Source organism: Mus caroli, unplaced genomic scaffold, assembly GCF_978045245.1.
Source record: "Mus caroli unplaced genomic scaffold, Mus_caroli_1 scaffold_10, whole genome shotgun sequence".
Lineage (NCBI taxonomy): Eukaryota > Metazoa > Chordata > Mammalia > Rodentia > Muridae > Mus > Mus caroli.
Window position 1 is genome coordinate 107,973,088 of NW_028227265.1, and position 286,081 is coordinate 108,259,168.

General features: G+C 44.1%; 9 protein-coding genes, 1 long non-coding RNA gene and 1 pseudogene across 26 annotated transcripts; 5 read left to right on the top strand and 6 right to left on the bottom strand.

The window, feature by feature from the left end:
• The first annotated feature begins 5,781 nt into the window (after nucleotides 1–5,781).
• Nucleotides 5,782–23,421, top strand: Ckap2 (cytoskeleton associated protein 2). Its single transcript, XM_085844107.1, has 9 exons — nucleotides 5,782–6,294; nucleotides 12,415–12,496; nucleotides 14,421–14,493; nucleotides 14,581–15,404; nucleotides 16,206–16,410; nucleotides 16,997–17,167; nucleotides 18,624–18,693; nucleotides 21,700–21,934; nucleotides 22,694–23,421. The coding sequence occupies exons 1-9, from the start codon at nucleotides 6,186–6,188 to the stop codon at nucleotides 22,935–22,937; spliced, it is 2,013 nt and encodes a 670-aa protein (XP_085700233.1). The 5' UTR covers nucleotides 5,782–6,185; the 3' UTR covers nucleotides 22,938–23,421.
• Nucleotides 23,422–25,233: 1,812 nt separating this feature from the next.
• Nucleotides 25,234–59,541, top strand: Nek3 (NIMA related kinase 3). Of its 4 annotated transcripts, none has more exons than XM_085844108.1 (16): nucleotides 25,234–25,280; nucleotides 27,788–27,958; nucleotides 29,847–29,934; nucleotides 30,015–30,112; nucleotides 31,550–31,633; nucleotides 33,689–33,756; nucleotides 33,844–33,930; nucleotides 40,722–40,776; nucleotides 41,961–42,161; nucleotides 43,548–43,620; nucleotides 47,623–47,672; nucleotides 54,573–54,675; nucleotides 55,469–55,618; nucleotides 56,327–56,458; nucleotides 58,196–58,319; nucleotides 59,014–59,541. In XM_085844108.1, exons 2-16 carry the CDS (start codon nucleotides 27,842–27,844, stop codon nucleotides 59,117–59,119), a joined length of 1,536 nt encoding a protein of 511 aa, XP_085700234.1. In that variant the 5' UTR covers nucleotides 25,234–25,280; nucleotides 27,788–27,841; the 3' UTR covers nucleotides 59,120–59,541. The 4 variants fall into 4 exon arrangements, with proteins under 4 accessions (XP_085700234.1, XP_085700235.1, XP_085700237.1 ...); XM_085844109.1 differs by having other exon boundaries at nucleotides 55,475–55,618; XM_085844110.1 differs by lacking the exons at nucleotides 25,234–25,280; nucleotides 29,847–29,934.
• Nucleotides 54,682–60,146, bottom strand: LOC147002490 (uncharacterized). The gene is made up of 3 exons (XR_015048685.1): nucleotides 60,073–60,146; nucleotides 59,564–59,699; nucleotides 54,682–54,809 (listed from the first exon to the last, which is right to left on the bottom strand). It is a non-coding gene; the product is annotated as an uncharacterized LOC147002490 (long non-coding RNA).
• A 2,539-nt stretch (nucleotides 60,147–62,685) lies between these two features.
• LOC110300147 (serine/threonine-protein kinase Nek5) lies at nucleotides 62,686–108,247 on the top strand. 5 transcript variants are annotated; one of them, XM_085844326.1, is made up of 20 exons: nucleotides 62,686–62,773; nucleotides 64,080–64,217; nucleotides 67,235–67,319; nucleotides 69,479–69,576; nucleotides 74,294–74,377; nucleotides 74,453–74,523; nucleotides 77,536–77,622; nucleotides 78,842–78,896; nucleotides 80,847–81,047; nucleotides 81,124–81,206; nucleotides 83,688–83,754; nucleotides 84,369–84,488; nucleotides 85,940–86,026; nucleotides 86,971–87,063; nucleotides 91,140–91,208; nucleotides 93,585–93,711; nucleotides 96,491–96,616; nucleotides 98,614–98,748; nucleotides 102,803–102,914; nucleotides 107,813–108,247. In XM_085844326.1, exons 2-20 carry the CDS (start codon nucleotides 64,101–64,103, stop codon nucleotides 107,976–107,978), a joined length of 1,983 nt encoding a protein of 660 aa, XP_085700452.1. In that variant the 5' UTR covers nucleotides 62,686–62,773; nucleotides 64,080–64,100; the 3' UTR covers nucleotides 107,979–108,247. The 5 variants fall into 5 exon arrangements, with proteins under 5 accessions (XP_085700452.1, XP_085700453.1, XP_085700456.1 ...); XM_085844327.1 differs by having other exon boundaries at nucleotides 102,806–102,914; XM_085844330.1 differs by lacking the exon at nucleotides 96,491–96,616.
• Nucleotides 108,248–108,534: 287 nt separating this feature from the next.
• Nucleotides 108,535–121,076, bottom strand: Alg11 (ALG11 alpha-1,2-mannosyltransferase). 3 transcript variants are annotated; one of them, XM_021170684.2, is made up of 4 exons: nucleotides 121,021–121,076; nucleotides 119,675–119,905; nucleotides 115,922–116,853; nucleotides 108,535–113,998 (listed from the first exon to the last, which is right to left on the bottom strand). In XM_021170684.2, exons 1-4 carry the CDS (start codon nucleotides 121,062–121,064, stop codon nucleotides 113,727–113,729), a joined length of 1,479 nt encoding a protein of 492 aa, XP_021026343.2. In that variant the 5' UTR covers nucleotides 121,065–121,076; the 3' UTR covers nucleotides 108,535–113,726. The 3 variants fall into 3 exon arrangements, with proteins under 3 accessions (XP_021026343.2, XP_085700238.1, XP_029336645.2); XM_085844112.1 differs by having other exon boundaries at nucleotides 121,042–121,069; XM_029480785.2 differs by lacking the exon at nucleotides 121,021–121,076 and adding an exon at nucleotides 120,858–120,944.
• A 275-nt stretch (nucleotides 121,077–121,351) lies between these two features.
• Nucleotides 121,352–191,804, top strand: Atp7b (ATPase copper transporting beta). Of its 4 annotated transcripts, XM_085844115.1 has the most exons (22): nucleotides 121,352–121,662; nucleotides 150,265–150,397; nucleotides 154,682–155,888; nucleotides 160,744–161,001; nucleotides 162,425–162,588; nucleotides 165,108–165,269; nucleotides 167,279–167,355; nucleotides 168,815–168,989; nucleotides 170,586–170,819; nucleotides 171,385–171,476; nucleotides 172,315–172,442; nucleotides 172,549–172,703; nucleotides 173,062–173,196; nucleotides 178,173–178,367; nucleotides 179,819–180,001; nucleotides 181,032–181,185; nucleotides 183,737–183,880; nucleotides 186,188–186,330; nucleotides 186,872–187,075; nucleotides 187,155–187,272; nucleotides 188,906–189,008; nucleotides 189,640–191,804. In XM_085844115.1, exons 3-22 carry the CDS (start codon nucleotides 154,727–154,729, stop codon nucleotides 189,911–189,913), a joined length of 4,260 nt encoding a protein of 1,419 aa, XP_085700241.1. In that variant the 5' UTR covers nucleotides 121,352–121,662; nucleotides 150,265–150,397; nucleotides 154,682–154,726; the 3' UTR covers nucleotides 189,914–191,804. The 4 variants fall into 4 exon arrangements, with proteins under 4 accessions (XP_085700241.1, XP_085700240.1, XP_085700242.1 ...); XM_085844114.1 differs by lacking the exon at nucleotides 150,265–150,397; XM_085844116.1 differs by lacking the exons at nucleotides 121,352–121,662; nucleotides 150,265–150,397 and adding an exon at nucleotides 121,715–121,815.
• A 13,346-nt stretch (nucleotides 191,805–205,150) lies between these two features.
• On the bottom strand, nucleotides 205,151–217,782 carry Ccdc70 (coiled-coil domain containing 70). 3 transcript variants are annotated; one of them, XM_021170836.3, is made up of 2 exons: nucleotides 217,728–217,782; nucleotides 205,151–206,065 (listed from the first exon to the last, which is right to left on the bottom strand). In XM_021170836.3, exon 2 carries the CDS (start codon nucleotides 205,985–205,987, stop codon nucleotides 205,316–205,318), a length of 672 nt encoding a protein of 223 aa, XP_021026495.1. In that variant the 5' UTR covers nucleotides 205,988–206,065; nucleotides 217,728–217,782; the 3' UTR covers nucleotides 205,151–205,315. The 3 variants fall into 3 exon arrangements, with proteins under 3 accessions (XP_021026495.1, XP_021026494.1, XP_021026497.1); XM_021170835.2 differs by lacking the exon at nucleotides 217,728–217,782 and adding an exon at nucleotides 216,829–216,946; XM_021170838.3 differs by lacking the exon at nucleotides 217,728–217,782 and adding an exon at nucleotides 216,783–216,846.
• A 12,177-nt stretch (nucleotides 217,783–229,959) lies between these two features.
• Nucleotides 229,960–234,737, bottom strand: LOC110300946 (protein FAM90A10). Its single transcript, XM_021171153.2, has 4 exons — nucleotides 234,627–234,737; nucleotides 232,798–232,973; nucleotides 232,462–232,543; nucleotides 229,960–230,874 (listed from the first exon to the last, which is right to left on the bottom strand). The coding sequence occupies exons 1-4, from the start codon at nucleotides 234,735–234,737 to the stop codon at nucleotides 229,960–229,962; spliced, it is 1,284 nt and encodes a 427-aa protein (XP_021026812.2).
• Nucleotides 234,738–248,210: 13,473 nt separating this feature from the next.
• On the bottom strand, nucleotides 248,211–250,082 carry LOC110287938 (beta-defensin 13). Its single transcript, XM_021154425.2, has 2 exons — nucleotides 250,025–250,082; nucleotides 248,211–248,347 (listed from the first exon to the last, which is right to left on the bottom strand). The coding sequence occupies exons 1-2, from the start codon at nucleotides 250,080–250,082 to the stop codon at nucleotides 248,211–248,213; spliced, it is 195 nt and encodes a 64-aa protein (XP_021010084.2).
• Nucleotides 250,083–254,937: 4,855 nt separating this feature from the next.
• LOC110287810 (beta-defensin 12-like) lies at nucleotides 254,938–257,640 on the bottom strand (annotated as a pseudogene).
• Nucleotides 257,641–260,282: 2,642 nt separating this feature from the next.
• On the top strand, nucleotides 260,283–262,912 carry LOC110300136 (beta-defensin 15). Of its 3 annotated transcripts, none has more exons than XM_085844331.1 (2): nucleotides 260,283–260,357; nucleotides 262,702–262,912. In XM_085844331.1, exons 1-2 carry the CDS (start codon nucleotides 260,283–260,285, stop codon nucleotides 262,885–262,887), a joined length of 261 nt encoding a protein of 86 aa, XP_085700457.1. In that variant the 3' UTR covers nucleotides 262,888–262,912. The 3 variants fall into 3 exon arrangements, 2 of the variants coding, with proteins under 2 accessions (XP_085700457.1, XP_085700458.1); XM_085844332.1 differs by having other exon boundaries at nucleotides 260,283–260,331; nucleotides 262,697–262,912; XR_015048739.1 differs by having other exon boundaries at nucleotides 260,355–260,477; nucleotides 262,697–262,758.
• The last annotated feature ends 23,169 nt before the right edge of the window (nucleotides 262,913–286,081 follow it).

Consider the following 286,081-nt stretch of genomic DNA (forward strand, 5'->3'; position numbering starts at 1 on the left):
GGTGCTCCTCCACCCACTCACCTACTCCTGCTACACTGGGGCATCAAACCTCCACAGGACCAGGGGCCTCCCCTCCTATTGATGTCAGATAAGGCCATCATCTGCTACATATGGTTTACATTGGTTGGCTTCAAGCATCCCCCTCTGTATTTGTCAGGCTCTGGCAGAGCATCTCAGGAGACAGCTATATCAGGCTCCTGTCAGCAAGCACTTGTTGGCATCCACAACAGTGTCTGGGTTTGGTGACTGTATATGGGATGGATTCCCAGGTGGGGCAGTCTCTGCATGGTCTTTCCTTCAGTCTCTGCTCTACACTTTGTCTCTGTAACTCCTTCCATGGATATTTTGTTCCTCCTTCTAAGAAGGATTGAAGTATCCACACTTTGGTCTTCCTTCTTCTTGAGCTTCACTTGGTCTGTGAATTGTATCTTGGGTATTCTGAGCTTCTGGGCTAATATCCACTTATCAGTGACTGCATACCATGTGTGTTCTTTTGTGGGTTACCTCACTCAGGATGATATTTTCTAGTTCTGTTTGCCTAAGAATTTCATGAAGTCGTTATTTTTAATAGCTGAATAGTACTTCATTGTGTAAATGTACCACATTTTCTGTATCCATTCCTCTGTTGAAGGACATCTGGGTTCTTTCCAGCTTCTGGCTATTATAAATAAGGCTGCTGTGAACATAAAGGAACATGTGTCCTTGTTATATGTTGGAACATCTTTTGGGTATATGCCCAGGAGTGGTATAGCTGGGTCTTCAGGTAGAACTATTTCCAATTTTCTCAGGAACCACCAGATTGATTTCCAAAGTGGTTTTAAATCCCACCAGCAATGGATGAGTGTTTCTCTTTCTCTACATCCTTGCCAGCATCTGCTGTCACCTGAGTTTCAATTTTTTTTTTTTTTTTTTTAGACAGGGTTTCTCTGTGTAGCTCTGGCTGTCCTGGAACTCACTTTGTAGACCAGGCTGGCCTCGAACTCAGAAATCTGCCTGCCTCTGCCTCCCAAGTGCTGGGATTAAAGGTGTGAGCCACCACGCCCGGTTTGAGTTTTCAATCTTAGCCATTCTGATTTGTGTGAGGTGGAATCTCTCAAATTCATCTGGATTAACAAAAAACTCAGGATATCAAAAACAATTCTTAACAATAAAAGAACTTCTGGGGGAATCACCATCCCTGACCTCAAGCTGCATTACAGAGTAATAGTGATAAAAACTTCATGGTATTGGTAGAGTGACAGGCGGGTAGATCAATGGAATAGAAAATGGAATAGAATTGAAGACTCAGAAATAAACCCACACACCTATGGTCACTTGATCTTTGACAAAGAAGCCAAAACCATCCAATGGATTAAAAGACAGCATTTTCCACAAATGGTGCTGGTTCCGGTGGCAGTCAACATGTAGAAGGATGCAAACTGATCCATTCTCATCTCCCTGTACAAATCTCAAGTCCATGTAGATCAAGGACCTCCACATAAAACCAGATACACTGAATGTAATAGAAGAGAACGTGGGGAAGAACCTTAAATACAGCTACACAGGGGAAAATTTCCTGAACACCAATGGCTTAGACTCTAAGATTAAAAATTGACAAATGGGATCTTATAAACTTGAAAAGCTTCTGTAAGGCAAAGGACAATAACAATGGGACAAAATGGTAACTCACAGACTGGAAAAAGATCTTTACCAACCCTATATCTGATAGAAGGCTAATATCCAAACTACACAAAGAACTCAAGAAGTTCCAGAGAACTAAATAACCCTATTTAAAAATAGGCTACAGAGCTAAACAAAGAATTCGCAACTGAGGAATCTCTAATGTCTGAGATGCACCTAAAGAAATGTTCAACATCCTTAGTCATCAGGGAAATGCAAATCAAAAATAAGTTTTAAAAACAAATCTTTGCCAGTCAAAACGTTTTCCTTGTTTTTCTTCTGTTCTGTAGTTTTCTTTATTATATCAGGTATACATTTCATCTCGAGGTTGTCGGGGTTTCATTTTGTACAAAGTAACTTGAGGTAAAGACCAAGTTAGCATTTTGCGTGACAAAATTCAGTTACCACAGCTGTTTATCAAAAAGTTGTTTATGGAAACTGTAAGCATCAGTTGGCGAGACAAGGCAGGGTCATCTTTCTGAAGTCAGTTAGTTTTCGTTGTTTGTCTTTATGTCACATTATCTCAGTTACCATGGTTTTAAAAGTCTGAAGTCTGTTACTTTTCGTTGTTTGTCTTATGTCACACTGTCTCAGTTATCATGGTTTTAAAAAGCCTTGAAAACAGATCCAGGTTCCTGCTCCAACTTGGTACTCTCTCGTGGTTGTCTACTTGGTACTCTCTCACGGTTGTCTTGCCTACTCTAGATCCTTTGCATTTCTTGTTCATCTTTAAAGTAACAATATAGGGCCTTCTGAGCTAAGTGCACGTTGTTCATTTAGGTCCTGCAGTTTCTCTGTTATACACTTCCACTGAGTGTTTTCGCTAGAGTCTCCTTCTTTCTGAATTCTGTGAGATTCTTCTCAACACCAACCTTGTCGGGTCTCTGTAAGGTTACCCCTGTGGGTCACTTTCTTCCCCAGACCATCATAATTGTGTCCTTGCGACTGACCTACCCTGTTCTCTCACAAGCATGTTCCTTGTTTAATGTACCCACAGGAGAAGCTGATCAACAACAATCGCATGTGTGTAGTTTATAGACAGCTGTGTTGACAATGACCTCTTTTGAAAGACGTATTCTTTGACCTTTTAGAGAAAAATCTGTCTTACATCCCAACACTTTGGGATGATTGCAACAGATGTGATATGTGTGTTTAAAAAGAAGCTGTTTATGTGTAGGGTTGGGACCTCATGGGCTTTCCATGATATACTTTGGCATGTCCGAAATCGAGCCAAGACAGGCAGAGGGGAGAGTTTGGAGGGAGATTTTGTGATGTGTTAAAGTCTCAAAAAGAAATGGAAAGGGGGGGGGGAGCTGTTCTTGGAGTGGGTACATCTGGAAATTGTGGAGAAATTGACTTTTTTATTTTAAATAATAATCTTAAAAGGTCTTCTTACTATATCAGTACATCGAGATCTCCACGGTTTCTTGTTTTGTTCTAGGTTTGTCACTTAAAAAAAAACTATTAAGGTGGATTTCACAGACATAAAACTAACTGGGTTTTTAGCATCAAAACTTAAGTCCTCACATTTGCAAGGCAGACTATCTCCCCAGCTATGCCCCCTTCCCCAGATTAACTGTCTGGATGGATTGGTCAAGATTCTCTAAAGAAGATAACGGGTAGAATGATTTATTACAACCCCTTCCAGGCTGTGCTCCACATAGTCCAACAATAACTGTCTCCCAGTCGACAGTCCAAGGAATCTGGCCATTGTTCAGTCCTCGAGACTGTATCTCAGCAGTCTCTAACTACTGCTCGGGTCCTGGAGGATTCTTAGACGGCTGCTGGTCCTGTCTACGCTGCAATTCTCAAGAGGTAAGTTCAATTACCAGGGAAGGAATGCCTTCAGCAGCAGGATAGATGAACTTGCCGATGAGAGTGAGGACAGCCAGGCAGAAAGCAAAAAGCTTCCTTCGGGTCCTTTTATGTGAACTGGCACCAGATGTGCCAGGCTTCTCACCTCAGAGGATGTAAACAAGCAAACCCCTCACAGCATTGCCAGCGGCTGATTCCAGATGTAGCCAAGCTGACAACCAAGACTAGCCATGACACTGATGGCAACTTAGCAGTTAGCTGTGTTGTCGTGGATCAGTGCTGCCTTTAAAAAAGAGAGCCGTTTGCCTGTGGCTTCTCCCGAGGTTGGTAAAGCTACACTAAAATAGGATATTTCAAGAGAAGAAAGAAAGAAAGAAAGAAAGAAAGAAAGAAAGAAAGAAAGAAAGAAAGAAAGAAAGAAAACCCTATGGCAGAGTTGGGAACTGTAGTTCAGAGGTAGAGCATCTTAAGTCTCTGCATTCCAACACTGGAACTGAAGGAAAAAAAAAAAACATTAGCAAAGTATCTGAGGAAAAGAAAGGAGAGGAACAGGAGAAAAGCTGATCACTGCGGAGAGCCAGCTGGGGAGACCCTCTGGCCTGAGTAATACGTAGTAGACATTGTAAAATGAATTATGCATTCTAGCTAGCCCATATTAAAGACACAAAGTCCTGGTATTTTATTTCCAAGCTGTAAGCCTAGACTGGGCTTACTGGGCAGGTTTTGGAGCTGTTCTACCTTACATTCCCAGCCACATGTCCCTTGTCACTTGCTGTTTCCCCTGGCCATGTACTCGTGGGCCATTCCTCTCAAGGTGGCTTACTCCTCCCTTTGTCTCCTTTCTCCTTCTCTTGGTCTCTCCTGAGACCCCCCTCGCTGGATCCTCACATCCTCCCTCCTTTCTATCTCTACAGCCCAATCACAGGCTTTAGTCTTTTATTAACTTTAAATTGGGGAGCAAGATTTACATAGCTTTTCTGGGTGTACAGCTAGGGGGCAACCAGACCTTGGGGAGCAGGTATTTGAATACATAGCAGCACCAGGCCATCCTCTAGTTGTTCTCCCTCACTTAAAAAAACAAACAAAACAAGGTGTCCAACATGACGTCAGGTGTCCTAAGGCCTGAGGTGGGGGTTGGGATTGGGGCAAGGGGTGGCTATTTAATGGGTTACAGATAGCTCAAGATAGGTTGTATCTGGGCCCTGGTCCTGCAACATCCCGACCTCTCCACAACCTTTGAGGTTCCAATCAGTTAATCAGTTTGAAGATGTAGCTTTTTTCCTAGAAATATGTTTCACACATGTCACTTTTCTGAGGGAGTACAGCGGTGAACCACCATTGTCAGTGTGTCTGGGTTTTATGTTGGTGACATGTTTAAATGATGGGCGTCAAAGGTTAAGGCAGCATGCCTAAAAAGACCAACATAGACAAATTGTTCAACAGGAGTTGGTCTTGTTAGCATTCTGTCTAAGCTCCGCCCCACAGCTACCTGGCAATAGCCAGGCTTGCCTGACTCACTATGAGAGGGGCTGCTTGCTACCTCTGCTCTCTTCCTTCCTTTGTTCTCTCTTGTCTTCTTGTTCCTGCTCTATCCTCTCCTCACTACTCCCCTCTCTCTACACGTGCTCTCGGCCAGCCTCTATTCCTCTACTCTCTCTGCCTTTCTCTGTCTCTAATACCCTCTTAACTCCCTTCCTCATTCCCTGAGTAAACTCTATTCTATACTATACCCATGGGCCTGCGGGGGCACCCCACACCTGACTACACAGCCACCAAAACATATTCCTTCTTTCCTTTATCTTTTTATAACACACAATAGGTTTAACTTCACAGAATTATATCCTGCCTTCAAAGAGCTGAGGGTTATATCCTCAGTTTTCTTTTTCTTTTGTCTCCTACACTTGTTTGCACTTCACAAATACATATATAAATGCACAGAAAGGGCTGGGCATAGAGTTGTAATCTTAGCACTCAGGAGGTCAAGGAAGACTTCGAGCGAGTTCTAGGCCAGCCTGTGCTATACATAGCAAGATTTTCAATAAAATAATAACAGCACAAAGGTAGATCTCAACTTAAGATTTTGTTTGCAAAGCCGGACAGTGGTGGTACATGGCTTTAATCCCAGCATTTGGGAGACAGAGGTAGGTGGATTTCTGAGTTCGAGGCCAGCCTGGTCTACAGAGTAAGTTCCAGGGCAGCCAGGGCTATTCAGAGAAACCCTGTCTTGAAAAACCGAAAAAAGAAAAAAAAAAAAAAAAAAAAAGGGTTTTGTTTGCAAGCTGTGCAAACACGAGACAGCTAACATCTGAGCTCATCATCTCGCTTGCGAGGTATAATCGCAACCTAATTCTGTTAGGCTCATTCGGGATCATTCGGGAACTTGTCCTTAGGGAAAGCAATGAGCCTTATCCCTAAGGAGTGCACCAGCATTTGACAGGTGCAGTCACTGCCGTCCTTTGGCTTCCTCTGGGCTGTGTCTGAAGACATGCCCTGACTTGTCAAGCCTGGTCCTGCTACATCCTGAGGATTCAACAAGCCCGCTCCAACGGCGTCATCCGTCCAGTTGGGAGAGCTTTGTTCGATTTTGAAATTTCTCGCCGGCTGCCAACTCTTCGGATTCTGGGACGGCCCCGCCCCTCGCCCGGGCCCCGCCCCTCCACACTCATTGGTCCGTTCAATCCACGCCGGCGCCGAGGCGCGCTCATTAAGCGATGGCAGAGTCCAGGAAACGCTGCCTCGGCAGGGCTGCGAGGAATCCCTTGCCGGTGGCCCGGGACCTGCAGCTGCCCCCGACCAGGCGAGACCAGCCGGCCTTCCGAGGTGAGCGACAGCACGGGGCCTCGGCCGCTAACTCTCTCTGAGAGCCCAGGCCGCTGCCGAGGCTAGCGCGTGGCCCGGCTCTTGCCGGGGCCAGCGGTTTATCTTCGGGGTCTGAGGGCGGGGGCGGGGCTGCCCGGACCCCCGACTGCGCCTGCGCGCGCGCTCTTTAGCTCGCGGTTCTCCTCCTATCTCTGTGCTTGTAATGTGGAGGTGAGGCTGGGACTGTTTGCATGATGTCCTGGACGTTTGGAAAAATGGAGTTGAATAGTCTGCAGCAAGAATGTGGAAAACTTCTGTAAGTTGGTCAGAATTTGGCGACTGGTATCACATCTCTCTACACAGTTTTTTCTGGATCCCTATATTGAAATGGTGTTCCCTGCAATTTTCACTCGATTAGGACATTTGATGCTATTTATTTATTTGGGAGGATGAACCTCAGAGCTTTGTATACGCTAGGCAAGTATTCTATCATTGAGCTATAGCCACAGCCCAGACAATTTATTCTTATTGTAGAGCAGTTGTCAGCATTATTCTGGCCAAATTTGTGTCGACTAGACACAAGCAACAGTCCTAAGAGGAGGGAACCTAAACTGAGAAGATGTTTCCACAAGATCAGGCAGGCTGTAGGCCAGCCTGTAGGGCAACCTTCTTAATTAGTGATTGATGGGAGAGGGAGGGCCTAGCCCATTGTGGGCGGTGCCACCCCTGGGCTAGTGGTCTTGAGTGCTATTTAAAAAACAAACAAAACAAAAACCAGGCAGAGTAAGCCTTGTTAACAGTCCTTCATGACCACCAAGTTCCTGCCCTAACTGCTTTTGATGATGAACTAACTGTACTATGGGAATGTGAGTAAATGAACCCTTTCTTCCCCAAGTTGCCTTTGGTGAGGGTGTTTTCATCACAGTAATAGTAAGCCTAAAACAGCACCTTGCATGTAATTCCTGATTAATGGGATCATTTGTCTAAATTGAGAAATTTCCTATTGTGTTGTTATAGAAATAATCTCTTTTCCCAGGGAGGAGTCACTTCATACCCTTAGTGGTTACTCTTTAAAGCTCTTTAGTAGCAGTTGTCTGCTGTGGCTAACACCCAAGGAAGAGCCAGCCCTGAATACAAGATTTCAATGGCTTTATAAACACTTTAGACTGGTGCTTTCTTGTCGTTTTGGTTTTTGTTGTTGTTTTGAGACAGGGTTTCTCTGTAGCTCTAGCTGCTTGGAACTTGATCTGTAGACCAGGCTGGCCTTGAACTCAAGGAGAATGTCTGCGTCCGCTTCCTGAGGTAGGCTTGTGCATTTTACACTACTCTCATCCTTAAATCTCTTTTAGATCCCAGCCCCAGGTTACACTTTGAACAATTTAAACAGAAAAAAAAAAAATCACTGGCAATAATTCTAACATCTTTGCTGTGTTGACCTTCCACCTGACCAAGTGGCCAGACTTAATAATAGTCCCCCATCTCTGGGAGGAGGCTTTCCTGGTCTGGTGTGCATACTAGGAGACAGGAGCAGTAGACTCTGGCGAGTCTTATTTCCCCATGCATCCTTATTTGGTAATGAGGTTATTGTGCAACTCACTGTGACCACTCTCACAGTAGGTCCCATCAAACCTGACGTGCAAGTGTCTGGTCAGTTTAACCCATTTTATTTACTTGAACATTGAATTCTCCCTAACTAGTTTGCTTGGTTTTTAAATGTACCTATTTTGAACAGTATTTTATATTAAACTGCCTTTGCATTGCTTGTTTAGTTTTGAAATATATTACAGAAGATTATATAATGTGGGATATAAATTGGTCTCTCGCTCCCATCTTGTCTCTGTAAATGAATTATATTTGTACTTAGTGTGACTACAAACACAATTCTGGACACATAAAATATATTTAATTACTTTCTTATTTTTTATCTTACTTTGAGACAGCCTTTCTACATAGCCCTGAATGTCCTGATCTACTAGGCAGACCAGGCTGGCCTTGAATTCACAAACCTCCACTTGCCTCTGCCCCCAGCGCTATGATTAAAGGCATATGTTATCACCCCAGATTACCTTTGTTTTAACAGTTTATAATAAATTGGCAACTCTCACAAGATTAGGGTTTTGTAAGCTAAGGTGATTTATCTCTGGTAAGACTTCTGAGCCTTAAAAATGACAGTTTCTGGCCAGGCAGTGGTGGTACACACCTTTAATCCCAGCACTTGGGAGGCAGAGGCAGGCGGATTTCTGAGTTCGAGGCCAGCCTGGTCTACAGAGTGAGTTCCAGGACAGCCAGAGCTACACAGAGAAACCCTGTCTCAAAAAACCAAAAAAAAAAAAAAAAAAAAAAAAAAAGGCAGCTTCTAAACTGAAGCTCTTTTAAATACCAAGGTACTACACTTTATGTGATAAGTTCAGTCCATGGAGAAACTGGGAACTTCATTATCCTGTATAGTATAGTTTTACAAAGTCTAAGTCAATTTCTAAGCTCTTTTATATTAAGTAGCTCATTTTATCACAAGTGTAATTATAGTGGAGAACTGGAGGATTGGTTGTCACAAGAAGACCTAAGAATAACAGGTGTACACTTAATTCTGACCACAGTTTCTCCAGATGTTTAAAGCTTAACAAAGTTAGCAGAGACACACAGGACAAGACATGCATGTCTCAGTCAGCTTTTGTTAGCATGAGTAGGCCCCTTATCCACAGGAGCAGTCACTGTAACCATCGAGTATACTGTCTTTAAGTCATCCTGTTAGCGAGAGTTAGCTTTTGTTACCCTGTATCCTTAGGAGCAGTCACTGTAACCATTGAGTATACTGTCTAAGCCATCCTTTACAAGTCCCCTTGAACATAGTCAGACCTACTCTGACTTTGCTTTAAGCTTTTATGGTTTTGTCTCTTTTTATTTATCTAATTTATTCTATCTGAAAGAATTTAACCTTTTCTTTTATTGTCTCACTGATCCTGAGAGAGACTTAGAGAGAGCAAGAATCTTGAATGAGAGAACATTCTGTATAAATGAGAACAAACCAAGCGGGTAGAGGACTCAGAGAGCTAAACTTCCAGGATGGTAGTTTTAGATGGTAAACTATTTTTATAGTCCCAGAAACATGCAGCTGTCTTAACCTTTACATATGAATCACCTTGACTAAACAATTTAAACACTGTAAGCATCCAGCTGGGCGCGGTGGTGCACACCTTTAAATCCTAGCACTTGGGAGGCAGAGGCAGGCAGGCAGGCTAGCCTGGTCTAGCAAGAGAGTTCCAGGATAGCCAGAGCTACGCAGAAAAACCCTGTATTGAAAAGAAACAAGCAAAAAATTAAATAACCGTAACAAATAAATTTATCATTCACTATAAGAAATTTCCCTAAAAGAGGTGTATATATGTGTGTGTGTATCTGTTTTCCCCTGGGCTTCTATCCACTAAGTATAGCAACTTTCCCAAGCTACATAAGTGCCCCCCCAACCCCCCAGTTTTTCCCAGTCCTTATACACAATCTCTAGAAACCTTGAGGCCTCGTGCAGTTGGGCCTGGATACTCAGGAGAGGGTACACTGGCCTTGCCTGTCTCCTCCTTGTAGGGATATTAACATTTAACAAGCCCAGCTGTGATTATTTTAATAGACACAGCTGGAGCTCTGAAGATGGCCATTGTCTAGCTAGAATGTATTATGCACCATCACTTTAATAAAGGAAAGTTGATTCCAAATTACACACATAGAGTAATGCAATAAATGAATACTACCTGTGAACAAGCATACCGTTAAGACATTAGGCCCTGTCAGTCTCCAGGCAAACCTTACAGAAAACATAAGACAGTCTTTGTGACCTACATAGTATATAGAGGCTTAATTTCATGTGTCCATCCTCTAACAGAATGTGGCTGAGGGGGCTCTGTGTGCTGGAGTTACGATTGAGAGACCCTCCCCAGGTGTACGTTTCCCACTATCTGCTTTATTATAGGCACCTCTATACCATGAGCTAAGTAATAATAGTAGCCTCTTTTGGGCATTATTTACCTTTTACCTGTCCTCAAGCACACAATGACTTTTTTCCTGGGCTGTTCTGTTCCTGTCACAGAGTCAGGGGCCAGCCTGAAATGGGCAGGCCAAATCTCACTTCCAGAGCCAGTTTGGGACTTTCCCAACATTACCCATACCCAAGCAGTTTGGGACTTTTCCAACATTACCCATACCCAAATTGTTTCTCTCTAAGACGGAGGAAGCCGGTGATCTGCATACCCATAAGGAGTTTGTGGGTGTCTGTAGATGCGGACAGACACTGAGAAAACCTGAGTATGAAGACATCAAATTACAGGTCTTGATTATACAGAATATAATGATTCTATGATGCAGGAAGAGCTTGGTTCCTCTGTGGGTCAAACCTCTAGTTTATTTTTCCCGTTTGGCTCTTTTAAGCTTATAGGTATTATAACCTATTAAACCATAAAAAACAGACATCGAAGGGACCTCAGGAAACATTGTCATCCCCCCACCCCCATGTCGTTATAGCTGAAAAGTGGGAACAAAACCAAAAGAGTATCTAGGGTTGGTAAGGCAGACCACAGGTATAAGCAGAGGAGTCAGTACCAAGAGCAGAAAGACACTCTCAGAGGAAGCAGGCGTGGAGATGCAGTGCAAAGAGTGAGTTTAGACCTTCAGTCTCCCTTTGGAGACCACAGCCGAAGGGTTTTACAGCACAGAAAAACTGGCTGGCCAGGATGCCTGGGGTCTTGGCCAGTGTTTATCCCAGGCAGGGCTCAGTGGAGAAGACTATATGGGCCACTGGAGTAACCTGCCAAAGGAGCCTTTCCTTTCTTTAAAAAACCCAGAGCCATTTTCTTGTTCTGAGCAAGAATCAAAACTCCTTCCTCTTTATGAAAGGAGGAGCCCTACGTTTTAATTGCACCTTTTGTGTCAGATGCACACACACACACAGAGAGAGAGAGAGAGAGAGAGAGCGAGCGAGCGAGCGAGCGCAGAGCCAAGCCGAGCCAGCAGCTCTAATCTGGGAGCACAGAGGGAGCAGGCTTCAGGATGAAAGTGGAGTCTGGTTTATATGGCACAGTCCAGCTGAACAGGCAGCTAATTTCTCAAAGAAAGTTCTTCCTCTGCTTGGGGAGAAAGGGGGTCTCTGCAGGAGACTTCTCCTGACTGCCAAACAGGCAGGACCTTCACTTACACTGACAATCCAAGGTTACACCATTCCCTCCCACCGTTTTCTTAATGGGAAACCTTCTTGTCAGCTCTCCTAGGAAGCTTCCTTAGGGCTTGTTCTGAGCCCTCTCTCCCCTATGGGGTGGGGCCTGGTTGAGACCTGGGGGCCAGTCTTGCCATTTTACCTTATCCTGCTGGTTTCCTGTGAGCTTTTCTTGTCTCTGAATGAGCCTGGACCATTGATGAGAGTGGAGAGTTTGGAGTGCCCTCAGCGGAAGTACTAGAAACTGGTTGGGGGCACTCTTTGCAGGACTCCTCTCCAGCCATGTGAACCTTTCGAGCAGCTCAGAGGCACCAGCTCTGTAGGTCACACTGGGAACCTCCCTGCTTTCCCAGAGAGAAGTCGCTCCACGCCTGACTTAGGGACTAATGAAGGAAATGCTCTTTAACAGCACTTGTCCAGCTCTGGCTGATGTCCAAAGGAGAAGTGGCTTTGAAGAGAAGATTTCAATAGCTTACATACACTGTAGGCTAGTGGATTTTATATATGCTGCCATTAAATCTGGTTCAGGTCTTGGCTCCAGGTTACACTTTGAGCAATTAAGAGACTATGTGTTTGGCCAGTTAGGCAGATGGGAGATTGATATAGCAAAGATATGGCTAGAACTATTTAAGTACGTTTTTTTTTCTTCTTTTTCTCAAATAGTTGTTACTGAGGGTCCTCTTGCCCACCTGACAGAATTACGGTTTTACTGATAAGAGCACAAGGTACTTTGTAGAAGACCAGGACTTTGTAAGATTTAATGTGTCCTAAGCAAATCCATTAGCAAATACTTATAACATCAATTCTATTAATTTGAATTTCCTCTTCATCAATATTAATATAAAAGCACTATCTCAGAATAATTTTTCCAAGAAAAATAACCTTTTACTCTGCCATAGTTGATGTTTTAACTAAAGTTGATTTTGTTGCTCTTTCCTCTCTAGAACAAAGAAAACAAAAACTCAAGGAATATCTATTAATACGAAAAACAGTGTTTCCATACAAACAAGAAAATCAGATATCCAGGTGAGGTCAAGTTTAATTCAGTTCTGGAGAATTACATTAGAGTTGTGCACTAAGAACCTAACATTCACCTCATTTGTAATTTTTTTTTTTTGGTTTTTCGAGACAGGGTTTCTCTGTGTAGCCCTGGCTGTCCTGGAACTCACTTTGTAGACCAGGCTGGCCTCGAACTCAGAAATCCGCCTGCCTCTGCCTCCCGAGTGCTGGGATTAAAGGCGTGCGCCACCACGCCCAGCTCATTTGTAATTTTTACTTCCTACTAACCACTTTTAACTTTAAAATGAAATGATTTTTAACACTTAACCCAGTTATGATTCCAGATGTTATCATTTTCAACATGCGATGTTTAAAAGTATTAAGAGGTCTGGAAATGTATTTTAGTAGTAGAATGCCTGCTACCCTTCAGCACCACAAAGAAACAGTATTATGGCATTATTCCCTCTCTTTTGGTATCCGGTCTTCAAAGTTGTGGTGTGAGTCAACACTTTGGGCACATCTCGGTTTGTACCAGCAGCTGCTGTATGTGGGTGATGCACTTGATCATCATTTTGCACATATGTTTAGACTCTTAAAGGGAAGCAATTCATTTTTGTACACCTATTGTGTATGTGTATTCAAGGTACTGTACACATGTGCAGGCCAAAGTAGCCTTCAGGCGTGTCGGCTCTGTGAATCAAATTGTGGCAGTCACCTGCATCTGCTGAGCCATCACGGGTCCAAGAGGAAAGAGTTTTAGAGCAAAGTGTATGTATATGTACTGAAATACTGACTTAGGAGCTATGCTGTGCTGTCAACATCGGTGTTTGGTTTTGAATGCATTCTAAACACTGAAGTTTCAAACTTGAGTTTCTTCTGTCCCCAAGTATAGATCATGGGTTGGTACCACTGCAGCTGAGATGGATAATTCCATGTGTCTTTCAGGCTACAGTGCCCAGTTGTTTGGTAAAACAGTAGGCTAGATGTTGCAGTAAAAGAATCTTTTAAGGCTTGGTGTGGTGTCACATGCTTTTAATCCCAGCACTCAGCTGAAGCCGGAGGATCTGTGTACTTGAAAGGCAGCCTGGTCTACAGAGCTGATTTCTAAAGAGAGACCCCGTCTCAACAAACAAAAGCAAAACTAAACAAAGAGCCTTTCAGGTGTGACTAGTACTTGAGTCAGTGACTTTTGAGGACACCAGGTGGCCCTCTGTGTGTGTAGATTTCATCAATAGAAAAGCAGTGTTTGAGGATATTAATTTTACTTTGTAGTTGGTAGGAATTAAAGTTTTATTAGTTATAGAAATAACAGATTTTGTCAGTTCTACCAAATAACACTATATTCACATTTTAGCATACGCTGAATTTGTGACTCTGTTTTGGAATTACTCTAGTGTCTAAATGACAATATTTTATTTCCTACCTTGTTTTTTTTTTTTTTTTTTTTTTTTTTGGTTTTTCAAGACAGGGTTTCTCTGTTTAGCCCTGGCTGTCCTGGAACTCACTTTGTAGACCAGGCTGGCCTCGAACTCAGAAATCCACCTGCCTCTGCCTCCCAAGTGCTGGAATTAAAGGCGTGCGCCACCACCGCCCGGCTTGATTTTTTAATTAAGCAATTTTTTTATTAGAGATTTCTTCATTTACATTCCTACCTTGATTTTTATACATAATTGGTATCATTTTTCTAAGGGTAGTCAGATATTATACTAGTCTATAGCTAAAAAAAAAGAAAATTGGGCTGAGACTTTTAAACCCATCTTTTTACTCCACTAACTATATTTTGCTTAGAATAACCAAATCTTAATTCATTTCTTGCTTTAATTTACAGTTTAAGATCCTGGGGCCTTGAATGACCTCAATAAATAATAAAATATTATTAGATATTCTCTTGCCTCTTCCCTGAAAGCACATTTCCTTTGTACAGAAATAATTTTTTTCTTTTAATTAATAGAGATCAGAAAATGATAACATCTGAGGATCGGGTCCAAGAAGGGAAAAAAGTTGTGAAACTCAAAACAGAAGTGGTAAGATACATGTCTAGCCCTCAGACCTTCTGATACTCTTTATGAAGAAATGGATTCTGAGATACTGATTTCTTTTAACTCTTCTAGGCTGATAAGGAAAATATTGAAAGTACAGTTGAGAAAAACTGCATTCCATTAAAAGCTGGAGAAGTAACCAGCTCAGAAATACATAATTCGAAGGATAATGTTCAAGCTGTGCCGTTATTATCAACAAGAGATGATTTGCCAGGTCAGACTGTGACATTAGACCAGGCATGTCACCATAAAGACAATAAAAAGATGCAACTGACTACAGAGAAGCCCAAACAAGACACTAATGTGTCTAAAAAGCGAGTGCTTGGCTATTATCATGGCCAGATTGTTCAGTCCAAGATTAATTCGTTTAGAAAGCTTCCCAGTGTCAAAGGCGAGAGTCTTACAACAACCAAGAAACTTCCCCCTACTGTGTCTAAAGCCAGGAAGGCTCAGTGTGAGCCTGTGAACACCGTCAGCGTAAGAGCCTCAAATACAGCTGCTGCCACCAAGTCTGCAGACACTAAACCTGTGAGCACTACGTCAAAGGACACACTTGTGCGACCACCTATCCGAAGCCTCCACAGTAGTTCCCACGGAGCTGCGAAACAGGGCCTCAGCAGGCCCCTTGCCAATGTCACAGTCAGAAAAGGGTTGCTTGAAACGGAGTCACATCGACCAGAACCAGTTGGGTCTGTTGTCAAAGCCAGTTCTTCTCAGGACACAAAAAGAGACAAGGCCCCATCAAGAAGCATAGCATGTAAAGATGCAGCCAGGACTGATCCGTCTAATACCAGACTGATGGTAAAGTCAAAAGATACTGACCAGCGCAGATCCACGATCGCAGGAGCAAGTGTTCATAGATCAGCTCAGCTCAAGGACGCCACCGCAGAGAGGAAGTGAGTGGATGAAGCTCACTTTGTTTGCTTAGTTTTCAGTAGAATATCACTTGTGGATTTAGCTTTGTAACTTCCTTGAACGTATTAGAATTTCTTTAATTTATTATTTTCTGCCTCACAGGCAAATTTATGTATGGAACCAGAAGACCAAAAAGTTATGTGTTTAAGTGTGGTGTACTGGTTGCTTTTGATTTCAGCTGGACAATTAAGAACAGTTGAGAAATACTTATAATTTATTCACTTAAAAACCTAATCTTGGCTTCTTTTGGGGGAGGTGTTATTTTTTATTTTCTTTATATGCGTGAGAGCATTGGCTCCTCTGGAAGTGGAGTTACAGGGGGTTGTGAGCCTCTTGATGTTGGTGTGAGGAACCAAGCCTGGGTCCTTTGGCAAGAGCAGTAAGCACTCTTAACCTCTTAGCCATCTCCCCAGTTCTAATATATCTATCTAATCTTGCTATGTCTCTGCAGACAGATATGCTCCAGCAGTTTAGAATGATGGATAGACTTGAGGTTGTTGTGATTTGTGTATGGGTGGTTTATGTGCATGTATGTCTTTGTACCATGTGTGTTCCTGGTGCCCACGGAGGCCAGAAGAGGGCGTCAGATCCTCTGGAACTGGAGTTAGAAATGGTTGTAATGCACCCTGAGGTGCTGGGAATCAAGCCAGGGTCCTCTGGAAGAGTGGTGGTGCTGCTGCGCTGTCTCTCCAGCCCAGATCTGAACTATATTTAATTATTCCACTTAGCAGGAAGCCACCATCAAAATCTAAGTTATGTCTATGTGCTGTTTCTGGTTGTAGAGCTCAGATGACCGAGTGGAGAACTGGCAAAGGAAAGGGGCTAAAACGACCTCCTCATTCAGTAGTCACCCAGGCTGAGCCAAAGGGGCAAACTGAAAACCCAGTTGGGTCCTTTTGGACTACCATGGCAGAAGAAGATGAGCAGAGATTATTTACTGAAAAAGTAAACAAAACTATTTCTGAATGCCTGAACCTTATTAATGAGGTACAGTCTTTTTTGTTTGTTTGTTTCTTTGTTTTTAATGTGTATGGCTGTTTTGTCTGTATTTATGTCCATGTGCATTCCTGGTACCTGTAGAGGCTAGAAAATGGTGCTAGATCATCTGGAACTGGAGTTAAAGATGGTTGTGAGCCACCATGTGTGTGCTGGGAATTGAACCCAGATCCTCTGGAAGAACAGCTAGTGCTCTTAAATGCTGAGCCATTTCTCCAGCCCTCTCGGTAGAGCCCTTATCTTTATACATTCTATGATTTAGAAATGTTTTAAGATTTGTTGTTGTTATTTTACTTATGTGCTGAGATGTTTATGTGTGCCACACATGCACAGATGGCAGCAGCGGCTGGAAGGTGTTGGGTCCACTGACTGTGGAGGTTCTGGTCAGTTGTGAGCTGCCCAGCCTGGGTGGTAAGAACCACCAACTCGGATCCTGTGGTAGAACATCAAGTACTCTCGACTGCTGAGTCATGTTTCCAGATCCTCCTGTCAGCCTTTTATATTGCTCACTGTTCTTGACTATAGTCAGATTATTGTTTATAGTTTGTAGCTCACATTTTATTTCTTGGTATTTTAGGGATGCCCAAAAGAAGAAATTTTGGCTACATTGAATGACCTGATTCATAATATTCCAGATGCCAAAAAACTTGTTAAATATTGGATATGTCTTGTACGTATTGAACCAATCACAAGTCCTATTGAAAATATTATCTCAATCTATGAGAAGGCCATTCTGGCAGGAGCTCAGGTAAGATCAAAATGCACTGATCTTCAGTTTTACAGTGCCAACAATTCCAAATTCTTTTGGAGCACATCATTGTGCAGTTTGATCCGATTGTGATTTTATGTATGGTCCTGATGGCTATTTAAAGGAAACAAGAGGACTTGGTGAAGTTCAGTGGGAGAGCAGGGGCAGATGGTAGCAGCAGAAACAGTGAAGGCTGCAAGGACTGCATTATGCTTTTCAACTTCCTAAAACTTTTCATCTGTGTACCGAGGGTTATAAGACTTTAGAAAGTAGATATCAGCTGAAATATAAATTTAATGAAACTGAGAATATTTTAGCACAAAATATCCTCCTGTGCATGTCCCATAATGGAACAGAAAGGATATTACAAAAAGTAAACTATGGCCCTGGTGCAGTGATACAAAAGTGTGAGCCAAGGCAAAGGCAGAAATTGTAGCGTAAAGACAGAGATGATACCGAGGCAGAGATTCGGGAACAAGAAGCAAAATTAGCCATGAAATTGAAAATAGGATTGATTGTTCTAGAACTGAATTCTGAAACTAGGACTATGAACTAGGGCTTCTATTTTTAAATATTCTTACATTAGCAAGCATGGTGGCTTTGAGGAACATAGTGATGCTTTTATCTTCTATCAGGTAGTACAGTTTGAACAAATGAAATATGCTGGGTTGACAAGCTCAAAATATTCAGAGAGATGGCTCAGCAGTTAAGAACATGGATTGCTCTTCCAGAGATCCTGAGTTCAATTCCCAGCAACTGCATGGTTGCTTACAACCATCTATGTGATCTGATGACCTCTTCTGGCATGCAGGTGTACATGCAGAGTACTCATACATACATATAAATTAATTTAAAAAAGATAATCATGCCGGGCAGTGGTGGTGCGTGCCTTTAATCCCAGCACTTGGGAGGCAGAGGCAGGAGGATTTCTGAGTTTGAGGCCAGCCTGGTCTGCAGAGTGAATTCCAGGACAGCCAGGACTACACAGAGAAACCCTGTCTCGAAATAAAAAAAAAAAAGAAGAAGAAGAAGAAGAAGAAGGAGAAGGGGAACAAGGAAGAAGAAGGAAGAAGAAGAAGAAAAAAAGATATTCAAATATGAAGTTAATAGTGTGAGACACAAAATACAACTAGAACTTAATTTTTCAAAAGAGCTTGTTAGATAATATGATCAGCTATTGAATATATGATAGGATTCCATCTATTACTTTTGTTTGTATTGAGCAAGTATTAGTTATCAAAGACCTAAAAATTAGGGGAATTTTGTTGTTGTTATTGAAATTCTGTCCTTTAAGTTCATTTTCTTATTCTATTAAGTTGAAAGATAACCATTTTCAATCTTAACAATAAATGCTTATCTTAAAATAGGAAAATTCTTCTAATATTTTTTATTTATATAACCTAATTTTTCACCATGTAAATTTCTTTCTTTGTTAAAAACATTTTTAAAATTTAAGCCTATTGAAGAGATGCGTCATATAATCATAGATATTCTAACAACGAAGAATCAAGAAAAAGTCAATTTGGGTAAGTTTTCAGATGGCTTGTGATTTTACTAAAATGTACTGATTCGGTTTCCCTTTTGTCTCATTTAACTTTTTTGTTTACATAAGGTCTTCTCCATGTACTTCTGTTTACCTGCTTCTGAAATGCAATACATGTCTATCTTATGTAGACGTTTAAAGCCAGATGTGATAGCTCACACCTGTAATCCTGACAGTTTTGGGAGGCTAAGCTAGGGGGATTGTTAAGGCTGTCCTGAATGAGTAAGGCCCTGTCTTGAAAGAGAAGAATTGGCATCCTAGCTCTTGGCTGCTGAAGCAGGAGGATCGTGGGTTCAGGCCAGCCTAGGTTATGTAGAATGAGACCCTGTCTGAAAAAACTAGTTCAAAATTCCCATCGACCACTGAGTATGGAAAGTTTCTTTCTGGGCCTTAGATTTCTGTCTTAAAAGTGGAGCACCACAGGGCCAGTGATACTATGGTTTTAATCACAGCATATCAGTTTTCATTGTTTGTTTGTTTGTCTTTCTTTCTTTCTTTCTTTCTTTCTTTCTTTCTTTCCTTCCTTCCTTCCTTCACAAATATTTTTAAGGTTTACTTATTTATTTTCTGTATATGAGTACACACCAGAAAAGGGCATCGGATCCCCTTATTGGTGGTTGTGAACAACCATGTGGTTGCTGGAAATTGAACTTAGGAAGAGCAGTGTTCTTAACCATTGAGCCATCTTTCCAGCCCTTTCTTTCCTCTTCTTTTCTTTTCTTATTTTTTCTTTTCTTTTTAATGAGGCTATTTAATGAGATAATCAGTAAAGACCTTTTAGCTTATCCGTTCTGGACTCTAGAAAGTTTGTATATTGATAAAGTTTCAAAGTTGTAGAATAAATTAATTAGACATATTCAAAAAAGAAAGAAAATTGATTGCTAGAAATAGTAGTTAAGTTCCGGTAATCCCAGTGCTGTGGGAGACTGAGGCTAGAGGATTCCACATTTGAAGGTTGATTATATAGTAAGACACTCAATCGGCTTTAATATTCACAGATGTAAATCAAGTGCAAAACTTGAAATAAAAGCAGTGATCATACTGAACTATAAGTGTGTTGTGTAAGTTTCTGATTACTATGCAAGATTTAAAAAGTTCAGTTCATTAGGGTTAATATGCTAATGACATAGTAATGTAGTCGTCAGTTTGACCAGGAGGTCACATTGTTTTCTATTGGAGTGGTTAATTCAGCGTCATTTGAGAGCCTACTAATATATGTAACAAATACACAGATTTTCTGAAGTCTTGCTTGTAATTCTTACTGGCTCTATAGGTGTCATTTACATTGAATTCAGTTTCTCATTTTTCCCCTTAGTAGAATATTAGTGTATTTTAAGCAGATAAATTATTAGTATTTAGATAGAGAAAAGCTACCATAAAGCTTTTATGTCCTGAAATTTATAATAATCAAATATAAAATTGATTTTACTGATCAAAGTGAATTCTACATGAAAAGACCTCACATGGGAAATACAAGACATACTAACTGAGAAAATGCTGATAATAGATACTGTAAGTCTCTCAGGTACGCCAAGCTCATTCACTTGGAGCTGAGCACACGATGTTCTTCCTAAGCCCGATCCTTTTATTCTTTTCAGTAAGTGTTGATCGTGGGAGAATCTTGCTGGTGATTTTTTTTTTTTTTAAATTTAGACTTATTTATTACTTTATTGAGTCTTTTGCCTGCACGTATATATGTGCACCAAGTGCATGCCTGCTACCCGTGAAGGTCAGAAGAGCGGAGAATCCCCTGGAACTGGAATTAGAGTCATGTGGAGGCCGGGGGATCGAACCTGGTTCCTCTGCTAGAGCAAGTGCTCTAACTGCTGAGCCGTCTTTCCAGCTCTTCGGCATGATGTTTTTCTTGAATAACCTGTATTTTACAGTCTTTCTACTTCTCTGTTCCTAGCCAATCAGTTTCAGTTTAACTTTCTAGGTATCCCTTAGATCATTTAATTTCCATTCTTTCCATCTTTACTTCACATACTACACGGTGGTTCGGATCACCTTTGCTCTCTCCTGCCCTGTAGCACTAGTTTTCTAATTTGAGTTGCCTGCTCCTTTAAAATCATCTCAGCACTACAGGCCGGACAACCTGCTGTTCTCTTGTCAGCCTCTGGCTTTGTCTCTCTTCTGTGTTATTGAGATTTTCTCCTTTCCCTTGTTTTAGTTAGGGGTTCTGTTGCTATGTAAAACCCAAAAGTAACTTGGGGAGAAAAGGGTTTATTTCAGCTTACAGTTGTGCAGCACAGATCATCACTGAGGGAAGTCAGGGCAGGAACTCAAGCAGAGAAGGAGCTGATGCAGAGATAGGAGGAGTGCTGCTTACTGGCTTGCTCTCCCTGGTTTGCTTAGCCTGCTTTCTTATATCATCCAGGACCATCCACCCAAGGGGACAGCACACCCTATAGGATGGGGCCAACACATCAATCGTTAATTAAGACAATGCCCCATAGGCTTGCCACAGACCAATTTGGTGGGGGCATTTTCTCAGTTGAGGTTCCCTCTTCTCAAGTGACTCTAACCTATGTCAGGTTGACATAAAACTAGCCTAGTTCGTTCCTTTTTATAGGTTCTAGCTACCCTTTGTTCTTACTTATACTGTTTTATCTCATTTAATAGTTAATTGTTCTTCAACTGTGTCTTTCCTGGCATACTCTTAAGAACTGGAGTGGTTCCATTCTTTTTGGTTTTTCAAGACAGGGTTTCTCTGTGTAGCCCTGGCTGTCCTGGAACTCACTCTATAGACCAGGCTGGCCTCGAACTCAGAAATCCGCCTGTCTCTGCCTCCCAAGTGCTGGGATTAAAGGCGTGCACCACCACTGCCCGGCCCATTCTTAAATTTTTATCTCTGCACATGGGATATTACATATCTGCTAAATTGTTGGCAGAAGTATGTACATAGGAGACATAATGATTAGACAATGTAGTTTGGTTCTGTCATTTTGACATTTTGTTTAAATAGTTTAAATCTTCAATTTTTCTATAGGAGAAAATATTGAGGAGGCTCATGCAACCAAGGAACCTATCCAAGAAGTAAATGTTGACGCTAATGTAGGGTCAGGAAAACCAGGAGAGGAGAATGCACATCATGGCAAAGTTGAGGTTTATGAAGATGATCAAGACAACAAAATAAAAGATCCGGATTTAACAACTCCGGACTCAAAAACTGAAGCAGGTTGCATAATTCGGTATAATGTATCTTCTACACCTCGGCTGCAAAGGTAAGTGTTTAAAATGGATGCTATCTGTCTTCATGCTCCAGGGGTGATGCTAAGGGTCAGACTCAGAGCCCTGAATATGATGGCTCCTGGGTAAGTACATCACACTGGGAGACTGTGGCTGGCAGGTTGCTGTGGCTCAAAATCTAACCCAAACCACCCTGTTTCAGAGAGGATGAGAAAAGGCCATTGGGACACCTGACCGTTTCATTTATTACATGGGCTTTGTTCTTAACCGCATGGTGTCACTTTGCAAAAGCTAGCCTTGTTTCCCACCACATGCAGTCTGTACCACCCACAGCTTTTTCCAGGCATTGCTTTACATACATTTTTTGAGACTTATTTTGATGTATGTGGGTGTACCTGTATGTGTGTCTTTGTACCACATGAATGACATGCCAACAGAAGCCAGAAGAGAGTGTGGAATTTTCCCAAGACTGGAGTGAACAGTTTGAGCTGCTATGTGGGGGCTGAGATTCAAGCCTGGGTCCTTCCCCCCAGGCATTTTTCAATGTTAAGACATCTTAGGGTTAATAGCTAGAGGGCTTGGAATTAACAAATCAGACTTTAGAGGTACTCAAGTGTCCACATAATACAGATTGTAACAACAAATGCACTTCTAGGGACTTGGAGTACCTCTCCCTTTCTAAAGACAGTCTGTCTGGCACATGGGTCCCTCATAGAAGTACGTTATGAGAAACTGCAAAAGTGTAAGACAAATTTGAACATGCTTTTGAATAATTTTGTGGTTTTTTTTTTCAGTATGAAAAAGATGCAACATAATAAAAATTCCACACTTAAAGAATTAAAGTTCCTGACACCAGTGAGACGCTCACGACGCATTCAAGACAAGACTTCACGACTGCCAGACATGTTAAAAGACCACGACCCCTCTGTGTCTTCCCTGGAGCAGTTGTCTGAGCTGGGAGGGGATGCTTTTGTCTGCCGCCCTAATGCAGCACTGGGCCCTCTGTTCTTTGAGACAGACGTAGCAGAAGAGGAATAGGAGTCCCGAGTCCTGAGCAGTTATGGTTGTGGTACTCCTGTGGCCGTGCATGTGTACAACTTTATCGTCGGTCTGAAGTTGTCCGCATGCCTAAGTATGGTACAGGTGAACTCCACTAGCTTGTTTGTTGTGTTTTTAAAATATAATGTTGGTTGCTTCACTTTACTAATTACTTACAGTTAAAGAAGCAAAATCAGAAAATGTAGTCTATATAAATTTATATTTTTACATTGACTTTGTTCCTAATACGTTTATAATAAATATATATGTATGATGTTCCAGTGACATTTCATTGATTGACTTATTTGATGATGGAACTGACTTTAGGACCCTGCTGTGGGGCTATAGTCAGCTGCCTATGGCATTTATTTCAACAAATATGTTCCGGGGTCTCAGGATGTGCCCCCAGGAGAGTGCTTGCCTAATGTGCAAGGCTCTGGATGCAATCCTTAGCGCCACAAGAAAAACTGCTTTGTGAAATGTCACTTAACCACAGTAACCAAATTTAAACTGAGTTTTTGAAGTATATTGCTAAATTTGTATTACTTTTAGTTGTGATAAAATATACCTGACAGAAACAAATGAGAGTTATTTTTACCTAGTTTCTGAGTACAGTCCACCATGGTGAGGAAGGCCTGATGGAGGGAGGGATGGAGAGATGGATGGATTGGAGGGATGGATGGAGGGTACTGCTTTCCCGTGCTGGGTATAACTTCCCAGGCTCAGTAGTTATCCACTTCTGCCAGCCTTCAGAACAGTGCCTCAAGCTGGAGACCAGGCATTCTAAACATAAGCTTTAGGGATAACTCAGATTCAAACTGAGTGTTGGTGAGGTCTAGGGATGGAAAGCTTCCTGCCTGCGAAGCATGAACTGTGGATGATCTGCATGCTGGCCCGCCCATAACTCCATCCTTGGATGTTGTGGCTGAACTGTTCTCCACCTCAGGTAGTCTGTACCACGCCCACTTTCCCCCAGGTATCTTCTTTCTTTTGTTTAATTCCCCACCTTTGAGATTTATTTATTTTTATGTGCATGTATATCTATGTACCACATGAGTGCAGTACCCTCAGAAGCCAGAAGAGGGTGTGAGGCCCCTTGGAGAAACTGACAGTTGTAAGCTGCCACAGGGAGCTGGGAATTGAACCTGGATCTGTCCTTCCCTCCAGGGATTTCCAAAACCAAGTCATTTTTGGTTGTCAAGCTAGTGGTTCACACACGTAATCCCAGCAGAGGTGGCAGACCTGTGCTTTCCAGGCTGGTCTAGCCTTCGTAATGGAAACTATCCAAAAATAAAACAGATGGGGAGACAGCATAGTGAATATCGGCATCAGTTGATGGACAGAGCCCCAAGACACAACAGCCCCAGCAAAGAATCAAGAGTCCCAAATGTCGACAGTGCTGCAGCTGAGGAACCCTGATAGATTCCTCTCCTCTCTCAATGCTACTTAGTGACTTACTTGCCAGTCACACTGCCTGATAAACCGCCTATTCCAGCAATTGACTTGTAGGTTTCCAGTGTCCCCTTCACAGTTCCCTTTCTACCCTGCCTCCCCCCCCCCTCAGGGTCCAGTTCCCTGCTTCCCTGCTGTACATTTGACTGTAGCCTGGTTGGCCATTGGACCCTCTGCCTAACATCTTGGAGGTGTCTGGGTCTGCTGTGCTGTGATCTGAATTTCTTCTACAAACATTAGTTCCATCTGGGATCAGTAGGGAAGAGGAGAAGGGGAGGGTGAGGTGAACAGTTTCGTCAGTTGAGGTCAGATTTTGGTCTTATTCCTGCCTTTTGTTCCTTTATTCTGCACCCCTAAATGTTAACACTTGAGACATAGTCCTGGATTGCCTACCAGGAACTTGCTCTGTAAACTAGATTGGCGTCCAATTCTGGATCTTCCTGCCTCAGCTTTCCGAAGGGATTACAGACATCCTACCACGTCCTGGTACAACTAGAATCTTAATAACTTTCCACTATTTCCGGGAAGAAATACACATTTCAGAATGAGATGTGGATTTCCTGGGGTGGTGCACTATTTTGTTTTTCACTTTTTCCAAGGTCATACAGTAAATGCTAGCAGTGTCCCTGTGGAATTTATGTTTGTGGTCTGTCTGCCTAATCTGGAGCAATAACTCAAATTACTGGGGGCACCGGTTCAAAACGTTAGCAATATTCTACCGCAAGGTGGCAAAACAGCTTTAAAACAGCTCTTTTGGGCTCAGCTACTCAGAGAACAGCGCCTAGGGCCAGACCTCAACAGTTTCCTCTGCCCACAACTAGGGACACGCCCACGCCCCGCCCACTCCTCAGGCCCCGCAAGGAGCGGAGAAGCGCCGCGCGCCGCTGGGAGGTGGGTGAAGGGAGCGGTACGGGCGGGCCGCGGTGGAGAGAGGAGCGGGTGGAGCCTCTTGGCGGGGCCCCTAGGCCGCCGGTCGGCGCCCGTCCGCTGCGGGGCGACGGCCAAATGTGGGCGCATCACTGAGCCACCGCAGGCTGTGCGCCCGGGTCGCTGAGCTCGGTGCGCGCATGCGCGCCGGAGACTGCTCGTGCGGCTGAAGCGGAGCAGTTTCGGGTGGGTGGGTCTCCAGGGTGTGTGTCCTGGGATCTCTGTCTAAACTGACCCCGCTTCTGGGCACTTGCAAATCACTTTAGGCTCTTTTAAACAATTAGTTTATCTTTATTAAAGGCGTATTTGTTTATAAACACTGGAAGGAACCATCCGCTTTCGCCACACCTAGTGTAATAAGGCTTGTGTTTATGGGTGTAATACTGAATATCAAACACATGGAGATTAAAAATACTAACTTGATTTTTCAGTCAAGGAAAGCCTGGTTGCTCTTCAGTCATTTTGATAGCATAGGTAAAAGTCCTCAGGCACCAGGAACAGGAAAAAAGCAATTGAAACCAGAGACCACTTAAGACCCGTGTGAAGACCAGTGTGAAGGTCTTGGTTGTTTTCTTCTAGGTTTTTATTGGGGGGAGGGGAGAGGTGGGGGGACGGCCCCCATTTGTAGTCCTGGCTGGCTTGGAACCCATGGTGTGAACTAGTTGACTTTGGACTTAGCAGTGGTTACAGGCTGTGATTCACCAACTTCTGCCTCCTGAGTGTCATAGGTCTGTTACTTGTGTCTGGGTGTGTTCAAATGCCTCACTCCTGGAAACACTGTGTTGGATTTGGTTATATGGAGGATTTATTGCTATAGTCTCCTGGTAACTCTGTGATAGACTGGAAAGCAAACTGGAAGGCACAGTCTATTTGTTTGGCTAGTTTTTGAGACAGTGTCTCACCATGAACCCCTGGCTGGCCTGAGACCCATGGCAATCATCTTGCCTCTGCCTCTTTTTTTTTTTTTTTTTTTGTTTTGTTTTGTTTTGAGACAGGGTTTCTCTGTATAGGCCTGGCTGTCCTGGAACTCACTTTGTAGACCAGGCTGGCCTTGAACTCAGAAATCCGACTACCTCTGACTCCCAAGTGCTGGGATTAAAGGAGTGCACCACCAAGCCCGGCTTTGCCTCTGCCTCTTAAGTGCTAATCTTACAGGTGTTGACAACCTGACCCCAGCTACGGACTAGAAGTTTTGCAGGTCGATGTTTGCACTACATCTTGTGCTCTACATTTTCAGCTTGTGAGTTTAAATAAATAAATAACAATTTATCTTTGTGAAAGAAAAAAAATCAAGTAATTCATGCCAGTATTTTTCCTGTGATGAAAAAAGTGTATGACTTCTAAGTGTAGGCTTCTCCCACAACTTCTATCCCACCCGTGTAGTCCAGGGTCTTTAACATGTTAGGCAAGCAGCTACCTCGGGTCTTCCCGAAGACTGTGCTTCTTGTGTAGTTACTACTTGTATATATAGCTTATGTGCCAGAAAAAGTGTATTAAAAATCCTGCTGCTTTTGTGGAGGAGACATGGGAGTCAGACTGTGTTTAAATATCCATTTTGAATCCTAAGAAACTCCAGCTCAGTGGATCCAACATGGAGTGTGTCTTCTCTGTTTCACCCCACCCAGCCACTCTCCAATGCAATCAATCAATCAATCATTAAACGAAGGCTGTATATATGACTCCAAGGCCTTACCTTTCCATCTGAGAATCATTATGTCGTTCAGTTCATACCAGAATCTTGCCTCTTCCATATTTGTTCCCCGTAAATGTGTCGTTGACAATAGGTTAATTCCCCAAGGTCATCTCGCCCCTCCATTTTACCGTTACACCCTCATCTTCCCTACTGTTGATCTGGTCCCTGTGTACCTTTTTCATGCAGTCCATTAGTGCTGTGACCCCAAAGAGCGACTTTTCTGCTATGCAGATATGACTGTGCTGTTCTCTAACACCAATCAGAGACAGACCATTAATTACCCTGAAGATAAAAACTCAGCAGCAACATTTGGCTTACAGTGGTCAACAGATAAATCTATCTGTGTACCAGCCTGTCACAGGCCAATTTCATCTACTCAGCTGAACTCAGCATCCATCATGCCTTCCACCTTGACCACTCCATGTCTCCTTTTTGTGTAAGGCACGTGTGACAGCCTTTCATATTGGTGGAGTGTGCTCACTGTGTAGGTGATTTTGTTGTCATGCTTGCATACGTTAAACTTTATTGGTAATTACATGATTGTGTCTTTTAAGGCCCTGGCAGACATGTGGTTTTTGACACAAGATTAGATTTTTTAAAAATCACTGCTAAAATACAACACACATGTTGCCTAACTTCATCCCTGAAAGACCTTGTTTTGGCAAATTCAATTTTAAGCATGGCTTTTCAACAGGATATAAAAGGTGAGTATAGCTACTTTTGAATTAACTCTGCATTTAAAAGTGGATTCCCAAACAACTCTGTCTTCTTAATATAGCTTGGGAGAGCCAGCAGTGACCATAAGGGTAGAGCCCAGCTGTGGCTGCCCGGCATGGACGACTACACAGTCCTGAGAGTGATTGGCCAGGGCTCCTTCGGCAGGGCTCTTTTGGTTCTGCAGGAAAGCAGCAATCAGACATTTGCCATGAAGGAAATCAGACTGCTCAAGGTAACGGCTAACGTTTAGTTCACGTTAAAAATGAGCATACATCCTAGGTAGAGAGAAGGGTCTTGGGCTTTGATGTGTCAGTTACCCTTCCTGTAAACATGCGACCAGTTTATTTGTGAGCGTGATGTGTTTCTTTTTAGAGAGATTTATTTATTTTATGTATGTGAGTACTTTATTGCTTCATATCCCATTACAAGTGGTTTGTAAATCACCACGTGGTGGCTGGGAATTGAACACAGGCCATCTGGAAGACCAGTTAGTGCTCTTCAACCACTGAGCCATCTCTCCAGCCCCTGAGCTTGATGTATTTTATGTGGTTCTTAGGCTAGTAAAATTAACAGAGAAATAGTCAAAAGTCCTGACTAGTCTCCGTGGTAACAGTTGTATAGCATTGTGAACAGCCTGCTGAAAGTGGCCAGGTACAGTACCAAGGATAAAAGAACATAAATGTAGTGAAGAGCTGAGCTAAAATACAAAGTGCCGGTTGCTTCCTAGGGAAACTACTCAGATCTGTTTGTTCTGTTTTCCCCTGTGGATTGCTTGTCAATGTGTATCATAATTGTCCTGTGTGAGAAGTCATACCGTGAGCATTGCTTAATATTTTGATGAAGCTTTTAAAAATACTAGGCATTTTCCCAATGCCTCCTTTCAAAGATTTACTTATTTTCTGTATATGAATACACTATAGCTGTCTTCAGACACACACCAGAAGAGGGCATCAGATCCCATTACAGATGGTTGTGAGCCACATGTGGTTGCTGGGAATTGAACTCAGGGCCTCTGGAAGAGCAGTCAGTGCTCTTAACCACTGAGCCATCTCTCTACCCCCACCCCCACTCCCAATGTCCCCTTTTTAAAAATATTAATTCTTTGAGACATCCTGCCTTAGCCTCCCAAGTGATGGGATTACAGTTATGTACCACCATACCTGGATCCCACTGAAGTCTTTTTTTTTTTTTTTTAAACTTGGTTTTTCGAGACAGGGTTTCTCTGTATAGCCCCAGCTGTCCTGGAACTCACTCTGTAAACCAGGCTGGCCTCGAACTCAGAAATCTGCCTACTTCTGTCTCCCAAGTGCTGGGATTAAAGGCATGCACCACCACTGCCCACTTTTTTTTTTTTTTTTAAGATTTATTTATTTTATGAGCACACTGCAGCTGTCTTCAGACACACACTAGAAGAGTTCATTGGATCCCATTACAGATGGTTGTGAGCCACCATGTGATTGCTGGGGATTGAACTCGGGACCTCTGGCAGAGCAGTCAGTGCTCTTAACCGCTGAGCCATCTCTCCAGCCCCCCAACTGAGGTCTGGATTTCAAGCTAAGGTGGCATCACAATCCTGCGAAAGGCTTGCTCAAACAGAATGTTGGTCCTCTTCCATGTCTGTCTGGCTAGGTTGCAGTCAGGTTCAGCATGTTCACACTTGATGCTGATGCTGCTGGTCTGAGAATCCTCACGTTTCCCCTTCTCTCCTCCCCTCCCTTCTCTCTCCCTTCTTCCTTCTTCCTCTCCTTTGAGGATCCAGTGTTTTCAATAGAACTCTGGCTATCCTAGTCAGCTGATGCTAAGGCAGATTTGTTCTTGGTTTTGGTGTGTGTGGGGGATTAAACCCTTGGCTGTTAGCATTGCTGGGGAGGGAAAAATGTAAAAGTTAGTTTGCATTTGGTATGTGTAAGGGAAAAAAAAGTGTGTCTCAACGAAAGGTCAGCCCAGCATGGAAAATAGCCATAATCAAAAAGGCACTGCACCCTTTTAGCCTTTGAAAGTTTGAACAGAAGTAGATTTACAAACCTGAATGTAGCATTAGAGTCTCAAATAAAGCTATACAAAATACTAGTTTGAAGCTGTATTAAATTTATAATTATTTAAGGTTTTTCCCCCCCAAGTCTGATACACAGACTTCTAGGAAAGAGGCTGTTCTGCTCGCCAAAATGAAGCACCCCAATATTGTTGCCTTTAAGGAGTCATTTGAAGGTAAACAAATCCCCCCAAATATTCCTGAATTTACCGTGAAGCAAATGTGGCTTTCTTAAGGCATCTCCTATGTGTTTTAGCTGAAGGGTACCTGTATATTGTGATGGAATATTGTGACGGAGGGGATCTGATGCAGAGGATTAAACAGCAAAAAGGGAAGTTATTCCCCGAAGACACGGTAAGAAGCTGACTTACATGATTTCTAAGTTCGGAAGTGAATTTTCTCATGAGCCTTGTATAAATTAAGGTTAAAACACGGATGTCTGCAATAACTAGCCTAGTCAGAAGCTGCTGGTTTCACTGTCAGTCAGTGCTCCTGATTGATTTCTTCAGGGGATGTGTCTTAGGGTTTCTATTACTGTGATGAAACACCACAACCAAAAACAACCAAAGGAAACCCTTTGGCTTCCGTTTCCATATGGCTGTTCCTCATTGGAGGAAGTCCGAACAGGAACTCAAACAGGGCAGGAATCAGGAAGCAGGAGCTGATGCAGAGGCCATGGAGGGATACTGCTTACTGGCCTGCTTTCTTACAGAATCTAGGACCACCAGCCCCAGAATGGCACCACCTACCATGGGGTAGGTCCTCCCCCTTAAATCAGTAATTAAGAAAATGCCCTGCAGGCTTGCCTACAGCCCAGTCCACAGCATTTTCCTCATTGGAGATCCCTCCTCTCAGATGATTCCAGCCTGTGTCAAGTCGACATGAAATTAGCCAGCACGCTATGGTTTCCTGAAATGGTTGTTTGGTTCTGCCCCGCAGTCCAGGCTGGCCTGGTACTCACGAGGTTATGGGTCAGTCTCGCCTCAAATTCTTGGAAATACCCTTCCTTAGCCTCTGGAGTGCTTGTGAGCACCGTCATTTCTGGGTGAGATGTTTTTATGAAGTGAGTGGTAGGCCAGGGGTGATCACACATGCCTTAAATCCCAGCACTCAGAGGGTAGGGACAGGCGAATGGAGGGCAGCCTGGTCCACATGGCAAGTCCTAGTCCATCCCCGGTTACATCGTGAGAATCTGTCTTTAAGAAGAGGAGGAGGAGGAAGAAGGAAAGAAGGAAAACTAAGTAAGAGTTACTTAGAGATGGACAGTAGCTCGATGGGGGAGCTTTGCCTAGCATTCAGAGTCCTGGGCTCCAGCCCCAGCTCCACATAAGCTGGGTTCAGTGATGTATGCCTGTAACGCCATGGTTTGGGAGGCAGAGGAAAAAGGCTCAGTAGTTCAAAGTCACCCTTGGCTACATGGCAAGTCTGAGGCCAGTCTGGGACCCAGACTCTCTCTGTCTCACCTCCTCCACCACCAAAAAAGAAACTTGGCTCAAAAAAATAAAAATATGGTAGACATTTCACTAAAATATACATCTGGATCATATATAAGATGACAAAACATGGGAACCGGATTTCTGAACTACTCCGGGTTATACTGAGTTTTAGTTGAACTGTGTAAATTTAATGAGTTCAGAATTCACTTTAAAAATTCTGGTAAAATAAGGCCGAGAGACTCTTCCGAAGTCGGGTTAAGGTCGGCTAGCTACTGCATCTTCAAGGGGTATACTTTTTTTCTCTTAAAATATTTTATTAATTCTCTTAAATCCTATCCACGCGTTTTTCTTACAGATACTTAATTGGTTTATACAAATTTGTCTTGGAGTAAATCACATTCATAAGAGACGTGTTTTACACCGAGATATCAAGTCGAAAGTGAGTATAAGACATTTTGAGGTCTAGGAAAAAAAAAGAAAACTATTTCATTGTCTGTTTTTCTGGTTATGATCTCCTCTTGGGGCATTCTGTTTAGTTTAGTTTAGGAAATGTTTGCCAATCTATCACTTTTTATATTTATTCTTTTAACTAAAAAAACAATGTACCCAGGCATGATGGCCACACCTTTAATTCTAACACTCAGGAGGCAGAGGCAGGCAGGTCTCTAAGTCTGAGGCCAGCCTGGTCTACAGAGTTCCAGGACAAAACAAACAAACAAACCCCACAACATTCAAGTGCTTATTCGTATTCAAAGAGTACTTATTTTTAGTGTGTGTGTGTTTGTGTATGTGTGTGTATGTGTGTACGTGTATACATTCATCTTGAGAGAGTGCAGATGCCCAAGAGGGCCTGGGTTTTGCATCCCCTAGAGCTGGAATTTCAGATGGTTGTGAGCCACCTGAAACCAAACTAGAAACCTAACTCAGGCCCTCTGAAGAACAAGTCCTCTTAACCACTGAGCCATGTCTCTAGCCCCGCCCCTTCCCTTAGGAAGCCTTAAGTACTTTTTAACCATTGGAACTTTTTCTTTTAATTTTTAATATTTTTTATTACATATTTTCCTCAATTACATTTCCAATGCTATCCCAAAAGTCCCCCATACCCTCCCCCCCACTTCCCTACCCACCCATTCCCATTTTTTTGGCCCTGGCGTTCCCCTGTACTGGGGCATATAAAGTTTGTGTGTCCAATGGGCCTCTCTTTCCAGTGATGGCCGACTAGGCCATCTTTTGATACATATGCAGCTAGAGTCAAGAGCTCCAGGGTACTGGTTAGTTCATAATGTTGTTCCACCTATAGGGTTGCAGATCCCTTTAGCTCCTTGGGTACTTTCTCTAGCTCTTCCATTGGGAGCCCTGTGATCCATCCAATAACTGACTTCTGTGTTTGCTAGGCCCCGGCATAGTCTCACAAGAGACAGCTATATCTGGGTCCTTTCAGCAAAATCTTGCTAGTGTATGCAATGGTGTCAGCGTTTGGAAGCTGATTATGGGGTGGACCATTGGAACATTTAATATCTACTCTTTGACTGAACATAGTAGTATCTGCCTGTGGTCCTAGCCATTGGGAGGCCAAGGCAGGAGGATTTCTAGTTTGAGGCCAACTCAGACTACCTGAGGCTAATCCCTAGCACATAAAAATAAATAAAATCTACTTTTTGTAGTAATTTCTCAAGAATATTATATATTAACCATCATCTCCATGATGTACAATAGACTTTTATTTATTTGCATTAAGACAGGGTCTCATTATGCCGCCCTGACTGTCCTAGAATTCACTGTGTAGATCAGACTGGCCTCTATCTCTAAAAGATCCATCTGCCTCTTCCTCCCATTGAAGACATGTGCTACTATGTCAGGCTATACACTACATATTAAAGACTTATTTGATTCTCCGGGCGTGGTGGCACACGCCTTTAATCCCAGCACTTGGGAGGCAGAGGCAGGCGGGTTTCTGAGTTCGAGGCCAGCCTGGTCTACAGAGTGAGTTCCAGGACAGCCAGGACTATACAGAGAAACCCTGTCTCGGAAAAAAAAAAAAAAAGACTTATTCATCCTGAGTCAAACTTTACAGCCTTTGACCTAGAATTTTTACTAGCCAAGTAGAGTACACTTTGTAAAAAAGGAGTTAAAAATCTCTTTTGAAGTCTGGATGAATGTAGCCCTTTTAATGGCCACTGAGCAAATTCACATGTTTTCAGGTGGAAAGTGTCCAACACCTGTCCCAGTCACTTAAGTCCCCCTGACACAGGCTCCCACTCATCAGATCTGATACTACCTGACTTCTGCATGTTAGACTAAAGAGCTGTCATCCTGAGTCCCCAGGCTGGGGCATATGTAGCTAGCTGTGTTTAGAGGGGACCTTGCTATTCTATCGTTACTGTTCTCTCTGGGACTCAGCTGTCTCTCCTCCGGCTTTGAAAGCTGCTCTCGAGGCGGCTGCCTGATGCTGGGACGAGCGAGACATAATCTGAGTTCTTCCTTCTCGATGCAGAATGTCTTCCTCACCCACAATGGAAAAGTGAAATTGGGAGATTTTGGCTCTGCCCGTCTCCTCTCCAGGTAAGTACTTGTCTTATTTGGTGATAGAGGTCAGAAGAGCCACTTTTAGAAGAGCTTTGGAGTCACTTTGCCTGTCTGTGGTTTCAGTCCCATGGCGTTTGCATGCACGTACGTGGGAACACCTTATTATGTGCCTCCAGAAATCTGGGAGAACCTGCCTTACAACAATAAAAGGTGAGTGAGTGGGGTCCTTGTTTGGGTAAGGTTGGCCACTTGATGGGAGGGCCGCTAGCCTGCAAACTGATGGCGGAGTCCGTGCAGATACACAGAGCTTATTGGCTTTAAAATTTTTTTTTTTAGTTATTTTATCTAAGTTTGTGTGTGTGTGTGTAGTGTGTATACATACATGTACATGTGCCATGGCCTGTGTGTGGAGGTCAGACAATCTTTTTGAAGTTGGCTCTTCCACCTTGTCGAAGGAGGTCTACCTGTCTTCATGTCTTGATGCTGTACTGTATACTCTGTACTCCAGGCTAACTGACCCACAAGCTTCCAGCCAGTACTAGGTCCCACTTCTCATCCTGAGGTAGGAGTGCTGAGATCACAGACAGATATATCTGTATCTGACAGTTTTATGTGGACTTTTCATGAGCACCGGATCAAAATCAGGTGGCCAAGCTTGTGGGGCAAGTATTGTGACCTGCTTAGCCACCTTCACAGCTCTGCTTTCTAAAAATATGCTTGGGGCCTTGGCGTATGCTGCTTATTAGTAGAATCATTTTGTCTAGTATGTTTCTTGGATTTGATTGCCAACACCAGAGAAATAAAATGGCAAAGAAGTATAAATATATTCAAGTCACACAGAATCTGTATGCTCTAGCGGCTAGAGGAAAGTCATGGTGTTCCAACCATTGTAATCACAGCTGTGAGGGGCTGGTTGCTGCAAGAAGGTCCAGTGGGCTGCAGAGGGTCTGCATTGTGTAGCTGGTTCCAGACTGCCCTGCTCTTGTTTTTTTTACGACCCCCCTCTTGCATCCATCCATCAAATACATCGGGATGGGAAGCAGACAGCCAGTGTTTTCAAGATCCCTGGGAGGTTCTGGGACACAGCCACATCTGGAAAGCTCTTGGTCGTATCAAGTCCTTACAAGGGCGGGCAGGAGCCAAATTACAGTTATGAACTAGCAACAACAATACTTTTATGATTGAGGTCCCCACAACACAAGGAACTGTATTGAAGGGTCACAGCAGCAGGAAGGTTGAGAAGCCCTGGTGCCCAAGGCTGATGTTGGCTGTGGGTTTCTCTTACCTAGCTTTTATTATGCTGGCATAATTCTCTAGCACTACATTCTCTAGAATTCCTCTAAAAACCAATGCATGGTGCTTTCTACTGAGGATTCTGCATCTATTGAGATGTCCTGATTTTTGACTTTTGGTCCATTTATACGGCTTATTACATTTATTGACATATGTTGAACAATCCTACGTTTTTAGGGGTAAAGCCAACTTGGTCATGGTCAATAGTCCCTTTGATATTGGTGTGTCTCCCGTTTTCAGGTGTTTTCCGGGACACTTCTGTTTCTGGGTTCGCCAGGAATCTCAGTTTCCTGCAGTTTTCTGTTTTGTTGTTGTTGTCTTAGGTTTGGGAGTACCATTTCTTCTTCCTCGTTTTGTCTATGTTAAGAAGACTTGGCTGTAGATATTGCCTGAAAGTCTGGTGGAGTTCTGCCGAGAGTGGTCTGTCCCAGACTGTGTTATCTGGAGGGCTTCTTACTGTTATTTCTGCAGCCTCGTGTGTTACATGGCTGTTCAAGTTGCTGGCTTCTTATGAGACTTCTGTGTCTGAGATGGACCGAGCATGTGCGGGAGTTTGTGCCTCGACGTTTTAAACAGCTTGTGTGGAATGCAGTCAGGTGGATAGAGGGGACTGGGCTGCTGTACAGGACGTGCATCCTAGTCTGAGCCTGGTGTGTGGTCATAGGTTATGCTGGGTAGAGAGGTTGGTCGCAGCATGGGAGAGAGAGGCCTGTTAGCTAGGGCGGGCAGTGTGGGTCCTGGAGCAAGCTTACAGGTTTGCTTGCTGTGCTTGCAAGGGTGGCCAGAGTAAGCCAGGGCACCGATTGTGGGACCAGGGCTTGTAGAGCAAGTGCAACTGGAGAAACCAGGCCTGGAATAAGAGTGAGGTCAAGAAGCATCCAAACCCCCCAAAATCTCAGCTTGAGACCAAAATTTCATCATCAGACTGCCATGAGTAAAGATCACTCCCTCCCTACTGTCACCCTGCATGCCCTGGGCTTGTAGTCCAACGAACCGCCCCCCCCCTCCCAATTCTTTTTTAGGAAGTCACCTAGCCTCTTGGCCAAATTATTGGTTTAAGCACCTGGGATCCCTCTTTATGCAAATGTGGCATCCCACTGCCTAATCCGATCCAGCCAATAATGTACATGCTCCTTGGAAACTACTCCCCAAGGTTTATACAGCCCTTGTTACCTCCAAATAAAGAGAGCTGTCTGTTCCCCCACCCCTATAAAGGAGAGCTGGTTGCACAGAGTGCCTGTGGACCCACCCATCTGGACAAGTTTCTTTCCTTTCATTACAGCAGGTACTTGAATACGCCATAGACAGGGGCAGAGCCAGGCCTACAAGGGCTGGGTCTGGAGGGTTATAAAATGCAGGATCATGCCACACCAACCCCAATAGAATCTGTGTGACAAGTTCCATAGACTGCGGCAAAAACTTCAACAACAGCAACAACAACAACAAAGGAGGCCTCCTGGAACCGGATATGGAACTCTTGCCCAGTACAAAACATTGAGCTGTAGCTCCCATGGCACTTTATCTGTTTTGTTTTCTCTTATTCCTTTTCTTATTTATGACATGTTCTTGGTAGCCTAGGCCACAATCTTAAGCAAGAATAATGGATAAGAAACCATCCCTTGAGATGGGGTCACTAACATGACCTTATCTCTGGGGAAACCAACACTTTATTTTATAAATCATTTACAAAATTATGTAATAGTGTATGATAGATAAAAACTTTCCCAACACAACTTCCTAGACAGATACCAGGTACCAAAGTTAAATCAGGATCAGATTAACGATCTTAACAGTCCCATTTCCCCTAAAGAAATAGAAGCAGTCATTAATAGTCTCCCAACCAAAAAAAAGCCCAGGACCAGATGGGTTTAGTGCAGAGTTCTATCAGACCTTCAAAGAAGATCTAATCCCAGTTCTTCACAAACTATTCCACAAAATAGAAACAGAAGGTACTCTACCCAACTCATTCTATGAAGCCACAATTACTCTAATACCTAAACCACACAAATATCCAACAAAGAAAGAGAACTTCAGACCAATTTCCCTTATGAATATTGATGCAAAAATATTCAATAAAATTCTCGAAAACTGAACTGAAGAACATATCAAAATGATCATCCATCATGACCAAGTAGGCTTCATCCCAGGGATGCAGGGATGGTTTAATTATGGAAATCCATAAACGTAATCCACCACATAAATAAACTCAAAGACAAAAACCACATGATCATCTCGTTAAATTCGGAGAAAGCATTTGACAAAACCCAACACCCCTTTACAATAAAAGTCATGGAAAGATCAGGAATTCAAAGCCCATACCTAACATAATAAAAGCAGTATACAGCAAACCAGTAGCCAACATCAAACTAAATGGAAAGAAACTTGAAGCAATCCCACTAAAATCAGGGACTAGACAAGGCTGCCCCACTTTCTCCCTACCTATTCAATATATTACTTGAAGTCCTAGCCAGAGCAATTTGACAACAAAAGGAGATCAAGGGGATACAAACTGGAAAGGAAGAAGTCAAAATAACACTGTTTGCAGATGATATGATAGTATATACAAGTGACCCTAAAAATTCCACCAGAGAACTCCTAAACCTGATAAACAGCTTCAGTGCAGTAGCTGGATATAAAATTAACTCAAACAAATCAGTGGCCTTTCTCTACACAAAGGATAAACAGGATAAGAAAGAAATTAGGGAAACAACACCCTTCACAATAGTCATAAGTAATATAAAATACCTTGGTGTGATTCTAACTAAGGAAGTGAAAGATCTGTATGACAAGAACTTCAAGTCTCTGAAGAAAGAAATTGAAGAAGATCACAGAAGATGGAAAGATCTCCCATGCTCATGGATTGGCAGGATTAATATAGTAAAAATGGCTATCCTGCTGAAAGCAATCAACATATTCAATGCAATCCCCATCAAAATTCCAACTCAATTCTTCACTGAGTTAGAAAGGACAATTCATCTGGAATAACAAAAAAACCTAGGATAGCAAAAACTATTCTCAACAATAAAAGAACCTCTGGTGGAATCACCATAGCTGACCTCAAGCTGTACTACAGAGCAATTGTGATTAAAAACTGCATGGTACAGGTACAGCAACAGACAGGTAGATCAATGGAATAGAATTGAAGACCCAGAAATGAACCCACACACCTATGGTCACTTGATCTTTGACAAGGGAGCTAAAACCATCCAGTGGGAAAAAAGACAGCATTTTCAACAAATGGTGCTGGCACAACTGGCAGTTATCATGTAGAAGAATGAGAATTGATCCATTCCTATCTCCTTGTACTAAGGTCAAATCTAAGTGGATCAAAGACCTCCACATAAAACCAGAGACACTGAAATTTATAGAGGACAAAGTGGGGAAAAGCCTTGAAGATAAGGGCACAGGGGAAACATTCCTGAACAGAACAGCAATGGCTTGTGCTGTAAGATCGAGAATTGACAAATGGGACCTCATAAAATTGCAAAGCTTCTGTAAGGCAAAAGACACCATCAATAAGACAAAAAGACCACCAACAGATTGGGAAAGGATTTTTACCAATCCTAAATCTGATAGGGGACTGATATCTAATATATACAAAGAGCTCAAGAAGCTGGACTCCAGAAATTCAAATAACCCCATTAAAAAATGAGGTGCAGAGCTAAACAAAGAATTCTCAGTTGAGGAATACTTCAGTTGAGGGCTGAGAAGCACTTCAAAAAATGTTCAACATCCTTAATCATCAGGGAAATGCAAATCAAAACAACTCTGAGATTCCACCTCACACCAGTCAGAATGGCTAAGATCAAAAATTCAGGTGACAGCAGATGCTGGCGAGGATGTGGAGAAAGAGGAACACTCCTCCATTGCTGGTGGGATTGCAAGTTAACTCACTCTGGAAATCAGTCTGGCAGTTCCTCAGTAAATTGGACATAGTACTACCAGAAGATCCAGCAATCCCTCTCCTGGGCATATACCCAGAAGATGTTCCAACCGGTAAGAAAGACACATGCTCCACTATGTTCATAGCAGCCTTATTTATAATAGCCAGAAGCTGGAAAGAACCCAGATGTCCCTCAACAGAGGAATGGATACAGAAATTATGGTACATTTACACAATGGAGTACTACTCAGCTATTAAAAACAATGAATTTATGAAATTTTTGGGCAAATGGATGTATCTGAAGGATATTATCCTGAGTGAGGTAATCCAATCACAAAAGCAGTCACTTGATATGCACTCACTGATAAGTGGATATTAGCCCAGAAACTTAGAATACCCAAGATACAATTTGTAAAACACAAGAAACCCAAGAAGAAGGAAGACCAACGTGTGGATACTTCATTCCTCCTTAGAATAGGGAACAAAATACACATGGAAGGAGTTACAGACAAAGTTTGGAGCTAAGACGAAAGGATGGACCAGCCAGAGACTACCCTACCCGTGGATCCATCCCATAATCAGCCATCAAACCCAGACACTGTTGCATATGCCAGCAAGATTTTGATGAAAGGACTCTGATATAGCTGTCTCCTGTGAGGCTTTGCCAGTGCCTGGCAAACACATAAGTGGATGCTCACAGTCAGCTATTGGATGGATCACAGGGCCCCCAATGAAGGAGCTAGAGAAAGTACCCAAGGAGCTGAAGGGGTCTGCAACCCTATAGGTGGAACAACAATATGAACTAACCAGTACCCCCAGAGCTCCTGTCTCTAGCTGCATATGTAGCAGAAGATGGCCTGGTTGGCCATCATTGGGAAGAGAGGCCCCTTGGTCTTGCAAACTTTATATGCCCCAGTACAGGGGAATGCCTGGGCCAAGAAATGAGAGTGGGTGTGTATGGGAGCAGGGCGGGGGGAAGGGTATAGGGGCCTTTTGGGATAGCATTTGAAATGTAAATGAAGAAAATATCTAATAAGAAATTGAAAAGAAAATCTTACCTTGCAATAAAATTTCGTATATGTGTCATCGGAAGTGGGCTCTGATATATAGAAAAGAAAGCCTTAAATTAAAAAGTTTAAATTAATACATTGAAGATTTATAAAACAAAACAAAACAGGCATTAGATGTTAAACAATAATTGACCATAAAGATTTACTAGCCTGCTCTTGGAAATATGCCACTAGCCTTGGATGACTGCCCCACTGAACGCATCCTTTCAGAGTTGTAATGTTTGCTTGATTTTTGTGCTTTCCTGTGCCAAATGATAACGATGGTATTCGTGATTGCTTCACTGAACACATTTTCTAAGAGTTGAAATATTTGTTTTTTTAATGTATAAAATCCATTGAGCATTGTAAAATACACCCAGATTCTAACTGCCTCTGTTGTTTGTTTCTGTTCGTCACCGCTGAGTCCTTACCCACCTAGCTTTTGAGGATCCTCTTTCTAGGAGCCCCATACCTGACTGGGGTGGTCCGTGGCAGGGTCAGTGAGATTGGTCAGTGGGTAAAGTCATTTGTCAACAATGGGCAGGGTCAGTGGGTAAAGGCATTTATCGGCAAGGTTGATGACCGGAGTTCAGTCTCCAGGACACACATGGAAGAAGAGGACAAAGTCCTGCAAGGTGTCCTGTGACCTCCTCATATACCCAGTGGCTCATGTGTGTGTTCATACATATGCAACAATAAGTTAAATGTCATAAAAATAACGTAAAATCCATGTATTTCCACTGTAACTCCTAACATAGTTGTTGCTGTGCTTCTAGTGACATCTGGTCCTTGGGATGCATTCTGTATGAACTCTGCGCTCTGAAGCATCCAGTAAGTATGGCGCCAGACCAAAGGCCACTTGTCATGTCCTGCTAAGGCCTGCCCGAGGGGTGTGCCAGATTTGACCCGGGGTTTACTTTTCCAGGAAGAATTTGTTCTAAAAGTTTCCATTTATTTCCCCATTGTTATCTTTGTGCTAGGCCATTTTGTAATTCTGTGCCAACAGGAAATGTCTATCAGAGACTGTGATTCTATGTGTAGCTTCCTTTAAGCTCACAATTCAGTGGCATGCATTACACTCCTGATAGTCGTAATTACACTCATGATCTCCTCCAATTACCCTTGTGATATTCTTTAGCTACACTCGTGGTATTCATTAATTACATTTGTGATATTTATTAATTGTACAGATCTGCATTAATTATACTCATGATCTTCATTAATTTCACTCATATTAGTTACACTTGTGATATTTGCTGCATTTGTGATAGTCATTAATTATACTTGTGTTATTAATTACATTTGTCACTCTAACTCATACGCACACACAATAAAAAAATCTTTCAAAAATATTTTTAAAAAAACATGTTTTCAAAAAGAGAACAGTTGGGTTGGAGAGATGGCTCAGCGCTTAGGGTCACTGACTGCTCTTCCAGAGGTCCTGAATTCAGTTCCCAGCGACCACATGGTGGCTCACAACCATCTATAATGGGATCTGATGCCTTCTTCTGGTGTGTCTGAAGACTGTGACAGCATATTCAAATATATAAAATTAATAAATCTGTAAGAGAGAGAGAACAGCTTAAAGAATCTTTTTAAATGTTGAGAATGACCCATTCTGTATAACTGAATCAGAATCTCCAAAGAGGTCTTGATTTTAATGCTTTAAAACCAGATTGTTCTGAAGTGCAGCCCAAGTAGGGAGCCATGGTTGTGCTGGTGCCCCTGAGTTTGCTCATGGCAGGCTGGGACTGATGAGGTAGACACTGGTGGACACTAATGAGGTAGACACTGATGAACACCGATGAGGTAGACACTGATGGATACCATGTCTCCATGTGGGGGGCTGGGCTGCTCCCCAAGCATACAAGGTCAGCTTCAGAAGGAAAGGGACCTGATGGCCAGCACCTTCCCAAAATGGAAATAACTTAGGGAAACACGAATCTACCTCGGCTGATATTTCCTATGTCTGTATCTCCTTTCCATGTATTTAAAGTGTAACTTGTACTTTTCAGTTCCAGGCAAATAGTTGGAAAAACCTGATCCTGAAAATATGCCAGGGGCCCATCCACCCGCTGCCGGCTCTGTACTCCTGTAAGCTTCAGGGCCTGGTCAAGCAGATGCTGAAAAGGAACCCTTCACACCGCCCCTCCGCCACAACCCTGCTCTGCAGGGGTAGCTTGGCTCCACTGGTCCCGAAGTGCTTGCCTCCTCAGGTATGACCAGAGGTGGGCATGGAGATGTCAGAGGACAAGCTGGCTCTCTCCATCTTTAATTAAGTCTAGTGATGGAACTCAGGTTATCAAGCCTGGCAGCAGCTGCTCTTAACCTCTGAGCCATCTCACTGGCCCTGAAATGGTTGTCTTTTAAGCATAATTGAGTCATGCGTGCTTGTAGAAAGTCACATAATTCAGAAGTGTGTTTAAGATGGTTGAACTTCCTTTCCCCCTTCCCCCTCCTGCTGCTGCTTCCCATTGGCTGTTACACTTTCCTGCCCTGCGGTTGAGCTAGAGCTTCATGTATGGTGGGCAAAGTCTAGCTCTGTTGCATGTAGTTTTAAAAACACGCTAATGCCTTATGCTCCAGGATCGATCACGACCAGCCATAACCAGGCTTCCTTTTGAATCTGAGGATAAAAAAACACATTCTCTGCTCCATTACCTTTAGAACTTGCCTCTAGGCACAATTTCTGGGCCCAAATACCTCCTGCCTTGAAATGCACTCTCTCTCTCTCTCTCTCTCTCTCTCTGTGTCTCTGTCTCTGTCTCTGTCTCTCTGTCTCGGTCTCTCTCTCTATCTCTGTCTCTGTCTGTCTCTGTCTCTCTCTCTCTGTCTCTCTCTCTCTCTCCCCCTCCTAAACTTAGTGGCTAGCATTAGCTAGCTCCTGCCACCATCCTTGGCTATCTATCTGTAGAGGAGGCTGCAGACCCGAGCTACCTCAAGGCCTTACTAACATGATTGCAGTGCCCTCTTTCCTCCAAGGCATGGCAGAAAAGCCCCTCTCTCTTTCCCTGTATCTCCTTTTTTCTCTTGGGACCCAGAATTCCCACCTATATCTATATATCTATATGTTAATTGTGTCTCCTCTCCCTCCTTTTTGGGGGTGGGCTAAAAATCAAACTTGGGCTGTGGTTTTTGGGTCAAAACCAGCCTCAAATTGGCAGGCTTGCCTCAGCCTCCCAAGTTGCTAGACCCACATTCACCTCTTTACATTTTATTATAGTTGTTGTTTAAGACAAGGTTTCTCTCTGTGTAGCCCTGGCTGTCTTACAATTCACTTTGTAGACCAAGCTGCCCTTGAACTCAGAAATCTGCCTGCTCTACCCCCCAAGCTCTGGGATAAAATGTGTGCACCACCATGTTTGGCTTGCATTTACTTTTAAAGGACGTTTTTCTTTTCCAAACTCTAAGTATTCTTGCATGGAAGAGCACTGATGATGATACGGCATGATGGTGGTACCGAAAGGACAGTGGATCTGGCTACTGTGTCGAGCAATCTCTGCTATGTGGGCTAAGGGAGAGGGATCATTCTGGGTTCTGGGCTGGTGTGGGGTATAGAGAAGTGTTTCTCACATCTTTAAATCCTCAAATTTAAATTTCAGATCATCAGAGAATATGGACAACAGATATTAGATGAAATCAAAATATCCACACCTAAGAATATGAAAAAACAGGGTAAGAGTTTGGGAGAACTTACTTTACATGTCTGTTTTTGTTGTTGTTGGGTTTTTGTTTTTGTTTTTGTTGTTGTTTTTTGGTTTTGTTCGAGACAGGGTTTCTCTGTGCAGCCCTGGCTGTCCTGGAACTCACTTTGTAGACCAGGCTGACCTTGAACTCAGAAATCCGCCTGCCTCAGCCTCCTGAGTGCTGGGATTAAAGGTGTGTGCCACCACGCCCGGCTTACATGTCTGTTTTTAAAAGTATCATAAAAAGAAAATATAACTTTCATGTTACTAGAACTATATATCAGAGTTAGTCCTCTAGTAGTTTTCTTTGCTATGTTAGACATAGAATTATAGAATTAATATGCTTTCCGAGTGAGAAATCACTCCACACACTTAGAGATCCATAAGAAAAAGCTCTTAAATACTAGTGTGTGGCTAGTTCTGGTGATGTGCAAAAGGGAGTCAGCCTTGGATAGAGTATTTTACCAGCTTCTATGGACCTTAAATTTACACATACTGCATACATGTCTTTCTTTTTTGTTTTCCCCCAGAGCTGAGGATTGAACCCAGGGCCTTGTGCTTGCTAGGCAAGCGCTCTACCACTGAGCTAAATGCCCAACCATACACGTCATTCTTAGCCCTCCTTCAGATCCCAGTCCTAGAGGCAGGAATGTTGATGTCTGGCAGATGGGAGTTCAACACAGCAAAGATATTGACTGAGTTATTTAAGCACGTCAGTTTTGTTCTTTTCAGGCAGTTGTTACCTGGGGACATCTTTCACACCTGGCAGAATTATGCTTCTACTGATAAGAACCGGGGAGACTTAATAGCAGGCCAGGTCTTAGTGATAGTTGTGACCCTGAGCCGTCCCCTTGTGCTGCCTGTTAGAGGCATATTCTTCGATGTGGGGAGGGGCCTAATGGCCAGGTTTTGAGTCAGGGCTGTCTCCTTTTGTTACGGAATGGAGCCTAACTGGAGGTCAGTCTTAGTGAACACTAGAAACTTTCTCAGCAAGCCCAAACTTCAGTTATGGTACAGAATTTTCTTTCCTACCATCTCTAAGGAGCCTGGTGTATAAGGTTCTTATCATCCAGGCATATCGGAGACGGAACTCCTTTACCTGAATTCTGCTTTCTGTAACTTACTATTTCCTAAGGAATTAAATCCTTTATAACATCAACTTTATTACTTCAAATTTTTCCTGCCTTCTTACTGTACTTCTTAATTTTCCAGGGACGAAGAAGAACCTAGATTGGATAGTTCAGTGATGAGAGAGTGTCTGCTTTGTAATTTAGTATCTTGTCTACTTGGACTTGTTATGGGTTAGATTGAGGGCTTATGTAGGCTGACCTAGGGATCTAACCATGAAAAATATAATGCTAATGTTATAGCACATTGAATTCTCAAGTTTCTGGTGGACCATTGTGCAAACTAACTTTTCAAAGGCAGAGCCCTTTCTACGCAGAACTGTGGCTTTGGGTGGTGACCGAGCAGTGTAGGCTCACTGACTGTCATGTGATGTAGGATGTCCGTCAGTGTGGGAGGTGGGGCTTGAGTGGGAGCAGGTTTGTGTGTGTATGCTTTTGACTAAGTTTGGGACCTTAAATCTCATCTGAAAAGATAAAATCTATCAATAAAACTTAGAAACAGGGCCTTTTAAACAAGGTAATATCTACATAATGACTGCATAAAAATTTCATGCATCTATAGTCTGCCATGAACAAGCATCAAGTTTAATTTAACATCTCTTTTGGAACTTGTCATTTCTCTTTTGGGGGTGGGGGGGTGTTTTCGAGACAGGGTTTCTCTGTGTAGCCCTCGCTGTCCTGGAACTCACTCTGTAGACCAAGCTGGCCTGGAACTCAGAAATCCACCTGCCTCTGCCTCCCAAGTGCTGGGACTAAAGGCATGTGCCACCACTGCCCGGCATCTAAAGTTTTTCAAAGTACTTTTAAAAATTCCTTTTCAATCAGTGACTTCCTTCTGAGGAAGTTCAACAGAGATAATAGATATGAGAAGAATAAAAAGTATAGGTAATTCCCTGCTGGGGCCTTGTGGGTAACTAACCATGTGTGGAGTCTGTATCTTTGAGCTGTCCTCATAGACCACTTGTGGAAGCAGTTTGTTTGCTTTTTTGGGTTAGGTTGAAGGGTCACAGGAGCGAGGAGCCAAGCACTATAGACACAACTCAAAGTATGTCTGCCACAGTATCACAGATATAGCCTCAGTTAATCCTTCAGTATCGTCTCTATTGCCCAAGAATCAGCCATATTGCTTTACAGGATTGCTTTGATGATAATTTTGCCTCTGGTCCTATTCTACAGCATTTGTTTATTTCCCAGGGTAGTAGGAACCACTGGGCAAGAAAGCACTAGGAGAAGATTAGAAAAATATAGCTTTATAATTTCATATATATATATATATATATATATATATATATATATATAGCTACAGGAGTTAGCATAAGAGCCTCTCCAGGTAGCCTTAACAAGATTGTTTCAGCCACCTGTCCTCAGTCAGCCAATCAGAGACAACAGTGAGAGGAAGAGAAAGGAGGGGTGTTCAGTGTGCCCACACTGGGGAGAGGAACAAGGACTAGTGACTCTCACTGCGGGTTCTGTGCTTCAGTCCCAGGGAAAGAGGGCTGATCCTTGAAGCTAGGAGCTTAAAGGGAATGCAGCTGCAGGCAGATAAAACTCACTCTATTCCCTGCCACACAGGCCACACAGAAGTCAGACGCTGGCAGGCATGACAGATCTATCAGCACACACAGGCTGAAGGTACTGGCCTCAGACATTGAGGTCATATTTGTGTGGATTCACACAAAGAGGCATTCTGCCTGGTGTAATTAGAGAACAGATTACAGGACTGTCACTTTTGGGTTCCCTGGACATCTGGTATCAGCCATCTGATGCTGATTCTGCCCCCGCCCCTTCACATTCAGCATTAGTCATCTTGGTCTATGTCAGATATCCATCTCAGTACCATGTTGTCTAAAATGTACAGAGGCTTGTAAGGCCCTCTGTTCCCTTCATGCACAGACAACCCCTGTCCGCCTTCCAGGGTCATAACATGAGTTTCAAGTGTATAGCCTGCAAGGGACATACATGGCTAAGTGTCCTGGTCAAGGTGGGTCCACCCGTGACTGACCCATTCCTGTCTTTGCTTTGGCCTCTCAGGTGTCAGAGCCACGTGGAATCCCTTTCCAGGACTCAAGCTCTTTCTCTAGCTGCCCCAGGCTTTGGTCTTTCCCCTCTCCCAGCACGAGACTGGGGGAATGCCAGCTCCTGAGGGAGTTTTGTTCCCATAGTTTGGTAGGCAAGGAGAAGAACGTACATACCTCTTTAGGATATCTTCATTCGTCACAAGACAAATAAAAGAGTGAGCAGAATGCTCGCACAGTGGGACCATTTAGTGTGCAGACAGTGAGGTCAGAAGTGAACTTGGGCACGAGGACGGGGTTTTCTGAGACGGGCTCACACTTGTGTTTTTAAACTTAATAGCAGGTTTTAGTATGGCAAAGGAAGCCAAGTGTGGTGACTGGTGCCTTTAATCCTAGCCTTTTTGGAGGTGAGGCAGGGGGATCAGAGTATGTCTCAGTATGTACAAAATGAGTTCTATGCAACAAAGACAAAAATCAGTAAAACGTGGGGGTGCAACAGTGGGGGTGCAGATATCTCTAATTTCTCATGTGACAGCATTTATGAATGTTATGTAAGATCTCAACGTTATGAATGAAACAGCAGAAGTTGTCTCTCTCTCCATCTGGAGAATATTAACAGACATCCAAAGCTGGATACCCCTTCAGGTTAATGCTGTGGTCGACCATCTTCAAAATCCTTATTTGACAGCCGCCTAATGCCAGAGTTTGGGAGGCTGAAGGAGAAGAGCCCGGGACCCATAGTGGGGGGCCTTTCTCAAAACACAGAACATGATGCGGGGCCAGGGGATGTGTTAGAATTTAGTAAGATGAGCCTTCCTGTGTTTTCTTTTACCCTCTCTTTCTAAGCAGACCCCAACAGAGTCGGGAGAGCTCCAGGAGAAGCAGACTCTACCGCCATGGTAAGTGCTTTAAAATGGAATTCGCGAAGCTTGCCTCCGATGAGCTTCAGCTGGGCCGATGCTTGTGTGGTGTCAGGCCTTGACCCCGCCCCTTCAGCTGAATTGTCCTTCACCTCTGGCGAGTGAGGCATCCAGTAGCTGTTCCTGCACCACCTGCTGAGCTCTACGGACCTTCGTTTAGTCTTTATTCCCATTTTTAATTACCAAAGGTAATTAATTAGTGGTATGGATATAGATATGGCAGAACACAGTCCCGCCTCCTAAGCTCAGCTTTCTGTTTTGTTTTGCTTTCCTTGTGGTAAACAGTATATAACCAAACATTTTAGCATTTTAGCAATTTATTTGTTTTGAGACAGTGTTTTATACCTTTCTCCTTGGTGTCACAGAGTATCCACAAAAGCAACTAAAGAAAGTGGTCCATCCCAGCGGGGACCCTATCAGCCCTGAGCTGGGCCTGCTCCTTTCTGTCTTTTTCATTCAATCCAGGACATCAGCCTAGGAATGCCTGGCACCCAAAGTGAGCTGGGCCCTCCCCCATTGATCAGTAATTAAGAAAATACCCTACATCTGGATCTCATGGAGGCATTTTCTCAACTGAGGCTCCCTCTGCTCCTGGGTGACTCTAGCTTGTAAATCTTGGCATCACAGAGCTCATGCAGGATCTGCCCTCCCTGTGCCCGAGTTATCTTATTACACTCGGTTCTCGGGGTTCGTCCATATTGCAGCATGTCCAGAATCTTATTCCCGTTTTAGCCTTGACATTTTTCTGTTGCAAAGTTTGTAGTCCCTTTTAAGTTATCCTGTGAATCAAGTTGACATTTTCCAGTCTGCTATCCAAGGTCCTGTTGGTCATTTTGAGCCCTGGGCAGCTGTGACTCTGTGTTCCACTAGTGGCTCGATAAAGCCATGAACAGCAACAGCGGGTCTCCTCCCACAACACTCACCTTAGCAAATCAGCTGTGATTCGTGGGCTTATGGTTCCTTTCCCTTCTTTGACACTGTGAGTAGCTTTCTTCTTTTGTTGTACTGAGATCAAGCAGAGAGGGCTTTACTAAACCTCTGAACTACATCCCCAGCATCCAACCTTTTAATTAAAAAGGTTAAAAAGATAGCCAGGCAGGAGGGTCAAAAGTTTGAAGCCACTGTTTCGAGAGTACAGATAGGGTTTATGTAACCAGATAAGAGAGAATGGAGCTATTCCAAAAGTAGAAGGGTCAAATCCTTCCCTCAGGCAGAACCTAAGCCCTCTCTTAAGCTCTCCTTCCACAGAATGCTCTAGAAACCAGCCCAGAGGAAATGGGCACTAGTTATGCTGATATTAAAGAAACTCATAGAATTGATATTATAAGGGATTTGCTAATAGATTTTTCTTCTAGGAGACATAAATTGCACAAAGTAGAGTTTAGCTAAGGGAACATTGCCCCCCAAAACACCTCAAAGGGAAGCTGTGTGTCAGCCAGGCCTGTTAGAGGAGATTGAGGTACATACTGCGATGTAAATGTTTGCCTAGGATTGATCAGCCATTAACCACACCCCCAGAGAACATACCTCTGATGGGTAGCTCAAAGGGGCAGCACAGGGTCACAGCCAGCGTTAGCTCTTGGCTTGCCGAAAGCCCCTAGTTGTCTTTTTGAGAAATGCATTTTTTTTCTGCTGGGTGGGCAAGATGTACCTGGGTAACTATTTGACAAGAACAATGTTGGTGTACTTAAATAATTCTGTCAATATCTCCCATCTGCCCAAGTGGCCAGACATGTAAGCTCCTGTCTCTATGTTGTCGCAGTCTCTGATCCGCAGAGACAAGAACAACACGGACACCAAGACGGGTTCACGCAGCTTCCGCAGCTCTTCCTCTTTACTTGCAGCTTTCTCTTTACTTACAACATTTTTTTTACTTAGGGCAAGGGTTATATTTATACAGTAACGGCAACTGACCTCATCTTGCTCCACACCACCTCATCCAATCAGAATCACACACGCTCCAGGCATGATCTCAGGTCAGTCACAGATAGGCTAACAGATCTGGATCACGAGGAATAATCTAACTTGGCAGGCAGCTTACGCATGCAATTTCACTGCGCATGTTTGGGCAAGGCAGTAAACATGTGGGTTTCACGGGGCCTGGCAATGGGCCAGGGCGCCATCTTGGCCCATGGGGCCACACCCGCTTCCCGCATCTCCCCCCTTTTATTAGTAGCTCTGGGATCAGCATCTGTCTTAGGTTGCCCCCATCTGTGCCACATCCTTACCCGTCATGGGAGTGACAAACTCACTTTTGCCATCCTGTCTTAGGTTGGTATGCGCACGTGAGGGTCTTACCCATCATTGATTACTGATCCAGCATGTTGAGCCAACATTGGGGGGATGTTCCTGCTTCCAAGGCTGCCATAGCCTGCACTAAGGCTGGTTTATCAGCCCTGTGTGGCCTTTGCATACATGCCACCCACCAAAGCATTCCTCTGCACACAACAGTCAGCAGGAGCGCCCAAAAGGCCATCCCTCCCCAGTTTTTAAAGAATCCCACAGTTCCCTGGATGATCTCCAGCCATTGCTTTGCAGTTGCAATCTCCACACGGGTGTTTTACACGGCAACAATCGATGCTTGCAATTCGTTCATCTTTGTGTAGCAGCATTGCACCAATTGCATGCGATAGATTTGCAGCTCTGGAAAAATTCTGATACTGAACAGAGGTTACACACATTCCTGCCATATGAGTAATGCAGGAAGCAAATACTAACTGCTCCAACAACAGCTTGTGCAGATGGATAGGGAAATACATGAGCTTGGGGTTGATTTCCTTCAACATAAACTACTCCCACGCAGCCTTTGGATCCATCAGTAAATACATTAACAGCACCTGAGATTGGCTCAGTCCGGGTAATTCTGGGGTATATCATAGGATTTCTCATGACCAACTGAAGCCAATTAGTGGAGGCAAGTACCTCAATCCATTTTACATCAGGTTGTTTACCAAAAGCTCCTAGCCCCATCTTTATACCCTTAAGAATTAGCTGGCTTTCTTCCCCGTATGCCATTCTTACTTTCATTTTAGACGCAGTTGAACCCATGTTACTGAAATTCTCTTCTTCTCTATTCCTGAGAACCTTGGTGCTCCGTCCCCTTTTTTCTGGGGAACCTGTCAGGCCTATGCTTTCTTTACTTACCGCTGCTTACTAAAATTTCCCCGTACGGGCCACCACTTGGCACAGTCTCTGCTTGCCGCAGAGACAAGAACGACACAGACACCAAGACGGGTTCACACAGCTTCCACTTTACTTGCAGCTTCCTCCGCAGCTTTTTACTTGGGGCAGCTTTACTTACTTACAGCTTTTTTCACTTAGAGCAAGGGCTATATTTATACAGTAGTGGCAACTGACCTCATCTCGCTCCACACCACCTCATCCAATCAGAATCACACATGCTCCAGGCACGAGCTCAAGTCAGTCACAGATAGGCTGACAGATCCGGATCATGAGGAATAATCTAACTTGGCAGGCAGCTTACACATTCAGTTTCACTGCACATGTTCGGGCAAGGCAGTAAACATGTGGGTTTCTCGGGGCCTGGCAATGGACCAGGGAGCCATCTTGGCCCATGCGGCCCTACCCGCTTCCCGCATATGTAAACTGTTTAAAGTGTAGCCTGGGGCTAGGACCTGAAGGAGACTTAAGGATGAAAGTAGTGTAAAACTCACAAGCCTAAGGTGTATATAAGCTGTTGAAATCTATTCAAGACCCCAATGTTTTTTGGGGGTTAGCTAAAATCCAGACAGTCATGATTAAAAAGAGCTTTCCGTTCATTTCATTAATCTCTGACTGTGTGAACTGATTCCTTACTGTGAGGCCAGGTTATTTCCATAACAACGGGAGGTAACTACCAATACAGACTCCAAAACCAACAATTGCCATGATTTATTTAAGACTCAGACAGTTCTGTCTGGTGATGAACTCTTAGTTCTTACAACTTCTTCAGGGAAGAGCTGTGCCCTTGACTGTCTTTCAGAAGGACTCATTGAGACTATACCCACAATGCATCTTCTTTCTCTAGTCCTCACAAATACAGAAACCTTAATAAGATGATTTTTTTCTTTAAAAAACAGTTTCCAGTTGGCATTCTTTAAGTGTTCTGTATCTCTTTGTGATTGTCTTTCTGCTTAAAGCTCTTTAAGGTCAGGTGTGGTGATGCGTGCCTAAAGAGGCGGGGCAGGTGGATCTCCAAGTGCTTGGATAGTCTGGTTTACTTAGTGGGTTCCAGGCCAGCCAGGGCTACAAAGAGAAACCCTGTGTCAGTCAACCCACAAAGAACTGAAGTGAATGCTAAGAATTGCTTTCACTTTAAGACATTCTTTTTTTTTTAAAGACAGGGTTTCTCTGTGTATCTCTGGTTGTCCTGGAACTCACTTTGTAGATCAGGCTGGCCTCGGACTCAGAAATCTGCCTGCCTCTGCCTCCCGAGTGCTGGGATTAAAGGCGTGCACCACTACGCCCGGCTAAGACATTCTTTTAGCTACTGTTTATATACTGACTAGCCAGGAGTTAAGCTTCACTTGTGATGGGTGCTATGATGGAGTCGCCTTCAGGGACTCTTGGCGTGAGTATCACCATGCTGTTGCATTGCCTCCGCAGAGTGGTCTTGTTTAGAATATTAAAATGTATGTGAGCAATGTAGGTGGCTTGTCACAGCAGCTTCCAAGACCAGCGTGTGCAATAATCAGACTCCCGCCCACCCCCAAGGGAGGGAAGATGTACTGTCAGCGGATTACTCCATCATGAGAATTACTAGTAATTAAACTCCCAGAATGTCTGTGAACTTTAGATGGTAAGTGATGTCTCAGTATTATATTGTTGTAAGTAGAACATAATACCCAGAGGCCGTAAATTATATCATTTCATTGCTACACTATGTTATATTTTAGATTTATGGAAGCATATTTTACATATAATAACATCTGCCCACTTTTTAGCATATAGTTTGGTGAATTTTGGTAATATGATTGAGTGGGGTAACCTTATAGTCAGCCCCATGGTAAGAATTTAGACGTTCAACTCATCTAAAGAGTTTGTGTCCCCTTTGCAGAGGACCTCTGACCCTGGCCTTTGGAAACTGTGTGTTAATCATGTGTGTGTTGCTTAATTCAGGGGAGATATTCTGAGAAATGCATTCTTTGGTAGTTTCATCATTGTGCAGACATCCTAGAGAGGCACTCAGGCATGTGCCCTAGAAGGTCACTGGCCAGAGCCAGCTCTATCACCATGAGTGGACAGTTCAGCCAGGGCCCCCAGAATGAAAGGGTACAGTTGTGAGCATAGTGAAGAATGAATAATTTAGGGCTGAGGCAGGGAGAGAGTCCTGTATGCCATCCTAGAAACAGAAGACCACAGAGGATGCTGCTCAGTGGCCCGCTCCTTGGGTATGCATAGGAGCTTTGTTATACAGCCCAGACCCAGCTACCTGCGAAAGGTGCCAGTACAGGGGGTTGGGCCTCCAACATCAACTAATAATCAAGACAGCCCTCCTCCCCATACATCACAGGCCACTGTCATCTGGGCAGTCCCCAGTTGAAACTGCCCCTCAGATGACTAAAGAATGTGTCAAGTTGAGATTAAACCTAACTAGGACAGTCAGCATCCGCTGAGGATTTTCAGCATCCCTCCCTACAACTGCTTCAAGATTCTGATGGGTTTTGGAATCAACCGCATGCTGAGCCATCACTGTGAAGTGATGTTTTATGTCCCCTGGATGCGTTCAAAATTCTTAAAAAGAATTTTGAGAACCACTGCATAAGAACAAGAAAACTCAAGTGTGCCAGCAGCCTGTTCCTTATCTAGTCAGCCAGTAGCGGAGAAGCTACGCCTGGGACCATCCTCTCTCTATGTGCATATTTAGGACCACCCACGCAGTGTGTCACTAGACTGCAAAGTAAAGGCTTTAGACCATTCAGAGAAGTATGATTTAATCAAATTTCTGTTAGCGTTTTATATGGTGGAGTGGGGGCCTTCGGAATGAATACTCAAAGGTAATCAAAGGAACAACACATCTTTTAAAAGTTTTTTTTTGTTACATTTATTTAATTATTGGGGGTGAGGGTCACATGTGCTGTGGAGTTGGTATGGTGGTCTTAGGACAGTTTGCTGGAGTTGATTCTCTCAGCAGTATGTGTTCTTAAACTGCTGAGTCATCTCTCTCTAGGCTCCTCATCTTAATAATTTTCGGGTATACAGTTCAGTAATATTCACACTAATGCATATTAATGTTTGGCTAGTTTTTTTTGTTTGTTTGTTTTGTTTTGTTTTTTCTTGGTTTTTCGAGACAGGGTTTCTCTGTATAGCCCTGGCTGTCCTGGAACTCACTCTGTAGACCAGGCTGTCCTCGAACTCAGAAATCCACCTGTCTCTGCCTCCCAAGTGCTGGGATTAAAGGCGTGCACCACCACGCCTGGCACGTGTTTGGCTACTTTTAAAAATGTAGCTACCCAAGTGGCAGAGCTGGATGGAGAGAGAGTTAAGAGAGAGAACATGAAGTTAAATATGTAAGAAGGTAGGGAGGATCTGGAAGGAGTGGGGGAAGCCATGAAAGAAAAGAAGCTAGTCCAGTATCTCTGCTGTTTATATATGTGTGTGTGTGTGTGTGTGCGCGCGCGCGTATATGTGTGTGTATACACACATATATCCTGTAATGGCTACTGATATATATGGATATTAATATACAAGTATATGCACAAACATTCATATACATATATGTACATGATTATTAATATGCTTGTATTTGGGTTTCTATGACTAAATCTTTTTAGTGCATTAATTTTTACTTATGCTTAAAATAGCTGATTACACATTTTTTTTTACATTTCTGTAGTAACAAAGACATTATTTAATCACTATTTAAAATCTTTTATAAAGCAAGAGGAAGAACGTGGTAGAAAGTGTAGCCATACTGGATTGGAAAGCATTGGTACAACCCCAGCTGGGAATGCATTGAGAAGAGCAGCCAGAGGAAATCCAGGTGAGTTAATAAATTATAATCATTGCTTACGTAGGGAGTTTGGAACTGTGAGTGAATGCCAGTGTTCCCCTTACTTGGTCTTGGGTGTCTTGGGTTTCCTCAGCAAGTTTGCAAGTGGATATTTCTCTGCTCACCTAGGATTGAATATTAGAGAATACTTCAGTCGGCTGCTAAAAAGAGACAGTAAGGTCTGGAGAGATGGCTCTGTGGATTCGATTCAGCACCCACGCAGGAGTTCACAGCTGTCTGCACCACCAGTTCCAGGGGATCCAATGCTTTCTTCTGGCCTCCATGGGCACCAAACACTCACGCAGTCTGTACGCAGACATAGACAGGCAAAATACCTACCTAATAACATACAATTTAGAAAAGAGAGATTAAGAGCTGGGGGCGTCGTTTGGCAATAAGAATCCATGCTCTAGTGCTGAGGCTCTAGGTAAAGAGTAAGTAAGAGGGGAGTAGGGAGGGAGAGAAGGTGTCAGTGCGAGTCATCGTGAGTAAAGCACACTTTGTGTGTTTGAGTGCTTGGGAGTAGCACATGAATGCCATGCAAAGGGTTAGTAATACGCATATCCTAATGCATCCACTGCCAGCTCACTCTCAGTTGAGCTGACCTTTGCATGACCTCACTCAGGACCGTTGCTATTGCCTTTGTTCCCAAGACTGTACAGGACTCGGGCTACGTCTGAGTTTGAGAGACAAGAAATGCTTCTGCCTTGTTAGAGCACATGTGCACGTGTGGATGAATAAACAGGGTGGCGCTGTTGACCTTTGATCCTTTTCTGCATCTGAGAATCAGGTAACCCACAGGAGCACGGGAGGCATACCAGTCCGGCAAGTCCTCACAGGCCGCAGTGGGAGAGACACGGTCCCAGTTCTGCTGTAGAAGCTTTGGAGAAGGCATCCATCCTTACCTCCAGTTTCACGGCAGAGGATGACAGAGGTTAGCACCAGCACCATCCCTTAGAGTCTGGTTCATGCATGGTCAGGTGCCTCATGTGAGACGCATGTAACACCCACATCTGTCTGCACACCTTAATCTCTAGACCAGTTGTACATAAGGCCACATAAATGCCATGTAAAGAGCTACCACAACTGCATTGTTTATATGCATATGTAATATGCTCAACACATACTTAACTTTTATTTATTTTAATTTTATTTGTGCATGTGTCTGTCCATGGGAATACATGTGCATATGCATATGAAGCCAGAAGAGGGTGTCAGAGCTCTCAGAGCTAGAGTTACAGGCATTTGTCAGCTTCCCAGTGAGGGTGACAGGAGCTGAGCTCTGGTCCTCATAATTGAGCAACACGTGCTCTTACCTACTGAGCCATCTCTCCAGCTCCGAGACTTAACGCTTAAAAAGCATCTTAGGTCCACAACTCTGGAGCCTGTGGCTATGCCAGAAGACCATAGTCAGACTGGATATTATTGTTTGACTACAGAGCACTCTATAGCAAAGCCATGCCAGGGTTTGAGTTTGTATCACTCTGTAAGAGACATTTGGCACTCCTCATGTAGGTGAGTGAACTAGATTTTCAGTGAGAGTCAAATATAATCACAACTTTGCTTGAAATACAATGTGAAAGATAGATGCTGGGAAATCTTTCTTTTTATACCTGGTACTAATGTCCCTCTTTACGACTAGGTGGGTCTGTGATAAAGTATAAAGAAAATGCCAGAAGGCAGTGGGTCAGAGAGCCCCCTGAGGCCTTGCTGTCAATGCTGAAGGACGCTGATCTCAGCCAGGCATTTCAAACATACACAATATATAGACCAGGTAATGTTTTGTCTGTTATATAATCATACCGATACTTTGAATTTTTTTAAAATGCGGTAAGATATGGATAAAATCGACCATCTCAGTAACCTTTAAAAAGATTTATTTTTATTTATGTGTCTATGTCCTTGTTAGTGACTGTGTGTATGTGAGGTGCCCAGGGAGGCCAGAGAGAGAGTCAGATTCCCTGGATCTGGAGTCACAGGCAGTTGTGAGCCACCACGTGGGAGCTGGGACTCAGTCATCCTCGGAAGAGCAGCGGGCGTTCCTAACTGCTGAGCGGTCTCTCCATGTCCTTTGGCTTACCGATCTTTGAGTATGCAGTTTGGTAGCTTTACACTCCTGCATGCTATTGTGTAACTGGCCTCCAGATTCTTCACAAGACTGGAGCTGCACACATTAAATAATAGAGCCATCCATTCTCTCTTCCCTGATCCCTGTGGCTTTACCGTGTAAAGCCGGGGCAGGAGAGATGCCTCAGCCCTATGAGCGCCCTGGGTTTTAGAGGACGAGGATTCAGTCCCCAGTGCCTATGGGGCAAGTCCAGTTCTAGTTGACCCAATGTACTTTTCTGGTACACAGGCACATGTATGCTATAAACATAGAGAATGGGCACACAACACACACACACACACACACACATAAATCTTGAAAGTTCCTAAAATTGTACTTTTACGTGTTCTGGAATCATTTATGGCTAGTCTTAACCTGTGTTTAAAATTTCTCATTATAGATACTTTATTTCTATTTCCCAGTTTCTCATTTTAACAGTCACTGTGTTAGAAAGGAATCCGTTTAAGATTGCTAGGGGTGCTGGGCTCAGACCCTCGGCATTTTGCGTGATAACCTGTGTCTGTAGCCCTGGAACAGCCATTTTTGCCATGTAAATGTACACTGGTCATAGGAATACCTCAAGATTGATTTTTGAATTTGTTATATGGAATAGAGCCTTAAAATGAAGGACAGTTAGGATCTGTCTGTATGTCTGTCTCTATCTACCTATTAGCATCTGAGACAGGGTTTCTCTGTGTAGCTCTGGCTGTCCTGGAACTCACTTTGTAGAACAGGCTGGTCAAGAACTCAGAAATCCACCTGCCTCTGCCTCCCAAGCGCTGGAATTAAAGGCGTGCGCCACACTGCCCAGCCAGGATTTAATTTTTAAAATATATTTTTATTAAACCTGAATGACCATTTATAATATAGTCTTGAAAAACAAAACAAAAAAAAAAAAAAAAAAAAGAACTTCAGGCCAGAGGACTGCATTTAAGGGTTGCACGTGTATACATATAACTTTGACAGTTCAAATACCAAAAATCTCCTTGCTTACTCAAAAATCTGAGATAAATCATATCAAGTAGCACCTGTAATGGCATGGCAGGTTTTAATGATGTTGCAAGAATTTTAGTTATATTTCTTTCATTGAAAAATGTTTTGAGTGGCTAATATAAATTATGATTAAAAGAGAGCTGATTTCTTACATTTAACGGGTTTTAGTGCATATACCCCCTCTCTTGGAGACAGAGTTGCTTTAAAACTTAATCCACATTCTGATACTTCCTGGGTCTGTTGTCTACCCAAATTATGTCGAGTAAATACTGTTTAAATTGTCTATCAGGCACTATGGCTCTGGGCTGTAGTCCTAACATTTGATGATCAAGACCAGCCCTGGCAATAGTGAGACCTCATTTAAAGCTCAGTAGGTAAATTGCCACACTTTCTGTTGCTGCTCCCCTGAAGGTGCAGAAGGATTCCTGAAAGGTCCCCTTTCTGAAGACACAGCATCGGACAGCGTCGACGGTGATCTCGATTCTGTCATGTTAGACCCAGAGAGATTCGAACCTCGGCTGGATGAAGAAGACACGTATGTTGTAATAGACCTAGAATGCTTTGATTGGGGAATGGAATACACGCTGTACCATACTGCAATAATTTCAGATTTAGTAAGAACTATACCACTTTCTATCCTAAACAGCACCTCTGTTTGCTGCTGTGTGGTGGGCAATACTAAAATTTCATCATGAATTTCTGGCTGCTTCCTGCACACAGTATTCTTTCACCCAGGCTTCTTGCTTTTGTTTCTGAGTCCTGAGACCTTTAGACTCCCCGTGCATCTGCTTCCTAGTGCTGGGATGTGGGCATGTGCATCAGGCTCCTCCTGCCTCAACTTCCTAGTGCTGTGATGTGGGCATGCGCATCAGGCTCCCCCTGCCTCAACTTCCTAGTGCTGGGATGTGGGCATGTGCATCAGGCTCCCCCTGCATCTGCTTCCTAGTGCTGGGATGTGGGCATGCGCATTAGGCTCCCCCTGCATCTGCTTCCTAGTGCTGGGACTTGTGCTTGTATAGCTATATCTGGCTTTTATTTTATGATACATTAGGGAAAAAAAAACCCACAGTGACACTTTTTTTTCCTCTACTCGATTACCTTATGGAATTCCGAGTTTACAAAAACTTAAATATTGTATGGAAGAAATCTTCACTGAACTCACTAGCAAGCACAGACCGTGCCTCGAATACAGAGGCTCATTATCCAAATTGTTTCCCCCCCCCCCCCAGGGACTTTGAGGAAGATAACGAAAACCCTGATTGGGTGTCAGAACTAAAGAAGCACGTAGGATGGGGATATGGACCTGGTGGACAACTCCTCGGAGAACGTGCCTGAGTCATGGCAAGACACTGGCGAGAGACACTGATGGCTGGGAATGGAAGTGAGGACTGAGAAAATGTATATCGCAAGTTTACAAAGCAATCCGGAACCCTTGCGAGATTTCAACACAACGGAGGTCTAGCAGATGCTTCATGCCGAACGGAGATGCCATGCTCGCCTGCCGGCCACTATGTGTGTGACAATAGGAAATGACTTAACTCCTTTGATCCCGAATCTTCTCAACTATACAATGAGAGTAACAAGGCCTACCTCATAGGAACACTCACCGCAACAGTTATAGCCGTCCAGTGCCTGTTATCCCCAATTACCATGTAACACTCTCACATTTCCTAAAGGCTTAAGGATCTACATACATTAAGCTATGGCATAACTGTGTATGCTGTTTTTCAATAATACCCAGTTTGGATATGCTTCAAGATGATTTCCAGTGGTACTTACCAACTACCAGCTGCCTTTCAATGTTCTTAGAGCATTTGCAAAAGGGTCAGAGGTCAGGGGATCAGCCATGGGAAGAGTGGGTGGGCTCCAGAGCTTGCCAGAAGATTGCAGTCCTGGTCTGGAGGCAGAGATCCAGCTGAAGAGATACGACCTGTGTCAGAACCTAGAACGTGTTATTCAGTGAGGTGGGGCGCCATGCACATTACATGCAGGATGTTAGATCTCCACATTTAATGTTAGAAAACTTTAAAGAAGGGAGACTCTGTCCCCAAAGAAGAAATAGGTATAAACAGGTTTCTCTTCACCCCATATGGTCCAGTCATTTACGAGGACCTGATGAAATGCCAGCTATAAGTAGCTTATAGTTAACCCCCCTCCCTTTTTATCAATGCTGGGGATCAAACCCAGGACCTTATGAATGTCAGGCAGGTTTTGTACCACAGCTACACCTTCGCCCATCTTTTGTTTATCCTAACATGCAAAGGCTGCTGTGTAAATTCACACTCCACCTGAACATCTCCTTGTACTTAGTCACGTAGTCAGGGTTAGTCTCCCATGGTCCTGAGGTCTGTCTGTCTGTCTGTCCTTGCCATTTCTGAGGAGTGCTGGTTAAGTATTTTGTTTTTATCCTCCATTTGGGTGTGTCCAGCGTTCTTCACAAAGGTAAGGTCTGTCCTCCTCATGTCCTCTCAAGGAGTACATGATGTCGCCGTGGCATGCCTCAGATGCTGCTTGCCCCAAGCAGTAGTAATTCAGTACCTCTTAGGCTTCCCCACCATCACAGGTACTAAACTTCCATGTCCCAGTCAGTTCACTGCCACTCACTCAGGCCACACTGAAGCTGAGAGGTGTTAAGTCCTACCTCTGTTGGTCAAAAGTATAATGTTATACTGAGTCACGGGTTTGGCGGCTTCATTCTTTCCAGATGGTTCCTGTGTCCTTTTGTGATGTTCTTGTCCTTTTACTAACAAGATGAAGCAGGATCAACCTATACCTTCTCTGTTCCAGCCCCAGGATCAACCATTTTCCCCCCAAGAGGCCATGGTTCCTTTCACTGGATTAAAAGCCAGTGTCTGGGTGTTGAGTGTGTTTGCCGAGTATGCTGGTGGCTCGAGGGATATCTGCATCGTCTACATATCCGTGTTCTGTGCATCCCCACATGTATGTATTGAGCCAAGCACTGCCTCATACAGAAGTCATGGAGTAATTCAGGTGTCTCTTCTTGCTCTTTTTCTATGTCTGGTGAGGAACACGGCTTGCGACCACCTCCTTGGTTGTTCAGACCAGTACACGTCCAGAGCAGTGTCCAAATCGTTCACCCTCAATGCTCTGAGGAACAAGTTAGCATCCAGAGTGCAGAGTTTGTGCATGGCCTCTGTTGCTGGCATCATCCTTCCTAGGTCAGTCCCTTAAACATTGTTTCCACCTAGGTCAGTCCCTTAAACATTGTTTCCACGCTCTCCCAACGATGTTACATGCTCAAGAAAGCATCTGTCTCCAATAGTATTTCCAAGACACTCAACTTCCATAGATGTCATCCTCCGCACCTCTGTCCGATCTAATTGCCAGATACAGACATCACAGCCCATCAGACAAAGCAAGCTTGAGATCATCTGTGTATCTTACCGCTGAGAGTAAGTCAGATTGCGAATCCTCTTGAAAATCAGATGATTTCTATTTTAAACCAAACTTCCTTGTGTTTGCTTCTTTGGGTGAGATCTGCCAGCCCTGGTAGCTTTTTTTAAAAAAGAAAGGGGATTGGGTGTAACACACATCTTTAGTTTCAGCAGGGACGCAGAAACAGGCATCTGGACCTCTCTGAGTTCCAGGCCAACCAGGGGTACATACTGAAACCCTGTCTACAGGGGGAAAAACAACACCACCAACACCACCAACAACAACACTTCATCTGTTTTAAGAAGTCCACAGTTGCCCATGTGGAACCCATTAGATTTTTAAGGAATTAATTTCCAAGATAATTTGATTTTAAAATTTTATTTCAATCAGTTGCATACTACTATAAAACAAAATAAATGCTGTGGTCAGGAAATACTAATTTCCAGTTATACGATTCTTTCGGAACATGGGGATCAGTAAGAATTTCAAACATTAAGAGGATTACATTTTTATAAAATTCTTTCCCAGGAAGTAGAATGTAGATAAAAGAGGAGGAAAAAAAAAGGTGTGATGTCCGCTTTTAGAGAAGTGAGCTTTCTTGGGGAGGGGGCTGGATAATGGGGGGGGGGGCATATGAAATGGTTAATGGTTTTAGATTCCACTGGATATAGCTATCTTGCTGTGTGAGTATTTACCACCCTGAAAGTTATATATTCCCACAGGTAACCTACTGCAACAAGACTCTCAGGAAATGCTAGGTTGCAGACCACTGGGCAGCACCCGGGGTTTGTTAGTGGGCCCAGGTTCCTTTCTGACATAAACCTTTCAGCAGTAATTAAGACCTCGCATGAGAGCTAGAGAGATGGCTCAGCAATTAGTAGCACTGACCTCTTCCAGAGGTCGTGAGCTCAATTCCCAGCAACCACATGGTGTCTCACAACCATCTGTAATGGGATCTGATGCCCTCTTCTGGTGTGAATGAAGACAGCAACAGTGTACTCATTTATGTAAAATAAGTAATTCTTTAAGAAAAAAAAAAAAAAAGACCTCTCCAGGGAGTATGTTACAGCATGCTGGGGACCTTAGGAAAGTTGCCCCTAACTCCGTGCGCAAAAGGCCACCCAGAAAACAGGTCCGAGGCTTAAAAAACAAAAAATCTGCTGTTCATAGAATTCTGGAAAATGGCCACCCCACCACACTCCCTGGAACCCGAAGGCTGCAACAAGAATCTGACATATCTTCCACCCCGCAGTTTTGGGAAAGTTTGCCCTCAGAGTGATTTCTCCCGTTCCCTACTCTCCACTACAAAACCTCAGACTTTGCCCCGCCTCCTCCTCCTGCACCCTCAGACACCTCTTAGACCAATAAAAGTGTGCTTGCCCCACCTCTAACTTACTTATTTTAGAGCGGAGGAGCGGGAAGACCCGGGGCACCTGGAAATGAGCCCTGGGGTTCTCTTCTGCTCCCGCCCAGCACTCCGCCCACTTCCCCCTCTCTTCCCCCGGGCGGGGGTGGCCCTGCCCCTGCGTCTGGGAGGCTTAGCGGCTGGAGCACCGATTCTTCCACGCTCACCGCTTAACGCCCGCTGAGCAGGTAAGCTGAGCCCAATGTGTTCATTTTTTCCGGAGCTGTCGCGGGCCCCTCGAAGCTGATGGGAGAGAAATGGGAATCTAGGCAGGAGTAGACAGGGCGGCAACTAGGAAGCCCCGCTCACTGGGCTGCGTCGGTTTCCATGACAACGCACAAGCTACAAAAGTTCTGAACTCTGGTTTCCCCCCTCCCCGCCCACATGCTGGCTGTAGCCTACACTGACAACCTAGAAGTCCCCGATTTGGAATTATAGGAAAACAACCTGCCCAGTAGACCACCCAAGGTTTTAGAAGTCTGCATTGTGCCTGAGGCAGGAGGCTGACAAACTCAAGGCCTACGTGAACAGCTTAGACCTGTTTCAATAATGGTCTCCCGAAAGGATAAGCTCAATGGTAGGATGCCTACCCTGCATGTATGCAGTCCTGGGTTCGCTTCCCAGTACAGCAAAATAATAATAATAAAAAAACACTTTATGCCCTAACTGTGGCATAAAAGGGAAACAGAAAAGCAACCTACAATGGAGTGCGTAGTCCACCTGTAAACTCCTGGAGCCTGTTGCCAGGACAGTCACCTGACTGAGGTTTCTAGAACTCTGGATTTCCCACTGACTGCAGCCCTACAGCCAGCCAGTAGACAGGGTGTTTTTCCAAATTGGAGTGCAATTCGTTGGAGAATGCTCAGACCCAACCAAGCCGCGGTTTATATTCCTAGGAAATCCAGTACTAGTTAATCCCTCTTAGATAGATGTGATAGTTTGGTTCTAGAGGTAGATAATTACGAATTAGGTTTTTCTTTACATAAGTGTATGCAGAGACGTTTTGGTGATTCCTTGTTGTGTGTGACCAACAACTTTTGAATGGCATAGGTAGTACCTAAGGCCCCAACTACATCTTAAATACCACAGTGTAGAACCCCAGACACCAACAGAGTTCCCAGGCTTCCCTGTAGAGGGCAGCACGTCCCCACTGAGACCCGAGCTGTGCTTGCCTCGCCCTTAGACTTACCGCTTTTTAGACAACCACCCACCTGGGACAACCAGCATGTCTTTCTTTCAAACACAAATAGTTTTCCATTTCAGAAGCTAGAGAAGAAAGGCTTTGTGAGGTGGTGAATTGTCTAAGATCCCGGCGTGACCTTGGAATCCACCAAACTAAATCCCTTTTCGCAGCGTTACCTGGGGCCAGAAGGAAGTTCCTTAAGTGTGTCTGAAAAGCTGGGTGGAAAGTTTTAACAAACAGTTCCTTTGCTTTTCATCCCTCTTCTGCCGGCTAGTTGTCACGTGCAGTAAAGGTTTTATTCTTCATTTTAGGAAGCTCTGACGCCTGGAGCCATGGATAACTTTGCCCTGATTAAGATCATTGGGGAAGGCACCTTTGGGAAGGTGTACTTGGCTAAAGATAAATCTGAAAGCAGTCACTGTGTCATAAAAGAAATCAGTTTGTCAAAGGTAAAGTTAAGTTTGAATTTTAGATAATTTTAAGTGGTATATCTAGCTTTAAATTTTGTTTATTTATTTATTATGCGTATATACACGTGTGCCTGTGTGAATTTATGGGCACCTTGTGACTGCAAGCACCTGCAGAGGCCAGACAGCATTGGAAGCCCCAGAACTTAATTTACAGGCAGTTCCGAGTCACCTAATGGGGTGCTAAGAACTGAACCTAGGCCTTCTGCTCCAGCAGTGGATGCTGAGTCGTCCCTCCAGCCCCCCATATTTTTTCTATGTTTATTTATTTATCTCTACTTATTCACTTTATATCCTGCTCACTGCCCCCTTCCCGGTCACCACAGTCCTTCTCCTGTCCCCCTTCCTCTTCTCCTCTGAGCAAGCAGGCAGCCCCTGTAATCTTGCTATAGCATAAAAGCAAATACCTTTTTCACAGTTGTGCATTTTCAGGTTCACTTCTTTCATCCCCTTGAAACCTCCCAGGAACATGTATTGCATTCATTCTCTTGGCCTCCTCTCCTCCCACTGAACAAAGGACTTGTCTGCATGCCCCTTACCTAACTTCATGTTCTCATTTTCTTTCTGTGATGCTTCGATAGCCCAGGGGGTGGCACTATTAGGAGGTGTGGCTTTGTTGGAGTAGATGTGGCCTTGTTGGAATGGGTATGTCACTGTGGGTGTGGGCTTTAATAACCCCATCCTAGCTGCCTGGAAGCCAGTCTTCTCCTAGCAGTCTTCAAATGAAGAAGTAAAACTCTCAGCTCCTCCTGAACTTCCTAGATGCTGCCATGTTCCTGCCTTGATGGTAATGGACTGAACCTCTGAACCTGTAAGCCAGCCCCAATTAAATGTTGTCCTTATAAGAGTTGCCTTGGTCATGGTGTCTGTTCACAGCAGTAAAACCCTAACTAAGACACCTTCCCTCTGCTGTCTCCCACACCCCCTATCCCCCCCCAACTCTGCCCCCCCCCCCCCGGCTCCATCCATCTCTACCACCCTGGTAGCTACATTTTTCAGAGTAAATTTAAAATTTAAAAAGCATTTTGAGCTGGGTGGCAGAGGCAGGCAGATTTCTGAGTTCGAGGCCAGCCTGGTCTACAAAGTGGGTTCCAGGACAGCCAGGGCTACACAGAGAAACCCTGTCTGGAAAAACCAAAAAAAAAAAAAAAAAAAAAAAAAAAAAAGAAAAGAAAAAGCATTTTGAAATCTGAAATTCGTGTTCTGATCATGTTATTTAGAATAAGTCGTGTGACACTGGATCTTAGATTAGAACCTAGGATTGAGAATGTCAATTAAAAAATATTGGCTGAGCTGTTTCAGTGGTGGTGTATTTAACATGTATGCGCGCGCACACAGAGAGAGAGAGAGAGAGAGAGAGAGGGAGAGAGAGAGGGAGAGGGAGAGGGAGAGGGAGAGGGAGAGGGAGAGGGAGAGGGAGAGGGAGAGAGAGAGAGAGAGAGAGAGAGAGAGAGAGAGAGAGAGAGAGAGAATGAGGCTGTTAGGGAGAAAGGAGAAAGGTAATCCAGCACTCTGGATGCTAAAGCAAGAGAACCATCAATTCCCAGCTAGGCCAGCCTGAGTTAAATAGAGAGGCACACCCCTTGCAGAGAGAGAGAGAGAGAGAGAGAGAGAGAGAGAGAGAGAGAGAGAGAGAGAAATGGGGACTATGCATAGGCACCAAAACAATTAAAAAGTACTATTATTGGATGACAACTAGAATAATAAATTGCAAAACTAAAATTAAATTGTAAGATTGTTTTCTTTTTACATTTACTCATTCACTTGCTGTGTGCATGTGCATGCATGTGGATATGCCACACATGTGTGCATATGCATGCATGTGCGATACGCCACACATGTGGAGGTCAGAGGATAACTTTCGGGCATCGGTTCTTTCCATCCATCATGTGACCATGTGGGGTCCAGGGATTGAATTTAGCTCACTGGGTTTGGTGGCAAGTGCCTTTACCTCCCAAGCCCTCTTGCTGGCCTCAAGAAACCAGCTTTGGTTTTGTTTTAAGGCAGGATCTCCTATTGTAATTCAGAATCCTCCTGCCTCAAACTACTGAAGTACTGGCTTTACAGGCAAAATGAAGACTATGGAATTTTGCTTTTGTAGCATAGGACCATTTCTTCCTCAGCAGTGATTGCTCTTGGAATGTTAGATTTTAGAAAGAATTTCCTTATGCTGGAGGATAAAATAAGTCACAGATGCTTAGAGAATGATTAAAATATAGTTACAAATTTATTTATAATTTGCATTTACTTCTTTTTTTAAAAAAAAATATTTATTTATTTATTTTATGCATATGAGTACACCACCATTGCTTTCTTCAGACACACCAGACCCAATTACGGATGGTTGTGAGCCACTATGTTGTTGCTGGGAATTGAAATCTGGACCTCTGGAAGAGCCATCAGTGCTTTTAACCACTGAGCCAACTCTCCAGCCCTGTTTTGTTGCTTTGTCTTGAAATAGGACCTCACTATGTCACCCAGGAAGGTCTGTCTCCGGGTATCTGGGAATACAGTCATGCATCAAGTGCAACCAGTTTCCAACTTTTAGTACGACAACATTTCCCCAGGGTTATTAATTTTCTTGACTATAATTATCACTGACAAACTAATGGATATGAGGCACTGTGCTCATTCCATGGTGGCCCTGCCTTCAAGAGATAAGTTCTAAAAGTAACATTAAAGCCAGTGGCATCTTGGGGGTGTTTCAGACGGGAGTGAGCAGGACTCATGCCTCTGGAAGCAAGTTACCTGTACAAAACATGCTGTCTTATCCGGGCGTGGTGGCACATGCCTTTAATCCCAGCACTTGGGAGGCAGAGGCAGGCGGATTTCTGAGTTCAAGGCCAGCCTGGTCTACAAAGTGAGTTCCAGGATAGCCAGGGCTACAGAGAAACCCTGTCTCGAAAAAAACAAAAAACAAACAAACAAAAAAACACCCAAAAACAAAACAACAACAGAAAAACATGCTGTCTCTAAGTGTAACTTTGATGCCCTTCCAGGAAAAAGAGGCCTCAAAGAACGAAGTGATTCTTCTGGCTAGGATGAAGCATCCCAATATCGTAACCTTCTTCAGCTCGTTTCAAGGTTAGACTTTTCCATCACTAAGGCATCCTAGTAAACTCAAAATCTTTAGAAAAGATGTGTCCCCAAGAGTTGTGTATTTATTATTTTATAAGTGTGTTCATTTTCCTTTCTAGTTAAATGGTCTCTGTTTCCTGTCTGGTGAGGTTTGTCTTTTTAGATGAGGTCTTCCATGTCCCAGGCTGGTCTTGGGTTACTGTGTAGCTGAATTACACCCTGAGCTCTGAATAATGTTTAAAGGCAGTCAGGGAATAAAGTACCACACTTCTTTCTATCCACCGTTCCCATCTTTCTCTTCCTCGTCATTTGAGTTATTGTTGAAGTCCTTTGTCTAGCTGAATTCTCACCCTCAGACTTCCCCAAGCCCCATGCCTTCAATAGCTCCCCAGGGTACATTTCTGCTAATGTGTATGGCTCTTTATTACTATACATTATTATATACTTGTCTAATTTTTTTCTTCAGACAGGAAACTTAGGGGTTGAGAATACAACTCAGTGGTAGAATAATTTGTGTAGCATGTATGAGATCTCTCTCTCTCTCTCTCTCTCTCTCTCTCACACACACACACACACACACAGAGAGAGAGAGAGAGAGAGAGAGAGAGAGAGAGAGAGAGAGAGAGAAACCTCAATTTAATGAATTTAGGGAGTTTTATATATACTTTGGTCCTCTATATGTGGCAGATAGTAGCTGCTCAGTATACAGTTGCTGGATGAGTGGATGAACTGGACTGTTTGAATAGACTGGAATATAGGTCTATTCCATGTGAGATGGGATTTGGAAGATACATTTTACAATGGATACAATTACACAGCTAAGACCACTCGAGTATAGATGACCTTTTTTGCCCCTGTACATTGCTTGGTAGCTTGTTGGTGCTTAAAGCACAGGCTTAGTCAAGGGCCTCAGAGCCTGGAGGCACCTGACTATGAGAACCTGTAACTACAAGCTTTGCTGGACCTACAACAGCTCATTTCCCGCTACAAGAACCATGGTCTGACGTCTGTTTCCATTTTCCTGCTAGCTGTTAGCTAGGGGTCACTCTCTACCAGGAGAGGTAAACCTTTGTGCTTGGCCACATGGCCAGGAGATGGAGCTGGAAATGTATACCCACTTCTGTCTCTAACCTCCAGACTCAGATGGCTGTAAATCACGCAATCAGGTCAGGCCCACCCAGATAATCCTTTTGGTTTACTCAAAATTAACTGTCTAGTATGAAAGATGAGGTTTTTATGAATTTGAAGCAGGGTAAGAAAAATAAGGAGACTTTAGTCGTGTTTTCCTAAGGCAAAATGAATTCCATCAGTAAACATTAACTCTTAGGTGCTAAGCATGTTCTAAACCCAGAGCTCTAGATGTCAAACCGAATAAACAAATGCCACTTATTTAATGGCTTCAGACCATCTCTCTGTGCTCAACTCTCCCATTCCATTAAGGACTCCACCCCTTGGGATGGTGCCATCTACACCGAGCTTGGGTCTTCTCTCTTTAATTAATCCAAATCAGAAACTCACAGAAGGTTTGTGTCCCAAGCGATTCTAGATCCAGTCAGACTGACATTAACTTTCTGGGCTACATAGAAATAGCCTTTATCAAAGCTCAATGAGGCAAAACAAGCTAAAAGGAAGTGTAAGGGTACTGTGGGATGGAAACCCAGTCTATCTTAGTAGTACTGTGGGATGGAAACTCAGTCCATCTTAGTGGTACTGTGGGATGAGAACACAATCCATCTTAGTGGTACTGTGGGATGAGAACCCCGTCCATCTTAGTGGTACTGTGGGATGAGAACTCAGTCTATCTTAGTGGTACTGTGGGATAGAAACACAGTCCATCTTAGTGGTACTGTGGGATGAGAACACAGTCCATCTTAGTGGTACTGTGGGATGAGAACACAGTCCATCTTAGTGGTACTGTGGGATGAGAACACAGTCCATCTTAGTGGTACTGTGGGATGAGAACCCCGTCCATCTTAGTGGTACTGTGGGATGAGAACTCAGTCTATCTTAGTGGTACTGTGGGTCGTGAACCCAGTCCATCTTAGGGCCACCCCCATACTGTGCACTGCATTTTTCTGTTGTGGTCTTTACATCTAGGTTCTGAAAGGCAAATGATTGGTGATATCTAAAAGCTCTCAGCACCAACTGATGTTGTTTTCTTGCAGAGAACGGCAGGCTGTTTATCGTAATGGAATACTGTGATGGAGGGGATCTCATGCAGAGGATCCAGAGGCAGCGGGGAGCGATGTTCAGCGAAGACCAGGTAAATCTACTTCTAACATTCGTGGGCTATTAAATTTACAATGTTCTACATACTAGGCTATGCAAAGCATGTTTCTGGTAGAAAAATATGAATCATACCATTGTGAATATTCTTGGCGGTTGAATTGAAATAGAGTCTATTTTTGAGAATATGTTTTCTTGAGAAAGTGTCTCTTGCCTTTGTAGGATAAACTTCATTTCTGAAAGATCCATGAGGCTGGGGCTGGGGAGACAGCTCAGGGTGTCAAGAGTACTTCTTGTTCTGGCAGAAGACCTAGGTTGGGTTTTCAGCACATAGATGGTGGCTCACAACTATCTATAACTTTAGTTTCAGGTAACCCAATGCCCTCTTCTGACTTCCACAGCCACCAGGTGTGTGCATGTTTACAGACAGACAGACAAAACTCACATATGTAAAATTAAAAAAATATAAAGGGGCTGGAGAGATGGCTCAGTGGTTAAGAGCTCCGACTGCTCTTCTGAAGGTCCTGAGTTCAAATCCCAGCAATCACATGGTGGCTCACAACCATCCGCAATGAAATCTGATGCCCTCTTCTGGAGTGTCTGAAGACAGGTACAGTGTACTTACATATAATAAATAAATAAATCTTAAAAATAAAATATCCATAAACATGTTTAAAAAAAAGAAAATAAAAAATATAAAATAAAAAATTAAGTATCAGATGGGGCCAGAAAGATGGCTCAGCGGGTAAAGGCACTTGCTATCAAGGCTGACGACCTAGTTCAGTTCCCAGAACCCATATGGTAGAGGGGAGAAACAGCTCCTGCAAGCTGTCCTCTGATTACCACACTCACCTCGACACGTGTGCAAGACTCTTCTCACATACAACGAATAATGTAACTTTAAAATGTTTCACATTTGGGCTAGGGAGTTGACTCCGCTGTTAAAGGTTAGGCTCACAACCAAAAAATATATATGCAAAGGACCTGTGAGGTAAAACAAACAAACAAACAAACAACCATGAGACAAAGAGCCTCCTCCACACATACCATTGAGTTTATTTTGTGTTGGCCATCTACAGCTGGCCATGGGGCTTGCCCTTAAGGTTTGTTTCCCCAGTGAGACCCCATTAGAGAAAATTAATTTTTCATTTGCAAGTGGTTATCAACTGAAGATAGCTTCTGGGTTAGGGATGGAGGCTTATATCCACTTCCCCTCTCAGTAGTGGGATCCCATGTAGTTTAGACCTGTACAGGCCCCGTGTCTCACACAGTCTCTGTGAGTTCATGTGTGCACTGGTCCTGCTGTGTTGAAATATTTTTATGGTGGGTTTCTGCCCCACTATCCTGTTTAGCTTCTGAATAAAAGACGCAGAAACCCAGTGTCTTATTTACAAGGCACTGGCACTGTGCTGGGCAGGTTCTAAGCTATTCTAACCTACATTCCAACCACAGGTTTTCACTTACTTACAGTTTGACTCCTGCCTACTTGGTTTGTTCTGTGTGTATCCTCAGGGCGAGCTTCTCTTGGCCACATGCTCATGGTCCATCCTGCCTCATGGTGATGCTCTTCTTCAACCTCCTCTCTTCTTCCCTCGTGGTCCCTACCTGAGACTCCCCACTCAGTCTCTCTTATGCCTAGTCACAGGCTCCAGCCTTTTATTACCCAATCGGAGATTATTATGGAGCATTCTGTACAGCACATCAGTCAACACAATGTCCATGTCCAGACTGCAACCTGATCTCGGGGCACAGAGCCCAGCACCTGATACACAGTGCACACGGTGCACAAGACCTTCGCTTAGGATTTGATAGAGACACCCTATTTAGGATGGAGTGTTTGAGAGTCTCTTCCTCTCTGTTCATTGTCTGGCTGTGGCTCTCTGTATTTATTCCCTTCTGCAGAGGGGAGCTTCTGCAATGGTGGCTGAGGAAGAAACTGATCTTTGAGTATAGCAGAATGTCACTGAGAGTCTTTTTATTACTCTATTTCTTTAGCACCACAGTAGTATTTGGTTTTCTCCTACATCCCTGGCCTATCCATTCGAGGTACTTGGCCATCCAAGCATTGAAAATGGCTTCCATCTCATGGAGTGGGTCTTAAATCAGATATTGGTTGGCTACTCCCATAAGCTTTGTGCCACTATTGTACAGCATCTTTTGCAGTTGGGTCACCATTGTAGATAGAAGGGTGATAGAACCAATCAATTTCTCCATGTACAATGAGTTTGTATAGGTGTTGAGCTCTGCAATAGGGCCTTGCAATCAGTTTATAGATAGTAACCAATAGCCTTGGCAATAGCCTGGGTTGTTTGGGGGTTTCCATGGTGCACCTTTGGCAAACAACTCAATTAGATGTACTAGAAGCTTCATTTGATGAGAGAAGTCTAGTTGAGGTTCTCTCCCCCACTGTTCCTGGACTCCATCTAGATTGCTTTCATAGATGTATATATTTTAGGAAGCTACTTCTGTATTGGGATTCCACATGAACCCCCCGCAATGGGCCTTCATTTTAATTGTCCTCCTCTCTAGTCTATCCCTTGTCCCCCTTACCTCCCCCTCCCCACTTTATCTTCCCATTGAAGCACCCCCCTCAACCATCCATAACTATCTATTCCATTTCCCCTTCTAGGGAGATACATTCCTCCTCCCAGTCCCTAACTCTACCTAGCCTATGTGGTTATGAGGATTAGAGATTACTTATCAATGACTTAACAGTTGACAACCACACATATGTAAACATGCTAGGAGCCATCTCAGAAAGCTAAAAGCATACAAGTGACATTCTGGAGATGACACATCATCGTATTGCCTGGTCTGCAGTGGATAATTCCGAATTGGAAGGCTTTCAGAAATCTTGTCTCAGGATTGATTTTTGCAGCTGATATGTAATTTTTAAATTAGTAATAGCAGAAACGTGCTAACTTAGAATTATAGTTTTAAGCTTTTACTGAACTGGTGGAGCTAGTTGCAGATAATAAGTGTTTATATAGATAACTAGTCTTAATGAAAATGCATGTAAACATCTTGTAAGCAAAGATAAACAAAGTAAACATGTTACTTCTTATTCCATTTATGATTTGAATTTATGTTTGAACTTGTTGTGAACCTTTGAAGAAGAAAACTGGATGCTTGGAATACCATGTGATCTATTCTCCTAAAAAAGTACAAAAACTAGGAACAGTGACATTAAAGGAAGAAGGAGAAGGGAAGAGAAGCAGAGTAGAAGCAAATTAGAGGCAGACGTGACAGCAGACATAGCAGAATATAAGTGAGGCCAGCTTCTTCTTTCTGACAAGGACAGGGCTTTTCTTCTTATAGACTTGGGCTTCTTTCATTTAGCCTTTTCTTTCTCGATGCAATAAAGGCTGAAGCTTATTTTTCATCCAGAATGAGTGAGTTCTTTCTGTCCTGGTGCTTGGGCTTTTGCCCCATCCACCAAATATGTATATATGCATATGTAAGTATAGGTGTGTGTGTGTGTATGTGTGTGTGTGTGTGTGTGTGTGTGTGTGTAAGTATGTAAGTTGATGAAACAGATTGCCAGGCCCAACAAAAGGGTGTGTATAAATGTATGTATGAATGTGTAATTCATAACTGAATAATGTGTGTGTTAGCATAATTGCGTGTGTAAGTTTTTCCTTTCTGAGGGCATGACTTTCTTTTCCTGCTTCATTAAAAGTTTCTCCAAGCTTCCCTCTTGCCTGCCCAGTGACAGGCAAAGCTTCTGAGCAATAGAGAAAGGAGCCTTAGGAATAAATCCTCTGCTAAGTTCCCTGATGCTCCACAGCATATGTTAATTGCCAGAGAATTATATAGTACATTTATAAAGTAAATAAGAGTTAAGTTTCCCCAGCACTTACTCAAGCACAGAATATAAATGAAGAGTTAAATTTTTAGCACAAAACAGTTAAGAGTGAAAAGGCCAGACAGAGATCATCAGTCTTCGGACCTGCATCTGACACTTAACCCATTCCAGGCCGGGCAGGCTTCGGGCACTAACACATACCATATTTATCTAAGTTACCTTGTTCAAGATGATTTTTTTTCTAGTTCCATCCATTTGCCTGTGAATTTAATGATTTTGTTTTTTAATAGCTGAATAATATTCCATTGTGTCAACATACCATATTTTCTTTATCTGTTCATTCATTGATGGGCATCAATGAACAGGGTTAAGTAAGTGTCTCTGAGAAAGATGTAGAGCCCTTTTTGTGTGTGCATGTCTTAGGGTTTCCATTGCTGTGAACAGACACCATGGCCAAGGCCACTCCTATAAAGGACAACATTTAATTGGGGCTGGCTTACAGGTTCAGAGTTTTGGTCCATTATAATCAAGTCAGGAACATGGCAGTATCCAGACAGGCTTGGCACAGGAGAAGGAACTGAGAGTTCTATATCTTGTTCCAAAGGGAACCAGGAAAAGACTGAATTTCTCTTCCTCACTGACCAGAGCCTTATTGGAAGAGGTGTGGCCTTATTGGAGGAAGTGTGGGGGTGGGCTTTGAGACCCTCCTCCTAACTGCCTAGAAGTCAGTCTTCTAGTTGCCTTCTGATCAAAATATAGAACTCACCCCAATCTCACTCATCTCCCCATCCCTCCGTATCTGCTCTTTTCCCTGTACCTCCCCCCCTCAAAAAACAAAACAAAACCCAAACAGAACGTCTTGCAGTGGAAATTACAGTGTGTCACACAGTGCATCCTGTGTCAGTGACCAGTGGACTGTTCAATAGATTCCTTCTGTTCCCTCCTGCAGATCCTGTGTTGGTTTGTACAGATTTCTCTAGGACTGAAGCATATTCATGACAGGAAGATTTTACACAGGGACATAAAATCTCAGGTAAGAGCTCATACAGATGACCTCAGACACAGTCAATCTTATTCTTTTTTTAATACAATTTTTCTTCATTCTTAGAATATTTTTCTTAGCAAGAATGGAATGGTTGCCAAGCTCGGGGACTTTGGAACAGCAAGAACACTGAATGAGTGAGTACTTGTAAATTTCCAATTTTCCTTCTACTCAAAAAAAAACAAAGGGTTTGTTTTGAGGCATCATGAATTAACAGTAAAAGTTTCCTTATCTCCACAATTTCGGGTGACTATGAATGCATTAAATCATTTGACTGTCTGCAGTTAAAATTCTGGAGGTTTGGGTTTGAGAAATGAATCAGGGGTTAGGAGTACTTGCTCCTCTTGCAGAGAACTTGAGTTTGGTTCCCAGCACCCACTTCTGGGATTTCACCATTTCCTGTAACTCCAGCTTCAGGGTATGGTCACCCTCTCACACGTGCACACATGTGTGCACACACATGCACTTATGTGCACACACATGCACTTATGTGCACACACATGCACATATATGCATACATGCATATAAATGATGAAAGCATTAATAAGATAAATTGTAACTAACCAAATGGTGGGGATGTTCTAAAGCCTAGCAAAACCACATTCGTAAATATATTAGACTGTACAAAAAAATCCACTTGGTTCTATGGACCTTTAGTGTCACAAGGAAATATTTTGCCATGTGATGTAAGCAGAGTGGAATTCTGGATTACAGAAACTGCAGGATGACAGCCATACAAAACCTATGTGTGGAGACAGGTTGCAGGGGTGGGGGTGGGGAGGGATGTATCTAGTTTAGCAATGGGTTTTTGGGATACTCAGACTCTGGGTGACTTAATTTTTTATTCATCCAATTTTTTTCCCTTGATGGTACTGGGGTCTAATTCTCCAGCCTTTCACATAGTACAACAAGTGCTCTACCACTGAACTATCTCCCCAACCTAATTCGTTTTTTGTGGAGAGCTGCCGCGAGCAATCACGAGCCGCAAGCAATCGCCATTATAAGATGGCGCTGGCCTACGCTGTGCCTAACTAGTAAACAAGCCTTGTACGCAGGTGCAAGAGTGAGCTCAAGCCTAGTCACTGCCCATCTTGGGGCGTAGTAATGGAGTGATGGGCAAGCAAGGAATCAGGAGCTGACACGCCACATCAGGTGCTGAAACGCCATGGCTGAGGGCTATATAAGCGACCCCATTTTCCGAGGTCTGGATCTTCCCTCTTGAAGAAGCAATAAAGCTTTTTGTTGCAGAAGATTCCGGTTGTCCTGAGTGTGTTCTTGCCGGTGAGAACCGAAGCTCGGGATAGTTTTTATATTTTCCAAATTTTAGAGCACAGAACTGCATTACACTGACAGCTAGAAAAACAGAAATCTTGTTATATCTAAGAGATTTATTAATAACAATTATGCCCCTTGTGGACTCTAAGTCATAATATATGTAATTATTATTATTACTACTACTATTATTATTGTTGGTATTCATATTACTTCTTTGCTGTGCTATGGCTCAGGGCAACCACTCTATCACTTATTCACATACCTAGCCATAGGATGTGTTTACATTAAAAATATATAGACCTATTTGTAGCTATGTCTTAGTTAAGGTTTTACTGCTGTGAACAGACACCATGACCAAGGCAACTCTTAAAGGGCAACATTTAACCGGGACTGGCTTATAGGTTCAGAGGTTCAGTCCATTATCATCAAGGCGGGAACATGGCAGTGTCCAGGAAGGCATGGGCCTGGAGGAGCTGATAGTTCTAGATCTTCATCTGAAGGCTGTTAGCAGATTACTGGCTTCCAGGCAGCTAGGAATAGGGTTTCAAGAAGCCTACACCCACAGGGACCTACTCCACCAAGGCCACACCTACTTCTACAGGGCCACACCTTCTAATAGTGCCGTTCCCTGGGCCAAGCATATATAAACCATAACAATATATGTGTACAGATTTTAATATATTTTTAATAGATACATTTATTTTATCTGTATGAGTATTTTGCTTGCATGCCTGCATGTATGTATGCTATATGCATGTCTGGTGCCTATGGAAGTCAGAAGAGGGCATTAGATCCTCTGGGACTGGAGTTAGAGATGATTGTGAGCCATGATGTTGAGTGCGGAGAACTGAACCTAAGTCCTCTGTGAGAACAAGAGCTTCTAACCACCTTTTTTTAAAAAAAGATAGATTTATTTATTTATTTTTTTAGATTTATTTATTTATTATATATATGTACACCGTACCGTTCTTCAGATCTCATTACGGATGGTTGTGAGCCATCATGTGGTTGCTGGGATTTGAACTCAGGACCTTTGGAAGAGCAGTCAGTGCTCTCAGTGCTCTTAACCGCTGAGCCATCTCTCCAGCCCCTAAAGATTTATTAATTATTATTATATCTAAGTACACTGTAGCTGTCTTCAGATGTACCAGAAGAGAGCTTCAGATCTCTTTAAAGATGGTTGTGAGCCACCATGTGGTTGCTGGGATTTGAACTCAGGACCTTTGGAAGAGCAGTCAGTGCTATTAACCGCTAAGCCATCTCTCCAGACCTCTAACCACCTTTTTAATCTGTGTAATATTTGTGTGATATTTGGGGTCTAATGTAACTCAAGTTATTCTTTAACTTGTAATGTAGCTGAGGCTGGCCTTGAGCTTCTTATCTTTATGCCTTTACTTCCCCAGTACTAGAAGCATCAACTCTCTGGCTTTCTCGCTCTGTCTGTCTGTCTGTCTGTCTGTATGTGTGTGTCTTTGTCTCTGTCCCTCTCTTTCCATATGTATATGTGTGTGTTTACATATGTGTGTATATATACATTTTAGGGGTTGCTTTTGTTTTGCTTGTTGAGACAAAGACCTCTCTATGTATCCCTGGCTGTTCTGGAACTAACTCACTATATAGGGAGATCTGGCTTTCAGCTCACAGAGATCTGCCTGCTTCTGCCTCCCAAGTGTTGGGATTAAAGGCACGAATTATCAGACGTGATTAGGGATTGAATTGTAAGGGTAAAAACTTATTGTCTTTGCTAGTCTGTGGTTCATATGAAATGTCTTACTTTCTTCTAATATGTGTGTGAATACAATTTTGTTATTCATGTTTACAATTTTCCTTGTCTTTCTCACTAATTAAACATGTTTTTTATTCTAATTCCCTAGCTCCATGGAACTTGCTCAAACATGTGCTGGGACACCTTACTACCTGTCCCCAGAGATCTGTCAGAACAGGCCGTACAACAATAAAACGTGAGTTGCTCTTGGTTGGAGAATATCGGTCAAATCTGGTGGATGACACTGAGCTGTAGAGACTGAGGTTCTCATCTCTTTTCTCCTGATCCTGGTGCCTTTTCTTTTTCTTCATGTGAATTCCAGTGGCAAACTGTGACTGATAATATTCCCTGAAGCCTTTGGACTTAAGACAAAGCAATTTCTCTTCATTTAAAGATATAAGAAAAAAAAAAGACAAAAAAAAAAAAAAAAAAAGACAAAGAGTAACATTATTAGGGCTGGAGAGATGGCTAAGTGGTTAGAGCTCAGACCACTTTTGCAGAGGACCCAAGTTCAATTTACAGCCATGTGTCTGGTGGCTCACAACCACCTGCAGCTCCAGCTCCAGGGGATCTGTCACCTCTAGTCTCCATGGGTGCTTGCACTCACTTGTACACACATACACAGACACACAGAGACACACAACTAAGATTGTGTCCCCTAAGAGTGTCAGAAGGTACACCCACCCAAGTCTCACCAACATGACTGTCCAAACCCGACACAAGTAGACATAGTAATGTGGTTGGGTGAGGGGCTGGGGAGAAGCTTCTGAGGGATCAGGTCTACACAAAAAACCACAGACAAGGGAGGAAGGCTGGGAGTGGGAGAGACTGTCTTCTGTTGAGAGTGAACCAAGCCCAGCATGAATATGTGTGCCTTGACCTGAGCCGCCTGCCAGGCCAAAGACCCTAGAGCCGTAGCTTTCAACCTTCCTAATACTGCATCCCCTTGCTACAGCTCCTCGTGGCATGATGTCCCCAACCGTAAAAGCATTTCACTGCTACTTCATAAGTGTAATCTTGCTACTGTTGTAAACCATAATGCAAATATTGATGGAGATGATGATTTTTCAAAGGATTGTGGTCCACAGGTTGAGAACCACTGCTCCAGAGCCCCAGACCCATGGAGGGATGCCAATGCCTTCCCCTGGGGTGAGCTTCAGAGGCACAGCAAAGGCTTCCCTGGGGACAGAGTGCAAATGTAGACTGTGTGCTGAGTATGTCCACCATTGCTTCCTTCCCCCCCGCCCCCCCGGATGCCTTCAGCCTGTCTTCTGATCTTAGAATTGATGATGTATTTGAAAGCACCTGTAAACAAATGTTCTGACCTATAGCTACACACAGGTATATAAGAGGTAAAGAGTTCTACCGACAATCGCCACCATTTTCTGGCCATGTAAAAGCTCTCTCTTCTCCAGGGACATCTGGTCTCTTGGCTGTGTCTTATATGAGCTCTGCACACTCAAGCATCCTGTGAGTATGTTCATCCTCATGTAAATCCTGGATTACTAAACACATGTATGTGAGATTAACTTCTAGGAGAAAAAAGGTTCATGTTTGATTTCATTAGATTGTTTCAAAATGACATCTGTATGTGTGAGAGAGAAACAGACAGACAGAGGCAGAGAGACAGAGACTGATATATATAGCAGCGTGTGCCTATAGTCCCATCAATTCAGGAATTCAAGATGAATATGAACAGCAGAGAGGGAACTCATTGTTTTAAAATGTTAAAACCAAACCCAGGAGATGGTAGCGGGACTGGGTTTACAGTTAGTTTGGGCTACATAGCAAGATGCAGAGTCTCTGTCTGTCTATGTGCCAGCTTGCCTGTCTGCCTCTCTCTCTCTCTCTCTCTCTCTCTCTCTCTCTCTCATACACACACACACACAAACACACACACACAAAGAGAGAGAGAGAGAGAGAGAGAGAGAGAGAGAGAGAGAGAGAGAGAGAGAGAGAGAAGAGATGCATATTAGACTACAAGGTGTCTCACTAATACTATAAAGTAAAAGGTCCAAGTCAGAGACTAGCATGTGGCAAATGCTCCCATTGGACGTATGTTCTTTAGAGGTAAAGCATGTGTGGGCGAACTCTGTAGGAGATGAAGCACACACATCTAAGGTTCTTTCAGTTGTCACATGGGATCTGCTGATTGCTCCAGCAACAAGCCTTGACGACCAAAAAGCATTGTGATTTCTCCACGATTTATTGGAATCTGTCCACGTAGGCATCATCTACCTGGCATGCAGAAAAGTTCCAAGGCCCGCAGAAGCAAATCATATAATCAGAGTAAACCATATTATTTGCATAAATGTCTTAGACAAACATTTAGGCAGGAGTGGGATTTCTCTGCAAATCCCAGGTCCCAGAGACTTCGGATAAGCCCAGTACTGTAGGCAGGACTTTCCTGGGATAGCTTGCTTGTCAGCTCTTGTCTACATAGCTGTCTTCATTGTCTCTGTTGCTAATGCCATACAGCTCACATCCGAACAAAACTTGCACTTTCTGCTACATTGTCATATGCAACATATTTTATATAAATAAATGGTACTCTTGTACAGTGGAAGACATTATTGTGGATAAGTTTATGAGTAAATATTTATGTTAGAGCATTTGAAAAATCAAGTGGTAAACTGTCACGTCAGTGTGGATCTCTCTGTAAAATAAAGAGGTTGTGAAGTTATACATATTTTTCTGTTTATAACTTCCCATGCCTTCCAGCTTTTAAATGTAAGTAAATGGTGTTTTGGTAGTAAAAAATCAAGAATAATGGAAATGGTTTTAGTTAAAAATTAGGGATTAAGGTTGTAGTTCATAGGTAGATCATATACTGTACAAATGCAGGGCCCTGGATTCAACTGACAGCACCAAAACCAAAACCAAAATGAAGATACTAAAAGTGTAAAACTGTTTATAAGTAACATGGGATCTCTTAGCTTAACTGCTTGAGGTATCCTCTTACAACAGGACTACAGGATAGGGCAAAGCATGCTTTCCACTGCAACTTAGAAATATTTGTAGGCTGGGGATGTAGTTCAAGGGTAGAGCATCTGCTGGAATTCTCAAGGCTCTGTGCTGATGCCAAGTACAATAACAGACAGACAGACAGACAGACAGACAGACAGACAGATAGGATATGGGTAGGTAGGTAGGTACGTAGATAGATGATAGAGAAGTCAGCCAGCCAGCCAGAATATGGGTAGGTAGGTAGGTAGGAAGGTAGACAATAAAGACATACATACATACATACATATATACATACATACAGACAGACAGACAGAATACAGGTAGATAGGTAGATAGATGATTGCTACACAGACAGACAGATAGATGGGCAGACAGCTCTTGCTTCCTGGTGTATTCATTACTTTATCTACCAGTACTTAGCTTGTCTCTGATGGGTTACCTTTATCCTTTCAGTTTGAGAGCAACAACTTCCACCATCTGGTTCTGAAGATTTGTCAAGGACGTGTTGCTCCCATATCGCCCCACTTCTCTCGTGACCTACAGTCCTTGATACCTCAGCTCTTCAGAGTGTCTCCCCGGGACCGGCCATCCATTACTTCCCTTTTGAAAAGGCCCTTTTTAGAAACTCTTATTGCCCGATCCTCGTATCCTGAGGTAGGTCTGGGGGTGACTCTAGATTTTAGTAGGGATTTTGGATGATAAGTCTTTGACATGTACATTTAATTTTTAGGTCTGTTCAAGAAGAATTCAGTCCCACGCTCACATGGAGAATGTGGCCATCGGCCCCACAGCTTGTTGGAGAGTTAGTCCATGGTAGGATCATGTAACTATGTCATTAAAAAGCATGCGTGGGTGGCTGGGAGTGTGGCCTGGAGGCATACCACTTGCCTAGCTTGCCCAAGACGCTGAGTTCCATCCTCAGCATCACAAAAATGAAATAACCCCCAAATTTTTAAGATTTATTTATTTTATGTATATGAATACACTACACCTGTCTTCAGACATACCAGAAGAGGACATTGGATCCCATTACAGATGGTTGTGAGCCACCATATGGTTGCTGGGAATTGAACTCTGGACTTCTGAAAGAGCAGCTAGTGCTCTTAACCGCTGAAGTGTCTTTCCAGGCCCCAGATTTAATTCTCAGCAGGGCATCAACTGCACCTGTGATCCCAGCACTTGGAGAACTGAATCAAAAGGATGACAGGTGCTAGACCTCAGCCATGGATGACCCTGAAAGAAAAGCCCAAAGCTATCATGTTACACTCTGTCAAAAAAAAACAAAAAACAAAAACAAAAAACAAAAAACCCAACCCTTTGAGGTTGGTGTGTTGCTCTTGGTTGTCAGGTTGCCCTTGACAATCATGAAGAGGGCCTGGTTTGATCTTTATAGAATGGGAGAAACAGAAAGTAGAGCATCAATATCCTTATGTGATTTATAAGTATGATAGTATGATAGTATGACAGGTTTTTAAAAATATTTTTTATTAGGTATTTTCCTCATTTATATTTCCAATGCTATCCCAAAAGTCCCCCATGCCCTCCTCCCCCCCACTCCCCTACCCACCCACTCCCACTTTTTGGCCCTGGCGTTCCCCTGTACTGGGGCATATAAAGTTTGCAAGTCCAATGGGCCTCTCTTTCCAGTGATGGCCGACTAGGCCATCTTTTGATACATATGCAGCTAGAGTCAAGAGCTCCTGGGTACTGGTTAGTTCATAATGTTGCTCCCCCTATAGGGTTGCAGATCCCTTTAGCTCCTTGGGTACATTCTCTAGTTCCTCCATTGGATCCATCCAATAGCTGACTGTGAGCATCCACTTCTGTGTTTGCTAGGCCCCGACATAGTCTTACAAGAGACAGCTATATCAGGGTGCTTTCAGCAAAATCTTGCTAGTGTATGCAATGGTGTCAGCGTTTGGAAGCTGATTATGGGATGGATCTCGGGTATGGCAGTCTCTAGATGGTCCATCCTTTCGTCACAGCTCCAAACTTTGTCTCTGTAACTCCTTCCATGGGTGTTCCATTCCCAATTCTAGGAAGGGGCAAAGTATGATGGGGTTTTTACACCACTGTGTGAGATGTGCTCGCCTCAAATCTTGTTGCAAAACCAGTACATTAGCTTCTCTCTCTCTCTCTGTGTATATATATATATATATATATATAGTGTGTATGTGTGTGTGTGGTGTGTTTGTGTGTGTATATATGTGTGTGTATCTGTATGTGTGTGCATGGGTATGTGTATATGTGTGTTTGGTGTATGTATGTGTATGTATATGTACATGTGTATGTGTGTGTGTGTGATGTGTGGTGTGTATGATGTGTGTGTGTGTGAGTGTGTATGTGTGTGTAGAACAGACAGGCAGCCATGTGACGTGGAGAGCAGCGAGCTATCGGTCATCATGGCAAGCTGCAGAAAAGTTAGCCCGACTCTGCGTCCTTCCCCTCACCAGAGCTGAGGACAGAAAGACCAAATCCTGCTTTGCAGAAAGAAAACTCAGTAGATTAGAGAATCTGTGTAACCCTTCCAGCGACCCTAACTGAGACTCACCCTCCCCTCCTCTCTTTAGAATTAACTATGTCTGGTGTGTATGCGTGAGAGTGTACAGAGGTCATAAGACAGCAGTGTTACGTTTTCTTCTCACCATGTGGGTCCTGGGAGTTGAACTCAGGTGGTCAGGTCTCGTGGACAGCATCCTTCCTTACTCACTGAGCCTGGTCACAAGTGGCCTCTCTTCCTCTAGCTTCCGGAGATTTCTAGGCAATCTTTGCCATCTTTGGTTTGAAGTTTCAGGACTCTAATCTTTGCCTTTATCACAAAGTATTTGACTGAGGTCTCCTCCTATTCTCGTTTTCTTTCTTTTTTCTTCCTTCCTTCTTTCCTTCCTTTCTCTCTCTCTCTCTCTCAAAAAACCCATTTTATTTAAAATGTATCCTCTTGACTTCAAAGCTTTTCTTTGCTGAAGTTGTATTCTGTAACTTTGCACTTCAGAGTACAAATGAAGTATGGGTTCTCTCACTAAGGTAAAAATCCACGCATGGAGTTGCTGCCTGAGATGATTAGTGAAAAGGGTTAGTTACAGCCCGGGAGTGTTAGAGCTGAGCATTAGAGCATGTGCCAATCCCCTGCACCACAAAAGACAGGGGCAGGAGGGGAAGGAAGAGGAAGAAGAGGAGGAAGAAGAGGCAGAGGAGGAGAAGGAGGAGGGGGAGGAGGAGGGGAGGAGAAAATGAAAGGAGAAAGTAGGAAGAGGAGCTAGCTTTCCGTTTAAGCAGAACATTCTTATTTCTCAGGTCTGCTGCCTACCTTCAGAGGAAACATGAGGCTCAGCAATATAAGTTAAAAGTGGAAAGACAATTGGTGAGTAAGGCTCTGCCCATGGGAGCTCAGGGCTTTCCTAAAGGCTTCTCTGTTCCCAGACATTAAACATGGGTCCAAGTTCATTCTGCTGTGAAATCAAGGCCATCCAGCATGTACTTTACTTCTTACTTATAGACAGAATCTCCCTGTTTAGTCCAGGACTCTCCTGGAATTCATTATGAATAGCAAGTTGACCTAAAGCTCTTGCTGATCCTCCTGCCTCAGCCTCTTGGTTGGGGGAGTACAGACATGGGCCACTAGGCTTGGCTTATATCGCTTTTATTTTGAATTGTTCAAAAGTTTAAGTTCTTATTCTCTTTATCACACCCTGGGGCTGTTGAACCCCAGCAGAACGTAATCTACAGCTACAACTGCCCAGTTCAACAAATGGCACAGGTGAGAGCACGCGGTAACCAAGGCTTATAAACAACACCAGTGACTCTGCTTTAAAATGCCATTTTAATCTTTGATGCTTCAATTAAGAAAATTCTGCTATGCACCAGAAAATCTCCCATGCAGATTACTTGGTGGAATATTTCTTGTCTCGAGTAAATAGTCCGGGTTAAGGCAGAATATGCGAGTATTCCTCATACATTATTTCATTGAATAAACAGGGTCTTCGTCCATCTTCTGTGGAGGAGCCACATCCAAACGAGAGAGAAAAGCTACAAAGTCACTGGGAGGAGACTAAATTCCAGGAGCTTCAGTACAGGAAGAACAAAATGAAGGACCAGGTTGGAAAATGTCCAGCTCTTTCTGCCATTTTACATATGTCACTGTCTGTCAGATTGCAGCCTTTCCTGCCATATGCCAACAGCATCCCTATGGACACACAGAGCTGAGTTCACACGCTTCCTATAGAGTGACTGACTACCCATCATTAATTAGGGTGATTCTTATCAGTTCTATCATAGTGAAACACAAACATAAAGCAGTAGCAATATTGTATTTTGAGTTTGGAGGCTGACAGGGAAAACCAATGTGTGCAGTCATGTGTCCGAAGCATGAACACAGTAGGGATGCTGGCTTCTAGAGAAGACATACTGTCTTGGTTGTTCACGTGTGTGAGTTTGTGCTGGGATCTAGGCATCTGGAGTTATGATGTGTAAGGGGATTTTTTGATATAGATTTCTAGTCTAGTCTTTCTTGAGTGGATGTTCAGTTCTTTGATTACTATTGTCTAGCCAAGTGTGGTGGCTGTGGGTTCTCTCTTGTAGAGGAGGGGGAAGATCCTGGGTTTGCACTAAGAGGCAAGTCCCAAGAGGATTGAGGTGCTCTGGGAGGAGGCAGACACTGCCTGTAGGCAGACACTGCAGGACTAAGAGTAAGTCTGGAGAGACTGTAATGGAGCATAGGAAAGAGGAGAAAACCTGAGTCCCAGCCTAATAAGCAGCCTTGGGTTCCTAGTGGAAAGAGGTTCTGTAAATAGGCAGAGTTACAAAGGACTGGAGATGGTAGAATGAAAGGCTGAAAGGTGTTTGCAAGAGGAACTAGAGGGACCCTGGGTCCACACCAAGCAGCTAAGTCCCTAGTGGGTGGGAGTGGGTGGTGCTCATTTTCTCAAAAAGGAGTCTACTCATATTGATTGAGGGGCGACTCTACTCCAGCATGACTTCATTTTACCTAAAGCCATCTGCAAAGATCCTATGATCAAAAGTTACATTCTGAGGCTCTGGGTAGTAGCACTCCAGTGTAGGTGACGGTGATGGTGATGGAGATTGATGGTGATGGTGATGGTGATGGTGATGAGTGACGTCTGCATGTTTACTCCAGGCTAGTCTTGAACTCTTGAACTTAAGTACTTGATTTTCCTATTTCACCCTTCCATGTAGTTAGGACTAAAGGTGTGCACCCCAGCTTTAACATATATTTTGAGGAGCTACACATTCAACTAATACAGAAATAGAATATGCAGAGTAGCTGCACATGATTTGGAACTGTAAAAAACAAAGATCTCTGTTCTATATAGTGTCCCATACAGTGTTCTATACAGTGTCCTATATAGTGCTCCATACAGTGTTCCATATAGGGCTCCATGGCCTCCCAGGCTATGAAATACCACAGCCAAAATGAGTATATTGTTACATTTAGAAACAACTTATTTTCTAATGATTACTTATATGTTTCTAAAATTTTAGGTTATGTAGAGATTATTTTCAAGTTTGAGGTTGGCTTTGCTTTTCAGGAATATTGGAAACAGCTGGAAGAAATCCGCCAACAGTACCACAATGACATGAAGGAAATTAAAAAGAAAATGGGGAGAGAGCTGAAGGTAAGCTCACCCTACTACAGTGAACATTGCTCTGTCAATTTAGACATGATGAAATGACTAGATATTAAAAGCAATGAGCTTGGGCTGGAGAGCTGGCTCAGATGTTAAGAGCACTGACTGTTCTTCCAGAGGTCCTGAGTTCAATTAATTCCTAGCAACCACATGGAGGCCTTCAACCATCTGTATAGAATCTGATGCCCTCTTCTGGTGTGTCTGAAGACAGCTACAGTGTACTTAGATACATTAGATAAATAATATTTTAAAAAAAGCAATGAGCCTAATATAAGTGTTTATGCTTAGCATATACAAGGCCCTGTGTGCAATGCAATCCTTACCCACATGTACATATGCACACGTGGATGTGCACACACATCCACACCCATCCACACACTCATGCGCAATGAATACATACACACAAGCATACATGCGTGCATTCATACATACATGGACACATGTAAGTACACACAGAGTCATGGATACAACATGGAGGGATGGAGGGAGGGAGGGAGGGAGAGAGGAAGGGAGAGAGAGAGAGAGAGAGAGAGAGAGAGAGAGAGAGAGAGAGAGAGACCCCTGAATCAAATTTCTTTCTTCTTTAAATATAACTATTAACAACTACAACTAATGCTCCCTGCCCCCAAGTGCAGCCAACAATTGTGCCCAGGGGCCCTCACGTTTACATACCCTGGGAAACGTTCCTGGAATCCCAAACGTCATACAATTGCAGAAACTATCTTCAGCTGACAAAACCACGCCTCTGCTAGAGCAGGAAGCAAGTTATGATCAGCTGCCGCAGGCCATCAGAAGCGGCCCCATATCCGTGCACCTGGGATTAAAATGAAAGCACATTCCGATAATATTAAATGAAATGGAAATTTCAAACTCTCACTACAGTAAGAAGCTTCAGAGCTGACCTCACTGACGGTGTGTAATCTGTATTATAGGAGAGTGCAAACCTCAGTCATAGAACCTATTTGGTTAAGAGGAGTGACCTGCCCTCCTGCCCTGATGCACCTGAGGAAGAAGTCTTCAAGCAGGTAGAGATAGCTATTGCCAGAGGCGTGTGAGCTTCTGAGTGAGGGGCTCAGGGGCAGGTCTGACCTCCTGCTGTGGCATGCAGTCACGTGGGGACCTTTTCAAACTCTCAGATGCTCTTTCATCAGTTCCCCTCTTCTGTTTCTAGCATTCTCCCTCCCACATCATCCTCTAGGCAATTGCTCACGCGCTTTCTGTGACAATGAATTAGTTTGCATTTTGCAGATGTGAGCGCAGCATATAAATGCAATCCACCCTTAGTGTTCCCTCTGCTGGCTTCTTTCAGGAAGCATCATTGTACTTAATAGGGTTGAGTCTCATCTATGGTGCTTGTATTGTTTATTGCCCCTTGTCACTGCTGAGTGTATTCCCCTATATAGATATAGCAAAGTTTATTGTCAACTCAACAATAGATGGATATTTAGATAGTTCCCAGCTTTTGGCTATTGCAAACAGCTGGGCCCATCATGGGCACTGTATGTTATCAAGGGCGCACTCTTGTATGTCAGGGTACAGACTCAGTACGGTTCTCTTGGGACAGGGTCTACAACTAACCCTGCAGCTGAGCAATTTAAGCTAGGCTAGCTATCCAGGTTTGCCCAGAGTGTCTTAGGATGGAGGCTGGTTCAGCTGCAAGTTCTCACACAGCACCCAGTGTAGATTCTCTAGAGAGACAACATTTCTTCAAGGTTCAAACAGTCTCAAAACAATTTCTCAGCCTCTACTGATTGACCCAACCATAGCAAAGGCTTAAAGTGAAGCCAGACGTAAAGGCTTCACTATAAATTCCACTTAAAGCCAGGCATGAAGGCTTTACTATACATACCACTATACTTCTTCCTGAATAACTCATGATCATCTTGCCTTATCCTCTTGAGTAGCTGGAATTCCATTTACCATCATGCCTGACTGGTATGTATGCACATGTGTGGGTCCACAGACATGTGTGTGTGTGTGTGTGTGTGCATGTATGTGGAAGGTAGAGGTTAACCTCAAGCGTTGTTCCTTAGAAGTCATAGACCTTGTTTTTTTTTAGGGTGAGGTCTTTCACTGGGCTGGGTCTGGCCAAGTTTGCTAGACTTGTGAGCCCCAGGAATCTGTCTGTGCCTTCCCAGTACTGGGATTATAATTGTGTGCCACCTTGCCCAGCTATTTGTAAATACTTCCAGTAGATCAAACTGTCTTCAGTGCTCTCAAGGCAACCCTTTGCCAACTGAGCTATCACCTGAGCTATATTTAGTTGGTTAAGAAACTGCTACGTTTGTTAGCAAAGGGGCCGTTATATTCCCACCAGCATGGTGTGAACTCTGCTTCTCCTGTGCCAGGGTTCTCTCCTCATTGGGACTCTGTCCTTCAAACTCTAGCAACGTTGGTAACCCCATGTTCTCAGCCTGTCTCATCAATAGAACAGTTTCCCAGACCAGCGAACTATCTGGAGCATAGGCAAGGGGAGTTGCTGGGTTCATCTCACTGGTTGCTGCTTGTGTCTGATGTCGAATGTGGTTGCGGTTGTTTTAGGCAGGCGAGTCAATATGGTCCCCGGTACTTTCCCTCCACTGGAAGCTGGAGTCTGGAAACCCACTTCTTGTGAGGGATAGGGGCAATGAAAAGCTCTATCCTGAACAAATTCAGCTAGAGATCTGAGGATCACACAGCCACTCTAGGAACCCAACCCTGCTATTCCCACTGCATGGAAACTGTTTTGCTTGGACTCTCTTGTGCTAAAGTCCAATATCCAGGCCCCAAATCGAATGCCAAGTAACCTTTCTTTCTTTCTTTCTTTCTTTCTTTCTTTCTTTCTTTCTTTCTTTCTCTCTCTCTCTCTCTCTCTCTCTCTCTCTCTCTCTCTCTCTCTCTCTCTTTCTTTCTTTTTGTTTTTTTGTTTTTTTCAAGACAGGGTTTCTCTGTATAGCCCTGGCTGTCCTTGAACTCACTTTGTAGACCAAGCTGGCCTCAAACTCAGAAATCTGCCTGCCTCTGCCTCCCAAATGTTGGGATTAAAGGCGTGCACTTGGATTGGAGCAGAAGCTGTGTTCGACTCACCAGAAGTCTTAAGATCCTATGGCGGGTGTTGTGGGTAGCTGGCAAGTGTCAGCCGACCCTGCGCCCTAGCTACCCTGGTGCTGTTCTGACCGGAAGAGGCTTGTGGCCCTACTCAGGCCGGATTTCTGCCTCCCCAACCAAAGCAGTCTCAGGTCCCGCGTGATTGGACTGGAGCAGAAGCTGTGTTCCACTCACCAGAAGTCTCAAAATCCTGTGGCGGGGGTCGTGGGTAGCTGGCAGGTCAGTCGGCCATCACTGGAAAGAGAGGCCCATTGGACTTGCAAACTTTATATGCCCCAATATAGGGGAATGCCAGGGCCAAAAGAATGGGAATGGGTGGGTAGGGAAGTGGGGGGGGCGCTATGGGGGACTTTTGGGATAGCATTGGAAATGTAATTGAGGAAAATATGTCATAAAAAATATTTTTAAAAAAAAGAAGTAAAAAAAAAAATAAAAAAATAAAGGCGTGCACCACCATGCCCGGCTGCCAAGTAACTTTTCATGTTTTACGTTCCCCTCCTGATCGTTTCCCACCCTGTTACCCTACTTGCTCTTCAGTTTTGTTTGAGATAGGATTTCATGTCGATAAGGATGGCCTTCACCTCCAGATACTCCTGGCTCTGCCCTGGGACACTTGGATCACAGACACATACCACTACCACTAACACCTATTTCCTTTAAAAATTTGATTGATTGATTGATTGATTGATTGATTGATATGTGTGTGTGTTTGTGTGTGTGTGTGTGTGTGTGTGTGTGTGTGTGTATGATACATGTATGTAATTAGTACAGGTGTGCATGAACTACAGGCATACATGGAGGTCAGAGAACCGCTGTTGGGCATTTATTGTCTCCCTCCACCAGGGGTCCTCGATCACCAAGCATTCAGGACAAGTGCTTTTTGCGGGCTGAGCCATCTTGCCAGCATTCCTGGTTTATGTTCCCTGTGCGTGTAAGACTTGCTTGCAATCATGTCGTTAATTTGCAAACTCATGTTTTACTTAGCCTACTCCAAGACAGTGTAAGCTCTATGCCAGCCGGGTCCTTTGGGCCATGCCTACTGTGTTCTTCATTGTGTAGGCGTGTGGGCCACAGAGGGCAGAGATGGCTCAGAAAGAATTTGCAGAATTATAACTCCCCAGCCTTCTCTGAAGTCTGGCCCAGGGCCCACATCCAGTGTCACAGTCTATAGGCTTCCACCAGGATACACACACACACACACACACACACAGACATCCTGATGTCACAATTACACTCTAAGGCCGAGATGGGACTAGTGGTGAAGTACTCACCTAACATGTACAAAGCCCTAATCTGATTGATCTCCAGTACTGCAAAAGAAAACCATGCTCTTGAATCGGATTGGGTTAAACTGCATCGGAGCAATGAGCATTTTGTCACGTTATACAGTTTTTGTTCATGAAAATGCCACTGTTTAATACATGACTATTTTAATCCAATGGATATTGTACCCGCCTTTTTCATGAATTACAATGAACTTTTCTGGCAAAAAAATGTTTTTATTCTAAAGTGTTTCATCAGATTCAATGTAGAAATCAAGTTATAGAAATATACACTAACATGAATTTAGACATGAGTATATAATTAATATGAGGAGATGGAATTAATTATGTTTTTCTTTTAAACTTTTAGAATATCGAGAGAGACTTGAAACAAATTAGGCTTCAGAACATGAACGAGTAAAATTCAAAAGCAGTGCTATAAAGTTAGGGTCTAAACATTCCCATCTTTTGCTTACAGGTTAGAAAGATGATTGGGGTTCAGGCTTTACTCTCCAGGTTGTCAATGTGATTGCCTGCTCCCACTGTCGTATGGAGTAGCCCCACTGTGTGCTGTACAATCCAGGTTGTCTGTGTGATTTCCCAATCCCACTGTTGCATGGAATAGCCTACTGTGCGGTAATATACTAATGACCTTAAGTGTGGATGGTGTCAACACGAACTGGCCTCAGGGGTTGGAATTTGAAGGTTTTATTGAACTGTTAAGCTAAGACTATTTTTCTTACTTATTCTAGAGAGTGGTAAAGTTTGAAATCAGCCTAGACAAGTGTATTTCGGAGGAAGACACCGTCCAGGAGAATGAGGTATGTCATTATGTACTTGCCACCTTGATCAGCTATGACAATGTGAGTTGGTCCTCAGGTTCACAACATTGCTGCACTGGCTGTAATGAGAATATCCTTAAATGAGCTATTTTCCTGATAATATTAATATGTTGACTTAAAAACCATTGAGTAACCTGAAAGTGTAGGCTTATTTTAGGCCTTAATTAGTTCTTATTACTTTTCAGATGTGTGTGGGTAAATCTCATGCAGAAAAAAAAAATTCATTTGTCTTAGGGTTCCCATTGTTGTGAACAGACACCATGACCAACTTTTATAAGGTCAACATTTAACTGGGGCTGGCTTACAGGTTTAGAGGTTCAGTCCATTATATCAAGGCAGGAAGCATGGCAGCATCCAGGCAGACAGGGTGTTGGAGGAGGAGACAAGAGTTCTTCACCTTGATTGAAAGGCAATCAAGAGAAGGCAGTCGTCAGGCAGCTAAGAAGAGAGAGTCTCAAAGCCCACCCCTCCAGTGACGCATTTCCTCCAGCAAGGCCACACCTTCTATAACAAGACCACACCTCCTACTAGTGCCACTCCCTGGGCCAAGCGTATTCAAACCACCACGTCATTTTATTACTTGATGTTAACACCTTTTGAAATTTCAACTTCATCAGAACTTCTAACAAATGTCAGCGCCAACATTAACTGATTTCTCTTTTCCGTTACGTTTCCTCTGAATTAATCTTTCAGATTACTAAAAGTTAACTATAAATAATCACACTCAACATTTATTTTGTGTGTGTTTGTTGCTAGAGATAAGACTTTATCTGCTATTATATATGATATATAACATGTAATATATATATATAACATATGCTATATGTTATATATAACACAATATATTATATAACACACACACACATACTCAGCCATTGAGGTATCCACAGTCCTCTCATGTTCTCTGTCATCTTTTGGGAGCTGGAAATGCAGGCCGATGGCAGAACACATTAACTGTATAACACTCAGAGATGAGTCCTACCAATTTCTATCTCATTGTACTTTTACAAACATTTTGCTACAAGATGACTCCATTAGCATGGTGGGTGTTAGTGTTTCTGATGGCCCCAGAGCTGAGTAGACTAGGTCTGGAGAGGTCCACGTCACATGGTTTCCATGATGTGAGGCACTGGCATGAGAAAAGGGACTCCACACAACTTTAGCTGCTAGGTGTTCCTCCTGTCTTAGCCTGTGCTTACTACAGCTGAAACCAAGGTGACCATTTTCCTGCTGGTGGTGGAGCATGAGGAGCAATTGTAGAACCTAACCGCTTGGTTGTGAAGTTCAGTGTGGTTGGTGACTATGCTGTCCACACTAGTGGGGAGGCCAAGCTGAGATGACTGTGTGCGTCTAGGAATTCTAGAACACCATGAACAGCAGAGTGATGCCCCAGCTTAAGAAGAAAATGAAGGACTCTGGAGTGATGCCCCGGTGGTGAAAAGCAATGGTTGCTCTTCCAGAGGACCTGGGGTGTTTGATTCCCAGGTCACATGACATCCCATAGTCATCTGTAATACCAGTTCCAGGGGATCCAACACCCTCTGCTGGCCATCTTGGGCACTGTGATGGTTTGTATATCCTTAGACCAGGGAGTGGCACCATCTGAAGGTGTGGCCTTGTTGGAATAGGTGTGACCTGGTTGGAATGGGTGTGTCACTGTCACTGTGTCACCCTAAGTTGCCTGAAAGTCTTCCACTAGCAGCCTTTGAATGAAGACGTAGAACTCTCAGCTCTGCCTGCACCATGCCTGCCTGGATACTGCCATTCTCCCACCTTGAAGATAATGGACTGAATCTCTGAACCTGTAAGCCAGCCCCAATTAAATGTTGTTTTTTATAAGACTTGCCTTGGTCATGGTGTCTGTTCACAGCAGTAAAACCCTGACTAAGACAGGCACCATACACACAAGTGGTACATAGACATACATGTAGCAAAACATTCATACACATAAAACAAAAGTAAATAAATATTTGAAAAAGAAGATCCTGAAAGCAGGGCATGGATAAGAAAATCCTGAACTGAGTAGTGTGATCTGATAGAAAGCCTGAGAAAACTGAGTTGTTCTGTGTTCAGGCTGGCTGCATTTTTCAAGAAGAAATGAAAACATTGGTGTTTCTGTCTCAGTCAAAATAATTTCATCTTTAAAACTATATATACATATATATACATATATATATATATAAAATATATGTAACTATATATAACTATATATATTACTATATAACTATATATAGCTATATATATATATTACTTGCCATGTCATTTGAAAATTAATATTTGCGAAAAGGCACAAAGCTAATGCATTTAACTCCCAATATGGCTTTTTCCTTGTGAAAAATTGTAAAATTTCTTTAGGCAGTGGATAAACTAAATGCTACTTTAAGCTTTGAAGATGGCACGAAGTTTCAGGAGCACAGATGTAAGGAGAAGCATGAAGATTATACAGACAGAGCCTTTGAAGAACTCTGTGGCCCAGAAGCAGGTACATCTTGCTTGAAAGTGGTGGAGGGAAAGGGAGCTTTTCATTGGCAGTCCATCCCCAGCTCTCTCCACTGGGCTCCTGGGTCCCCCCACCCCACCCCATTCACCCTTCATCCAACATTACTTCCTGCTGCACACACTGGCCAGTCCCACCCACTCATGCTTTCAGCAGCTCTGGGAGTGTCATCCTGGTGGGTCTGTCTCATTAACTGCTGGACAGCTCTCGGGGCATCATGACAAGTCCCTAACCTCAGCATGTGTCCTCCTTCTTCCCAGAGGCCTTTGCTTCAGGGCAAGGCCATCCCCTCCTACACACCCAGGGCAGTGTCTCTTCAGGGATTCCTCTGAACTTTCCTGCTGCCTTCATGTTTTCTGCTGCTAGGTCAGGGTCTGTCACCCTTGAGTCCTGTGGTGACATAGAAAATCACAAAACCTCAGGGTTCTGGAGCCAGTGAATCCTAGCTGGCCCTGGAGTTTTTGGTCAAGAGACATTTCTTCTTTTGCAAGTTATTTTCATGTTCCGAAGTTACTTTCCTTTTTGAGGTGTGGGAACAATTGTAATGGTAGCCACACAGGGTTACTGTAGCAACAGGAGTGATGTATGATATATACAAAGTACCTGCCTAAATGAAGGGTGCTTAATAAATGGTCTTCCCTTAATTAAAAACGAAAGATTGGTTGCTCAACTTTTATATGTGTGTGCCTGCATGGGTTTATGTGCACCACTTGCATGAAGGGGCTGCTGGAGGGTAGAGGTAGCAGAGCCCCTGGCACTGGAATGGCAGGAGGTTGTGAGCTGCCCGATGCAGGTGCCGGGAACTGACCTGGTGTCTTCTGGAGGAACCATAAGCCATCTTAACTGCTGAGCCGTCTCTCTGGTGCCTTCTTTTATTTTTTCCTCTGCCTTCCCCCATTACATTGCCTTTATTTTAATTTTTTTATCTTAAGTACTAATGACTGAAAATAGCAGATTGGTTGGTTTGATCATACCAGGCCAGTCCTCCTTTTTTTATCTTTTTTTAAATTTTGAGACAAGGTCTCCTTAAGTTGTCTGAGCTGACCTTGAACTTCCTCTCTTGCTCTACAGCCCAGTCAAATCCTGCTCATCTCCCGGGTTAGCTGTGTAAACATTTGCTTACCTGGCTTGCCTCAGTTTCCCCTTCCTTGTAATACTCTGCTTTATTCTCACGGGGAAACATCTCTGCTCCATTCACCAAGCATCATAATTGTGGATCTCCCCCTTGTAGCCAGTGCTAGAGAGGGAAAAGACAGAGGAAACCTGATCCCTGTCCTGAAGTACCATGATTAAAGAAAAGGGGGTACAGACATGGACGGGTCCTGAATCCCAGACGCTCGTCACTGCTGGCATAAGGCCTGGCTGGGGAGATGGGGAGAAGTCCCCAGTCTTTCAGGGCTTGCAGTGCTCGTGATGCCTGGGCTTTCCTGTATAGGTAATGATCAAAGGGAACTTGGGCCTTGGGACTACAGCTCAGTCTATAGAGTGTGTGCTGCCCAAACATAAAGATCTGAGTTTAGGTCCCAGCACCCACATAAAAAGCTGTACCTGATAGCATTGTTTCTGTAAGCCCTGTGCTGGTGTGTGTGTGTGTGTAGACAAGAGGACACCTGAAAGCTATTGGCCAGCCAGTTTAATAAGACCTTATTAGCTCCAGGATCAGTGAAAGATGCTGTCTCAAAAATTGAGTTGGGAGGCTAGAGAGATAACTCAGCGATTAAGAGCACTGTCTGCTCTTCCAGAGGTCCTGAGTTCAATTCCCAGCAACAACATGGTGGCTCACAACCATCTGTAATGGGGATCTGATGCCCTCTTCTGGTGTGTCTGAAGACAGGGACAGTATGCTCACATACATAAAATAAATAAATCTTAAAAAAATTTTTTTTTTGAGTTGCAATGTGATCAAAGCCAGACCCTGACATAGCCTGGTGTGGTAGTGCATACCTGCGATCCCAGCACTCAGGGTCTGGGCATGGTGATGCTTGCTAGGATATGGGGGCTGGAGCAGAAAGAATGCCCTGAATTCTGAGCCAATCTGTGACAAAGAAGGGGGGCATGTTAGAGAGAGAGAGAGAGAGAGAGAGAGAGAGAGAGAGAGAGAGAGAGAGAGAGAGAGAGAGGGATTTACATGATGTCTGGGTCATTTTTTTTTTTATTCATGTATTTCCTTAGCCGTTAGGTAAACTGGATAATTAACATTAACGATAAACATGAAACATCTTTGGAAGCTGTCTGAGTTTCTGCCTTCTCTGTTGGGTCTGTTAGAAGCCCAGGCAGTGGCTCCTGTGGCTTGAACATCCTACTCTTCGGTCTCTATGCTGGCTAGTCTTCTGCCAACTTGACAGAAACTAGAGTCCCCTGGGGAAGAGGGGGCTTCAGTCGAGGAATGGCCTCTATCAGGTTGGCCTGTAGGCAAGTCTATGAGGCACTTTCTTGACTGATGTGGGAGGGCCGCACCCATTACGGTCTGTGACATCCCTGGGCAGATGGCCTTGGTGGGTCTAAGAAAGGCAGCTGACTGTGAGCTTGGGAGCAAGCCAGTAAGCAGTCTTCTCCCATGGCTTCTGCTTCAGTTCCTGCCATGGGGTTCCTTCAGGAACTGTGCTCTGGAAGATGAAATAAAACCTTTACCCCAGAAGTTGGTTTTGGTTATGGCATTTGTCACAGCAACAGAAAGCACACTGGGCCAGTCCCTAAAAGCTGTTCAGTCCTGTTGTTAGACGCTGGCTGCAGTGGAACTAATCAGTTATTCTCTTACACCCAGAGGGTTTCTTTCAGGATGTCATTGCCACAGAGAACAGGAGGCAGTGGGATGCCGGGGCACCTCACACTCTACTACAAATAATGGCAACGGCAGATGTCACCTCCACCTGCCCCACCATGCCGGATGGTGAGTCTTTGGTGTGTTGTCAACCAGCAGCAGGGGAGGACCAGGGCCTGGCGTGGCTTTGCTGCCAGCATAGCACACATCTTATTGGAATGGTCAGTACCTCTCAGACACTATCCATTTTACAAAGACGTTGTTTTGGCATCGTGAGTGTCAAACTGAGATTTGAGTGCTCGTTATCCTAGCAGCCGATGACTCCAGTCTTCCGACAGTACAGGATGAATCGTGCCAGCCATATTTTCTTAAGTGAGAGTTGGGGATCAGGAAGAGAGGGTCCACTTGACTTAGTTCCTAACACTGGCTTACAGCCTCACGATGCTATTACTGATTATTCCCACTCACCAATAAAATTGGTCTTAGGGTTAGGTTTGCAGCTTGGCTGTCAAGGGCGGAGCATATGCAGAGTCCCGGGTTCAAGCGCCAGCTGACCCAGATGCCCTTGCTTATGCAACAAGCAGGTTTTACTCACGGAGCAATCTCCCAAGCCCTTGTGCTTCCTTTGTTCTTTGATCTCTAGCCCCCAAGAAAGGGTTAAAAATGTAAGACTGTGCTATAAATGGAGTAGACGGCTATCGATGTCCTTGAAGTCAATTAGTCACAAATGGAAAAATATTCAGAAAAAAAGGCTTTCATCTATGGGGATGCACGTGGATGTTTTTGAGCCACGTTCCCTAAGCAGTGAGGTAGAAGGACGATTTATGCCATGTTCGCATTGTGCTGTGCTATGTGTAAGTCATCTAGGGTTGATTTAAAACTTAGGAACTAGGCCGGAGAGATGACTCAGCAGGTAAGAATATGTACTGCTCTTACTGCAGAGGACTCAGGTTCACTTCCCAGCTCCCAGATATGGTAACTCAGAGCCCTGTACAACTCCAGTTGTAGGAGACCCAAACCCCTCCTCTGGCCTCTTCAAGTAACCACATCCACAGACCCACATGGACAGAGAATCACTAAAAATAATAAAAGTTAAACCTTAAAAGAGAAAGTATGGGGCTGGAGAGATGGCTCAGCAGTTAAGAGCACTGACTGCTCTTCCAGAGGTTCTGAGTTCAAATCCCAGCAACAACATGGTGGCTCACAGCCATCTGTAATGAGATCTGATGTCCTCTTCTGGTGTGTCTGAAGACAGAAACAGTGTACTTACATATAATTAATAAATAAATCTTTTTTAAAAAGAGAGAGAAAGTATAATAGAAAGTAGATATGGTGGTGCATGCTGTAACCCCAACATTTGGAATGTAGAGATGGAGACCAGGGGGATAAGGAATTCAAGATCACCCTCAGCTACTACAGACAGTTCAAAGCTAGCATGAGCTACATGAGATCCTGTCTTATCCCCACCCCCATGAAAAGTATGTTGGAAGATGTGCATAAGTTTTAGGCAAATAATACATATTTCATATAAACTACTTAATCATATACAGATTTAAAATATTTTATTTTTATTACTTTTAATTATGTATCCTGTGTCTCTGTGTGGATATACACACATCTGAGCAGTGGATGCCAAGGGCGTAAGATCTCCTTGAAGCCAGAGCTACAGGTAGTTGAAAGTCACCATGTGGGAACCAAACTTGGATTCTCTGCAAGAGCAGCAAGTGCTTTCCGCTGGTGAGCAACCTCTCTAGCCCACACGCACGGGTTTTACATCGTTGGGTGTCCTGTAATCTGCTTTGGATGTCAAGGGATGAGCACGCATCACTCAAACGAGTTATTGTAGGTTTGTGAGCTGATTTATAACTCAGAAAAACGTGGGAGGATGAACTCAAGTCAAAAAATAAGCACATGGAAACTTATCACAGTTTATGCCCACCTCCCACCCCCAATATATATATACACACATGCACATACACATACACATACACACCGGCCTCTTTAGAAACAAAATGAGGAATGTGATGTCCATGGCTCTAACATTCTGTGGAATGTTATAAAATATAATAAAATGTAAAATCTGAAACAAGTATCTTTATTTTTGCTAATGCAGTATCCTTTTTCAGATGGCCAAGTGATTGTGATGGAAGGCAGTGTAGAGAATGGGAAGCAGTGGTGGCTGAATGTGCCAGGGACCCCGAGTGCTTTGGCAGCAGAGTGTGCCTGCAGTGGCTCACTGTCTGCCAGTAAAGGAGAAACTGGTATGTGGTTTATTTTTAACAAAGTTACTGGTCCTGTAGAGAATTATGTCACTGCTTTATGAATGCAGAAAGGTACCAGTAGTACCTTTGGGTTGGAAAGAGAACTGGGAACGCGCCTCGCTTGTCTGATATGCTCTAACCAAGCTGGTTCCAAGGCATGCCCTTCCAAGGACAGAGGCATAATTTTGTGTAGTGTTTCAAGCTGACAACTCTTGGAAAGGACTTGCACTCTGGGGTGACACAAGTTCACCCCAGCATTGCTCAGCTTGGAGAGCTATTCAGAGAGCTCACTTTCCTTCGGGTAGTAAGAATGCAAACTACTAGAGTTCACTTTGTTTTGATTTCTTTTCTTTTTCTTTTTCTTTTTCTTTTTCTTTTTCTTTTTCTTTTTCTTTTTCTTTTTCTTTTTCTTTTTCTTTTTCTTTTTCAAGACTATGTGTCATTGCGTAGCTCTGATGGCCTGGGACTCTTTGCTATGTACACCAGGCTGGCCCTGAACTCATAGAGGTCCACCTGCCTCTGCCTCCTGCATTGTCTCCATTTTAAAAGCAATCTTCTCTTCTGTCAGTCAGTAGTTTTCTGGGTTGTCCAAGAAAATATCAAGCCGATAGACACAAGTGGTCCTCCTGCCTCTGGAGTTTCAGGAATGACAGGCACATAGCACTGCATGTGTCTACATTATATATGTTATGTATTATATAACATAGTATATCTCTATATTATATATATACTTATATATTATATTTCTATCTATCTATATATATCTACCTATCTACCTATCTGTCTATCTATATTACATGCACACTGTTCCTGTGCCTCCTGAGTGCCAGAATTAAAGGATTGAGCCACCACACCTGGCTAATCTACATTATATTTCCATTAACAATTTTTCTTACTGATTCTAAATGGTTACTATATAACTAACTTTATCTTTGTTTAAGCTTGGATTCATTACTAAGCGATTTAGTTTTCATTGAATCAAAATATAATTTTTTGTTATTGTTTAACATGTTCCCAGTGGTGTTTATATCTGTGTTACTGTTTAACGCTTTCCCTGGGATGTTGACACTGCATTCACCATGGGGAAATCCAGCATAGGTTGGGCACAGTGCTGCACACCCATGGCCCTTTCGCTTCTCAAGTAGAGGCTGGAAGAATCTGAGTTTTAGACAGCCTGGGTGTTAGGAACGGATTTGAGGGTTCCAAAATACCGCAGACTCTAAAATACTTCAGCAAGGCAAAATGTTCTACTTCTGAGGAATGGTGGATGGTCATGTCAGTCAAGCAGGCAAGCACACACAGCTGGGGCCCTGATGGATTTTCATTCTCAACACAGAGGGAATAAAGAAACAGGCAGGGCTGGAGAGATGGCTCAGCGGTTAAGAGCACTAACTGCTCTTCCAGAGGTCCTGAGTTCAAATCCCAGCAACCACATGGTGGCTCTCAACCACTTTCCTGGTGTGTCTGAAGACAGCTACAGTGTACTTATAATAAATAAATAAATAAATAAATAAATAAATAAATAAATCTTAAAAAAATAGGCAGATATAGCTATTCTAATACTTGACAAAACAGCTTTAAAGCAACATATAAAGGAAAAAAAAATCCCCAAGGATATTAGTCTTAAACATGTGTGCACCAGAGAGACAACAGTTTCATTAAAAAAAAAAATGCTATTAGATCTAAAGTCACAGGTTGACCGGACACAGTGATATTGGGAGACTTTCAGCACTCTATGCTCACCCATCCAGGCAAAAACTAAATAGAGTAATGCTGGAGTTAAATGACATTATAAACCAAATAGATCTAACAGATGACTACAGGACACTCCACCCAAACACTAAAGAACACATTCTGTTTATTTTCAGTAGCCCATGAACCTGTCTGCAAAACCAACCACATTTTAGGACACAAGGCAAGTCTTGACAAATTTGCAAAAGAAATTCAAATAACACCCTTCATATTATCTAACCACAGAGGAATAAAGGCTGGACATCAACAGTGAGAGAAACGACAGAAAGTTACACAAACTCATGGAAGTAAAAGGACATACCACTGAGTGGAAGTAAACTGGGTCACTGGAGGAGTCAGAAGGAAGTCTAACAAGTCCTAGTACTGAATGAAGATGGAAACATGACATACCCAAACCTGTGGGACACAACGCCAGCCTTCGTAAGAGCAGAGGTTATAGCACCACGGGTCTACGGAAGATACTGGGAAGATTGACTGTGCCTGAAGGTCTTGGAAAAATAAGAACAAACAACACTGAAAAAAAGAGTAGATGGGAAGAGAAAATAACAGGGCCCAAACTAGCGAGACAGAAGAAACAGCAATAAAACATAGGAAACTCAATGTAAGGAAGAGTCGGTGCTTTGAAAATCTGAGTTACTAATACTGTTCACCTCTAAAACCTCATGAGCTGGGACTCCATAGTCCACGTTGCTCTCAGTACTATTGTCTTCCAAGTGCCTACTAGGAGGACCCACTAAGCCCCACTTACAGCATTCAACCACTTTCCTAGTCCAAAGTTCCAAAGGTTTCCAAATTCCTCCCAGAAATAGCATGGGAGGGCCTGTCACCTCAGTAGCCCACTCCTTGATACCAAACTTGCGTCTTAGTTACTTTCCTATTTCTATTCTTAGGCAGTTTTATAACGAAAAAGAGCAAGCGAGGCAAAAAGAAACACAAAATGTACAGTTGGAAGAAGAGAACACCAGGAAATATAATGTTGGAGCCATGACTTGTGCCAAAAGAGAGGCCAGAATGAAGGGAGTGGTATTCTCAGGCTGGGACCCAACCTGCTAATCCTGCAACTTGTGAAAAGAAAAAGCCTAAGGAATTTTCTGCTCCTATAAAGAAACAACAAAAGCTATGGAAATCTAATTCAATTAGGGAGCCATACCCCATCCAAGCAGACAACTGAGCTTGAGGTCTTGTCACAGCAATAGAAAAAGTAAGACACCAGAGTAGATCTTACATAGCCCAGGCTGGCTGCAAACTCATTTATCCTCCTGCCTCTGCTTCCTGAGTGCTGTGATTCTTGGCAGACATCACCATGCCCAGATCAAGAACCTCTGAAATAAGAATGAATACAGAGGGGCTGGAGAGATGGCTCAGCCGTTAAGAGCACTGACTGCTCTTCTAGAGGTCCGGAGTTCAAATCCCAGCAACCACATGGTGGCTCACGACCATCCGTAATGAGATTGGATGCCCTCTTCTGGTGTGTCTGAAGACAGCGACAGTGTACTCATAAATAAAATAAATAAATAAATCTTAAAAAAATAGAATGAATACAGAGACACAGGACAGCTATGAAGGTGTGTGCACACTTTCCATTTGCTCTGCGGCCACATCACTTCTTGCACAAAGCACGGATGCACAGTGGGTTTACAGAGAGGGAGAACGATAGGGATGGTTCCGTTGTGGCAAGTCTTAAGTTTGGTATCACGTTTTCCTTAAAACTTCTACGTCTGTTCCTTATTGTGACACTCCCGTTTTTGTGTCTTCCTGTGTTGCCTAACTTTCTAGTCCAGCGCCAAATAACTGAGTATTGCATTAATTGCCTTTCTCATCTTAGATGCTAAATACTCAGCAAGAAACAAGTTGAGGACAAAGGACTTCTTTGGGCTCATGATTTGAGGAAACTGATGTCCATCATGGCCAGGATGGCATGGCAGAAAATGTCTCAGGGTGGCAGAAGCGTGTGGCAGCTGCTTGTGCACATCTCAGGGAAGCGGGAAGCAGAGAAGGGACAGAAAGCAGGGCTGGACTATAAACCTCAAGGGTCTTTGCTCAACAGCCCACTTACTCCATCTCGGAGCCACTGCCCAGTGTTTCCACAGCCTCCCCATGTAGTACCACTTGGGGCCAGAGGGTTCAAACTCATGAGCCTGTGGGAGACATTTCACACCCAAACCACAACACATATGTCTGCTGCCATCCCTGTCAGTACCTTGTTTTGCCATCATGAGTGGCATTCACAGTGGGATTGTGGGTAGATGTTGCTCCTCAAGTATACGGATTAGTCTCCTTTCATCTTTGTCCTTTCTTCCAGTAGTAATGGTCAAACCACAGCTTCCTAAAGAAGGCCAGGAAAAGGTAGAAATAGCCACGGGCATCATGGTGGATGATGAACAGCTGAAACCAGGATCGGATGAAGATGACATGTGAGTAGTGTTGTGTACAAGTGAGATAGAAGATGGCCCATAGGACTGAAGAGATGGCTCAGCCATTAAGAGCACTGAGTTCAAATCTCAGCAACCACATGGTGGCTCACAACCATCTGTAATAAGATTGGATGCCCTTTTCTGGTGTGTTTGAAAACAGCTCCAGTGTATTTACATATAGTAAATAAATTAATCTTAAAAAAAAAAGAAGAAGCAGCAGATGGCCCATAGAGATGTAAGCCCATAGAGAACTAGCTAAGGAGATCAAGTTGTACATGATACATGGATTTGTGTGGGCTCTGTCCACCTTTTCCCTTTTCTGCTGTGTGCATGTGTGTGCAGAGATGCATGCGTGCCTATGTGTAGCAGATTTTTTTCTGTTTTAGGGTTGAATTGTAAGTTTGTTTCACATCAAGATACATATCTATAATCCTAACACTTGAGAGTTATAGGCAGGAGAGCAGGGAGATCAAGAATTCAATGTCATCTTCTTTATTCGTGCATTGTTGAGGATTATGGATCTTCATATCCATGAATATAGCATAGCTGTTGTAAATTTGCTGTTCCTCCAGCCCGCCTTTCAGCTACTTAGCAGTAGCAGCTTCTGTCATTACTTAACCCTTGCAGCTGACAGGCAGGGTGCATTTCCACTGTTGTGTGGTGGCATGCTAGCTACCCAGATGGGTCTGTCTTGTTCATTCTTTCTGTTTCCCTGACTGTTTCCCTGTCTGTCTTATCTGTCTGTCTGTCTCACTCTCATCTCCCCAAGATTTTCCTCCACTCCCTCTCACACAATAAACAAACCAATAAACATCTTATCCTCCATCCGTTGTATGGTGTGATGTCATAGAGGTACATCTTGCCCCAAGGTACTGATTACCTCTTCCTCCTAATAATAGTTCTCCATGTATTCACAGATTTTATTCGAAACAGGATTGGTCTCTCTATGTTGCTAGGCTGGTATCCAAATTATCTCAGATCCCCTTCCCATTTAGCTTTCCTTGTAGTGAACAGACATGTTTCAATGCGCCTGGCTGTTGAAAAGAAAATTTCCAATATTATTATTAAATTTTCTTCTATAGGTACCACTTAACTGTCTAGTTGTTATTGACATAGTTTTATTTTTTCCTTTTGACAACACTAGGGGTTCAACTAGGGCTTTATATGGAACCATTTAAATGATCTAATGTTTATACCAATAAGGACAGGATGGGTGGGGGTGGCTGTGGGTGGGGTGGCATAAACTGAGGTAAAAAAAAAACCCTGCTAGCTCAGCAGGTAACCTTATTTTCTGAAATATACACACAATGTCTGTTTGCAAGCCTGATCCTACAACTAAACTGCCAGCTCTTTAGAAATCTCTTTCTCTCTGGGGCAATCTAGCTTTCTTTCTGAGAATACTGTTTTACCTGTGTCCTGCCTTCTGCTTCTCTGTTGCCTATCTGTTACCAGAGACCCTTCCATAGAGGCTCTTCTAAGTAGGGGGTGGGGCAGCTCAGGGTCATGAACTGATGTTGCCTCTGGTCATAGAACAAAAACCTCTCCCAAGCACCTAGTCTTTAAATAGTCATGAACTTTCCATTCTTTAGCATTCTTATCTATGGAGGATTTTAGAGACATACCCAAAGTGTATTTATGCATGTTACAGATAAATTCTTTTTATTTATTTGTTTATTAAGATTTATTTAGTTATGATATGTAAGTACCCTGTAGCTGTCTTCAGACACCCCAGAAGAGAGCGTCAAGATCTCATTACAGAGGGCTGTGAGACACCATGTGGTTGCTGGGGATTGAACTCAGGACCTCAGGAAGAGCAAGCAGTCAGTGCTCTTAACTGCTGAGCCATCTCTCCAGCCCCTACAGATAAATTCTTACATACTCTTTTAAACTCCTATCTGGGTATCATCCATTGGGTTTTACATTTAGACAAAAGTACACTTTTCCCCCAATGTACTTGTTTTTTCTCATATTCATATGTTCTTATTTTATCAGTTTGAAGTTATTTCCTATAACAAATTTGGCATCACTGAAAATCAAACACAGCATCCCACACATGCATGGCAAGTCTTCTACTACTGTCTCTCAGCCTCAGTCCCCTAAGGTTTTAAGTGCATGTTACACATTAATTATCCCACTGAGCATAGTTGCCTTATGAAAGTTTGTCAGTGTCTTCTATAGGAATAACCTCACCTAGAGTTAGTTCATCATCTACCTTGTTAGTGAAGAATCAGGGCTGGGTGTCTAGCTCAGTGGCAGAGCATGTAGAGAGCATGTAGAGCACATGTAGAGAGCATATAGAGAGCATGTAGAGAACATGTAGAGAGCATGTAGAGAGCATGTAGAGAGCATTAGAATGCATGTAGAGCACATGTAGAGAGCATGTAGAGCACATGTAGAGAGCATGTAGAGCACATGTAGAATGCATGTAGAGCACATGTAGAGAGCATGTAGAGCACATGTAGAATGCATGTAGAGCACATGTGAGAACATGTAGAGAGCATGCACAAAGCCCTCATTTGATTCCCAGCACTGAAACAACCCATGTTGTCTATGTTTACCCACTAGATTTCCTCACGTACTTTCTATTGACAGTTTGTAGCCTTATTTTGGAGAGTTGTTTTTTCTTCCTTTCCTGTCTCTGTATTATTTCTTTCATATCTAATAACCTGACAGGCTTTTGTTTTCTTTGGGTCCTGCTCCATTCCTGACCTTCGGAAAACAGGGGGCAGGGGGCTAGGAAAAAAAATTCCAGTAACATAGCTTGTCTGTTTCCAGTAACATAGCTTGTCTGTTTTGTCCCAGTCTTGGTGTCTTAGGTACTATTCTATCGAACTGCATGATAAAGGGAGCTTATAAAAGGAAGCATTTCAGCTTACAGTTTCAGAGGTTTAGTCTGTGATCTCATGAAAGGGAACGTGGCGGCAGGTAGGCATGTCATTGGAGCAGTAGCTGAGAGCTTACATCCCAATTTGTAGGAAGGAGGGAGAGAGAAACAGAGAGAGAGAGAGAGAGAGAGAGAGACAGAGAGAGACACACAGAGAGAGAGAGAGACACAGAGAGAGAGAGACAGAGAGACAGAGAGAGACAAAGAGAGAGAGACAGACAGAGAGAAACACACAGAGAGAAACAGAGAAAGAAACAGAGAAACAGAGAGAGACAGAGACAGACAGACAGACAAACAGAGCCAGAGACAGCGACAGAGAGACACTGAACGACTGGATCTGGTGTCATTTTGAAAGCTCAGTGCCCACCCTCAGTGGTTATGCTTTCTAATCTTTCAACAAGTTTCACCAACTGGAAAACAAACATTCAAACATACGAACCTACGGGGACCATTCCCACTCAAACCACCACACTTGGGGGGGGGATCCCACAAGAAATTTATAAGCACAGACTTGAGTTTGTTCAGATTTGGAGTTTGAATCTCAGCATTTGGATGGCTTAGAAACTCCCACATTGGTGTTGTCTGGAGAGGGCTACATCCTGGGTTCAGACATTGTCTAGCTGTCCTCACTGAGTGGAATGGAAAACCACCCCAGCAGGCTCCCTTTTAGAAAAGCCATGTCCTGTGCATTAGAGCTCTCCATGGCCTATCCCTTCCCAAACAAACCCTGTAACTTTCCATCTTCCTATTACAGGTTTAAAACGTATCTGGATGTTTATGACCAGCAGTGTTTTAAAGGACGCTGTATCTGATTTCTCTCAGTCATCTAAACATGCTCAGATCTCTCCCAGGGCTGGACTCCCTGGAAGGCTGACCCTGGGCTTCTTGTCCCTTGTCACCTCCCACTCTATTCTCAGTCCATTCTATGATGGCTCCTAGGAATGGGGGGAGCCTTTCTTCAAGGTCATCTGTTGCCATGAGTTATCAGAGCACACTAACAATGTCTCTGTCTTCATCTGGCTCCTCCCTTGGTTAATTATAGCCACACATTGCTTAATAATATAGGACTAGGTCTTAGCAATGCAGTTAGGTGATTTCATCTTTGTGTGAACTTCACAGTGTGCACTTACATGATCCTATGATGTGCAGGTCAGTCATTTCACAAGTCCACTTTTGTTTTTGTTTTTCTGGACAGGGTTTCCTTGTGTAACCCTGGCTGTATTGGAGCATGCTCTGCTAGCCTCTGCCTGAATTCTGGGAATAAAGGCCTGTACCATTATGCTTGGGTCACACAATCTCTTGCCATAGTCAAGAAACACTACCCACAAGATGCATGAGATTGCTCTAGTCTAACAGAGTTTCTGTTTTTTTTTTTTTTGTAGCAGGGACTCAGGTATCCCAGATTGGTTTCAAATCTACTCTGTAGTCAATGATGACACTGAACTTCTGAATCTCCTGCCTCTACATCCTGTGTGGATCATGGTGATGCACCACCATCTTTAATCATTGCTGTGTTTTAAACCTAAGACTTCGTACATGCGAGGCAAGCGCTCAACCAACTGAGCCACATCCCCAGGCCAGTGCAAAAGTGTTTACAGTAAAATTTTTTTTCTAAATAGGAGTAAACACGAGGACCTGAGTTTGGATCTTAGCAGCCACCTAAAACAGGCATGACTTCGTAACCCCGGTTTTGAGTAGAGATAGTAGAATTGTTGGCTTAGCAAGATGCTAGTTCCAAGTTTAATGAGAGACTGTCTTGAAGGAATAATGTAGAGTGATGGAGCGGGACACCCATGCCCTCTTCTGGGTGCTGCATGAATGGAGATAGGCAACTGCACCCGCACACACATTCAGTCACATACACCTCCCTTCCCAAGCCAATTGATATAAAATGTTATCCGATGAAAGTCTGATACACAGAATGCTCAGGTGGAAGCAGACACAAAAAAGGAGACTCTTTTTGCTATTAGTGCTTTTATATTGTAACATTGGTTTTGACTGCTTATTATTTCAGAAAGTTTGAAGAATCTGAAGATGAGCTGAGGAGTGAAATAATAGAATCCCTAGAAAAACTTGCAGCTTCCACAGAAGAAACGGACCAGGCTCCCAGCTCCTCTAAGAATGCAGAAGAGCCAGGAGAGAAAGAAAAGACAAACTTGCCAGTCAAGAAACTCCAGTGAAGGTCTGGAAGCTGTTTTTTGGCCTGTTTGATCTGTATGGCTAAGACAAGGTTCATCAAATGCCAGTCATGACATGCAAGTGTGAACAATCTGTTCCCCATCCATGGAGATCCATGTCCTTAAAGAAAAATTCGCTATCTTACTGATTTTACACACTTCGTCCTGCTCATGCTCTTGGGGGACAACTCTGATGAATGATGTTTTTAGCTTTCATTCCATCTATTAAACTGAAATGCTTTGTTCTTATTTCCATGTGTTTGTCATTAGAATAAAACTCATAAGAAAGTAAACAGCTTTGGCTTTGTATGGCAACTACTCCACTGGTCCTTGCTCAAATGTTAGTGAGACTGGAACAGACTACAACAGATTACTGGAATCACTGTTTTCCGAAAGATAGGGTGATCTTAGACTCTGGGGTGAGTACAGAGTTAGAAGAAGAACAGGAGAAGTGAGGTAAATTGCAGTGATAGTTTTCTTCTAGAAAATTACAAAAGTTCTAATTGTAGCTATGTCACAGAAGTTAACTTTTTTTAAAAAAAGAAACACAGATGCACTCTTATTTTAAAAAGAACTATTTATTTATTTAATGTATATGAGTACGCTATAGCTGTTTTTAGGCATACCAGAAGAGAGCATCAGATCCCATTACAGATGGTTGAGAGCCACCATGTGGTTGCTGGCAATTGAACTCAGGACCTCTGAAAGAGCAGTCGGTGCTCTTAACTGCTGAGCCATCTCTCCAGCCCCACAGATGTACTCTCATTTATTTATAACAAGGTTTTGTAGTCAGTGATACTTTTACATAATTTAAACACATATTCTGAAAGCACTAATAACACTGGTCCTTATTATAATTTTGCTTCTATGATTATCCTGTAACATTCTCTGGAAATTATTACAATAGAGCATAATTGTTATTACACTGGTGGTACAGCTCAGAGATAAGGTACATGCTTAGCATGCATGGGAACTTGGGTTTGATCTCCAACACCAAAACCAAGTATGTGAGATACATCTATAGCTAACTTGCTTTAAAGGTTTATAAAGAGCCAGAAGAATGGTTCAGTTTTAAGAGGATTTGTTCTTCCAGCAGATTCAGGACGTTCCCACTCCCTATTTAATAAAATAGAGAGGCTATTTAATAAAATCCCCAGTACCAGGCATCAGAAGCCTCTTTCTGAGTTGTTGATCAGGGGAGATTAAGAGACTCTCCAAACAATTATAGGCTATTGCTATCATCCTTGTTGCCTCCCAGAAGTTGAAGGTCATTTGCTATTGCTGAAGACATCACAGTTTGGACCCAAGACTTGTAGGACTCAGGTGATCTGATTGGAAGCTTCCTCCCTGAGGACTAGATCTCAGAATACTAAAAGGGGCTTTGCAAGCTTCCAAAGGATGGAAATCAATAGTCTTAGTCAGCTGTGATGCCTATAAACATAACAATGACCAGCATGACAAGCTGTCCCAAAAGGTGTAAGAGTGGTAATTATATACTGATGGTAACTATTAGCTGCCAAATTGAATGTAAGGCCTCTCCCCCTTCAACAGAAGGGAAATCACACCTTATTAGTGAGGTTATGGATTTTGGAGAAGAATGTATTACTGCCCCTTCTACAAGTCAGGGTTATTTCCTAACTGTATTCTAAATACTTACCTTTATAGTCACAGGTAAGTGTGGCTTTCACTTCTGATCAAAGAAGTGCCTTTTTGCAGCACATAAGAACCATCGCAGGCTAAATCTGGTCAAAATATGGAGAACAACTGTCTGTGGGGCTCTCAGTCCCAACTGATACACCTACAACACTAACCTAAGGCTCAGTGAACATTACAGAGGAGAGGGACAGAACGATTTTTAAGAGCCAGAGGACCAAGTAGTCTGCTGCACTATTCTGTCTTCTAGATATGACGGGGAATTTACACTCACAAAGTATCAACAATATGCCCAAACAAGACCTAAACAATAACCACACCGTGAATTGATATGGTGAAGAAAATGTATATGGTCCAACCCTCCATCAGTGGTTCTAAAGCTTAGCTCCTCATGTTCTGGTGACCCCCAATCATAAAATTATTTCATAACTATAATTTGCTGTTATGAATTGTAATGTAAATATCTGATATGTGACCCTAAAGTGGTTGAGAATCACTGCCTTAGATGAAGAGCTGCAGGGAATGAATGAGTGCTGAGAGAGAATTAGCTCTCCTCAGGGATGAACCCGCCAACTGTTTATCCATTACCATCCTAAAAGCAAATACATACAAGCAACACCAAAGGGAGCCAGCAGGTTGCATTTATACATTTATTTGCATACATATGTAGCAATAATCATTCAAGGAAAAGAGACCATGAACTCCAGAGGTAGAAAGGTGGGAAGGTAAGGAGGAAAGGGAAAGATGATGTAAAAACATTTTAATTGAATGAACGAAACCACCTGACACATTTAGATACAATTTTGTATCAACAGCTCTACATCACAATGAGATATAAATATATTATACAAAGACTAGGTAATGGATACTTCACAGTTGCGGTATCAATGTAAACAGGAATTTGAACATCCGCTGTTGTGGACTCAAAACTGAATGCTTGGACCACCGAGGAGGAAAATCATAGTTGTAGTGGACTTAACAACCACTGAGAAGACTCACAGAAACAGATAAAAATGAGTCTCACTGTTTCACACAGTACCCACCTGAAATCTAGTAAAAAGTAAACCTCTGTAAAACATGATTAGGAATGCTGTAAATCAATCATATGCTTCTAACCCATTAAAATAACGTTGAAAAGTTAGTGAAAACGTGTTTTTTAAGAAATTGAGAATCGTTTCTTTTACCACATTCCCAATCTATGTTCATTCTAACTTCTAGAATTACTTTAAAGTCCTATTACTTTGTGTAGGCTGTGTGGGCTACAGACAAATTTTACCTCAAAGACTGGCCTTAACAGAGTGGGCCAAGACCAGGCCAGAATCCTGATTCTGTCATTAACCAGTTTTGTCAACTCAGTTCTTTTAAATTGTTTTGGTCTGTAAAGTTGAAAACAAAATAGAGATTGTGGAAGGTCCCGTCCACCTCCAGTCTCTGAAATCTTTGTAGACTGAATTATCTCCAACCCCACCTGATGATTTGCTGAGTTTCCACAGTAGTGAATCAACAATGTAATTGGGAATAGATAAAGAAGCTAGGGAGATCCAAACAAAGCAAAACCAACCAACAATCAAACCAACCAACCAGCTGGAAGAGACAGTGTGCCTCTTTTGTATGCTCTAACACCAATGCCAAACTGTGTGGGTAATTCATTTAACTAGAAGGAACTATGTATGTACAGAATGGTGAATGCTGCCTTTACAGTCCCATCTGTACATAATCACTTGTTGCTGTGCTGTGGCTCAAGCTTGCTCACATGTTACAGCCAGCTTCTTACAGAGTCACAGCCTCAGCCCCCACACACCTGCCAGTTACGCAGAATAGAGACCAGGTGAAATTTATACTGATTTTCAGCTACTAAGAAACCAAGAAACTACAGAGTTGTAATCACATCTATCTGTAATAATGGGAGTACAGAAAACCTTTACTACTAGTGGTTACGATTTAAAAAAAAATTGTTTTTGTAGTGCTAAATTAAATTAAATTGGTAAACAGCCAACAGACCTCTATATCATCACGTGTTAAGACTGTATCTGCCTCACTCACAGTGAGATCTCTAGGGGTCTAGGAAAGAGTCCTCAGTGAAATGCATATTCATTTAAAGAGAGAAAATGTGTAAGTTGGCATTAGTTTGTAGGCTATACTTGAAGAACTGTATAGTTTAAGAGTCTAGACAAATGTTTATAGATTGTTGTTAGGAATTATGCTGGTTTTGTAAACAGTGGCTGTTCTCTAGTGCCGAATAGTTAGCTAGGTTCTCCTAGTTGAGCAGGCTGTGTCCAATTTAAGAGCTGTTGGTTATTGTCAAGTGTGCGTGCCATGCTAGTTTTCGATGTGGTTTATAGGTGGGATAGCTGGGTCGGCCTGTTGGTTGCCCTTCCCCTTTGGAAGCTTGCCTGGCACCTTCATACCATGAAAGCCAGTCCTGGGACAGCAGCAACAACTCTCTCTCTCTCTCTCTCTCTGTGCACTTTCAGGTCAGTTCATTGTGTCTTCAGCAGTTGGGATTTACCTTCCACCTCTAGGCGTAACCAAGGGCAAAAGCAATAGGCTGTATGCTTTGGGGAGTCTCTAGGACAACCCTGGGCAATAAAAAAGGAAGCGTCTCGTGTCTGGGGTTGGGTTTTCTGTTAGGTGGTCTTTGGCTCATATGTCAGTCCAGAAGAGAGAGAAAAGTTCATTAAAACTATGTATGCGTATTTATACACAGAAATATATATGTATATACATTATAAATACATGGTCCGTTTCAGAAAAGCAACTTAGCTTGATATTCTCTTGAATGAACTGAGGCTGACTTTTAGCCTTAAATGGGACTGTTAAAGAGATGAGAAACCCATACAAACTCCAATTTCCATACAAACCTAGTTATGGGAAAGATGGCTGCCTGTTTTGACTTTAACATATTTGTACACACCCATGAAGAAATGAGTCCACCCCATCTCCTAACTGATACTTTAGGTGTAGGATTCGAGATGCCTGTTTGAAGTTTCTTCTTCCTTTTAAGGAAATTAATAGGTGTACTTAAAAGGGTCACCCACACTGTTATTTCGGCACTCCTGGAGTTGAGGTAAAGTAGCTCAGGGGTTAGAACACTTGTGTACCATGAGCATGGCTCTAGGTTCAATCTCTAACCCTAAACCCACCCCTCAAACAGAATTTAATCCAAAATTTAGGAATGCATTTTGAGAGTGCCAGCTGATAGCCTGCGGTTTCTTTCAGCACCCCCCTTCCCTTTGGAAGGCAGTCTTTGAGATCAGCTCAGTACACTCTGTGGTGGCAGCGTACAGGTCCCTGCTCTTCCTCACACTCTGAGGCTCTACATGGTGCTCCAGCATCACAGAACAGATTAAAAACCCCAGGAAATATTATTTTATGTTCTCGCAAGCAGAAGTGACTTGAAAAGCAGGGTTTGGGGCTTAGGATACGGCTCAGTTGGCAGAGTGCTAGTGCTTGTCTAGACTGCAGGAGGCCCTGGATTCCATCACCAGCACTGCACACACTGGTGCATTCTGGGAGGTGGAGGCAGGAACACTCAGGGATTAGGACAAGGAAAGGAAAAGATTAAAAGATGTATGAGTATATGGAAATTTGACTGGTAATTTTTTTCTTTGAAATCTGTACTGCTCAGACTTTGAGAGCAAACAGTTAGTAAAAATCTGTACATTGAGCTACATGAAGCTGGGTGTGGTGGCACGCCTTTAGTCCCAGCACTCGGGAGACAGAGGCGGGCGGATCTCTATGAGTTCAAGGCCAGCCTGGTCTACAGAGTGAGTTCTAGAACAGCCAGGGCTACACAGAGAAACCCTGTCTCAAAAAGAAAAAGAAAAAGCTACGCGAGATTACTTTTTCCATAAAGATTAATTCTGCCTTTTGTTAACTACTGCCTTGCCTATATACCTACTGCTGAGACTGTTGCTCAGGCCGCTTTTATTACGATAAAGAATAAATTTAGGAAATATTTACAGGTGAAGGTGTTTCCTTTTACTTTTGGTGCTGGAGATGGAGCTCGGGACTCGCACACACGAAGCACAGGCTCTCTCACGACCTATAGCTCCAGCTCCATGCTGTATAAAATACCTGGACTGTGCAGACTGAGCACTAAGTAAGTAACTTCTCCATGGAACCCAGGAATGCTACTTCAAACTCCTGGTCGGAGAATCTGCTTATAGACGCTCTAGCATTCTTCCTGATTTGGAGTCTCTCTTCTGCAGACAGAGAAAGAATGTGAGCCATAGAGTCAGCATAGCCTTCTTCACTCTCAGCCAGAAAGCCAGTTATCTGTCCTTCATGAGGAATGACAATGTCCAGCTTTGGGCCTCCTGAGTTGTGCGCAAGGATAACTGTGCCAGCTGCCATACACTCGACAACTCCTGAGAGAGAGAACAGAGACCACATGCCTTATGTTTTGATGAACATGAACCTTCAAACGTTCTGAGCCCCGTGAAACATTCAGTTAAGTATTTCTGAGTCTAGAAATCTGATTATTAACATGATACAAAGTAAAATGCTGTTAAGGGCTGTGTGCACCTGCCTGTGAATGGACCCATGGAAGCCACAAGTTGGCTTGCTCTATTGCTCTCCACTCACTGTGGAGACACTCACTGGTTTGGAGTCTAGACTGGCTGGCCAATGAGCTAAAGATCCACTGGACCAGTTGATCTCAACCTGGGGGTCACAATCCCTTTGGATTAAAGGACCCTTCCACAGGAGTTGCCTAAGACCACCAGAAAACAGATATTTTACATTATGATTCAGAATAGTAGCAAAATTATAGTCATGAAGTAGTAACAAAAATAATTTTATGGCTGGGAGTCACCATGACATGAGAATGGTATTAAAGGGTGACAGCACTATGAGGGTTGAGACCCACCGCCCTAGACTCCAGCACTACCACCAGTGGTGGCGGTGAGTCACAGGTATGCTGCCACAGCTGCCTTTTACACAGGTGCTGGGACTGGCCTAGGTCCTCATGCTGCCCAGTGAGCTCCCAACTGCTCGCGCTTATGCTCTTTAGTCCTTAGATGGAATCTACAGAAATGCTCTGTAAAGTCAGTACACTGGGGCTGAGGGTGTAGCTCAGTGGGTAGAGTGCCTGCCTAGCACTTATGAAATCCTGGGTTTGAACCCTAGCCCCACAGAAAAACTACATATGATGGTGTAAACCTATAATCCCAGCCACTGGGAGGGAGTTGCAGGAAGATCAAGGTTTCAGGGCCAGGCTGGACTCTGAGACTCTGTCTCAAAATAAGGGAAAAATGAATATACTACACAGAATAGAAGGCTAGACAACACTGTCAGGATGACAAAAGATTGACAAATATCAGAAACAAGAGGAAGACAACACCAAAAGTAAAGTTTTCAGAGGCCAATAACAGCAGCAGATAACAGTGTAAGGACCTCAGAGAGCTAAGTGTGCTGCTGCTCACAGGTAAGTTTCTGTTGTCACCTGTCAACTGATGCCCAGGAGGTGTAAAGGCCTAGCCTGCCCCTGCCTGTCCTAGCTGTGCTCCTTCCAGTCCTCTCTAAGCAGACCCAGCAGTGCTGCTCTCCTCTACCTCCGCTCAGCCTGCCATGCTTCCACCTTTGTGTCCTGTTCTCTTGCCACACTGCTTTCCCAAGGACACTAGGGCCTGGGGCCCAGCTGCCCTTTCTTTTTGTCACCAAAGACCAGCTCCATGTTTCTAAAGCACACTCCACCACCTTTTTCTATAGCCGCCCTTTCTTCTGTCTGCTCACCCGATCGCTCCTGCTCAGCTCTTTCCTGAGGCTCCTCTGGTTCTCACTCACCCCATCTTCACCACATCTGTAGCTGCCTGAGTCACTCTGTATTAGTCAGGGTTCTCTAAAGGAACAGAACTCATAGACCAAGTAGAGGCTTCCAGAACAATATCATTTTATCAAAACAACTGTAGTGTTTTGAAGGAGAATGTTTCTCATAAGCTTATATATTTGAATGTGTGGTTTCCAGTTGGTGGAACTGTTTGCGAAGGATTAGGAGGTGTGGCCTAGTTGGAGGAGGTGTGTCACTGGGAGTGGGCCTTGACATTTCAAAAGACTCACACCAGTCTCTGTGCATTTTTCTCTGGCTTCAACTTGTAGATCAAGATGTAAGTTTTTAGCCACCATGCCTTTGTGCTGCTACCATGGAGTCTAACCCCACGACACCACGAGGTCCCGGTATTTCTTTCCTAAGTTGCCTTGATCATGTTTGTCACAGCCACAGAAATGTAATTAGGACCTAATTCACATCTTGCAGTATCAAACAACTTGTTAAAAAACAAAACATAACTCACCAATCCCAAAATGCTCATTCCACATAGTATGCAGACCGATGGTCGCTTCAGACAAGTAATTCTTCAATTCATCAAATGAAATGTTTATTTTAAATTCCACATTTTCTTGAACTCCCAAATTCTCAGATAGACTTCTCAGTTGGTTTACTCTAAACTCATCATCTTTGTTGCGACACCCTCCAATAAGGACAAGTTTAAGAGAATGGCCTGACTCAGCTGCTTTCTCATTTAGCAATTTAGCAAAGGCTTTGATCTGCAAAGCATGATTCTTTTCAGGTCTGAACTGGCCAATGGAAACCAGCAAATGCCCTGGGCTCACCTTCTTCTCATGTAAGGGGATGTCCAGAAATGTCTGCACATCACAAGGTGGATAAACAATGTGAGTGCAATGCCCAACCTTCCACAGTGAGAGGATGTGGTTTAGTGTCCACGAAGAATTAACCATGACTATGTCACTGCAAGACCCAACAAGGCCATACACAAAAGCAAATACATAGTAATAGATGAGCTTTGCTTTGCTGAGGAGAGCATTTCTGCTAATGAAAGCAGCGTTATTAAATCCAGGATTCTGATTCTTCACCACAGACAGCATGTCAGTGCTGATCGTGGGATAGTGAACATAGCTTCCCACTCGGCAACCTCCCACATACTTAAACAGAGGGAGTGTGAAGGCGTATCCCATTGAGTCGATGTAAACATCAGGAACGCGCTGCATCAGAGCTTCCCAGCCGAGAAGAATGGATCCAAGACTTTGGCCTAGCAATGTGAAGTGAGGATACCGGGAATCTTCCACAAGGTAGCGTTTCCTTAAGAAAACAAACTGCACTGGGTGAACCAACTTGATGTTAAACCTTCTGAAAGCACCGTCTAGTATCTGTTGACCACTGACATTAATGTCACCAGTATACACAACATAAACTGCTTCAGGATACCTGAAATAAAATGTCATTAATTTAGGTTAAAATTAAGCCAAATGTTACAATTTCCTTATAATCATAAGCAGACTTATTTTTATACTAAAAATGTTTTCTACTACTTTTCATTTATTGAATTTAAACCGACTCCATCCCTTCTCTGGGTTTCTATTCTTAATCTTTCTGATGAGACCCTGTGCTGTGTTTTGACTGTCACCTGCAAACTTGTCTGTTGAAATCTAGTCTCTAATAAAGGGGCATTAAAAGGAAAGGGACTCATCATGGGGGGAGGGGAGGTGACCAGTAACTGTACCTTCTTAAAGTGATATTTCTGTGCTGCTGAAGACTGAACCCAAGGCCTTGTGCATGTGTCACATACCCTTTACCCCTGAGCTCCACACAGACCCTCTGTGGTGTCTTCTAAGAGGACTGAAGGAGTCTGGTCACCCCATCACAACATGGGAATGCAGCAAAAGGCAGTTATGTACAGAGTCACATCCTCTGGCTCTTGACTGAGGATTTGTCAACCTCTGGAACTATGAGCGATAACTTTCTTTTGTCTATAAACTATCCAGCTGAAGGTATTTTGTTATAGTTAGCTGATGAGATTAAGATATCATGTCTAACTATTTGCCATTCCTTCTCTATGGATTTTAAATGAAGCAAACACCAACATAAATTTCTGACATATTAGATGTTTTCATTTTTAGGACATATTAAAAATTTTTATTTTAAGGAGTTTAGCTATAGGGCACTTGCCCAACATACACAAGGTCCTGAGTTCAACCTTTAGCATCACAAAACAAACAAATAGGTGGGGACCCTTATTTTAATAGTTCTTCCTATAAATTGATAATGAAATAAAACAAAAAACTAAGATTCATTAAAGTTGTCTTGAAATAGGATCATCATTCTAATTAAGGTTTATTTTTATTTATGTGTATTGTATGTAATTGTGTGTGAGTATAGGCCACATGTATGTAGGGACCTCTGGAAGGCAGAAGCAGGTGTTAGACCCCTTAGGGCTAGGGTTATAGGCAGTTATCAAGCATGTGGCTTGAGTGCTGGGAACTGACCTCAGGTCCTCTGGAAGAGCACCAGACACTATTGACTGCTAAGCTACCCTCCTCGCCCTGATAGAACTATAACTTTAAAGCATTACTTAGGATTCTCCCCCCTCATTTGTAACACCCCTCCACCACCAAATATGTAAGCTACATAATGAAGTTTGACTGGCTGGGGACAGTTAATCACATTCCTTTAAGAAATTAATTCCTGGATCTGGAGACATGGCTCAGTGTACTTGTTCTTACAAAAGACTTGGGATCAATCCCCAGTACTACATAGTAACTCATAAGGATCCCATGCCCTTTTCTGGCCTCTGTGGGCACAGCATGTATATCACAGACTCATACATGCTGGTACTAATACATAAAAAGAGATAAAATCATTAAAAAAATTAATTTCCATATTAAGAAGTACAGTTATTTACATATTGTTTCCTTGCTACATCAATTTTCAGACTTCCTCAGCTACTTAACTAGTTCTAATATAACAAATTCTTTTAAACACACTGTAGATAACATACACACATAACTATACCCAGACTTGGGCCACGGAGATGACTCGGTGGGTAAAGCACACGCCACCAAGTGTGAAAACCACTGTCTACACTCCACACCCACATAAAAGTGGCAGCCACTCGTAATCCCACCACGCTGGAAGGCAGAGACGAGTGGATTTCTGGGCAAGCTGCCTAGCTGGATTGGCAGGAAGCCCGAGGTCCAGGTTTAGCTAGAGATTTTGCCTCAACAAAAAGTAGAAAGCAACTGAGGAAGACATCCACTATCAGCCACAGGCCTCTACATTCACAAGCACACATGCATGCTCCCCCAAAACTATATACTTCTTTCTTTTTTTTGTAACGATTGTAAATATTTTTCAATTAAAAAGCATGCCAACTAAGGAAGAAAATTACTGCACTTAAGATCATTTGAGGTTGCTTCTCTAAGGGAATCTGGGACTATGTTCTTACCTGGATAAGTTTCACACAGATCCCAGAGATTTATATATGTTATAACACTCCTTAAAAAATTATTTTCAGCTGGGCATAGTGGTGCACACCTTTAATCCCAGCACTTGGGTGGCAGTGGGTTTGAGGTCAGCCTGATCTACAGAGTGTGTTCCAGGATGGCCAGAGAGCTACAGATTGAGACCCTGCCTCAGTAAAACCAAAAACAAGTAAATTATTTTTCATGATGTGGCTACCCCCACTTGCTCTCACGTATACCATGCGCTCAGATTATATCCTGGGCCCCCTTATCTTATCATCCTCCCCAGCCCAACAAATCTCTTCTTCCCAGCAAGCCTTTCTCCTGCCTTCGTGTGTTTTTCTGGTATGTGGGCATTTAATTAGGGTTGCCTGTGTGAGCCCAGGGGGAGAGTTTTAAACAAAGGCAACTTACAAGTGGCTACAGCACAAAGCAGTATGACTCCCCCATCTCCAGCAAGCATTAACTGCCGTTAGCACCAGGATGGGATCTTGAAGGGTCTAGTCTTAGACAGGTTTTGTTCATGTAGCTTAAGTGTTTTCATCTGAGAAATAAAAGCATGTTTTAAAAGCTAGCTTTTTCTTTTTCTTTTTTTCTTTTTAAATTCCCATTTTAAGAGGTACTTCTCATGTTGCCCAGGATGGCTTATGACTCCTGGGCTCCAATGATCCTCCCACTTTAGACTCTAGGAAAGTTGGGATAACAGCTGTGCAACACTGAAATCTGGGGAAACTAAAATTTAGTATGATCTTAGCACCACATTTGAGCTAAGAAAGATGCATACCTACTTTTTCTGCAAGGCTCTCAAAGCACACCACAGAACTCTCTCTCCTCCGCCGCCTGCATTACAGTATGGATGGAAAAATGCAACCACCATTTGTTCTTTTCCATTTTTGCTGGTCGACACAGACTTCTTCTTTCTCTGTAGATGCCACCTGATAACCCAAAGGCCAATGACCAAACATACACACAAAACTCCGCATATCATCAGTCCAGGAAAGAAGAGTGAATAGAAAAACCTGAGATAAATAAAAGGTGAAAATCAACCTGTTGTCAACTTAAAAAGTCAGCTACAAACTAAGGTTTACTTTTTACACACTTGCTTAATATTAAGTTCTGTAGCTCCTAAGTCTGATAAAGAAAATTATTTTAAAAAAAAATGCCGGGCAGTGGTGGTGCACGCCTTTATTCCTAGCACTTGGGAGGCAGAGGCAGGCGGATTTCTGAGTTCGAGGCCAGCCTGGTCTACAAAGTGAGCTCCAGGACAGCCAGGGCTATACAGAGAAACCCTGTCTCAAAAAACAAAAACAAAACAAAACAAAAAAACAAAAATAATAATTTTTTTCCCCTTAGTGGTGATGACTGAGGTGATTCAGGGCCTCATAGATGTTAGGCAAACACTTGATTCCTAGCCAATATATACCCATATTTAAACCAAATGTTTTGAAGATAGGTAACTGTAATCCAAAGCTTTGGATTACTTATCAGTCACCATTATAATGCAGAAAGTCACTCATTACAATGCACACTGTACAGAGCTGGCAGCATTCCATTTATCAGGAAAAGGCCAAGAAGGTGCTAGAACAAACTAGCCTATTCATATTTTTAGCAATCACTACAGACCTTGAAGCAGACAGCTCAGAAAGGAAGATGTAATACAAACTCTGGCAAGAATGCATGTATCCACTGCTCTTCAGAACGCTATTTCGCTAGCTATAAATGTTCAACCTGAACAAAAACACATATGAACTTAGGTAGGCTTTCATAGGACAGAAAAAACTTTTGAAATATGGAACTATTACAATAGTAGTGACCACCGGGTGGTTAACACTCCTATTTCTACTAACTTTATGTAATTCTTACATAAGAAACGATACGTATCTCAAAGGCAAAAACCAATATATTTACAACTTTAAACATCAACCAGGAAAGAAGAAATCAACAGATGGTCAAGTAGCAGGGTCAACCAACTGGTTTACGAAGCAGCAGGTAGCCAGTTAAGGAAAACAGGTGATCGGCATGAGAAACAACTGAAGTAAACCGAGGCACGAAGAAGAAAGCGCTTCTACAGACTTTATCTGGACTGCCTCCAAACCCTCCACGCCCTCGTGAGCTCAGGCCACCAGATCCTCACCGCAGCACGGCGTACACGCACCAGCTCCCAGTGTCCGCCGCCATCTTATCCCACCCTCCCCCGCTCACAGCCCGGAAGCGCTTGCCTGTTCTTCTATCCTATTGGCTCCTGAGGAAGCGTGCGCCGTTAGCCACGCCCCCCACGTACACGCCTTCCTGCAGGTTGTCCAATAGCCGCTTCTCACAGGCGAGGCGCACTCGGGCCCATCCCACTTGGGCCACGCCGCTGCGGTGGGGTGTTGTGGGGCGTGGCTTGTGATGGACAGCCGGCTCTCTTGCCCCTCCCACCCTGCTCGCCCCGCCCACTTCGCTCCCCCCTCCGGTCTGGAAGCCCCCTTGCGGGCGCCCCGCCCTGCCCCCACCGCGGCGCTGCCAGCCGGTTGGGACCCAATGGGAGGTCCGGGCGGGCGACGAGCTAATCTTCCAGTACAGAGTCCGCTCTTTCAGAGGTGTCGGCGAGTCTCCAGCGGCCGCAGTAGCGGGGCGCGGGGTGGAGAGGGGGCTGCGCAGAAGCGGGCGTCCTGGGACTGTGGTCCTCGCTGCACCCTGTCTGCAGCGCACCGCGGACCTCGCTGTCCCGAGTCCGCAGCGCCGAGGCTGGGAGATCTGAGCCCTGTGTTCCCCAGGAACCACGGATGCGCGTGTAAGCACCTGCTCAAAGCGCTTTTCTCCTCGGTTCCTCCAGGGCTCGTGACTGGGGACACGTACCCCTGAGAACCCGGGAGGAAAGCCCTCTAGATCAAGGGTGCCACTAACCCTCTGGTGTACAACCATTTCGAGCCCAGCACTTTCCCCGGTCAGTTCTTGAGCTTGGGCTTGCTGTATAAAAACTCTAGTTGCGCCTGGGAGTGCTAATACCTCGCTAATGCCCGGCTAATGCTCCTCAAAAGGTCTACATCCAAGTCCTGTACCTTGAAGGCATTCATTTTAATAATACAGGGAGTTAATTAATGCAGCCTCTTAGAGATGCAAACAGCGTAGAATATTTAACACAAAAGCAGGTCTGTTTTTCTTTTCTTCATGTGCGTTTTCAATCAACAAATACGTACTGAAACTTGTATGGGTCGCAGGCATATGATGAATTCTTGAAGATTTGTGCATTGTTTTAAAATATTTTGTCTAGCTTAATTGAAATCACGTTTTATGCTCTCGGATTTTTTTCTTTTCAATTAGCTATATTTTGTAGATTGATTCCCAGAGTGTCATAGGTGTTTCCATAGTCTGTTGGTGGTTCCCTCATGGGTGGTCATGGCGATTGCTTCCTTTCTTTCCCTGTTGACATGATCTTTGCACTTGAATTGTGTGTGTGTGTGATGGAGGTTAGGGGCATCTGGCTGGACTTAGTGCTCCTTTTCCCACCATGTGTGTCATTGTGTTAGGTCGTCGGGTTTAAAAGCTAGTAGTGCCTTTACCCACTGAGCCATCTTGCCTTACTTCTAACTTGAGTCTTTTTTTTTTAAAAAGCATTTATTTATTTATTTGTTTTATGTGTATATGGGGAAGAATGGAGGGAGAGAGAATCTAGGCGTGAGAGGTCAGCAGAAGACGTCCAGGAGTTGGTTTTTCCCTCCTTTCAGCAAATAGGTCCTCAGGCTTCAAGATTGTGCATCCACCCATCGAGCCACTCAACTGGCCTTACGCTTGGTTATTGACATAGAATTTAATACTGGGCGTACTTCTTTAGGTCTGGATTGCTGAACTGGAGCTTGCTCCTTTTGTTCAGGTCTCTGAAATTAATTAATCCAGCAGTTTTATCCAGCGTCCCTTGTTAGTGAAATTCATGTAGTCTCTGGTGTGTAGGAATGAGAGGGGGGTAGGTTAATGGACAGGCAGGGAGAGAAGTGGCTGAGTAGGTAATTCTTAGAGTGTGAAGACAGCTCACACCAGTAGGGGTGGCCAGAGCAGAGGAGATGCCCCCATCTTTGGCAGTGTCCCCCTGAAAGAGTAAAGTCTTTATCTAATCAGGTGAAATTGAAGACCTGCTCCACTGTTGGAACAGTCGGTTAACTGCTCTGTCTCTTGTTGGCCTCACCCGCTTCTGAATTACACTGATAATGGCTTTAGGCGAAGTCACTGAACTTATTATATGCGTGACGTTGTATTAGTTTTTACTCCCATGTGTTCACTCATTCGATTCTTAGGACCCGGGCCACTTTGTCTTTATTCAGTTTTTTGCGGTGCTGAAAGACAAACCCACGGGTTTGTGCTCTGATATAGATTTTTGCCTTAACTCTGTGCTCAGGACCAAAGTAGGGCCTCTAGCATTTTGCTAGTGACTGCGTTCCCAGACCTCACCCGCCTGTTACCATTCTGTTGCCACTTTGTCCTTGCTGTGGTTCAGCGCGTGCTTTTTTTGGATATTGTTTCAGAAATGCTAAGGCCCCAGGACTTTATATGCAGCTATGACTTAAGACCTTTCCTTTAGGGAAGTTTACTTTCCTATAGAATGGCTTAGGGGTGTGATTTATCAGCAGGGGTAGGTGTTGGGGGCACAAAGGTCTTTTACTCACAGAGAAGCACTAAGAGAACCAGAGATGTTAATCAAGCTGGGGTGTCTCCTCAAGGGGGGAGGGGTGTAAAAATCAAATACCTTCATTCTATCCAGAAAACTGAGGGTAGATTTTGTTAATGACCTGGTGACCTATTTTCTATTTGTGGAGGCAGACTCACCTACCTACCTTTTGCTATAGGGGCACACTTCACCCAATTCCCCAGAATACTTATCCCAGACTCTTCCCTCCCTAGACTATCACCCACCTTTAGGGGAGATGTCAGGAGTACTATATGGCCTGCTGATCTCTACCATCCTATGAAACCACATTAGATTCTAGACCTTTTAGCTAAAGAACCTACCTACCGCCTTTGCGGTCACATGTAGTTTGCAAAGGAATTTCTATGTAGTCATACTTTAAGCTTTACTGTGCACCTAGATTGAAATGATTGTTGCCTGGAAACCCTTACCAAAATTGTGTTTTAAATATTCTGGCTGTGAAGTGCCTGACATTAGATTCCCTGAAGTCTGATCCAGGTTGGCGAGGGCAATCTGAACCAGGTCCTTATTCTCATCTCTTTGTGGGTTCTGATTCCCCTCCTGAGCCTCAGGGGAAGGGAATGGGGAGGGATAAGGAATGATAATGATGGGTCTGTTTTAGTGGATGATCTGACAAGCCTTCCAGGGCAGATTCCCATTGGCCTGAATCTCCCAGTGGTTCAGATTTCAGGGAAGCATTCTGAGCTGCCAAAGTGTCCAAGTCCTGAGGCACAGGTTTGATAATAGGAAACACATATTTGATCTTTGTCCCGCCCTCCTGGACCTTGAGATTTCTTTATTCAGAGTGAGAGGAAAATGTTTTACTGTTCACAAGAAGAGCCCTTCAGCTTCCCTGGGATCGGTTGAGAGGCAGGAATTGGTGGCCACCAGAGAAACCAGCCACATGGTTTGGGTGTTAGAACTTTCAGTCCCTCCCCGCCCCACCTTTTGAGGGGGAAGGGACTGGATTAGTTAATCACAAATGACTAATAATTTTTATCAACCCTGCCTACCAAGCAGAACCTCCATAAAACCCCTAAAGGATGATCTTGGGGAGTTTCTAGAAAGTGAACCTTGTGAAGATCCTGGGTGTGGGGGTGGCCTGTCTACAGAAGGCGTGGCACCTCTGGGGACCCATTCCTTCCTCCTTGCTCTGAGCATCTCCTCCACTTGGCTGTTCTTGCATTGTGTCCTTAATAATGCGTTTCTGTGAGCTGCTGTAGCAAATTACCCATCTCTTTCAGATGCACCGCAGCACCTGCTAGAATGAGAGACTTTTCCGTGGCCAGCCCTTGTCCCATGGGGTCTGTGCTAACCTCATACAGTGTTAGAACTGTGAAAGATATCCAGGCCATGTTGGTGGGGAAACTCATGTAGAAGTTAAATAACTCACTCAAGGTAGCGTGTTAATAAGAGAAAACATAGCAGTATTTGGTCCTAGGTCAGCCTGACCAGCATTCTCAAAAACACATGGTCTTTGGGACTTTATGATACTTCATCATACCATCTAGTGTTACTAAACTAATGGATTTGGCTTAGTTTTTAGACTCTGAGCTGCTTAAACACAGGGACCAGCCTTACAGCATTTAAAAAATATCCCGTGCAGTATGCCTTCCAAGTACAGAGTGAGTTGTTTAGCTCCTACCCCAGAGGCCAGGAAGTCCAAGCAATAGCATAGGTTGTTGTGAGCTCTTAAGTGTCTGGGTATATTGAAGGGAGTGTGAACTATATCTAATAATGTGGCTCTTTTTCTGAGATGGGAGAGTTTTGCTGTGTAGCGCTGGCTAGCCCACTACTTACTGTGTAGCCCAGGCTGATCTACAACAGTCTCCCTATCCAGTGCTAGAATTACAGGCATAAGTCACCACAGTCCGCTGCTTTCTTTTCCATAGATAGTATGTAAAGGTACCTTTCGGTTGTTCAAGGATGAATGAATTATAGCGTTATTTAACTCTCTGTGTTTTTCTTCAGGGGCTTCTCTACAGGGCAGTAATCGCCAGGTGGTATAGATTCTTCCGTGCCTAAATTACAGGTACACATTACCAAGCTGGCTTTTTATTTTGTTTTTATTCTTTTTTTTTTTTTTACAGCTTTATTTTCTTTTATTTATTTTTATGTGTATGAGTGGTTTTGCCTGCATATATATCTATACACCTTGTTAGGTGTCTGCTGTCCAGAGGAGTGTAGCAGATCTCCTGGAACTGGAGTTAAATTGAACCCCTGGGAGAACAGCCAGTGCTCTTAACCACTGAGCCAGCTCTGCAGCCCTGTGCCTGGAGTTTAAATGCTTTACTGACAATCATTTCAGTTTGGATCAAAAGGGGAGGCCTCAGTGGTGATGTGGTTGCTGCTCACCGATAACCATAGTACAGGTGTCATCTTGGTCACCTGACCTGATTTACACGAGAAAAGAGCATTGTGTGTGTGTGTGTGTGTGTGTGTGTGTGTGTGTGAAGCAATGACAATACCTCTTCTTCCCTTCCTTTCTTTTTTGTGATGTTGGAGATGGACTTCTGGCCTTAAATGTACTGTCTACACCTGCATCTCTGTTTTTTTTTTTTTTTTTCTTTAAGCTAAGTTAAAGATGAAAGTAGCAGATGGAAGGTAGACTCAGTCAAGTAAAGCGGCAAAGCTTGATTTTTCTTTGGGTGTGACTGGGGCATGCCTAGTGCTGTGATAAACACGGTGACCCAAAACAACTTGGGGAGGAAGGATGCATTTCAAATTACTGTCCCACATTCCACCCTGAGGGAAGGTACTCAAATAGGGCAGGAACCTGGAAGCAGGAACTGATGGCGAGGCCATGGAGGGGTGCTGCTTACTGCCTTGCTCCCCCATGGTTTGCTCAGCCTGCTTTCTTAATCATCTAGTACACACACACACACACACACACACACACCCCGACCCCGTGCCACTCCCTGTGGGATTAACCCAACCACATCAATTATTAATGTAAAAACTGCCCCACAGGGTTGCCACAGTTGAGTTTTCCTGCTTCCAGAATGACTGTAGCCTGTGTCGAGTTGACATTAAAAACCAGCCAGGGCAAGCCGGAACCCAGGGCCTTGTGCTTGCACACAGAGCTGCACCCCCTAGCCAAATAGTGACCAGAGATTGTGAAATCTGCCCTTTTCAGAATGTAAGTTTTGCTGGTGCCAAATAGTCCTGTGACTGAGTAGCTGGTTGTGCCAGCAGCGTGTTCCTTATCTCAGCTGTCCCTCTGACTTGCGCTTTACAGCTTATACGCTGTCTGCTCCTAGGAGGGGCCTGGCTCAGTCTGGACTCTTCTTACTCTTTCTTACTTGTAGAAAATTAGTACCATTGGGTGTGCTGTCTTTAACTTTTCTCCCTGGCTTCACCGCCTCTCCCCAAACACCTAATTGTTATTTAGATCTACTACTTGGTTTTTGTTTGTTTGTTTTTTTTTGTTTTGTTTTGTTTTTTTTTCCTCTTTCCTTTTTCTTTTTCTTTGAGGCCATGTCCCGATCTGTAGGCTAGCCTGGCCTTGAACCCCCAGTCCTTCTGCCTCATCCCGCTACGAGTCACCGAGCTATACGAGCCGCTTTTTATCCTTTTCTGTGGAACTAATGAACACATCTGGCTTCTTTTCAAGGTCATGCTCTTTGCGAATACCTTTGACCCTCCTCTCTACCTGCCTGGAATCTTGGTCCTATTCCCCTCTTCACCTCCCTCTGCACATGACACAGCCATCCACCGAGATTTATTCTGACGTCTCTCCCATCGCCTCGTGCCCTGCCCTAGCTGTTGTACCTGTTTCCCTTACGGAAAGACCCCCCTCCCTTTGATCACCTTGCGCTTTTCTCATTATTCTGTCAATTTATTGGCTATGAAAGAAATACATATAATCATGTATATACAGTTATAAAATGTAATTTTAAGTTATGCCTCTGTACCTCACCTGACCTAAGAAGAGGGAAGGGTTGAGGGAGCTGGAGGGAGGGCGCGGACACCACAAGAAGACCTACAGAGAAAACTAATCAGAGCCCGTGGAGGCTCACAGAGACTGAACCACCAACCAAAGAGCATGCACGGGATAGACCTAGGCCTCCCACACATATGTAGCAGATGTGCAGCTTGGTCTTCATGTGAGTCCCCTAACAACTGGAGCTGGGGCTGTCTGTGATTCTATTGTTTGTCCTTGGGTCCCTTTCCCTTAGCTGGGGGGCCTTGTCTGGCCTCAGTGGGAGAGGATGTGCCTTGTCCTGCTGGGACTTGATGTGTCAAGGGCAGGGAACCCATGGGGGCCTTTCCTTTCTCCTCAGAGAAGGGGAGTGGGGAATTGGAGGAGGTATGAGGGGGACACTGAGAGAAGAGGAAGGGGGCTGAAGTTGGGATGTTACATGACTAAATAAGTAAATTAATGGTAAAAGAAAAAGAGTATCGGAGCCAAGGAGAGGGTATGAGCACTTGGGCAAGTGTGAGGACATGAGTTGGAATTCTCAGCACACATGTAGAAAGCTGGACATGGCAGTGGTCACCTGTTATCCCCGCACTGTGGGAGGTGGGGACAGAAACAGGCTGATAGGAACTAGCTGACCAGCTGGCCTAGCTAAAATGGCTAGCTTCCATTTCAGTGAGAGAGCCTGACTTAAAGGAGAAGGTAGAGAGTGATAGAGGAAAGCATCCTATGTCCTCTTCCGGTCTCCACACATACATGCATAGATGCATGCACCTGCACACTCACACACATGGGTGCATGCACCTGCACACTCACACACATGGGTGCATGCACCTGCACACTCACACACATGGATGCATGCACCTGCACACTCACACACATGGGTGCATGCACCTGCACACTCACACACATGGGTGCATGCACTTACACACTCACATGCATGGATGCATGCACCTGCACACTCACACACACATGGATGCATGCACCTGCACACTCACACACACATGGATGCATGCACCTGCCCACTCACACACACATGGATGCATGCACCTGCTCACTCACACACACATGGATGCATGCACCTGCCCACTCACACACTCATGCGTGCACCTCATACATGACACGTACACCTTTCTCCCTGTATCAGTCAGGGTTCTCTAGAGAATAAGAAGCGATAGAATGAACCCCCTTCTCTCTCTGTAAATGGGACTTATTATAGTGGGTTATAGACTGTGGTTCGGCTATTCCAATGGCAAGTACAAGAACCCAGTAGTTGTTCTGTCCATGAAGTTGGACGTCACAGGTCTTTGGTATACTCGAGAATTCTGAGGAAGTAGGCCCTAATACTAGTGAAGGATTCAACTTGGCAGCCAGAGTCAGGGCAAGCAGGCAAAGAGCACCATAGACGAAAACTGCCTTTCTCTGTTTTGCACTTGTTTTAACCCAGGTTGTAGTATTTGGATTCGAACTCAGAGCCACAGGTGTACCAAACACATACTCTACCACTGAGCTATACCTGTAGCCCCTGTAATTCAGCCCTTTGCATTTAAAAACCATTGCTATGTGTATGTGGATAGATGAACAATGTGCTATCTAGTTTTGCTGATGTCTAAGATCAATAAAAAAGAATGATACCAGTGTATTTTGTGTTTTCACTAGACATGGCAGCAGTAATGTTTCTTCCTAGGTAAGATGCTGTGTAAGATGCTGCGGAGGGCAGTTGGAGGGCACGGGCGGTCTGTGGTCTTCCTGTAGGAGCAGTTGTGCTGTCAGCCTTTGCCGAGCCTGTTTGTGCACAGACGGCAATCCTGCCCTGCTTTTCTGAGCACTTTCTGCCTTTGCCATCATCAGTGACCTGAAACCTCTCCTCTACCTTCCACGAATGCCAGGGCGTATCCATTTTTTTTATGGTAGTATCCTTTCTCTGGCTTAAATGTTTTCATTTGTAAGTTCATGTTGAAATGAAACCCCAGTACAACAGTATTAAGAGAGATGCCCCTTAGGAGGTTACGGAGCAGTGAGCAGTCCTCGTGAAATTGGGATTAAGTGCTCAGGCGGAAAGTCTTAACAGAAAGTGTTTGCTCCCTGCCTCCGGCCCTGTTCTTTCTTATCGGGAAATGATGAGAACGCTGGTTCTTCTCCCCAGAGAGTGCAACAAGTCACCACCTCGAATAAAAAGCCTCTCTTACTAGACACTCACCTAGGCTCTGATCTGGGACTTCTTGCCTTCCTTATAATGGTGAGATATATAATTCTGTTCTTTATAAATGATGCTGTTGTTTGTTATAGTTGCCCAGATACACTAGGAGATTGATAATGAAGAGTGTTGTTGTAACAAGTACCTGGAATTGGGACATAGGTAGATGCTGGAAGAGTTTGGAAGATCAGGCGAGAAAAACCATAGATTAATCTAAAACAAGGCGTTGAGGGTGGTTCTGGGGGGCCCAGAAGGGAGCTTGTGTGTAGAAAAAGCTTGGATCTTCGTAGAGACATTTGAGTAGCTGAGCAGAGTGTTGGCAGAAATATGAGCAGAAAAGCTTAGGTAGAAATGAGAAGAGTCTCACTGGGAACTGGAGGGAACCAGAGGGAACCAGAGGGAAGGCCGTCCTTGTTACAGCATGGCAAAGATGGATGAATTGTGGCTACAGAGATCCATACAGTAATGGACTAAGCTACTCGGTAGGAAACACACCGTTAAGCCAAGTGTGGAGTGCTGCAGGGCCTCTTGTGATCTCTCAGAGCATGGAACCAGGATAGCTGCACCATCCACAGGGAAGCAGAACCCGGATGGACCATCCTTAGCCTGACTGCATCAGAGGTGTGCCTGGGCGATTGATGGGAGATTAACGTGCTTGGAAGGAAGCCAGATCTTGAGGGCATCTCAGAGACCTGTGAGGCTGCCACTCTCATTCCAGGTCCTGAGTGGCAGGCCCTGCAAGGCACATAGATTTCAAGACAAGGGGCCCAGGGTTCCCGTGGCACTTCTGCAGGCATGTAAGTAGGAACAAGCTGAGAGCACCTACACTTTGATTTTGATTCTCCTGGTCTCCTCTGCATTGGCTGAAAGTGCTGAGTCAGTCATTGTTCTTAATCCTTCCTCCTGAGTCTTCCAGAAACAGCAGAATCTTTGGAAATGGGAGAAATGGTACTTTTTCATGTATGGTGGAGTCGTCTTGCTGGTTTAATATACAGCCGTTTTTATGATCAATTGTAAGCAGATTTTCTTGCATTAATGTTTCTTCATTTGTTCAAAGTCATTAGGACTTTTTCCAGAGACCTGACTTTGATTTTGTTTTTGAATTATTGTTTTTTAAAGATTTATTTATTTTATTTGTATGAGTACATTTTATCTATCTTCAGACACACCAGAAGAGGGCATCAGATCCTATTATAGATGATTGTGAGCCCCCATGTGGTTGCTGGGAATTGAACTCAAAACCTTTGGAAGAGCGTTCAGTGCTCTTGACCACTGAGCCATCTCTCCAACCCTTGAATTGCAAAACTCAGCCAATCACTTCCAGAAGAGAACAGGATGGTTTATTCTGAAGCCAAGTGTGAGCAACAATGGTGGGGAAGCACAGATACCCTAAGTACCATGCTCTGACATGATAATGGTTTCGTAATGTTTGTATAGACACGGAACAGTGAAAACTAAAATTACATTGTAGGAGAGTCAGATAGGTGGGGTACAGTGGAGGAGGAAACCCGCTGTGCTCTGTGCCCTCCATGCTCTCTGATGGTATTCTTAGCCTGTGGTTGGGGGACGTTAGAGGTCTTCACATTCCAGAATGACTTACCTAACAGGCAAGGATGGATGTTAGGTCAAGCAACAGTTATTAAGGCTAAAGAGAACCCAAAATTGTAAGTTGGCTCAGCACCTAGCAATATTCCAGTTCTCCACAATCACAGAAGTTCATCCGTGTACTCAGCAAATGCTGAGAAACTAAGTCCAGCACTGTTTTTAGCAGTGAGTGGGGACACAGCAGGTGGTAGAACAGCTTGACAAAGGACTCGTCCCCTGTGGAGTTTATGTCCTGCCTATAGATATTTGTTGACAGCCAACAAGTCAATAAAGCATGTCTGACCTCAGCCCGCGGTGGCTGACTACTCTAGGGGAGAAACAAGGCAGGGAGGGTTGCTAGGGAGTTGTGAGTGTTCCAGGTTTAAATGGAGTAGTTTGGGGGGAGTGAGGAGGTAATGTGTGAATGAAGCTTTGAGATGAGGATCTGCATGTGGGATGTTGGTAAGAGGAAGCAGGTAGGTCTAAGGAACAGGAAGATGAGAGTGGCCATCCCAGCGCAAGGGACTGGTCTGGGTCTATGAGATTGCAAGAAATGGGGCAGATCACTCCACAGTCATACCGGTCATTGTAAGGACCTTAGTGTGGCTGACTTTGGCTACCTTCTGGGTTCCTTTTTCTTCCACCTTTCTCTACCCTTCCAAGCCCCTTACACTAGATAAGAGAGCAAAAATAGGATAGAGAGGAAGAGAAAGATCCCTGAATAGAATAGGGGTCCAAAAGGCATCACTGTTATCAATAGACTACTTCCTGCCGATTAGGGATATTGATTTAGTTCCTTGGGACAAGTTTGATCTTTGCCACCAGAAAAACTGATTTCTTCTTGTTTCTTCTTTGTGTATTACTACTTAACAAACCACAACCAACCAACAACCCACCCCACCTTTTGACCCCTAAGCATTTATATTCCAACTAAAACGTTCCCAGAATTCCAAAGTCACACAGTCTCTGAAACTATCTGTAGCTGGCAAAATCACACCCCTGCTAGAGCATGAGGCATTTCCTAGTCAGCTGCTGTGGACAGTCGGAAGCAGCCCCATGTCCCACACCTAGGATTAAAAAGAGAACACATTCTTTTAACATTTTTGTGCTTTTTAAAGAACCCCAAGCCCCAAAATTGTCACTATATTTTAAGTTCTACTCTTGAGTGTAGGGACCATCTCAGGGGAATAACAATTTCCTATTAAAGGGCTTCTGACTTTTGTGTTGAGAAGCCAGAGGTCCCTTAGGAATTTCTCTCTTTTCAGTCATTATAGAAGGGACCTGTTAGTTGCCATTGCCGACCTAGCACGTGCTGTGTAACTCAGGCTGGCCTCAAACTTGTAGCAGTCTTCCTTCTGCAGCCTCCTGAGTGCTGGGACTACAGGCACATCCTTGCAAGCCCACTTTAGAAGTTTTAAAAAGAGTACTGCTGAGATGCACTGACTCTGGGCTGGAGGGATGCTCAGTTACTCAGAGCACTGGAGAAATGAACTGGGTTTGATTATCAGCTCAGCACCCACAATCATTCATAACTCCAGGTCCTGGAGATCTGGCTTCCTATTCTGGCTACCGATGAGATCAAGCGTGCAAATGGTACACAAACATACATGTAAGCAAAGCACCCATGTGAATATTTTTTTTAAGTGCCCAGGTGTTTGCTGCTCACTGTCTTTTAAAGGTAGAACTTACAGCATTTCCTGAACATACACTGCTGGATTTGAAAGGAGTACTTCTTATCAGTAGTGCATCCTGGGCTATCGCTGGGAGGGATTTCAGGTACCAGTGAAGGCCATGGAAGGAACAGGGAACAGGAGAAAATAGAAGTGCAGTTGTAGAATTGCTAAGTTTGTTGTGCATGTTAGACATCCAAGGGAGATGGTGACAAAAGCATTGGGTTCCTGAGTTTGGGAGTTGTTGGCTGTAAGCGGTGCCAGGGAATGAACGTGTTATAACTTCTCCAGATTCCTGGGTTGGAATCAGGTGTTTGGAAACAATTAGCTCACAAGGGTAGACCTAGTGGGACTGGTGCCCTTACAAAAGGGCTTGAAAAGGGAAGGGGAGTTGTGTGGTGGTTTGAATCTCCGGTGATTAAGGAGAGACCAGCATCATTGAAGTGAAATCTTTTGGGAAGTGTTTTCTGGGAGCACAAAGAAGTTGTATTCCAGAGATAGCCAAGTTGTACCTCATGCTGCAGCTGGATTTGGTAATGTGTAAGAGTCACCCAGGTGGTACTGGTTTTGAAGGCATGAAGGGGTCATGGAGAGAAGCTGAGGCTTGGCACTGAGAAGTCAGAGAAGGCTGTTGGTGAAGGTGCAGCCTCAGGTGCAGTTGATGTAATGGCCCACAACTGAAGGGGCCATGCAAAGAAGTTGAGGCCTGGCACCGTGAGAGGCTTTTAGCGAAGCCTAGTTGCATCAGAAGCCCACAGCATATTGGAGATACCAGTACTATGGGACGATCAACAAGAACAGCAGCAACAGTGGAGTAGAGTCAACCAGAGCCTAGAGTGCTACAGAGGACAGAGCTGGAGATGTGACCCAAACCCTTTGGAGGAGCACAGAAGATCATGTGTAGATCCCAGACATTGCCTTGGATACCCCAAGATGTTAGAGATGTCACAGCTATAGATTACCTGCCGAGAAAAGCTGCTAACAGGGAGTGGAACCAGCCCAAGAGAATGAAGTTTGTTGCTGCTGAATGCCAGACCTGGCAACAAGGATGAAAGGAGTTGGAGATCTGAAGCGTGCTTTGACATCGAGCATGGAGATGCAGAGTTTGGAGTTTGACAAGCCGGTTTTTGGTCTTGCCTTTGTCCAAGATATCCTCACTCTGTCATTTAGGAATGGTCAGGTATATGCTGTGATGTTGGACGTATGTGATTTGCCTTTTTGCTTTTGACTTTATAGGGGATTACAGTTAAATGAGTGGATGAATCTCAGAAGAGACTTTTAAACATTATTGAGACTGTGATAGAATCTAGAGACTTTGGAAGTTGGACTAAATGCATTTTTGCATTATGCTATGGCTAGATATGGCCCCCAGTAGACTTATGTGTTTGAACAAGCCTATGGGGGCCAGGAGGTGGAATGTGGTGGTTTGAATATGCTTGGCCCAGGGAGTGGCACTATTAGGAGGTATGGCCTTGTTGGAGGAGAAGTGTCATTGGAGGTAGGCTTTGAGACTACAACTGCCTAGAAGTCTGTCTTCTCCTAGTTGCCTTCTGATGAAGATGTAGAACTCTCAACTTCTCCAGTACCGTGTTTGCCTGGATGCTGCCATACTTCTGCTTTGATGATAATGGACTGAACCTACAAGCCAGCCCCAATAAAATGTTGTTCTTTATAGGAGTTGCCTTGGTCATAGTGTCTCTTCACAGAGTTTCCATTAAAACTCTAAAACAAAAGTAATGAAGTAACTATCTAATCTCAAAAAAAAAATGTTAATTTAGAAAGGAGGCTCGAAGGAGTGAGTCCCTCAGCTCTTGTGCCCTATCAGGATGCAACCAGGTTATGCCTCTTTGAAATAGGGAGCAGTGTCCAATAGACCCCACATCTGTTCACCTTGATCTTAGACTCTTGACCTCTAAACAATGAGAAAAGTTAATTGCCATTCATAGGAGACCCAGTCTAAGGTCCTTTGTTATACAGTCTGATCAGACTAAGGAAGGTGAGATTTCCAGAGAATATATATATACATTTGAAGAAGAGAGATCTATAGGATAAGCTGGGGAGGGGAGAGGGCTGGGGGATGGGCGGGAGGGGGATAGGGTGGCATCCCCGCACTTTGTGCTTTGGGACCTACAAGACTCTAATAAAGGCTTCAGAGTGGATTAGAAAGGAAAGATCCTAGGAGAATGTGTCACCTGGCAGCTGACCACCAGTGGTGGGAAGAATGAGGGACTGGGAGGTAGTTTGGCCTCCAGGTGGCACCAGAGATCTCTCTAGGTTAATGGTGAAGCCTGAGGGCATAGGCAGTGACTAAGGGGTTAGGTCGGGATGGGGAAGGGTTATTTCACTGGCTTCCTGCAGAGTCCTGTGCATCCGTTGGAGTTTACAGCAGAGCTGGAGTGGAGAGTAGCCAGGGAGGGGCTGTGTCTGCAGTGACCTGGGACTGAAGCATTGCCTTTTACTTTGATAGTCTAAGTGTTTCTCGTTTGGGCCCCATCTAGTCTTCCCACAATTTAACTGCCGTTATTTCCCCCCTGCAGGCTGTTTACAGAAATAGAACTTTAAGAACTGTCCAGTGAGCTTGCTGATGGCTGGTTGGCTGATTTCCATTTCCTATTTACAGTGTAAAACTCCTACTGAGCTAACTTGGAAAGCACTGCTTCCATGGGGAACTTTGGCCAGGAGCCGTTCATGCTCTGCCCAGGTGCCTGAAGATTAAATGAATATTTTCATAACTGAATGCTGCTGTCTTCTGTTCTAAGGGCAAATGTTTCTTGTGCTCCTGTAGAGTCTTTTTAAATTTATTTCTTATTTTGCAGTTATAATTATTTATATTATATTATAAATATAATATTACAGGAATTGTAGGAAAGGTAGATGAACTCGTGTTTGAGTCTTTGATTTTGTTTCATTGGCCTACATGTCTGTTATTGTACCAGAGCCATATTGCTTTATTACGTGGGCTCTGTAATAGATCATAAGATAGGAAATGGGAGTCCCTCCAGCTCTGCACTTTTTTTTGCTGAGGATGGCTTTGGTTATATGGGATGCCCTGTGTGATTTCATGTGACTTTTAGAATAGCTTTTTCTGTTTTTTGTGAAGAATGAAATGGGGGATTTTGATTGTAATTGCATTGACTCTGTAAATAGCACTAGGTAAAAGATCATTTTTTTTTTACAATAATAATTCTATCCATGAACATTGGATGTCTTTCCGTTTTTCTGGTGTCGTTCTCTATCTAGCTCCTGAAGGGTTTAACGTTTTCACTGTAGAGGTCTTCTGCTTCTCTGGCTAGGTGCATCATCATGATTGTATTTTCTTTGAGGCTGGTGTGAATGGGGGTGTGTCCATGATCTTTCTCTGTTTGTCTGTTGTTGGTGTATAGAAAAGCTTTTGATTTGGACAAGTTGATTCTGTATTTTGCCACATTGCTGAATTTGTTGATCGTTTCTAGAAGTTTTTTATCAGAAAATTTGGGGTCTCTACTGTATTCTGTCATATCATCTGCTAATAGGGAGAGTTTGACTTCTTCTTTGGATCCCTTTAATTTCCTTCTCTTGCTACTTCATTGCTTCAGCTAGTGTGTTGGGCGCCATATTGAAGAGGAGTGGGGATGGTGGACGACCCTGTCTCACTCCTGACTTCAGGGGATTGCTTCATGCTTTTCTCTGTTTGGGATGATGTCAGCTGTGGGTTCCTTTTACATGGATGTTGTTTTGTTGTGGTATGCTCCCTCTGGCCCTACATCCTTTTGGACTTTTATCACGAAGGCATGTTGGATTTGGCCAGAGACCTTGTCTGGATTTTGTGAGATGATCATGTGATTTTTGTATTCAAGCCCACTTATGTGGTTTATTACATTTATTGATTAGTATATGTTGAACCATCCTTGTGTTTCAGGGATAAATCCAACTTGGTCATGGTGTGTGACTAATTCTTTTGATGTTTGCCTGTATTTTGTTTGTAAGTATTTTATTGAGTATTTTTGCCTCCAAGTTCATCAACAGTTTTTTTTTTCTTTCTGTGTTTGTGTGCCTATACCAGGATTTGCTATTAGAAGAATAATACTAGCTTCATAGAAGGTGTCTGGGAGTGCTCCTTCTCTGTGTGTGTGTGTGTATGTGTGTGTGTCTCTCTGTCTGTCTGTGTCTGTGTGTATGAATAGTATTAAGAACTGGCCATAAAAAATTGTTTGACCCCATTAAAAAATGGGGCTCAGACCTGAACAAAGAATTCTCACCTGAGGAATACCGAATGGCTGAGAAGCACCTGAAAAAATGTTCAGCATCCTTAATCATCAGGGAAATGCAAATCAAAACAACCCTGAGATTCCACTTCACTCCAGTCAGAATGGCTAAGATAAAAAATTCAGCAGATGCTGGCGAGGATGTGGAGAAAGAGGAACACTCCTCCATTGTTGGTGGGATTGCAAACTTGTACAACCACTCTGGAAATCAGTCTGGTGGTTCCTCAGAAAATTGGACATAGTACTACCGGAGGATCCCGCAATACCTCTCCTGGGCATATATCCAGAAGATGTCCCAACCAGTAAGAAGGACACATGCTCCACTATGTTCATAGCAGCCTTATTTATAATAGCCAGAAGCTGGAAAGAACCCAGATGTCCCTCAACAGAGGAATGGATACAGAAAATGTGGTACATTTACACAATGGAGTACTACTCAGCTATTAAAAAAAATGAATTTATGAAATTCCTAGGCAAATGGATGGACCTGGAGGGCATCATCCTGAGTGAGGTAACCCAATCACAAAGGAACTCCCACAATATGTACTCACTGATAAGTGGATATTAGCCCAGAAACTTAGGATACCCAAGATATAAGATACAATTTGCTTAACGCATGAAATTCAAGAAGAATGAAGACCAAAGTGTGGACACTTTGCCCCTTCTTAGAAATGGGAACAAAACACCCATGGAAGGAGTTACAGAGACAAAATTAGGAGCTGTGACGAAAGGATGGACCATCTAGTGATTGCCATATGCAGGGATCCATCCCATAATCAGCTTCCAAACACTGACACCATTGCTTACACTAGCAAGATTTTGCTGAAAGGACCCAGATATAGCTGTCTCTTGTGAGACTATTCCGGGGCCTAGCAAACACAGAAGTGGATGATCACAGTCAGCTATTGGATGGATCACACGGCCCCCAATGGAGGAGCTAGAGAAATTAACCAAGGAGCTAAAGGGATCTGCAACCCTATAGGTGGAACAACAATATGAACTAACCAGTACCCCGGAGCTCTTGTCTCTAGCTGCATATGTATCAAAAGATGGCCTAGTCGGCCATCACTGCAAAGAGAGGCCCATTGGACTTGCAAACTTTATATGCCCCAGTACAGGGGAACCCCAGGGCCAAAAAGGGGGAGTGGGTGGGTAGGGGGTTGGGGGGGTGGGTATGGGGGACTTTTGGGATAGCATTGAAAATGTAAACGAGGAAAATACCTAATAAAAAATAAATTCCAGCCCCAAGTGTTTCTATGTCTTTATTGAATTTTGTTCTCAAGCCTTGGATTATTTGGGCTTCCTCCCTCCTCACTTTCTTCTTCCTCTCCCTCCTCCTTTCCTCCTCCTCTTCTTTGCTCTTTTATTTTTGTTTGTTTGTTTATTTGTTTTTTTTTTTGAGACAAGATCTCAGTGTTGTACAGCCCAGACTGTTATAGAATGCACTATGTATACCCGGCTGGCCTTGAACTCAGATCTGCCTGCCTCTGCCTCCAACCACTGGGAGGTACAGCACCGCACCTGGCTGTTCATGGTTTGTTGGGCATCACTCAGGCATTGGTTCTCCTTAAGCTCTTTCTCCTTAGTTCCACTGAGCTGTTTCTTTACGTCTGCTTTAAACTCCTTGAGTTCTTTGATGAAGTTTGTGATTGTTCTTTTAAATGCTGTGCCTTGGGACTCATAAATTTAATTTTTTTATTTGATATTTCCTTTATTTACATTTCAAATGTTATTCCCTTTCCTAGTTTCCCCTTGAAAATCCCCTATCCCCTCCCATAAATTTAATTCTTATGGGCAACTTTTCTACAGGGCTGGTGGATTGTGGCTGGGAGAGACGGCCTTGGTCTCCCATATTGTTTGCCGTTTTTGCTGTGAGATCTGGGCATATACTTCTTTTGTTCTGTGTCTGGGGCAGAAGAGAGCATGTGTGAGCAGGTGGAGCCCAGAGGTTGGAAATGGCTTAGGTGGAGTGAAGTCAGGTGGACAGATGTGGCTGTGTTCCTGTATAGAATGTGTATTCCAGTTCCAGCCTGGAGCGTGGGGTCAGATACTGCTACTTGCAGACGTTTTGTGTGGTATGGGATGAGTTTATGAGTTGGGGGCTAGGCAGGGCAGGGCAGGGCAGGGAATGACCAGAAACCTAGAAATTGCTTATGATTCAGGCAGAGGTGGCCAAACTGGGCTAGGACACTGGATGTAGAAGCCGGGCTAGATCTAGCAAGGCTGGGAGAGTGCATGGAGGAGAGCATCAGGCAGAGCCGCATGGTTAGGACCTGGAGAAAGATTTCTGGGATCTTGTGCCGTGCATACATTTAACATCCGGCTTACACTCTTAGTGACCTATGTTCTGTCATGGATGATGGATGAGCGTTGGGCCCTTAGCTGCGGTGAATGCGGTGTTTGTGCTAACCATACTTTCAGTGTGGGAAACTTCCAGGCCTCTGTGCCCAGCACACAGCTTAGTGTCAGATTCTCTGGTCCTGTCCTGTCACAGAATCTGAGCCTCCTCTTGTGCCTTAGAGGGCTGGCCCGGCCCGCCCCAGGGTCTTTCTTGGAGGCCCTTCCTAGTGAAAGCTCCTCTGGGTTGAGCTGGTAATCTTTTTGAGTGCTGAAATGTTTTCTTTGCCAGGTGTCCCTCCCCTAAACAGGGCCCTTTTGTCCTAGGGGCTCATGGAAACAGGAGCTGCCCATCTGCCTTTGGGGCCCAGGCTTCTCAGCTTACAAAATAGTTGTTGGGGACAGCAAGTAGTGTATGTGGCATATATGTATGAATTCATATACATATATGAATTTCGTTTTCAGAAATAGCAAACTTTACACATGTGAGAGTCAGAACACAGAGGTGCAAGAAGACACTTTGAAGACCTATTGTTCTAGAATGAATAGTAGAGTGTGCCCTTGGATTTATATAAAGGGGACAGAAAAGCACCATGAAATTCTCGGTAGAGCTTCAGGCATGTGGGGCACATGCTTATAATTCTGGTATTCAGAAAGCAGAGGCGGGAGGATTGCCACAAGTTTGAGGCCAGGCTGGTCTATAAGATAAGTTTAAGGCCACCTGGGACTATAGTAAGATTCTGTCCAAAAAAGAAAAACAGAACTGAAAAACCCTAAAGAATTCTAGGAAAAAAAAAAAAAGCACACCCTGCTTTATACATAGAGGTCAACTAATTTGTTTAGATATATTTAAACAGGCTTATGTAATATCTGACATTTGCTCGTTAGTATAGATGGAAGATCCTTGTGTTCCAGAGCTTAGCCATCACTGAGGACCTACTGGGCGGTGGCAGGAAGAGGGGATAATCAGCTTGAGAGTTGGTGGACAAAGGGTATTTGGCTCCAACAATGACAATGAATAGGAGATATTGAGAAAACACACACACACACACACACACACACACACACACACACACACACATCTCATAGATACACCTAAGAAAACCAAGCTATTGCTCTATGTTATAAGAGCTTAATAGAAATCTTTGACTAGTAAGCAGAGAGTTAGTAGAGAAGTAAACGAGTTAAAGTTTTACTAAAGCGTGCTGATTTTTGCCGGCTTGTTAAAGACCCTACCCCTTTTTCTGGGAAAAGTAAACACCACCTAGAGGAGTAGTTACCACAGCTCTCTTGGCAAAGGTCAAACTGCAGATCCTGTTTGCTAAGAACGAGATCCTTTTACCTGCCAAAGCTTGTATGCCTTCATTACTACTAATGCTGTCCAACTCAGGGGCTTATAACATATGCCCCAAGGCCGGTCTAACCATCTACTCGCAATAGATCAATTAAAAGAGCCAAATTAGGGGCTGGAGAGATGGCTCAGTGGTTAAGAGCACTGACTACTCTTCCAAAGGTCCTGAGTTCAAATCCCAGCAATCATATGGTGGCTCGCAACCATCCGTAATAAGATCTGTTGCCCTCTTCTAGTAGTTGTCTTCAAACAGCTATAGTGTACTTAGATATAATCATAAGAGCCAAATTAAAAGTGGAAATCAGAAAAAAAGAGATTTATTTAATGTGACAACGTTGGCAAGATGCATTGGGCCACTTTGTCCTTCTTCACAATTTGGCCACATTGAAGTTCGATAACTCTAACAAAAATTTATATACTTGTATAGCTGCCGTATAACATCTGTGTGCAAAAATGTCTGTTTCAGTAAACATGCCTGGTGGAAATTCCTTTTGGTGGACATGGGACTCAAAGACCACCCCGTTACCAGACCTATAAAAGTTGCAAAAATTGTGCAGACCTTTACCAAGTGTGCAATTGGGTCTCAGCCACTCAGAGTTAGAGAATTTCTCTGTCTTGCCAAGTGCACGTTCTGTTCTTGCTAGTTGCAATCTCCCTGACAGGAAGGGCTGAGTACGTGTGCAGATAGTGTTGGCCTTACCCCTGCCTCCCCATGAACACACAGTACAGGCAAATCAGAAGTGACTTCATCCATGTATCTGATTGATCTCAAGCTAATATCAAAGATGTCGGGCACAGTCTCTGGTCAGGGTCTGGTCATAGAGTTCCACACCATTGTAATTTTTTTTTTTTTTTTTTTTTTTTTTTACCATTTGTGACAGGAAGAAAACTAGCCGTGGAAAACCAACCAGGGTAGAATCATGTTGGTTATGACTCAAGATGGCTGCAGTCAAGTCAGGTAGAACCCAAGTATACATTCCCAGTCACAATGCTGAGGCATTTGTATTTGTAACGATCTTATAGCATCAAGGAAAAGTTAAGACCGTTTAATGATTCGTATTTAAAAGACATGTTACCCCTGGGTAAGGACTTCTACCAAAATGTCTAAAATTTTGTAACAGTAGACTAAAGAGATACACTCCAGTTACCCACTTGTGTTGCCCAGTATATCAAATGCAAAGACCAGTAAGCTTGCAAGAACCCGACATCCCACCAGGAAATAGGTCCACCCGCTAAGCAGGCTCTGAGCGGTCTCTGCTGTTGCAATGTTGGGCTCTGGCTGGAAGGCTGGGAGCTCAAGCCCTTAGCGCCTCACTTGTCTCTCCATTGTTGGGCTCTAGCACGGCCAGCATTTCCTAGAGACTGATCGAGGATCCCTTTTGGTTTTGGTTGTGAACTTGGGAGATAAAAATAAAGTGCATACTCATTTTGGAGGAGTTGATTTACTGACTGTGTTTCAGAAGCACGGCAATGTCAGATCCTTATGAGAGGAAAAGAATAGTGAATGCCCTTGGCAAGTGGACCACTGGTGGGTTTCAAAGAAAACAGGCTTCTGTTGGTTGGTGGGTGGGTTGGTTGGTAAGTGGGCAGTTGTTGGGTAGGTGGGTAGATGGGTTGGTTGTTGGGTAGGCAGTTGTTGAGTGGGTGAATGGATTGGTTGGTTGGTGAGTGGGCAGTTGTTGGGTAGGTGGGTAGATGGGTTGGTTGTTGGGTAGGCAGTTGTTGAGTGGGTGAATGGATTGGTTGGTTGGTGGGTGGGCAGTTGTTGGGTAGGTGGGTAGATGGGTTGGTTGTTGGGTAGGCAGTTGTTGAGTGGGTGAATGGATTGGTTGGTTGGTGGGTGGGCAGTTGTTGGGTAGGTGGGTAGATGGGTTGGTTGTTGGGTAGGCAGTTGTTGAGTGGGTGAATGGATTGGTTGGTTGATGAGTGGGCAGTTGTTGGGTGAGTGGGTAGATGGGTTGGTTGTTAGGTGGGCAGGTTGTTGGGTGGGTAGGTGGGTGGATGGGTTGGTTGGCAGGTGGGTAGGTGGGTGGATGAGATGGTTGTTGGGGTTGTACTCCTGGAGCTGCAACCTGGGGCAGAACATGCTAAGCAGCTTCTCCTGGGCTCTACCGCTGAGCTACCACTAGCCCAAGAAGAGATCTCTTATCCAGAGTTCTTGACACCATTTTCAGGTAGGGAAAGGGTGTCATTGTGTGGACACAGAAGGGCATGGGTTCTAAATACATGTTCTAGCGACCTGAAAGTGATGTATTTGGCTGCAAAGATTGATGCAGACAAGAGCAGAGTAGCTGCTTTACGTACTGGTTCAGTTCAGTCTGCATCGTATACCCTCCACACACCAACCGTGGCTGTTGCCAGGATTATTGTCTGTCTGAGTGGTTCCTCCCATGGGACATGAAGTCATGCCCTATGGGTCAGGTGGGGGGATGGGAATGGAGACTGCCCTGTCGTCTTACAGAGGGCAACTGCCTGGATTTCCACACTGTGCGTGTCTCTGTCTGTCTATTAATCCTCAGGTGGAACAGCAGGTAGCCTGAGAAGCCTGAATTATGGATTAGTTCTCACTATTTGTGCCAGTATAAAGGACGAATGAGCCCTGTTGCCATGAGTTTGTGCAGTCAGTTCTCACTGAAGTCAAGGGGAAACAAAGCTGCAGGAGACATGGTTTGCATGGGAATGCAAACCCTGCCCGGGGGACACTTCTCTCGCCCAGCAGGCTGTCCTCTGCCAGGACTGGAGCCTTGGAAGAGGCCACTGAAGTTATTCCAGGAAAACCCTTGCAGCTTGGCACCACAAGGAATTGGCTAGCCCAGCGCTTTTGTCCCTAGCCAGGTTTCTAGGAGTACAGGTGGCCAAAAGGAAGCTGTGCCTGGCTTTGGGAGACGATTAGGCGCCTGGGGCCCCAGGATGCAGTGCTTGCGGTGTGTATGGATTTTGTGCTGAGGTGCACAGCAGCCCACACCTGTGCCGAGCGAGCAAGAGGCAGCCAGTTGGATTGGGTGGAGATAAACAAAGCAAATAGGCCCACAGTGGCTGCGGTATGCAGTGTGTGCAAGTTCCTGAGCTGGCCGCAGACTGAAGACTGCCGCTCCCTGCATGCAGTTTCCCCTCTCTGGCTGGGAAGGGTGCCTGTCCCTGCTAATGAGCAAGACCTTTTGAAAGCATTTCTCTCCGTACCAGAAGTGTGGTGAAGCTGGACTGTGGGAAGGGAAGGAGCGACGGTGGACCCTACTATGGAGAAAGCTCAGGGCAAGATGCACCAGAACCTGGAACACTCTTTCCTGGCCAGTCTGAGTAACCCCCAGGTGACACTGCTGTCTGTGCAGAAGAGGTGCACCTTCAGGAGGAGCTCGGGGCTTGGGAGCTTGGCCCGATCGGCGTCTTCGGAGGAGAAAGGTCCTCCCCAGCCAGAGGAAGAATTGTCACCGGGAGTTTTAGCTAGAACCCTGGAAAGGAGGTCCCAGGTCAGTGCAGTAGAACACAAACTGAGAGGCCCTGGCGACTGGGACTGGGGTTAAGTTTGCACCTAGAGGTCGCTCCAGTCTTCTAGGGGGAGAGGGGTGGAGGAGAGAGATTGGCATCTGTTGAAGGACCACTGTACTTTGGTCCTGGCAACCGGAACAGTTTTATTTGAAGATTCTTTATTTTGCTTTCATCTCACAATGCTCTGAGGCGATTATTGACCAGAGATAAGGCTTAGCAGTGCATTCAGGCCCTGGGTTGAACCTCCAGGATTCCTCCCATTATTTTCAATTGCTATTTATTTATTTTTGATGAATTTGTAGACAATTCCAAGAGACTCTTTCCCAGTTTCTCCTTGGGCAGGGACGTGTGAAATCTAGGGCAGCTTGCCGTGAGCGCCTTTGTCTTTGTAATATTCTCTGACTCTGCCTTATGAGGGCTTTGTGTGGGACCTCTCTTCTGCATCTGAGCCAGGAATCTGGGTGTGCCTGTGTACCTTAGAGTTAGGGTATTTTCCTAGGCTGTTCCAGATGACAGCATGGAGCCTGGTCTCTGCCCCGACCCTGCCTTGCACCCACTGAGTGTTGCTAAAGGGTATCCTGAGACAGTGTGGAGTGGCAGCTGGAGAGGGTACCACTGTCTCAGAATTTTTATTTTGTAAATTTAGCTGGCTGATATTGAAAATAACACATGCACACACTGAGAGAGACACCGAAACAGAGAGACAAGAGAAAGTTTGCTAACTCTATTTATTTATTAATTAATTTTACTCACTTGGGCAGGGGAGATGGCTTAATGCGTAAGGAACTAGCTGTGCAGGTGTAAGGGCCTAAGCTCGCGTCCTCAGCACTCTTGTAAAACTGGACATCAATACCCACTGTAACCCCAGCGCTCAGGGTGAAGAAAGACACTTCCTGGGGGCTCTCCGGGCAGCTTGCTGAAAGGCAGGCTCCGGGTTCAGTGAGAGACGGTCTCAAAAAAGGACAAGAGCAATAGAGACCCTTGAAGCTCAGTGACCTCTTCATGCATATGCATAGGGAAGCATGCTGTGTACGTGCATGTACACACAAAACACCACACACACACACACATACACACATGTCACAAATGCACACACGCAAGCCACATACACACACAAACATAACATTTATTTTTTTAAATTAAAAATTTTAAGTTTCAAAATATATAATTAAAAACACTAGAACACTTAAAGATAAACCTCAAAACGTCTGTGCTAATGCATAGGCGTATATATATTCCTGTATGCTTGAGGTGGCTCAACATAGAGACATCAGTTCTCCCACATTGGGACTATTAAGAGAGTAACACCCGTCTGTCTGGATACCTGGGATAATTTGGATAAGATCCCCTTCTTCCTTCCTCCTCCCCCCACCCCCAAAGCAGAGCCGTACCCCTGGCCCTGTGTGAGATGCTTTGAGTGTGGCAATCATTTTCATCTTCCTGCCTGTTGAATCTGATGTCCAGAGAATTCTGAGGTGAGGCTGGGCCAAGTAGCACATCTGTTGCTTTCCCAGAGTGGCCGTTGCTCTGGGCTGTAGCCCAGACAATAGCAATGTAACAATGTAGCAATGACACCTGCTTCAAACAACAGAAAACAAACGGGAGTTTCTGTCAGAAGCCGGCAGGCGTTCCTTCTCAAGTCTTCAGATGTTCCCAAGGATGGTGCCCTGAGGCGCAATGGGATGAACCAGAGGCTCCTACAGGCCTTTTCCCGGCACACTTTCAACCCCAGCCTGCTAACTCGAGGATTCTTTTTCAGAGCTTGCAGTGTAAGCTGTGTTGATTTTTAATATAAACCCGAGCAGGAGAGTTCCTTTCTACTCTATCTGCAAACACAGTGCTAAAGAATGGAGCTGAGAACATGCACACACCACTTGTCCACCCCGAAAGCGATCCAAACACCCCACGTGACTGTTGACAGATTGTTCTCGCTGCGGTGTGGCTCTGTGGTAGAGTGTTCACACAGGAGGGCCAAGGTTCACTCAGTACTGCAACAGAGAGGCAAAGGAGACCCTTGACGGTCATTTCGTAACTGTCCTTTGAAAGGCTTTGTATCTTAAGTGCCTGTTGTAGAAAGCCTGCCTGTGTAGAACAGGCTGAGCACTGAGTATTGTCTGTGACTGATCAATTTCCTCTAACACTTCCACAAATCCTTTGCCAGGAATATGTAGAATCAGCTGGGCAGGGATTGAGAGCTCTGGTGATGAGGCCTGACTTTGGGATAACACAGGCAGAGCTAGAACCAGCTCATGGAGGGTGGGTAGTAGAGAAAAAAATATCTATAGAATTTTCTTCCAGCACATGAGATGGTTGAAGGGCTGTGTCTTGCTACAAGGAGGCAGTTTCTATTTTCTATGATGCTAGATGCAAGTGAATGTTCTTCAGTCGACTCTTAGTTTTTCTTCTACTCTTGATGTCTTTTCCCTTGAATCAGTGTTAATCATTGCTGACCCTGGTCAAGTCGCCGTCTCAGGCCTCTGTTGCCTTCATACTGTTTTAACTTTTAAATCAATTAATTTTCAGAATGTTAACTCATATGCATTGCATATTGTGTAGTAACAATGACTTCCTTGTTCCTGTGCAGTCTGGTCCCTCAGCTGCCCATCCTCTTCACACCATGTTGGTTCCTTAGGCATTTCCCTAAGGATAACCCGCCTGCCTAACGGTCTCTTGCCTCGAATGGTTTTATTCAAGCCCTGTGTTAATTCCCTTCCATCCCAACAGTTGGGCATTGGGACTGACAACGACCAACAGGGATTTAACAGTGCTTACATGTTAAGACTTGTTCTCAGGGAATGCTTGCCACCGTGACACTGGAATCCGCTACCTAGCCATAACAAAAAACTATGTGGCAAACTGGACTGGTCTGCCAACTCCAGCTGACCTTCCAGCTGGCATCGAGGCCCAGGTTAGCAGGCGTGTGAAGAGTGAGCTGTCATTCTCCAGCTCCAGTGAGGTTCAGGTCACTGCACATGATGGCAGGGATGGGCTGTTACCACTGACTCTCATCCAAGGTGAGAAACTGAGCTGTCATTACAAGCTGTTAAGTTGTATAGCAATAGAACACCTAAACATGAAACACTACGTATCTTGTACCTTGTTCTTTGCACTGAACAATATATTTCAGTCTACTTCAGTATGTGCAGTGCTGCCTAATTCATGCTCAGAGCTGTGTAGTATTCCAGTTTGTGGCTATGTAATAACTAGCCTACCAGACTCTTATTGTTTCTGCTTTTATAAAATCAGTGTCATTGTTACTCTAGAAACTTCATTTCACACTGCACATTTCTTGGATGAATTCTCAGGAGCTGAGTTGCTGAGTCAAACCTTTGTGAATTTGTTATTTTAATAGGCACTGCTAGATTGTCCTCCAGAGAGCTTCCATTCCCTTGAAGGAGATCAGAGAAGGACCTATTCTTTTCTTTCATTTATACTTTATGTGCGTGGGTATTTTGACTGCCTGTATATCTTGTGCAACCATGTACATGGCACACAGTACCTACATATGGCAGTAGAGGGCACTGGGTCCTCAGGAACTGGAGTTGGGATGGTTGTGAGCTGCCAGCCTTGTGGATGCTGAGAATCGAACCCTGGTCTCCTGAAAGAGCAGCCAGAGCTCTCAACTGTCGAGCCATCTCTCCTGCCCCTCATGCTTTTCCTTTGAGACAACACGTTGTGTTGTCCAGGCTGGAATCGAACTTGTGACCCTTCCACTTGAGTTTCCCAGTCCCTGCCATGATGGGTTCATACCACTGATATTGGCCTAGCATCTCCTTTTTGATAATTTATGTTTCCTTTTTCTGGGACAAAGCACCTTTTTCCTGTTGAATTGTCGGCATTTGTCTTCTTCGAGGGAGCATTACGGATCAGTGACCCAGGTTTTGGTGTGTACTGTATGAATCAGGGGTACTTATTTATTTATTTACATATTGATTGATTGATTATTATTTTATTTTACCATTTTCTCCTCAGCATACCTCCACAGCTTTGCTCACAGGCACGCACTCCACTTGCACTTTCTGCTTCTGGGCCCTGGGAGTGAGTCTTTGCAGCCACGTACCCAAAGGTGATGGAGTGCTGATAACAATTACAGAAAAATCAGACTTTTAAGACATAGGGAATTAAGACACTGCCTGTTCCGTCTGGGATTTGCAACTCAGCACAAGTTTAAGATGGAAGGGCTGTTGAGTTCTTCAGGGTTCAGTAACAGTGAGGGCAGGTGGGGCAGGGCTGGGGGAGGGTTCTCACTGTACTACAGGGAGACAGGAAATCGCACTGTGCTCTCCTCCCCTCCAGAAAGCATCCATACTCTCCACATCCATTGGATACCGTTAGGGTGACAATGGACAGGTTCAAGATGACAGGATGTCAGAGCAGAAGGGAGCCTTCACAACCCTAGTCAGTGTGTGTGTGTGTGTGTGTTGTGTGTGTGTGTGTGTGTGTGTGTGTATCAGAATGTCCTGATAGGAGTTGCTTCTCTTCTCCCACCAAGTGAGTCATGGGGACTTGGCTCCCCTTTACCTTTACCTGCTGAGCTATCTTGCCGACTTGAGCCCAGTAATTTCACAAACGTCTTCAGTTTTCTTATTTTGTATTCATGCTTTTACACCTTGAGATGGCCTGGCTCTCCATTTTCTCCATTCAGGGTGGGGTGATGTAGACAATACTGAGTGGTGGGCCACCTTGTCTGTCCTCAAGGAGAGGATGCACCTAGTCCTGCAGTGACTTGATGTGCTGGGGTGGGGGATACCCTGGGGAGTCCCCCTTCTCAGAGGAGAAATGGAGGAGGAATGGGTGGGGGAGCTGTGTGATGCGGGGGTGGTGGTGATGATATTGTAATATAAAGTGAATAAATTAGTGAAAAAAAGAGGAAATCTTTAGTGGGTTTTTAAAATTATTTTTTTGAAATTAAAGTATAATTATATTATTTCCCCCTTCCCATTCTCTCCTCCAGCTGCTCTTACACTCTAATTGTGCTCTCATTCTCTCTCTCTGTCTCTCTGTCTCTCTCTCTCATATTTGTGGCCTCTTTGTTATTATTACATACATATATACATAAATGTATAAATATAACCTGCTCAACTCATTTAGTATTACTTGTGTGTATATGATCTCAAGGCTGACCAATTGGTATATTGGATAAGCATTTAGGAGCCTTATTCCTAGGGAAGGCTTTCTCCCATTCTCAGCATTTCTTAGTTGCCCTTCCTTCCTTCCTTCCTTCCTTCCTTCCTTCCTTCCTTCCTTCCTTCCTTCCTTCCTTCTTTCCTTCCTTCCTTCCTTTTATTGGGGTGGGCCCTGGGAGATCCCTTTCCATGTTGGCATGTCCCTTGCTGGTGGTGTTCTCTAAGGGGTATCTTGGCATGCTGGTCATTGCTGTAGGAACCAGAGCTAGGTAGGCTATTGGCTGCTCTCCTCTTTTAGCAGCTGCATAGAACTTTCTGGTACCTTGAAGCTAGTCCTCGGGGAGGAGATGTTCAGGTCAGATCCAGCTCTGATGCGCCAAGTCCTGTGTCTGAAGTACATGGTGTCTTTAGCAGGAGAGACCTTGCTTCCTCCCCCTCTAGCAGGCAATCCAGGGCAGAAGCAGAAGCAGAAGCTTGTATTGTTTTGGGAGTCTCTTGGACTCTCCTGACCAACAATTCAAAACAGAATTCCTCACGCCTGGTACTGGAGTTTTTGTTGAATAATCTATGATTCTTGGCGGGGGAGCAAGGTCAAGGTGTCTTAACTTTCGTTTAAATTATTAATGTATACCTATACATGTATTATACATAATTTGAGATACATAATAATGATTCCCATCATCCTTTGTGTGACTTGCCCCTCCCCCTTCCTCTCCATCTGTGTTGACCCCCTACCCTTTGCCCCCCTTATTTTTCCCATTTCTCCCTTCATATTATTTATCTTGCTATTTCCCTCTCTAGGTCTCTCTCCCACCCTAGTCCCTTCTTACTTTCCTGGATTCCGTAATTACAGAATATATGCTCGCATCTGGAGATCTGGAGCTAGGAGACCCCGACGGGAGAGAACATGTGATGTCTGTCTGTCCGGGCCCAGGTGACCTTGCTCACTATGTCTTTTCTAGCTCCATCCATATACGTGCAAAGCTCATGACCTCATTTTTCTTTTCAGCCAAATAGGATCTCATTGTGTTTATGTACCACGTGTTAATCAGACAGCTGCAGAGCACTGGAGTTAGTTCCACTCCCCAGCTACTGGGAATAAAGAAGCAGGGAACATGACTGAGCTTGTGCCTGCATAGTAAGATGCCCAGTCCCTTGGGCATATGCCAATGGGTGCTCTACCTAGGTCACAGGGTAGATGTAGTTTTAGCTCTTGGGAATTTTCCACACTGACTTTGAAAGTGGCTGTACCAATTTCCTTTTTTTGTTTTGTTTTGGTTTGGTTTGGTTTTTGGTTTTTTCGAGGCAGGGTTTCTCTGTATAGCCCTGGCTGTCCTGGAACTCACTTTGTAGACCAGGCTGGCCTTGAACTCAGAAATCCGCCTGCCTCTGCCTCCTGAGTGCTGGGATTAAAGGCGTGTGCTACCACACCCGGCACCAGTTTCCAATCCCACCTTTTTTTTTTTTGAGTTCTTTATGTATATAGTCATGATATTAATCCTTTGTCAGATGTATAACTGGCAGAGTGTCTGTCACTTTGTGGGTTTCTCCTTCACCCCACTGATTGTTTCCTTGGCTGTGCAGGTCAGTTTTTAAGCTTATTTCCTGGGCAAATGGAGTCCTATCAGAAAGTCCTTCACTACACCTGTAGGATGGAGAGTATGTTTTCTTCTGACAGTTTCAGGTTTTACATCGAGGGCTCTGATCCATCTGGAATTAGTTTTTATTCAAGATGATAAGTACATGTCTAGAATCATTCTTCTTCATAATGAGATGCAGCTGGAGATGCAGTTTTGCCGTCACCATTTGATGAAGAGGCTTTCTTTCCTCCAGTTTATGCTTTGGGTATCTTTGTCACATAATAAGTGGCTGAAGTTCTGTGGACTCATCTTTGGGCCGTTGATCTTGTTTCAGCGGCCTATGTGTTTAGTTTTGTGCCAGTACCATATTGTCTTTATTAACTATGGCCCTATATTTATAATCTGGAGTTGTGATCCCTCTGACATTGCTCTTTTATTCAGAATTATTTTGGCCATGGGTTCTTTTTGGATTTTAGGATAGTGTTTTCTACTTCTGTATTGAACACAATGGGAATTTTGTATGGGGGTTGCATCATTTCATAGTGTTATTCTAATCCATGAGCATTCAATGTCTTTCCACTTTCTAGTGTTTTCTTCTGTCTTCCATAAGATTTAAAGTTTTTATTGAATATTATTTTCCTTCTTTGTTAAGTTTACTTCAAGAGAGTTTATTATCATCGAGACTACTGTGAATGGAAGTGTGTCTAAGATCTCTTTCTTAATGTGTCAGTTGTTGGTGGACAGAAAGGCTACTGATTTTCGCAAGTTGATTTTGTTTTGTATCTTGCCATTTTGCTGAAAGTTTTTTTTTTTTTACCTCTTCTAGAAGTTTTTTTTTTGTGGTATTTTGGAGATTTCTTGTGTATGTTGTATCATCTGCACATAAGGATAGTTTGGCTTATTCTTTTCCTATAGCATCTCTTTAATTTTCTTCTCATATCTTATTGCCCCTGCTAGGGCTTCGTGGACAACACTGAAAAGGATTTGAACAGTGGACAGCCCTGCCTTAAGAATTTTAGCTTATTTCCTGGGCAAATGGAGTTCTGAGTTCCAAGCAGGGAGCCCTTGGAGTTCTGTTGCTTCGGATGTAGTGATTATGACTTTGCGTTGCCCGTCCCACTTCTTGTCGTGGAGTTTATGTCATGTGTGGAGCACTGAAGTGTACCCATTGTCCAACCTCAAGATAAGGCTTAAGGTTAAGTAGGGGCTGTGAAGTAAGAGTATTTGGCCCATGTTTGTCCAAAGGATTTGTCTGAGGCGTTGGAGGAGAGGAAGGTGGAGCAGGGGAGGTAAGTGTTGCAAGGTAGGAGCTGACAACCCTGGGATTTCCAGGGACCTACCCTCTGAAAGTTCAAAGGTGCTTGGGTTTGTGGATTTACATGTGGAAGAACTGATCTTTATAGGAACCAGTGGGAGGAATTTGTTCCAGGCTAAATGCAAGTTTATGGATAGTTTAGTTAGGGAATCTTTTAACTCTAGTCCATGTGTTTCACTTTGCCAGAGGATTGGGAATGGTATGAAATGTATAGGTTTTCTTTGTTGTTAAAGAATGTGGCTAGACATTTGGAGATTAAATTTGTCTATTGTAGAGAACAGGGAAGGCCAAAATCTGTGCAATGTTACATCTGTGGTGAAGGCTCTGGTCACCATCGTGGCTTGTCTTGTGGGTGGCGGGGAAAGCTTCAGCCCATCCTGTGAATGTAGGACAAGAAGATAACCTGTACCTTCTAGATGGAAGCATTTGAGTTAAATCTGTCTGCCAGCCAGAAGCCGGGAGAGACCAGCCTGCCTGACGGGTTGGGAAAAGAGAGTTGGGGTTAGTGGTTTGGCAGGCTTTGCACACAGAGGAGACCTATTATAGCAGTTGTCTGTCCTGTGGGCACAGGTAATCCCATGTTCACAGATCTCAGTGAGGGCCAGAGGTCCTGGGTAGAAGAGATTATATAGAGCTGAAAGGGTTTTTTGTTTGAGAGCCTTGGGTAAGATTAACAGTTGATTTTGACACTACTGAGACCCATCCCAGTAGTCACCTTGTGAAGTAATTTTGCTTTGCTTTGCAGTAGTAGCAGGGGAGCAGTGTTAGATTTCGGAAGGGGAGTGTGTGGGGGCTTACGGAGCATATGTGTCAGGAAAATTGTTAGTGGTAGAGACATTGGGAATTTGGCTGGTGTCTCCTCCAGTGAATGACAGTGGCTAGTTGGGTTTCCAGGCTTCTTGTAAGAATGTGACAGTTTGGTTTTTTCATAGTGTCTTCCATGTTCTTTCCCCATGCTTTAAGTTCATCATCTTTGATTCTGTGGCTGGTTGGGACTTTTATCTTCAAATCCTGATATTCTATCTTCATCTTGATCCATTCTGCTTGTAGCCCCCCCGCCTGAGTTTTCTGGCTAGGATATTGTGTTTTAAAATTCCATCTTTGTGGTAATTTGAATGCGTATGGCCCCCATAGGTTCATATATTTGCATATTTGGTCTGGAGTTGGTGGAATTGTTTGGGAAGGATTAGGGGGTGTGGCTTTGTTGGAAGAAGTGTGTTACTGGGGGTGGGCTTTAAATTATTTTGATGAAGTTTATGGTTGCTCTTTTAAGTTTTGTGTCTTGGACTTCATCTAAGTAATTCTCACTGGAAAACTTTCTGTAGGACTGGTAGATTTGGGTGTGGCTGGAATAGTGTATTTTTTGTATTTGTATTTTCGTCATCAGACGTGGGCATGTGGACATCTTTTGTTAGTTCTGTGTTTGATGTGAACATAGCATGCTGGGAAAGAGCACAGAATTTTTGGGCCGGATTCAGCTTGAAGTCTAAATATAGTGTGGTTGGGATGAAGTCAGGTGGACAAGGGCTGGGCTGGTACACTGTATACATGTTCTGGTCTAAGCCTGGAGATTAGAGAGAGGGTGGTCTGGTCTGACCAGACTAGGGGAGAGCACTAGATTTGGACCTGAGCTACATCCTGGGGTTGAGGAAGGTGTGTGGAAGGGAGGAGCTGGTAAACTCACCAGAGTGGATTCCAGTGTGAGATATGTGATGTCAGACTGGGCCTGCAAGTTGGCTATGGCTCAGGAAGGATGAAATCATACGGTAGAAGAAGGGTCTGGGCTGCTGCACAGGGTATGTACCTTGACCAGAACCTGGCCATAGTGACTGCACAACAGTGCCAACCAGTTCTGGGGCACTGGATGTGGCACCCAGGCCAAATGTAGGGGTTGGAGTTAGTGCCTGTAGGGGAGGGTTTGGTAGACTCTCCCTGCTGCCCCCTGGTGTGAGATGTGCAGTACCGGCCTTCGTGGTATGAAAACATTGTCTCTGTTGAGTGGCTGTTTCAAGCTTTGTTTTCTGTTCCCACAACTTGTCAGGTATTTGATCAGCTATATTGGGCTTGGGGTTCAGTCTTTGGACAATTAGCTGTTGATGTTTAAATGGGGTTTCAGGAGTGGATGCAGCTCAGCTCAAGTTAAGTAAGATTTCTAAGCCCAGGGACAGACCTTCTGTAGAGTTATAGGGTTCTCACAGTCCATCTTCAGGAGCCTGGGGGCATTGCTCATGACTTTTCCTCAGTCCAAAGGTGCTCATGGGATTGGCAGTGCAAGTGTAAAATTGCTACCAAAGGATAAAATTGTTAATTCCTTTTCTTTCAGATCTTATCTAAACTTGCTTTGCCCGGCCGGCCCTGGGAGCAATCAATGAAGCAGAGCTTCGCCTTCGACAATGTTGGCTACGAAGGGGGTCTGGACAGCACCAGCTCGTCCCCGGCAGCCACTGATGTGGTTAACATCCTGGGCATGACTTGTCATTCTTGTGTCAAGTCCATTGAGGACAGGATCTCCAGTCTGAAAGGCATTGTGAACATTAAGGTGTCTCTGGAACAAGGCAGCGCCACTGTCAAATATGTACCGTCTGTCATGAACCTGCAGCAGATTTGCCTTCAGATTGAGGATATGGGCTTTGAGGCCAGCGCTGCAGAAGGAAAGGCCGCCTCCTGGCCTTCCAGGTCCTCCCCAGCCCAGGAGGCGGTGGTCAAGCTCCGGGTAGAGGGCATGACCTGTCAGTCCTGTGTCAGCTCCATCGAGGGCAAGATCCGGAAACTGCAAGGGGTTGTGAGAATCAAAGTCTCCCTAAGCAACCAAGAGGCAGTCATTACATATCAGCCTTACCTCATTCAACCCGAAGACCTCAGGGACCACATCTGTGACATGGGATTTGAAGCTGCCATCAAGAACAGAACAGCTCCCTTAAGGCTGGGACCAATTGATATCAACAAGTTAGAAAGCACTAACCTAAAGAAAGAGACGGTCTCTCCTATCCAGATTTCCAATCATTTTGAGACCCTGGGGCACCAGGGGAGCTACCTGGCCACCCTCCCACTAAGAATAGATGGCATGCACTGTAAATCATGTGTTTTGAATATTGAAGGAAATATAGGCCAACTCCCGGGGGTTCAAAATATTCACGTGTCTTTGGAGAACAAAACCGCCCAAGTACAGTATGACCCTTCTTGTGTCACCCCCTTGTTCCTACAGACAGCCATCGAGGCACTACCACCTGGGCACTTTAAAGTGTCTCTTCCCGATGGAGTAGAGGAGAATAAGCCCCAAAGTGGCTCCTCCCAGAGACACCAGGAGCAGGGCCCGGGCAGGACTGCGGTGCTCACCATCAGCGGCATTACCTGTGCCTCATCTGCTCAGCCCATTGAAGACATGCTGTCCCAGAGGAAAGGTGTGCAGCAAACATCCATCTCTTTGGCAGAAGGGACTGGAGCAGTTCTTTACGACCCCTCCATAGTCAGCTTGGACGAACTCCGAACGGCTGTAGAAGACATGGGATTTGAGGTGTCTGTGAATTCTGGTATGTCACTGTTATATGTTTGAAATATGTCAGGGTCATCTCTTGATGTCTCATGACAGGATTTGCGTAGTTGGATAGCTGGGCTCTGCCTCCCGTGTTGAACGTCATAGCAAAGCTTGGTAACCTCTGCTCATGTGTTAGCAGGATAGAGAAAATGGAATTTCCAGTTGCTGCCTCTCCTATGGCCGGTGACACTCAAATGGTAGACTCTTCTGATTTGGGTTTCTTTTCTAGAGAGAATTCAGGGTCCGCATTCTAAAAACGAGCATTGTAGGACTACTAAACCAAAGGACCAGCCGTTACTTTCCTCTGAAGATTTCTCTACTACACAAAACAGAATAGCATTTTGGTCTGATGAGGCACGATGGCGCATGCCCATATCCAGCACTTAAGAGGCTTAGAGACCACCAAAACAAATAAACAAACAAACAACTCAAACAAACACACAGACAGCTGATGCAGGAGGACCCATGGTCAAGGCCAGTCTGGGCTTTGTAACATGACCCTGTCTCAAGGACATTGTGGCACATTGCATGCCCGTAATTTCAGACCTTATGGGGAGGATGGAGACAGGAGGATTAGAGACATGACCTTCCTCAACTGCATGGCAAGTTCAAGTCTAGTCTGGGCTACATTCATCCCCATCTCAAACAAACAAACAAACAAACAAACAAACAAACACAAAGCCTCAAAACTCAGAACCTCAACTAAAACTAAAATTCTGTCTGTTCAAGGCAGAAATTAAGAGGAGGATTTTTACAGTGACTCTTCCTGCTTTCTTTGATGGCTCCTAGATAGAGCCTTTATGGAAGGGTGGCTGTGACAGGGCTCACAAAGAAGGGGTCCCAGTTTGAGGTGGCCCGTTATCAAGTCGAGTTTCTGGAGTAGCAGCCACCCTTGCTCTACCCAGCACCGTGGCACCAGACGGTGTCTCTGCATACTGTGTGGTCAGGGCCTGTGCTCCTTGTGGGGCTGCTGTATGAGAAAGACCATCTGGGAGCTTGTGACGGGCAGTGGAGGATCTCGGTCTGTGTGAGTCCAGGCTATGTTGTTTCCAGGGTGTATGGTGGGGACTGGGAGATAAGGAAGGAAGGCCCCGAGAGTGTTGAAAGTACCCTGGGCTGTGAAGTCCATGCTTTCCGGGAGGCTTTAGAGGCACACAGAGTGACCTGAGCAGGATTAGAGTCTGGTTCTTGACCCAGAAGAGCAGGAGGTCAGAGGTCAGAGCCGTGTGTGATGGGCAATGGCCCAGGATGAGCTAGCTCTTCCCTGATGCTGAAGGGCAGTGTGGAATTGGGGATGGAGATCTGAGGGAAGGAGCTCAGGGTGAGGAGTGGGATGAACTGTGTGGGTATGGAGAACACAAGCAGCATTTCCCAGAGGGCAACTAACTCAGCAGGCCATGCAAGCAAAGGTGAGCAGCATTTATCGGGGTTAGCTGGGGAGTGGCCACCGGCCATCTGCACACAAGGAAGGTAGGGGTCCAACCTCCCCGCCCCCCTCTCCAGGCTCTTGTTGCCTAGGCTAGTGTCAAACACTTTGGGCTTAAATGATTCCGACCACAGTCTACTGAGTAGGGGACTATAGGCTGGCAGGCCTATTTGCTGAGGGGACAGTTGTGTGAGTGGTGATGTTTTAAAACACCCTGGCTCCCAGATCTGTAAATTGGGCTAGAACATCATAGCCACAGAGCCTGGAGCCTGCTGCTGCTCTTCGAGTGTCTATGTTGGTACCTGGCGCTGTTTACAGGGCACTCAGGCAAAGCCCCAGCAGTACCCTGGGCTTCTAGACTCATTTCCCATACTCCACATCCTCTGACCACTGAGCTGAGCTGTGTCCTTGAGGAGACTGCTCTATTGGGATACTTCATGGACTCCCCTCTGTATACAGCCACCCCACCCACCCCAGCAGGTGCAGCATGTGACATGTGGTGGCCACACGCTCTGTACCAGGCATTGTTTTGCTTTCTCACCCACCTTCTCCACACCCTGGAAAGAATGTGCTGTATGTGTGTGTGTTTAAACAAAGTCGATAAAGAGAATGGCAGAACAGTAAATCTCGCACTCCAAAGAAGTATTGAAGGGGCTCAATACAAACTGTTTGGTGTAAGGCTCACTCTTTCAGCAGGTACAGTCAGGTTATTGGCAGCCAAGGAGAAATGACCACGCAACCACATATTAAATGTAATTGAACTTGACTCAGTAAACACAGAGAGAAAAGAACTAATTCACATTAGGTAGAACTATGAGGATTATACTCACTAAGGCCATTGGCGTATGGGATCTAGTGAATAAAAATATAAACACCCGGCTGAATTTCAGATAATTCCTGAGCGCTTTCTTTTATGTAAATGTATGAGAACTGAAGATATACTTGCAGTAAAGTAGACTGACGTTGTCCTGAAGTTGAAATTTAACTGGACATCCTCTATAGGCAGTTTTCATTTAGGTTAAACTGCCTGTGAGCTTATGACCGTACTGTTCACATGTTGAAGCGCTGCTACTTCTTACGATCAGTGGAGGCTATTCACCAAGTGGCGGAAAACAAGCAGCACACGCCAACAGACATGTGAGATTCATTCAGGGAAAAAAAAAAATCAAGAAGCCACAGTCTGTTGTCAGTATGGTGGCCAGTAGTCATCTGCCTCCTGCCCTTGTGGTTTAGAGTAAATGGCAGTCTATCATCAAGCCATCTGTTTCCATTTCTACATACGCTTAAGGCTATGGGATGAAGTGATTAATATGTTTCTATATTAGTCTGGATGGTATTTATCTAAGCCACTGTCCTATTGCTATGAAGAGACACCATGACCAAGGCAACTCTTACAATAAAAGAGTGTGTTTAATTCGGGGCTTGCTTACAATGTCAGGGGCTTAGTCCATTATGGTCATGGTGGGGAGCGTGGTGGCAGGGAGTCAGGCATGGTGCTGGAGAAGTAGCTGAGAGCTATATTCTGACCCACAGGCTGAGAGACACTGGGCCTGGCATGGGCTTTTGAAACCTTAAAGCCCATTTTCAGTGACACACCTCCATCAGCAAGGCCTCCCCTCCACATCCTTCCTGGACAGTTTACCGACCAAGGACTAAGCTGGCAAATATCTGAGCCTATGGGCACCAATCTCATTCAGAGTGCCACAGATTGGCTAGTTTGGTCTGTGTGTATGTGTATATGGTAGACAAAACTACGGTCCCCAAGGTGGGACCTGTGAATGTATATAACCTTAAATACCAAAACAGACACACATGTAATGAAACACACATGTAATTTAGTGGATCTTAGGTTGGAAGATACTGAATAATTCAAGTGGACCCTGCCATGTCCCATCAGTCTTTCCTGGCTGAAATAGATTGATATGACAAAAAGACATTTGGGATTGCTAATTTTGAATATGGGAAAGCTGGAACTAAATAAGATTCTCCAATTGAGCCTCTTGAAGGACACCGTACTGCAGATGCCTTGATAATCGTATTGTGTAACTGACTAGAGTTCTCTAACACTTTGTGATCTTTGAGCCTCTGAGTTTATGGAAATTTGTTATAGTAACAGCAAGAAGCTAATTTAACAGTGTTTTAGAAGCAGAGAAGTACTTACCCTTCAGATTTGTGTATCTTATTCTAAGTAAGTTGTACCTTCAAGACAAAAAACAAACAAACAAACAAACGAAACAAAATAACCCAAAGCAAAATATGATAGAAAAGGCCAGTCGGTGTTATGAAGCCGAGAGGCAGGTCTATGCAAATGTGGATTCCACATTCATGTCACTGGGACCCTGGGGGAGAAAATGCTAGTCTTGTCAGGTTATGGAAGAAGATCAGACATGGAAAGAAATTAACTTTGACTCTTACCTTATATGCTACATAAAAAAATAAAGTTTATCATAGGCCTGACTATGGGAGTTTATTGAAGCTTTTGCAAGAATCAGCAAGATAGCTTAGTAGGTACAGTGCTTGCTGTGCAAGTGTGAGAACTGGGCTTCGGGTACCCAGTACTGACATAATATCTGGGCAGGATTGGTGCCCCACTTGTAATCTCAACACTCAGAGAGTTGAAACAGCGGCTGCCCAGAGCACACTGGCTAGCTAGACCACCGAATCAGCAGACTCTGCGTTTATTGAGAGATACTGCTTCAGTAATTAAAGAGATCAAGGAAGACACCCGATTTCAATCCTGTTCTTTATATTCGTGTATGCCCACAAGCACTGCCTATATACATATGTAAATAAGTGATACCAACTTGCATCCTCCTCATGTATTTATAACCATGTATATCCCCCACATGTGATGTCAACCTGTGTCCTCTACATGTATGTATATCCATGTGCTCCCACACTCACATGTGTGCCCACACACATACTCATGTGTGCATACACGAGTGCATTTGTGCACAACATACACCATACACGCACACACACACTCATGTGCACGAGAGAGAGAGAGAGAGAGAGAGAGAGAGAGAGAGAGAGAGAGAGAGAGAGAGAATATCACATGTATAAAAAGAAACCCAGTACTATGAGAGGAAAATTCCATAAATACTTTTGCCAAGTTAAGGAAGAATTTATTAAAAGAATTAAGCATGTAAAAAGATTGACTGTATTAGCATAAGAACTGTGTTTACCAAAAGACATCAGAAGGATGACAGTAGAGAATGCAGGTTTGGAGGAGACATTTGCAGTGCTTGTCACCCGACAAAAAGGTCCTATCTGAAAGGTACAGGAGGGAGAGGACCATTGGAAATGCCAGTCCCCATGTCACCTCTCTAGGAGTCTCAGTTTGAACATCATTACGATCGAAACTCCTGTTGTAACAGGCAGAATTCTTTTTTGTCCTCTAATTATTTCTCAAATTCTATTTTAGAAACCTTCACTATTAACCCTGTCAGAAACTTCAAATCTGGGAATTCTGTGCCACACACCATGGGTGATATAGCAGGGTCTGTGCAAAAAATGGCTTCCGACACTAGAGGGCTCCCCACACACCAAGGTCCTGGCCACTCTTCAGAGACCCCACCATCCCCGGGAGCAACAGCATCACAGAAGTGCTTCGTACAGATCAAAGGCATGACCTGTGCGTCCTGTGTGTCTAACATAGAAAGGAGTCTCCAGAGACATGCTGGTAAGAGGACTGCAGCCGTGTTGAACTTGGAAATACTTTGTATCAACTTTCGGCTGACTATTTATCAGTAACCCTGACAATCTGGCAGCAAGCCCATTACACGATAATGTAGATTAGATGTTTGTCTAATGTCTCCCCTGTATGATTGACATTCTTTCCCTTAAGCATTTATTTTGTTACAAAGTAACACATTAGCCATGCACACCTGGTCTGAAGGTCAAGGTGTATTCTATGGAAAGATTTCTCAGTTACCTTTTCCCAGTCTCTCACCCTCATCCGGTCAATCCCTCTATAGAAAATGAAACACCAGCCTGTGCTTAGGATTTCCAGTTTCAGACACTCTGTCCTGTTGACTCCAAAAGCTAATGCATTCTTGGTTTGCTGGCTTTGCCCTCCTGATGATGCCTACAGTATTGCTTCTTAAACCCGAAAGTGCAACAAAATCTTGTCCTTGTTTCTGTTTGGAAATACTTTGATGGGTGATCCCACCAACATCCCTGAAGCAGAGCTGACCTAGTGGCTGCTTGAGCACTTTGTGCACCGACTCCTGACCCTGCATCAGGCGTAACTTAGGCTCTCCCCCTTTTCCAGCCTTCTGTTCACACTTTAAAAGTGCTGAAGCCCTTGCTTAGGTCCTCATCACAAACGGAGATGTGCTGAAGGAGGACCTTTGTCTAGCCTGGCTGCAGATTAATTAAAATGTAATTTTGTGACTTTAACCTCTTGCTTCTGTCTTCCATGGCATATTTTTCTAAATCACATCATGCCTTTCATTTATTTGAATGCTACTCTTTCTTCTCCTTAAATTAACACAATAGTAGTGTTAGCCAGAGGAGCTACAGGTTTTTTCACTTTTGGAAATCCTTAAAAACTTGAAAAGAATAAATAAAACCATTTTTGAAAAAGTTATTTTTCCCTTGTATGTCAGAAAGGGAAAGGAAAGTACACCTTTTTGTGACAGTGGTTGTGTTCTCTGCAGCCACACCCCTTGCGTGATGCGCATGCAGCAACGGACCTTCTAAAGGCTTGACATCCCCAGGGGCTGGACGGGTATTCGGAATCTCAGACCCACTAAATCAGAGTCTGACTTAACACGGTCCTCAGATGGCTCCTATGCCCATTAATGGCTGAGAAGGGTTGTTCAGGAACAATAGCTCTCTAACCGGACTCTAAGTTAGATTCACCCGAGAAGCCTTTTAAAAAGGTTTAAATGTCAATGACACTTGACATTTACCCTGGGAGACCCTGAGCGGCCTGGTATGTGTGAGGAGCCACCAGAGTTGTTCACAGTTCCCCAAGAGATGCTCACACCCAGCCCGTTTTTGAGAGTACTGTTTTAGAGGATTTCTTGGTTAAACCATGAGGACAATATATCAGCCCAGTTGCCATGCCCAGAGTCACAGTTGTGACCCGATGGTTCCAGGTATTCTCTCCGTGTTGGTCGCCTTGATGTCGGGAAAGGCCGAGGTCAAGTATGATCCAGAGATCATCCAGTCGCCCAGGATAGCTCAGCTCATCCAGGACCTGGGCTTCGAAGCATCAGTCATGGAGGACAACACGGTCTCTGAAGGTGACATCGAACTGATTGTAAGTACAGTGGCTATCCACTAAAGCAGCAGCTGTCAATCCATGGGTCGTGACCTCTTTGGGGGGAGGTGTTCAAGGACCCTTTCATCGAGGTCTCCTGAGACCGTCAGAAAACACATTTACATCACAATTCATAACAGTAGCAAAATTACAGTTATGAAGTGGCCATGAAAATAATTGTATGGTTGGGGGTCATCACAACATGAGAATTGTACTAAAGGGTCTCAGCACTAGGCAGGCTGAGAACCACTGCTCTAGAGAGGGCAGTCTGTGGAAGGTGGAGGGTGCTATGACACCCTACCACAGTGCTAGCCTTGTACATGTTGGTTGCTGGCAGTATGCTCTGTCTTGTTTGACCTGTTCTGTTTGTGAATGAGAGGAGGCCTTCCTAGTGCAGAAAGAAGCCACAGATGGTGGGCTTTGGTAAGCATGGTAGACTGGGAGGCTCACTGTGGCACAGTCCTCCAAGTCTGAAGCTCAACCACCTGCAGGCATCTCTAGAAACAACACCCAAGTCCGTGGAGGAGTGAGCTCCATTCAGTGACATGTTTAGGTCTGGAGTCCCTAGAGCTAGAAGACACAAAGACCCCGGATTCCACCCTGTTTCTGCTGAAACGAGACAACATGAAAGTGGAGAGGACTTTTAGGCACACCAGCGACTAAAAGCTGAGTGACCAGGAGTCCTAAAACTCCCGAGGGACTGGAGATGAATTCCTAAGGGAGTGGTTGTTCCCACGGTGTTTTCTGTCTATCTACTACTACAGTTGCACATCACCATGTTACTGAAAACAGTAGTCAACTCTGGCATTTGCTGTGTCCTCTGTTCAGATCATGTTTGTAGAAAATGCTTTTTGTAAACAAAGGGAGACATAAGAACCCCACAGCCCTGCCAAAATTGAGTAATATTGTTTTACTGAGGTAAGTGGGGCCTTTGCTTCCTGTGTATTTAGTCTCTGCCATTAATGGTAAGTCAATGTTTGAAGAAAATGTGGAGGACGTGAGGCACATTGAGCTCCTGATAAGCTATATTCTCTGAAGAGCCTACCCTTTGTACTAGTTCCAGGGGCTGCGTGCCGAAGGTCAGAGCTAGTACTTCCTGTCTACAGCAGGCATCACAAGGTGGGGAGGAACTCTGTTACCATCCTCTAGACCCATACACAGTAGATACCTTGGCCCACTGAGACACTGTACAGAAAACCTAAATCAAGAGACGATGGGGAGATGACTCCGGAAATAATATCATACTTACTATGCAATCCTGAGGACCAGAGTTCAGATCCCCAATGGAGAGCCAGACGGGCCTGCAGAGCTGTAATGGCAACTCTAAGGAAACAGAGACAGTCCCCGTGGCTAGTCAGGAGAGCTGAGGTGGTAAGCTCTGGAGGCAGGGACATACCAACAAAGTGAATTGCATATCAACAGTGACATCACCCCATGTCTTCTATGGGCACACGAACACCGTGTGCATGTGTGTGCTCATACACATACAGAAAATCAGTAAATGTGGCCTGGGGGAGGCTTAGTGGGTAAGGGTGCTTACCATCACGCCCGACACTGGTGTTTGATCCCCAAATGAGCGAACTGACTCCTACAACTTGTCTCTCACCTCCACATGTAGGCTTTGGAAAGTGTATTCCTATATTCATAAACATGCACAAGTCAATAAATAAATAGAATATCAGAAAAAGCGAGAAGTCATCAATGTACTATATTATGGTTTTCTATGTACTATGTTATGGTGCCCCCCACCTCCAAACAGGGTCTTACTATGGTGTTTTTGTTTGCTTGCTTTTTAAAACAAGGTCGCATTATTTAGTCCTGGCTGGCCTGGAATTTACTCTGTAGACCAGGTGGGCTTCAAACTCACAAGATTTGCCTGCTTCTGCCTCCCCAGTATTGGGATTAGAGGCCTGTACCACTGCACCCAGTTGAACATTTTATGTGAACTGTATTTATTTGCTTGCACAGGCTAGGCATGTGATTCATACTCCAACCTAGAACTTGTGCACTTCATTTGTAATCTAGGCTCTCTGATGCGCTTCATCTGTATCCAGCAGTGACGTGTGATGTCACACTTAAAACCCACCCACTGTATCAGTCATTTCCTAAATCCTGTTCTCTTGACAATGTGGCACTGCCATTATCTCCGTTGGAGCCAGCAGGGCACTGGAGCAGACCAGATCGCAGTGACACATGAAACTGTAGACTGTTAAGAGTTCCAAAGATTTTGCAAAGGTGCACTTGCACACATTTGATATGCGACAGTTGCTGCAGTGTCATTGGTGAGAGAGTACAACGTGAAGTGCTTTCCAAAAGCCCATTCTTAGCCAAAAGCCAAACCTCTGTCTGCAGCCACTGTCTAAATGGTTGTTATTGCCTACCCTGCAGTTGGGGGACAGCCACTGAGCCACTGGGATTGGCATCTGTGGATGGGGAAGTAGCTGCCTGCCACTTAAGTTCCCGGGGTCCACTGGAAAGGCTCGTCTCAGTCTTGGGGTTTTTGTCCTCCTGTCTTGCAGATCACGGGGATGACCTGTGCTTCCTGTGTCCACAACATAGAGTCCAAGCTCACAAGGACAAATGGCATCACTTACGCCTCTGTGGCCCTTGCCACCAGCAAAGCCCATGTGAAGTTCGATCCTGAAATCGTCGGACCCCGTGACATCATCAAGATCATTGAGGTAGCCAATTCCTGAAAGCTCTGTGTCCACTTTTAGAAAGCAGTGAGATATAATCACTGAAGAAAGTAGTTAAGCCTGATTCAGAAGTCCTCTGTAAGCCATGGACTTTTTCCAAGGGCCGTAAGGTCAGCTGCTTAATTAACTGAAGACAGTTAATGAGCAGCAGATCGTCTGAGCAGAACAGCAGTGAATGGACAAGAAAGAGATGAGGCAGGGCTGGCAAGGGGGCTCAGCACTTGAAGGTGCTTTCTGTGGAAGCCTGACAACTCCTTTGATCCCTGGAACTCATGGTAGGCAAGATCTGATTCCCAAAAGCCACAATCCTCCGACTTACACACACACACACACACACACACACACACCTGCTGTGGAGAATTGAGTTGCTCAGTTGCCACTTAAAAAATTATTTCTACCTGTGCTGGGTGTGCTGGCACTAGACAGCAATTCCACGCTTCCCTCCCTGCTAGGTTTGTAGGAGAATTTGTTCATCTTGCTTTAGGAAACCAGAGGGTTTCATGACTGTCCTTCCTTTCGCTGCTCCCTCTATTTGTCCACAGACTTCCTGCTTGAATGTCCACACTGTAGCAGACCTTACAAGAGTGAGCATCCAAGGTGATTGGGAAGAGTTCAGACAGTCCAGACTAAGTGAGATCAGGGTGTAGCCGCCAGTGGTAAGGGTTAATTAAACCAAGTGAAACTGCTTATGAAATGAAACATTGTATCAAAACTTCTTATGAAATGAAACATTGTATCAGGCTTCATGCCATCAGTACGGTCTCATCCTTGATTTTCTCTTCTGTGGGCAGCCCTGCGTGGCCCAGCAGAGCTTTCCCATACAGAAATGACATGCCGTTGCTGTTTTTAGGTAGGCTGGCTAGCTTCACAGCTGCCTCATTCGATGAGGATAGAGCCTCAGGGTAGCAAAGTTCTTGCTCACTGATACCCAGCTCACCAGAAGCAAGAAGGCACTCCCAACTCGGATCCCATTCTCCTCCACACTAAACCTTAGAGAATTGTGTCCACATATCACCCATGGGGCCGAGGAGTCACCATGATGCTGGGGACAGGAAGGAGAGTTCTAGGTGGGGGGTCTTCAATCATGTCTCATATGCACTTTGACTTCTAATATCTTAGCTGCTGCCACCCTGTTTGGCAATTTGATGCAGCCTCCCAGACCTCTGTCCAAAATGCAGGACTATTGGAATATTGCCTGACTTCCAGGCTTGTGCGACTCTGGAGCATCTTTTCCCGATACGACTAAGCTGGAATTAGTTATGAGAATTTTTGTCTTGTGTTGCCTTTAATGCCCTTCTACCATGACATTTCATTTTGGAGACACTCAGCAGCACCAGCAACCCGCACCGTCTTTATGTCCTATGCTGGCAGGACATTCTCTGGCAGCTCCCCTTTTATGCACCCACAAGGAGCAGCAGAGACGTAATGCTCAGATGGAGGTGGTGGTGGCAGAGGTTGAGGAGAGCACAGGGTTGAGGAGCAGTTTGCCAGGACATGGAGCAAGCCGCTCTTCACGTAGGAGGCCCTGAATACAGTAGGAAGTTGCTTGGTCTAGAAGCCTAGAGACTCATGTTCTGCACCCAGTTCTTTAGCACACTGTTTCTCTCACATCTTCCTGTTCCTCGTGAGTGGGTGAAGTACCAGACCACAAGGCATCCGGATTCTTTAACTCACGACTCTTGAAGTCAACCCTGGTCAGCTGAGGGACTCACTGGAGTGAGTGTGACAATAGCAACACTTCCTTCGGGTAGGAAGAGGGATTTCCATTCAGTGCCATGTCTTCAGGGTGGCACAGTCAGTCACTTGGCACACACAGTACTGAACCTCTGAGCAGGCTTTGGAAGCCATTTGCCACAGAGAAGTCACGAGAGGAAAACCGTAGGTCACCGGAAGAACTTTGAGATTTCAGTTCCCAGTGCTGGAAATGCTTTCTACGCGTGCACATTTTAACCAGAACCTTCCCCCTCGCTCCCCACCCCTCTTTTCATCACAAGGAAATTGGCTTTCATGCTTCCCTGGCCCAGAGAAACCCCAACGCTCATCACTTGGACCACAAGATGGAAATAAAACAGTAGGTAGAAAACAGAAGGTGAACGGTTGCCCTGGCTAAGTCTCTGTCCCCTTCCCACTGACTCTGTGGCTCATGATGATGCCAGCAGGCTCAGCTGTGGCCCCGACACCCTAGCTTCCTGGGTTGCATTCAACCTTGGTTCTTTCTCTTTTACCCCTGTGAGGTATGCTGTTGGTAGAAGTGTCCGGATATTGGCAGTGTCTGGGTCTGCACTGCCCAGCATGGTGGTGTACTTGAGATGCAGTAGTGTGTGCATTCAAATGAGTGTAGAACCCGAGTAGGCTTTTTTCCTTCTCTTTCCTTTTAAATTTCACTAATTTTTAGCTACTTTAAATAGTCACCAGTTGTCGGTGGTTATTTAAATATTTAATACTACTATTTATTAAGTTTCACTAAATCTAACTGCAAGGTTGGCTCTTTATTTCACAGTCTATTTATTTAGGCTTTATTTGTGTAAGTTCTACAAGTAGGATCTGAAGACAGCCTTCAGAGCTAAGTGGAAAGAAAATGGCCAGCGCAGGAAGGACGTGCAGCTCAGTGACAGGGCCTATGCTTAGCATGCACAAGGCCCCAGAATCCCCAGCACAGAGTGGGGGTGGGGGTGGGGTGGCCCAGGATGCAGATAAAGGTTAGTAAGTCTCCGATAGTCACTTAGTCTTTGATCACACTCGAAGGCCACTGTTGTACATAGGGCCGTACCTTAGCCTTGTTGGGGAAGAGTGAGCAACCTGTGGCATCAGTAGCTTAGGCAAATTCTGGAAAATCTGGGAAGAAGGAGACCTGGGATTTGAAGCTCAGTTTAGTGTCTTCAGGGAGTGGTAGATCCTTCTGGGGCTTTGATGGTGCACTCTGTTTGGTTCCCTTGGCTTGCCCAGGGGACTTGCGGTTGTTGGGTTTGGGAAACTAGTGGGCCTGTCTTTCAGATGGCCTCAGGCAGCAGCCTGAGTGAGCCGCTCAGGACTGCAGGATGTACATTAGGATACACAGCTTACGAGGACTTTCCTTGATGGTCCCACACCGCATGTTTAGAGTTCCATGCTGTGGCTCACATGCAGCCACAGACGTCATCTGCCAACCTTGGTGTCTGACTTCCGGTGTAAATAATAGTAATACTGTAAATAAGCTTATACTAATAAAATAGTATTTCCATTCATCCCTTGCTTTAAGGGGAATCTATGTAAGACGACAAAGAGAATTCTAGGCAGCTATAGACTGAGTGGAAACCCCTTTGGGGCTAGTTCTTGTCTTTGGGGCCTCATTTGTTGTATCTATAAATGGGTGGCCACCAGCTTATGCAAAGGTAGATCTGAGCCCAGTGTCCCTCCAGCAATGCCTGGCCCTTCAGGTCAGTGATGATGTTGGGGGTAAGCCTCACTCTTATTTTAGTTCATCTTATGTCTAATCTGATCCCAGTGCCAAGTGGTTCTGATGTGTCTGTGTCACTGACCTTGCCTTCCAGGTGGAAGAAGTCTTTCCTGTGCAGCTTGGTGTTCGGCATCCCCGTCATGGGATTGATGGTCTACATGTTAATCCCCAGCAGTACACCCCAGGAGACGATGGTCCTGGACCACAACATCATCCCAGGACTGTCCGTTCTCAATCTCATCTTCTTCATCTTGTGTACCTTTGTCCAAGTATGTATTGGAAAGCCGGGCAAACCTCTGCCCTTTGTGTCCAGGCATGGCTAATGGATCTCTGATCACTGTCTGTGTCAATAGCCCTTTAGCCTAGTTCCAGTGGTTCCTCATGGCAACTTTGCAGCATCATCTTTGGGGAGCTGCTGCTGTTATTTCTGTCTTATGACTAGAGGGAGGGCAGAGTAGAGGGGGGCTGCAAATGTGGGAACTAAGAAGAAAGGCCTGGTTTCACGGTCACAGGTCATTGCAAGTGATTGAAACTTGTCAGAACAGCCACCCTCTCCTTGTAAGCTTGGTGAGCCTGCCTGTCCTTGGTGTGTGTGTGTGTGTGTGTTACAAATGACAGGACAACTCAGGACCTCATACATGACATATGTGCTAGGCAAGTGTGCCATTGCTCAGTCACATCCCGAGTCCCCATTTCCTGATTCGTTTATTATTTCAGTTTACCCTCGTTAGAATTTTCAGATGAATGTCCGCAGAGCTCATGCTTCTAGTGAATGTTCTATCCTTAAAGGCAAAGTCATGGTCTTTATCTTTGGATACGTTTATCATTCAGAACAAGGAGGCTTTGTGGAACATCTGTGCATGCATGCATATGTACACATAGAGAATGTCTGCATGTGTACAGTTTGACATATAAAACTAAGACTGTTTAGGGGAACCATTTGTAGGTTGGATTACTTTCCTATATATTTATACTTATTTAATTTAAAAATTTTTAAAAGATGTATTCATTTATTTTATGTAAGTACACTGACACACCAGAAGAGGGCATCTGATCTCATTACGGATGGTTGTGAGCCACCATGAGGTTGCTGGGATTTGAACTCAGGACCTACAGAAGAGCAGTCAGTGCTCTTAACCGCTGAGCCATCTCTCCAGCGTCTATATTTTCTTTTTAATTGAAAATGCGCTTTGCCCTTATTGTGAGCAATTTCACCAATACTGAAGCCAAGGGAAATCTACTCTGACTGATTTTACCCGCCTCTGTCCCAGTCCTGTTCACTAGTACTGTTGCTATCCATGTCTTCATGAGTTAGGCATAATCTCTCTTATATCTCACCTTTGTAGAGCAAACCTTTCTGTCTCTGTCTCTCTGTCTCTGTCTCTGTCTCTCTGTGTATGTGTATACATGCGTGTGTATGTTTGCATGTTCATACAATACAGGCACAGATGCTTGTTAACAGAAGTGTGTGTGTGTGTGGGGGGTGTCATGTGAGAACACCGACAGATGCTGCCTCTCTTATTTGAATCGTGGACCTATTTCACACCATTGGCTTACCTTCTCTCTAGAGACCATTCACAGTATAAGTGAATAACATCACTGTTGTTACCATTCTCTCATTATGGACATTTACATGGTGTGCCTGTGTTCCAAACATCCCGTATCCTCCGTCAGTCCCTTTCTGTGGCCAGTAATGCTTGGAATGAGAGAGTGTTTCACCAGAGGCTGAGGCAGAGTGTGTGCCCTCAGTATCAAATAATGCAGAACAGAGTGGTATCAACTATGTCCAAGAACCTAGAATACTCATCGTCCTGAGGCTGGCTCCTCCCCCTTCCTCCGCCAACCCTGCCCTCCCTGCCTTTCAGTTTCTGGGTGGGTGGTACTTCTACGTACAAGCCTACAAATCGCTGAGACACAGGTCCGCCAACATGGACGTACTCATCGTGCTCGCCACAACCATTGCCTATGCCTACTCCCTGGTCATCCTGGTGGTCGCTGTAGCTGAGAAGGCAGAGAAGAGCCCCGTGACCTTCTTTGACACGCCCCCCATGCTCTTCGTGTTCATCGCCCTGGGACGGTGGCTGGAACACGTGGCCAAGGTAGCTACAACTTCAACTGTTCTCTCGGTAATCCGACTCTCAGCCCAAAGGCAGTGTGTGCTGAGAACTACTAATTACACAGGCTGTAGAGAATGGTCCAGCGGAATCTGAACTCCTTGTAATTAGGGGCGGCAGTCACTAATCTCCCAGTTGATTGTTCCTTCTGAAATCCCAGCTAATCTGGCTAATTTGTGAGACCTTTGTTCGGGTAATTGTGCCACAGAACAAACTCTGAACTTCGGGCAGAGCTCGAATGGTCTCTTAGCGCCTAATGGATTTTCGTTAGTTTGTGTAGAAATCCACACCTCCACCTCAGGGCTGGGTGGCATTCAGTACTCTGCAATGGAGCCTGCAAAAGAGGGAGAAGGAAGTTATATTGAAGGTGAAAATAGAATGGCCGTCAAGCTCTGCCTCAGCAGCCCTGGGCGGGCTTCCCTTGTGGCCCTGGCATGCGTGGCTGCCTCAGTGGCGGGGTTGTGTTTCTCGTGTCAGCCACCTTCAGTGCGGTGCTTGGGAGTGTCAGCCTGGGTATGGACCGTCAGCTCTCATCCTGGTTATCTCCTAGAGCAAAACTTCAGAAGCCCTTGCAAAACTCATGTCACTCCAAGCCACAGAAGCCACAGTCGTGACCCTGGGTGAGGACAACTTAATCCTCAGGTGCGTTGTGTCCATGAATAGAGCTTGGGAATCCCTGTATACCACCCATGTAGTGACAACACGTCACCATCGTACAGTTCAGGCCACCATAGACATCACCCTGAAGCACTGTCCAGTGTCTGCACTGGCTGCTAACTGCAATCAAACCGGTGACCTTTCTAAAGATCTATATTGTACCAGTCTGTCTGTACTGCTGTGTAGATGGATCCTTCAGCAGCTGCCTGCTGTTCCTTATGATAAAGTCGAAAGCACAGCAGCGGGACTCTGGTATCAACTGTGCACGCCCCTCTTGAATTTAGCCCCATCCATTGCTCAGGGTGATGCATCCCCCATGAAGTTTGGCTCTAGGACCCTCAGATACCAAGTCCCTCATATGACACGGAACAGTATTTGCATAGAATTCACATCCTTCCACATACTTTAAATCATCTCTAGAATAATTATGATACATTTGCAATGCAAATGGTATGTAAATGGGTTTTATACTGTATTGTTTAGAGATTTAGAGAACAATGATGCAAAAATATACATATATTGTATGCATAGACAGGTGACCTCTGCACCTCCTCCCCCCACAATGTATGTGTGTTTGTGGGTGTGTGAGTGTGTGTGTTGCTGGGGATGGGACCCAGGGCCTCCTACATGCTAGGCAAGTGCTGTACCACCAAGCTATATCCCAAACCCATCCCTGAGTATTTTTTTTAATGCAAGGTTGGTTATGTCTGCTAATCTAGAACTCTTAGATACGTAGTGCTAGTGGTAAAAGGTCTAATAGTCAGTCTAGAACCCGGTCTAATCCCAGATGAGGAGGATGGTTTTTGACTGTCTTCTGTTGCAGAGAGGAGCAGGTGCCCATGGAGCTGGTACAGCGAGGCGACGTCATCAAGGTTGTCCCTGGGGGAAAGTTCCCAGTGGACGGGAAAGTACTTGAAGGCAATACCATGGCTGATGAGTCCCTCATCACAGGTTAGGTGGCTGGGTTTAGGTTCCCTTTGGTGGGGGTCATGGTAGCCATTGGTCCATGTGATGTTAAGAGGGCTGAGTGAGTGATTGACTTCTGTTTCTTCCCTAGGAGAGGCCATGCCTGTCACTAAGAAACCCGGGAGCATAGTGATTGCTGGCTCTATTAATGCTCATGGCTCTGTGCTCCTTAAAGCTACCCATGTGGGTAATGACACAACTTTGGCTCAGATTGTAAAGTTGGTGGAAGAGGCCCAGATGTCAAAGGTAGTGATGAACCTTAAAACTTGTAATGAAACCCCATTTCCTTTGAGAAATGTTCTCAAAGGGATTTTGGCTCAGTGGATAGACCACCAGCATCCTTATATTCCTAGCTAGTCCGGAGGTGGGAGCGACAAGGTCGGGACTTCAAGCTCAGCTCCAGACTCCCTGGGCTGCATTATTCCCTGCCTCAAAACAAAACAGATGTGAGGAATGGTTGCAAAGGTTCATAGCTCCACCCATCAAGGATCACGTAGAGATTGACTCCTAAAGATAGCAATGGAAGGAGCGTGGACCCAAGCCTTACACATGCCTGTCTCTGTAGGTTGTAACTTCCCGTGGTCTTAATGCTTTGTCTCCATAGGCTCCCATTCAGCAGCTGGCTGACCGGTTCAGTGGCTATTTCGTCCCATTCATCATCATCATTTCAACCTTGACCCTGGTGGTGTGGATCATCATCGGCTTTGTCGATTTCGGTGTGGTTCAGAAGTACTTTCCTGTAAGTTGAAGGCCTTGAGCAGGATGGTTGTTGTGCTTGAAGTAACGTATTGCCACTAATTCTGTTCTCTTGTGTCTTAGACTCACTGGGGCTTAATTATCCTTTTATTATTGGTCTTAGTTAGGGTTTTACTGCTGTGAACAGACACCATGACCCAGGCGACTCTTATAAGGACAACATTTAATTGGGGCTGGCCTATATGTTAAGAGGTTCAGTATATTATCATCAAGGCAGGAGCATAGCAGCACCCAGGCAGGAATGGTGCAGGAGGAGCTGAGAGTTCTACATCTTCATCTAAAGACCACTAGAGGTCTCACTTCTAGGAAGCTCAGATAAAGGTCTTAAAGCCCACACCCACAGTTACACACTTCCTCCAACAAGGACATACCTCCAAATAGTGCCAATCCGTAGGCCAAGCATATGTTAACTACCACACCCCATTCCCTGGCCCCTATAGGCTTGTTTAAACATATGAGTCTATGGGGGCCATACCTAAACATAGCACAATAAATAAGTACATTTAGTCCAATATCCAAAATCCCCATAGTCTATAGCAGTCTCAACAATGTTAATAGTCCAAAGTTCAAAGTCTCTAGACTAGAACTAGACTCTAAATCATTAGAGATTCATCTAATGACTTAACTATAATCCCTAAAGCAAGACAGGAAACCAGCTGGGCAAACTCCAAACTCTGCATCTCCATGTCTGATGTCAAAGCAGTTCTCAGATCTCTCTACTCCTTTTTCATCTTTGTTGACAGCAACAAACTTCTTTCTCCTGGGATGGTTCTACTCCCTGTTAGCAGCTTTCCTCAGCAGATAGCCCACAGCTCTGGCATCTCAAAAATCTTGGGGTCTCCAAGGCAAAGTTCAATGTTTCAATGTCTGGATCACACATGATCTTCTGGGCTCCTTCAAAGGGCTGGCATCTCTTCTCCAGCTCTGCCCTTTGTAGCACTCTAAGCTCAGGTTGATCCACTCCACTGTCGCTGCTGTTCTTGGTGGTCATCCCATGATACTGGCATCTCCAATACACTGGGGTCTTCCACTGCAACTAGGCTTCACCAATAGCCTCTCATAGTCTTTCTTTGTGGGGTCAAGGCTCAAATCCTTTGCATGACCCCTTCACTCCTGGGCTTTTAACTGCAATTCAGGCTGCATCTCCACCCATGGCCTTCCCTGGCCTCTCACAGTGCCGAGCCTCAGCTGCTCTCCATGATCCCTTCATGCCTTCAAAACCAGTACCACCTGAGTGATTCTTACACATTACCAAGTCCAGCTGCAGCACGAGGTACAACCTTGGCTATCTCTGGAACACAGCTTCTTTGTGCTCTCTGAAAACACTTCCCAGAAGGTTTCACTTCTGTGATACTGGTCTCTTGTTATTCATGGCTAATTTTTTGGCTCCAGCTAGCCAGCATCTGTTGTCCCAGTAGTCCCTTCTATTCTGGACTCTAAATTTAGAACCACACGGCCAACGCTGCTGAGTTCTTCTGCTTGCTGGGGCTGGAACATGGCCTCTCTTATTCTATTACTGACTTTCTGTTTCTGAACTCCCTTACTGCCTGAGCTTGGCTGTCCTGGAACTTGCTCTGTAAACTTGCTCTGTATAGATTGACCTTGAACTCAGAGATCTGAGTTCCATGACCAAGGCAACTCTTAGAAGGACAACATTTAATTGAGGCTGGCTAACAGGTTCAGAGGTTCAGTCCATTGTCATCAAGGCAGGAACATGGTAGCATCCAGGCAGATGTGGTGCAGTAAGAGCTGAGAGTTTTGCATCTTCATCTGAACGCTGCTAGAAGACTGGCTTCCAGGCAGCTAGGATGAGGGTCTTAAAGCCACGCCCATGACACACCTACAAGGCCACACCTCCTAATAGTGCTACTACCTAGGCCAAACATATTCAAACTACCACATTATTTTATTTTATTTTATTTTATTTGCTTCTCTTATTTATTATCAGTACAATCCCAGTCATGGTAGGATAATCAGACTACTTCTGAAGGTCCTTATTGAGGTTGCTGGTTGAGGGTTACCCAGTATGTGTACCAGGCCGTGAGTTTCATCATGGGCACAGATATCCACATACAGGAATTCCCTTTGCTTTCTACTCAGAGATAATTTTCATGACATCATTTAACTCCCCAGTTGGAATGCTCCAAGGATTTGCAAAATGCCATTTATTGGCCATTACTGAGTTTAAGACATATGTTATAGAAAAGAGACCACAGTTTTGATGGCGCAGTACTATGCTAGATCTTAGGGGGGAAATGTATTTTTGCCACTTAACTCCACGAATCCCAGATCTAATATCCTGCCTTGTCAAGCAATAACGCTTCCCAGTGTGACTGAAAGGATATATATCACTGTAGGTAAAGATTTTTGATAATTAAACATTTATTCAAACTCACAGAGATTCACTTGCCTTTGCCTCCTGGGTGCTGGCACTAAAGTTGTGCATGACCACTGCCTGGCTTTCCTGCTTTTTCTTAACCTCTTACATTAAAGTACCTAAAAGAATTAAAGACATAACAATTTTCATATTCATAGGAATTTTTGTGGTATATTTGCTATTGCAAATTTAACTGACTGTTTACCAAAATGGGTCGCAACTATTTGCCAGAATATGGAGTAGTGACAGAAACAGGATATATTGAGTGATAATTAAAGGTTGCTGATTATAAAACAAACAAACAAACAAAACAAAACAAAAAAAAACATTTATTCAATAGCTGAAGAAGACAATCTTAGGAAATACTGTTTTTATCAAACTTCAAAAATATCAATGGAAAATATGGTATATCCTCAGAAAATCTTCTGCTTAAGAAATAAGAACTAATTCTCAAGAACACTTAGCAGTGTTTGAAGCCATTGTGGTTTTCATGAATGGGGTGCTGCATACGTCTGACACTTGGAGGCCAGGTCGGGACCCCACAGTTAAGTAGTGCCAGGGCCGACCAGCCAATGAGCCATCAGTGCCACCGGCTTTCCAGTGAGTGGGGTGCTTTTCATCTTATCTCATCTTACCTCACGCCAGTGCTTTGTTAGAGTCATGGCATGAAGAACTAAAGATGGAGCCTGTTTCTTCTGTGAAAATAGTGTCTGCCGGCAGATGAAGCTGTATCTGACGTGGTGTGCCATTTACTAACATGTCACTTTCTCCCTCAGCCTGTGTATTTTAAGTTGAGAGAGTCTGAGTTAAGTACTTTGTGGCATCCAAGAGCCCCTGGTGCTCAAAAGTGACCTGGGCATTGTCTCTAGGACGGCCAGTGGCTAAGCCAAGCCTGACTGCCAAGGCTCCAGCCGCATACGTAGCAGAAGAAGGACTTGTTGGACATCAGTGGGAGGAGAGGCCCTTGGTCCTGTGAAGGCTGGATGCCCCAGTGTAGGGGAATGCCAGGACAGGGAAGCAGGAGTGGGTGAATGGGTGGAGGGAATACCCTTATAGAAGCAGGGGGAGGGGGGATTGGATAGAGGGTTTTCGGAGGGGGAAACGAGGAAAGGGGATAACATTTGAAATGTAAATAAAGAAAGTATCTAATAAAACAAAAAAGATCTGGTTTTGGGCAAGTCGGGAGAAGGCAGTCTTCTGCCATTCCATGCTTTGACCTCTTATGCTGATTCTCCTGTTTTTATTTGCAAAAATCAGTGTGTGCTAACAACTGGGGTGCTGTGTGTTCCTTTCAGGCACTGTCATCACTGTGGCAAGAATGTCATTTGTAGGGAGGGCTCATGTTAATTTCCAGAAGTCCACAAGAGCCCCCAAAGTGCCAAATGTCATTTTAATAAGATGCCTGTGAAAACAAAACACACTATCTTTATCGTTTAAAAATCACGTATTTGTTAAATGGTATGCCTTTTTAGTCGAACACAGCGGGTTGAGAGAAAATTAATGACTTTTACAATATGCCTATTTTAGAGCCGTGCCTTTTAAAATGAAAGGATGAAGAATGTAAAGAATTTGTGCTTTGTGTTGTCCATTCACGAAACATACCCTGGTGATTAGTGAGTTTAGCATAGTGGAGTGGAGTGTACCACTCCAGTGCATTACGAAAACACAACAAGATGAATGAACACCCCAAACATCAAGTAGTGATTTCCCTGTCCGCCACCACACCAGAAAGCAGAGCTCCATTTTGTTTGTTCAGGTACTGAAAACCACTCAGAGGGATAACAAGGGGGCCCCAAGTTCTCTGTCATGAGGAGCGACCCCAGAGTTGCCCTCTGCAGCTCTCTGTGGCTCATATATGAGGCAGAGGATTTGATAGCCTGGATACACCCACAGCACATTTCTTCACACTGCCTTTTAAGTCCCAGTGTGTCCCGGATACCTTTCTGCATCAGTACACGTAGGCTGTATGTACAGCATCCTCCCGATTAACCCCTCAGACTCCGTTATGCCTACAGCTTCATGGACCAGTTCCCTTTTAGTTGTCCCCAGGTTTTGCTATCACAAGAAGAAAACAGCGATAGACATCCTTGCATCATTTGAACATAGGTCCTGTGGAGAGCTATTTAGGCTTTCAAAATAATGAGGCCAAAGGTAATGATGAGTTAACGTGCCGCGCCAGTTCTGTTCTGTGTGGTTGCCTATGTTTGTGTGCATATCGCTATGTTTATAAGCACAAAGCACTTTGCACCATTATATACTCAGGGAAACAGAGGCGGTGAGGGATGACCTTAGCAACACAGCTGGGATATGACCTATGTGGTCCAACTCCTGAGTTTGTGGCCCATCATGGTCTGACCTGACTCTGTTCCTGTTTCACCTTGCCTCTTTGAAGGAAGCTATGGGAAGAGATTAGGCAAGTCAGAGGTGGGCAGTGAAGCGATACATCTGATACAGAAGCTGCACAGGACACAGTCACAGTCATGTTCCTAAACTCGGTTCACTGTGTTCTCAGTTCCCACTGCCCTGCCGAGGTGAGATTCCCCACGCCCCCTGATCTCTCCATCTGATGTTTCTCTCTGCAGAGCCCTAGCAAGCACATCTCGCAGACGGAGGTGATCATCCGCTTTGCCTTCCAGACGTCCATCACTGTGCTGTGCATCGCCTGCCCCTGCTCCCTGGGGCTGGCCACACCCACAGCAGTCATGGTGGGCACTGGGGTGGCTGCCCAGAACGGTGTCCTAATCAAAGGAGGGAAGCCTCTGGAGATGGCACACAAGGTGGGCCCCTGTCAGGTCCTGGCTGTCCTTCGTGGGAACTGGGATAGCAGTTTCTATAGAGTCCTTATAAAACAGCCTCTCTTCATGGCTCCTTAAGAGAGACGCCTGACAGCCAGGTGGTGGTGGTGCACACCTACCACACTGCTGTTCATCACCAAAGGAAGTCAGGACAGGATCTCACACAGGGCAGGAACCTGGAGGCAGGAGCTGATGCAGAGGCCATGGAGAGATGTTACTGGCTTGCTTCCCCTGGCTTGCTCAGCTTGCTTTCTTATAGAACCCAGGGCTGCTAGCCCAGGGATGGCACCACCCACAATGAGCTGGGCTCTTCCCCCTTGATCACCAATTGAGAAAATGCCTTGCAGCTGGATCTCATGGAGGCACTTCCTCAAGGGAGGCTCCTTTCTCTGTAATAACTCCAGCTTGTGTCAGGTTGACACACAAAACCAGCCAGTACAAGTGACTTTCCCAGAAGACTATATCTGCTAACCAAGTTGAGAGCGCACATGCTTGGGATTAGCAGTGTCCCGTGACTCCAGGGTGGAAGAGTGACGGTGCATATTAAGTGCATATTTAGGTTAGTGTGGTGATGCACAGCCATGATCCCAGCTCTCAGGAGGCTGAGGCAGAAGGAACGTGAGTTCAGGTTCTACCTGAGCTGCCTAATGAGACCACAGCTATATACCAGTCTGTATTGTACTGGGGCCTGGCCTAGTCAGGAGTTTTTCAGCGGTGCTGGCAGTCTGGGAATTTGAGCAAGAGTTGGCCAGATAAGGTGGTAGTGGAGGTATCACTCCTGTGAAATGATAGGCAGGTGAAGAGGACTCTCGGGGACCACACATCTGTGTTGATCATGAGCTCCATGAGGTCTGCAGCACTTCTCTTCACTGGCGTGATCCTGGCATTCAGCCTGAAAGCCCCCAGAGACATCTTGTTGAACAAACTAATGAGCAGACAGAGGGAAATTAGAGACAGAGAAAGGGCTGAGGGAGGAGCCCATTCTAAGAGCCTCGGAAGATCACTTGGTAGAGCAGGGCGCTCCTTTGAGCCACTCAGTTACAAGCTGGGAGTGTCAGACTGGGTGCACAGTAAGGGTGGAGTATGGGAGGCAGGATCTTTGGAGGGAGAACCTCAGCTAACAGGGTTGAGGGTAGAGGACAGCATTGAGCTTTGGATTCCAAGCAGTGTATCTGCTGCTTACGGATCATGGTCTGAGAGAAACCTGATGCCCTCTGCTTGGTCAAAGATAAGGAACAGTGAAGCCGCAGACTGGCAGATGAGTAATGCTTTCTCGGTAGCAGCACTTGTTGCCCACACAGATTCAGGCCAAGGGTTAGGAAGTTAAGAATTGTTCCCTGCCCAAGGCAGGCCGAGAGAGAAGTCCCCAGTCGGACACGGGGACTGCGAAAGCTGCTTCCACACTAAGACCTGATGTGAAGTTGTGTTTGCAGATAAAGACCGTTATGTTTGACAAAACGGGCACCATCACCCACGGGGTCCCCAGAGTCATGCGGTTCCTGCTGCTCGCAGACATGGCCACACTCCCCCTCAGGAAGGTTCTGGCCGTGGTGGGCACCGCAGAGGCCAGCAGCGAGCACCCCTTAGGCGTGGCCGTCACTAAATACTGCAAAGAGGTATGCCGACCCTGGCCTTGGCAGCGCATGGGCTCTTCTCTCTCATCAGCCTTGGCTTCCTACCTCTCCACACTTGTTTAGCTGGGGCAGGGGGGCTCTTCACTTGCTGCAGGCAGGGCTTGCAGTGGGGCCATCACGGTTATAAGTCAGACGAGTGGATAACGCCAGGCTCAGGGCAAAGTGAGCGAGATGTGACCCTTCTGCCTTCTGAGAGCCTAAGTCTGGGGCAGGGGGAGTTGGGCACGTGAACAACTTCTTTATATGGCTAGGCTGAGGGCACTTCAGTGGGGTTGCCTGGGAGGAGCTAGCGCAGATGAGCTGAATAGCCCTGATTTGGGGGTTTAGAGAGTCACCGTACCCCTCTTGTCCTAAAACATGGGGGCAGATGGCGGACTATGCGGAGAGTGTCTGAGTGGCCTGAGCAAAAATTTATCATTGTTGTACCTCAGGAAACATTGGCAAGGAGATGTTTGAGAAATTTCATCCTGGGCTTGACCCTCATAGGGGTCAGTACACTGCTGTCCCTCGTAGGGGTCAGTACACTGCTGCCCCTCGTAGGAGTCAGTACACTGCTGTTTGACATCTGCCCATATGGGTCGGGAGGAAGCCTTATGCTTGCTTGCTGCTCCAGTGCCTCCCACCACTCCTGATGCCTTCCCTGGGTATCCCGCATAGCGAATGATCTGCCTGGCAGCTTCAAAGTAGCTCTGCTGTTCACCACTTACCTAGCCCGTTGTTCTGCTCTAATCACTCCCAACGTGGAAAGATCTGAGTGGTCTGAGGTAAGCTGACTCTCCTCTTGGATCTGCAGCCTGCCCAGTCATGAGGTTTCCACCTAGAGAGGATTTAGCTGTTTAGCCTGGTTCAGGTTGACAACCAACACCGAATCTGGTGACAGAGCGCTTGCTGAGCTCATGGTGCATTTCCTTCTGTTTGCCCTCACTTCCCCCTTTCTTCCTTGCTTCCTCCCACTACATCCCCCCACCCCCTGTGTCCCTCCACCCACCGCCGTGCTCTTTTGCTTCCACAGGAACTTGGGACGGAGACCCTGGGATACAGCACGGACTTCCAGGCAGTGCCCGGCTGTGGAATTAGCTGCAAAGTTAGCAATGTGGAGGGCATCCTGGCTCGCAGTGATCTGACCACTCACCCTGTTGGGGTTGGCAACCCTCCCACAGGGGAAGGTATTCCTCACTTTTGTCCCTCCTGGATCTCTTGGTGGCTGAACCTTATCTTGGTTAAAAGCAGAGGCAAGCCAGACCATACCAAACCCACCTGTGGGATTCCCCCCGCCCTGCTGTGGAGATGGGAGGCTCATTGCCAGGCGCCAGTACCTTGCCCACCCCAGGAACACCTGCTGCTTCTCTTTTCATGTTTGATACATCTCACTTCTTTATGTGTTTTGTTTGGCTTTTTGTTTTTGTGGTGGGTCTTGCTGTGTTAGTTTCCAACTCGGGACTCCAGTGACCCTCCCGCCTCAGCCTTCCAGCTAGCTGAGGCTATAGGTGTGTACCAGTCTCTGGCTTGATGTCTCAAGACGATGCTGCTTACAGAAAGAAGGCTGAAGTGGCACAAGACTTAGGTCCGTAGTTACTCCTCCCCTAGAGTGTTCTCTCTTTTATTTCACATTGATTTTTTTTTTTCTTTCCCATGGCCACAGGGTCGCAGGTGGCATCTGCTTTTCTGTTTCTTCTTCCTGTTTTTTTCCCATCTGGGTGTTCTCCAGTGTCATGTGTGGTGTCCTCATAGCTTACAGAAAGCAAGGGAAACAGGAAACGGTCCACCAACACCAAGAAAAGAGCTGCCCAGTGGCAGGCGCCACCTTTAGGTTCCTTGTTCGTGAACCCCAGGGATTCTCCTGTGCCAACTCCCGAGTGCTGGGACTGCAGGCATACAGCCCTGTCTGCACCTCACCTTGTTTGCCTGCCTCCCTAACCTCTTTCCTTCTTCCATCCTTATGTATATAGGATGTGCACATAAGTGTGTGCATGTGTGTGTAGTGGGGAGGCGTGCTCATGTGTGGACATACAGAGGCTAGGGAGGATGTTAGGTACCCTGCTCCATCAGCCTCTACCTTGTAGGGTCTCTTGCTGAACCCAGAACTCACTAGTTTGGGCCAGGACAGCAGGACAGCAAGCTCCAGGGATCTTCCAGTCTCCTTTCTCTGCCCCAGTGCTGGGATTCCAGGCACGCCAGGTTCCAGGCTTTTATGTGAGTGTGGAGCATAGAACCCAGGTTGTCAGTCTCACCTAGCAAGTGGTAGTAACCACCGAACCATCTCCCTAGCCTGCCTTTTTTTCAATCTGAGACCATTTTCCAGCCATTACATTAAACCGGTAGTGCATAGAATGCCCTGAATGCTAAATCTTAATTTAGGAGATGTTATTGGATGTCATGTGCTGCCTTTTAATAGCTTAGAGCCCTAAGGTGACATTCCCACTAGAGCATCCAAAAGTTGGGTCATGTCTCATCAGGGTCTCATGCTATTAGAAGGTGGCAGATTAAAAGCCACCTGCATTTTAGAGCATTCCATAGAGGCTGGGTGTGCTGTATGCCTGCAGTCCCAATACTTGGGAGATGGGGGCCAGGAGTACCAGGTGTATAAGGCCGACCTGGACTACATTGTTATGGAAGACTGCAGTCAACAAGAATCATATATGTGCGTACATGCACACACACACACACACACTTACACACACACTTACAGCTTTTGTAAATCAGGTAATAGATGGTCTTTGAGCTTCATGCCCACCAAAAGGAATTTCTGTCACAGGCGTGTTTACAGAAACAGAAACTGCAGGGAAAAAATATCTCTGCAGATAGGTGGTTTACAGGTCACAATAGAAGTATGTGAACATTTGCAAGTAGCACCAGAAAGAAGTAGTTTGTTAACACATGGGACCTACAGTGTGGCCTTTGTGCAGAGAGCTGCGGGAGTCACTTCTTTGGGTGCTCCCTGCACGTGTTTGTCTTTCAAAGACCGGGAGTAGGGGCCCCAAGTTTCTATTAGGATGACATGACATAGAGCAGTAATTTGATTTTGTTGGATGCATATATAAGATATGTATGTGTGTGTGTGTGTGTATCTCTGTGTACCTCCTCATCTCATCAATATAAAACTGCCTCAAAAAATATTGTGTCTCAAAAAACGGATTTACCTGATTTATTGATTCACTTTGGGCCATCTAAACCCCTCTGAAAATAATCCAGTCAACACATTCCTTTGGTCTGACCTAAAAGGCCAGCCTCAGACCCCTATAAAAAAGAATCAGGGGTTGGAGAGATGGCTCAGTGGTTGAGAGAACTTGCTTCTCTTGCAGAGGACCCAGGCTCTACTCCCCGCACTCACATGGCAGCTCACAACCGTCTGTAACTCCAGTTCCAGGAGATCTCACTGCTTCTGGCCTCCTTGTCAGGCAGGCACATGGTGCACACACATATATGCAGGCAAAATACTCATTCACATAAATTAATTAAGTCTTTAAAAATATCAGCACGTATCTCTAATGGCATCTAAGGACGCTACACGATGTTTGATATATTGATAGCATTTTAAACATGTATAATGCATGAAACACTCCATTCAATTCATGGAGTTCTCCATACTCTGTATCTTTCTGGTCCTTCAAGGAGAGTGTCACACAAGGTTATAGTTTTCAGAGCAGTCAGATGTCTCAGGGGTTTAGCTCATTGTGAAGTTGGACCGTCTGGGAGTAACCGTTCTCTTCTGAACAGCTGCAGGTCCCCAGACCTTCTCTGTGCTGATTGGAAACCGGGAATGGATGCGGCGCAATGGTTTAACCATCTCCAGTGACATCAGTGACGCCATGACAGATCATGAGATGAAAGGACAGACGGCCATCCTGGTGGCCATAGATGGTAATCCCTGTGTGAGATTAGCACACAGTTCACCGTCCCTGGCCCATAAGGAGGCCTCCTCTGCTGCCTCCCCTCCCCTCCTGCCCCCACCTGCCCCCTCTCCTACTCTTCCTCCCCCCTCCCTTCCCCTCCCCTCCCCTCTCCCTCCTCTCTGTTCTCTTTTCTTTCTTGTCCTTCTTTCCTTCTCTCCTCTTCCTCTTGTTTGGCATTATTATTTTTTTCTTTTGAAAACCATGTCACCCTTTCTGTCACTTTGAGGTGTCTTTCCAGGTTGTCTTTCTGTCTTTCCCCTTGATCCCTTCTCTTGGGGCCCTTCCTTGTTTTTAAGTGATTTCTTTTATTCTTTTTTTTTTTTATTGGAGTTTTGTGTATTTCCTTGGTGAAATAGCTCTTCATATCCCAGATCTTTGACTTTTTTTAAAAATTTTTAATATTTTTATTACATATTTTCCTCAATTACATTTCCAATGCTATCCCAAAAGTCCCCCATAGCGCCCCCCACTTCCCTACCCACCCATTCCCATTCTTTTGGCCCTGGCATTCCCCTATATTGGGGCATATAAAGTTTGCAAGTCCAATGGGCCTCTCTTCCCAGTGATGGCCGACTAGGCCATCTTTCGATACATATGCAGCTAGAGACAAGAGCTCCGGGGTACTGGTTAGTTCATCATGTTGTTCCAACTATGGGGTTGTAGATCCCTTTAGCTCCTTGGGTACTTTCTCTAGCTTCTCCATTGGGAGCCCTGTGATACATCCAATAGCTGACTGTGAGCATCCACTCCTGTGTTTGCTAGGCCCCTGCATAGTCTCACAAGAGACAGCTATATTTGGGTCCTTTCAGCAAAATCTTGCTAGTGTATGCAATGGTGTCCGCGTTTCGAAGCTGATTATGGGATGGATCCCTGGATACGGCAGTCTCTAGATGGTCCATCCTTTCATCACAGCTCCAAACTTTGTCTCTGTAACTCCTTCCATGGGTGTTTTGTTCCCAATTCTAAGAAGGAGCACAGTGTCCACATTTTGGTCTTCATTCTTCTTGAGTTTCATGCGTTTAGCAAATTGTATCTTATATCTTGGGTATCGATTTCTTTTATTCTTGAGATTACAATATAATTATATTATCTTCCCCTACTCTTTCCTTCCCCCCAAATCTCCAATATACTTCTCTGTCAAATTTATGGGCTCCATTTTTTACTTACACACATATGTATGTATGTATGTATGTCTAAATACATAAGCACAGCCAGCTCAGTCTGTAAATGTCACTTGTATGCTTGTCTTCAGGGGTGACCACTGGTACTAGGTAGCCAATTGATGTCTCCTCCCTGGGAAGGCTGTTCCCAGGAACTCTTGAGAGTTGAGGCCTTTCCCTTGTTACTGTCTCCATATTGATCCCATGCCAGCTCGGCTCCTAGAAGCCTCAACTGGTCTCTGTTGTACTTGCTTCTGTCTAAGGTGGCAACTCACATCGTCCTTCTCACGAATTTCCACAGACAAAACAGGAGTCCATGGCCCAGGAGGCCCCTGCAGCTCCCCACTGTCTGACTCAGGCCATACAGTTTCCCAGGACTCTGGGTGTCTCAGCGCTTAGAGTACACTGGGCTGTTTGCCTGAGAGATGGAACCCTTTGCTACATTCACTTTAGTGTCTGTTATTAGAAGTAATGCTGGACTCAAATAAAAGGTAGTTTACAATCCTGTATTCTGAACACTCCATCCAAACGTGCCTTCCTGCCCCTCATCCTTACAAACTGTGGTCTACAGTTCCTAATCTCGGACTCAGGGTAAGCGGAGGGCCTGCGCTCTGCTGTATTCTTACCATGCCACTTCAGCTCAGAACTCTCCTCCTCCTGTGTCTTCACTTCAGGGAAGTGTCTAACTTCAGGGAAAAGGTATATTGTACAAATCACACTTTCTGTAGGAAATGACAAAAAGGAAGGGCAGCTTCCTAGGTTAGATGTCTGTCCCTGAAAGCAGCATTGTATGTGTCTTGTATTTTTTTAATAGCAAACATACACTGGGTTCTTGCCATGCAAAAGATACTTGGCAAGGTAATCTATGTTCCCAGTGGAAACTCTAAAAAAGCCCACTGGGCTTTGGTGGGTATGAGGTTCTCCCTGCTCCTACCTGTGCTCCTTTTCCTGTCCTTTCCATGACTGAGAAACAAAAACAAAGCAACAGAACCCAGACATGATATCACGTACTCTGGAGGGTCATTTCCTGTGGCAAATGACATAGGCTGAGAGCCATCTTGCTTGCACGGAGCTGCCTGGGCCTGCTCTTGCTGATTGCTGTTGCTTGGTTCCAGGTGTGCTCTGCGGGATGATCGCCATCGCAGATGCTGTCAAACCAGAGGCTGCCCTGGCTATCTACACCCTGAAAAGCATGGGTGTGGATGTGGCTCTGATCACAGGGGACAACCGGAAGACAGCCAGAGCCATTGCTACTCAGGTAGGGCAGTGGCCAGGCATTCTTTGTCCTTGGAAATTTGTAGACAAGCTCACAGATGGAAAAAAAAAGATCTAAACATCTGATGTAAAAGCACACTTTTAATTCCAGCACTCTGAGGCAGAGGCAGGTGGACCTCTGAGTTCGAGGCCAGCCTGGTCTATATAGCAAGTTCCAGGCAGCCACAGCTACACTGAGACCTTGTCTCAAAAACAAACCAAAATAAACAGACAACGACAACAACAAGCCGTCATTTAAGCACTGTATTACGGGGGAGTGCTTTCTTGCTTCAGTTTGCTTATGGACTGAGAGGAATGGCTTGACCTTGGCCCACTCAGTTCTGAGTTTGGGGCATGAGGACGATGTCGCGGGGTAGCTGCCTGTCCCCATGGCTCTAGTGTGAATTCCGGAGCATTGTATTATCACCCTTGCACACCCTACCAAACCAGCCAAATGTGAAACTCTGTGGAAACCCAACTGCTACTGTGGATCTCTGCTTTTATCAAACTCGCACCTACATTAGGCATCGACCTCTTCCTTTCAGGTTGGCATCAACAAAGTCTTTGCGGAGGTACTGCCTTCTCACAAGGTGGCCAAGGTCCAGGAGCTTCAGAATGAAGGGAAGAAAGTTGCCATGGTGGGAGATGGGGTGAATGACTCCCCAGCTCTGGCCCAGGCTGACGTGGGCATCGCCATCGGGACTGGCACAGATGTTGCCATCGAAGCAGCAGACGTGGTCCTGATCAGAGTGAGCTCCGCTGTGTGGAGGTCTCAGGAGGGGCTGGTGTTGGTGTGAGTCCATACTCAAGCGTGCTTCTCTCCTGTAGAATGACTTATTGGACGTCGTGGCCAGCATTCATCTCTCCAAGAGGACCGTCCGGAGGATCCGGGTCAATCTGGTGCTGGCATTGATTTATAACATGGTTGGGATACCTATTGCTGCAGGTAGGTAGGGGCAGCTCTCACCTGTTACATCACCTTTGGTCTCTGCTGTGTCCCTGGTGAACTATTGACTCATCCATCTTGGTCTGGCTGGCCAGACACTGTGTGGAAAGTCCCGAGAGGGCCTCAAAGCCTCATTCGTTCTGGTTCCCTGTAGACAGCTGATTAGGAGGCTTGGCCATTCATTTAAGGTGGTCCTATCCTCTAAGAGTGTCTCTGTTCTCTGAAGCTTTATTAAGACATAATGTCTGAATAGGCATCATGGGATATTTTGAGGTACTTGCTATTTCAGACACAGTGGCTATTGTCTCAGAGACTGTATTAACAATGAATCCTGCCCAGACTCTAGTTTGATTTCCACAAACAACCTGGAGAGGAAGGGTATTCTGCTGAAAGGCTGTGTAGGCTGAAAGGACCCGAAGGGGTTTATTATTATTATTATTATTATTATTATTATTATTATTATATTTTATTTGTGTGTATGTATGCGTATACATGCATATGTGCACATGTGGACCTGGAGGTCACAGGACTTCCTGCCAGAATCAGTTCTCCCATGCCATTATGTGGGTCCTGAGGAACAAGCTCAGGTCATTCGGCTTGCCTGTAAGTTCCTTCACCCACTAAGCCATCTTGTTAGCCCCTGACCTAACGTCACAGCTTTCCTGTCTCAGTTTCTCTGTTATATCCAAGTGGTTAGTGGTGACGTCCATTATAGAGATTATCCAGTCTGCCTCAGCCTCCTGAGTCTAGAAGTCAGATGTAGTGACAATTCTGGAACTTTGATTTCTTTAAAACACACAGAAATATTATATGTTTTCATTTTAATCTCAGGTATGGGGCTGCTTCAGACTGTCCACAGCAGCTGACTGTGATTTGCCTTGTGCTCTAGTAGGGCTGTGATTTTTCCAGCTGCAGATAGTAGCCGAGATTGCGAGACATTTGGAATCCCAGAAACTTTTAAGAGGCTAAAATGCTAGCGCCTTGAGAAGCTGGACGGGTTGTTGGTTGGTTGCGGTTTGTTAAGAAGTTGTGGGTGAAGAAGAAGATATTAGATATTCTCCCAGCAAAGATCAAACTTACCCCCAAGGAACTTAACACCCTAAACAGCAGGAAGCAGTCTAATGATAATGTCACCTTCTTTCTGACCCCTGACTTTATTCGGGGATCTCCTTCCTTTCTCCTCTTTTTTCTCTTATCTAGTGTTAGGGGGGCAGAAGGGGTGGAAGAAAGGGGTGGAGAAGAGTGGAAGATAGAAGAACCCACAAAGAAGTGAAGGACAGCCGCAGTCAGATAAGGGTCTTTTCTGACCTCAGAGCAGCTTAGGAGCTTCACTCCCTCCTGGCTGTCTGGGACCTGGCTACCAGCCCTCCCTAGAGACCAGGTTGCTACCTCTGTAGAGAAGGATGATGACCATATCCACAGTGGTTATCCTCCGTGGTTCCCAGCCCCTGCACTGGCTGGTGGTACCCATACATAGTTCTAAGCAGGAGTAAGCAAGACAGAGTCACCTTCCCTTTGCCCACCTCCTGCTAGCTTAGCCTCACCTTGAGAGCTGGTGGGCATAGTGTCTCCGAGGTTCCCCGAGGAGGGCTCTCAGTATTCCCTGGCTGTCAGGTGGTACCTCTTTCGGCAGGTGTCTTCATGCCCATTGGCATCGTGCTGCAGCCGTGGATGGGCTCAGCAGCCATGGCTGCCTCCTCTGTGTCTGTGGTGCTCTCGTCTCTTCAGCTCAAGTGGTAAGTCCTGGGCCTGGAGCACCTGCTGGAGGAATCTCTGCAGGCTCCACCATGCATGGTGACAGCAGGTCGGGGCACAGCAGCGTGTTTCCTGCTTCCTGTGCTCTCCATTATTTATCTGGGAGCAACACAAAGGACCTGCATGGGGTTGTGTAGTGATTTTTCAGTACCCTGGACAGTGACTGCCCACTTAGCAGTGGTAAGAGGCTGGGTCTTTTTCAGAGCTATTTACATGAATACATGTAGAAATATGATCCCTGTGTATTTCCAGTTTTTCTCCTTAGCAAATATGTCCATGGACTGGGAACAGAGCTCACTAGTGGAACAGTTGTCTTGCATGGGAAAGATCCTGGGTTTAGTCCCAACAATACCAAAACAGAAAAACATTGATTTACTTACTCATGCATTCACTTAACAAAAATGAACAGTAGCCTACTATGTGGGGAGTGTTTACATAAGACGTTTCTGGACTATGTGAACTTGAACCATGGGAATTCAGTATCCTTTTTTTTTTTTCCTTAAAAACCCATGAAATTTTGCTATTTATGTTACTGAAAAATAGAGATTTCGCCAGAGAAAAAGGGCCTTATGTCCAGAGGGATTGGAGTATTCTCGGGTTCTTGCCTTTCAGCTATAGAAAGCCTGACCTAGAGAGATATGAGGCCCAGGCCCATGGCCGCATGAAGCCCCTGAGTGCCTCCCAAGTCAGCGTGCACATTGGCATGGATGACCGGCGTCGGGATTCTCCCAGGGCCACCGCATGGGACCAGGTCAGCTATGTGAGCCAAGTGTCTCTGTCCTCCCTGACGTCAGACAGATTGTCTCGGCATGGCGGGGCAGCAGAGGACGGTGGCGACAAATGGTCCCTGCTCCTGAGTGACAGGGATGAAGAGCAGTGCATCTGAGTGTTCCCCTGGGCAGGCCATGGCACTCCTTCTGGGTGAGCCTGCTCCTGCTCATGGTGGTCGAGCCAGGAGGTGCAGCCTTAACAAGCCACAGTGGGATGGACGAAGCTCATGGTGAGACCTGAGCATCCTGCTAGCCTTGCCTTCTTACAGTGTGTGGTGTATCTGCAGAGGCTGGGCAGGATTGCTCTTCCAGAAGCTGCTAGGTTGGGGAAAGTACACCATTCTCCCTGCTTTTCATGAGGGAGAGATCACACCCTGCTTGGGAAGAAACCACCACTCTTCACTGAGCCCTGCCTACTATATTTGTATATACTATCTAGGCAGTGAGGACCAGGCTCATCAGGACCACAAGCCTAGCTCAGCGCCCCTGGAGAGCTCCAACCAAATCTCTCCTATACTAAGAGCTCCCATAACGCCTGGAGTTAGGCAGCACACATGGGCCGTGTAAGCCTAAGGCTCCTTCAGATGAGTCTGTTCTCTGCCTGGTGTAGTTGGCATCCTTAGTACTGGAACTGCCTGCCCTCTATCTTCTGAGGGTAGAATTTGTGCCTTGGGTCTGATGCTCTGGCTCCTGCATTTCTGCCCGCCTAAAGGTGGCGCCCTGGTTTGCAGCCCAATCCAAAAGCTACCCGGCATCCCTATTTACTCTGAGGAGAGAATGTCATCCTGCTTAGAGCCACACCTACAGACTCACATGTGCCGCTCTCAACCAGCTGGAGAGATACCTCAGAGCCTGACCATAGTTCATTTTCCTACGGGGTCCAGGTCCTTGCCTCTCAGGGCACCCTATACAGCCATGCCATAACCTGTAGTGTATAAAGCACTGTTCCCTGGGAGGTGTATGCATAAGGGCACACCTCTGTCACTCAGTGGGGTCCAGTGGAGTTTGTCACAAATGCTTAGTGTGTGTGCCTGGAGGGAGTTTTCCCACCAGAAGAGAGTGAAGTTCTCAATAGAGAGCTATCTGCTGCTGAGGAGACATCTAAAGGAGGGACACCCACAGCCCCCCCTTCCCCCCCAGTGAAAATGCTCTTGTTGTCAGCTATGACTATGTGATTGGAGTGGCTTCAGAGGGCAGAGATGGGGCCAGCTTAACTGAGCGAGCGGCTGAGCCACCCAGAGCAGACTAGCAGAAATGGGTTACTCTCATTTGTGACATTAAAAATAAATAAATAAATAAATAAAGCCACAAAACTCCTTTATAGGATGTCACTTATTGGCCATGGCAGTGTTAGTCTTTTCTTTCTTTCTTTTTTTTTTTTTGTAGGTTTCTCACCTCTTTTCCCCACAAAAATAGCACCGTAGCTACCTAACGTTTATGACTGAAAACAAGGAAACAGGGTCCGAGGGCCTTGGTGTCTTCCCAGGAACTCACAGCCAATGTGCAGTTCAGAGGGTTCCGAAGGCCTTTCTGTAATGCCGCTGCTGCCTTACAATATCAGTTTGCTCGGTGAGAGTAAACTGGACGAGGGTCCTTGTCACTGCACAAGCAAACGTGACAGGAGATGGACCAACTTAGCTGCATCAACTTAGAATGCAGTTGGTCACGAGGTTACTACCCATCCCTTGGGATGGCTGGGTTTGGTTTTGCACCTTAGTGGTGCTTGCTGGGCTTTATCTTCTAAAACCTGGGATAGTATAGGGATCTGTTGCGCTCTCGGTATTTGCAACCCTCCCACGCCCTCTCCAGCGACCTCCCACTGACGTCATCTACTCTGTCTATAGTTCTGTTCTTATAGAATAAGTCTTGTTTTGGAATAAGGTAATCATTTTCTAAAGATTCTAATTGTATTGATTTTTAAACCTTCTGAGAATGTAAGCATCATGTTCACATGTAGACATGAAAATATTTATATAATTGTACAAATAAAATAAATAACTTTCTAGATGTTCAAAGAGTCAGGGTTTTGTTTTTGTTTTTACTGGCCGGAGAACAGTTCCCTCTTCAAAACTTTCCATGAAGCACGAGGATAAAGTTGCATCTTTTCATCCAGGAGTTGCCTGTGGCTTGCTTATTCTGTCCATATGGCTCATGCTACCGGATTCTTGGGGACTTCTTTGGAGGGACAAAGAATGATAGGATTCTAGCAGTGGGGACATGAGGTGGTGGGAACCCTCTTGCCTTGCCTTGGTCTGAACCACTCTGCTGAGTCTAGAGTAGTCAGCTACCCGGTAGCATTAGGACTGCAGAGAAGAAAGCCTTTGCTGAAGTCACTGCCCCAATAGGTTGACTCAAGCTCTGACTGTGCCCAGAATCTCACTGTTTGGTCTCTAGCACACCCTAGAGGACTTTACAGTCAGGGCATGAAGTGTCCACGGACCATTGTGGAAGGAGTGTTGGTGCTCCCTGTGGGGAGGATTAGCAAGCGTCCCTGCAAGGTTTCTCAGGCATCTGGCTGAATCTGAGCATCTTCTCTTGCTCCTGGTAAACTAAAGAATTAAGATGGGATTACCGCTATAAGAAATGACTGATAATTCTAATTTTCAGTGGCATCTGGAAATTGGCATGTTAAAAACAGATATCTAAACTATTGAGCTAGTTTAATAAAGAACTTGGATTAATAAAGGTGACTTTCACTTGAAAGATTACTTGATTAAAGGATTTGGGGAGATTCGGGGCTTTAAAAACCCATGTAGGGGGCTGGAGTAGTAGGTTCAATCCCCTGTACAAATAAAATAGGCTTACCTAAGACAAATTCTGTAATGTACATAAAGACCCCGAATTATAAAAGGCTCATTTGCATATACCCATAATTCCACCTTTCCTTGGAGCACATACACAGAGGAATACAGTAAGTGGCCTACTGGTCCTTTTTTCCCTTTTCAGGTGTGTGTGTAAACTGCTTGGGACTGGTGGAGAAGGAACTGCTCTGCTGAAGTTTCACACTGGGCTTGCGCAAGGCTGGAAGCGCCATTGTTTGGGGTTACTGCATGGAGAGAGATGTCTGCTGTCTGCCCTTGTTCTTCATATAAAGACAATGACCACAGAGTCTTTGAGACTTTGAGATTACTATGTAGAATGTAAGAAGGTTACATAATACTGAGAAATCCCAGAGTTTTTTTTTTTCTATTCAAAAAGATAAACAAAAATGTAAAAGCATACATTCAAACATTTCAAAATGAAATATGATTGATGGAAATTTAACATTTTTTTCTCTGGGGTAGAAATGGCTATTATATTATCTCAGCATAAGGAAAAATGGACCAAGAGGGTATAACTTGGTAGACCTCTTAACTAACATGTGCAAGATCCCTGGTTTGAGCTCAGTGCCAATAAAACCCTTTAGCTGTTTGTCTTAGTTAGGATTTTATTGCTGTGAACAGATACCATGACCAAGGCAAGTCTTATAAAGGACAACATTTAATTGGGGCTGGCTACAGGTTCAGAGTTTCAGTCCATTATAATCAAGGGGAGAGCATGGCAGCATCCAGACAGGCATGGTACAGGAGGAGCTGAGAGTTCGACATCTTCCATCTGAAGGCTGTTAGCAGAATACTGGCTTCTAGACAGCTAGGAATAGGGTCTTAAAGCCCTCGCCCACAATGACATACCTACTCCAACAGAGCCACACCTTCTAATAGTGCCACTCCCTGGGCCAAGCATATACAAACCATAACATTTCACTCCATGGCCCCATAGGCTTGTCAAACACACGAGTCTATGGGGGCCATATGTAGACACAGCTTAATAAAAAAGCACATGTAGTCCAACTTCCAAAATCCCCATAGACTATAGCAGTATCAGCAATATTAAAAGTCCAAAGTTAAACGTCCCTTCTGGAGCTAGGGGAAGGGCTGAGGAAGCTGAAGGTGATTGCAACCTCATAGAAGAACAATATCAACTAACCAGACCCCCCAGAGCTCCCAGGGACTAAACCATCAACCAAAGAGTACACATGGAGAGATCCATGGCTCCAGTTACATATGGAGCTGTGGATGGCCTTTTCTCACATCAATGGGAGGGGAGGCCCTTGGTCCTGTGGAGGCTTGATGCTAGAGCAGGGAGGCAGGAGTGGGTGGAGGGGCACCCTCGTAGAGGCAGAGGGGAGAGGGAAGAGGGGAGATGGGGTGGGAGGTTTGTGGAGGGGTAACTTGGAAAAATTTGAAATGTAAATGAATAAAATATTAACTAAAAATGTCTCTTCTGACATTCATCCAATCACTTAACTGTAACCTGGGAAGCAAGACAGGAAACCAGCTGGGCAAACTCCAAAGTCTGCATCTCCATGTCTGATGTCAAAGCAGTCTTCAGATCTCCAACTCCTTTTTCATCTTTGTTGACAGCAACAAACTTCTTTCTCTGGGCTGCTTCCACTTCCTGTTAGCAGCTTTCCTCAGCAGATATCCTTTGGTTCTGGCATCTCAAATATCTTTGAGCCTCCAAGGCAAACTTCAAAGTTATAGCTTCTTGTTTCAATGTCTGGGATCCACATATGATCTTCTGGGCTCCTTCAAAGGGCTGGTGTCACTTCTCTAGCTCTGCCCTTTGTAGCACTCTAGGCTCAGGCTGATCCACTCCACTGCTGCTGTTGTTCTTGGTGATCATCCCATTGTACTGGCATCTCCAATACACTGGGGTCTTCCAGTGCAACTAGGCTTCACCAATAGCCTCTCACTGGCTCTCTGTATGGTGCCAAGCCTCAAATCCTTTGCATGACCCCTTCAGTTTTGGGCTGTCAACTGCAACTGAAGCTGCACCATCATCAATAGCCTTCCATGGCCTCTTCAGGACCAAGCCTCAGCTGCTCTTCATGACCTATCCATGCCTTCAGAACCAGTACCACCTGGGTTGACTCTTACACATTACCAAGTACAGCTGCAACTGGAGGTTCAACCTTAGCTATCTCTGGAACACAGTTTCTTTGTGCTCTCAGAAAACACTTCCTAGATTTCACTTCAGTGGTCTCTACTTAATCACTGCTAATTTCTTAGCTCCAGCTAACCAGCATCAGTTGTCCCAGGAGTCCCTTCTATTCTTGACTCTAAAGCCAGAGCCACAGGACTGACGCTTCTGAGTTCTGCTGCTTGCTGGGGCTGAGCATGCCTGCCCCGCCTATCACCCCTTATTCAACTTTATCAATGCTGGGATTAAAGGTGTGTACTACCCCACCTGGACTTAAAGGTTTTCTTTACCTAGAACTTTCTCAGTTCCAGGCTAGCCGTGAACTCAAGAGATCTGTCTGTCTTTATCTCCAGTGATTAAAGGTGTGTACCTCCTTGCCTGGATCTAAATTTAGCTGGGTAGGATCTTGCCTCAAAGTTCTATTTCCTTAATCTGCTATCTCCTAGAACATAGGATTCAGCTCCATTCTGCTTCCTGGTGACCCTTAATATTTAAACCATATGTTTTATATTTTTCCTAAGTTTGCCACACTTGTTTAAAACACTCTTCATGAGACTTAACCAGAGATCAAAGTCTCTGCTGGGTGTTTCTGAGTCTCTTTACCATAGCCTCAGCCAGACTTTTCAGACAACGGCAAAAATTAGCCACATTCTTCACCAAAAATACCACAAAACAGTCTCTAGGCCACATATGAAAATTCTCCACTGAAATATCTTGGTCCAGGTATGAACAATTCAAATCACTCTCAGTAACAAAATCTTCCATATTCATTAAAGAATGCCCCACTTAAAGCATTCCACTGCTTTCCATATCTAAAGTCCCCAAATCCACATTCTTCCAAACAAAACCATGATCATGCCCATCATAGCAATACACCAGTTCCTGGTACCAACTTCTGTCTTAGGGTTTTATTGGCGTAAACAGATACCATGACTAAGGCGAGTCTTTTTAAATTTTATTTTATTATTATTATTATTTTTGTTTTTTTCAAGATGGGTTTCTCTGTGTAGCCCTGGATGTCCTGGAACTCACTCTGTCGACCAGGCTGGCCTCGAACTCAGAAATCTGCCTGCCTCTGCCTCCCAAGTGCTGGGATTAAAGGCATATGCCCCCACTGCCCTGCAAGGCAAGTCTTATAAAGGATGACTTTTAAATGGGGCTGGCTTCATCTGAAGGCTGCTAGCAGAATACTAGCTTCTAGGCAGCTAGGATGAGAGTCTTAAAGCACCCCCATGACTCCCACATACCTACTCCAACAAGCCCACACCTACTCCAACAGGGTCATACCTTCTAATAGTGTCACTCCCTGGGCTGAGCATATACAAACCATAACACTGTTACAGCAAAAATTCTAAGTATAGAAATTGAGAAAGTTGGTGCAGAGAGCTGCTCTAAAAGCCACCCCGGCTTCCAGAGAAAAGCTCCCAAGCAGGGTTTTGTAGAGGGAGATCCTTTGTCTTTGTGTGTGAATTCATCTGGATATAGATGTGGCAGAGTCTCCTGGCTTCCTGTATTCCAGCCTTGACCAGCTGCAACCACTGAACACTGAGATGATGCAGTGGCCCCAGGAAGGACTAGCTGTGACTTGCTACAGTCCCCATCTCTCACAATGCTCACAGGAGCTATCTGCATACATTCCATTTTTATTGCCAGGGAACCAAGTGACAGCACTGTTAAACTAGCTGCCAGGGAGACAGTGGGGGATGGAGGGGGGCACCCACACTGCCACTATGGCCTCAGAGCTCACAATCCACTCTGCTCCAGGTGGAAAGCTCTCTCCTCCTAAGGCAAAGCTGAACCTTTCAGTTCAGTAGAGGAGGTGGCTACCGTCCTTTGGCAAGCTGGTGCAATTTAGCTTGGGAGCCACCAGATGTCTCTCTGACCAAACAATACTCCAGTCACAGCCAGAATCCAAGTTCTCTTCATTATTATTTGGCCCTCAGGTTTTTCCGGGGAGAATTCTCTGACAGCAAAAACAAATCCACCATATGGCTCAGCTGTACACTCTTTGGCATATGCCCAAAGGAGTCCACATCTTAGTCCACAGATTCTTGTTTAGCCATGTTCATTGCTGCTCTATTCAGTATCTGGAAAGTGGAAACAATCTAAATGTCCTTCAAGTTCTCAATAGATAATGAAAATGTACACACACACACACACACACACACACACGTAATTACATGCAATTACATTATAATCTCAAAAAATAAAATAATAAAGTTTAGGGAAATGAAATAAAAACCAACAACAAAATTAGGTCCTAGAGTGATGGTCCAGTCATTAGGAACGCTTAGTGCTCTTGCAGAGGACCTGGTTAGGCTCTCAGAACCCATGTGGTGGCTCGGAACCATCTGTGGCTCCAGTTTTAAGGATCGGATTCGGTCTTCTGGTGTCTGAGGGCACAAGACACACACAGTGAACAGGTGTGTGTGTGTGTGTATTATATATGTCACACTTGTGTTCAAAACACAGTCCATAATTATTTCTGCATGATTTTTTTCTCACTATAATATTTTCACTTTTCTTTTGGGATGTTGTCTTAGTTTGGGTTTTACTGTTGTGAAGAGACACCATGACCAAGGCAACTCTTATAAAAGATAACATTTAATTGAGGCTAGCTTACTGGTTCAGAGGTTCAGTCCATTATCATTATGGCAGGAAACATGGCAGCATGCAGGCAGGCATGGGGCTGGAAAAGGAGCTGAGAGTTCTACATCTTCATCCATAGGAAGCCAGGAGCAGACTGTCCATAGACAGCTAGGAGGAGGGTCTCAAAGCACACCCCCAACGTGACCACTTCCTCCAACAAGGCCATACCTCTTAATAGTGCCACTCCCTGGGCCAAGCATATTTAAACCACCACATTCCACTCCCTGCCCCCATAGGCTTGTTCAAACACAGGAGTCTACGGGAGCCATGCCTAGCCTTAGCATAATGCAAATTAGGTTCAGTCCAACTTCCAAAGTCCCAAAGTCTCTAAGTCTCAACAATGATAGGAGTCCAAAGTTCAAAGTCTCTTCTGAGATTCATGTAATCTCTTAAATGTAATCTCTTGTAAAATAAAAATAAAAAAAGCAGATCACATACCTCCAACAAATGACATCCTGGGCAAAAGCAAGACCAAAAACTAGCTAGGCAGACTCCAAACTCTGCATCTCCATGTCTGGTGTCCAACTCCTTTCAGCTTTCCTGACTACAACACAATTCTTTCTCTTGGGCCAGTTCTAGTCTCTGTAAGCAACTTTCCTTGGCAGGTATCCCATGGCTCTGGCATTTCTAACATCTTGGGGCCTCCACAGCAACTTCAACTTTACAGCTTCTTGTTCCAGTGTCTGGGGTCCATACATGATCTTCTGGGCTTCACAAAGGGCTTGGGTCACTTCTCCAGCTCTTCCCTCTGTAGGTTCAGGTTGACTTTATTCCACTGCTGCTGCTGCTTTTGGTGATCGTCTCATGGTACTGGTATCTCCAATACACTGGGGTCTTCCATTGCAACTAGGTTTCACCAATAGCCTCTTATAGGTTCTCTTCATAGTTCCAAGCCTCAATTTCTTTGCAGGAGCCATTCAGTCCTGGGCCATCAATTGCATCTGAGGCTGTACCTTCACCAATGGCCTTCCCTGGCCTCTCACAGTGCTGAGCCTCAGCTGCTCTCCATGACCCCTTCATTCCTTCAAAGCCAGTACCACCTGGGAGATATTTATACATTAGCAAGTCCAGTTGCATTATGAGGCTCAACCTTGGCCATCTCTGGAACACAGCTTCTTTGTGCTTTCAGAAAACACATCCCAGAAGATTTCATCTCAGTGATGCTGATCTCTTCTTAATCACCACTAATTTCTTAGGTCCAGCTAACCAGCAGCAATTGTCCCAGTAGTTCCTTCTATTTTGGACTCTAAAGCCAGTGTCACATGGCCAAAGCTGCTGAGTTCTTCTGCTTTCTAGGGATGCAACATGACCCCCTTGTTCTATTACATTATCACCAGCTTTCTGTTTTCCAACTCCTTCACTGGCTTAAACTTGGCTGTCCTAGAACTTGCTCTGTAAACTGACCTGAACTCAGAGATCTGAATTCTGTGTCTCCTGAATGCTAGGAGCCTGGATTTAGGCTTTTCTTCACCTAGAACTTGCTCTGTCCCAGGCTGACTTTGAATTCAGAGACTTTTAATCTGGAATGAACTATAATTCAGATGTCGAGGACACAGGCTTTTGATCCAGATCTCGAGGAATAGTGGCATTAAAATCTTTGGCCCAGACATGGTGGTGCACACATTTAATCCCAGGATACAAAGGCAAACAGATGTCTGAATTCAAGGAAAGCCACCACATTCCTCAATGATCTACTCTCAATGATCAATTACATCTGGAAAGAGCATCTCATTCCTGATTCATCTTAACAGGTTGCATCAATTCAAAGACCCTTATCTTGCTATCATACAAATCTGCTTGCTTTCTCACCATGCTGCTGGCCATTATTCTTGGAGACAGCTTGTTTGTTTCCCCAGTAAACGTTTCTTTCTGTCCATGAAGTGGTCCAATTGGGCAGTTTCACTGTGTCCTCACAGATACTTGCTTGTGACCCAGATTCACGGTATTCTCAGGTATGAAGTGGTAGTCCCAGACTACCAGTAGCTGCCTGAGTAGGAAGTTCCCTTGGGGAAGGCCAATCTAGCATGGTTTTTAAATAGAGTTTGTTCCCACTAGCAATTAGATTAAGTGGCTTCCTTCAGATGCTGTAACTAAGGGCTCCTGGACACCAAGGAGAGCAGACTCCAGGTGTCTTCCTTCTGATCCATTATTGATCCCCCAGTGGGTAGAATGGCCAGGACCTTCCTGTGATAGCAGGAACATGACTTTTCTAATAGTTTCTTTGCTTGCAGTAAACACATCGATCTTGTTCTAGTGCGGGCTGTCTCATTTTCACCAATTTTTCCCATCAAGGTTCACCTTTTCTCTAGATGAGGTCATCCTTTGGTTCAGAATGGGACAATTCTTGAGGCAGCAACCGTGATTTTAGCTTGTCTTTGTGCTGTCCCATCTACAGTCATAATTGTCTGTTTTTATTTTTCATCTCAGTTATGAAAACCTTTTTGGCACTTCTAGAAGATGCAAAGTGTTTATGCCCATGAAATTCTCAAGTATTTGGAGCATTCTTTTTCTGGATCCCAAAGAAGATTGGCTAACAAAAGCCAAATGTAGAGCCCAGTTGTTCTCATGGCTACAGTTTCTAAAGGAATGAGGGTTTTAAAAAAGCGTCTCATTAGCATTCAAGGAAGGGCCAGGGGGCATATTCTGGTCACATTTGGGGTGGGTGGAAGGGAAAACCTCCAAGTCAGTTTTCTGTTCCCTGTAAGCAGCTGTGGCCAAGAAAATCCCCAAACTTTTCACTGCTCAGCTGTGAACAGTCAAAGCAGTTGCTGGCAGTCATTCCAAGTACGTTTGTGGATTTGTAGAATAATGAGAGAGGTGAAGGGCTGAGGTCTCTTAGAGATCGGGGTATTTGGAGCCTATCCATTTTATAGATCATAATCATGCCATAGAGGATCACTTGTAAGCTAGGGACAAGCATTCTTGTTGGTCTATCCCAGGGGATGGAAAGGAGAGCAGAGGACAGGACTTGGGCTCACAACAGAGACTGTAAGCTGTGGGGAATGGTAGAGATGAGGGCAGATGATGTGAGAAGGGGTGAGGGGGGCCTGTACCCTCATCCTGACTGTGAGGGTAGAATGATGGCATGGGGTAGTGGACAAAAAATGAGTGAAGTTGTCTTTGGGATGATGGCTCAGCGTGAAAGTCTTCAATGCAAAGGACTAACCACTAATCAATGTAGGAGAAATGGTCTGGGTATCAGGGCTTCCTGTAACCACAAGACAGTCAGGTCTAGTGATGGGGGCGGGGGTGTCTAAGGACCACTGGGTCTAGCCTATGCCATAAGGTGGCCAATTTATGGAACTTTCTCTCAGAGACACTTTGTAGTCATCATCAAATCCTAAAGAGAATTAAAAAAAAAAAGATTTATTATTATATCTAAATACACTGTAGCTGTCTGTCTTCAGACACACCAGAAGAGGGCATCAGATCCCATTACAGATGGTTGTAAGCCACCATGTGGCTGCTGGGATTTGAACTCAGGACCTTCGGAACAGCAGTCAGTGCTCTTAACCACTGAGCCATCTCTCCAGTCCCTGAGAAACTTTTTAAACATACATTGGAGAGGAGTCCGTTTAAAGTGACTGAGCTTCCCAACACCCCTCTGTGCTCCGGACTGATGTCTGAGCTGGACTTAAACTGCACAGTGAACAGAACAACAAAGGAAAGGAGGAGGTGCCAAGAGAGTATTCCAGTGTGATGAGTCTGCAGGAATGAGAAGGTAATCAAGGGATTTGGAACCAAGGAGACAAGGAATTAGAAAAGACATGGGAGGGGAACTATGGTGGAACCAGGAGGAAGTAGAGAGTAGTTGTATTTACCATGTGGCTGATAGAACCATTAAAAAAAAAAAAAAAAAAAAGGTTGGGTTGTCTCTCTGAGCATAGGTGGCCAGGGCAGAAGAACTCCCCACTCCTTCAGAGAGAAGAAGAAGGAATGCCCAGGTTGGCTTCCAGTTACCATTAACCAAAATGAGCTCTGAGAGATGGCTGGCTCTCTAGTCTCCAAGGAAGTTCAGAGGGAAGTGGTGAGGCCCAGAGCAATAGCGGAAATAGAAATGGTTAAGTTGTACTATGCTATCAGCCATTCAGTCATCCACAGAAACAGACATAAAGATTTCCGACCAGAATTTCCTAAGGCTACAATCTTGACTTTTTGGATGAAGGTGCCAGAGAGAAATCTTCATCAGGATTTATTAGATTAGACCAGAGATCTAGCCTATATATCAGAATCTACCTCCTGGGAGGATCAGGAGGACAGTACTTGTGTCAAGAAACAGAGTGGGCATCTCCAGTCCTGGTGTGAGAGGCACAGGGCTCTGGAATGTCTTAGGAGGTATCTCCCTTGTAACAACCCACCAATGGAGAGAGCTAAAGTGCAGGTTTGCCTTAAATGAGCATCTCACTGGGACCTCCAGATGTCCTACATCTTACTGACACAGGAGAATGCCTTTCAATGATAGTCATATTAAGACACCTTTATTTTCTGGTAATTTAGAGCAGGCTCATGACAAAAAGACCCTTGACCCTGGAGAGAGAGAGAGAGGCAGAGGCAGAGGCAGAGGCAGAGGCAGAGGCAGAGGCAGAGGCAGAGGCAGAGGCAGAGGCAGAGGCAGAGGCAGAGGCAGAGGCAGAGGCAGAGGCAGAGGCAGAGGCAGAGGTGTAAAGCCCTGAACCACTCAGCAGTTTTTGTAAACAAAGACATTAACTTCTCTGGTTTAGTAAAACAATGGGCTTCTTGGATCTACAGGCGGGGCTGGAGTAGAGCAGTCTGCTCAGCAGAATGTTAGCAGTGCTAGGGAGCAGATGAAACACAAAATGCAGTAAGCTAGAGGAAGGCGGGGTTACCTTGTCAGCTCACCATCTGCCTGAGTTTGAAGCCTTGGACTAACTTGGAGCTTTGTTTATTACAAGCAAGTGAACTATCTGGATTGGGAAAATAAAAGAATTGAAGACAAGGAGGGAAAAAGCCATGGTGTCTCTATCCACTTTCATTTAGGGAGTGAGGGGTAGAGGTATTCCCACTGACTCGTTTAAAAAGACATTGGTGGGGGGAGGGGATGGGAGATTTGCAGAGGGGAGACTGGGAAGGGGAACAACATTTGAAATGTAAATGAGTAAAATAACCAAAATATTTTGATTTCAATAAAAATAAAAATAAAATAAAATTAAAAAAAAAAGTCGTTGGTGACATGGCTGAAGAGAAGGCACTTGCTACTTAAGAGTGCTTGCTACTATCCCAGAGGTCTAGAGTTTCATTTCCAGAGGTCTAGAGTTTCAAAACCCATATTGGATAGCCCACAACTGCCTACAAGTCCAGCTCCAGGGGAATCCAAGCACTGACAAGACAAGTTATGGAGACCTGCAATCTTTCATGTCCCAGATTAAACTCTTCACTTTCCTGATCCCTTTGTATCTTAGTGACAGACAGGCACAATGGCTCCTTCATTGTCTTTGAGGAACCCACATCTTGGTTATCTGCTTCTCCTATATCCTCAAATCCCATCCATCCCTCGGCACACAGATACCGGTCTGCCTCTCAATGGCTATCCAAGATGTGGTTTCTCTCTATCCCAACCCTGCTGCTGCTTCACCCCAATCCATCACCTTTCCTTGGATCCTGCTGTGGCCAGATGAATGCTCTCACCATTTTCCCACTGCCCTCTCCTATGCTCATTCATATTACAGAAATATGCTGCCAAATTGAAAGGCACACAATTAAATCAGGGACCTCATTAAATAGGACCCCAATTCAATAGATTGGATCAAGGCCTATGATTCTATATCTATGAGATGCTCCCAGGTGAGGTCCATGCTATTTCTCTGTGAGTTCCATGTGAACAATCAGATGCTGTTTCTAAGACTGAAGCCCGAGCTGGAGGTGTAACAGTGGTGGTGAATTCCTCTAACATATGCGAGACATTGGATTTGGTCTCTAGCACCAAATAATACCTTACATTTAAGTATAAATACATCATCCCTTCTCCTGCCACCCCTCAGTGGCTCTCTGTTGCCCACACTGCTCCTGGATCACCCAACCAGTACTTATAACTCCTTAGTCTGTGCCCCCGACTCCACCCTGGCATTTAACTAAGCGTGTGCAGTTCCTCAAAGCTCTGTGCTTTTCCATTCTCTATATCTGGAATGCACCCTATGGCTTAGTCTCCAGATCATCCCTACTCTCTTGTAAGACTCTCAAAGCCATCTTCCCCTCTAGGAAACCTTTCTAACGAGCTCCCACTCATGCTTTCAAATAGCTTAAGAGAAAGGTAAGGAATCCCTCCATGCGTCTGTCTCCCCCGGCCTTCACCATGTATAGATGCACTGGCTCGTTGACCTGCTCATTTTCTTACCTAGATCTGGAAGAGCAGAACCTGAGACAGCCAAAGGTTACTACTGTGTACTGGGTAAAAGAAAATCAGTGAGACCCACACCCTCTCTGGATAGCTTTTCCGGGCACTCATCAATGGACAGTTGTTGCTTCCAGTAGTCTCTATGGGAAATTGAGAAGAGGGCCAATTCTATTCAGCGTGTCCTTCTAATTCCTGCTTCAAATTGCTTTTGATTTTCTGTTCCATATGTCTTTGCAGCCTCGGAATGAAAACTACCACCTCACACATGCTAAGCAAACGCTTTACTGCTGAGTCGTACTTCTTGTTCTTTAGCTTTCATTTGGTGTTAACCACTTTCTGATTTTTCCCCCCCCCTTTGGTAGCATCTGGGTCCTGCTTGATCTTTCCATTTTGCTGCTCTGTGTGCTCCTGTCACTTCCCATACCACATTCAGTCTAGATTTTCTTGGGTATGAGCCTCAGCGATCACTCTTGAAATCTGATCGTCTAAACCATCATCTTGTTCTCTCTACATGTCAGCCAGTTTTTCATTACTTCACTCAATACCCAAGGTGATCAATCACCTTCTAAATTGGAAAGTTTATTTGGGACTACAGCTTGGGAGGTCTTGATCCATGGCTGCTTGGTCTGTTGCTTTGATGCCTGTGTTAAATATTGTGCCCTTCAAGGACAAAGCCCTTGTGACTAGACTCCCTTACTAGACTCACTACCTCTAATGGTAAGTGGCCTCTAAAGAGCTACCATGCATTAGAGAAGGAGCTGGGTCCCAGGGCAGAGTAGATATGTTCTTTTCCTGGCCACATGCAATCACTTTGCCTTTCTGGATCTCTGTTCTCTCATCAATGGATGTCATAATTTTTTTTCAACCCAGAGTAATGGGAAAGCTTACACAAGTTAGCAGGGCAGGGCTAAGGAACTGACAATCTAGAGTCACATACAGGGAAACCTATCTGAGTGCAAGAACACAGAGACAAGACTGTCATGGTTCCTAGATTATCTGTCCAGTCTACTTTTTTCTCCATTCTCAGAAAAGGTTAGTGCTTTTAAAAAGTGTTCTTGAGCCTCTGGACACTGTCAAAGCCCCTTTCTCCCACTTCCAGGAGTGTGGAAAACCTCTAGAGGTCTGTCAGCCCAAGTCAGGCCTCCCAGACTAGCCAAAGTAAAGAAGAGGTCACCCCCACAGGGTGGCAGAGGCAGGATGTCTCAGCTCCTCTCTGTCCCTGTATGTCTCAGCCTGACGTTGAGTCTCTTTTATGCAACCTTACAAACACCCACACAGGCAAAGGACAATGGGAACTATCTGAAGCCAACCCCAGGGGCCAGTGATAATCTAGAGGATTGAGTAAAAAAAATCACAGAATCAGATGGCGTGGCAGAAAGAATGAGGCCAACCTTCCTCGAAGAGCTGCTTTGTCAAACCTCTCTTCAGGACTTTATTATCTCTTTCATGGCAAAGAGACAAATTAGTGTCTATTTCTTCTAGTACATGGGGTCACCCTGGATTTCAGTCCAACCAGTGATGTCTGCACCCCATGACCCTCTCTGTTCAGTGTCCACTAAGCACGGCCCCGGGGGAAGGATGTTGACTGTGGCTCTTCATTGGCATTGTAGGGACCATTTTGGTGCCTCTGTTCCCCAAGGAGATGGAAACCACCACCTTCCACCCAGAGGGCTTTTTCTTCCTCCCAGAGGGCATTCTCTTCCTCCCAGAGGGACTTCTTATCTTCCCACAAAGCCTTTTCTTCTGCAAGCAGGGCTCTTTCCTCTATCCACAAGGCTTTTTCCTCCTCCCATAGAGCCTTGTCCTCCTGAAGAAGATTCCGGTCTCTTTCCCATAAAGCATTATCCTCTCTCCAGAATGCCTTGTCCTCCTTCCAGAAGGTTCTGTATTTTTTCCAGAAAGTCTTCTCTTCTTCCCGGAAAGATTTTTCCATTTCCCAGAAGGTTTTTTCTTCCTTCCAGAAGATTTTTTCTTCTTCCCAGAAAGGTCTCTCTTCTTCCCAAAAACCCAGGATCTGGCCCCGGAAAGCCCTGATCTTGCCTCGGAACTCCCAGATCTCTTCCCTGAAGTCTTCGATTTTCTCATGGAAAATTTTCATCTCTTCTCGAAAAGCCTTTTCCTCCTGCAGCTTGTGTATTAATTTCTTCTGACGAATACTGGGCGAGGGCAGCACCAGTGATCGGAGGCAGGCCAGTCCCATCCACTTGCTCACCTTGAAGGGAAACATCTCCCAATCAGTTGGAATGGTGGATGGCTGTGTTGGAGGTCAGGGCTGTTGACCACGTCCAGGTCAGTTGGCCAAACCCTGTGAGTACATCAGAGAGAACACATCCGTGAGGAACATTCACCAGAGAACGGTGTTTGGAAGCATGCTGTCTGATATGAGAATTTAATCATGGCTCTCTTGAGCGTATTGGTGAGAGAGACTCTTTAGTACAGGAGAATGCAGGGTGGTCATGGCTTTGAGCTGCTTGATACATTCAAGGTCTAGTGTTCCAAAAACAATCTCACCCAACAAAGACAGTGGTGCTAAACTAGGAATAAAAGAACGCAAGGGTGACGTGGTCATTTAAGGGGTGGATTGCAGGTCATTTGCTTTCCTCTTAAGTAATAAGTTGCCACAGTCTCCGGAGGGTTTACTTTTGCCAAAGCCACTCAAGATTCATCTAAATTCTTCTCTTGGAAGTTCATGTTCATTCATGTTTGGTGGCTCCCACGTGAAAGTTGTTTTTACAATATACCTGGACAATTGGAAGGGGAACTCCACCAATGGAGGGAGGGAGATTATTTTGGCCAAAAAGCATATTTGATAAAAAGAGGCTTAATGAGAAAAAGTGAGACAATGCCAAATATTAGTGAGGCTGTGGAACCTGAAAAATGCTCACATAATGACACCAGTGAGCTAGCTAGCAATTCTACTTGAGTGGGGTATTGCTGTGATAGGCCTGACCATGCTTTTATTTGAAAGAATGTGGATTTTGGGACTTTGGATTTGGAAAGCAGTGGAATGCTTTAAATGGGGATTAATGAGTCATCCTAGTAGGAATATAGAAGATTTTGTTGCTGGGAGTGATTTGAACTGTGTTGACCTGGCCCAAGAGATTTCAAAGGAGAAGAATTTCAGAATGTGGCATAAAGACTGGTTTTGTGGTATTTTGGTGAAGAATGTGGCTACTTTTTACCCTTGTCTGAAAAGTTTGCCTGAGGCTAAGGTGAAGAGACTTGGATTAATTGCATTGACAAAGGAAGTTTCAAAAAGGCCCAGCAGAGACTTTGTTCTCTGGTTAAGTCTTATGAAGAGAAGTTTGAACAAGCATAGCAAGCTTAGAAAGGAAAAATATAAAATATATGGTTCGAGGATTAAAGGGGTACCAGGAAGTGAAATGGAGCAAAATCTTGTGTTCTAGGAGATAAAGATTAAGGGAGTGGGACCTTGGGGCAAGATCCTACCCAGCTAAATTAGATCCAGGCATGGTGGTACACACCTTTAATCCCATGAGACAAGCATGCTGATCTCTACATTCAAGGTCAATGTACAGAGCAAGAACCAGGATAGCCAAGCTTAGGCAGTGAAGGATTTAGAAAACATAAAGCTAGTGATAATGTAATAATACAAGGGGATCATGTTCTAGTTCCTGTAAGCAGCAGAACTCGGCAGCTTCAGCCATGTGCCTCTGGCTCTAGAGTTAAGAATGGAAGGAACTACTGGGAAAATTGATGCTGGTTAGCTGGAGCTAAGGAATTAGCGGTGATTAAGAAGAGACCAGCATCATTGAGGTGAAATCTTCTGGAAATTGTTTTCTGGGAGCACAAAGAAGCTGTGTTCCAGAGATAGCCAAGGTTGTACCTCGTGCTGCGGCTGGACTTGGTAATGTGTAAGAGTCACTCAGGTGGTAGTGCTTGTGAAGGAATGAAGGGATCTTGGAGAGAAGCTGAGGGTTAGCACTGTGAGAGGCTAGGGAAGGCCATTGGAGAAGGTGAAGCCTCAGCTGTAGTTGATGGCCCAGGACTGAAGGGGTCATGCAAAGGATTTGAGGCTTGGCACCATGAAGAGAGCCTATGATAGGCTATTGGTGAAGCCTAGTTGGAGTGGAACACCCCAGTGTATTGGAGATGTCAGTACCATGGGATGATCACCAAGAACAGCAGCCGTAATGGAGTGGATCAACCTGAGCATAGAGTGCTACAGAGGACAGAGATGGAGAAGTGATGCCAGTCCTTAGGAGGAGTCCAAAAGGTCAAGTGGAATCCCAGACACCGAAAGAAGAAGCTGTAACATTGAAATTACCTTGGAGACTCAAAGATGTTAAAGATGCCAGAGCCATGGGATACATGCTGAGGAAAGCTGCTAACAGGGAGTGGAACCAGCCCAGGAGGAAGCAGTTTGTTGCAGTCAAAAAAGATGAAAAAGGAGTGGAGATCTGAAGACCACTTTGACATCAGCCATGGAGATGCAGAGTTTGGAGTTTGCCCAGCTGGTTTCCTGCCTTGCTTTGGGGATTACAGTTAATTAAGTTGAATGAATCTCAGAAGAGACCTTGAACTTTGGACTTTTAACATTGTTGCAACTGCTATAGACTATGAGGACTTTGAAAGTTGCACTAAATGCATTTTGCATTATGCTATGTTTAAGTATGGCCCCCATAGACTCATGTTTTGGAACAAGTCTATGGGGAACAGGGAGTGGAATGTGATGGTTTGAATATCCTTGGACCAGGGAGTGGCACCATCTGAAGGTGTGGCCTTGTTGGAATAGGTGTGACCTGGTTGGAATGGGTGTGTCACTGTGGGTGTGGGTATAAGATCCTCACCCTAGTTGCCTGGAAGTCAGTCTTCCACTAGCAGCCTTTGGATGAAGACATAGAACTCTCAGCTCCTCCTGCGCCATGCCTGCCTGGATACTGCCATGCTCCCACCTTGATGATAATGGACTGAACCTCTGAACCTGTAAGCCAGCCCCAATTAAATGTTGTTTTTTTATAAGACTTGCCTTGGTCATGGTGTCTGTTCACAGCAGTAAAACCCTAACTAAGACACTACTTCTAGATGCCAACTGAAGGAAACTTCTAATTTATGACCAGGGCACAGACAAAGCATATTCAATAGTTTGTCCACACTCATCAGTCTGGAAACAGCCCAATTCATAGCAAGCAGAAGTAATAAAACATGGTGGTTAATTCCTTTAATGCGCAACAGAAGTACAAACAGCAACATGAATGAAATCTATAAATATTGTGATGAAAGAATCAAGGGATTTCAAAGAATAAAGATCTCAAACAAGCAATAACCCCACGGTGTAGGGAAACATACTTTAGCTATAGCCCAATGAGTAAAAAGCAACTAAGTGAACTTAATCAGGATAGTGGTGGGTGGGAGAACAATTCAGGGTGTGACTAAGAGGTTGAAGTGTGAGCAGTCGAGAAGAGCTGGAGGCGGGGCAGTGCCCTGTTTGTTTGTTTGGGTGGTGACTGCATATGTGTCATATAAAAATGTCCATAAAAAAACCTAAACACCAATTAAAAGAGGAAAGAAGAGAGAAAAAGATGGGAGAAGGTGTGGAAAAGAGACAAGAGAGGAAAGAGGAAAATAAGGAATGGGAAGCAAAGAGAAGACAGAAGTGGAAGGAGAGAAGAGGAAATGAAGGAAAAGGAAAAGAGAGGAGAGGAAGGGAAAGAAAAGGAAAGGAAGGGAAGAGAGGAAAAGAGAAAGGAAGGCAAAGAAGAAAGGTGAGGATAAGGATTCTAAACACTGTCATGTAGCTGAAGTAGCAAATACCAAGGCAGCCCACAATTCAGATAAGCACCATGGCTGGTCACGGGGTGAGAAAAATGAGTGCCTAGAGTGTAGAAAAAGCTGAATGTAGCTAGTGTGCACATGCTTAAGTGCGCAGATATCACTGTGTGCTTCTTGAAAGCTGAGTTTGTCCTCAGTGGTCTTCACTAAAGCCCCACACTGTGAAGCAGCATGGCCCAGACTTTCCCTGTGTTGTTCTCTTCTAGCTTAGGATCAGGGAATGAAACACACATCTCTCTCTCTCTCTCTCTCTCTCTCTCTCTCTCTCTCTCTCTCTCTCTCCCCCCCCCTTCTCAATATGTCAATGTTCACTCACACTGGGAGGCTCATATGTGAGAGCTGTTTGCTACAAGGCACCAGGCAGACACACACACACACACACACACACACACACACACACACACAGAGAGAGAGAGAGAGAGAGAGAGAGAATACATGAAAAGATGGTATCTATGCTGTGTATGGCTGTTGACCTTACCTGACCTCTTCCCCTCTTATACCAGAATTCTCCTTAGCCACCAAGCCCTAATGTTTCTGATCCTTCCCATCTCTTAGAGGTACACACTTCCTGTTCCATCTTCCAGTAGCCATTTCTGGGTAGGATGTCTGTTCCTGCTTCCATGGTCTCTGTTGTTGACCTTGCTGTCCAGATATCTGCCTAGGCAGAGTAACCTTCCCTAACACGGATTTCTAAGGTTCTGTCTTGTTGTATCACACCTGCTTATAAGCCATCAAATACTCTATAGTGTAAGGAGCCGCCTTCACATTCGCCACTACAAGATGGCGCTGATGGCACTGACACCCGTGTTCTAAGTAGTAAACAAGCAAGCTGCGCATGTGCCGGGGTAGCTTTCCACGCCATGTGCTCTGCCTTTCCCGTGACGACAACTCCGGCTGATGGGCTGCAGCCAATCAGGGAGTGACACGTCCGAGGCGGAGGACAGTCCTCCATAAAAGGGAGGGGGCTCCGCCATATCTCTCTCTCTCTGGCTCCTTTCTCCACTGGCTCCTGATGGGGTAAGCAATAAAGTTTGTACTGCAGAAGATTCCGGTTGCCCTGAGCGTGTTCTTACCAGGGGGACACACAAAAGCGGCGGGCAATAAATGGTGCCGGAACCCGCGAGCTACTGCATCACGGAGAAGGAGCGGTTAGTGAAGTGTTCCCGGAAACAGACTGTTGAGAAGGACCCGGTGTAGGTTCAGAACTCATCAGCTGGGGGACTGTGATAATGAAGTGTTCCCACAAAACAGACTGTTGAGAAGGATCCGGCATGGGTTCAGAACTCTTCAGCTGGGGAACGGAGCAGAACCAGAACTGCTGGGATGGGACGCGAGTTACAGCTTTACAAGGTATGTCTAGTCTTGAACTTTCTCTAGTGTTAAAAGCCCTTTTATTTCTTTTCACATGTCAACAAGTGGTTAAGGCAGGGTGGAGAATTCTGAACGAAATTCAAGACAGTCTATCAGAAGTAAAGCGGGGAGAGAGAGCAGGAAAAAAGAGAAAGCATGGCGCGCGAAATAAGTATACAGGCCTTTCCACGGGTCTTGAACCCAAGGAAAAGTTAATGTCAGGGAAAAATACCTGGGGAGAGATTGGAAGGAAAGAGGAGAAAAGAGATGAGTTTAAGGAGCCAGTTCTTAATAGCTGTGAATCAGATGAAGAAATTAGCCCTTCTGAGGAAACAGACTTGGAGGAGGAAGCAGCTTGTTATGAGAGAGAAATGCGAGCTTATAGGTCAAGAAAAAAGCCAAAAGCGACTGGCAAAGGCCAGCTTGCTGCTTGGCCTCAGGGCAGTCAGCTTCAGGGTCATAGTGCACCTCCGCCCTATGGGGAGCCCCCGCCCTGCGTAGTGCGTCAGCCCTGCGCAGAGAAACAGTGCGCAGACTCGTTCATTCCAAGAGAGGAACAAAGGAAGATACAACAGGCATTTCCGGTCTTTGAAGGAGCTGAGGGTGGGTGTGTCCACGCTCCGGTAGATTATACACAGATTAAAGAGCTTGCTGAATCGGTCCGTAAATATGGAACCAATGCTAATTTTACCTTGGTGCAGTTAGACAGGCTTGCTGGCATGGCACTAACTCCTGCCGACTGGCAAATGATTGCAAAAGCCGCTCTCCCCAGTATGGGCAAATATATGGAATGGAGAGCACTATGGCAAGAGGCTGCACAAACTCAGGCCCGAGCAAATGCTGCCGCTTTGACTCCAGAGCAGAGAGATTGGACCTTTGACCTGTTAACGGGTCAGGGAGCTTATACCGCTGATCAAACAAATTATCACTGGGGAGCTTATGCCCAAATTTCCTCCGCGGCTATTAAGGCCTGGAAGGCGCTCTCCCGAACAGGTGAAGCCACTGGACAATTAACCAAGATCATCCAGGGACCCCAGGAGTCCTTCTCAGACTTTGTGGCCAGAATGACAGAGGCAGCAGAGCGTATTTTTGGAGATTCAGAGCAAGCCTCACCTCTGATAGAACAGCTCATTTATGAGCAAGCCACACAGGAGTGTCGAACGGCCATAGCCCCAAGAAAGAATAAAGGCTTACAGGATTGGCTCAGGGTTTGTCGAGAGCTCGGGGGACCTCTCACCAATGCAGGCTTAGCGGCTGCCATCCTCCAATCCCAAAAACGCTTCATAGGCAGAAATGATTGGAGGACATGTTTTAACTGTGGGAGGCCTGGGCATTTTAAGAAAGATTGTAGAGCTCCAGACAAAAAGGGGGGGACCCTCACTCTTTGCTCTAAGTGTGGCAAGGGCTATCATAGAGCCGACCAGTGTTGCTCTGTGAGGGATATAAAGGGCAGATTCCTTCCCCCACCTGATAACCAATCAGCTGATGTGTCAAAAAAACGGGCTATAGGGCCCTCAAAGATATGGGAACCGGTTTTTCAGGACCCAGGAAGCAGAGAGGCGACCCAGGAAGACCCACAAGGGTGGACCTGCGCGCCACCTCCGATTTCCTACTAATGCCTCAAATGAGTATTCAGCCGGTGCCGGTGGAGCCTATACCATCTTTGCCCCCTGGAACCATGGGCCTTATTCTCGGCCGGGGTTCACTCACCTTGCAGGGCTTAGTAGTCCACCCTGGAGTTATGGATTGTCAACATTCCCCTGAAATACAGGTCCTGTGTTCAAGCCCTAAGGGCGTTTTTTCTATTAGTAAAGGAGATAGGATAGCTCAGCTGCTGCTCCTCCCTGATAATACCAGGGAGAAATCTGCAGGACCTGAGACAAAGAAAATGGGCTCCTCTGGAAATGATTCTGCCTATTTGGTTGTATCTTTGAATGATAGACCTAAGCCCCGCCTTAAGATCAGCGGAAAAGAGTTTGAAGGCATCCTTGATACCGGAGCAGATAAAAGTATAATCTCTACACATTGGTGGCCCAAAGCATGGCCCACCACAGAGTCATCTCATTCATTACAGGGCCTAGGATATCAATCATGTCCCACTATAAGCTCTGTTGCCTTGACATGGGAATCCTCCGAGGGGCAGCGAGGAAAATTCATACCTTATGTGCTCCCACTCCCGGTTAACCTCTGGGGGAGGGATATTATGCAGCATTTGGGCCTTGTTTTGTCCAATGAGAATGCCCCGTCGGGAGGGTGTTCGGTTAAAGTAAGAAATATCATGGCAAAGATGGGTTATAAAGAGGGAAAAGGGTTAGGAAATGAACAATTAAAACTGGGCCATATTGAACCATCTACCTCACCTTGGAATACTCCAATTTTTGTAATTAAGAAAAAGTCAGGAAAGTGGAGACTGCTCCATGACCTCAGAGCCATTAATGAGCAAATGAACTTATTTGGCCCCGTACAGAGAGGTCTCCCTGTACTTTCCGCCTTACCACGTGGCTGGAATTTAATTATTATAGATATTAAAGATTGTTTCTTTTCTATACCTTTGTGTCCAAGGGATAGGCCCAGATTTGCCTTTACCATCCCCTCTATTAATCACATGGAACCTGATAAGAGGTATCAATGGAAGGTCTTACCACAGGGAATGTCCAATAGTCCTACAATGTGCCAACTTTATGTGCAAGAAGCTCTTTTGCCAGTGAGGGAACAATTCCCCTCTTTAATTTTGCTTCTTTACATGGATGACATCCTTCTATGCCATAAAAACCTTACCATACTACAAAAGGCATATCCTTTTCTACTTAAGACTTTAAGTCAGTGGGGTTTACAGATAGCCACAGAAAAGGTCCAAATTTCTGATACAGGACAATTTTTGGGCTCTGTGGTGTCCCCAAATAAAATTGTGCCCCAAAAGGTAGAGATAAGAAGAGATCACCTCCATACCTTAAATGATTTTCAGAAGCTGTTGGGGGATATTAACTGGCTCAGACCTTTTCTGAAGATTCCTTCCGCTGAGTTAAGGCCTTTGTTTGATATTTTAGAAGGAGATTCTCATATCTCCTCCCCTAGGGCTCTTACTCTAGCTGCTAGCCAGGCCTTACAAAAGGTGGAAGATGCCTTACAGAATGCACAATTACAACGTATTGAGGATTCGCAGCCTTTTAGTTTATGTGTCTTTAAGACAGCACAATTGCCAACCGCAGTTTTGTGGCAGAATGGGCCATTGTTGTGGATCCATCCAAATTTATCTCCAGCTAAAATAATAAATTGGTATCCTGATGCAATTGCACAGCTCGCCCTTAAAGGCCTAAAAGCAGCGATCACCCATTTTGGACGAAATCCCTATCTTTTAATTGTACCTTATACCGCTGCACAGGTTCAGACCTTGGCAGCCACATCTAATGATTGGGCAGTTTTAGTTACCTCCTTTTCAGGACAAATAGATAACCATTATCCAAAACATCCAATTTTACAGTTCGCCCAAAATCAATCTGTTGTGTTTCCACAAATAACAGTAAGAAACCCACTTAAAAATGGGGTTGTGGTATATACTGATGGATCAAAAACTGGCATAGGTGCCTATGTGGCTAATGGTGAAGTAGTATCCAAACAATATAATGAAAATTCACCTCAAGTGGTAAAATGTTTAGTGGTTTTAGAAGTTTTAAAAACCTTTTTAGAACCCCTCAATTTTTTAGAAGTGGCTGGAGTGATTAAGCCTTCCAGTAAAGTTGCCAATATTTTTCAGCAGATACAATTAGTTTTGTTATCTAGAAGATTTCCTGTTTATATTACTCATGTTAGAGCCCATTCAGGCCTACCTGGCCCCATGGCTCTGGGGAATGATTTGGCAGATAAAGACACTAAAGTGGTGGCTGCTGCCCTAACATCCCCGGTAGAGGCTGCAAGAAATTTTCATAACAATTTTCATGTGACGGCTGAAACATTACGCCGCCGTTTCTCCTTGACGAGAAAAGAAGCCCGTGACATTGTTACTCAATGTCAAAGCTGCTGTGAGTTCTTGCCAGTTCCTCATGTGGGAATTAACCCACGCGGTATTCGACCTCTACAGGTCTGGCAAATGGATGTTACACATGTTTCTTCCTTTGGAAAACTTCAATATCTCCATGTGTCCATTGACACATGCTCTGGCATCATGTTTGCCTCTCCTTTAACCGGAGAAAAGGCCTCACATGTGATTCAACATTGCCTTGAGGCATGGAGTGCTTGGGGAAAACCCAAACTCCTTAAGACTGATAATGGACCAGCTTATACATCTCAAAAATTCCAACAGTTCTGCCGTCAGATGGATGTGACCCACCTGACTGGACTTCCATCTAATAAAACAGAAAGGGGGAGTCGAGGAGGCTTTTCCCCGAGTACCAAGAGTGTCTGTGTCTACAGCACTCTTTACACTCAATTTTTTAAATCTTGATTCTCATGGCCATACCGCGGCTGAACGACATTGTTCAGAGCCAGATAGGCCCAAAGAGATGGTTAAATGGAAAGATGTTTTAAATAACAAATGGAAAGGCCCGGATCCTATTTTGATAAGATCCAGGGGAGCTGTTTGTGTTTTTCCACAGAATGAAGACAACCCATTTTGGATACCAGAAAGACTCACCCGAAAAATCCAGACTGACCAAGGGAATACTGATGTCCCTCGTCTTGGTGATGTCCAGTGCGACAACAACAAAGGGAGAGCAGCATTGGGAGATACAGAATTGGACGGCTAAATTTGAACAGACCCTTTGAAAATTGAGACTTGCCCCACGCACTTGGACCTGTCCCTGACCTAAAGACTATCTTTTCAACATTTTCCTTCTTTAAAGAATGGGTGGGGGTGGAATTATTTGGAGCTGTTCTTTGCTGTGGATTAGTGTTGCTTTTCTGATTGGTCTGTAAGCTTAAGGCCCAAACTAGAGGAGACATGGTGGTTATTTCCCAGGCGCTTGCAGCACTAGAACATGGTGCTTCCCCTGATATATGGTTATCTATGCTTAAGCAATAGGTCGCTGGCCACTCAGCTCTTGCACCCCACGAGGCTAGTCTCATTGCACGGGATAGAGTGAGTGTGCTTCAGCAGCCCGAGAGAGTTGCATGGCTAAGCACTGCAGTAGAAGGGCTCTGTGGCATATATGAGCCTATTCTAGGGAGACATGTCATCTTTCAAGAAGGTTGAGTGTCCAAGTGTCCTTCCCCCAGGAAAAACGACACGGGAGCGGACCAAGACCCCTTTGGGTGATGAGCCTGGGAGGAGGTTTTGTGTAAAGCCCCTATTTTACACACTGGGGATTTGACCTCTATCTCCACTCTCATTATTATGGGTGGCCTATTGCTCTTATATAAAAGAAAAGGGGGAGATGTAAGGAGCCGCCTTCACATTCGCCACTACAAGATGGCGCTGATGGCACTGACACCCGTGTTCTAAGTAGTAAACAAGCAAGCTGCGCATGTGCCGGGGTAGCTTTCCACGCCATGTGCTCTGCCTTTCCCGTGACGACAACTCCGGCTGATGGGCTGCAGCCAATCAGGGAGTGACACGTCCGAGGCGGAGGACAGTCCTCCATAAAAGGGAGGGGGCTCCGCCATATCTCTCTCTCTCTGGCTCCTTTCTCCACTGGCTCCTGATGGGGTAAGCAATAAAGTTTGTACTGCAGAAGATTCCGGTTGCCCTGAGCGTGTTCTTACCAGGGGGACACACAAAAGCGGCGGGCAATACTATAGCACAAAAAAGCAAAACCAACCAACTACTGCTTGTCTATATCTTTATATTCTTCTGTCTACTCTGCTCCATGCGACATATAGTTCGTTCTCTAGACATGACCTGAACATTTTAGTTTCTTTTCTAGACACGACCTGAACATTTTTACCTCTGTACCAAAGCACCAAGTGTGTCCCTTCTAAGGTTTCCTTCACCTTCAGGGTAGGCTTCAATTCTTGTTTCTTTCTTCTTCTCCATCTCTATCTGCCAGTGTCCTATCATTATCTGATATACTTGACATTATGTGTGGATGATCTTCCTGCTGTCTTTGTAACCCAGCAGATAGTAAAAAAAAATGTAGGGTGAATATAACTGATTTAGAATTTTGATTTTGCTTGTGTCATTCTATGATGCTTTGTCTAGAATCTTTGGACTATGCTAAGTTCTTCACTTCCATTCTATTAGTCCCCTCCCCAAACCCCCCAGATAGCTTGAACTAACTGACCTAGCCAATCCTTCCAGATTTAGGTAAGGAGATGCCTTCTCTAGGCAGCCTCTCCTCACAGCCTCTCACTCAGACTCAGGGCTGCCCTCCTTCCCTCCTGATGCCTGTCTGTCACTGCTAGGCACAGTGCCTAGTGTAATTTCTGCCACAGAGCAGATGTTCAAGATACAGAAGCTCAATGGATGGCAGTTACTTGAATTAGAAGAGTAGAGGAAAAATTATCTTCAAGTTTTTATCAAGTGACCACGACAGAATCTTTGGGAAGAATGGCAAAGTGGCTTAGTGGGTAAAAGCACTCGCTGCCCAGTCTGACGACCTGTATTTGATTCCTGAAAGCCATAGAGTGGAAGGAAAGAGAGAACTCCTGTAAGTTGTTCTCTGACATGTAAACACACACAGTGGTCCATACCCCCCCCCCCATACAAACAAACATAAAAACCAATGCTCTTTAAAAATAAAATAGTTGAGATTGAGTCGTTATATATGTATTATATATCAAGGACAAAAGAAACTTGACTATGTGTTTATATAGATACTTATAAATTCAATAAAAACATAACTGGCCTTCATTACCATACCAGGCTACAACTTATTTTTAAGGTTACTTACTGCTTAGCTGTTTCCCAACTGGGAGGGCCCTGGAGCCCTCAGAGGGCAGGCAGACATTGTCACATCAGAATCCTGATGATGCGTCTCCAGCAGTCATTGCAGTGACCCTTTCATTTTTAATTCTGAGTCACAGATTGGAGATCAAAATGAGGCCCTATATTGGGGACCCATGAAAAGGAGCGAGCCCCCAACAGGTTGGCAAGACGTTAGTGTCACTCACCTTGGACTTCGTCAACCATTCCTGTTACCTCAGATTTCATCTGTTTGTTCAGGTAGGGTGTTAGAATGAAGGACTCTTGGTATGTTAGTCTTGCCTTTGGTTGTTTGTGTCTTTTTTTGTTTATCCTGGTTGATTTTGTTGAGATTCTTTGATATTGGACAACTTTACTTAGTTTTTCATCAAAGGTCAGACAGGTTCAGTTATATGTCTGCCCCTTTTTTTCCAGGACTTGTGGTGTGATGGTTTGTATATCCTTGGACCATGGAGTGGCACCATCTGAAGGTGTGGCCTTGTTGGAATAGGTGTGACCTGGTTGGAATGGGTGTGTCACTGTGGGTGTGGGTATAAGATCCTCACCCTAGTTGCCTGGAAGTCAGTCTTCCACTAGCAGCCTTTGGATGAAGACATAGAACTCTCAGCTCCTCCTGCGCCATGCCTGCCTGGATACTGCCATGCTCCCACCTTGATGATAATGGACTGAACCTCTGAACCTGTAAGCCAGCCCCAATTAAATGTAGTTTTTTATAAGACTTGCCTTGGTCATGGTGTCTATTCACAGCAGTAAAACCCTAACTAAGACATGTGGTATTCCTGGGTTTGCAGCTGATGGGGGCCCACAAGTCTGAAGTTTTATCTTTTTGGCTTCTTTCTGTCTTTTGGACTGGATAATCTCAATGGAGCTGCTTTTGAGTTCATGGATTCATTCCCCATCAGCTTAAATCTACTATTAAGCCCCTTGACTAAGTTTTTCATTTTCAACACCAGAACTTTTTTGTCAACATAGTGAACCTTTTGCTATAGCCCAGAAAATGAACAAACCTGCTATTTCACAGAGGTATATATCCTTTGGGGGATAGTGAGTTCAGAGCACCCAAAATTTACTTTCTTATCAAAATCTTATCTGTGGGGAGCACTTCTGGAGTTAACTTTGACTAGCTTCTTGCTTACAATCAATGGCCTTAGTCAATCATAGATACCGTGTACCATAAACTCATCATGTAAGAATTTGTGGTCATTGTTTATATTCCTGGGATTGGTCATGCTTTGTGTTGCTTGCCTTTAATAGACACTGAGAAAATACACTTGCTCTCTGACATGGTATTAAGCATCAGCCCTCCCATATCTGTTGCTTGCAGTTTCTTTCTGCCTTTCCTATATCATCCTAACTCCCCTGTCATGGTTTCCACCTTGACTAACCGGCTGGCTCCAGCACTTATCAAACATCTTCAAGGCAACACAATTACATATCAGGAATTACGTATCCCAAATATCTGCTACTTGCTGTTCTTTCACCCACATGTTGCTTCACCCCTCTCTACCCCACCACGATTTTATTGTTTCTATGTATGTGCTGTGATTTCTTCTGAATTCCACATGGCAGCGAGACCTGATACTGGTGGCTTTATGTCTATGTCTGACTTATTTCATTTAGTATAATGTTCTCCAGACTGATCAATGATGCAAATGGCATGATCTCCTTTAGGCTTAATTTATTCCTTTGCTTAAGGCAATTTCCCTCTATATTTCACTGTATTTTTAAGATGTTTAAGTATAATTCAATTAAACTCTCGTCTGAGGTAGACAAGCCAATAATCCCAGCTCTTGAGAGACTGCGTAGGGGAATTACAAGTTGAAGGCAGATTGAGGTGTCAAGTGAGCTCAAAGTTTCAGCTACTAAGACAGGATGTATCTAAAAAAGAAAATTTCCCCTAATATCCACTGTACTTTCATTTTTTGTTACCTTTGTGAATTATATTTATAAATCTTTTGCTTGATTTTCAAGTATGTGAAACATTTTCCAATTACATTGAAGTTGGAGTCCCCATGCTCTGATAATACAGCCTTTAATACCTGGGAGGTGGGGGATACTTTTAGATTTAACGAAGATAAGGATGTATTTGTGATTCTTCTACCCTGAGAACCTGTAGCTGACTTGAAAATTTGTTGGCATCAAATACCTGGTCATAAGCAAAAGCATGCACACGCACATGTATACACACACACACACACGTGTGTGTGTGTGTGTATGTGTCTGTGTGTTGCTCTCACTTGAGGGTGCCTGATAGAGAAGAAGCCTCTGGGGAACCATGGCTATCAAGATGCCTGTTTGCAGATGCCATATCCATGCTAGAGCTCTTGGTACAACAGCAGCTGTTCTTGAATCCTGGAGAGTCACAGAGAAGCCTGGATGTCCCTGGAATATTGCAATAATCTATATCTTAATGGAGCTAATGCTTTATCATATATATGCAGAGAGAGTCCCTGTTATTATTCGTTTCTTCTCTAAATCTAGTTTTGTAACAAACTTAGAGTCTTTAGATACCTTGCTACATACAATTAAAGGAAAAGTATATGGCAAACATGTTAGTAGAAGTCATTAGAATGCAGATGTTTCAACATCTGTGTACATCAGCACATGCGCTTCTCACTCAGATGGAGTCCTGGAAAAGGCATCTGTAGACTTCCTTCATCTTCATTGGAGACCAGCTGTCACAGTCCCTAGGCAATTGCTGCAACCTGGTTAATTTTCGGCTCTGAGTTTCCTTGGCACCAAAGCAAGATACGAAGATGATCTATAGAGTACAGTATATTTCCCCCCTCTAGAGAAACATGAGTCAGGTATGAAAGAGAAGGCTTACATATGTCAGTACCTACAGGGATCCCTGAGTGATATGGTAGTCACCTTCAGTACACTGATTGGCCTCCTCTAGTGGCTGGTGAGTGGTTATGGTGAAGCCCAGGCAAAGTCTCTTCAGCTGTGCTGTTTTGCTTAATCCACAGCTGACATCCAAACTTTCTGTCCTTCAAGTGACCCCCTGGCTGAGGGTAAGATATTCCCAGGAAAGCCTAAGAGGTTCATAGATGTGCCTTCATTCTCACATGATTTGCAACACACATACACACATGGCCACAAAGAGACGAACAGGGAAGAAAAAGAAAGAATAGCTCAACATTTGATGCTGTCACTAAAGCCTTGCATGTGCAGGATTCGGCAATGGCTGTTGACAAGGAAAGGTGTGTTGCAAAAGCCAGGCTATAGAAACTATGGGAAGGTTTCACAGTTCTGGAATCAGATGGACACTGAGATTAAGCTGAGGCATGGGGCAGGGGATTGTCTCACACTGCAGTCCAAGCTGGTTGCAAAATCACTAAGTAGACTCTTGAGTTCTGGAATAAATGCAATCTTCAGGCCTTTGTCTACTGCAGGGCTGGCATCGCATACATGAACATTAGCACTGCTGCTGTCTTAGTTAGGGTTTTACTGCTGTGAACAGACACCATGACCCAGGCAACTCTTGTAAGGACAACATTTAATTGAGGCTGGCTTACAGGTTTAGAGGATCAGACCATCATCATCAAGGCAGGAGCATGGCAGCTTCCAGGCAGGCATGGTGCTGGATGAGCTGAGAGTTCTACATCTTCATGTGAAGGCTGCCTCATCCTGGCAGTTAGGATGAGGGTCTTAAAGTCTACACCCACAATGACAACCTACTCCAACAAGGCCACACCTACTACAAAAGAGCCACACCTTCTAATAGTACTACTCACTGGGCAGAGCATATACAAACCATCACAGCTGCTAATCCTTGTTGTTGAACGTTCTTCAGCTCTAGTGAAAGACAGAGTTAGGGGACCTGCCAGGGTTTAGATAAGGATAACCTAGGTGTTAGAGGAATTTTAATCCAGCAACATGGCTGCTCTGGCAAGGCATGGCATCTAAAGACCTTCGAGGCCTCTGTGATCTGTCAGGAATGGAGACACCCTGGGTTACAGGATGACCTGGCTGGAATAGAGACACTTCCTTTTTTAATTTTTTAATTTTTAAAATTATTTTATTTTATTTTTTTATTACGTATTTTCCTCAATTACATTTCCAATGCTATCCCAAAAGTCCCCCATACCCTCCCCCACCCCACTCCCCTACCCATCCATTCCATTTTTTTGGCCCTGGCGTTCCCCTGTACTGGGGCATATAAAGTTTGCAAGTCCAATGGGCCTCTCTTTCCAGTGATGGCCGACTAGGCCATCTTTCGATACATATGCAGCTAGAGTCAAGAGCTCCGGGGTACTGGTTAGTTCATAATGTTGTATCACCTACAGGGTTGCAGATCTCTTTAGCTCCTTGGATACTTTCTCTAGTTCCTCCATTGGGGGCCCTGTGATCCATCCAATAGCTGACTGTGACCATCCACTTATGTGTTTGCTAGGACCTGGCCTAGTCTCACAAGAGACAGCTATATCAGGGTCCTTTCAGCAAACGCTTGCTAGTGTATGCAATGGTGTCATCCTTTGGAGGCTAATTATGGGATGGATCCCTGGATATGGCAGTCTCTAGATGGTCCATTTTTTGTCTCAGCTCCAAACTTTGTCTCTGTAACTCCTTCCATGGGTGATTGTTTCCAATTCTAAGAAGGGGCAAAATGTCCACACTTTGGTCTTCGTTCTTCTTCAGTTTTATGTGTTTTGCAAATTGTATCTTATATCTCGCTATACTAAGTTTCTGGGCTAATATCCACTTATCAGTGAGTACATATCATTTGAGTTCTTTTGTGATTGTGTTACCTCACTCAGAATGATGCCCTCCAGGTCCAACCATTTGCCTAGGAATTTCATAAATTCATTCTTTTTATTAGCTGAGTAGTACTCCATTGTGTAAATGTACCACATTTTCTGTATCCATTCCTCTGTTGAGGGGCATCTGGGTTCTTTCCAGCTTCTGGCTATTATAAATAAGGCTGCTATGAACATAGTGGAGCATGTGTCCTTCTTACTGGTTGGGACATCTTCTGGATATGTGCCCAGGAGAGGTATTGCGGGATCCTCCGATAGTACTATGTCCAATTTTCTGAGGAACCGCCAGACTGATTTCCAGAGTGGTTGTACAAGCTTGCAATCCCACCAACAATGGAGGAGTGTTCCTCTTTCTCCACATCCTCTATAGCATCTGCTGTCACCTGAATTTTTGATCTTAGCCATTCTGACTGGTGTGAGGTGGTAAAGATCCTTTCCCAATTTGTTGGTGGCCTTTTTGTCTTATTGACGGCATCTTTTGCTTTGCAGAAGCTTTGCAGTTTCATGAGGTCCCATTTGTCAATCCTTGATCTTACAGCAGAAGCCATTGCTGTTCTATTCATGAATTTTTCCCCTGTACCCATATCTTCGAGGCTTTTCCCCACTTTCTCCTCTATAAGTTTCACTGTCTCTGGTTTTATGTGGAGTTCCTTGATCCACTTAGATTTGACCTTAGTACAAGGAGATAGGAATGGATTGATTCACATTCTTCTACATGATAACAACCAGTTGTGCCAGCACCATTTGTTTAAAATGCTGTCTTTCTTACACTGGATGGTTTTAGCTCCCCTGTCGAAGATCAAGTGACCATGGGTGTGTGGGTTCATTTCTGGGTCTTCAATTCTATTCCATTGGTCTACTTGTCTGTCACTATACCAGTACCATGCAGTTTTTATCACAATTGCTCTGTAGTAAAACTTTAGGTCAGGCATGGTGATTCCACTAGGTTTTTTTATCCTTGAGAAAAGTTTTTGCTAGCTTAGGTTTTTTGTTATTCCAGATGAATTTGCAGATTGCCCTTTCTAATTCGTTGAAGAATTGAGTTGGAATTTTGATGGGGATTGCATTGAATCTGTAGATTGCTTTTGGCAAGATAGCCATTTTTACAATGTTGATCCTGCCAATCCATGAGCATGGGAGATCTTTCCATCTTCTGAGATCTTCTTTAATTTCTTTCTTCAGAGACTTGAAGTTTTTATCATATAGATCTTTCACTTCCTTAGTTAGAGTCACGCCAAGATATTTTATATTATTTGTGACTATTGAGAAAGGTGTTGTTTCCCTAATTCCTTTCTCAGCCTGTTTATTCTTTGTGTAGAGAAAGGCCATTGACTTGTTTGAGTTAATTTTATATCCAGCTACTTCACCGAAGCTGTTTATCAGGTTTAGGAGTTCTCTGGTGGAATTTTTAGGGTCACTTATATATACTATCATATCATCTGCAAAAAGTGATATTTTGACTTCATCTTTTCCAATTTGTATCCCCTTGATCTCCTTTTGTTGTCGAATTGCTCTGGCTAGGACTTCAAGTACTATGTTGAATAGGTAGGGAGAAAGTGGGCAGCCTTGTCTAGTCCCTGATTTTAGTGGGATTGCTTCAAGTTTCTCACCATTTACTTTGAGGTTGGCTACTGGTTTGCTGTAGATTGCTTTTATCATGTTTAGGTATGGGCCTTGAATTCCTGATCTTTCTAAGACTTTTATCATGAATAAGTGTTGGATCTTGTCGAATGCTTTTCCCCATCTAACGAGATGATCATGTGGTTTTTGTCTTTGAGTTTGTTTATATAATGGATTATGTTAATGGATTTCTGTATATTAAACCATCCCTTCATCCCTGGAATAAAACCTACTTGGTCAGGATGGATGATTGCTTTAATGTGTTCTTGGATTCGGTTAGCGAGAATTTTATTGAGTATTTTTCCATCTATATTCGTAACAGAAATTGGTCTGAAGTTCTCTATCTTTGTTGGATCTTTCTGTGGTTTAGGTATCAGAGTAATTGTGGCTTCATAGAATGAGTTGGGTAGAGTACCTTCTCCTTCTATTTTGTGGAATAGTTTGTGCAGAACTGGAATTAGATCTTCTTTGAAGGTCTGGTAGAACTCTGCACTAAACCCATCTGGTCCTGGGCTTTTTTAATTAATGGCTGCTTCTATTTCTTTAGGAGATATGGGACTGTTTAGGTCGCTAACTTGATACTGATTTAACTTTGGTACCTGGTATCTGTCTAGAAATTTGTTCATTTCTTCCAGGTTTTCCAGTTTTGTTGAGTATAGCCTTTTGTAGAAGAATCTGATGGTGTTTTGGATTTCTTCAGGATCTGTTGTTATGTCTCCCTTTTCATTTCTGATTTTGTTAATTAGGATGTTGTCCCTGTGCCCTCTAGTTTGTCTAGCTAAGGGTTTAATCTATCTTGTTGATTTTCTCAAAGAACCAACTCCTCGTTTGGTTAATTCTTTGAATAGTTCTTCTTGTTTCCACTTGGTTGACTTCACCCCTGAGTTTGATTATTTTCTGCCATCTATTCCTCTGGGTGAATTTTCTTCCTTTTTTATAGAGCTTTTAAATGTGTTGTCAAGCTGCTAGTTTGTGCTCTCTCCAGTTTCTTTTTGGAGGCACTCAGAGCTATGAGTTTCCCTCTTAGAAATGCTTTCATCATGTCCCATAGGTTTGGGTATGTTGTGGCTTCATTTTTATTAAACTCTAAAAAGTCCTTAATTTCTTTCTTTATTCCTTCCTTGACCAAGGTATCATTGAGAAGAGTGTTGTTTAATTTCCACGTGAATGTTGGCTTCCATTATTTATGTTGTTATTGAAGATCAGCCTTAGTCCATGGTGGTCTGATAGGATCCATGAGAAAATTTCAATATTTTTGTATTTGTTGAGGCCTGTTTTGTGACCAATTATATGGTCAATTTTGGAGAAGGTACCGTGAGGTGCTGAGAAGAAGGTATATCCTTTTCTTTTAGGATAAAATGTTCTGTAGATATCTTTTATGTCCATTTGTTTCATAACTTCTGTTAGTTTCACTGTGTCCCTGTTTAGTTTCTGTTTCCATGATCTGTCCATTGATGAAAGTGGTGTGTTGAAGTCTCCCACTATTATTGTGTGAGGTGCAATGTGTGCTTTGAGCTTTACTAAAGTGTCTTTAATGAATGTGGCTGCCCTTGCATTTGGGGCATAGATATTCAGAGTTGAGAGTTCCTCTTGGAGGATTTTACCTTTGATGAGTATGAAGTGTCCCTCCTTGTCTTTTTTGATAACTTTGGGTTGGAAGTCGATTTTATTCGATATTAGAATGGCTACTCCAGCTTGTTTCTTCAGACCATTGGCTTGGAAAATTGTTTTCCAGCCTTTGACTCTGAGGTAGTGTCTGTCTTTTTCCCTGAGATGGGTTTCCTGTAAGCAGCAGAATGTTGGGTCCTGTTTGTGTAGCCAGTCTGTTAGTCTATGTCTTTTTATTGGGGAATTGAGTCCATTGATATTAAGAGATATTAAGGAAAAGTGATTGTTGCTTCCTTTTATTTTTGTTGTTAGAGTTGGTATTCTTTTCTTGTGGCAGTCTTCTTTTTGGTTTGTTGCTTTCTTGCTTTTTCTAGGTCGTGATTTCCGTCCTTGTATTGGTTTTTTTTCTGTTATTACCCTTTGAAGGGCTGGATTCGTGGAAAGACAATGTGTGAATTTGGTTTTTTCGTGGAATACTTTGGTTTCTCCATCTATGGTAATTGAGAGTTTGGCCGGGTATAGTAGCCTGGGTTGGCATTTGTGTTCTCTTAGTGTCTGTAGAACATCTGTCCAGGCTCTTCTGGCTTTCATAGTCTCTGGTGAAAAGTCTGGTGTAATTCTGATAGGCCTGCCTTTATATGTTACTTGACCTTTCTCCCTTACTGCTTTTAATATTCTCTCTTTATTTAGTGCATTTATTGTTGTGATTATTATGTGTCGGGAGGAATTTCTTTTCTGGTCCAGTCTATTTGGAGTTCTGTAGACTTCTTGTATGATCATGGGCATGTCTTTCTTTAGGTTTGGGAAGTTTCCTTCTATTATTTTGTTAAAGATATTTGCTGGCCCTTTAAGTTGAAAATCTTCATTCTCATCAACTCCTATTATCCATAGGTTTGGTCTTCTCATTGTGTCCTGTATTTCCTGGATGTTTTGAGTTAGGGTCCTTTTGCGTTTTGTATTTTCTTTGATTGTTGTGCCGATGTTCTCTATGGAATCTTCTGCACCTGAGATTCTCTCTTCCATCTCTTGTATTCTGTTGCTGATGCTCGAATCTATGGTTCCAGTTTTCTTTCCTAGGGTTTCTTTCTCCAGCGTTGCCTCACTTTGGGTTTTCTTTATTGTGTCTACTTCCCTTTTTAGGTCTAGTATGGTTTTTTCATTTCCATCACCTGTTTGGATGTGTTTTCCTGTTTTTCTTTAAGGAATTCTACCTGTTTGGTTGTGTTTTCCTGTTTTTCTTTAAGGACTTGTAACTCTTTAGCAGTGTTCTCCTGTATTTCTTTAAGTGAGTTATTAAAGTCCTTCTTGATGTCCTCTACCATCATCATGAGATATGCTTTTAAATCCGGGTCTAGCTTTTTGGTTGTGTTGGGGTGCCCAGGACTAGGTGGGGTGGGAATGCTGCATTCTGATGATGGTGAGTGGTCTTGATTTCTGTTAGTAGGATTCTTACATTTGCCTTTCGCCATCTGGTAATCTCTGAAACTAGGTGTTACAGTTTTCTCTGGTTAGAGCTTGTTCCTCAGGTGACTCTGTTAGCCTCTATCAGCAGACCTGGGAGGCTAGATCTCTCCTTAGTTTCAGTGATCAGAGTATTCTCTGCAGGCAAGCTCTCTTCTTGCAGGGAAGGTGCCCAGATATCTGGTGTTCGGACTTGCCTCCTGGCAGAAGTTGTGTTCCACTCACCAGAGGTTTTAGGATCCCGTGGGGAATCCTGTGTGCGTCCTTGCCCGTGTCTGGAGACTCCGTGGGCAAGGCACCCTGGTGCTGGAGTGGACCTGAAGGGACTTGTGCCCCAGCTCAGGCCGGGTTATCCGCTTCCCTAGTTAATGCAATCTCAGGTTCTGCACGATTGGATTGGAGCAGACGCTGTGTTCCACTCACCAGAGGTCTTAGGATCCCGTGGGGAATCCTGTGTGGCTCCTTGCGGTTGTCCGGAGACTCTGCTGGCAAGGCACCCCGGTGCTGGAGTCTAGATACTTTCTTAATACATACCTTTAATCCCTAACAATGAAGGTAAGGTTTGTTTGTAGAAGGAAGCAGCCATGCTTGAAAGCAGCCATGTTTGAAGACAGCCATGTTTGAGAGGCAAAGTGACCAATCAGAGAAATATTTGACAGAATGAGTCAGAGATACTATACATCCAACTCTGGTGAGGACAGCACAGCTTTAAAAGAGAGGGTACTTAAGAGAAGCACAGGGAGAGAAATGGGGCTGTGGTGGTGTGTAGCAGTTTTACTGGGACAGGTTGCAGGGAGAACAAGCTAGAAAAGATGGGTATATTCCACAGGATGTTTCACAGTATGTCTCAAGGCTGAAACATTCTAGGCCCACGTTAGATGGAGGCTGGAAGCTGAACCTTTCAAGGTTCGGATTTGCAGAGGATTCTATTGTATGAAGGCTAGAAGTATCCAGGCCTAGTCCTAGGGAGAGTTACAACAGAGAGAACCACCCTCTGGATTCAGCCCAAACGATGTATTCATAAAGTTTATGTACGGCTCTAATCTCATCACTTCATCTAACAAAGAAAAAGTGACATTTACATCTAGGCCTGAGTCAAAAAGAGTTTCATTCCATGTGGTACCTGTATGGGTCGAGAGAGGATCCAGCAGGGACTACCCATAGTTACCTGAGCTTCTGCTGGTTCTGTAGATGTAGCTGTGACAGCAGCACTTTGTCAGGCTAGGAGGTTGGAGAGATGCACACCACTGAAGCTTGTTAGAGTAGATAGACAAGTTGTTGAACCTCTGTAGTCACTGAGAGACCCCATCTCAAATGCACAACTATAGAAAAATACAGGTACTGCTGTGAGTGTTGTCATGAACACACTTAATGCAAAAGCCAGATGTAGAAAGTTTGCAATGTCCTGAACTCATGGATGGATACCAAGTTTAAGATCACAGATGGAGCCAGTGAATTGTCCCACATTGGAGAAACTTGTCTAGCAGGCCAACAAGTATCCAACTGAGCCCTGAAATGGAGGCAATCCTCTGGCCTTGGTCTACCATGTGGCCAACATGAGCTATGGGACCTCAAGCCCTGCTATTACTGTGTGTTGTTGAACATCCTCTTGTTTCAATGGAAGAATGGAAAATCTAGAGGAAACTGTCAGGGTCCCACACCAGGGTACCCTGAGCTTGAGTCACCAGGGCTTCATACCTTATGGTATGTGTTACCTGGATTTCTGGGTGTCAATGAAGCCAAAGCTTCAGTCACACAGCAGAGGTTTTGAAAGAGAGAACAGACTGTACTGTCCCTCAAGGGTCTTAAGGTCACATGTGGGAGGTACCTGTGCACAGTGCCAAAATGTTTGTGTCTGTTGGGAGCTGACTCTTAGCAGAAAGCAGCTATCATCTCTGCAGCCATCTTGGGCTATTTACTGACAGGTTGGTACTTTTCCACCCTGACGAGAGACTTGTTTTCCTAGCATGATGTTTTTGCAAGAAGTCCACCACAGCTGAACACACTCTGATCAAATATCTTGGTTTTCTCCTGTACATCCTGGACTTGTGGTTAAGTGTCTCCAGCTGTACTCCCCAGTGAGTACATATATACCCATAGTTACCTTCCAATAAATGAGACTTGAGACTCGAGACTTGATCAGATAGCCTGTCTTGTCTCCATTCTTTGAGTCTCTTACTCCTCTCTTGAGTCCCCACTCTCTCTCTTGCAGATCCTGTTGACTGACCCAAGGACCAGGTCATGTGTCAACATGATGAGCCTGATGCAGTAGGTTGAGTGTCACTTGGGTTTTTGGATTGCTATTGGGTCATAAGTAGTGTGAGAAACCGTATCATCTCAAGAACATGAGTGCTTAGACATAATTTCTAAGGTAACTTTATTGGTGAAAATAGAAAAGCTCATAAAATAGGACAACTGACAGATAGTTTTGAACATTAAAGTATCTGAAAGGACATACTAGAGGTCACTGGTGACAAGAGTGAAGAGGACAGGTAACCTTCAGAGTGCTTCTTAGAGGCACACCTCAGAATCCAGAGATCATGCTGAGGTGAGGCTAGTTGCAAAGAGAGGAAAGGAATGTGATCCCAACCCACCATAGGAGTGCTCATTTGGAAGTACCCTGACATGATACAGTCATGTCATCTACCTGGTTAATTCGGGAGAGGATCAGTCTGAAAGAATCTGGCCAGTCTGAGTAGGGGGTGGGGTGGTGGTGGTGGTGGTGTCAGTGTCTGCTCTTCAGGTGGCAGCTCATTCTCCATCACTGTTCTCTGAGGAGGAGGAGGAGACCTGAAGATCCTCATAGAGGATGCTCACTTTGACCTGTGATCCTGCTACCTCTCCTTCCTCGGGGAAGGTAGGGCTCTCCGAAGGAGGTGTTTGCTTCTCAAGGGGAAGTGGTGGGGGCACTGTCAGGAACCTGGAGCTCCAGAAGTTCTGACCGTGTCTGGTGAAGATCATTCTCAGGGCTTGGTCTGCAACATGGCCAGCCGATGCCCTGTGGGACTCAATACAGGGTCTGGTTGGGACCAGAGCAGCCCTGCTATGTAGCTGTTGTTGGTCAGTGCTGGGCTCCTGGGCTGCTATTTTCTTGCTTGTTTCATCTGCACCTTTCAGTCCAAGTCTGTTGGCAATGGGAGGAGCCTGACTGTCCAGGGTGCCCTTGGAACCAGTCCTTGCATGGCTCTTCTCTGGTGCATTTGTAGAGTTAAGTCTTCGTTTCTTCAGAGGATTCTGGCTAGGCTGTGTGGTGCACCAGGAAGCTTCCTTAGCTGGGGCCCCGAAGCTGAGTTTGGGGTTTTGTCTATTCTGGTGGATGACAGGATGCTGGCTGGGCTTCGTTTTCCTACTGGGACCCTGGGCTTTTGGCTTTTTGTGGAACAGTTTACTGCTTGCATTACTTTTGGGGACAGCAACTGGGTGTTGGCATGAGGTACCCTCTTGATCCAGTAGCTCTTCTGAGTTTCTTCCTTTGTGCCTGAACACTAGCTTGGCAACACCAGCGACAGCCATGCTCTGACCTTCCTTCTGCCTGGAATGTAAGATGTAGGAGCTGTCAAAGCATTGGGGGGCAGGTTTTCCAGGGCACATCTGCTTCCCAAGAGATGTTTTGACTGGTGATGCATTCATCTTTCTGATCCCAGGGATGCTTGGCATCCGTGGCTGCTGTAGAAAAACACAGATGGATGGAGAGATCAGTGGGGCACTGTCAGCATGGAAGGCAGTGAAGGCTTTCAAAACAACACCAGGAGCTCATGGGATTTATGATGATAGTTTGTAGCAGCTCGGTCTGATGTGAAAGTCATCAGGCTGTGGTGACCCACATTAGCTATCCAACACTTGCAGCATGGTGGGTTGGGAAATGGAAGGGAGAGAGTTGCAGTCTCCCTATAAGTGAACCTTACTCTGATAATCCAAATATCTCTCTCTCTCTCTCTCTCTCTCTCTCTCTCTCTCTCTCTCCCCAACCCCCATGTGTGTGTGTATGTGCGCACACATGTGTTTGTGTGTGTGGTCTGACAAGAGGTACATGATGTATAGATAGGCAGAGACAGCTAGGACCATCCTTCTGTGGTCATAGAGGAACAGTTAGATTCAAATTTCCATGTAATTTACAGCATAGTATTGAAAATTCTAATAATCTTGCTTGGGATATGAAGTAGGGCAAGAGGCACTGGCTTGCCTTGAATCTGTCTCTCCGCCAATGGTCTTTGAGGTGAACTGTTGTGGGAAAGCTACTGTCTGTCCCCAGTGATCTCTCTGCCTCCATGGCTAGCCCCATGCAGGGACCACCCATCTCGAGGTTCTCTTGCTGCTGATTGTGCTCACATTCCCAGCCATTCACCTCCTGTGATTAGCGGTCACAAATCCTAGAAACCTGGTAAAATCAAAGCTCTAGAGGCTTGTAATTTATCAGTCAGATTTATATTAGTAAATTCTCAACTCACAAAACGCCTGCACAATGAACTCAAAACTCAATTGATGTAAACACAAGCTACACACCCAGATGGGGCAGACACACCCTAATTATTATTTAATCATCTATCTAAGAAATCCCCAATACTTATGGCTCCCAGGACTGTGTGGTTCTGGCTCCTATTCCTCTCCTATAGATTCCATCTTGTCCCTTCCTCTCCTTCCTGTCTTCTGTCTGTCTCTCTCTGCTCCTCTCTAACATTCTCAGCCTGCCTTCCTTTTCCACTGCCCAATCACAGGCTCTCACCTTATCTTGTGCCTGCCCTAACCTGCATATAGACAGCAATCCACAGTGAATATTGTAGCCACCCGATTGGGATGGTGGACATAGATGTGCTCATGCTGCTTAGACTTCTCCAGTAAAAGTTTTGATTTATAGAAGCAGCAGACATAATCAGTTCAAAACGGCAACAGTCAAGACTGCAGACAGAAAATGCAGGTCACCAGAAAGCTTGGAGAGCAGGCACCGTTTGTCATCTGACCTCGGTAGGAAGGAGGACCTGGAGACCTAAATCCATGGGTAAGTGAGGAGGAACCTGCCTATCCTCCAGGTGAGCTGGTCTGTAAAGGAGGCCTACAGCAGAGGCTCACTCACCCATCCAAACCCAAGTCTGGCTGAACTATGAAAATGAACAAACGAATCATTGCTGCCAGAGAGGATTTGTGAAATCTAGCATGGACAGAGGACATGAGGTGAGCAAATAGGTCATGCAGAAGGAAAGGTGCAACTGGCAGAGCACAGAGGAAGGGACTTTCAGGGACAGGTTATCTACTTACAGCCAAGTTGACCCGCTGGTCCCCCTTTTGCGGCTTCATTGGAAATTTCTGGAAGGGAGCTTTCCTCTGCTGCTCATCAAACCTGTGGGACAGTCAGTGGTGTGGGGACATTTCAGCCTTAGTCTCAAATAGTCACTCAGTTAGTTAGTCACTCCGTCAGCCACTCACTCACTCAGTCAGTCACTCGTCACTCACTCACTCACTCACTGGCAAGCAGACTATTTACTAGCTCTCTGGCCCTTTCAGTTTGGAGACTGAGAGATAAGACAAGGTATCCCCGTGAACTCTGCTTAACCTGGAGCTTTCCCTTCCACCAGTCCTGTTCCCATCTCTTACCTCTGTCTGGTGACTTGACTGAGTTTCTGTAGACCATGGGGCCTGCAAGGATCCCCATTCTCTTTCTCTTTCCTGGCTCCCAGAGGCTGGGGGACTAGGAGCACATGGCCTTGCTTCATGGGGCACATTGTGCTTCTTACATTATGGCCAAAGGCCCCACAGTTTCTGCATTTCACCTGTGAGGAGCAAAAGGAGATATCAGTGAGTCACAAAAAGATCCAGGGACCTCTCCATCCTCAATCCCCCATAAAGCTAAAAGGCCCTGTAATGGTCTCTCTCCAATGACAACATTCACTACAGAATGGATTGAAGCTCTGCCTGGTTGTTTCTTTGAATCTGGAAGAGGCACCAATAATTGGGAGATATATAGGTGAAGATAGGGAGGGAGCCCTGTATCTTCCAATAGACCAATCCTGCCAGAGAGGAGAGGAGCCTTCTTCCAGTCTCTAGGTCCACATGCAGGGGAGCAGTTCCTTTGTCTGGCCTTCTGATACCTCTGATACAGTCAGGACCATGGGTCAGTATGACAGATATAGCTGGGCACCAGACCTTAGTAGACCCCCAGACATTTGCATAACTATTTCCAAGATAGAAGTACCCTTCAGGCCATAGAATTCATCCATAGACACTACCACCTGGCACCATGAAAATGAGACCTAATAGAGACCAAATCTAGTGGTTTAGGTACAGGGCCCTGATTGAGGGATGGAGCCAACCACCCATCTCCAAAATTTTAACCCAGAATTGCTCCTGTTCTAGAGGTAGTACAGGGGCAAAGAGTGAAGCAGAGACTGAAGGAAAGGCCATCCAGAGATTGCCCCACCTGGGGATCCATCCCACATGCAGCCACCAAACCCAGACACTATTGCTGATGCCAAGAAGTGCTTGCTGACAGGAGCCTAATATAGCTGTTTTCTGAGAGGCTCTGCCAGAGCCTGACCAATACAGATGCGGAATGCACTCAGCCAATGATTAGACTGAACTTGGAGACTCCAGTGGAGGAGTTAGGGGAAGGACTGTAGGAGCTAAAGGGGATTGCAATCCCATAGGAAGAACAATATCAACCCTGCAAAGCTCCCAGAGGCTAAACCACCAACCAAAGAGTACACATGGAAAGACTCATGGCTTCAGCTCATATGTAGCAGAGGATAGTCTTATCTGACATCAAAGGGAGTGGAGGCCCTTGGTCCTGTGGAGGCTCGATGCCCCAGTATAGGGGAATGCTAGGGCAGTGAGGCAGAGAGTGTGTGTGTGTGTGTGTGTGTGTGAGCACCCTCATAGAAGCAGGGGGAGGGAGGATGGAATAGGGGGTTTGCAGAGGGGAAACAGGGAAAGGGGATAACATTTGAAATGCAAATAAATAAAATATCCAAAAAGAAAAAACAAAAACAACCCCCACCCCAGAAAACCAAAAAGAATGGAGACCTAATCCATTCAAGCCCATGGTTCTGGGAAAGTCTTTGCCTTTCAGCCTGCCTTTACTTTTGGTATAGCATTTGAAATGTAAATAAAGAAAATATCTTTAAAAAACCAAAAAAAAAAAAAAAAAACCAAAAACCAAAAACTGTCCTGTTGTCCTTGAAATACACTAACCTAGAATTTGATTTCTGTGCACACAACTCACTGGGAGAAAGGGTTAGTGGCCCACTGGGATTCAGAGGACCTACCTACCCAGTACAGTACCAGCTGGCTACTCAGGACTTTCTATTGCCTTAAACCTATACGCCAGTATTCTTCTCTAGTGAATCCTGCACAACACAGAGATTTTGTGGTGCAGCCCTGTCTCACCTAGGCCCAGGACTGGCTGACACATACAGGCCACCACTTACTATACTGTCCTCCTCTTTCAGTGATGGAAGAGTCTGTTCCCATGAGCTTCTTGGCTCTCCCTGGGCTGTTTGAGCTGGAACGGCTGGAAGGCCCTTGATTTGTGACTCCATTTGTGGACCTGTTGGCTTTGATTTCCTGAAACAAAAGTTAACAAAAGTGTTTCAAACTACGGAATTAAGTTTTGTGATTTGCTAGGAACATGTGGCCTGGTGATGGTTACCACAAATGAACCCGTTTCTGTGTTTCTACCTCCCAAGCATATTCCATCAGGAGACTTAGGGACTTGAAGTTGTAACATTCAGGGAATGTTTCACTGCAAGAATCCATCACTGCTGCCAAAAATTTGAATGAGAAAGTACTATTTAAGGGAAATGCCGTTACCCTCACATGCGAAATTCATCCCTGAACTTCAGATTCATTTCAAAACACTCCCATCTCTAACCACTCACCTCAAGAAAAATCAGATAAAAGATTTCCACCTGAGAGCCTGTCTTCTCTCTATGGTCTCTTTAGTGGCTTCTCTGAGCTGTGCAGTCTGGATCCGCTCACCAGGCGTCACTTTCAGGAGGTGGAGAGAAACACACGACCGAAAAGAAGGTGTTGCGCTGGCTTCTTATAATGTCCTCTCAAGGTCATGGCCTCCATGATGCAATCTAATCAAAGTAGCCATTTAAGAACACCTGATCTTTTTTTAAATTTTTAAAAATTTTACACTCCAGATTTTATTCCCCCCTCCACCCACCCCAACTGTTTTCTACATTTCATACTCCTGCCCCCCACCTCCACGAGGATATCCCCTCCCCCCCCCATCTGATAGAGGGCTAATATGCAGAACACCTGATCTTAAGGCATCAACACAGAGGCTTTAATCTTGATTTAATACTTAAAGCCACTTAATAGGGAGTGGAAATCCCTAAGTTTCAGACTGAAGATGCTTGGGAGGTGGAAATGCAGATATAGGTTCATTTGTGATGGGCAGCAGAAGACCATGTCTGGCTGTTCTTAGAAGATTGGGAATAGTTCTAACACAAGAGCCAGCTATACCACTCCTGGGCGTATAATCAAAGGATGCCCCACCATCCCGCAAGGACATTTGTTTAACTATGTTCATAGCAGCTTTATTTGCAATAGCCAGAAATCAGAAGCAACCTGGATGTCTGTCACCTAGGATATATATCTTATTTTCCCTTCTGAGGAAGATTCAATCATCCTCTCTCAGGCCCATCTAATTGGTGTTCTGAAAGCTGCTTGTATGCTTATAGGCATATCTCTGGTTTTTTTGGGGGGGAGGGGGGAGAAGGGATTGAGGAATTTTTTCCCTATGATTTTGTTAAAAATCTTTTCTGGGTCTTGGAGCTGGAACTCTTCACCTTCTTCTGTTCCTTTTATTCTTATCTTAGGTCTTTTCATGGTATTCCAGACTTCTGGATGTTTCGTGTCAGGAATTTTTAGATCTGACATGTTCTTTGACTGATGTATCAATGTCTTCCATTCTATCTTCTATGTCTGAGATCCTCTTTTCCTTCTCCTGTCTTCTGTTGGTGATGTTCACATCTGCTGTTCCTGTTCTCGTCCCTAGGTTTTCTGTCTCCAGGATTCCCTTGGCTTATTTATTTATTTATTTATTTATTTTTAACTGCCTCTATTTCAACTTTCAGGTCTTGAGTTTTATTTGTTTCCTTCACCTGTTTATTTGTAGTTTCCTGGACTTCTTCAAGGGATTTATTCATTTCCTCTTTAAAGGTCCATGGCATCTTTATAAGATTGGATTGAAGGTCATTTTCTTGTGCTTTAGCTGTGTTAGGACATCCAGGGCTTGCTGTATTATTATAGCTGTGCTCTGAGGGGACAATGTTACTTTGGTTTGTGTTGATTGTGGTTTTTTTTTTCCCCCGAGACAGGGTTTCTCTGTGTATCCCTGGCTGCCCTGGAACTCACTCTGTAGATCAGGCTGGCCTTGAACTCAGAAATCCACCTGCCTCTGCCTCCCAAGTGCTGGGATTAAAGGCGTACGCCACCATGCCCGGCTGTTGATTGTGTTCTTATGCTGGATTTTCGCCATCTGATTATCCATGAACATTCCTGTTGTAGCAAGTGTTGGGAATGCAGGCCTACTTGGATGTTCCTGGGCCTCCATATGGCAGCCTTGGGCCAGGCAATGGAGCTCAGGGGGCAGTGGATGTTTCCTAGAACTTGGGTGTACTCCTAGGGACAAAGCCAGATGGGGATGGATTTGGGGTGGGGGGGGGTAAGGGATTTTTCTTGTGTTGCAGGCCTGGTGTATTAGATGGCAAGGTGGTGGGACAATGGAGCTCTGGAAGACAGCCAGATGCTTAGGACACTAGGGTGTGCCCCAGAGGACTTGTCAGGAAGAAGAATTCAGAGCTGTTTTAAACCATGCATTAAGTGTAAAATCATGAGCTTTCTTCTGAATGACAACTTGCCAAGGTTTAGACACAAAAGGACTCACATTAGTTGTATGTGTGTGTACATGAGAGCACATGCAGGTGTTTGTGTATGTGTGTCAGAACACATGTGACCGTCACATGGTGGCCAGAAGAGATTGTCAACTGTCATTCCTCAGACTTTATCCTCTTTCTTTTGAGACAGAGACTCTCAGCAGTTTGTCTCTGGCCACATCTGCTAACCTGAGCTATCAGTGATACGCTGACAGCTTTCACAGACCTGGGGTCACAAGCATGGGTCTGTGAATACCTGGCTTGGACTCAGGTTCAAGTCTTTACAAGGAGTCAATTGCTTTTTGACAGAGGTATCAGAAATACTCTCAACTATTACCTTCTGACAGAGCTAAGTTTGTTTTAAAAGCTGATTTTAGGGTCACAATTACAATATACTGGAATTATGTGTAGTTTTAGTTTTTCTTTTGAAATACCAGTTATTATTTTAATAGATAAGGAGCATTTTTCTAAACATTTCCACTGTTCCAATTTAGCTCAAAAGAGCTTTTAACCCCGTGATCCCAGCGCTCTGCCATTTATCCCATGTGTATAACTCACCCATTAGGATATATCTGTCCAGACAGCAAAGGGCAGAAACACAGGATGGGCAGTAGTGACTTCAAAACGTTTATTGAGAAAGGGACGAGAAATGCTATGCCAAAAAAAAAAACCCATCTTGCAAAGGAAGGGTTATTGCGTGATATGGCCACTAGAGGACGAGATTGCCTATCTTCTCAGCACTAAGAATCTTGTACTATTTGTTGTGTGATTCAGAATCCACTTTTCATACATTTTCTTTTCTCTCAGTAATTTTCCATTCACTGGCCTCTATGTTGTCTCTTGTGGTTTCTTACTTTTCAATACTATATTTGGACACAAACCCCAAATCTCACTGCTACAGAGAGATACTGTTTCTGTGGCTTCCATTTCTATTGCTCATGTCCAAACAAACAAACAAAAACACCAAAAAACAACAATAACAATAAAAAACAAAGCAAAAAAAAAAAAAAACCCTCTGTGTGATGGTTTGTATATGCTTGGCCCAGCCCCAATTAATTGTTGTTCTTATAAGAGTTGCCTTGGTCATGGTGTCTGTTCACAGCAGTAAAACCCTAACTAAGACAGAAGTTGGTTCTGGCCATGCTTTTGTTTAGAAGAGTGTGGATTTGGGGACTTTGGACTTGGAAAGCCATGGGATGCTTTAAGTGGGGCCTAACGGGCTATCCTAGTGGGAATATGGAAGACTTTGTTGCTGAGTATGATTTGACCTGTGCAGACCTGGCCCAAGAGACTTCATTGGAGAACTTCAGAATGTGGCCTAGAGACCGTTTTTGTGGTATTTGGTGAAGATGTGGCTGCTTTTGGCCCTTGTCTGAAGAGTCTACCTGAGTCTAAGGCTAAGAGATTTATATTAATTGCACTGACAAAGGAAGATTTAAAAAATCCCAGCAGAGACGTTGTTCTCTGATTAAGTCTTATGAGGAGTGTTTTGAACAACCAAGCATAGCAAGCTTAGAAAATAAAAATATAAAATATATGGTCCGAGTATTAAAGAGGAAGTGAAATGTAGCTGAATCCTTTGTTCAAAGGTATTAAATTGAATCAAGTGATTGGTGACCTTGGGGCAAGATCCTACCCAGCTAAATTTGGATCCAGACCTGGTGGCACACACCTTTAATCCCTGGAGATAAAGCCAAGGATATCTCTGAGTTCAAGGCCAGCCTGAGATAGAGTAAATTCTAGGTGAAGAAAAGTTTAAATCCAGACATGGTGGTACATACCTTTAATGCCAGGAGACAGGTATGCAGATCTCTGAGTTCAAGGTCAGTCTACAGGGTATGATCCAGGCCAGCCAAGCTTAGGCAGTGAAGGAGTTGGAAAATCGAGAGCTGGTGACAATGTAATAGAACATGGGATGGGCCATGTTCCAGCTCCTGCAAGCAGCAGAACTCAGCAGCTTTGGTCATGTGGCTTTGGCTTTGAGTGAAAAATAGAATGGACTACTGGGACAATTGATGTTGGATAGCTGGAGCTAAGAAATTAGTGGTGATTAAGAGACCAGCATCACTGAGGTAAAATCTTCTGGGAAGTGTTTTCTGAGAGCACAAAGAAGCTGTATTCCAGAGATAGCCAAGGTTGTATCTAGTGCTGCAGCTGGACTTGGAAATATGTAAGAGTCACCCAGGTGGTACTGGTTTTGAAGACATGAAGAACAGCTGGGGATTGGCATTGTGAGAGGCCATGGAAGGCCATTGGTGAAAATGTAGCCTCAGTTTTAGTTGATGGTTCAGGACTGAAGGGGTCATGCAAAGGAGTTGAGGCTTGGCACCATGAAGAGAGCCTGTGAGAGGCTTTTGGTAAAGCCTAGTTGCAGTGGAAGACCCCAGTGTATTGGAGATGTCAGGGCCATGGGATGATCACCAAGAACAGCAGCAGCAGTGGAGTGACTCAACATGAGCTTAAAATGCTACAGAGGGCAGAGCTGGAGAAGTGGCACCAGCCCTTTGGAGGAGCACAGAAGATCATGTGTGGATTCCAGACACTGAAACAAGAAGCTATAACTTTGAAGTTGCCTTGGAGGACCCAAGATGTTCGAGATGCCAGAGCCGTGAGATATCTGCTGTGGAAAGCTGCTAACAGGGAGTGGAAGCAGTCCAGGAGAAAGAAGTTTGTTGCTGTCGACAAAGATGAAAAAGGAGTGGAGATCTGAAAACTGCTTTGGCATCAAACATGGTGATGCAGAGTTTGGAATTTGCCCAGCTGGTTTCCTGTCTTGATTTGGGGATTACAGTTAAGTTATGGGATGAATTTCAGAAGAGACTTTGAACTTTGGGTTCTTAACATTGTTAATGCTGCTATAGACTATGGGGACTTTGGAAGTTGGACTAAATGTACTTTTAAAATTATGCTATGGCTAGATATGGCCTCCATAGACTCACATTATTGATCAAGCCTATGGGGGTCAGGAAGTGGAATGTGATCATTTATATATGCTTGGTTCAGGGAGTGGCACTCTTAGAAGGTGTGGCCCTGTTGGAGTAGATGTGGCCTTGTTGGAGTGGGTATGTCATTGTGGGTGTGGGCTTTAAGACCCTACTCCTAGCTACCTGGAAGGGAGTATTCTGCTAGCAGCCTTCAGATGAAGATGTAGAACTCTCAGCTCCTCCTGCACCATGCCTGCCTGAAAGCTGCCATGTTCTCACCTTGATGATGATGGATTGGACCTCTGAACCTGTAAGCAAGCCCCAATTAAATGTTGTCCTAATAAGAGTTGCCTTGGTCATGTTGTCTGTTTACAGAAGTAAAACCCTAACTTAAACACTCCATAATACGTTTAGTAAATATCATTGAATATTTTTTCTTTGACAAAAGAGGAAAGCTTTTAATGAGTCATAGCACTCAGAGAAACTCTGGATTGCTGCCTCAAAGAAACCAAAAGAATTATGTATCATAAAATGGAAGTACTGGGCTGGTGAGATGGCTTAGTGATTAAGAGCATTGACTGCTCTTCCAGAGGTCCTGAGTTCAATTCCCAGCAACCACATGGTGGCTCACAACTGTCTGTAATAGGATCTGAAGCTCTCTTCTGACATGCAGGTATATGTGCAGGTAGAGAACTCATTAAATAAGTAAATAAAATCTTAAAACAAACAAACAAAAATGGTTAAAAAATGGAAGTCCTAATAGAAAGATAGAATATAAATTATAAAATGGAATGAAATAAAAATTTGGGGCTAATGGTTCTGGCCACATATGTGGCAGAGGATGGCCTTTTTGGACATCAGTGGGAGAAGCCTCCCTTGGGCCTGAGGGTGTTTGATGCCCCAGTGTAGGGGAATGCCAGGGTGGGAGGATGGGAGTGGGTGGGTGGGGGAGCACCCTCATAAAGGCAGGGGGAGGGGGAATGGGACAGGGCTATTTCCAAAATAGAGACCTGGAAAGGGGAAAACCTCTGAAATGTAAATAAAGAAAATATCCAATCAAAAAAAGTTGTGGCTAATAATTTGAATATCTGAAATGCAAAATATCATAGAGGATTGTAATATCAAAATGTGAAGTCACCAAAATGTGAAGAAAATATTCAAAGAAAATGAGGTTGAGTTTTGTAAAACACACTTTATTGAATATTGAGCCTCTGTTCATTAATTCAATGTCTGATACAACTGAATTTAAAGTTTTACAAAACCATTGTTTTAGATATAGACCAAACAAGCTTGAGTTTAGCTATGCACAGTATGTAAAACGGCATTGAACTTACTAGGCATCAACAGGGACATCTCAGACACACACACACACACACACACACACACACACACACACCACAGATGCAAAGCCTTTTGCTTCTTGGATTGTTGACCCAAAGAGTACTTAGTTAGTTGGCTGCTTAGAAACATCTCTTGGAAGCTTCCTCTTAAATTCTCCTCCTAGTAGTGAGTGAACCATGCTACTACTCCTGTAAGGCGACATTCTGGAAACTACTTGCACTCACAGACAAATGCCACTTATGTGAGAAGTTACTCCCTATGGCCATAGCATTTTCTCTGAGGAGCTTCCCAAAGTCTCCAGATAACATTTTTATCTTTACCAGACATGAGGCTACAACAGGGAAGAAGATCCACCATCTTTTATCATCTACCCTGAAAAGAGTCTTTAGTCAAGTTTCTCATCCTTAGATTCTACTACAACTGTCAGGCACTGCTGTGCACATGCCATGGTACATAAAGCCCCATGGGGTGTGAGCTAAGAAAGAAGCTTGGTAATGTATAATTACCAATTGTGCTGGACAATCCCTAGTCCTGGTAGACACTGGGATCTGGCCCTTCCTTCCCGGAGACCTGTCAGGGTGGAGATTGTGACAGGTATTAGCCACAGATAAGCTTCTTATTGGTATAAGCCAGAATTACATTTAAAAATCAAATGCAAATTAGCAGTAAAATACATATTGCTTAAAGTGGATTAATTATTAAAATGCTATAACCTGATGATGTTTAAAGGTAATTAAGAAACATTTCAATATAAACTGACAGCATGGAAGACTTATTTACTCAGGTCTTAAGCTAGCTCATAAATATTATGGATCTTTCTTTGCAAGCACTGGCTACCTGTGGTAACAGCTTGTGAATAGTCATCAGAGACAACCAGCACAAACTAACTTGTGTGGGTTACAGGGAGAAGGACAAAGAACTAACATTAATGTAGTAAGATGTCTTTTTGGCACTGACACCTAACTGACTCTGTGTGATTGAGCTTCATCAAGACAGTAGGCAGTCATAAACTTCTACTGTGCAAAATGAAAACATTAAGAATTATCTATAAGATTCCTTCCCATATTGATAGTGAATAATTTCACTGTCCTCAGACAACATTCTCCACTCTCAATTCCTAAAATCCTCAAAACTATACTGTTTATGTTATTCATTTCTGAAAGGCCATATTCATTCAAAATAATCACTTGCAAGTTAATTTACAACATATTTAGGAATGTATTACAAAGAAGCTCATCATAGTTAGTAAACTTTTAGTGTTATAACTACGAGCCAGCAAATCATTTATCTCAATTGGGCACATGTGTATTGTGAACATACAGCTTAGACATATGTGCATGCGGTGTGTGTGTGTGTGTGTGCACCCGTGTGCTTTCACATGCTTGTCATACTGAGTCAACAGATTTATGATTATACAACCACTTCCAAAATTAAGATACACAATAGTTCTGTCACCTCCAAGAGCGATCTAAGCCCCTGGAAGCCAGCCACTCCCCACCCTGGGCAGGACGAGAACTCAGGGCTCAGAAATGTTGATAAATAAATGCTATGGTATCCAGTGAGACTCAAAGCCACAGGGTTGAGTGGGTACTTCAAGGTAGCATGTGTAATAAGGTGGGCAAATGCAGTTCCATAAAAAAACAAAAACCACAAAAAACACAAAAACAAAACAAAACAAAACAAAAACCAAAACCTAAGAAACAGGCAGAGACAGTGAGTGGGTAAAGTCAGCAGAGGAGATGCCCTTAGAGAGATGTAGAGAGAATGGGAAAGGTGGGGGCCGAACCACATTGTAGAACATCTCAGAGAAGGCCAGGAAGACAAATGCAGATCCTAGACTGTTGCCAGCAACTGGTTCCTTTGTGAAGAGAGCAGTGGCTTCTTTATAAAGACACATTCCATTGGTTTGGTGACAGTAGACTTTTCCACAGGCTGTAGAGAAGACATTTTGAAAACTGGGAAAATGTGCATTGCATTTCTAATCATTTGACACTGAAAGAATGACCAAGCCAGCTCAGTCAGTCAACAGGGACTCAAGCGAGGAAGTAAGGATTGAGAAAGAAAGACAATTTGACAAAATTATAACCCGGCCCCAGCCAGTGCTGAGGCTGAAGCAGCTTCACTTTTCTCCAGCCTGCTTTTATATCATTCTCAGTACATCCAAAACACGTGGTCAGTTCTCAAGAGAAGTAGCAAAAAGAAGATCACACAAGAAAATAATTAAGTAGAGAGATCACACAAGGTAGTGATTCATCAAGGCAGGAAACAAAGCCCCGTGGTCACTGTTTCTGACATTTTTATCTGAGCCTACTTCCTTGTCTGAGCCCAGTGACAAATGCCAAATTCCTAGAAGTGGCACCAAAAGGTCTCAACAAAAGAAAGAAAGGAAGAAAGAAAGAAAGAAAGAAAGAAAGAAAGAAAGAAAGAAAGAAAGAAAGGAAGAAAGAAAGAATAAAGGGAGAAATAAGATGGGTAAATGTGCCGAGAGATGTTCTGCTAGGTTCATCTGAAACAGAATTTACTTGATCAGGGCAGAGGTTCCATGGTCTCTTCTGGCCTAGTTTTGAGAATGTGAAACCACAGAGACAAGTACTAATACCACGATAATTCTTGAGAACATGCTGTCTTTCTTATATTAAAATTCATATTCAACATTTTACTTGAAGTCCTAGCCAGAGAAATTTGACAACAAAAGGAGATCAAGGGAATACAAATTGGCAAGGAAGAAGTCAAAATATCACTTTTTGCAGATAATATGATAGTATATATAAGTGACCCTAAAAATTCCACCAGAGAACACCTAAGCCTGATAAACAGCTTCAGTGAAGTAGCTGGATATAAAATTAACTCAAACAAGTCAATGGCCTTTCTCTACACAAAGAATAAATAGGCTAAAAAAGAAATTAGGGATACAACACCCTTCTCAATAGTCACAAATAATATAAAATACCTTGGTGTGACTCTAACTAAGGAAGTGAAAGATCTGTATGATAAGAACTTCAAGTCTCTGAAAAAAGAAATTAAAGATCTCAGAAGATGGAAAGATCTCTGATGCTCATGGATTGGCAGGATCAATATAATAAAAATGGCTATCTTGCCAAAAGCAATCTACAGAGTCAATGCAATCCCCACCAAAATTCCAACTCAATTCTTCAACGAAATAGAAAGGGCAATCTGCAAATTCATCTGGAATAACAAAACTAGGATAGCAAAAACTCTTCTCAAGGATAAAATAACCTCTGGTGGAATCACCATGCCTGACCTAAAGCTGTACTGCAGAGCAATTGTGATAAAAACTGCATGGTACTGGTATAGCGACAGACAAGTAGACCAATGGAATAGAATTGAAGACCCAGAAATGAACCCACACACCTATGGTCACTTGATCTTTGACAAGGAGCTAAAACCATCCAGTGTAAGAAAGACAGCATTTTCAACAAATGGTGCTGGTACAACTGGCAGTTAACATGTAGAAAAATGGGAATTGATCCATTCCTATCTCATTGTACTAAGGTCAAATCTAAGTGGATCAAGGAACTCCACATAAAACCAGAGACAGTGAAACTTATAGAGGAGAAAGTGGGGAAAAGCCTCGAAGATATGGGTACAGAGGGAAAATTCCTGAATAGTACAGCAATGGCTTGTGCTGTAAGATTGAGAATCGACAAATGGGACCTCATAAAATTGCAAAGCTTCTGTAAGGCAAAAGACACTGTCAATAAGTCAAAAAGACCACCAACAGATTCGGAAAGGATCTTTACCTATCCTAAATCATATAGGGGACTAATATCTAATATATATAAAGAACTCAAGAAGGTGGACTCCAGAAAATCAAAGAACCCCATTAAAAATGGGGTGCAGAGCTTAACAAAGAATTCTCACCTGAGGAATACCGAATGGCTGAGAAGCACCTGAAAAAATGTTCAGCATCCTTAATCATCAGGGAAATGCAAATCAAAACAACCTTGAGATTCCACCTCACACCAGTCAGAATGGCTAAGATCAAAAATTCAGGTGACAGCAGATGCTGGTGAGGATGTGGAGAAAGAGGAACACTCCTCCATGGTTGGTGGGATTGCAAGCTTGTACAAACACTCTGGAAATCAGTCTGGTGGTTCCTCAGAAAATTGGACATAGTACTACCAGAGGATCCCACAATACCTCTTGTACTGGCTAGTTTTGTGTCAACTTGACACAGCTGGAGTTATCACAGAGAAAGGAGCTTCAGTTGAGGAAATGCTTCCATGAGATCCAACTGTAAGGCATTTTCTCAATTAGTGATCAAGGGGGAAAGACCCCTTGTGGGTGGGACCATCTCTGGGCTGGTAATCTTGGTTCTATAAGAGCAGGCTGAGCAAGCCAGGGGAAGCAAGCCAGTAAAGAACATCCCTCTATGGCCTCTGCATCAGCTCCTGCTTCCTGACCTGCTTGAGTTCTAGTCCTGACTTCCTTTGGTGATGAACAGCAGTATGGAAGTGTAAGCCAAATAAACCCTTTTCTCCCCAACTTGATCTTGGTCATGATGTTTGTGCAGGAATAGAAACCCTGACTAAGACACCTATCCTGGGCATATATCTAGAAGATGTTCCAACTAGTAAGAAGGACACATGCTCCACTATGTTCATAGCAGCCTTATTTATAATAGCCAGAAGCTGGAAAGAACCCAGATGCCCGTCAACAGAGGAATGGATACAGAAAATGTGGTACATTTATACAATGGAGTACTACTCAGCTATTAAAAAGAATGAATTTATGAAATTCCTAGGCAAATGGATGGACCTGGAGGGCATCATCCTGAGTGAGGTAACCCACTCACAAAAGAACTCACATGATATGTACTCACTGATAAGTGGATATTAGCCCAGAAATTTAAAATACCCAAGATATAAGATACAAATTGTGAAACACATGAAACTCAAGAAGAACAAAGACCAAAGTGTGGACACTTTGCCCCTTCTTAGAATTGGGAACAAAACACCCATGGAAGGAGTTACAATGTTTGGAGCTGAGACGAAAGGATGGACCATCTAGAGACTGCCATATCCACGGATCCATCCCATAATCAGCCTCCAAACGCTGACACCATTGCACACAGTAGCAAGATTTTGCTGAAAGGACCCAGATATAGCGGTCTCTTGTGAGACTATGCCGGGGCCTAGCAAACACAGAAGTGGATGCTCACAGTTAGCTATTGGATGGATCACAGGGCCCCCAATGGAGGAGCTAGAGAAAGTACCCAAGGAGCTAAAGGGATCTGCAACCCTATAGGTGGAACAACAATATGAACTAACCAGTACTCCCCCGGAGCTCGTGTCTCTAGCTGCATATGTATCAGAAGATGGCCTAGTCAGCCATCAGTGGAAAGAGAGGCCCATTGGTTTTGCAAACTTTATATGCCTCGGTATAGGGGAACGCTAGGGCCAAGAAGTGGGAGTGGGTGGGTAGGGGAGTGGAGGGGAGGGTATGGGGTCCTTTTGGGATAGCACTGGAAATGTAAATGAAGAAAATACCTAATAAAAATTTTTAAAAAATTCATTTATTCATTGGTATTTATCTGTGCAGTGTGTGTCTTCATGAGTTTCCCTGTTACTTGAACATGCAGGTGCTGAAGGGGGCCAGAAGTCATCAGGACCTTTGAAACTAGAGCCACAGCCAGTTGTGTGTGCTTGGTCTGGGTGCTGGGGATTGAAACTGAGTCCTTGCGAGAGCAGTAAGCACTCTTAAAAAAAAGCTGGGCCACCACCCCAGCTCCTAGCTCTTATTTTAAAACATTTTCTCAAAAATACCCCTTCTTTTAACAAATAGTTTTATTTGGTTCTTTTATTTTAATCTTTGCAGGATACAAGCTTAACAGGGCTGGCTAGGAAAGCTACATGCTAAACGTGGCCTGTGAAATACACTGGACTTCCAGTTCTGGTGACTTAATGCGAAGGAAGGGCAAGCCAGAGTGTGCCATTTTTCTGCAGGGAGCATTTGGGGGAAGCATCTTCTTGTTTTCTTTGTGGCTGATTGTTTTCTCATCTCCTTTCACTTTGGCTGCTGAGAACTACCAGACCTTTATCCATGGCCTTTGTTCTGTCTTTGTCCAGAACACTATTTAATGGACATGCTAAGAACATGAGATGTCAAAGCCAGAAGTCTAAATTATAAGTGCAGTAAATCATAGATTGAATGTAGCCTCATCTGTTGTTAGGCACTGAGTTCAGGACTTTTGAGGACTATGAGGTCTGCACAGGCTATGATTTAAGTTCTCACAGTACTCGGCCAGCTTGAGACACATTTATGCTACAGCCAACGTTCATTTTGATGCATTGAGAGCTCTGTTCTATATGGAACTCAATGTTTTAGGGCATCCAGTATATGGAAGTCAACTTAAATAATTTCTCACAATGTGTGGTGGGGCTATTGCTGAAGATGGCTATGTTTAGCAGATAACCCATTTACTCTGAGGGTCAAGTTCCTTCTATTTACAGGTATCAGAAATTTGAGGGGAAGACCTATTGTCAAAGATCTGCTTAAAGCTAGGGAGAGAACTAGAGAAGGCGGCTTGTCTAAATCATGGGCCAACTCTTCCATCTTACCTGCTTTCATGTTTTTTTGTTTGTTTGTTTTTGTTTTGTTTTTATACTTTTGTTGGAGAATGGAACAATCCATAGACTGTGATAGAAAGAGTGTGTAGATTTTGTTATCAGGACATAGTGTCAGCCCCACAGAAGGTCAGACCCAGGGAGGCCATTTTCCACTATACTAGACACTGAATAGACCTGACTTCCCAAAGCCCAAAACTGGAGAAGAGGCCAGTGAGGGACAGTCCCGAGAAGTTTCTTCTGAGATTCTGCTCAGGGCTGGTGCTGAGAGTTCAGTGTTTCTTTCTTTTCCTGCAGCACAGGAAATTGGCTTGGCAGGTCCCAATCTTTTGCTCGAAGGTAAAGCACTCAGCTTCACATTGGCCATTCATCTTTTTGCAGAGGAACCTTCTGTACAATGTGCCCCAGGCTAGGGGGAGAGAGCCACTGTTAGTTATCTAGTAATCTTTCACTAGGATAAAAAGAGAACACTTCATTACTTAATCAGAGAGCGACAGAGAGACAGAGACAGACAGAGAGAAACAGGGAGGCAGAGGTAGAGACAGAGACAGATAAATGCATGCACACACACACACACACACACACACACAGAGAGAGAGAGAGAGAGAGAGAGAGAGAGAGAGAGAGAGAGAGAGAGAGAGAGAGAGAGAGAAAGAGAGAGAGAGAAGCAGACTCCTGGCATGTCATTTGCAATCAGTGCCCTTAGCAATCATCTATAGGAGTCACACATGTCACATAGAAAGAGGTCACATAGAAAGAGAGTGTCTCTCCCTAGGAAGGCAGCAATCCACTTCCCAACTCCAAGAAACAAACCTTCCCGACAAGATTTTTTTTTCTTTGTACTTCTAATAGTGTCTGATATAGATCAAAATGCAAAGACAGTATGATTGATACTATAGGCAGGTCAACAATAAACCATGCCAGATAGCATATGATCTTAATGTTTCAGATACAAAATCAGTCAACAATGCTCTCCTTATTGGCACTTGCAGAAAAGAAATGCAAGCACAGAGTTCAAGAACCTAACTGGGAGCCTAATTTGCCAGGGAGAGCTCATCATGGTCTGTTCCCAGGAGAGCTCACCATGGCTGTTCCCCAAATGCTCCTATGTCTGTGTGGCCTCTTAGCACGGTTCATGTAAACCGGCTCCTGGGGAGGCTTTCTGCATCTCCCAGAGTGTGGTCTGTCCTGCTCCTGCTCCTCTGTACTTGGCATTCTGGCTTTTAGGAAAACGGTTTGAATTAAAGCTCTATGTCTTTCCTCACTCAGTTACTAATCTATTACTTTCAGGGAATCTATTATTTATTAACAGATATAGCATGGCAGTACATTTCCAGAAAATTAAGGACAAAGGCTCTGCTTTAAATAAAAAAAAATCTCTGCTTATTTTGTATAGCTGATGAACACAGCTGGGGACACTGTCTCTCTCACAAGTGGTAAGGACACACGGTCTGGGTCTCTTGTCTCCCTAGAGCTTCTGCTGTTGACACACATACCCAAGACAATTAGACACTTGAGAGTTATTCAGTAGGATGGGAAAACTGGATACAGGGAGTATATAGCAAGGGTGTTTGGGGGGGGGGGTAGCCAGATTGTTGTAGGTTATGCTGCACAAACAGATCTGTTTAAAGAACCCCGATTCTCAAGAGCAAACAAATCAGGGTGGTACCACTATCTATGAGGTCCCAAAAAAACAGGTTTGAAATGATCTCACAGCAAGTTATTCGAACCAACTACCAAGACATGGAAATGTTGATTTTTTTTTTCCATTTTAAAGCAGTCACTTTATCATGTGCTGGCATATGTTGAGATTGAAAACCAGGGAAAGAATCTAAAGGAGTGAAGAAGTCCAAATCCCTGCGCAGAACGACTGTCGAAGCGGCCCAGGTGCTCCAGTCCTCGCTGATCGGAGTCAGCGTAAGCTTTCTCTTCTGCTCCTCGGCTTGGAACGACGTTTCCGGCCCCTGTGGCCCCAGACTTACAGACCACAGAGCTGAAGGGCGAGGTTCTCTGAAGTTAGCTTGTTTTCCAATGACAGATCCCCATCAAGTTGGCAACACTGCCACTCCAGTGACTTTCCTCTTACCTGGGTAAAGTTGAATGAGAAGAACCAGCCCAGCAACAATTAAAGAAAAGATTCTCATGTCTCCAGGCAGCAGGGGAGGGAAGATGGAGAAGGTACAGTAATGGAGCCCAGTTCCTTTATTAAGGAGAGGAGAGTAAGATCCATACTAGTGCTCAGAAACAGCCTTGAGGGAAAACTATTTTCCATGCTCCACTGAGTGACGTGTGGGCCAGCTGATGGTCCTTTTGTCTAAGTCTTTTATTAGAGGCAAGGCAGAGAAAGCACCCTGCCTTTTTGCCTGAAATATTCTATTTCCTTTCTTCTTAGGTGTCCCTCATTTCCCTTCATGTTTCATCTCCAGGACCCCCAATTCCAGAAAACCTACAACTATCCACCCCTTTCTTCCTATAGTAAGGTTTTATGTATAGTCTACTTGTTTACAAGTTTTATCTACCAATTCTTAGTTAATTGATTGAAACTGGCATAGTGGCTTTTGTGGGATAAGTTAGCTATCCCAGTAGATACTAAATGTCATTGAAGAAATTGGATCAATTTTGAGTTCTTTTCTTCTAGTGGGTTAAATATCAGTGGTGTTTAGGTTTCTAGTGATAAGCTGTCTGCTTAGGGTAATTCATGGCTAAACAAACAATTAGATGCAAACTGTCATTAAATCTTTCAATTTTATGCATATATAAGACTTTCAAAGATGGTATAATTCTTTTTTTATTAGATATTTTCTTCATTTACATTTCAAATGCTATCCCCAAAGCCCCCAATACCCTCCCCCCACCCTGCTCCCCATCCCACCCACTCCTGCTTCTTGGCCCTGGCATTCCCCTGTACTGGGGCATATGATCTATATTCTTTCCATAATCATTTGTGGTATAAAAGCCATGTGTATTTGTACTGCAGATATTTGCAGTCAGTAGGCCTTAATTTTGTCCTAAAACCAAAGGAGACAGTGTAAGATTTTGTGCAGGAGAGTTATCTGGAAGAATATTCCAGAGGAAAAATCTACCTCCCTAACAGAGTGAACGCTTAACAGATCAATTCTCACACTAATAGTAAATAAAGTTCTGGAAAGTGCACAGCTGCCGAAAGTATGTGTAAGATGCAATGAAGTCGGGTATACTTTAGAGAAAAGAAAACATGTAGGTAGAGAATGAGTCGGTGAGTTACCAGTGATTCTTGGTGTGTAAGAATCTTGGCCCTCAGTGTGAGCTATGATGGACCATTTAAACTGTAGGGCTTAGAATCCACCTATGGTGATACATACCTGTCCCGTACTCAGGAAGTGGAGGCAGAGAGTTTCAGGCCAGCTTAGGCTACATAGTGAGTACCAGCCTAATTTGGTCTCAGACTGACTCTGTCTCAACAAAACAAAAGTGAACCCCCAAACTATGTGTATAGTGTAAGCTAATTAGGTCACTGGGACACTGTCTTTAGAAGGAGAACATGGTTCTTATGGGGACTCACTATCCTAGAGAGGTTATAATAACAGTGACCTCCCCACTCCCCATACTCCTGCTTCTTGCCTTCCATGCTGCTGTTGACTCTAATCCATGCTCCTCCAGGATGCCATCGCCAAGGTTTGACATGGCCTGGTAGACCATGAAGCTGAACACAGATGCTGCCTGATCATAGATGTAGGCCTGTCACTGGAATAAACTTTTTAAAAATAAAGTACCTAGACTCAGTTGTTGTGTGTTAGCAAAAGAAAAACAGGCAAATACACTCGCCTGGACCTACCCTCAGTTGATGACCCTGTTCAACACTTTATGAGAGCCAGAGCCAGAAATGGGGGTGCTTAGGCCTCACACCATCCCCCTTAGGCCCAGAATCCCAGAATCTCTGACCTTCCTTTGTGTTACTTCTCCAGGATTCAGGGCTTCCTTTTGACCCCAGCTGTCACTTTCTTTCCATTTCCTGAGCAAGGCTGATGGCATCGGTGACACCAAGTACTTTGCTTTGGAAAAGCAGGAGAGGTGTCCTGAAGATGGGGTCCCTTCCCACTGAGGGGCCCAGGGTACAAACACACCAACACACCTGAAAGCTTTCTGTGAAAGGGTTGCCTAGGGAAACTCTCCAGCTTCAGCCGAGCAAACTCTCAGAGCTTGTTGCCGCTACAGTCCAAGAGGGCCTCGTGACGTCTCGAGTTGGCAGGAGAATTTGGATGTCTACGCCATCCTAGTTCTGTTGGTTTGCAGAATGCAAGACCTGTGGGGATGTGGAGGCTTTCAGGAAGGTTCCAGAGAATGTGGCCTGTATACAGGACTTTATAGCAAGGCCAAATTCTCTGCAAAGTGTCCTGGAACAGGTTTTGTACAAAGTTTGGGGGGTGAAGTCTATACTTTGACCAAGACCCTAGGGTGTTAGAGATACCAAGGATGTTGGATCTCTGCCAAGGAAAGCCACAGTTACCAAATAGTCTATAAGAAGCCATACTTGCTGCAGAAGACAGGGCAGTAGTATAGAGATAGGGCTAGTCAAATCATCTGGAGTTTACATCATGTCACCCCATGTCCCAGATGCCAGGCATGGAGCAGAAGGTTTTAGTGTTTGCTCAGCTGGATTTTGGTCTAGGTTTGGGCCATGATTATCCTCACAATTATTCTTGAAACAGAAATTTTTTCTGGGTGACATTGTATATGGAAAGCATGTCTTTTGGATTTTTTATGTTTACATATATTCACAGCTGAGTTTTTGTTGAATCTCAGAAAAGACTAGACATTAGAATTTTGATGTGTCAATATTTCCTTCAATTATTTTAGAGATCTGCTTTTAGGTGCAATGTTTTGTATATTGTATCTCCTCTCTTGGATGGATACTTCAGTCATAAAACATCCTTGTCTGTAATATCAGGCTTTTTCTTTTTTGCCAAAGTCTATTTTTACAAGCTATTTGTCTACCACTTCTTTCCAAAGTTTCTTTAAATGCAAAGTTTTTAAACTATACAACTTAAACTTTAATCTGTTAAACCACATTCTGTTAATCTCTAATTGGGATGGTTAATTGATTTTTCCTTTAATGTAATTATCAGTAAAGTAGAACTTATATCAGTTTTGTTATTTGTTATATATATATATATATATATATATATATATATATTTACAAGCAATTGCCTTTGAGATTATCACTAATGTTGCAATTCCTACCCAACTCTTCCATGGTAACACCAACTTACTTTCAGTAGTAACCTGGAGCCACAGCCTCAGTTCTTCAGCTCATTTTGACATAGAAGTAAGTTGGTGAGTTTTGAAGTGAGGGGTTCTCTTGCTGGTCTTGAAGGATGAGATTGCCGTGGACAAAAGCAGCTGTGAGCAGGGGATGCTAAGTGGTCTGCCCTTGCTACAACTGCTGAGGTTGGCCCCGGACTGTGTCTGGAAGACCTTTTGCCTCTGATGGCATTGCAGCTCGAGTGGATGCTTTATTGTCAGTCTTGTGAATCTCTGAGCAGAGGACCCAGACTTCTGACCTGAGAGAGTTTGAGGTAGCGTGTGCCCCGTCAAGCTGCTAACTTCGCAGTGTGTTCTTATACAGCACATGGATAACAATTGTATCTTAAGGTGTGTGTGTGTGTGTGTGTGTGTGTGTGTGTGTGTGTTCTGTAGAGAGGCCTTTGCATGTTCTCACAAGGCTGTGGTGCTCTCCAAAGCAGTGAGCAGTTTCCCAAGGGGTTGAAAGTCTTTGTAATTGTCTTCTTATCCATTCATCTCATTCCCAGAACTTGATACTAAAACCCCTTTATGCTATGTTCTTTCCTAACAGACCACATCCTTAGCTGTTTTCCCCTAAGGATGCCTTTGAGTCAATGAACCCATGTGATGTTTTTGTGACCTCTATAAAACACACATCTTGTTGCCCTCTATCTAGTATCCCAGGCTCTGCCTGTCAGAAGCTGCACCTGCCATGGGGGAGACAGGCGAGAGCTGAGAGAAAAGCAGTAGCTTTAACATGGGAAATGAAGCCTCTGGTGGGGAAATAGCCCTGTTTCTATTGCTATCTGCTATTTTCCTAGCAGATTGAATTGAGTAAACTCAGCCCAAAGTCAGGAACACTGGTGGATGGGGATAGGATAGACCAGTGCTGATGTTGCATAGTTAGAAGGAAAAGAGTAAGAGAAGATCCTAGGCACTAGATAACTCTGTGCATAATACTGCTCAGGTTCATGCATCCCCATACAACTGATCAAGTGTGAGCCCCATGACTGTTAGTTTTGACTTTTAGTTTTTGAAGCTACAAATTTTATTTCACAAGGCGAAAGTTAGTTTTTCATCTGCAGATACCCTATGCAAATGGACATTTTAATTAATCTCTAACTATTTCCTTTTGCAGGTAAAAGGACAACGCAGTCTTAGGAGCTCAGGCATCAATAGAGTAAATGAGAGTTGTTTTAAAAGATGCATCACAGTTGTTATAATCTGTGGATAATAGTACATTACCTAATCAAGAATCAAAGGAATGCATTTTTTTCTTGTAGTCTATAGAACTACAAAGCTGTCAACATAGAGGAGCATGGCACTTTCGTTTGTCTATTAACCCCATAATAATTAGTATGTTAGAGACACAGAAAGAGGTAGTGATGCACACACTGCCCCTTGTCTCCCAGGTTTGCTGTACCACAGGCAGCCATACAAATAGAATACCTGTATCAAATACAAATAAGGATGATAGTCACACTCTCAGGTGACCCTGAGCCCTATGAGAAAATCCTGGAAAGAACATTTATAAGTTATGAGTGTTCTGGAGACGTGCAGTCATGTCTGCTTGTGTAGAAGGCATTCATTGCTGTTTTGACTGTGGTCATCTTAAAATTAGAATGAAGCACAGAAGCAGACTTAGTGAGATGGGCCTGAGCAGTGCTGATTGTGGCCCTGTGAAGCCACAGATGTTCTCTCCTTGACCATCCATCCAGCACGGCTTGGTCACTGGGTTCAGATTCTCTACCGACAGCAGAAGAAGTTCAGCTTGCACAAGCCTGCAATCTTCTCATTATCTATGCATGTTCTCCTGCAAGTCTTCCAGCCGAGCCTGCATATCTTGCACACAACAAACTCCCCTGTGCCAGGAAAGAGCTGCTGAGATGTTTGCTGGAACTTTGTGGGAATGGGAAGAATATCTGTGTGTATGACCAGGAGTGTTTTCTAGAATTAGGCCAGAGGCGTTGGGGATAGCTCAGTTGGCAAAGTGTTTCTTGGGTCAGCATGGGACCCTGAGTATGATCCTCCATGCACAGGTAAAAAGCCAGGCATTTGTGTCACTCACAGTCCTCAGCTGGGGAAGCAGGGATAGCTGAATCTCAGCGGTCAGTCTAGCTGAGTTTGTGGTAGATTCTGTCTCACAAAACAAGGTGGATGGCTTCTGAGGAATGACATTTAAGTTTGACCCATGGGCTCCACACATACATGCATACACACACACTCACGCTGTAAGAAGAGCACTACCCCATAGCATCTGCTTACCACAGTGTGGAGCTGAAAAGAGTTAAAAGCAATAGGTAACCATCACCACGCCCCCCAAGTGTTTATTGTCTTTCATGGGCCCTGATGTAAGTGACAGCAACATCTATTCTTCAGAACTAGAAAAAGGTTTTGGGCATCTTCTTCTGTAACTCTCAGCTTTGAAGCAGAGTCTCTCTCTGAACCTTAGTTCATTTGCCTAGCTGTTCTGGTTCCCAGGGAACCACCTAGCTCTGCCCTTGAACCTCCTAGTTCTAACCCCATAGTGCTGGGGTTACAGGCTCAAGCAACACTGTGTGTGTGCTGGAGTCCTGCCACGCACTTCGGTCAGTCAGCTTGACAGGCCGAGAGGCCTGGAAGCCACTCACAAGGCAGAGAGTTTCACTGAAACTCACCTCCTGGAGTCTGGCGTTCTCTTCAACCCATATACTCATATTCTATTCCCATGTTAGTCTGGTGTATGGATCCATGTGCTCTCTTTTAGTATTATCTTATTATAAGTGCCTTTTAAGATTGAATTCTGACATAGCTAAGCCTTCACCAGTGTTCCAACGTCCTAGAAAGTCCTTAAGCTGACCATGGGCTTGGAATTCAGAAAGAATGTTGCCTGTTCAGTGACATTCAGAATTGCCTCTGGTATTACACTATCACTTAGAATAAAAGCCAAGTCACTCCCATATACAGGAATTTACAATGGTTTAGGAAGTAGATCGGGTTGTGGTTTTAGAGTATTGCATTATTCATGAGATGGTTAGCTAGAATGGAACTCCCTAATTAGAACCATGACTTGGGTGTGAAAGCCCTTGCCCTAGGAGTGTAAAGACCTCACACCTGGCTTCTAAGACTATAGCTGACCTTAGATAGGGCTGACTTTGTCTCAGTTATTTTATTGCCCAGTTCCTGCCAGTCTTTGTGTTTACATTCCTCTGTTTTGTGTAAGAGTCATTAAGCATCCGGTAACCTCATTTGTACCTTGCTGATGTGTCACCCAACTTCCCTATTTTCTTCTGTATAAGAAGTTTGATGCTCGATTTGACAAATTACATTCAGATTCTACACAACCTCTCCTGTGTGCATCTGTCTGTCATTCCATCTGACGCGTTGCCCACCTGCGACTAGAGACCCATTCCACGCAGACAAAGGGGCCCAGAGGGTCTGCAGCAGAGTCCAGACTTGGGTCCTCATAGTTGCATAGCAAGCACTCTTAACTTGTGAGCCACTTCTCCAGACTTCCAATGATATTTTAATATTACTTTTAATTGTGTTTGTATTGTGCTATCTTCCCATGTAAGAGAAACTCTGGTGCACACCCAAAGCTTGTGACTAACCGTTATAAACAGTGCTTCTATAATTAGGGTGGTGCCTCACCATACCATCTGCACCATTCTATGTGATCTTCCTCATCCAGCAGATGTCCTCATGCAGGCCTCGTTCAAGTTAGGTCATAAGTGAAGGGCAGCCAGGATCTCTGGGTAATGCTAATTGATGGGGGATGAGGTTGAACCTAAGCACCTTAAATTAATAGGAATGTCACTGAAAAATACAAATATGACCATAGCCATAAGAGTAATAGAAGATGGAGCCAATGGACCAGAACTTAGTCCTTTTACAACTACCTCCCTTCCTTGGCTTCATCGGTCCAAGATAGCTAACTAGGCCGAGTCCCCAAGAGAGAAGGAGAAAGTACAGATAAAGATGTAATTTACCTCCTGGAAATGACTGGGAATACTCAAGTCCTGCCCAGGACCCTAAATTTAAAACAAATTGCATTTTAGGAAAGAATATTAAAACAATGACACTTAATAAAATCTCTTGTACATGTTACATGGCTCTTGAGGGACTACCAATATTATGGCTGCTGTCTTTATTGGATTTCTCAAGACCAGCACTCCTGGAAGCCAGAAAGACCAGTGTACAAACTAATAAACTAAAAATTAGAGTTCTACTCAGCTGACTCTTAGGAAACATGAGTGCAGATCCAAGAAATCTCTGGGGAGAGGAGAGTTATGCTCAGTTTCAGGGTGATGCATGGGAGAATCATTGGGTTTTATGATCTGCCCACTGCTCCCCCACCCAACCCCATCAAAATCTCATCAACTTTGATTTACCTGATGGCCATTCAACTACAATGAAGAACAAAGCAAAACCAAAATAGAACACCTCTATGCTCAGAGCCATGTTTGAAGGGAGATTCTTCAACACACAGAATCGGGGTTTCTTTGAGGAGGCAAGAAAGCATTTATATTGGAAATTAGTGGGCTATGTTCTAGGTCAGTGAAGTGAATCAATAAAGAAAGCACGATTACATGCCCCATTTGCCAGGATCAAGAGCTGGGGCAGTGGGTTATAACCTTGAGCCTGCAAAGTCTTACTTCCCCATGCCTACCCAGCTTGTAGAATGGAGTGGACATTGGTCCAAGACTTGGAGAATTCAGGGCTGTGCACACTTCTACTGCAGGAATCTAGGGGAGAGAATCATGATGGGTCTCCATGACTTCTCAAGGATCAAAGCACAAGTATTGCCTTTGTAGCTCATCCTGGGGATCCAGTATGATTTCAACTCAGGTGCACTTTGAATGCTCCTAGTGCTTACAGAGCTATGGTGGGGATGGAAGGTGATCCACAGATGTGCACACTGACTCTCCTCATTCTCACAGCTGGATTTATAAACTGTTCAGCAGAACGTGAGGAGTAACAGACCTTTTGCTACGGTAGATTTGAATCCTGTGCCTGTCAGACATCTCATCACAGACCAAAGTTATAATTACAACATCCTTTAATAATGAAAACCATGGGCATCAAAAGGAATATTCATGTCAACCCCCAAACTGTGTCCTGCCTAGTGACACCTTGATGCTTATAGTTACATGATGTTCTGGTTTTCAGTCTTGGAGACAAAGGCAGGCTTGGTGTCACAGACTTGTAACTCAGCTACTCCAGAGACTGAGGCAGAAGCACCACAAGCTAAAGGCCTGCTTGGGCTACACAGTGAGTTCAATGAGTTCAAAGCCAGCCTGTGCAATTTGGTGATACTTGACTCTAAAATAAGTAAAAAGGGCCTGGGATGTGGCTCAGTAGAAAAGTGTTTGCCTGGCACACACACAGCCTACATTCAATTCTCAGTGCCCTCCTCTCACTCTCTCTCTCACATACATATGAAAAATGTAGACTATGTAGTTAGACAGATACCTACCAAGCAGACCACCTTGGATAGGTTAACACTTTTTGAAATCTTAGTCTCTTTATCCTTAAAATTGGGTTATATTGATAATACCAGCCTCATTGGGCATTTGAGTGCATTGCACATGGCATAGAAGTGTTTAGCGGTATGTCTGATTATCATCATCATCATCACATTTGTATTTCTATAGAATGTTGAACAACCACTCTGCTAAGTAGTATAGCAATGGCTCCTAATGACATAGTCTATATTCATAGATCAGAGCATCCCTCAACCCTCGCCAAGAAGCTTCTTCTTGCATCATGTGGTAATTTATACAGAGCTCCACAACTGACCAATGTGCAGAGAGATGGTGGAGCTCTCAGCCCTTCATGGGACATTTTTATCATACTCCTCCACTCAAAGCTCAGGGATCTATGTGGATGAGGAGCTGGAAAGAGTGTCAGAGCTAGGAGGAATCGACATTGATGAAGGACTGCTCCAGGTACTAAAAGGCTGGTGTGCACCTGAACTCATAGAGGCTGACAGTGTGCACAAGACCTGCTCAGTATAAGCTAGACAAAGAGCAAAGGGGAAGTAGGCACAGAGTTCCCACCTAGACAAGAATCTACTTATGTGTGATTGATAGCTCCTGGGATAAGGAAAATAAGTTTCCATCACTGCAGTGATACTGGGAATATCAACCACACTCCAGGACAGGTCTTATGCTCAGGGTAGTTGGCCAACCCAAATCAGACAACATGAAGTATGGTGGGTAGTGGGGAGGCTCTGGGAAGAGTTATGGGAGGGTAAAGAATATGATCAAGATATACTATTGTGAGGGGCTAGAGAGATGGCTCAGTGGTCAAGAGAACTGACTGATCTTTCAGAGTTTCTGAGTTCAGTTCCCAGCAACCACATAATGGCTCATTTGTAGTGGTATCTGCCTGTTCTGGTGTGTCTGAAGACAACTATAGTATACTCATATAAATAAAATAAACAAATCTTTAAAAAATATACTGTGTGAAATTCTCAAAAAACAAATAAAAGCATACACAACATAAACCAAACCAAACCAAAACAAAACAAAAACCCTCTGAGATTAAGTAAGATGGTCTAACACTTGAAATGGGCTGCATGAGGCAAAGCTCAGAATTTAAAAACAAATGATTGGGTACATGCTTAAGTCAGGTTCTTACCCCAGTGTGGACAGCTCACAAAGGTTGGCTCTACAGTTCAGAGTCCACCTGACCACAGGGCACCAGTTCTTCACTGAAACCTGGGGTATTGTGTACTTACACTCCCACTATACCCATGGTCTGAAGCCACTAGGGAGGGAACCTAGTGAGGATTAGCAGTGCAAAGGACTGGACTCCAGATTCTTCTAGCACACGACCTGCACCCAGTCATCCACCCCTGCTCTATGCTCATGACTATGCTCCTTCTTGGGAACTTTCCAGAGCCAGAGAAAACAGCAACACACTGTAGGTTGAGTGACACCCACTGAGGTGGGTGGGCTCCATGCAGCAGGGCATGGGGTCACTTGTTCTGATACACTTCACTGATCAAGGCTGTTTGCTCTGGAGAAGCATATAAAGGTGAGTGGGTGTTGATGCTCTTTTCCATGGACACTGTGCTGACCCTCGCAGCCCTTCAGGTCATGAAGACATTCTTATTTCTCTTTGCTGTTCTCTTCTTTCTGGACCCAGGTAAAGAAAACATCTTTACATGGAGGGTGATCTGTGGTGATGGCCCAGACTCAAGGTCTATCCTGAAAATGCCCACACGTGATCAACCCTAGGATTTCAGACACCTTTGGTGTGTTGGACTTGAAAGAGAACAGTAGTTGCAGAAGGTAACTTCCCTATGACTTGTCATCAGTGAATCATGTATTGATACATTGCCTTTTCTATTCACGATAAGTTGTCACAGGTTTGGGTAAGTTCAAGAGCATCACCAGGAAAGATGCTTTTGATGCCTGGCTTTATGCTCATTAGCAAAAATAATGGACAAAAGCTAAAGGAAGAACTAAAATGAAGAAATGCACATATTTTTTAAAAATGTGTTTATATAAGTATAGAATAAAATAGACACAAAGAGATAGAAGAAGAGAGATATGGAAGAAGAAAGTGGTAGGGTTACATATCCATGTCCATCATGGCACCAGGCAAATGCACACACTGGAGACAACCATTTGTTAATGCACATCTAAAGATGGTTGCTGTATTGTAGAGTCCTGATAATAAACACATTTACTTCTCCAAAGCCAGTGCCTTGGAGGAAAATTCTGTTGCACTTTTAGCGTAGAGATATTCAGAGCCATTTTTCTTTTTGGCTTGAAATATGCACCATATGTATATTGTTTGTGCATGAAGATTGGGACTCAGATGGGCGAAGTTTCTTTTCAGGGACATACAGGTAAGGCAGTATTAGTACTCTGTGTTGTGCAGTGTGACCTGTATGGGACATCCATCCTTTCCACATCAGAGCTCTCTGTACTTTCTCACTCTTTTGGCAAGTTGGAAAAGATGTAGCTGCGTCTTCTCCAAAATTAAGGAACAAGACTAGACCCTTGCCAATTCTATGGAGCTGAAGAAGGGGACTCATGGGAGTCCAAGTGAATCTAACTTTATTCCAGGTACTAGTGTTGTATCAGCTCATGTGTGTTGCTGAACAATCTTACATTAGTTGTATGTACCCCTGATCTGTATTGTGACAGAACTATGTGAGTGGATGCTGCATCAAGATTCGGAGATCTAGACCTTCAGTAGATAAATGATAAATCATTCTTCCTGCTGGCACTGATGTGAACATCGGAGTCTGAGGAGAGATATTAAGACTGCTCATGAGTACTACACAGTTAACACAATGTAAGATTATACAGTATAAAATTATCTGTTGTACCAAACGCACCACACATGCAGAGACTCCATTTGGACTCATTAGAAAGCTATAGGCAAAGATGTTCCTTTGGTCCAAAAGCTGCTGGTTTATCATTGTGAATTGGATATGCTAAAAGTAGAGTAAGGTCTTAAACCTCTAGTCTGACACAGCCTTACTGTGTTAGGAGAGCAGAGAAGATATTGAACACTGCAGAGGAAGCCAGGGTTTAAAGGGCTTTGAAACCGTGGGCTCCTTCTACTTGTGAGTGGATAGTCAGACAGTAGACAATGGCTGGAATGTGAGAGTCATCACCCCTGGGATTTAGGATTTGCATACATTTGAGTTAGCATCCTTATGTATTCACATCACGTGGAGTCTATGTACTTTCCACACCTCGTGTCGTGTACTCCAAGTACTCTTGAGATTTTGACCTTGGAAATATGGATTGTCTGCCTTTAGCATACAGCAGCAGGCTGCTCTCCTGAGGGATAATGCCAGCCAGCACTGCAATTTCATGCAGAGTAACAAATAAAAGTCACAGGGAGACGGCCTCATCTATGCCCCCTTCCCTAAAGTGTCTGACTTTTACAGTGGAATTTCGGTGGAATGTGATCGAGATACCCTTACTAGGGGATCTGTGATGGCCCATTAGAAACCCATGGACAAGTATGTTCTTGGTCTTCAACCTTCCTGGGCCATCACTGTGAGTTCTGTGATATACTCCAGGCCTCGTCACTTTCCGTCTTCTCCATTAAGCTTTTGTCCCTTGTATACAATTCCACTTTTAATACCAGTCTTGAGCCGTCTCCCCAGACTTAGATCTTGCTCCTAACTCTTCCTGAGTAGCAATCTTTCCAAGCATGTAAGGGAAGCTCCAGGGTGTGATAGTGTTTATGAGTTGAGTTAATGATCTTTCTAGTCCATTGGTATAAAAGAACATTAGCTTCTGTCCTCCAAACTCCTAATCAAAACTGCTCAGGTGTTCACTAATTCTTTGTGGTCTTTCACCTTGTGTGACAAAAGATGGGGTTATCACACAGAAAATACAAGCAATTCATCTACCAGAGTCTAAAGGAACAAAGACACAGCTTTAAAGAGATTGTTGCTGGTGGTAGACAGCAATCACAGGTAGTAATTAGCCACATTTGAAAAAAAAAATTAACCTGGGCAGGGGTTTCTTCTTTTGTGTAGCCAAGAATGCCTTTTTTGATGAGAAATGCAGCAGGGTTAATGGGAGATGCACAGCATCTTGTCTGAAGAACGAAGAACTCGTTGCTCTCTGCCAGAAGAATCTGAAGTGCTGTGTGACAGTCCAGCCCTGTGGAAGGAGCAAGAGCAACCAGTCAGATGAAGGCTCGGGCCACATGGGGACTTGGGGATGAACTGGCTTTGTCCTTTTGCTGTGGCACCTGCTGGAAGCAGATGCTTCATTGAAAATAAATGGCTGCTTTTCTTCAGCTTGTCACCTTCTCTCAGAAGGCCAAGAGCAGCCATCTAAACTTGATGGTCCCTCTGTACTTGATTTTTTTTCTATAGATGTTAGAGGCAATTATCCCAAAGTTACATGATATTTATTTCTCCTAAAACAAGGGTACTAGGATAGCTTAGCCTTGGCCAACTGACTTCAACCAAAGGGAGGAAGAAAGGAATTTGTTACATGGAGAAATGAGCATGTAGGCAGCTTACATGTATTCATAAAATGAATCTTAAATAAAAACAATCTGCAGGCAAGATGCTCCCACTGGCACAATAGTGGCATGGTTGTTTGGAAAGGAACTGGCCTCTGATTGGATGCCAGGCCCACAGCATGGGAAGGAATAAAAACCTAGTGCTGGAAACCTAGGTATAAACCTACGACTGGGGAGTTATCGAAACTAGGGAGGAACCTACTCCCTAGGCCATGCTAAATGGGTGTGGTGCCAAACTGCATTTAAATATTTATGCTTACATGGTACATCAATGGTGTTCAGAGAATCATTGTTGTACAGTGGTTAGTGTTTAACACAGAACCTCATGAGTGGTTGAATTGCTGAGAATAAATGACTTATCCCTAAGCAGGGACATCAGTATCACTCATTGCAAGCCCCAGGAAATGTCACAGGAAAGGGAGTGGAAAGAATATAAGAGATGGAGGATGGGGAGAGTCTTAGACATGCTGTGTTCTCTACACACCACTAACATGAACACACTGCTGTGGCTACCTGAACACACATCCACAAACAGTAGGACATGAAAATAGGAAGGAGACCTTGTCGGAAAAAGAAGTGTGCAAGAGTGAGAGGCAATGAGAAGGGATGATACATTTACACTCACAATATATACACCATCAGACATGTGTGTTGGAAAAAAAAACACCCCAAAACAGGTGATACAAGGGCCAAGAAGCATGTAGAAACAGAGAAGATACACGGAGACAGGTGAGGAACAGCCCCCTTCTCCCATGCTGGTTTACAGGCCGTGTGGAGATGAAACTACAGTCACAGGCTTGGGCATTTGTTCACTCTGGGTAAACAAACTGAAGTCCTTTGAGGCAAGAGCCCAGCCTGTGAAGCTCTCTGAGGTCAGCAGTGATCCAGGTGTGGGAAGACAGGAAGCTTTGGTCTCAGTCCACACTGGCACAGCAATTAGCCCACACGGGATGGTACTCAGCCCCCATGCAGTCTTATGTAGAACAGTGGGGAAGATTAGGGCCAGATAACCTCTGCCCCTCCCCATGCTGGGAAATTCCATGACTAGAGGCCCAGGAAGAAGCTTCTCTAATTCCTTGTCAATTTTCACACCTGTCTCTCTCCTCTCCCTCGCCCCTCCCCTTTCCCTCCCTCTCTTCTTCCCCCTCCTCCTCCACGCTACTATCTGCCCCTGTCTTATTACATTTTAGTATTGCTTTAAGCTTTAATTTTATTATAAGAGACTTAAATGTTGTTCCTCCTCCTGCCTTTATCTGATACATTTACTTGCATCTGTCTGTCATCAGACACTTTTCTCTCCTTCCTGTGGATTTTCTGTGGTTATCAGTGGCTGGTCTTTGGTAGCTCTGGTTTTTGTAGCTAGTTTGTTTGATGTTACTGCAGTTCGTCTTCACTTCTCTGAGAGGTACTAGGGATTAAATAATTAAGTCCTCAAGAGAAGACTATTCACTAGCATGACCCCCATATAGCAGCTAGAGTTGATCTCCAACAATACACAAGTCACAACTTTGAAACACAAGAAATAGCAAAAAGAAGGAAACGTTATTCTGCTAAAAGCTCACAACTTGGAAGTGGTTAAATTCAAACATCCAGGGGGTAAAATGACAAAGAATTCAAATCTGCTTTTAAAAAGGGACCATAGGGCTGGAGAGATGGCTCAGCATTTAAGAGCACCAGTTAGTCTCTCAGAGGGTCTGAGTTCAACTCCCAGTAACCACCTGGTGGCTCACAACCATCTGTAATGAATCTGATGCCCTCTTCTGGCATGCTGGTGTACATGCAGATAGAGCACTCGTGTGTACAAATAGTAAATAAATAAATCTAAAAAAAATACATAAACAAAAAATGATCAATAAACTCACTTCAGACTCAAATAAACAGGAAAATGAAGAAAGCAGGCAATTAATAACCTGGAGCTGGAGATCAGCTACTGGGGTGAGAAATTCTTCAGAGACAGAGATTCTGAAAAAGCAACAGAACAACAGAGTGGAAATCGAAGGAACTCAGTGAGTCAAATGAAAAGCTCAGTACAGAGCATCACCAATAGACTGGGCTGGAGACTAAAGGATACTGGGGATCGAAGGCAAGGTGGGAGAATTACTACATTTACATAACAAAAGATTCATGACTACAACATTCAATACCCACGGAAAATCAGTAAGAGATTGGATGCGTGAATCAATGGTGGAGAGGAGAGAAGCAAACTACTGGCTAAAAGCCCAGAAAATGTAGTCGGTAAAATTATAGAAGGTGATCTAAATGTAGGGAAAGAAATGACATGTAAGCATATGAGACGTTTTAGAACTCAAGTAATCAAGGCCAGAAATGAATATATCCAAATCACACTGTAGTTAAAATGCCAGGGATATAGAAAAAGAGAATATTGACCATTGTGAGCGAGAAGTGCTGGATTCTTACAAAGTCAGATAAGAGAAGAATTAAGAGCAGGAACAGTAAGTGCTGAGAGAATGGGATATGACCTTGTTCAAGCCATGAAACACCGGAGCTGCCCCCAAAGACTGGCAGAGCCTACTGTAAAAGTCAAGGGAGATATGAAGACCCGCCATGATACACACGTACCAAAGCAATTCATGGTCACCAAGCTGGCATTATAGGAGACCCTTCATGGAATCTGTACACAGACCAGAAAGAGAAACACAAACCCAAGAACTCAGAAAAAAACCAACCCATCTCTCATGAAAGAACAGATTAAGGTTTGAGACATAGAAAAGAACCAGGCAGGGTTATATTGACTCAGAAATCAGCAGATGTCTAATATGGATAAATTAGTAAAACCTATCAAATGTAACCCTGTGTGTAAACAGTGATAGCACCCAGATTAAAAGAGAGAGACTGACTGGGTTATAAAGAAATACATGACAGTTTGCTATCTAAAAGACAAATGTGACAGAGATTTTAGACAAAATTAGAAGGCATAAAGAAGCTCACTATACATTAATAATGGAAACAATCTAGATATATGATCTTGAAGATATTACTGTCAATATATGCATGGAGCTTTAATTCACCCAATGCCATAGGATGGGTACTGTGAGTTTAAAGGGCAGACAGGTCCAACACAGTAACAGTGGGTGATTTCAATACTGAACTTTCACCAACAGTTGAACCACCCAGAACAAGAAAATTAAAATAGAAACTGCAAGGTTAAACTGTGCAATGGATCAAGTCACGTACAGACTGTCCCATCCAGCTACTTCAGAACAGACTCTTCTCAGCAGCCCATAGAAACTTTGTCCAAACAGATTATATTTAGAACATAAAACACGTCATCACAAATACAAAACCTCAAAAATAAATTTCCTGTGTCTTGGCAATTGAAATACAACTAGAAAGAAATAGCAAGAAAACTACAGAAACTATAGAAACCTGTGGCTGTTGAGCAATTTATTCTACACTTGAATACTTTTAATTTTGTTTTCTTTGTTGCACTAGCTATCACATTCATTTGTGGATATTTTGCATGTGTGATTCTGTGCATACACACACACTAAAGACACTGGCGTTTTATTGAACATATACTTAACAATAATACCTTTCGCCAACCCAACAGTCCCTTCCACAATGGCGGGAGATAAGAGATGATACCTCTGCCCACTACAGCATGAACTTGAAGACTGTGTTTCCAGGGCTCATTCCCTTCCACAGTCAAGCAGATTCAATCCATTACCTACATGATTTCAAGACTGTTCATTGTAGTGTTTCTTAACGACTCCCACATGTCTATTGTGAAAAGCATACCAGGCAACTTCCACCTGACACACATTTGCTGAGTGAAATGCACTGACATACAGACTGCTCCCAGTTGATACACAAGCACACTACAGAAACAGGGCTGCAGCACATCTGCTGATGTGTGCCCATCTTTCTCTGGGGTCTCTATTCAGCAATCCTGAGGTCTTCTTGACCTGGTCCCATCTCCTCAACCTATTCTTAAGTATGAATTTGTATCATGGATTTAAGACACAGGTCAATGTTGTTCTCTCTCCCTCTTAAACTTTATCCTACCTTAAAGGTTCCTTAGAGATCAATTCTATTCCCTGTCTAGCTCTTGCCCATTGCAGTCCCCAACCAGGTGATTTGATGATGTACCCTGCTACTTCATAAGGGGGAGTGGTTATAAACCGTTGCTCTGAGGACATGCACATGTTTGCTCCAGCTAAGGTGTACGAGCAAAGTGCTGCTGTCTCATCTGTGATCCAGGGTGAGGAGAGTTTGTTCAAGGATGTCGACTTTCAAGGCCAGGCATTTATATTTTCTCTGAAATACTCCATTAATTTTTCTAAAGGTAAAAAGATCAGGAGTGGTGCCTGAGGGCTAATGCAGGCATCCAAGTATTGTGTGTCTTGTGATGTGTGTCTTGCCTGTGGACAGAGGTAGGAGTCAAATCCCAGTGCCTCTGTTCTCTGGAAAGATGAAGACTGTTTCAATGACTCCCCATGTTTGCTCACTCTTAGACCCCACACCATGGTCACTTGGGACAACCCCCAAGCATAGGCTTAGTGTCTGCCATCACTACACTCACCTCACATACTCTCTATTCCCAAAACGCACTGACAACTCATGCTGGCATTCATGGCCTCCACACACTATCATATCTTTGATATGATGTGTTTTTTAGTCCTTTAGTTTTGATTCAGAAGTTTCTACAGAATGGTGGGTATCAACCTCATTTACCTGCCCAACTCTCTTCTATAAGTTACTCTGCAGTAAAATGCATGTGGTACCATTAGAGGTCAGTTTAAGTGAAGCAGAATGGGAAATTCCTTTCCAAGAATCACACAATGTTGCATTTTAAGTGCATGTCAGGGATCATCAGCCTCTCAGAGATCCTCAGTGTCTTAGGGATCATCTAGTCTGGCATTTGTTTTAGATGAAGAAGTGGGTAAGTTATAGGGGGTTTCCATGGAGTAACACTCCCTACCCTAAACACTTAAGTCATAACTGTAAAGTCCTCCTGCAAATATCCCCTTACCCTGTGTCTTGGTGTGTGCTTACCAAGCAATGCTGGCCTGGAATGGCTTCAGTATCCTGAAGACACACTGTCCATAAGTCCTTCTCTTCCCCGTGCTGGGAGACCCTTCACCTGCTTCTCTTCTCTCTAGCAGCCCCAGCTCTATTGTCCTGTGCTGTTCTTAGCTGTGCCTCTTTTACTTCCAGATATGAAGGGACTCTCAGCTACAATTACATGTAGTTGAAGATGATGGAATTTTGGGAACACCTGAAGAAAACACATCCTGAGAGATTAAGCAAGCTACTTCAACCATAGCATACCTCATTGTCTTTATTGAGTAACTGACAGAACACTGGTCACTGTAGTCCACCTACCTATGCCTTGTAATGAAGCTTAGATTTAAGGACAAAACACAAGAAACCAAACAAGGCAGGGGTCAGGGAAACCTGTCTAGGTGTTGCTTCTGATTCTTTGCCATCATTGGCAACCTCTAGGAACCTGGTAAGGTGTTGATTGCTCTTAGACTTTTGGGTGATGAGACTTATTCTGTGTTCTGCACTGAAGAGTAGATCCAGTTGTTGTTGATATGTGGAAAGGTGATGCTCTTTCCCATCTACATCCTTCTGAGCAGCTTTTCCCTGTACCCTAAGTGTGACCCTCTTTGACCTATCATGTCAGCGTTTAGAGAAACATATAAGTTGATTGGAAAAAGAGAACAATTTGCTGATAACAAAAATGGTAGCCCCTGGTTGGACCCACTGAGCAAATTCTGAAGTTAGAGTTAGATGCTAGCAATCTCTGGCCCCTGTGCTAACATGTGGACCTGGAAGCCTCACTAATTCCTTCTCTAGATAAGCTGCCCGATACTCTCTAGTACACTGAATGGAAATAGCTCTCTTGGAGTCAGTGCTTTGAATCCACCTAGGCATTTGGACACTTGGTTCCTAGTTGGAGTTGATGAAGAGTTCTAGGAAGAGCGTCCCTGCTGGAGGAAGTACATGTGGAAGCTGGCTTTGAGAGCTCATAGCCTGGCCTTTCTTCTAGCTTGCTCTTTCTGTTTGGTTTTTTTTTTTTTTTTCGAGACAGGGTTTCTCTGTATAGCCCTGGCTGTCCTGGAACTCACTTTGTAGACCAGGCTGGCCTCAAACTCAGAAATCCTCCCGAGTGCTGGGATTAAAGGCGTGCGCCACCACGCTCTTTCTGTTTGTATCTGGGGACAAAGATGTGATCCCTCAGCTTCCTGCTCCTGCTGCCATGCCTGCCCCTTGGTGCTCCGCTCCTGGCTGACTATCATGGACTCTCATCCCTCTGGAACAGGAAACAAGGAGAGCTTTCCTCCTCAAGTTCCCTGTGGTCCTGGTACTTTGTTTCCCAACAGAAATGTCATCAGTAAAGAGTTATTCTTCTACATGATAACCACCAGTTGTGCCAGCACCATTTGTTGAAAATGCTGTCTTTTTTCCACTGGATGGTTTTTGCTCCCTTGTCAAAGATCAAGTGACCATAGGTGTGTGGGTTCATTTCTGGGTCTTCAATTCTATTCCATTGGTCTACTTGTCTGTCGCTATACCAGTACCATGCAGTTTTTATCACAATTGCTCTGTAGTACAGCTTTAGGTCAGGGATGGTGATTCCACTGGAGGTTTTTTTTTTATGCTTGAGCAGTGTTTTTGCTATCCTAGGTTTTTTGTTATTCCAGATGAATTTGCAGATTGCTCTTTCTAATTCGTTGAAGAATTGAGTTGGGATTTTGATGGGGATTGCATTGAATCTGTAGATTGCTTTTGGCAAGATAGCCATTTTTACTATATTGATCCTGCCAATCCATGAGCATGGGAGATCTTTCCATCTTCTGAGATCTTCAATTTCTTTCTTCAGAGACTTGAAGTTCTTTTTTTTTTTTATTTTTAAATTTAATTATTTTTTATTACGTATTTTCCTCAATTACATTTCCAATGCTATCTGAAAAGTCCCCCATACCCTCCCCCCCGACTCCCCTACCCACCCATTCCCACTTTTTGGCCCTGGCATTCCCCTGTACTGGGGCATATAAAGTTTGCATGTCCAATGGGCCTCTCTTTCCAATAATGGCCGACTAGGCCATCTTTTGATACATATGCAGCTAGAGTCAAGAGCTCCGGGGTACTGGTTAGTTCATAACGTTGTTGCACCTACAGGGTTGCAGATCTCTTTAGCTCCTTGGATACTTTCTCTAGCTCCTCCATTGGGGCCCTGTGATCCATCCAATAGCTGACTGTGAGCATCCACTTATGTGTTTGCTAGGCCCCGGCCTAGTCTCACAAGAGACAGCTATTTCAGGGTCCTTTCAGCAAACGCTTGCTAGTGTATGCCATGGTGTCATCGTTTGGAGGCTAATTATGGGATGGATCCCTGGATATGGCAGTCTTTAGATGGTTCATCCTTTTGTCTCAGCTCCAAACTTTGTCTCTGTAACTCCTTCCATGGGTGATTGTTTCCAATTCCAAGAAGGGGTGAGACTTGAAGTTCTTATCATACAGATCTTTCACTTCCTTAGAGTCACGCCAAGGTATTTTATATTATTTGTGACTATTGAGAAGGGTGTTGTTTCCCTAATTTCTTTCTCAGCCTGTTTATCCTTTGTGTAGAGAAAGGCCATTGACTTGTTTGAGTTAATTTTATATCCAGCTACTTCATTGAACCTGTTTATCAGGAGTTCTCTGGTGGAATTTTTAGGGTCACTTATATATACTATCATATCATCTGCAAAAAGTGATATTTTGACTTCTTCCTTCCCAATTTGTATCCCCTTGATCTCCTTTTGTTGTCGAATTGCTCTGGCTAGGACTTCAAGTACAATGTTGAATAGGTAGGGAGAAAGTGGGCAGCCTTGTCTAGTCCCTGATTTTAGTGGGATTGCTTCCAGCTTCTCACCATTTACGTTGATGTTGGCTACTGATTTGCTGTAGATTGCTTTTACATGTTTAGGTATGGGACCTCACAAAATTGCAAAACTTCTGCAAGGCAAAAGACACCGTCAATAAGACAAAAAAGCCACCAACAGATTGGGAAAGGATCTTTACCTATCCTAAATCAGATACCGGACTAATATCCAATATATATAAAGAACTCAAGAAGGTGGACTCCAGAAAATCAAAGAGCCCCATTAAAAATGGGGTGCAGAGCTTAACAAAGAATTCTCACCTGAGGAATACCGAATGGCTGAGAAGCACCTGAAAAAATGTTCAGCATCCTTAATCATCAGGGAAATGCAAATCAAAACAACCCTGAGATTCCATCTCACACCAGTCAGAATGGCTAAGATCAAAAATTCAGGTGACAGCAGATGCTGGTGAGGATGTGGAGAAAGAGGAACACTCCTCCATTGTTGGTGGAATTGCAAGCTTGTACAAACACTCTGGAAATCAGTCTGGTGGTTCCTCAGAAAATTGGACATAGTACTACCGGAGGATCCCGTAATACCTCTTGTACTGACTAGTTTTGTGTCAACTTGACACAGCTGGAGTTATCACAGATAAAGGAGCTTCAGTTGAGGAAATGCCTCCATGAGATCCAACTGTAAGGCATTTTCTCAATTAGTGATCAAGGGGGAAAGGCCCCTTGTGGGTGGGACCATCTCTGAGCTGGTAATGTTGGTTCTATAATAGCAGACTGAGCAAGCCAGGGGAAGCAAGCCAGTAAAGAAAATCCCTCTATGACCTCTGCATCAGCTCCTGCTTCCTGACCTGCTTGAGTTCTAGTCCTGACTTCCTTTGGTGATGAACAGCAGTATGGAAGTGTAAGCCAAATAAACCCTTTCCTCCCCAACTTGCTTCTTGGTCCTGATGTTTGTGCAGGAATAGAAACCCTGACTAAGACACCTCTCCTGGGCATATATCCAGAAGATATTTCAACTGGTAAGAAGGACACATGGTCCACTATGCTCATAGCAGCCTTATTTATAATAGCCAGAAGCTGGAAAGAACCCAGATGCCCGTCAACAGAGGAATGGATACAGAAAATGTGGTACATTTATACAATGGAGTACTACTCAGCTATTAAAAAGAATGAATTTATGAAATTCCTAGGCAAATGGATGGACCTGGAGGGCATCATCCTGAGTGAGGTAACCCAATCACAAAAGAACTCACATGATATGTACTCACTGATAAGTGGATATTAGCCCAGAAACTTAGAATACCCAAGATATAAGATACAATTTGTGAAACTCAAGAAACTCAAGAAGAACAAAGACTAAAGTGTGGACACTTTGCCCCTTCTTAGAATTGGGAACAAAACACCCATGGAAGGAGTTACAAAGTTTGGAGCTGAGACGGAAGGATGGACCATCTAGAGACTGCCATATCCGGGGATCCATCCCATAATCAGCCTCCAAACGCTGATACCATTGCACACAGTAGCAAGATTATGCTGAAAGGACCCTGATATAGCTGTCTCTTGTGAGACTATGCCAGGGCCTAGCAAACACATAAGTGGATGATCTCAGTCAGCTATTGGATGGTTACAGGGCACCCAATGGAGGAGCTAGAGAAAGTAACCAAGGAGCTAAAGGGATCTGCAACCCTATAGGTGGAACAACAATATGAACTAACCAGTACCCCCTCTTCCCCACCGGAGCTCGTGTGTCTAGCTGCATATGTATCAGAAGATGGCCTAGTCAGCCATCAGTGGAAAGAGAGGCCCATTGGTCGTGGAAACTTTATATGCCTCAGTACAGGGGAACACCAGGGCCAAGAAGTGGGAGTAGGTGGGTAGGGGGAGTGGTTGGGGGAGCGTGTGGGGGACTTTTGGGATAGCATTGGAAATGTAAATGAAATAAATACCTAATAAAAAAAGAAATTAAATAACTTTAAAACAAAGAGTTATTCAACAAATCCAGGGGAGCCAAGAACAAACCAGCAGTGTTAACTCCTTATACTCTTTCCTCCCTTGCCACCCAGCAGAGATCCCACACTCTGAGGAAGAAGAGTGTGTCCTGCCATACAGGAGGAATAACAAACAGCTTTTGAGCTCATGAAATGCAGCCCACTGACTAGCACAACCATGAGAGGTGTGCTGCAGAGAGGCAGAGCCCTGAGGACTATGTGTCCTGAGGACTTCACGCTGTTGTGGTGTTTTGTTCTGCTTGTGGCCTTCACTTCTCTCTTAATCTAAGAATTGTGTGGAAACTCTAAGGGGGCTTCCAGCCCCTCACTGGGCAGTATCCCTGGAACTCACAGTAATACTGTTTTATCTCTTTCAGACATTGCTGCTGGAGCAGACTAATGATTCAATCAACACCCTAGGAAAGAACTTAGAAATGTAGATTGTAGCAATGATCACTGCCTCTTGAAAAAAATTGGAAAAACATGCTAGTGAAGCTACTTTAAGATGTTTTTGTTAATGGCCTTGATGTAGAAAATCTTAGGGGACAATATGAAGTTCAGAAAGGCACACTCTCTCTTTCCTTTCCTTTTCTTTTCTTTTTTTTTTTTTTTTGGATATTTTCTTTATTTACCTTCTTAGGAGATGAGGGAAGATGAGCCCATAATATGGGTGCAGTTTGCCAAAAAAAAAAAAAAAAAAAAAGGAAAAAAAAACCATAGTAGGAGATAATTTGGTGTTAAAGATAAGAAAATATAAAGGCTTGGAATAATTAGTATGAGTTACAAATTGGGATGAAATAGCACTCTCAACCTTCTGCAAGGCTTTTCTACCCTCCTCTGTTAGAGCCCTGTCAGAGTTAGGGTCAGCATCTCCCCTGACAATATCAAAAGAGGCTTCAACTCTTCTGTAGTAAGTTGTAAATATGGACACAGCCAATTGATATCTCCCAATAATTTTTGAAAATCATTAAACGTTTTAAGGGAATCAGTTCTAAAAGTGGCTTTAAAATTAATAATGCCTCAGCCATTTCTAAAAACGGAAAATGATAACAACCTCAAGAGGGCCAGCTGTACAAAACAGCCATGCCAGTGACTCTCGTGCCCAACCCGCATTGGCCCAGGCAGTACTGTGGCCTGGCTGGAAAGCAGGGCCATTCCACAGAGAGTGGGTTTGTGCCCAAGCCCCATGCCCAGTGGACTATTAATCTGAAATTTAATAGCTGTGTTTTGAATGTGAGCGAATAAGCCTGGACCATACTGCATCTGGTCATCACTTGAAGCAAATTGCCCTTCTCCTACTAAAGCATCAAAGGACTAAGCATGGTCTGCCTGAGCATTCCTCCTAGCCAGCTCTTTACAATTCTCATGACACTCTGATTTCCAGATAAGATGATCACCACCGCTAAGAACTGCTCTCTCTAGGGCATTCCAAACCCCAGAAGTCAGCTACTCCTCTGTGACAGATTCCAGGATTGCAAGAGTAAAAGGAGCAGTGGCACTGTATTGTGAAAAAAAAGATTTTTTAAAAAGATTTAAAAAAAAAAAATCTTTAATGATTTGGAAATTGAAACCTGTGTGATCTCTCCAAGCAACCCCTTGAGTGTCTGTGGTCTCTGATACAGGGAAATCCTCAGCCTCTCCCTCTGGGCAATATGTGGCTGAACCAAAGCCAGAGGTCAGGGGCGGTCTTTGGACTCTAAGTTGAGGAACTCGAGGACCCGGGGGATTTTCTCGGGTGGCTTTGCCTTCATGAGATGACTTCCTGGTCTTTAATTCTTGTAGCTGATTGATTAAGTCCTGATACTCTTCCTCTATTTCTATTTGTTGTTTTAGGGCTGAGATTTTTATCCCGCAACTCCTTTCTAGGGTCCAAGACAGCCATCCCCAGGACACCATCAGGTGTCCCAGAGGACACAGATGGAGGAGGTCCCTGAAAGGAGGGACATTCAGGATTGTAATATTTGACTGCCTCTTCCTCCAGGTCATCCCTGTCTGACTCGGGCAAATCGCCATCATCCACTAACTGTATTTTGGATCTCAGTTTAAGATATATGCGTTTTATCTTTTTCTTTTGAACAGTTGAATCATTTCTCTCTTTGGGCCAAGAGTAGCTATTTGATTGTGCTTCCCTCCCCCATGGATTTTTTTTTTTTTGTCTCTAAAGTGTGCTCTGAATTTTGGGACTTATTGGGTGACCTTTGAGAGGTTGCTCCCTTATCATCATCATCACTATCTAGAGAAATTAAATCTATTTCCTCCTTAGAAGAATCAACATTATCTTTGTCTTTTATTTTCCTTTCCTTTTTCTCTGTTTTAAAGTTTTCTCACCCTCCTCAATGACCGATGGCCACTATGGACGGATACTTTGTTGAGATCATTTCGTTTATCAAGTTTCAATATGAAAAGGCAGTGACTGGGACCTTTTCAGGCCCCCAAACTCTGTAAAGACCTTTAAGTGCATCTCCAACTCTATGCCATCTTTTTTCATCAATAGTTCCTTCTTGAGGAAACCAGGGGCATAACTCTTTAATGAAATAAAAAAATGACAATAAATGCTGTATTTTTACCTTTACTCCTCATGTCTTTAAAGCCTTTCTCATTTGTTCCATGTATAGTTCATGCTGACTTATTTCTTGCCCCATTTTTGTTACTATGACTCAACGGTCTCAATGTAGCAGGTTCCTGCAGTGATCACCTTTGTTTCAGTTTTGAATTTTTGGTCCACCCTTCTAGTAACGTCTCTCATAGGGTCTCTTGTTCTTGCTGCCCCACATTAGGCACCAGGTGACCCAGCTGAGGGTTAGTCAATGGAGTCTGCAAGGGAGAGAGTGGGGCTGGAGGGGCAAGAGATGCAAAGAACGGAGACAAGAGAGTCTGTCTGATCAAGTCTCATTTATGGAAAGGCAACTATGGGTATATAAGCACAAGCTGGGGAGTGCAGCTGGAGACACTTAACCACAAGTCTAGGATGTGTCAGAGAAAACCAGGATGTTATCAGAGTGTGTTCCATTGTGGTGGGCTGCTTGCAAAAACATCATGTTAGGAAAACAAGTCTCTTGTCAGCGGGAAAAGTACCAACCTGTAAGTAAATAGCCCAAGATGGCTGCAGAGATGATAGCTGCTTTCTGCTAAGAGTCGGCTCCTAACAGTACCCATGTTTGCCCTCAGCTTCCTGACATGGTTTAATAAAATTTGCTGATGAAGAGATGTTTATTCTGAGTATTTAAAGGAAAAATTACTCAGTTTTTAATATAAAAGTTTAGATTCTTTTATGTTTTGTATGATTGCTTTTAAAGATAAATAATAAAATAATTGATACTGTCTTTGTAATCACAAATTATAGCCTGCCAGTAAGAGAAACTGGCTGAGAAAATTATCTTACTTACCCACACTTTGTTAATCTATAACAAATTGCTTAGTTATAAATGCATGTGGGTTCTTAGGAATAATTTGTTTTCAAAATCTAAAGTTGTTAGAGTCTGCTTCATCCACATAATGTGTATATATGCATATATGTATATATGTATGTGTGTATATATGTATATATGTGTGTGTATATGTATATGTGTGTATGTGTGTATATATGTCTATATGTAATGTGTGTTTATGTGTGTATGTGTGTATATGTGTCTATATGTCTATACATCTATATGTCTCTATGTCTATATGTAAGGTTAGTTGGAGCTTTGCTCCATCCACCCAATGTGTGTGTATGTATGTATGTGTATGTATTTATGCATATATGTGTATTGATTGGAGCTTGTCTTGCTTTATTCATTTATTGTGTGTGTGTGTTTGTGTGTTTCCCCCCTTATTGTTTCTCCTTCTTGCCAGTCCCTAAAGAATTCAAAGAGTTCAGAGTCTCTCACTGGTCATAGGAAGTACCATCCCTAGGGAATTTAGCCTTTTTTTCCTCAGAGAAAAGACCGAGTGATCAGCTGACAACTCTAAGGACCCCAGCCAAGCCAGGGAGGATCTCAGTGGCCCTAGTCAGTTGCCAACTCTACACCCTATCTCATTTTACCCTGGATGTCAAAGCTGGACTTTGACAAGAGTGCCAGGTACCATTGGGAACTGGTGAATGTGGTGTGCTAAGAAAATGTGGCCTCACATTCCCTCAAGGCTCAGCATCGGTGTACAGGTGTGCACCCTGTTGCATGGGATCAGACCTGGTAAATTTGGCTGACCCTAGCAAGGATTTATAGCTTCAGATTTGTTTATCACTTCATACACATTTATTCATGCACTACATACTGTCTATGCAGTACATTGGTAGCTTACAAACCACAACAACTAGATTTTGACTTAAACTTCTGTGCTGAATACCTGAAAACTCCTAACATTCCTTCTCTGATGCATCATTCTCACTTTTGGGTAGATAACATATATAGTCCAGTGTTCTATATATAGCTCATGTTCTCTGTCTAGTTTGTTCCATGTCCATCATTTGAACCTTCTTTTTTCCCTCTCTCTGAGGTCACAGAGCTTCTTGGTCAGAACCATCTCCTATGAAACAGGTCTGCTCCAGGCCCTGTGCATAATATATGCTATAGCTTTCAGTTACTAGTTTTATAAGATCCCTGAATCTGTGAATGAGTGGGTCTTTGATACTTCTATCTTTTCTTGGCATTCTTTTATTTTTCTGTTGGCTTGGGTTGTCCAACTTTGACATGATAGATTTTATTTTATCTTATTATGTTTTATTTTGTTAGAATTTAAATCATCCCCTAAAAATACAGACCCCACATGATTATATTATACTTGAAGAAAGGAGGAGGAGGAAAAAGAGGAGGAGGAGGGGGAGGAGGAGGAGAGGAGCAGGATGACAATGATAATGTGATGAAGGAGGAGAGGAGGAAGAAAAGGAAGAGAAAGATGATGATGATGATGAGGAGGATAATTGGGTCTGCATCCTTTTCAGATTAAAACGTTTGTACAGTGGGGAGTGAGGGGGAGGAGAATGGTGAAAAAGAGAACTTGAAGACTGGCAGAGGAAATGTGGGTGATCAGATTCTTCACCCAGGCTTTTACTGGAAAATGCCAGCATGCAGAAGGCAAGCTTACCAACACTGGCTGTTCAGCTTTCTCGCCTTCTGTGACAGACTTAACGTGCCCTGTCCCCATAGGCTCATGTGTTCACATGTTCGGATGTTTGTTTTTTACTTGGTGGCAGATGCTTTAGGAAGCACAGCTGTACTGGAGGAAGTGGTCACTAAGGGAAGGCCCTTAGATTTCTTCTCTTCTCCTTGCTCTTTTGAAATGCTAGAAGTCCTGGCCGCATGCCTCCTCTGCCATGAGTTTTGCCACATCTTTCCCACTTTGCTGGGACAGAACTGCTCATACTGTAAGCCACGATTAATAGACCTCTCCTCCCTCAAGCTGGTTTTTGCTAGTTATTTGATTACAGCCACAGCAAAGTCACAAACTCTCCTCCCATTGTTAAATACTGAAAACCTTGAATGTGCGTATTAGCCTAGCTTGGGTTCAGAAGTTTATCTTGGGTGAGACTGAGATGAGTGAAGCCTGTGTTCACATAGGGTTTTTGTTTTGTTTTTTAAATTTGTCCTCTAGCTTTGTTTGCAAGGTGCTAACATAGGCACAAGGATTTCATCAGCTTTATTTGCATGGCATATTCTCTAGGGAAAAAAAAGTGAGGCTTTTGGTTTTCCCAACAAACTAAAACCAAAGACACAGAGAGCCAGTGTTGGGAGGAATGGAACTTTTTCCTGAGCAGGTTTAAGGGAACATATTCACTATTAGATGTGACAAATGTCAGCAGAGTTTTCTGTGACAAGAAATTACTTCAAAAGGACCAAACCCACAGGGAGGAATGGCACCATTCCTGGTGACAACTATATTCATGCCTTTGTGACTCCCAAATCACTACTCTTTAAAAATCAACATGTGTCGGGCATGGTGGCACACGCCTTTAATCCCAGCACTCGGGAGGCAGAGGTAGGCAGATTTCTGAGTTCGAGGCCAGCCTGGTCTACAAATTGAGTTCCAGGACATCCAGGGCTATACAAAGGAACCCTGTCTCAAAAAAACAGAAAAAAAAAAAAACCAAACAAACCAACAACAACAAAAAAAATCAAGATGTATTAGGTGATATCACTGGGAAGCCTGCTCTTCTCTGTAGGCAAATAGAGGGGCAGTGGATTTGGGTGAGAGGGAAGATGCAGGGACAGGGCAGGGGAGGAGTGAAGGGAAGGAGGTTGCACTTGGGATGCATTGTATGAGAGAAGAATAAAAAATAAATTAAAAACCCAACAAACAAACTGTATATATTTTTGTCAGTATAGGATGCCAATTTCAATCAGGTATAGGATGTTTTGTGTGCTAGTTAGGGTGGTTAGTACTTCTTTTCCTTTCAACATAAACTTTTTGAGAGGTTGTGAACCTTAGAACATTTCTCTTCAACTTCTTCATAGAACACACAATTGATTTTTGTAAAGCTCAGTCACACTACAGTACTGTCAAACAGCAGAACTCATTCCATGCATCTGGCTAGTGTTTGGGTTCTGTTAACCCACCGGCCTCTGTTGCCTTCCTCCTTCCAGCCTCCCTTAGTTTGCTTCCTGCCCTCTGTCCTCTGTTCTCTGACCTTGAAATCCTACACCTTTCTAAATGATTTTCCCTCCTTCCCCTTTAACCTTGCCTCATCCTCTGAGCTATCTTGGTGTGCATACAGTAAAGCTGGGTGCAGTCTTCCAGTGTCTTGTTCATACACATGAACACTCCCCGTCCTCATTGCTCTCTGTCTGCTCTTCTTATATCAGTGGGTGAATCAGAGCCTTCATATACATAGTTCTGTTCCCAGTGGAGTGTTTGTATGTGATTCCCGAGTGCAAATGCACAGGTCTCTGTTTCTTGTGTCTTCTCTTGACCCTGTCCCTTCTATTTGTTTTGTCTAATTCTGATGTCTTAAGTCTTATTTTATCTTATTATATTCTATGATTATCCCTTAGAATCCTGCTTGATTATTTTTTAAAGATTTATTTATTTTATGTATGTGAGTACTCTGTTGCTGTCTTCAGACACACCAGAAGAGAGCATTGGATCCTGTTACAGATGGTTATAAACCACCACTTGGTTGCTGGGAATTGAACTCCGGACAGCAGTCAGTGCTCTTAACCACTGAGCCATCTCTCCAGCCCCACTCCCACTTGGGTTTTTTTTTTAATTTAAATTTATTTACTTTTACTTATTTACTTTATATCTCATTAGCTGCCCCTCTCAGTTTTTCTCTCCCACAATCTTTCCCCCTCCTGCTTCCACTCTCCTCTGAGTGGGGGTGGTGGTGGGGGTCTCCTGGGTATCCCTGACCCTGGCAGTTCAAGTATCTTCGAGGCTAGAGACTTCCTCTCCCACTGAGGCCAGACAATGCAGCCCAGCTAGAAGAACATATCCCACATACAGACAACGGGCTAGCCCCCGTTCTGGGTTCTGGTTGTTCAGAATCTGCATGAAGATCAAGTTGCACATCTGCTACATATGTAAAGGGAGGCCTAGGTCCAGTCTGTGTATGTTCTTTGGTTGGTGATTCAGACTCTGAGAGTCCCAAGGGACCAGGTTAGTTGACTCTGTTGGTCTTCCTATGGTATTCCTATCATCTTCAGGGCCCACAATCCTTCCTTCTTTTCTTCCATTAAGAGTAGCCAAGCTCCATCCACTGTTTGGCTGTGGGTGTTTGTAATTGTCTGAGTCAGTTGCTGGGTGGAATCTCTCAGAGGACAACATGCTACTGTCTATATGATTTGGGGGTTTGATGAATGTGGAGGAGAGGCAATGGGAGGGTGGATGTGCCCCTGGAATAGCAGGCTGCTCAGGGCAGCTTCTCCTTGTATTTTAATGAGAGACATAAAGCGAGTAAATCTGGATGGAGAGGAGGTGAGGAGAAACAGGGAGGAGTAGAAAGAGGGAAATCATAGTCAGTATATATTACATGAGGAAGAAAAGTATTTCAATAAAAGAGGGAAAAGAAAAGAGAAAAGAAGAAAAAAGAAGAAACAGTGGGTGATAAATTGAATGCAATTTTCTAGTTTAAAATTCTGTGAAAATTTCATTAGAACTGGCAGCTTCAATAGTCTTATTAAGATCTACAGGAATGTGAGGTTTTTAGTCCTTCAAAGGAGTTTTTTATTTCTTTGAATTCTTTTTTTAATAAGATATTTTCTTCATTTACATTTCCAACGCTATCCCAAAAGTCCCCCATACCCTCCCCCCTTTCTTTGAATTCTTACGAGAAGGTTTATTCTGTCCCTTTGTGTATCACTTGAGCAGTTTTAGGAAGGCTAAAACCATTGCAGAACAAACTGATACTGGAAAAACTGGTACATTCTGTGCCTCCACGCGAGCATGAAAAATGAAGGAATCAAAGCACCCATTGCTATTGTGTGTCCACAAGCACACCAACCTTTGTCTAAGTCTGCAAACCCTCTCGTTTACTGCTATCCTAAGGATTTCCTGTTGACTTCCCTTTCCAAAGAAGCTTCTACTGTCTGTGTTTTGTCTTTCTCGGTGTGAAATTCTTTCTCCCAGAGTGTCCTATGTGCCCTTACAGATGTGCTCCCCACAGTCCTAATGGAGGTGCTCCCCACAGAGTCCATGATTCTGTTAGCACATTGAAATTTTAAATCTCAAAACAAGGTAACTCACATCGCAAGGTTTACCTCACTCACCTGTGAGTCTCCTCTCTGGCACCTTTTAAAGTTCGAACTTGATTCTACAAAAGCTGCTGAAAACTAACTGGCTACTACTAGTATTTACGATATACTCTAGATTTTTCCCTTCCCACATTTACATTTCCAGGATTAATTGAGATGCCACCTGGAAGATAATAGAGATATGCCAATACTGAAGATCTTCACATGTACATAGTCACATATTGCCGTCAGCACATGGATGTGAAACATATCATGTCCTCTTTAGCACTGGAGCCATTTCTTTTACTTCATACCATCTAAGGCACACAGGGGAATGGGATGTCACAGACAAAGCATCATCATAGTGTTGAGTACATCCAGAGGTCTAAGGCCGTGTTTGCTGTGTAACACTGCTGACCTGTGTGCACCCCTACTCCCAGGGTTCAGCCTCCTGCACGCTCTTCTTGCTTCCATCGATGCTTGTGCTCTGTTCTCAACCCACTCATGCTTTTCTCCACACCTAGATGAGTATTTTCAATTAAACAAATAGTCTAAGATGTGTTTTCTGTTCAAACAAAATGTATGTGCAAATGAGACACATTTGCACAGTGTTACCATAGCGACCTTTCCTGGGAGCTGTTGATGAAACATGGAAGTCCATCATTAAATCTAGTTTGAGTCCTTTTCTTCTATCAATGCTAAGAGTAATCTCTGGGCTCAGAACTATTGTTGCTTCTTCATTCCACCACTTTTCAGTTTACATTTGTTTTGTATTCCCTGCTCCCCCATCCATAATTGCAAGTGACTTCTCTTTAAACAGTTTGTGTGTGTGTGTGTGTGACCATAAATTAAACTGGCCTCTGCTCCAGTAGCTACCAAGACTTGAGTCAGGGTAATTGACTCATTTTTCAATAGATTATGAAGTTTATAAATCTTTATGGGTCACCCCATCATTTCCAGAGCAAGTCCTAAAGCAGAACAGAAGGAGCCACTAGAACCATGGGGACCACAGGGCCAGCCAGCCTCACCCAGGAGATGCTCTGCCTGAGATTCTCTTGGTCACATCCTCCAGCTAACTTAAAATGAAAAGAAGAAGGGGCAAAGGAGATGAAGGAGAAAGGAGGGGTGAATAAACCCAGAGAGACTGAACAAGAGAAGAAAGAGCAGTGACAGATATTTTAAATTCTTCTGACTATCTGGAGCCCTGCCTAGCTGGTGTGTCTCATGTTTTCATGCACAGTAGTGTTCCACTAAGATAAATGTGTTCTGCAGACAGCATAAAATCAGCATTAGAGCCTTATGTTAAAGCTATTGAAAAGCAATTGTGGAAGCTGCTGATGTGCTAATCACATTTATTTTTTACTCTTCATGCCTTTCATCTTAATTTACCTTCATCAATTTTCTTATTCATCAAGACCACCTAAAGTGTTCAGGCATATCATTTACTTCCTGAAAAACCAAAACCCACATAACTCAAAAGTTTGTTCTGGGAACAGTGGGGGAAGTAAAAATCTTCTGGTGACCTTTGTGGCTGCACACTCTGTCTGGAGACTCCCAGGTCACACTCCCAGCTCAGCTATTAGAGAGCCTGCAGCAGCTGCCCACCCACCTGGGGCCCTTCACTGACAGCAGTCCCCTCTGCAGCCATGAAACATGGCTTAGTCCTTGGGGCCCAGGCTCTTTCTGCAGCTGTCACTTTAGGCCACCATAAGATATCAGTGTGCACTGCAGCACAGCACATTTACCTAATAAGGCTTCTGAGGAGAAGTCAGTGAGGTGGGTTCTCAGATGGACTGGTGGCATTAGTTTTCTAAGAGGAAGGATTCCTCCTCATTCTTCTATGTTATACAGAGGACACTGAGGCTTAGACTTAGGGATCTTGGCAAGTGCATTTATGATGTCCATGCTGGAGGTTGAGCTCATTGTTGAGGTACTCATTGATCCTGGTGCATTTCGTCACATGCCACTCTTTCCATTTTTCCCACACTTATGTACATGTGGGTAAATACATACATAAAGAATATGTGTGAATCTCTCACAGTTCATTCCAGCCTCTTGTCAAGCCTCACTCACTGTTGAAATGTGTCCCATCATCTTGGGTTACTGAATAGAGAGTTTCTAAATATCCTTAATTTCAGCACAGTTGAGTCCAGTGCCTCGTCCACTAACCACTTAGTCACTGAACCTCCCAGTTTCCCCAGGGACGAATTTCCTGCCTGAGGAGTAAATGGGTCTCTGTTGTTGCATCACAGAGTGAAAGGTTTACCTCCATGCACCCCCAGACCCTTGCTGTGGTAAGTCAAGCACCCAAGAACAAGGCAAGGTCATCCACTTGGGAAATACTGAGCTCATGTGACAGTGTGGATGGGATGAGGTGAGCATCACTGTTTGTGGAGAGATGGCATAGGTGGTTCAGTCTTCCTTAGATGTCAGGAAAGTCAGGCGATCCTGCAGCCTCTGCTGAAACTGGATCCTTGAGGGACTCAGAAACATAGGAGTAGTGAGGGGCCAAGAGATGAGTTGTCTAAGTTCACTATGGTAATGTCCTACTGGATTCAAGCAGTAACCAGAGGAGAGAGTCTCCTCCTACCCAGTTCCTTGTTCCCCCAGCCTTGAATTCCTGATCTTTCCATGACTTTTATCATGAAGGGGTGTTGGATTTTGTTAAATGCCTTCTCAGCATCTAATGATATGATCATGTGATTTTTGTCTTTGAGTTTGTTTATATAGTGGATTACATTGATAGATTTCCATATATTAAACCATCCCTGCATCCCTGGGATGAAGCCTACATGGTCATGATGGATGATCGTTTTGATGTGTTCTTGGATTTGGTTTGCAAGAATTTTATTGAGTATTTTTGTATCAATATTCATAAGGGAAATTGGTCTGAAGTTCTCTTTTTTTTTGTTGGGTATTGTGTTGTTTAGGTATAAGCATAATTGTGGCATCATATAATGAATAGGGTAGTGTTCCTTCTATTTCTATTTTGTGGAATACTTTGAGGTCTTCTTTGAAGGTCTGATAGAATTCTGCACAAAACCCATCTGGTCCTGGCCTTTTTTGGGTAGGGAGACGTTTAATAACTGCCTCTATTACTTTAGGAGTTATGGAATTGTTTAGATGATTTAACTGATCCTGATTTAACTTTTATGTTTGGTATCTGTCTAGAATATTGTTCATTTCATCCAGATTTTCAGTTGTGTTGAGTATAAGCTTTTGTAGTAGGATCTGATGATTTTTTTTTTAATTTCCTCAGTTTCTGTTGTTATCTCCCCCTTTTCATTGCATTTCCTTTTTTAAAAAGAGCCATTTATTTATTTTATGTGAGTACATTGTAGCTGTCTTTAGACACATCAGAAGAGGGCATCAGATCCCATTACAGATGGTTGTGAGTCACCATGAGGTTGCTGGGAATTGTACTCAGGACTTTGGAAGAACAGTCAGTGCTCTTAACTGCTGAGCCATCTCTCAGCCCCCTCCCTTTTTATTTCTGATTTTATTAATTTGGATATTGTCTCTGTGCCCTCTGGGTAATCTGGCTTGATTTTGTCAAAGAACCAGCTCCTAGTTTTGTTGATTCTTTTTACAGTTCATTTTATTTTTACTTGGTTGATTTCAGCCCTGAGTTTGATTATTTCCTGCCATTTACTCCTTTTGGGTGTATTTGCTTCTTTTTGTTCTAGCACTTTCACATGCGCTGTCATGTTAGCAGCTATGTATGCTTGCTTCAGTTTCATTTATTTATTTATTTATATTAGATATTTTCTTCATTTACATTTCAAACACTATCCCAAAAGTCCCCTATACCCACATGTGCTGTCATGTTAGCAGCTATGTATGCTTGCTTCAGTTTCATTTATTTATTTATTTATTTATTTATTTATTTATTTATTTATTTATTTATATTAGATATTTTCTTCATTTACATTTCAAACGCTATCCCAAAAGTCCCCTATACCCTCTCCCTGCCCTGCTTCCCTACCCACTCACACTTCTTGGCCCTGGCTTTCCCCTGTACTGGGGCATATAAAGTTTGCTAGACCAAGGGGCCTCTTTTCCAAATGATGGCCAACTAGGCCATCTTCTGCTACATATGCAGCTAGAGACATGAGTTCTGGGGATACTGATTAGTTCATATTGTTGTTCCACCTATAGGGTTGCAGACCTCTTCAGCTCTTGGGTACTTTCTCTAGCTCCTACATTGGGGGCCCTGTGTTCCATTCTATAGATGACTGTGAGCATCCACTTCTGTATTTGCCAGGCACTGGCAAAGCCTCACAGGAGACAGCTATATCAGGATCCTTTCAGCAAAATCTTACTGGTGTATGCCATAGTGTCTGGGTTTGGTGGCTGGTTATGGGATGGACCCCCGGGTGGGGCAGTCTCTGGATGGTCCATCCTTT

Coding starts and splice junctions, on each gene's coding strand:
- Alg11 (XM_021170684.2), bottom strand. CDS start 121,064: ATGGCGGCGGACACTGGGAGCTGGTGCGTGTACGCCGTGCTGCG. Junction 119,906..121,020: donor TGCGTGTACGCCGTGCTGCG/GTGAGGATCTGG, acceptor TATTTATCTCAG/GTTTTTCTATTCACTCTTCT. Junction 113,999..115,921: donor GAATGAGCATTTTGGGATTG/GTGAGTTATGTT, acceptor TCTCTCTCTCAG/GAGTTGTCGAGTGTATGGCA.
- Nek3 (XM_085844108.1), top strand. CDS start 27,842: ATGGACGACTACACAGTCCTGAGAGTGATTGGCCAGGGCTCCTTCGGC. Junction 47,673..54,572: donor AAGCAGACTCTACCGCCATG/GTAAGTGCTTTA, acceptor TCTTTTATAAAG/CAAGAGGAAGAACGTGGTAG. Junction 55,619..56,326: donor CACGGCAGAGGATGACAGAG/GTTAGCACCAGC, acceptor CTTTACGACTAG/GTGGGTCTGTGATAAAGTAT.
- LOC110287938 (XM_021154425.2), bottom strand. CDS start 250,082: ATGAGAATCTTTTCTTTAATTGTTGCTGGGCTGGTTCTTCTCATTCAA. Junction 248,348..250,024: donor TCTCATTCAACTTTACCCAG/GTAAGAGGAAAG, acceptor CTCTCCCCCTAG/CCTGGGGCACATTGTACAGA.
- LOC110300136 (XM_085844331.1), top strand. CDS start 260,283: ATGAAGACATTCTTATTTCTCTTTGCTGTTCTCTTCTTTCTGGACCCA. Junction 260,358..262,701: donor AAAACATCTTTACATGGAGG/GTGATCTGTGGT, acceptor TGTGTAGCCAAG/AATGCCTTTTTTGATGAGAA.
- Ccdc70 (XM_021170836.3), bottom strand. CDS start 205,987: ATGTTTCCCTTCAAGGTGAGCAAGTGGATGGGACTGGCCTGCCTCCGA.
- LOC110300946 (XM_021171153.2), bottom strand. CDS start 234,737: ATGGAGTCACAAATCAAGGGCCTTCCAGCCGTTCCAGCTCAAACAGCC. Junction 232,544..232,797: donor AGTCAAGTCACCAGACAGAG/GTAAGAGATGGG, acceptor ACTGTCCCACAG/GTTTGATGAGCAGCAGAGGA. Junction 230,875..232,461: donor ACCAGCGGGTCAACTTGGCT/GTAAGTAGATAA, acceptor GTTTTTCTACAG/CAGCCACGGATGCCAAGCAT.
- Ckap2 (XM_085844107.1), top strand. CDS start 6,186: ATGGCAGAGTCCAGGAAACGCTGCCTCGGCAGGGCTGCGAGGAATCCC. Junction 6,295..12,414: donor AGACCAGCCGGCCTTCCGAG/GTGAGCGACAGC, acceptor TTTCCTCTCTAG/AACAAAGAAAACAAAAACTC. Junction 16,411..16,996: donor GCCTGAACCTTATTAATGAG/GTACAGTCTTTT, acceptor TTGGTATTTTAG/GGATGCCCAAAAGAAGAAAT.
- Atp7b (XM_085844113.1), top strand. CDS start 144,088: ATGGAGAAAGCTCAGGGCAAGATGCACCAGAACCTGGAACACTCTTTC. Junction 171,477..172,314: donor GAGGACAACTTAATCCTCAG/GTGCGTTGTGTC, acceptor CTTCTGTTGCAG/AGAGGAGCAGGTGCCCATGG. Junction 180,002..181,031: donor TCACTAAATACTGCAAAGAG/GTATGCCGACCC, acceptor TTGCTTCCACAG/GAACTTGGGACGGAGACCCT.
- LOC110300147 (XM_085844326.1), top strand. CDS start 64,101: ATGGATAACTTTGCCCTGATTAAGATCATTGGGGAAGGCACCTTTGGG. Junction 64,218..67,234: donor AAGAAATCAGTTTGTCAAAG/GTAAAGTTAAGT, acceptor ATGCCCTTCCAG/GAAAAAGAGGCCTCAAAGAA. Junction 91,209..93,584: donor ACACCGTCCAGGAGAATGAG/GTATGTCATTAT, acceptor AAATTTCTTTAG/GCAGTGGATAAACTAAATGC.